The sequence below is a fragment of the Aquarana catesbeiana genome, linkage group LG07 (assembly GCF_042186555.1).
Source record: "Aquarana catesbeiana isolate 2022-GZ linkage group LG07, ASM4218655v1, whole genome shotgun sequence".
NCBI classification, from domain to species: domain Eukaryota; kingdom Metazoa; phylum Chordata; class Amphibia; order Anura; family Ranidae; genus Aquarana; species Aquarana catesbeiana.
In genome coordinates this window covers 223,429,082-223,717,439 of record NC_133330.1, presented here as the reverse complement: position 1 = coordinate 223,717,439, position 288,358 = coordinate 223,429,082, and positions in this window count along the sequence as shown.

Genomic DNA, 288,358 nt, shown 5'->3' with positions numbered 1-288,358 from the left:
CCCTCTTCACGCAGCGTGCCGTTGGTGGTTGCCCTTAGTACTTTGGCCACCATCTCCTTTCTATGCACCGCGCCTCTATTCATGGTATGTACATCCTTCCTACTATTGGCTTGTCTATCCTTTTATCATTGTTCCAGCCACCTTCATTCCCTGCACTTTACCTGTTCGTTTGTCACTCTACCATTCACTTCACCCTCCCTGCTTTACTCCGTCACCTATATATACCTAACCATATATGGTTCCACCATACCTCTTCACCCTTTCTCACATATTCCTATTCTATGGGCGACTATGCTCAGTCACCATCAGCTTCATGGCAATTGTTTCACACACGGTCCTTACCAACCTTTCTCCTTTTTTCCTTTCACTTCACTGAGTACTCTACTCACTCAGGTGTTTTCTTTCTCCAGCACTTAGTGGCCATCAGCTCACTGTTCCTATGTTTATCTCTACAGGAATTTTTTGGAATCAACTACAGCATACTATTTTATTCTACCATACACTAATACTTTAGTACTGGAGATCCTTATCCACATGTCTTTTCTATGGCAGCTGGTGCCAATGCCTTGCCTCAGGGTTACACTACCTCAGTTTCCGGGGTTAACGCCATATCTAGTATTATTCCATTATGGTTACCATATACAAATCTATTAGTCTACACGACCAGGTAAGAGTGGTTGGGATCCTTGTCTGCTCCCCCTCTTTCCTTCCTATTTTGTATATTTTTCTTTTTTTTTTATATATAATATTTTTACTCTATCAATCTTGGTTATCTATCCTAGATATAGCCCAAACCCTGCATCTGCTCCTGACGAGTGGTATACTAACCACGAAACGTGTAGAGCTTTCCTATGATGCGACGTCACATTCCCCCATGTTCTACCAGTCTACCTGACTACTATCAAAATTATTATTATGCACCAATCTATTATTACTGAGTTATATGCTACCATTACAATCAGGCTTGCATTTCTAGGTCTATTGAGTTTTTATTGTAAGCTTAATATGTACTATATATTGATTGCTATATAAGATATGTATGTTACCCACTATATATTATGCAATTTTATGAATTTTACTATGTTACTATGTCATGTATGCCTTTTTGTAATCAATAAATACCTATATTTACTTTGATTGGTTCATATTATGTTATGTAACAGTGTGCCTCATATAAAGTCCCACCCTCTTTTTGTCTTTTCCAAATGAATAGGGATGGAGGTAAATCTCAGTTATTGCCTCATATAAAGTCCCAACCCCAAATTCTTTTTTCAAATATCAGGGATGGAAGCACACTGCTACACCATTTTACCCTCCTTATGATTTGTGACCTAGCCTAGCCAATCCTCATTACACAGTGCTACACACTGTGGTCAGGGTTGGGCTACTTCCGTTGTCCCCGGGAACTGCGACCCGCACCGGGTTCCCCCCTTCCTCTCTCTATCCTGAGGGGCGGGGGAGGCGATCCCGCTGTGGATCGATGCCACGCCTACACGGCTTGCATCATGGCGCCAACCATGATGTCATGACGCCGGCGTGTCTGTCCATGCCGCGTGTATATGAGGGAGGTTTGGCGCCTCAACGCCGAGCACTGGATTGAGCTCAGGCGATGGCGCCACCCTCCCTCTTCACGCAGCGTGCCGTTGGTGGTTGCCCTTAGTACTTTGGCCACCATCTCCTTTCTATGCACCGCGCCTCTATTCATGGTATGTACATCCTTCCTACTATTGGCTTGTCTATCCTTTTATCATTGTTCCAGCCACCTTCATTCCCTGCACTTTACCTGTTCGTTTGTCACTCTACCATTCACTTCACCCTCCCTGCTTTACTCCGTCACCTATATATACCGAACCATATATGGTTCCACCATACCTCTTCACCCTTTCTCACATATTCCTATTCTATGGGCGACTATGCTCAGTCACCATCAGCTTCATGGCAATTGTTTCACACACGGTCCTTACCAACCTTTCTCCTTTTTTCCTTTCACTTCACTGAGTACTCTACTCACTCAGGTGTTTTCTTTCTCCAGCACTTAGTGGCCATCAGCTCACTGTTCCTATGTTTATCTCTACAGGAATTTTTTGGAATCAACTACAGCATACTATTTTATTCTACCATACACTAATACTTTAGTACTGGAGATCCTTATCCACATGTCTTTTCTATGGCAGCTGGTGCCAATGCCTTGCCTCAGGGTTACACTACCTCAGTTTCCGGGGTTAACGCCATATCTAGTATTATTCCATTATGGTTACCATATACAAATCTATTAGTCTACACGACCAGGTAAGAGTGGTTGGGATCCTTGTCTGCTCCCCCTCTTTCCTTCCTATTTTGTATATTTTTCTTTTTTTTATATATAATATTTTTACTCTATCAATCTTGGTTATCTATCCTAGATATAGCCCAAACCCTGCATCTGCTCCTGACGAGTGGTATACTAACCACAAAACGCGTAGAGCTTTCCTATGATGCGACGTCACATTCCCCCATGTTCTACCAGTCTACCTGACTACTATCAAAATTATTATTATGCACCAATCTATTATTACTGAGTTATATGCTACCATTACAATCAGGCTTGCATTTCTAGGTCTATTGAGTTTTTATTGTAAGCTTAATATGTACTATATATTGATTGCTATATAAGATATGTATGTTACCCACTATATATTATGCAATTTTATGAATTTTACTATGTTACTATGTCATGTATGCCTTTTTGTAATCAATAAATACCTATATTTACTTTGATTGGTTCATATTATGTTATGTAACAGTGTGCCTCATATAAAGTCCCACCCTCTTTTTGTCTTTTTCAGGTCAGAGTTAAGCAATGATATTGGCCTATAGTTTTGGGGGTGTGAGCCGTCTTTGCCGGGTTTGGGTAAGGTAACTATTATTGCTTGGAGCATTCCTCTTGGGAAAGATCCTGTTGTGGCTGCTATGTTGAAGACTTCTACAAGGTTAGGTGCTAGGAGGGAGCTAAAAGCTTTATAGTACTCAGCAGAAAAACCGTCCGCTCCTCGTGATTTGTGCATGGGAAGAGATTTGATAACTGTCTCAATTTCTGCACTAGTGATTGGTGCATTAAGGGCTTGTAGTGTTGTTGAGTCTACTAAGGGCAGTTGGATTCCTTGAAGGAAATCATCTATTTCTGTTTCTGTAGGTTGGTGGGTGGGTGGGTCTTTGTTGAGGTTGTAAAGGGATTTGTAATAGTCCCCAAAGGCATTAGCTATGTCTTTAGGATTGTAGAATGTGGTGTCGGAGTTATGTTGTTGGATGCGAGTAATATTGGATTTAGCATGTCTTTTTTTGAGTTGTGCGGCCAGAAGTTTGCTAGCCCTATTATTTTGGGAATAAAAGGATAGCTTCAGCCTTTTGAAATAAAGATCGTAATCTGCCCTAAGTTCCTGTCGCAATTCTTCACGACAGGAATTAAGGCGTTTCAAAATGTTGGGGGTTGTGGTGCTGGGATCCTTGTGTTGGGCCTCTAGGTCTGCAATGGACTTGTGGAGCTGTGCTAAATGTTGTGACTTCTTTTTTCTTTCCCTAGAGGCAATCTGAATAAGAATTCCCCTAGCAAAAGCTTTGTGTGCGCACCATATCGTTGTTGGAGAGCATTCCCCATTGGCATTGAGTTTAAAATATTCAATAAGTTTCTCCTCCATCTCAGCCTTGATGTGGGGGCATGACAAAAGGTAGGTATTGTTGCGCCATAGTGGTTTGTGGGAAGTTTTGTCATCCGCCTCCACCTCAATGGCTACGGGTGCATGGTCAGACCAGGTAATATTGAGTATATCAGCCTTTTTCACCTTCTGCAGTGTGTACATATCTGTTAGGAAGAAATCAATCCTAGAGTAGCTATTGTGCACTGTGGAAAAGTATGAGTAGTCCCTCTCGGTGGATTTAAGGCAGCGCCATGGATCAAAGAGTCTTTCTTCATGACTCCAGGATCCCAAAGAGGGCCTCTTCCTCACAGCCACCGAGGAAGAATCTAGTACATCATTCATAACCATATTGAAATCCCCACATATTATAAGATTGCCCTTTTGTAAGGATTTGGCAAGTGTGACAACTTTACGTATAAACTTCAGTGGTTTAACATTTGGGGCATATAGGTTTACCAGTGTGTAAAGGACCCGGTCTATTTCAGCAACCAAAATAATAAAGCGTCCATGGGGGTCATTATGAATCTGTAATAAAGAAAAGGTTAGTGTGTCCTTAATAGCGATCAATACCCCGTTTTTTTTTGAAATGTCATTGGCGGTGAACACTTTGGGGAATTTCTTGTGCGTGCACTTTGGAGGTTTGCTGCTGGCGAAGTGTGTTTCTTGTGCACACAGGATGTCACATTTCAGGTCCAGAGCTGACTTCCACATGGCCCTGCGCTTGTAGGGGCTGTTTAAACCTCTCACATTGTGTGATACTATTTTAATGTTCATTCAATTCAATTAGTGCCAGCTGCTGCCATCTAGTGGTAGGAACCAATAAGCAATATGCTCTTGAGATGTTGAAGGGTATGTGTATTATTTGAGGTAAAGATCCTGAGGTAAATTGCAGAATATTAAAAAGAAAAGAAAAATCATGAACAAAAAACCAAGCTGAGTTATGCAGCAATGTGGAACAGTCAAACAATAAAGTTTGCATAGAACAGTTCACAGGAGTCATCCTGTATTTGAATAAGAGGGGATAACTAGGGTTCATTTTAGCCGAACAACGGCTGCTTCTTTAACCTACACTTAAATGCAGGAGAAGTTTGGAAGTTGTCAGGAGTTAATGGTGCTGAGATTGGTACCGCACATTCATAAAGGCCACCAGCCGGGGTGTTCGTGTAGTAGAGCTGTGCCTATCTGCCTCTTCTGTTTTGACGGTGGTTATTTCTTTTGTCATGTAGGGGGTCAGGTTCTGCAGCTTCTCCGTCTGGAGGTAGAAGACGCCATCTTTTGAGGAGCTCCATCCCTTTTTCAAGTGAAGTGATCGTGTGCGATTCGTTTTGCATTTCTAGCAGCAGTTTAGCAGGAAATCCCCACTTGTAAAGAATCTTATGGTTGCGTAAGATTTTTGTAATGGGGACCAAATTGTGCCTTGCCGTTAGTGTCGCTTGCGATAAATCTGCATACAATGCGATTCCGGTGAATGGATCAGGGAGCGTGGGGTGCTGTCTGGCGAATCGCATCAGCTGATCCTTTATGTGGTAAAAATGGATCCTAGCGATGACATCCCTGGGGATTTGGTCGGGCAGGAATGAGGGTTTTGGCAGTCTGTGGGCTCTATCTATGATTATGTCGTTAGGCCCCAGAGACGGCAGGACCGTGGTCATGAGCTTTTGGAGGTACGCTGTGAGTTCAGCTGGTTTGATTGATTCAGAGATCCCTCTGAATTTAATGTTATTCCTGCGTGCCCTGTCTTCGATGTCTGCCATTTTGAGGCGCATGGATTTGATCTCATCTTCCACATCAAAGTGAGCATCCACCAGCTCATTATGTGCTAAAGTGAATTCCTCCATTTTTTTTTCCACATAAGTGACTCTGCTGCTGAACGCTGACAATTCAGTTTTAGTGTTCTGCATAAATGAAGACATGTCCTGCTGAAGGGCCCCCCTGAGGGTCAGTAACATTTCTTTCATTGTGGTATCTAGGATGGGCTGACCTGAAGTGGGGAAAGCATCTAGCTGCTGGCCATAAGGGGAGGATTCCTCCATTATTTCTCCCTCCGTCCCTGCCTCATCCTGATTCTCCTCTTCCACCCCAATCTTCCTCTTTTGTTTCACAGGGCTATCAGAGGGTGAGGATGGCAGTGGATAACATTTGGGATCAGACTCACCCAGGGATGGCGACGGATGGCTGCAGGAGTGTGCAGGGGATGCTGGATTTCTTTCTGCAGAGCGGGCGCCATCTTGGAAATCTCGGCCGGCCGTGAGGGGGTAAAAATCGGTCAGTTTTCTCGGCCCCTCTCTCGATTTCCGTTTATTCATTGTGACCACTTTGTTCCTCCTGGTCTCCCCTTGCTGTGGGTACAATTTGGGTCCTTGTAGGTTAGCTGTGAGCCGCGATATACAGGCCGTTGTGGCAGAGCTTTCTCCTCACACTACCATCAGCTCTGGCCGCTGGCTCCGCCCCTTAACGGGTACATTTTTAACGTGTTTAGCTCCAGCCAAAAAATCTTTTTTAAGCTTTTTGGAAAACATAGGGAAGGGTTATCACCCCTGTGACATTTGTTTTGCTGTCTTTCCTCCTCTTCAGAAGATTTCACCTCACTTTTTGTCCCAATGACAAATGTTTTTTGAAAATTTGGGGTTTTTTGTGGAACAAGGATTGGAAAGCATCAGTGGAAAGGAGAAATGTTTTTCCCATATTAACTCTTACAGGAGAGAATTTCCCTTCCTAGGGGTAGATTTCATCTCACTTCCTGTTGTCTCCTTCTGTTTGCAAGTAGGAGTCGTTTGTAAGTTAGATGTTTGAACGTAGGGGCCTGCCCTATATACTCAGCAGAAATTTGGGCCTTAGGTGGCCTTTGTGGCCACAACACTGTAAGCCCTCACAGGGCCCTGCTGTGAAATATTAGATCAAGAATTGTAATTACATGCCCGTGTTGAACAAGGGCAGAAAAATTGGGCCTTTGGTGGTGGTGGTGCCACAACACTGTAAGTCCTCACTCTTGGTGGGTGCAGAAATGTGCCCTGCTATGAAATATTAGATCAAGAATTGTAATTACATGCCCCTGTTGAACAGGGGCTGAGAAATTAGGCCTTAGGCACTGGTGCTGGTGCCACAACACTGCAACCCCTCACAGATACTCTAGTTGGAACGCAGAAATGAGCCCTGCTGCAAAGTATTGCATCAAAAATTGTAATAACACGCCCCTGTTAAACAGGGGGTGAAAAATTGGGCCTTAGGCACTGGTGCTGGTGCCACAACACTGCAACCCCTCACAGATACTCTAGTTGGAACGTAGAAATGAGCCCTGCTGCAAAGTATTGCATCAAAAATTGTAATTACAGGCCCCTGTTAAACAGGGGCTGAAAAATTGGGCCTTAGGCACTGGTGCCACAACACTGCAACCTCTCACAGATACTCTAGTTGGAACGCAGAAATGAGCCCTGCTGCAAAGTATTGCATCAAAAATTGTAATTACATGCCCCTGTTAAACAGGGGCTGAAAAATTGGGTCTTAGGCACTGGTGCTGGTGCCACAAAACTGCAACCCCTCACAGATACTCTAGTTGTAACGCAGAAACGAGCCCTGCTGCAAAGTATTGCATCAAAAATTGTAATTACACGCCCCTGTTAAACAGGGGCTGAAAAATTGGGCCTTAGGCACTGGTGGTGGTGCCCAGAACCAAAAATGTTCTTACAAGCTATCAACGTGATGATTGAGGAGGAAGAGGATAATTACTCAGGGATAGTCACTCAGCATCAGCATAGGCAGTCTTTGAAGGGATCTGAGATTTCAAAAAAAATTATTCGGTTACATCAGCATCAGGTGCTTGGTAGCTGGTGGTGATCCAAGACTGATTCATTTTTATGAAGGTCAGTCGATCGACTGAGTCGGTGGACAGACGCACCCTGTGATCGGTTACAAAGCCTCCAGCAGCACTGAATGTGCATTCCGAAAGAACGCTGGATGCAGGACAGGCCAGTAGCTCAATTGCATACTGTGCAAGCTCTGGCCAGTGATCCATCCTCAAGACCCAGTAACCCAGAGGATTTTCGGTGGGAAAGGTGTCCAAGTCAGATCTTGCCCCTAGGTATTCCTGCACCATGTAAAACAGACGCTGGCGATGGTTGCTGGAAGCGATCATACCTTGGGCCTGCGGACCAAAAAATTGTCTGAATGCATCAGTCAGATGGCCACCTTCTCCACCGCTCCTTCTTTGACTGACCAAAGCCTCAGCAACACGTTGTCCAGAAACAGGAGTTTGTACCCTCCCAGTCTCTGGGAACGCGTTGCACAGACCTTTCTGCAAGGCCTCCCGAAGATGTTTCATCCTCTGCTCCCTCTGCGATGGCAAGATAAGGTCCGCAACCTTACCCTTGTAACGTGGATCAAGGAGGGTTGCCAGCCAGTATTGGTCCTTCTCCTTGATACCACGAATACGAGGATCCTTACGCAGGCTTTGCAGGATCAGGGAGGCCATGCAGCGTAGGTTTGCTGAGGCATTCGGTCTGGAGTCCTCTAAGGATGACATGGTCCGCAGCCACCTCCTCCCAGCCACGTACAAGTCCATGTGTTTCTTGGGACTGATCCCTTAAAGACTGCTGCTGATGCTGAGTGCCAGGCTCCACCTCCATACTGACACAATCTTCCTCCTCCTCCTCCTCCTCCTCCTCTTCCTGTGTGATCGGCGGGCACGCAGGAACACTGTCTGGATAAAGGGGGCCTTGAGAGCTAAGGAAGTCCTCCTCTTCCTGCCTCTGTTCTGCCTCAAGTGCCCTGTCCATTATTCCACGCAGCGTGTGCTCCAACAGGTGGACAAGGGGGACAGTGTCACTGATGCATGCACTGTCACTGCTCACCATCCTCGTGGCCTCTTCAAATGGTGACAGGACAGTGCATGCATCCCTGATCATGGCCAACTGGCGTAAGGGAAAAAAAAACAAGCTCCCCTGACCCTGTCCTGGTGCCATAGTCGCACAGGTACTCATTGATGGCCCTCTGCTGCATGTGCAGCCGCTGCAGCATGGCCAACGTTGAGTTCCACCTGGTGGGCATGTCACAGATTAGGCGGTTCTTGGGCAGGTTAAACTCCTTTTGGAGATCCGTCAGCCGAGCACTGGCATTATATGACCGGCGGAAATGCACATAGACTTTCCTGGCCTGCCTCAGGACATCCTGTAAGCCGGGTACCTGCCCAAGAACCGCTGCACCACCAAGTTAAGGTTGTGAGCCAAACAGGGCACATGGGTCATTTGTCCCTGTCAGAGGGCAGAGAGGAGGTTGGTGCCATTGTCACAAACCACCATTCCTGCCTTAAGTTGGCGTGGCGTCAACCACCTCTGAACCTGCCCCTGCAGAGCTGACAGAACCTCTGCCCCAGTGTGGCTCCTGTCCCCCAAGCACACCAGCTCAAGCACCGCATGGCATCTTTTGGCCTGCGTACTTGCGTAGCCCCTTGAACGGCTACGGAGCACCGCTGGTTCCGAGGACAAAGCACAGGAAGAGGCCATGGAGGAAGAAGAAGAGGAGGGGGTGGAGGAGAGAGGTGTGTCACAATCATTAGCATTTTGGAGGCGTGGTGGCGGAACAACCTCCAACACTACTGCACCTTGTCCTGCATCCTTCCCAGCTGCCAGCAGAGTCACCCAATGAGCCGTGAAACTTAGGTAACGTCCCTGTCCATGCCTGCTGGACCATGAGTCAGCGGTAATATGCACCTTACCGCTGACCGCCCTGTCCAGCGAGGCATGGACATTGCCTTCCACATGCCGGTAGAGAGCCGGAATCGCCTTCCGTGAGAAAAAGTGGCGTTTGGGTACCTGCCACTGAGGAACCGCACATTCCACAAACTCACGGAAGGGGGCAGAGTCTACCAACTGAAAAGTCAGCAGTTGAAGTGCTAGCAATTTTGCCAAGCTAGCATTCAACCGCTGGGCATATGGATGGCTGGGAGCAAACTTCTTTCGGCGGTGCAGCAGCTGGGGCAGGGAAATTTGCCTGGTACAATCTGATGTCGGTGTACCAAAAGCAGATTGCCCACAAGTACTTGGCTGTGACACACATAATTCTACACCTTCATTCCTCTCAGTGCAGGTCTCAGAGAGGACTGAAGGTATAGTGGGGTTGGAGATCTCAGCTGATGAGGAGCAAGGAGAGGTCCTCTTTGTTCTTTGGTGTGGGTCTTTTAGATACGCTTGCCAACGAACTGCATGGCAGGTCAACATATGTCTGGTCAAGCATGTGGTACCCAAGCGGGAGATGTTTTGGCCACGCGAGATACGCTTGAGACATATGTTGCAAATAGCAGCGGTGCGATCTGATGCACTCATCTCAAAAAAGGCCCACACCAAAGAACTTTTTGATTAACGCACAGAGACTGCAGTGCCCTGCACATGTGGAGCCTTGGGATGTGATGCAGTCAAGGTGCTGCCCTTAGGCTGACCCCTGGATGGCATCCTGCCTCGTTGGTGATGTTCCGCCTCCTCCTCCTCCTCCCTCCTATCAGGCACCCACGTTGAGTCAGTGACCTCATCATCCCCTCCCTCCTCATCACTGGAGCAAACCTGGCAGTATGTTGCAGCAGGGGGAGCATGACTGCCATATTGCTGTCCTTCTTGGGCACCCCCTCTGTCCGTGCTCACGTTACTGCCTTCATCGAGCTCAGTATCATCATCAGAGCCTTCCAAACGCTGGGCATCCTCCTGGAGCATGTACCCAACACTGTGGTCAAACAGTTGGAGGGACTCCTCAGGAGGACATGGTGGTGCTAGGGAAGGAGTCACTGATGACATTGAGCCAAGGGAAGAGGCCACTGCTTTGCCAGACAAAGTACCCTGGGCATGGGTGAGAGAGGATGAGGAGGATGAGGACGGCTTGGTCATCCACTCGACCAAGTCTTCCGCATGTTGCGGCTCAACACGGCCAGCTGCCGAAAAAAAGGCCAAGCGTGTCCCACGGCCACGTGCTGATGAGGATGCACCGTCTCCACGACCAGCACTAGACACAGAGCCTGCTTGCCCTCTCTTATTGGCTTGTGACTGTCTGCCTCTCCTTCTTGGCCTTCCAGACATACTAATGGCCTGTAGCTGCACTAAGCTGGGATATATATATATATATATATATATATATATATATATATATATGTACTGATACTGCAGCTAGCAAAATCAACTGCCTGCCTGTAGTATGAGAACACCACCAACCTTCTACAAGTAGCTTTAGCTGAACACTGTGCAGAGCTCGCAAAAAACTAACTTGTAGCTTTTTTAGCTGCCTGCGGTAGTGATAGGATCAGGAAAACACCACCAACCTTCTACAGGTAGCTTTAGCTGAACACTGTGCAGAGCTCGCAAAAAAATAACTTGTAGGTTTAGCTGGACACTGTGAGGAGGACGCACCACACTAACTTGTAGTTTTAGCTGAACACTGTGAGCAGGACGCACCGCACTAACTTCTAGGTTTAGCTGAACACTGTGAGGTGGACGTACCCCACTAACTTGTAGTTTTAGCTGAACACTGTGAGCAGGACGCACTGCACTAACTGTAAATAGTCTAGCTGCCTGACTGTGGTACTAATAGGATCAAAAGAACACCAGCAATTTTCTTCAGGTAACTGTAAATACTGTAACAAGACAAGCCTGCCTGTCAGTAAGAAGATAACAGGAACGGATCTAGCTGAACACTGTGAGCAGGGCGCACTGCACTAACTTGTAGCTTTAGATGAACACTGTGCAGAGGTCTCACTACGCTAACTTGTAGGTTTAGCTGAGCACTGTGAGGAGGACGCACAGCACTAACTTGTAGTTTTAGCTGAACACTGTGAGCAGGACGCCCCGCACTAACTTCTAGGTTTAGCTGAACACTGTGAGGTGGACGCACCGCACTAACTTGTAGTTTTAGCTGAACACTGTGAGCAGGACGCACCGCACTAACTTGTAGGTTTAGCTGAACACTGTGAGGTGGACGCACCACACTAACTTGTAGGTTTAGCGGAACACTGTGAGCAGGATGCACCCCACTAACTTGTAGGTTTAGCTGAACACTGTGAGGTGGACGTACCCCACTAACTTGTAGTTTTAGCTGAACACTGTGAGCAGGACGCACTGCACTAACTGTAAATAGTCTAGCTGCCTGACTGTGGTACTAATAGGATCAAAAGAACACCAGCAATTTTCTTCAGGTAGCTGTAAATACTGTAACAAGACAAGCCTGCCTGTCAGTAAGAAGATAACAGGAACGGATCTAGCTGAACACTGTGAGCAGGACGCACTGCACTAACTTGTAGCTTTAGATGAACACTGTGCAGAGGTCTCACTACACTAACTTGTAGGTTTAGCTGAACACTGTGAGCAGGACGCACAGCACTAACTTGTAGTTTTAGCTGAACACTGTGAGCAGGATGCACCGCACTAACTTCTAGGTTTAGCTGAACACTGTGAGGTGGACGTACCCCACTAACTTGTAGTTTTAGCTGAACACTGTGAGCAGGACGCACTGCACTAACTGTAAATAGTCTAGCTGCCTGACTGTGGTACTAATAGGATCAAAAGAACACCAGCAATTTTCTTCAGGTAGCTGTAAATACTGTAACAAGACAAGCCTGCCTGTCAGTAAGAAGATAACAGGAACGGATCTAGCTGAACACTGTGAGCAGGATGCACTGCACTAACTTGTAGCTTTAGATGAACACTGTGCAGAGGTCTCACTACGCTAACTTGTAGGTTTAGCTGAACACTGTGAGGAGGACGCACAGCACTAACTTGTAGTTTTAGCTGAACACTGTGAGCAGGACACCCCGCACTAACTTCTAGGTTTAGCTGTACACTGTGAGGTGGACGCACCGCACTAACTTGTAGTTTTAGCTGAACACTGTGAGCAGGACGCACCGCACTAACTTGTAGGTTTAGCTGAACACTGTGAGGTGGACGCATCACACTAACTTGTAGGTTTAGCGGAACACTGTGAGCAGGATGCACCCCACTAACTTGTAGGGTTAGCTGAACACTGTGAGGTGGACGTACCCCACTAACTTGTAGTTTTAGCTGAACACTGTGAGCAGGACGCACTGCACTAACTGTAAATAGTCTAGCTGCCTGACTGTGGTACTAATAAGATCAAAAGAACACCAGCAATTTTCTTCAGGTAGCTGTAAATACTGTAACAAGAACGGATCTAGCTAAACTGAATACAGTGTATATATATATATATATGCAACACCTGGGATGCATATATATACACAATACACTGTAAGTGCAGCTAACTGACTGACTGTTCTGCCTAATCTATCTAACTCAAATCAAATGACACTGTCTGTCTCTCTCTCTCTCTATCTATGAACGCCGGAACACACACTACACAGGGCCGCCGTGCAGGCGGCCTTATATAGTGTGGGGCGTGTGCTAAATCCCCTGAGCCATAATTGGCCAAAGCCTCCTTGGCTTTGGCCAATTACGGCTCTCTGTTCAGACGGCGCTGTGATTGGCCAAGCATGCGGGTCATAGTGCATGCTTGGCCAATCATCAGCCAGCAATGCACTGCGATGCCGCAGTGAATTATGGGCTGTGACGCGCCACGCGAATTTGGCACGAACGGCCCATATCGTTCGCAGTTCGGCGAACGGGCGAACAGACGATGTTCGAGTCGAACATGGGTTCAACTCGAACACGAAGCTCATCCCTACTGGTAAATATTGCTGCTTGATAACCCCCCCCCCAAAAAAAAACACAGGTGTTGCAGCCAAGACTACCTAAAAAATGTTAACATTAAAATTAATCATAATGGGCTGTTGCTGCTGTTTCCAAGCCAAGCTAGCTATAAAAGTTAAAAAATTAAATATCCAAAATATGTAATTCCAGAAAGGTTTTGCTAAAGATGTACAAGAAAAATGTACCATAACGGTTGAGATGGGCCGAACAGGCCCCTGTTCAGTTCACAGCAGAACTCCGGAAACAAGGGAAAGTTCTAACTCAAACGGTGAATCATTGAAGTCTATGGGAGCCGAACTGGACAAAATCAAAAGTGCCCATTTTGAAGGCTTATTTACAAGTAATTGGCCATAAAAGGCATATGGGGGTCTGGATACTGCCCTGGAGGACATGTATCAATGTAAAAAAATGTTTTTAAAACTATAATTTTTTCAGGAGCAGTGATTTTAATGATGTTTAAAGTGCAACAATAAAAACAAAAAAATCCTTTAAATATAGTGCTTGCAGGATCAGCTTATTCTGCCCTTAAAGTGGTGTATCTGTAGCATATATAGAACATGCTGCAGCAAAAATTACAGAAAAAAATAAGTCAAATCACATTTTAAATGACTCACGGTTGCAATTGCCAGGCACACAGCTATTAAAAAAAAAAACACAAAAAAAAGTGTGGAGTCCCCCCCATAATCCATACCAGACCCTTATCCGGGCATGCAGCCTGCCAGGTCAGGAAAGTTGGGGTGAGCGAGCGCCCCCCTCCTGAACCATACTAGGCCACATGCCCCCCACCCCAAAGCACCTTGTCCCCATCAAGATGGGGCCCCCAGATCCAGCTCCACCTATTTGAATGACTATGGGATACATAGTACCCCAACCCATTCACCAAAAAAGTGTCAAAAAGTAATAAAAACACACACACAGTTTTTGATAATTCCTTTATTAACAAAAAAATAAATAGTGTCCCCTCAGTTCTTATATAGGTAAGGGGCAGGGCCACCTGGCTACATTACCTGGTGGCACCGCCCCTTCTGACATCAAGGACTGGTGCATGCTGGGTCGGCCAAAAGCCCTTCAAATTTGGGTGCTTGATGAACAGCTATTGTTTGGCCCAACGCTACATAACAGTAATTAGTTAGTTAGTTGTTGGGAAGGGGCCCTTGTCCCCATCAACATCAAAGCACCCACCCCCCCATGTTGAGGGCATGTGGCCTGATATGGTTCAGGATGGGGGGTGCGCTTGCTCGTTCCCCCACTTTACCTTACCTGCCAGACTGCATGCTCAAATAAGGGACAATTTTTTGGCATGGGCCTGGTATGGACTGGGAGCCGGCAATACATTACAGCCGCGAGCAAGTTTAAATTACATTTTTTCCTTTAGAAATGTCATTATTGCTGCGGCATCTTCTATACATTGCGCAGATGTGCCACTTTACAGGCAGACTAAGGGGACCCCCCCCCCAGGCATGACATTTAGGGGAATATTTCATTTTTATTGTTTCACTTTAAGCATCCTTAAAATCACTGCTTCTTTAAAAACGATTGTTTTAAAAGCTTTTTTTTGCATTGATACATGTCCCCTAGGGCAGTACCTGGGTCCCCATACACTTTTTATGGCAATAACTTGCATATAGGCCTTTAAAATTAGGACTTTTGATTTTTCATGTTCGTGTAACATAGACTTTAACCGCTTCTCGACTGCCTCACGCAGATATACTGAGGCAGAAGGGCACGTACAGGCAGATTATCGTACCTGTACGTGGCCCTTTAAGAGGCGGCTTGCAGGTGCCGGGAGCTCCGTGACCATGATCGCGGCTCCCGCGGGGATACCCGCGATCGTCTCATGGTGAGGAAGAACGGGGGGATGCTAATGTGAACAAGCATCTCCCCGTTCAGTCTAATGACACTGTCACTGATCACCGCTCCCTGTAATCGGGAGCGGTGATCAGTGACGTGTCACACACAGCCCCTCCCCCCCCACAGTTAGAATCACTCCCTAGGACACACTTAACCCCTACAGCGCCACCAAGTGGTTAACCCCTTCACTGCCAGTGACATTTTTACAGTAATCAATGCAATTTTTTAGCATTGATTGCTGTATTAATTCCAATGGTCCCAAAAATGTGTCAAAATTGTCCGATGTGTCCGCCATAATATCGCAGTCATGATAAAAATTGCTGATCGCCGCCATTGCTAGTAAAAAAAAAAATTATCAATAAAAATGCCATAAAACTATCCCCTATTTTGTAGACACTATAACTTTTGCGCAAATCAATCAATAAATGCTTATTGCGATTTTTTTACCAAAAATATGTAGAAGAATACGTATCGGCCTAAACGAAGCAATTGTCAGTAAAGCGACGCAGTGCCGAATCGCAAAAAGTGCTCTGGTCAGGAAGGGGGTAACATCTTCCGGGGCTGAAGTGTTTAATAGAGTTTGCATGTTCGCTAGAACTTTTTGCCTGTTCGACATGTTCTGGTGTGAACCAAACTGGGGGGGGTTTCTGGCTCATCCCTACTGGTGACATTTATGTACTATCCTGGTGGTGGACTATTTTTAGAAAACCATGCAAAAGGGCTAAAGCTTTAATAGTTTGTAAAATTGAGTATATAGAGATATGCCAAAGGATTGATGTGCACAAATGGTAAGCTAAGGTCTCTTGCACACTGCAGCTTGAAAAAGCTAATTTTGTTAATGAGCTAAAATACAGCCCATTAATTGTAATGTGCCTATGCACACAGGCGCATAAACAAGCGCTGTGTATTCTTCAGTTAAAAAAAATCTGCATTTCTTAATCAGTAATTTACACCTAAGTAATTTCTTAGTCAGTAATTTACACCAAATGCATGTGCAAATATCCATTAACATATTGTGAATGCGAGAATAAATTTGCAAAAGCATATGCGTGAACATATGCACAAATACATTTAAAAAAAAAAAAAGAAAAACGGCTGAAAAAATAGATGCTCAAACAGGAGTATCATGTGCAAGAGGCCTTAAAGTTATGATCTAAAAAAAAGGGTAAAACTTTAATTAATAGAAAAACATAGCTAAAGTGTTGACAATTGTAGACTTAGCTACCAACCAGTTGTTGCAACCAGATATTTGTCCAGGATTTTTGCGTGTACAGATAGGTGCATACAGGCAAAGCACATAAGAGAATGAACCCCAGCACTGCAAACTGTAAGAACTCAAGCATAGTTTTTTTATAATGTATATTGTAGTGTTCATTAAAACAGTTGGAGATACTGATATAAAAGTCCTTGTTTGGACACCTTGTGTTGTGGGATGACAATACTTTGCTCCTGACCCCCCCCCCCCACAATTTCCTGCCTATAACTTAAGCTGCATACATGAACTGAATTCCCTCATTCACACATTTGCCGTAGACAGGGGAATCCTTCCTGCTGCGCTATTGTATTGTGACAGTGGGGAGACACCCCCACTGTCAGAATACCCAGATCAACACTGCAGCCACTGGCTGCAGTCGCTGATTGAGTGGATTTTATCTGACAGGGAGGTTGAGCCGAAGTCGATTCAACTGCAAAGGCCACACATGTATTAAAAATTTGGCCAGCCCATACTGAAGCGACTGAATTTCCATCTGTCTATTGTCACCTTAACCCTGTTGCATACTCTCCTAAAGTAAAGTATAAGCTCTTGGTGCTAATGCACATTATCCAGGCATGATCTACTGTTGTCACTTGTCAAGCTGGGTATACACTAGTAGAATTTTGTTTGACATTTTTCGTTGTAAGAATGTTCATTCATTTTTGTAATCATTAGTTGGGTCAAATTAGCATTCATTTTGGAACCCAGTGACAAGAAAATTTGAAGTAGTAGGATGGAAAATTTTTCTCAAATGTATAAATTTCTAATGCCTTGTACACACGGTCGGACTTTCTGGGAAACTAGGTCCGACGTACTTGCCGCCAGACTTCTGGCGGACTACCGGCGGACTTTCTGAACGTACAGACTTGCCTACACACGACCGGACTTTCCGGCAGACTAGGTCCGCCGGTCTTCCCGACGGACTTTTGCCAGAGTTATGGCGGACTTTCAGAATGAATCCACACATGGCCAAGTCCGTTCATTTTGAACGTGACTCGGGTATGACGGGACTAGAAAAGGAAGTCAACCTCACCGATTTTATCGGCGAAATTGACACCTTGCGAGCCCCGTCACGGGGCGTACAGGGCCCTTAGGTCTGGTATGGATTTTAAGAGGAACCCCCTACGCAGAAAAAACGGCGTGGGGGTCCTCCAAAATACATACCAGACCCGTTGGGCATGCTGGGACTGTAACGTCATAAGGGGGCGTGGTCAACATCACTCATTGCCACGCCCCCTTATGACGTCCCAGTCCCAGCATGCCCAGGGACTGTGACGGCATAAGGGGGTGGGGTCACCACCTATATAAGTCACATCGGAGCTCTCAGAGAGCATTCCAGCCGGAGAGAGCGTCGTGTCAACATCGGAAGAAGAGAAGAAGAGAAGAAGAGACGGAGAGAAGGAAGAAGGCGGAAGACAGAAGGCAGAAGTCTGGGCCCCTGCTAACAAAAGAGCTGCAAAAGAGCAGAAGATAGCGGAGGAGCCCAGCAGAAGACCTGGAGAGCGCGGAGAAGAACCGGAGAGACCCCTGAAGCCGGAAGAAGACCCCGGAGCTGTCTAATAAATTACTTTAAAAACCTGTGCAGTGTGTTTTTTTTATTGACACTTTTTTCCTAGGTGAATGAGTAGGGGTACCATGTACCCCATACTCATTCACATAGGGTGGGGGGCCGGGATCTGGGGGCCCCCTTATTAAAGGGGGCTCCCGGATTCCGATAAGCTCCCCGCCCGCAGACCCCGACAACCAACGGCCAGGGTTGTCGGGAAGAGGCCCTTGTCCTCATCAACATGGGGACAAGGTGCTTTGGGGTGGGGGGGCCGCAGGGCGCCCCCCTCCCCCACAGCACCCACCCCCCATGTTGAGGGCATGCAGCCTGGTATGGTTCAGGAGGTGGGGGGGCGCTCGCTTGTCCCCACCCCCTTTCCTGACCAGCCGGGCTGCGTGCTCGGATTGGTGTCTGGTATGGGGAAAACCCCCACGCCGTTTTTTCTGGCGTAGGGGGTTCCCCTTAAAATCCATACCAGACCTAAGGGCCTGGCATGCACCGCGCTCACCACAATAGGAAAATTAGATTTTCCTATTGTAGCGGCGTCATATCTGGTCCATCGTACCAACATACAGACGAACGGGCTTTCCGTCAGGAACTCAGTCCTGCGGAGTTACGACGTAAAGATTTGAAGCAGGCTTCAAATCTAAAGTACGTCGGATTTCCGACCGAAATGGTCCATCGGAAGTCCGATGCAGACCACACACGGTCGGATTGTCTGCCGGATTTGGTCCGGCGGCGTCCGTCTGACTTTTGTAGCCGAAAAGTCCGACCGTGTGTACACGGCATAACAGTGTATGTGCTTTTCATTTGTAAAAGTCCATTTTTCCAAAATCGAATGTTAAATGCAAACAAAATCTTGAATTATTTTCAAATGACATTCGAATGTACTGAGAAATGTCATACACATTTTCATTTGAAGTGCTACTAGTGTATACCCAAAAAAAACAAGGCCTGTGAAAACCAATTACAGCCAGTAGTAATTAGACATGTGAAAAAAAACAATTGTAGGAATTAGAAATGATTTCCTGTGAAAAATCTGTAAAATGCCTGTTATTAATATAGTGCATGTGGACAAAGGCAAGCAAAGGATGGAAAAACGATTCCACCACCTCAGATACATAGCATTTTGATAACTACATGACATTCATGGCTTATCCAAAATGCCCTTTAATAGCGTTACTAAGCCAATTGACCTAAGTTCAAAGATCAAGCAGTGCATTTTCGTTATAAAAAATTGGTCTGACCAATTTCCGCAATAATTCACCCAGGTTGCAAATTTCAAATCTAATTAGAGCACTAAAATGCAACACAGATCAACACGGATAATTTTTTATAAATACACAGTTTTAACAAGCTGATTTTTGTTGGGTTGGGATTTATATCTACTTGACTGGAGTTACACACCTTTAAAGAAATAATAATGGTATTTTTAACAATGTCCTTAATATATTATGTGTGTAATTATTTAAAGCAGGCCACCTGTCTTTAGAAAGGGATAACATCAGCATGCAGCAAGTGAGCAAGAACCACACCAACATTTTCTCCATATAGCATCTTTACACCTTTGCCATAGCTGGGGTTGCAAGAATGCAACCTAGGTAGACCAGACTTACTTCCTACACCTGACAACAAACTCAGGATCTTCAAGGCATTCTCACGCAGCTTGAAAACATATCTCCTCCAGCAGGTTATGCCTCAGCCAAGATATTCTTTTTGATCAAATATATTCCAAAGAGTTTCAGATTTACCAGAAAACACTGCCTCCATAGCACTTTCAGGGCAGGCAGGGGGAGGTTATAACTACTAAAATAGTAAGAGTTTCAAAGTAAAACTGCTATTATTTACTGCCGAAGACCGATAAGTATTTTTCAGTACAGGGCCATTTGAGATTGTTCTTTTTTCATGCTTAATAAGTTAAAATTGCTAAATTTGTTGATGTCACTATTCATAAAAAGGTAAAATGCATGCAGTTTAATAATGTGATCAATTTTAAAGGTGAATGAGTTACAATGAATCCAGTTTTGTTGGATAGTGCAGTTTCTATGGCAATCAGTGACAGAAATTCAATCAATCCCTAGGGTCCTATTTCAGGATCCATTATCTATGGAATGGAAAAGTGCCTAAGTATATAGAACTCAGGGTTCAGGAAAGAATTTCCAAAAATACAGATACTTTAAGTTGAAATGCGGCTTGCTATTTTATATTACCATTTCCTTGAGTCATACTGAGTCAAAAAAATTCATTAATAGAAAAATCATCTATCTATCTATCTATCTATCTATCTATCTATCTATCTATCTATCTATCTATCTATCTATCTATCTATCTATCTATCTATCTATCTATCTATCTATCTATCTATCTATCTATCTATCTATCTATCTATCTATCTATCTATCTATCTATCTATCTATCTATCTATCTATCTATCTATCTATCTACCTATCTATCTATCTATCTATCTATCTATCTATCTATCTATCTATCTATCTATCTATCTATCTATCTATCTATCTATCTATCTATCTATCTCTCTATCTCCCTATCTCTCTATCTATCTATCTATAGATAGATAGATAGATAGATAGATAGATAGATAGATAGATAGATAGATAGATAGATAGATAGATAGATAGATAGATTGATATATAGATAGATAGATAAATATATGTTGCCAACTTCTTTGCAACATTTAATTACGCAATTAAGAATCAAGCTTGATATAATGATTACAGTAAAAACACAATTTTAACTTTAATCACCTCAAGTCTAGGGGTATTTTTTCCTTTTTAATACACATAATAATATCAGCATTTTTAGTTAGAAAAATTCTTAAAACTCAGAAACAATTACATTTCATTTAAATGAAGAGGCCCTTTAGAATAACAGGGGGGTAGTTGCAAAATTTTTATGTTTCATGATATTTGCTGTCTATCAAATGCATAGTTTCCATAATAAATACGCTAGAAAGCATTTTAACATCACTAACCAAAATATTATACTTAAAGTATAAAAGGGTTTGGTTGAGGAAATAGATACCTTTGGGTCCCTATCTTTAAACCAATGAGGAAGGAGAATGCAGAGAGAGCCTTTGCACTCATGTGCAGTGCTGGATCAAGATCAGGCTCAGGTAAGTGTAGAATGCATTAAGGTAAAAAAACAGCAAAGTCAAATTACAGCATTGCAGTAAAATATTACAGCATATCTTGTCAAATTGGTCCTCGGACCTTAGCACAGTGTCTTTTCTGTGGGTTTGCTCTCTGAAACATGGGTTGCTTACTCACTGATTAAAATAAGAATAACTCATGCTGCTAATGAGAACTAAGGACACTTTTGGGAACTTCTGAATTAAAGGAAGAGCTGCACTGAGAGTCCATTATTTTCCAGATTGTGTACACTAACTAAAACAAAACTTATGCTTGCACATGATTGGATGACTGAAGTGAACACAGCATCATCATGTATTTACTAAGATAAGCAAAAATGTCTCTTTTATGTATAGTGTATACAGTTTCTACTTCTTTAGTAAATCAATCCCATTATGTGATCTTCACCTGATCCATCCAATTAAGGCTAAACTAGGAAATGATCTTGGGGCAAATTCAGAGCCAAAATGCTTAAAATGCTTTTTATAACCAATTGAATATGTCTACATGCTGGGTTGTGAACCCTACATTGAGATAAAAGCAGTCAGCACAACTCCAGGCCAAGATGCTCAGCATGTATCATTAATGAGCAACGCAATGTATCAATAACTCGCACATACAGTATAAATGTTATTAATCTCTTCCCTCTAAGTAGAAGGATTTTTTTTTATCATTAATACAGAAAATGTTACTAGTAGTAAGCTGACCACATTCACATGTATGTATAAAATATATAATATGTTGACGGATTCCTGTTAATATAAAGATTTTGATTTATTTTCAGCCCAAAATTTTACCTTATCTTTTTTTTTTCAATAGGTTCTCAGCTTCAGTTTAATCCTATCCTGCTCTCTTTCTCAAAATACCATGTTTACCCCCCAGGGTAAATGAAATACCTAATCTCTTCAGTTTCATAGGATCCCTGCACAGAAATCAAGCCATGCATTGTTTTCTTATCAAGAACAGACATCCACTGAAGTATGTTGCCTTTTAAAGATTACACCAGACTGGGAATGCGTAAACCAATACACATTTAAAATTGCTGTGTAATTTTGACTTTAGCTATGGAATATATTTTTTAGAACCCTGACTATCAACAAATCAGAATTCCAAAATATAGGTGTGATTGTTATTTACATTATTACCTGACTGCTTGCAGGCATCATGAAGAGTTGAAAAGCGAAAAATAAAAAAAATTTAATAGAGTTTAACCACTTCAGCCCCGTTACGGCACTGCGTCGCTTTAACTGACAAATGCGCGGTCATGCGACGCTATACCTAAACAAAATTGACGTCCTTTTTTTCCCACAAATAGAGCTTTCTTTTGGTGGTATTTGATCACCTCTGAAGTTTTTATTTTTTGCACTATAAACAAAAGAAGAGCGACAATTTTGAAAAACACAATATTTTTTACTTTTTGCTATAATAAATATCCCAATTAAAAAAAAAAATAAATTTCCTTAGTTTAGGCCGATATGTAATATTCTTCTACATTTTGGTAAAAAAAATCACAATAAGTGTATATTTATTGGTTTGCGCAAAAGTTATACCGTCTACAAAATAGGGGATAGATTTTTGGTCTTTTTATTTATTTATTTATTTTTTTTACACTTTTGACAAATTTTTGAGACCACTGACAATTATACACCTATCAGTGCTATAAAAATGCACTAAATACTGTATAAAAGTAACTGGCAGGGAAGGGGTTAACACTAGGGGGCGATCAAGGGGTTAACTGTGTTGACTAGATGTGTTCTAACTGTAGGGGGATGGGACTGACTGGGGGGAGAGATTGGTGTTCATACTTAGTATGAACACACAATCTGTCTCTTCTCCCCTGAGAGAACCAGGATTAGTGTGTTTACACACACAGATCCCGGTTCTCGTTCTGTCACGAGTGATCGTGGGTGCCCGTCGGTCATCGCTCCCGCCGGGCACTCACATCGGCTCCGGGCACACGCTGCAGGCGCCTCCTACAGCATCTTAAAGGGCTGACATAGAGTTACGGTGGTTCGCCCAGGGGAGCCAACCTGCCGCAGTCCAACTGCGGCGGCTGGTCTGGAAGTGGTTAAAGCAGGAATTTGGAAAAAATAAATTTTTCCTTTTTTCTGTAATTTTTTACCCAGACACATGTGCCTGAAGCACATGCTCAGTGTAGGGTATACTCTCGGCACATGTAGGATACGTTGAACTGGGTACTGGGACAATGTAATTCCAGAACCCGTGGACATCCAAGTTGTACTTGATGTATCATTGCAAATTTTTCATACAAGTACAGGGTTTGCTAAATTTGCTAATACTTAAAGAGGAAGTAAACCCTGATGGGTTTTACTTCCTCTTTTTTCCCCTGCAAAGTAAAAGCATAATGGGCTAGTATGAATTGCATACTAGCCCATTATGTGCCCCTTACCTGCAAACGAAGCCTGCGCTGTTCCCGCTGGTGGCCGCATCCATCTTCGTCCCTCTTCCTTCCGGGGTCGCAGACTCCGTCTCTGTGACTGGCCAGAGTGGCGTGATGTCACTGTCCCACATGTGCACGGGAGCCATCAGTCACAGCACTTGCTAGTGGAGAAATGGCATGGAGGGCTGTTTCTTCACAGCACATGCGCTGATGACATCATTGGTGCACTACAAGGTAAATATCTACTAAACGGCGCACGTTTAGGAGATATTTAAAGTACCTATAGGTAATGGGGCGTACACGCGGTCGGACTTTTTGGCTACAATAGTCCGACGGACGCTGACGGACCAATTCCGGCAGACAATCCGATCGTGTGTGGGCTTCCCCGGACTTTCAGCGGACTTTTCCAGTCGCAAATCTGACGGACTTTAGATTTGGAACTTGCTTCAAATCTTTACGTCGTAACTCCGCTGGACCCAGAAATCCGCTCGTCTGTATGCTAGTCCGACGGACAAAAACCCACGCTAGGGCAGCTATTGGCTACTGGCTATCAACTTCCTTATTTTAGTCCGGTGTACGTCATCACGACGAATCCGTCGGACTTTTGTGTGGTCATATGTAGGCAAGTTCGTTCGTTAGAAAGTCCGCCGCAAGTCCGCCAAAAGTCCGTTGAAAGTTTGTCGGACGGGCTGTCGGACTTTTGTAGCCGAAAAGTCCGACCATGTGTACGCCCCATAAGCCTTATTTTAGGCTTACATAAAGGTACAACTTCCACATTGGGGGTATACAACCATTTTAAGGTTAGTTCACACAGAATAGACAGTTGCTGGAGAGATAAACCACAAAGGCTTCCTATCTGACAGCTGTCCATTCTGACTGCAGTAGGTAGCCTTTCTACTCCTTGTAAGGACAGTTCCAGGTGGACTAAAACTGCACAATGCAAAGTGTATTGTGGTAATTAGTGGCTATGATGAAAGGTGGGCGTTATTCTAAAGAACAAAGGTTACTGTAACACCATTTCATATGTATAAATGATAACAGATGACTTCTGTTCTGTAAAAAAAAAATGTCTCCTGGTACCAAGTCGGTCAGAGAAGTGGAACCCATGCAGTTGGGTTTCACACATCTCTCTGCGGATGAGAGAACCCTTAGGAGGAGGGAGAGATTGTGCCTTTATTGTGGCCCGGCAGGTCACATTTTAAAGTCTTGTCCTACCCGTCCAGGGAAAGCCTAAACCTTGAGGTCCTGTAGGGGACAGACCTTAGGTGACGTTGTTACACCCCCAGTTATCCGGAAGGATAAGCCTCTGGTTCCGGTTACCCTTTCTTGGTCTGAATTATCCATCAAGATACAGGCTCTAATCAACTCTGGGGCTGCAGGCCTGTTCAAAGATTGTGCCATTGTGTCTAAGCACTCAATTCTGCTCCAGCTTCATGCCACTCCATTTGCCATTAAAGCTATTGATGAGAGACCTCTACAACCTGCCCATGTGACTCATGAGACTCCTTGGACCATGGTCGTAGGGGCTCTTCATCATGAGATAATCCAATTCCAAGTAATTTCCTCACCTCATTTCCCGGTGGTTATTGGTTATCCTTGGTTATAGAGGTATAACCCCTCTTTTGATTGGCTTTGTGCTGAGGTTCTTTCCTGGTCGCCACAATGCAGCAAAACATGTTTTCAGAATGTGGCTAAGGTCCTGTGCAGCTCTTCATTTTTCTCCCTCCCGGAAGAGTTACCATGAGTTTAGCGATGTCTTTGACAAAGGTCAAGCTGGTAGTTTGCCTCCACACGGGTTGTATGAGTGCGCAATTGAACTTCAACTTGGTGCCATACCCCCTCATGGCCAGGTTTACACTTTGTCGGCCTCGGAGGACAAGGACATGGAGGAGTATGTTGCAGACACACTTTCTCAAGGATTCATCCGCAAATATTCGTCTCCTGCTGGTGCTGGTTTCTTCTTTGTGAAGAAGAAGAGCGGTGAACTGAGGCCTTGTATTGATTATAGGGGTCTCAATTGTTTCACGATTAAAAATGCTTATCCAATTCCATTGATTACGGAGTTATTTGAACAACAGTTTTCACGTAGCTTGATTTGAGAGGGGCATACAATCTCATGAGGCTCAAGGAGGCCGATGAATATAAAACTGCGTTTAATACCAGAATAGGCCATTATGAGTACCTCATAATGCCATTTGACCTTTGCAACGCTCCGGCAGTTTTCAAGGAATTTATCGACGATGTCCTTTGAGATTTGTTGCAGCTATGTGTGGTGGTTTATCTCGACGATATCCTCATATTTTCCAAGTCCCTAGAGAGCCACCACACAGATTTCTGTCGTGTGCTTCAGAGGCTGAGAGAAAACATTCTGTATTGTAAATTGGAGAAGTACGAGTTCACCATCGTGAACAGGTTAAATTCCTGGGTTATGTCATTTCCACTGCTGGTTTTTCGATGGACCCAGAGAAACTTTCTGCAGTCCTACAGTGGCCCCAACCCGTAGGTTTACGCCCTCTGCAAAGTTTTTTTGGCTTTGCCAATTATTATCTGAAGTTTATTTGTAACTTCTCGTCTCTGGTCAAGCCCCTGACTGATATGACCAGTAAGGACGGTAACCCACAGAGTTAGTCTCCACAATCCATTAAGGCCTTTGACAGTCTCAAGGCTGCCTTTGTTTCTTTATCCTTGAGGTTGATGCTTCTGAGACGAGAGTTGGCGCCCTACTGTCTCAACGTCCTACCTCTGAGAAATTATCACCTGCGGAATGCAATTACAAGATTGGGGACAGAGAGTTGTTAGCGATCATTTTAGCCCTTAAAGAATGGAGGCATCTCCTCGAAGGTACCACTGTGCCAGTTCTCATTCTGACTGACCATAAGAATCTCACATTCTTGTCTGAGGCTAAATGCCTCTCTCCTAGAAGGGCGCAATGGGCTCTTTTCTTGCCAAGTTTCATTACATAGTCTCATTCTTTTTTTTTTCTTTTGAACAGTGTTTTATTGAAACAAAAGTGCATACAGGTATTACAGTGCATACTTGTGCTTACATTTTCATGAGATAACATAGAATTGTATTATGCAATTATCTATATTCAACTTATATTAATAGTTATTTTAGTTTCCTCTATGAGGTCTGTGCATTGAAACAATAACCACGCATCCAGGGGCTAATACGACTATAATAATGATATACATCAATTATGAACATGTTTCTGAGTCTTGCGTCCATTGATCCCAGTTCTTGTTAAATTTGTCTGGACAGCCTCTGTTAATGTATATAAATCTTTTGTAGGGAAGAGTTGCATTTATGTCTGCTCTCCACTCCCCAAAATCTGGAGGCGTCTGTCTCATCCATCTTCTGGCTATTATCTTCCTTCCAGAAAATAAAGTTTCCTGGAGGAAAATTTTGGTGAACTTATCAGGGGGGTCAGGGAAAATCCCTAGCAAACATTGTTTTGGGTCCATCGTTACGGGGGAGCCCATGTTGTCATGTAAAAAGGTTACAATTTGTTGCCAGAATCCCTGGATCCGCGGACAGGACAAGATAAGGTGAAAAAATGTACCGGTTGTGGAATCGCACATTGGGCATTTAGCTGGTTGGTTCTTGTTGTATCTGGCTACTCTGAGTGGGGTTAGGTATGCTCTGTGTAGTACATATATTTGTGTTAATCTGTCTGAGAGTTTGGGCGATACTTCTTTACAGGATTCTAACGCTTCCTCCCATTCCTCATTCTCCATCTGTCCCACATCTCCCTCCCTGTGTGGTTTAAGTGCGTGTGCCACTCTAGCCGATATTGGTGCATTTAACATATTATAGAAGCAAGATGTTAATTTTTTGGGGTCCGTGTCTTTTATGATTGCAATTATGGGGTTGGGCGTGGGTTGTAGTGGGGATTGTAAAAATTGTGATCGGGCTGCGTGTCGCAATTGAAAGAATCTAAAGAACATGTTATGTTGTAGTGCAAATTCTTCTTTGAGGGTGTTGAAGTCTTTGAGGGTACCGTTTGATATTATATGATGTAGATAAAATATTCCCTTTCTGATCCAAACCCCTGGGTCTTGTACCTGTTGAAACTCTTGGAGATCTCTGTTGTGCCATAGGGGAGTGTGATCATTGTATGAGGGGATATTCAGTTTACCATTGGCAAGCTCCCAAATGCGTCTGTAGTGGTAAAGTAAAGACTTCTTGTCTTCTCTGCCCTCCACAGTCTTTGTGCCCATAGTTATAGCATAGATCGGATCTGTAGTTTGCTGTGCCCATTTTGGACAAAGCAAAAGCAGAAACCTTTCACTGTCCATCTTGTCTACATGAAACAGCTGTGACAGTTGGGAAGCAATATAGTAGTGATTAAAGTCTGGGAGCGCTGTACCTCCCATGTCTGTCGGGTTTTTGAGAGTCTGCCATGATATCTTATGTCTATTGTTTCCCCAAACAAAGGGTTTGATTAAGGCTTCAATTGTCTTAAAGTATTTTAAGGGTATATATGTCGGGGTGTGCCATAGTATATATAGTATTTTGGGGAGTAAGACCATCTTTATCAGGTTAATGCGACCCCATACCCCCAGAGGTAGACGAGTCCAAACTTTAATTTTGGCCCTGATGAGTGAAAATATTGGCTTGATATTCAAAGTTATATAATCTGATGGAGTTCTGGAAATGTATATCCCTAAATATTTAATTGTGTCTGCTCTTTGTAGTGGTAGTTCAGCTTGGGATTCTGTAAGCGGGAAGCTATCAATTGGCAGGATTTGAGATTTCTCCCAATTGATCTTGAGTCCAGAAAATTTCCCGAATTGTTCAATTATCTGAAGAGCATTGTAGAGAGATTGGCCAGGGTCAGCTAGATATAGTAATGTGTCGCCAGCATACATGCTGATTTTCTCAGTGAGTGTTCCAAGCCTAAGTCCTTCGATCTCTGGGTCTGCCCGGACAGATATGGCAAGTGGCTCCGCTGCTAGCGCATAGAGCAGCGGGGAGAGAGGGCAGCCCTGTCTCGTGCCTCTACCGAGGTCAAACTTCTGAGATGGCCAACCATTCGCCACTACCTTGGCTGTGGGTTGTTGGTACAGTAATTGGACCCATTTGATGAAATTGGGGCCAAATCCATACCTCCCCAGGCATCTCCACAGATATGTCCACTCTACCGAGTCAAATGCTTTGGCCGTGACTAGAGTCACCACCACTCTTGTGCCAACGTTTTCATGTGAAGCTTGCAAATTAATAAATAGTTTTCTGAGGTTGAATGAAGTGTTACGGCCTGGCATGAATCCCGCCTGATCCGGGTGTATGAGGGTTAGTATGACCTGATTTAATCTAATAGAAAGTGTTTTGGCCAAGATTTTTATATCAGCTTGTAACAGTGACATGGGGCGGTATGATTCTGGTAGGTCTGGGTTTTTGCCTGGTTTAGGTATTAAAATTATGGGGGCTTCTCTCATAGATATTGGGAGGGTGAAAGTTTTAAACATTTCATTATATAGATTCAGCAATTTGGGGGTAATCACTTCACTGTATTGTGAGTAAAACTCAATAGGTAGGCCATCTGAACCTGGGGACCTGGACCTGGCAAAATCGCCGTCGTGATCTCCTCCACCGTTAGAGGGGCCTCCAGGAGGCGGACCTGCTCCTCAGTAAGCTGGGGAAATGCAACCCCATCCAGAAAGCAGTCCATATCAGTGGACTCTCCCTGTACCGTGGAGGTGTACAGGTCTCTATAAAATTCCTCAAACCTGGACGACACTGTTGGAGGATCTGAGATTTTTTGTCCATCTGGGCTCTGGAGTGTAATTACCACTGGAGGTTTGTCCTCACTGTGGACCAGATATGCCAAAAGTTTGCCAGCCCTTTCCCCCTGTTCAAAATGTTTCTGTTTGGTGAAAAATAATTTCTGTCTGGCCTTCGTGTACTGTATTTGATTCACCACTCTAGTCTGCATTTTAAGAAGGGAAGCGTTAGCCGGGGAGGGATCTGCCATATATGTTTGTTCTCTAGATGTGAGATCCAGCACTGCTTTATTGTATATTTCTATCGACCCCCTTTTCAATTTATTGATATATGCTGTTAGGGAGGATCGTGCATGCAGCTTAAAAGTTTCCCACACCACTAGAGGAGAAGCAGAGTCCGCATTTTCTGTATAAAATCTGTCCCATTCATTGGCAAGGTCATCGTCTTCGGGAAGCAGAGACAACCAGAATGGATTCAGACGCCACGGCCGTGGCAGCATGTCAAATGGAAAGTTCAGTGTGATCCAGTATGGGGCATGGTCTGAAAGTAGTCTAGGGCCGAACCCAGTGTCGAGGAGACGTGGGGGTGAGTTTTTGTGATATTAATATAAGGTCAATTCGGGACATGGTATTATGCGATGATGAGAAGCATGAGTAAGCTAGTTTAGTTGGGAATCTATGTCTCCATGTGTCTATTAAATGAATTGGGGAGATGAGGTTGGTCAGTCTGGTGTCTCCAGTGTGGCCTGTGTCCGCTATTGAGGGTCTAAGTCTGTCTAATTTTTCATTCAATGTGGTATTGAAATCGCCCATCCATATTACTAGAGCCATAGGATGCTTAGCCATAAAAGCGATGCCTTCTAGAAGTATTGAGGTGCAGAATGGGGGGGGGGAATATAGAAAGCCACTAGTAAGAAGGATTCTCCGTGAATTTTGGAGGATATAAATACATAACAGCCTCTTGGGTCTGTTTGGAGTTCGCTCAATTCAAAATGGACTGATTTTGCAATGAGTACTGATACTCCTCTGGAATGAGGTGTGTGTGTCGAGTGGAATGTCCAACCCACCCATGGACGTCGGAGTGCCATTTGGAGTCTGCCCTCTACATGTGTCTCAACTAATGTTATTATATCTGCTCTTTGTTTCTTAAGGAATGCAAGCACCGCCGTTCGTTTAACTTTATCACGCAGCCCTCTCACATTCCAAGTAAGAAACTTCAGTGTTGCACTTGACATTGATGTCTCTGCTTACATGTTTTATATCTATGATCATACCTATTAATCTGAGCATAAGTCATAATAAACCTGTTGTATCTTAATATTGAGTTCGGTGTATTCCAGCAATTATTAAAGTAATACCTTTTAAACCTTGTACATATTAGCACTTTATGCATTGAACGTATAGCATACATTTGCACTTTAACCATTTTTGTTTCCCCTCCCCCCTCCCCCCTCCCAGCCCTGCATCTTCCCCAACTGATGCGAGCATAGTCCCAAAACTGAACTTGTGTTGCCCGCCAAGAGAAAACGGCATCCAATAAAATGGAAAAAAAAGAAAAAAACATAGAAAAAAAGGGGGTAAAATTGGGGAAACCAGCTTGTCTGACGGATGATTCGCTTAGTTTGGTAGTTATGCCAGTCTCTTAAGCCATCTTCTCTTGAGGCACCTGGGGGTAAGTTATGCTGCACTTTACTGGTTGCCAGTAAGACTTTAACAGTCCAGGACTCCTGCTACTGCTGTAGCTTGCAAAAAGTAAAGGAAAAAAAATATATAAAAAAAGAAAAACGGCAAATTCTAGGAGAAAATTACATGTCATGTCCCCTTAGAGGCATGTTTGTAGTTGTTACAGATCCTTATGCCTTGGTGCTGTCCCACGGGTCTAGGATTTGTCTTAACCCTTTTAGGATAATGGGTGACTATAATTGAAGAGGCAGTCTCTGCAGCTTAACACAGTCCGTCCACAAGGGTAACAACTGGTGGACAGTGACACATCATGAAGCAGAGTTTCAGGGGTTCAGGTTACCACTGGTTTTCACCTTGAGTAAATTAGGGTCTTATTAAGCACAGTCCCTGTTATATATCTCATACTCACTCAAACCTCAGTCTGCTTTTGCAGGAGCGTTCCGGCGCTCTATCCAGGTCATCAGCTCTGCGGGGTCCTCAAAGAATGATGCACGGCCATCATGTTCCACTCTAAGTCTTGCAGGGAATAGCATTGCATACTTGAAATGCATATTTCTGAGTTTGCGTTTGGCTTCCATAAAGGTTTGCCGGTGTCACTGCACCTCGGCCGAAAAGTCCGGGAACAGTGCGATTTTAACATTGCCAAACGGGATGTTACCCCTTTCCCTTGCCAGTCGGGTGGTGGTCTGGCCGGCATGCGGTGTGCCCTTTCTACTGCCAGCATGGGGGAGAAGGCCTCTCTGCCATAGGTATTTGTGAGCAGTTGCTCTAGGAAAGTAGTTGGATCTTTACCTTCTGCTCCCTCCGGGAGGCCGATTAAGCGGGTGTTGCACCTTCTGCTCCTGTTCTCAATGTCGTCTTGTTTGGCAAACAGTTGTTGTATGTGTTGTTTCATCTGCTCCATCCCTGTCTGGAGCGGAGGAATGGCGTCTTCTGTATTGCTGATGCGGGCCTCTGTCTCCTTGACTCTGTCCCGCAGTTTGTGCAGGTCTTGTCTGATTAATGATATGTCCACCTTCACTTCTTCTATTTGGGAGGCAAGCGACGTGCGGCAGAGGGTTATAGCTTCCAGCAGCCTGTCTGTGTCTCCCGCTGCACGCTCTTCACCATGCTGCGCGGCGCCGACATTTTTCTCCTGATCCTCCTTTTCCAAACGGTGATATTGATCTAGTTTCGCCGAGGCCGATTTTTGTGATTTCGACGGGGACATGTTGTCTGAGGTCTAGTGAGTCCGGGAAGGTGCTTTTTCAGTCAGGATGTCGTCCGTGGGTTGTAGGATGCCGAGGATTGCAGGATCACTGTGTGGAGCCGCTCGGAACATGTCCTACTCCATGTAACGTCAGGCCACGCCCCCCGACATAGTCTCATTCTTACCCGGTACTAAGAATGTAAGGGCTGATGCTTTGTCGTGACAGTTTTCCTCAACTTCCAAGATGGAATCGGTTCCTGTTCCTGTGATTCCTCCTGATCGTATTCTGGCTAACGTTTGCACCAGTCTCACTTCTCCTTTGGGTGACAAAATTCTTGCTGCTCAGATCCATGCTCCTCCTGAGAAACCTTGTGACAGCTGCTTTGTCCCAGAGTGTCTCCGTACTGCCATGCTCCAAACTTACCATTCTCCTAAGGCAGCTGGCCACCCTGGTAAGAATCAACTTGTTTGGGCCATTTCCCAACAATTCTGGTGGCTTAGTCTATGACTCGGTTAAATTGATGATAGGCAACTCCTATCCTCATATTGATTAGTGGTTCCAAATTAATAATAACTACTGCAGTAGGGAACAGACACAAAAGATACGCTCAGCATCTTTCCAAATTACTGTTCTGCTTTATTATGAAGGTTTTTATGCACATGATTACGTAGGTATCACATTAATATTACAATTGTAGGTTTATGGTAACAAGGGGCGTTACATAGGCAGGCTTATTCTAATCAGGACTCGAAAGAATGTAAACATTTACTGAAAACATTATTAGTGCTGTTGCACAGTGAGGGCAGTGTGCAATACATACAAAATACAATACAATTATATACAGAACTTACAAATTTCCATTACAGTCTCCCCTCTTTTGATCAATATTTTGATCACTAACCATACCTGCTATCACCTTTAACCTGGAACCTCCACACGCTTAGGTGAAGGTAGTCCTGGCCAAAGAGGCAAAAAAACTCCATTGTGGAGAAAATAATAGCTGAGCAACTTTTTCATTACCAAATGACTTTTCATTGTGAAAAACAAATGATTGATAAGACATATTTACAGAGTACTGGCTGTACACTCCTGTGGCCAGAATGGCCTTCTAGCTTAATTGTTGGCATGCTGACTTATCAGCATATGTAAACACAGACAATTCTACATAAAATAGAAGACGTACAAAAGACAAATATGACTTCAACATGGCTAAACTATTTTTCAAATATATATATCCCTTACAATTAAAGTAACTGAATCAAAAAGTACCCTAGACTGTGATCACAAGAGGGAAACAAATCAAACAGAGATTTCTTTAATTTAGTCATTTTTGCAGTGTCTGGTGTGGATCCAGGTGACTTTTTCTTCACGTTTTGCAAAAACTGTACATGAAATAGATGCTGTATTGAGTCTCCAAACTTTTCCTTATATATAAATGTCTCTTAACAATCCACAAGTCACCTGTCTTTAGTTTTAGATCCTTCCAAACTTTTAGGATCTGGAATTGAGGAAAAAACACATAAATGAGTTTGTCAAAAAACCTTAAAAGATCAGCAACATTCTCTGTGAGATCCGAATGAAGGACTTCAGCTGCTGAGACAAAATATAAGCAAGTGAGTAACACACTCCCAAACCAAATCCCATAGGGAGAGAGTCCAACATCCCCCTTAGGGGCTTGATAAAATATAAGAAAACTTTCAGGCAAAAGTTTTCTAGTTTCTTACTCTACTTTGTCCGCTACATTGTAGACAGTAAGGGGTGTAAAAATAAAACCTCAAAACTTCTAGTAAGGACTCTCCTATAAAAAATGATTTCCTCTGTTACTCTCTGTACTTTCTGGCACTCTGTACTTACAAACTACTTCTGATAACACTTTTTACTGTGGCCTTTGCAGTAGCATTTGGCACTGGACATCCAAAAAACATGTCCATACAGACAAAATGCATACTCGTAAGATCCTAACTTGGGCATCTGGATATATCTTTTTGTAATCTCTGGGAGGGATGTTCAGCTTTTGGTAACACCTTTGGTAACAGGTAAAACAAGAAGTGGTGTGTTATAAAAACAACTGTGGTGAACCCTGGCTCTATCCCATGCTCATTTACTAAGGCAGCCATAACTGCTTGTGACTCATGACACGGTCCATGTGTCAAGCTGAAGGGAAAAGAGTGGCTGGCAGACATAAATGATCACCTTTTCCAAAGTCCTGTTTCATAAGAAGTTGCCCCCTGTGGACCACTTGTTCTTCTCGTTCTGGGGTCCTTAAAGTTGAATTATTAATCCCAGCTATACTGGGCCAGAACTAGGGTGGAATCTGTGAGTTGCACAGACCCATCAAGTGTCCGGGGCTGTAAATGCAGCATCCTTAGTCACCTGGTCTGCTTCCATGTGTGAAAGTTAATATGGCTACCTCAGCAAGAACCTGGAAGGCTGAAAACAGCCGATCAAATTAACTTGGCATGCTTTATTGGTTTACCTGCCGAAGTAAAAACAAACTTCTGGCCCTTTAAATGGAACCAAAAGCTCTCTATATCTCGACTATCTATATAAATATACACTCTTTTTACAGCTCACAGGCTTTGCTAAAACATGGAGCTCTGCTTCTTGAGCTGGGGAAAAAGGATCCAATGACTTTGAATACAGAGTATCCTGGGTGATAAACTGCATACTCAAATCTACAAAAAATGTAATATCTGGGTCTTCAGGGAGTGTGTCCTGCACTGGGCTCACAGCAGCTGATTCCCACATCAATTTAACACACGTGTCTTCCTTTGTCTCCGGCCTCCAATAGAGGCAATAAGGAGGCTGGATTCAAATGTACGCATTTTTCATTGTTAGATTTGTACATAAACAAACTCATATTTTAAACCTTTCATTAAACAAACATTTAGTTAGCTGTATATTTGCTGCACAGAATGTCGGACCATTAAAAATTAATATCTAACTTTGTCTAATAGCACCTTTGCATAAAAGCTGCAGCTCTGATATATCGGGATGAACCCTTCATTACTGGGTCCAGCTTGCATAAATATATTACAATGGTTTGTTTTCTATCACGCTATTTGTGTAAGAACTCCAGTCTCATGTTTCAAAAGACAACTTTTTCCTGGCAATATTATAATAAATGATAACAATACCCTGCGGTCATGGAGAGATGCCCATAAATCCAAAATATTCTTCTGCTTATACCACAGTACTTACAAGGAAAAGGGGCACATCATTTCACAATCCACACATTCTGCTTTGGATTTCAAAAATAAAAATAAATAAAAACAAAAGGACCAACAATCTGTATGATGGACCAGAAAGCATCAAAAACTATAAAACAACTGGCTGCAGGAGGCATCTATCCTAACAGGGTGTGTGGACTTGATGTGATGGGTCTGTTATATTTAAATTTTATTTATAACAACTCTCACATCATGGACTGACATCAAGTTATTATCAAGAACCTTGAAATTTCATTTTTGTAGAAAAACTTCTTATGTATTCCATCCATCTTGGCTTTGTTAAATATTATGGCAGCTGTATTCCAAATAACAACCTCATCTTAATCTTTTTTTCTCTCAATAAGGGCTTATTGAATAAATGTAAAATTACAAAATTGTTATCTTAATCTAAACTAATCTCATTCATTACAAATTTCCCCATTAACCTGGACTTCATTTCCAACCAAAGGTTGTCTAAACCAGTTTCAATATATCTATATTATTAATAAAATTGTTAAACTCATATTAGAAATTAATACTCATTACTACTTAATTTTACTTAATTTCCCTTTTTTAAATGCACTGTTTCCACTATCAAAGGATATTCAATTTGTGTAATACACGGTTAAATGTACCCTTCATTTTACCATGTTTGGAAAACAGATTCAAAATAATTGTGATCACATTGTTTACCATTAGATTCGTTAACCCGGCACATTTTGTTATAAATGTTTTGTCTAAAAAACAGAAATTGGCATGGTGTCCTTCCAGCTTATCACTGACCACATTCTTTCAGGAGAGCACAAAGGAGGGGGTCACATCTGCGTACATGACACACACAAGCAATAGAACTAAAGGTCCCAGCATTCGCACACACATACACCAATATCTCTCTCAATTTCTTTTAACTCTCATTAATATTTTCCTGTCTAAATTCTACTTTCTTTATTTTGTTCAGATATCTTTTATATCTAGCTTCTATGATCAGACGGTCAGCCAGAGTACTCATCCCATCTTCTCTCTCTGACAACATATAAAGTATTCTGTTTTACCTCTCATTTCTCTGTTTCTGACTCTAATAGTTGTAGTGCCTGACCCCAAATTCATCCCACAACTTAACATGAAAATGTCCCTTTCTGTTTAGTGTTAATGTCACCCTTGATCCATCCTGCTCACATAGATAGCTGTTTCTCTAGCTGTTTACTCTGCATGATTCTTAGTCCCTGTGGACCTTGGTAACCCAGTTACCCATTGTGGATCCCTGTCCACTCTAACCATTAATCTAGGGGCTCAGTATAGGCGGAACCGCACCTTTGGTTCATATGTAGCGCTCCTCTTGCGCTGGGCATTTTTGAGGGTCTCTTACCCTTCATTCCCTACTTAATTCAATGCCCATAATGACTGGCCAGTCTTCTCTCTTCTCTACTTGTGCCTATACCCTCTTGCCTCTAAACTACTTTATCTAGCAGATGTACTACATATACCTGTGAACAGCACTATTCTTCCATTTCTTATCTATAACACTCCGATGGACAATAGACAGGGACAACATAACATATAACCACCAATCAATACAGTTCGATTAAGGGGAGTAAAATAGGTACCCTTTGTCCCGAAAATGCCTTACCGATCAAGGAAGTCTGATAACTCAAATGTAAGCAAAAGGCTTACCTCAGCCGGCTGATTATCAGAAATTCCTGGATCGTCTCAAGCTCCTCATTTCGGATACTCAGGGTCACCTGGAATCCCCTCCTGGCTGGCTCGCCATGCTGACTCGGTTAAATTGATGATAGGCAACTCCTATCCTCATATTGATTAGTGGTTCCAAATTAATAATAACTACTGTAGTAGGGAACAGACACAAAAGATACGCTCAGCATCTTTCCAAATTACTGTTCTGCTTTATTATGACGCAATTGAAGGTTTTTATGCACATGATTACGTAGGTATCACATTAATATTACAATTGTAGGTTTATGGTAACAAGGGGCGTTACATAGGCAGGCTTATTCTAATCAGGACTCGAAAGAATGTAAACATTTACTGAAAACATTATTAGTGCTGTTGCACAGTGAGGGCAGTGTGCAATACATACAAAATACAATTATATACAGAACTTACAAATTTCCATTACAGTCTACGTGCTGATGTAACTGCCTTCGTAGCTGCCTGTTCCGTGTGTGCTCAGAGTAATACTCCACAACACCTTCCAGTGGGCCTCCTACAACCCATACCCAATGGAGAGAGGCCTTGGACCCACCTGTCTATGGATTTCATTGTGGAGTTACCCAACTCTCAGGGCAACACAGTTATCTTTATGGTGGCTGACCTGTTCTCGAAAATGTCTCATTGTATTCCACTGAAGTCGCCCACATCTAAGGAACTAGCTTCCATTTTTGCTCAGGAGATCTTTCGCTTACATGGGCTACCCAAAGTGATCGCCTCGGACAGGGGTAGCCAGTTTGTGTCTTGGTTCTGGTGAGCCTTTTGTGCACAGTTGGGATTTCAGATTTCTTTCTCCTCTGCATATCACCCGCAGTCTTATGGGGCCATAGAATGAGCCAACCAGTCCTTGGAGCAGTTTCTACATTGCTATATTTCTGACCATCATAACAACTGGTCAGACCTCTTACCTGTGGCGGAGCTTGCCCACAATAGTGCCATGAATTGTGCTTCCCAATTGTCCCTGTTTATGGCGAACTATGGTATTCCAACCATCCATGTTGCCTGATTCATTTGTTCCTCAGAGCATTCCTGCGTTAGAAGAGCATCTCCGTGGTCCTCGTTCCACTTGGGTACAAGTCCAGGAGTCCTTGTGACATGCCATTGATAGGTACAGACTCCATGCTGACCCCAGACACCTGCCTGCACCGTCCTACCAGGTTGGGGACAGGGTCTGGCTGTTATCTCGCAACTTCTGACTCCGTGTTCCCTCACTGAAGTTGGCACCTCGGTTTATTGGGCCTTTCCGTATTCTCCACAGGATTAACCCAGTGGCTTACGCTTTAGACCTTCCTTCTAATATGTGTATCTCAAATGTATTTCATACCTCCTTATTAGGGATTAGCTTTATGTTCGGGTCGAACATGAGTTCGACTCGAACATTGGCTGTTGAAGCGTTCATCGAAAAACGAACATTATGGGGCGTTTGTGCCAAATTCGAGTGACTCGTCACGCCCCATAATGCACTGCGACATCGCAGTGCATTGCTGTCTGATGATTGGCCAAGCATGCACTATGACCCGCATGCTTTGGCCAATCACAGCACCGTCAGCAAAGAGAGCCATAATTGGCCAAAGGTAGGCTGCCTTTGGCCAATTATGGCTCAGGGGATTAAGTCCACGCCCCACACTATATAAGGCCTTCTGCACTTCGGCCCTGTGTAGTGTGTTTCTGGCGTTGACCACTGCAGTGTATTTAATATATATATATATATATATATATATATATATATATATATATACAGTTAGTCTTGTATATGTATATATCCACTGTATCCAGTTTAGCCAGATCTGACTGCAGTCCATTCATGGTGTACTGTTTCTAATATACTTCAGGCAGGCAGATGATTCAGTTAGCTGTAGTATATTTAATATATATATATAAAGTTAGTCTTGTATATATATATATATATATATATATATATCCACTGTATCCAGTGTATAAATGACTGACTGCAGGCTGTTCCTGGTGTACTTTTTCTAATATACTGTAAGGCAGGCAGGTGATTCAGTGAGCTGCAGTGCATAAAATATATATACAGTCTCTAATATATATATATATATATCCACTGCATTCCAGTCTAGCCAAGCCTATATCTGACTGCAGGCCATTCCTGGTGTACATTTTCAAATACACTTTCAGGCAGGCAGGTTATTCAGTGATCTGCAGTGCAATAAATATATATACTGTCTTTTATATATATATATATCCACTGCATTCCAGTCTAGCCAAGCCTATATCTGACTGCAGGCCATTCCTGGTGTACGTTTTCAAATACACTTTCAGGCAGGCAGGCAGGCAGGTGATTCAGTGATCTGCAGTGCATTAAATATATATACAGTCTCCTACATATGTATATCCACTGCATTCTAGTCTAGCCAAGCCTATATCTGAATGCAGGCCATTCCTGGTGTACATTTTCAAATACACTTTCAGGCAGGCAGGTGATTCAGTGATCTGCAGTGCAATAAATATATATACTGTCTTTTACATATATATATATATATATATATATATATATATATATATATATCCACTGCATTCCAGTCTAGCCAAGCTTATATCTGACTGCAGGCCATTCCTGGTGTACGTTTTGAAATATACTTTCAGGAAGGCAGGCAGGTGATTCAGTGATCTGCAGTGCATTAAATATATATACAGTCTCCTACATATATATATCCACTGCATTCTAGTCTATCCAAGCCTATATCTGACTGCAGGCCATTCCTGGTGTACTTTTCCTAGTAAACTTCAGGCAGTGTTTTGCTAATAAAATTTTACAGCATGTCTGGAAGGCCACCAAAGAGAGGGCAAGCAGGCTCTGTGTCTACAGCCAACAGTGCTGGTCGTGGACACAGTGCATCCTCAGCACGTGGCCGTGGGGCACTTTTGACCTTTTTTTTGGCAGCTGTTGATCCACAACATGCAGAAGAGTTGGTAGAGTGGATAACTAAGCCGTCCTCATCCTCCTCATCCTCTGTCACCCAAGCTCAGAGTAGTTTGTCTGCCAATGCAGCTGCCAAAGTGGCCTATTCCATTGGCTCAATGTCATCAGTCACTCCTTCCCTAGCCCCACCATCATGCATGGAGGAGTCCCCCGAACTATTCGACCACAGTATTGGGTACATGCTGCAGGAGGATGCGCAGTGTTTTGAAGGCTCCGATGATGGTACCCGGGTTGAGGAAGGCAGTAACATGAGCCCAGAGAGAGGGGGTGCCCTCCAGGGGCCAGCTTAAGGGCAGCCACCCTACTGAATCACACCGCAGAGCTCTGCATGTGCAGGGCACCGCTGATTCCCCACATATTTTGAAAAGTTCTTTGGTGTGGGCCTTTTTTGATACGTGTGCAGCAGATTGCACCATTGCTGTTTGCAACATATGTCTGAAGCGTATCAAGCGTGGCCCAAACAGCAGCCGCTTGGGCACCACATGCTTGACCAGACATATGTTGACTTCCCATGCAGTCCGTTGGCAACAGTACTTAAAAGATCCACACCATAGAACAAGGCAGACCTCTCCTTGCTCCTCATCAGCTGGGATCTCCAACCCCACTATACCTTCAGTCCCCTCAGAAACTTGCACTGAGAGGAATGAAGGTGTAGAATTAGTTGTGCCAAGTACTTGTGGGTAATCTGCTATCGTTACACCAACATCCGATTGTAGCAGGCAAATTTCCCTACCCCAGTTGCTAAACCGTTGAAAGAAATTCAGTTCCAGCCATCCACATGCTCAGTGGCTGAATGCTAGTTTGGCTAAATTGCTAGCACTCCAACTGCTGCCTTTTCAGCTGGTAGACTCTGCCCCCTTTCGTGAATTTGTGGAATGTGTGGTACCTCAGTGGCAGGTTCCCAAATGCCATTTATTTTCATGGAATGCCATTACATCTCTCTACCGGCATGTGGAAAGCAATACCTTGGCCTTGTTGGACAGGGCGGTCAGTGGTAAGGTGCATATTACTGCTTACTCATGGTCCAGCAGGCATGGATAGGGACGTTACCTTTCTTTCACGATGCACTGGGTAACTCTGCTGGCAGCTGGGAAGGATGCAGGACAGGGTACAGTATTTTGGATCTTGTTCCACCACCACGCCTCCAAAATGTTAGTAGTGGTGATTCTGCCACACCTCTCTCCTCCACCCCCTCCTCTTCTTCTTCCTCTATGGCCTCTTCCTCTGCTGATTTCTCCTTGGAACCAGTGGTGCTCTGTAGGCATTCAAGGGGCTACGCAAGCACTCAGGCAAAAAGATGCCATGCGGTGCTTAAGTTGGTCTGCTTAGGGGACAGGAGCCACACTAGGGCAGAGAATCTGTCAGCTCTGCAGGGGCAGAATCAGAGGTGGTTGACGCCATGCCAGCTTCAGCCAGGAATGGTGGTTTGCGACAATGGCACCAACCTCCTCTCCACCCTCCGACAGGGACACTTGACCCATGTTCCCTGTTTGGCTCACGTCCTTAATTTGGTGGTGCAGCAGTTCTTGTGCAGGTATCCAGGCTTACAGGATCTCCTGAGGCAGGCCAGGAAAGTCTTTAAGCATTTCCGCCGGTCATATAATGTCAGTGCTCGGCTGGCTGACCTTCAAAAGGAATGCAACCTGCCCAAGAACCGCCTCATTTGTGACATGCCCACCAGGTGGAACTGAATGTTGGCAATGCTGCAGCAGCTACACATACAGCAGAGGGCCATCAATGAGTACCTGTGTGAGTATGGCACCAGGACAGGGTCAGGGGAACGTGGCTTTTTTTGCCACACCAGTGGCTACTGATCAAGGATGCATGCACTGTCCTGTCACCATTTCAGGAGGCCACGAGGATGGTGAGCAGTGACAGTGCATGCATCAGTGATACTGTCCCTCTTGTCTTCCTGTTGCAGCCTTCGTGGAATCATGGACAGGGCACTTGAGGCAGAACAGAGGGAGGAAGAGGAGGACTTCCTTACCTCTCAAGGCCCCCTTTATCTAGACAGTATTCCTGCGGGCCCACTGATCACACAGGAAGAGGAGGAGGAGGATGAGGATTGTGTCAGCATGGAGGTGGAGCCTGGCACTCAGCATCAGCAGCAGTCTTCAAGGAATCGTTTTCAGTCCCCAGAAACCCATGGACTTGTACGTGGCTGGGAGGAGGGGGCTGTGGATCATGTCATCCTTAGTGATCCAGACGACTCGAATGCCTCTAGCAAACCTTTGCTGCATGGCCTCCTTGATCCTGCAAAGCCTGCGAAAGGACCCTTGGATTTGTGGTATCAAAGAGAGGGATCATTACTGGCTGGGAACCCTTCTTGATCCACGTTACAAGGGTAAGGTTGCGGAATTTATCCAGCCTTCGCAGAGGGAGCAGAGGATTAAACGTCTTTGAGAGGCCTTGCAGAAAGGTTTGTGCAATGTGTTTCCAGAGCCTGGGAGGTTACAATTTCCTGGTCCTCCTGGACAACGTGTTGCTGAGGCTTCGGTCAGTCACAGAAGGAGCAGTGGAGAAGGTGGCCATCTGACCAATGCGTTCAGACAATTCTTTAGTCCGCAGCCCCAAGGTCTGATCGGTTCCAGCAACCATCGCCAGCGTCTGATTTACATGGTGCAGGAATACCTAGGGGCAAGATCAGACTTGGAGACCTTTCCAACCGAAAATCCACTGGGTTACTGGGTCTTGAGGATGGATCACTGGCCAGAGCTTGCACAATATGCATTTGAGCTACTAGCCTGTCCTGCATCCAGCGTTCTTTCTGAACGCACATTCAGTGCTGCTGGAGGCTTTGTAACCAATCACAGAGTGCGCCTGTCCACAGACTCAGTTGATCAGCTCACCTTCATAAAAATGAATCAGTCTTGGATCACCAGCTACCAAGCACCTGATGCTGATGTAACCGATTGATTTTTCTATGAATATGAGATCCCTTAAAGACTGCCTATGCTGAGTGACTATCCTATTCCTCCTCAATGTTCATGTTGATAGCTTATAGGAACATTTTTGTTTCAGGGCACCACCACCAGTGCCTAAGGCCCAATTTTTCTGCCCCTGTTTAATGGGGGCGTGTAATTACAATTTTTGCTGTAATATTTTGCAGCAGGGCTCATTCCTGCACTCAGCTAGAGTATCCGTGAGGGGTTGCAGTGTTGTGGCACCACCAACACCTAAGGCCCAATTTTCTGCAGAGTATATAGGGCAGGCCATATAGTATATACAGGCGGTCCTCTACTTTCAAACATCCGACTTACAAACGACTCCTACTTACAAACGGAGGGAGACAACAGGAAGTGAGAGGAAATCTACCCCTAGGAAGGGAAATTCTCTCCTATAAGAGTTAATATGGGAAAAAGGTGTCTCCACTGATGCTTTATCACCAATCCTTGTTTCCCTAATAACCCCAAATTTTCAAAATCCAATTGTCATTGGGACAGAAAGTGAGGTGAAATCTTCTGAACAGGGGAACAGACAGCAAAATAAATGTTACATGGGTTATAACCCTTCCCTATGTTATCCAAAAAGCTTAAAAATTGATTTTTTGGCTGGAGCTATAATTACAAAAGGTACCTGTTCCAGATTACAAAAAGTTTCAACTTAAAAACAAACCTGCAGTCCCGGTCTTGTTTGGACTGCCTGTATACTGCTGTTCAGAGTATATAGGGCCTGGGGGCCCCATGCCTTTTCTTTTTTTTAATTTGGGTGCAAGGTTCCCCTTAATATTCATACAAGGCCCTAAGGGCCTGGTGGTAATGGGCTGGGGGGGTACCCATGCCGTTTTTCTCAATAATTTTCATCCATATTGCCAGGACCCGAGATTACATTACAGCCGCAAGCAGTTTTAAATGACTTTTATTCCTTTAGAAATGTAATTTTGTGCAGGGACTGTTCTAAACACGGGAAACACACGCTACTTTACAGGCATACTATATCACCCCCAGGTACGATATTTAAAGGAATATTTCACTTTTATTTTTTCACTTTCAGCATTATTAAAATCACTGCTCCCGAAAAAAAAGGACATTTTTGAAACTTTTTTTGCACTGATACATGTCCCCTGGGGCAGGACCCGGGTCCCCAAACACTTTATAGGACAATAACTTTAAAGCTGCACTTTTGATTTTTCACACTCGGGTCCCATAGACTTTAATGGTGTTCGAATGTTCGCGCAAACTTTCGGTCCATTCGCATGTTCTGCCGCAAACCAAACCAGGGGGATGTTCAGCACATCCCTACTCCTTATTAAAACCTTTGGTCTGATACCGCTTCACCACCTCTGTGCCCCATCCTCACCCAGTACAGGTTGAGAACCATGAGGACTGTGAAGTACAGTCCATTGTTGACTCCCGTAGGTTTTGTTGGCCACGTTTGCTCTGTTTACCTTTTACCATTATTGTTATTAAACAGTATGAATTTTACTGCACTTCTGTCTCAGTCTGATTCATAGTTCCTGACAGAAATATATCAAATGTAGCAGGATATATGATTCCAGAGATCCCCCAGGACTGAATGGGGGAAAGGGACAGCAGAAGGAAGAAAGGAGTTTTCAGCCCGTGTGTTCCAGGGATACTAGCCAAAATGTATAAATGGTTTACCTGACAAAAATAACAAACATACAATGTGTATAGATGTATTACTTATTATACAGAGATATGACTCTATAGTGACCGTACCTTGCTAGGCAGATGTCTCAACCATGTATGTCACCAGAAAGCTAGTAACTGTAAACAGCATGTGGGATAGTTATAGAAATATAAAGTGGACCTGTGGGTTAAAAAACATTGTCAAAAAGGTCCAGAACGGGGTAGGCAACCTTTTGAGCACAGTGTGCCGAAAAATGGTTTTCAAATAAATTGAGCGTGCCGATTTTATAACAAAAAAAATCAACTTAACACTCTCAATCACGAAAAGGATTTTTTATAAAGTAAATGCTGTAAACTACTTGACTAGTAGTGAGAAATTAACACCCTGTACTCTCACGCCTCAGATTAGCCCCAATTCCTGCAACTCCACACTTCATATCAGCCACAATTCATACACCTTCACACCTCAGATCAGCCCCAGTTCATGCACCTTCACACCTCAGATCACTGTCCCCCCTGCAAATCTGTTTCACCACTATACCCCCTTGCACATCTGCTCCACCACTGTAACCCCCTGCACATCTGTCTCACCTCCGTACCCCCCTGCTTTTCTGTCCCACCTCTGTACCCCCCTGCTCATCTGTCCCACCATCTCTCCCACCACTGTAACCCCCTGTACATCTACCCCACCACTGTAACACCCTGCTTTTCTGTCCCACCACTGTAACTCCCTGCACATCTGCTCCACTGCCATACCCCCATGCTCTTTTGTCTCACCGCTGAACCATCCTCTCATCTGTCCTAACACTGAGCTTTCTGCTCATCTGTCTCACCACTGTAACCTCCTTTCTCATCTTCCCTATCACTGTATCTCCTGCACAACTGTCCCACCTCTGTCCCCCCTGCTCTTCTGCCCCACCACTGTAACTCCCTGCTCATATGTTCCACCGATGTACCTTCTTTCTCCTCTGCACATCTGCCCCACCTCTGCACCCCCCATGCTCTTCTGCCTCACTGCTGAACCATCCTCTCATCTGTCCTAACACTGAACTTTCTGCTCATCTGCCCCACCTATGTACCTCCTTTCTCCTCTGCCCCACCACTGTAGCCCCTGTACATCTGCCCCACCTCTGTGCCCCCTGCTCTTCTGCCCAACCACTGTAAGCCCCTGCTCATCTGTTCCACCAATGCACCTCTTTTTCCATCTTCCCCACCGCTGAACCCCCTTCTCATCTGCCCCAACACTGAACCCCCTGCTAATTTTTCCCACCACTGAAACCCTCTTCTCATCTGGCCCAACACTAAACACCCCCCTGCTCACCTGTCCCATCACATTAACCACCTGCTCATCTGGTCCACTGCCGTATCCCCATGCTCTTCTGTCTCACTACTGAATCACCTTCTCATCTGCCCCACCACTGTAACCCACTTTCTTATCTGCCCCACCAATGTACCTCCTGCACATCTGTCTCACCTCCGTACCCCCTGCTTTTCTGTCCCACCTCTGTTCCCCCCGCTCTTCCGCCCCACCACTCTAACCCCCTGCTCATCTGTGCCACCAATACACCTCCTTTCACATCTGCCCCACTGCTGTACCCCCCTGCTTTTCTGTCCCACAGCTAAACGCCCTTCTCATCTTCCCCAACACTGAACCTCCCTGCTCATCTGTCCCGCCATTGTAACTCCCTTCTCATCTGTCCCAACACTGAAACCCCTGCTCATCTGCCCCATAACTGTACCCCCCTGCTCTTCTGTCCCACTGCTGGACCCCCTTCTCATCTCTTCCACCACTGTACCTCCCTGCACATCTGCCCCACTACTGCACCATCCTGCCTTTTTTGTCCCACCTCTGAACCCCTCCTGCTCATTTTCCCCATGGCTGTACCCTCTTCTCATCTATGATATGCATGATATTCAGATTGGTGAAAGGAAGCAGAGATGAGACAGATCTACCTGTCCTGGCATCCTGATGATCCACCTTTGCATCCAGCTCATGTGCTTGTATGTGATGTCACATACAAGCATCTGGAATGGATGCGCAATGATGAGCTCAGGTCAGGGGTATTTTCTGAAAGCAGTGGGCCTGTGTGCAGGATCATAAGTTGGGCCCCTGCAGCTGAGAAAAAGTGCGTCGCTCTGCGCCGCAGCAAAAGTTGGGTGTGATTTTCTTTGCGCTGAATACTGGCTGTGGATTAAAGAGACACAGAGTGCAGGGGTTCAGTAGTAAGTGATGCAAAGGTTCAGGAATAATTTCAACAAAGTCCCCAGAAGGTCAACAGTAATTCCACAAACTGTCACCTGATTGTGGTTTTCTCAATCACAGTGAAATCTCTTCTTTCTGAGATTGGTAGTGGAAAACAAGCAAGTCATCTTCCTCCAGATGGTGGACGGGGCTAGCAGGATTGTGATTGGCTTTAGCAGTGGTTAATGACAGTCCTTCTCCTCCTGCAAACAGGGACCACCCCCCCAGCAGAACTGCACCCATCACAAAAGTTGACGATCACAGCTACAGCAAAGTTAGAGAACCAAACAATGTTTCCCATATTTTACAATGTGTGGGGGCACAGTGCCTCCCCCTCAGTGCAGGTGCGGCGTGGGGAATTCTGAAATTGGAATGCATTAGTGTCTCACTGACACTTCCCTGCACTGCTCTGCTGATAGGGAGGGAGTCGCTTGTAGCACCTGTGCTGGAGGTTGCCTACCCCTGATCTAGAACCACAAAAGGCAACATAGAGAAGCCCTTGATGTCAAATAATGAAAGGTGAATGATTGCCAAGGTTTGACCTGGCAGTTCAAAAGGGGGTCAACTTACCAACACAAAGCATGATAACAGAGCCCAAAAATCTGCAGTCTCAACAAAGAGACAGGTGATGGTGGGCGGTATAAAAATAAAATGTAACAGATCATGTGTGCAGAATGGACCAATCTCTGTAGCACAATAGGCGCCAAAAAGCACCTTGCCACAGCTGTGATAGTTACTGGCTAATAATGTCTCTCCATGATCCCCCACCATCTAAGCCATGGAGAGACATCTCTGCTATTTTTTGGGGTATCAAAAAACCCCAGTGCTCCTCACCATTCCCCTTTTCCCTAGTGGATTGTGTTTTTTGGATTAAAGCTTTCTATGATCTGCAAGATGTTATTTGGATCGAGTCACTGTCTGATAATGCGACTGATACTGTAAGTTAAAGCTATCTTGCCCCAACTGGCTTAGTTATAGAGAGCACACTTCAGTGCTTAGATTGGAGAGACAGAACAGTAGCTGTTACTGAGGGTAGCTCACACTCCGATTATGCTCTGAATAGGGCAGTATCTTCACTAAAGGCCACCAACCTAACATATACTATTTGTACTAAACTTGGGGAAAATGGTGAGCCAATCACCAGCCTATATGTTTAGCATGGATGATGAAAAACCAAATGATGGTCATATATAGTTCATGGACTCTTGGTTTCTCTACAAGTACACATGAAATTCTTGTTAGAGAATTACAATTTCAGAACTTACAATATTCTTTCAAAAAACTTGTATATCCATAATGTAGAGCTTTCTCAATGTCATCTAGATCAAGGTTCATAAAACACCAAGATATATCTAATAATTTTAATGAATCAAAAAGAAAGCATTAAGTGTTACTAAGCATACATATTAAGTGCTGCTTTCATAGTTGATTGGGAAATATATCCCGGAGTTAAAAACACTCATGCACTCCAAGTGTTGCAGCTTGCAAGTATTAAGCTCTGGGGAGGCTTCAGTGTTACATGTTGAATAGAGTGGAACTGATCTTGGGGTCTGCTAATTGAGCAGAACGCTGAAATTGGGCCAGCCTCTTAAACACCAACATATAAAGGAATCTCTTGAGTCTCATCAGTAAACTGAGACACTAATCTAATGCAGTTTTAAATACAAAGCAGGTCAAAGGAAAAAATCATGTATATAGAGTATGTTATCAGAGGTTGATAGAAGTGTCTTCAGCAAATACAAAAATATTACTAACTCATAAACTGACTAACTACCTCATTTGCAATATCAATGATAACAGAAACATATATAAGGGGGACAGGCTCAACTGCTTCCCTTTTAATTAATTAAAGTTATTAGACATACAGTAGGTGTTTCATGATCTACATGACATTGAGACAGCTCTAGATCAGTGTTTCTCAACTTCAGTCCTCAGGGCGCCCCAACAGGTCATGTTTTCAGGATTTCCCTCAGATGAAATCGCTGTGGTAATTATTAAGACAGTGAAACTGATCAAATCACCTGTGCAAAATAATGGGAAGCCTGAAAACATGACCTATAGGGGAACTTGAGGACTGGAGTTTAGAAACACTGTTCTAGATTATTGAAAAAACACTGACCAGCTGACATATTTAATCTCGTTGCTCACTTGCCACGTATGATAGCTCTGCAATCTATAACAGTTGAATGGGCTTTTTTAAAACTGGAAAAATCTTGATAGAAAGTATGGGTTAGACAATGCAATAAAGACAGCAATGACAACATATCAAATGCTGGCACAGTGAACATCTGATAATAGCACAATAGAGAAAAGGTATAATGGAAAATGGCCTATCTATGAGTCTTATGCAGTGTACACACGAGGGGACTTTTCGACAGCAAAGGTCAGACGGAACAAATCCACTGGACAATTCGATCGTGTGTGGGATTCATTGGACCTTTGCTGTCGAAAAATCAGACGGACTTTAGATTTAGAACATGTTTCAAATCTTTCCGACAGACTCGAGTCCGGTCGAAAAATCAGATTGTCTGTATGCTAGTCCAACGGACAAAAACAACGCAAGGGCAGCTATTGGCTACTGGCTATGAACTTCCTTATTCTAGTCCCTTTGTACATCATCACGTTCAAACCAACTGACTTTCGAACAGACTTTTGTCTGTTTGTGTGTGGGCAAGTCCGGTCGTTCGAAAGCCTCAGTAACTCAGTCGAAAGTCCGTTGGAAAGACCGTTGGACCTTTGATGCTGAAAAGTCCGCTCGTGTGTATGAGTCCCTGACTTAAGCCCTATGCACACAGGCCGAATGTGACAATGGGCGGTTAAAAAGAAAAATGGTCGACATTCTGTCCGTGTGTATGTTGGTCTGTCGGTTTGGCCGGCTTCTGTCAGACGTCGACTAACGACTAACCTCGCATGGTTAGCACAGTATACCCGGCTTGAGCAACTGGCCAGTGGAGGATTAGTTACAGTTTGCTGGTGTCGGTGCTCTTTAATTAGTAGTGGAGAATCTGTGGATTACAAAACAGCACTTGTATTACAAAACAGATATTTTTAATATATGGTTTACAAACAGCAACCAACACACACTAAGGCCCATAGGCCTCTCACCACCCAGATGCTTCATTGATGTCCTACTGGGCACAGTCTGTTTCCTGATAGCTGCTTCTACAGAAGGATAGATCTGGATTTAGGATAGGCCACAGTGCCTCTGGAAGGATGGAAGGCCTTTGCTATCTGGGCAAACATCTAGGTAAGGTCAGGCAAAGGGAATAAAACATAACCTAAAGCCAATATACCATCCACAGGTCAACAGAAGTGTAAAACGTTTTAACCAGACATTTAAAAATGGCCTAAAGACACATCTACAATAGGGACGCCTCTTTGGCAAAGCTGTAATTACTATTCGTCAACACTTCAGGTAAGCTCTTCTTAGCTACATGGGGGAAATCACCTGCAAAACTGATGATAGGTTGTGATTTACGAACCCCGCTCAGAAGTTTGAAGCCACCAAATAAAGTAGCAGAACCCCAAAACCTTTGAGATTGAGTGGAAGGTCAAAGCAAAAACAGTGATGCAAAAAGAACCGACAAGAAATCTACCCTCATGTCTGGCCAGTGGGTGAGGAAAGAAAGCTACCAACCAAGGCAAAGTTTAATGCCAGTCTATCTCATCCTGCACAAATCCACAGCCAATTGGGACTAGTAATCTAAGTAACCTATAGGCTGGAGAATGGATCAACCTGGCATGTAAACATGTTAGCTCCCGTTCAAGACCCTTTGGTCAGGCACTGTACTACTGCTAATTGGCTTAAAGGGACGGCAAACGATTTGGCCCGAGCATGAGTTTGCCTGAATTTGCATGGTGTTTGCCAGGGGTGTTTGCGGGTGTTCACCCCGACGAACACCCTGAAATGCACTGAGCGCTGCACAGTGCATTCTGTGCCCTGATTGGGCAAAGCTTTGTCCAATCAGGGTACAGTGTAAGCTGGTTGTTAAGGAGCGGGGCCGGAAAGCTGGCCGTGGCATTCTTAACAACTGATGAGTCATCAGCTGTCAATGGGTCTCCCCGCTGACAGCTGAACTATAAAATAAAAAGTGCTGGTTAAAAAATAAAGTCCATACCAGGCCCATTGGATCTGGTATGGATTTGGAGGGGAACCCCATACAAAAAAAAAAAAAATGACATGGGTTCCCCCTAAAATGCAGGCTGGCAGGTCAGGAAAGGGAGGGGATGAGCGAGCGCCCTCCCTCTTGAACCATACCAGGCCACATGCCCTCAACATGGGGGGTGGGTGCTTTGGGGCACCCTCTTGCCCCGCAACATGGTTGTGGGGGTCTGTGGACGGGGGATTTATTGGAATCTAGAAGCTCCCTTTAACAAGGGGGCCCCCAGATCCCAGCCCCCCCCCATGTGAATAAGTATCGGGTACATAGTACTCCTACCCATTCACCAAAAAAGTGTCAAAAAGTAATAAACAATGACAATTCCTAATAAAATAAATAAATAAAAAATAGTGTCCCCTGATGTAAATCCATCGTCAATCACGCCGCCTGCCGACCCCAAAAATAACAAAACTGCTCCCCCCTTCTGGGAGGCCTCCTGCCGAATGCCTGCTCTGTGCTTTGACATTTTATATATAGGTAAGGGGCAGGGCCAACTGGCCACATCACCCATTGGCATTGCCCCCCTTCTGACATCACATGCCCATCATGCACCAGTCTGTGATGTGGGGGGTGTTTGACCCATGTCTTTTGGCTTACTTAGGATGAAGAATCTAGCCCTACCACACAGCCACAGACAACTAGAAGTCTAGACAACAACTCTCACGAACTAGAAAGTTTAATGCATTCAGAATGCACCAAAACATTAGGCACCTGGCTGACTATGTACTTTATAATGTCATCAAGTTTTGAAGTGTAATGGGGTTTGGGGGTGATGTTGTGAAATTGTTAAGATTTGTGTGATTAATTTTAAGAAAATGTTATGGCATTTCTGCTTTAAGAGCTTTAAGAAATAATAGGATGTGTTGGAGCAGGAAGTTTGTGTGGTTAATAAAGACAGTGACTGGTTAACAGTCTGTCAGGACTCTCAGACACAACAGTTACCATCCAACCGCAGCAGTGACCAATCAGAATCCTCCTTCCTTGACTAGGGGTGGGCTTTTTTTCAGGTTGTGGCTGGAGCTAATTTCCATTCTCTATGGCTTCCTGTACTGCAAATCTACAAGAAGTGTGGAGCATCAAGTTGCAGCAGGGTGGAAATTTTCTGATGTCCAGTATATGTACTATATATTTGCAAGAAGCACAATGCAAGTTGGCTTATTTTTTACCAGTGTTACAGTGGGTCACAGTTCAGTGTGGTTGTGTGTGTGTGCGTGTATTTAGGGGGGGGGGCAGGCAATAGATTTGGCATGTTCAGTGAAGTCCACCACCCGACCAATGCCAGTAATGTCATCAACCAAGAATGAACACAGTGATTTTACTTAATGAACAAAATCATTGACAACGGAAGGAGGATATCCAGCAACTGGAAAATGGAGAACAATGTATGCGGAACAATGAGCTTTACATAGGGGGACATAACTGTCAGTGTATATAAGCACAGTAACAATTTTATCATCTTTAAACTGATTTGAATACACCTGTTTTTCATGTTTTTTCTTCATATTGTTTTATTCCATTACCTAGTCATTATTTTCTACTTAATTTTTATTCATACATACAGTATTTTTTCTGTTCTTATTGCAGCATCCTTTATTTATTATGCATTTGAACTGGATGAAGTTCTAACTCTTCTCTGATGTGTCTGAAGCAAACAAAACAGATCTGACTTGAGTTGGGCTTCAAATACAAATTCTGGATATATTTATTTTTATACTTTTCACCCCCTGCATCATTTTTTACATCTTGCACCATCTAGTATTTTTCTGAACCGCAAAGCATAGGGAGGGGGTAGCAGCACGAAGCATGAACTGTTGTCTGTCATAGTTGCTGTTACAATGTGGCTGGGAGCAGGAAGGGTAGTGTATTTTTTTTCCTAAAGCAGCTGAAGAAGGCTTACAGCAACTATACAACAATATACAAATTCAGAAAAAAATGTTCAAAAGCCTTTAAAATTTCATCCAAACTGGCTATTTGAATGGAATCCCAGACATATTAAACCATCATTATAATATATAATATAAAGATTTTTACTGAATAAAAACCATATTCACAGCTTTATCTTTGCTCTTTTGAGAAAAAAAATGTATCCTGCTCTTTCGAATGTTCTCATGATTATGAAAGATCTGACCTCACTAACCATTAGGAAGTTGAACAACTGTTTTGGAAATTAATATTTTGTAACTAAATTCCACTGGTGTGTATGTCCCGCTTTAGATACACAGCAGCAGATGCAAAAATTATACAAACAGTGAAAGATGTAAAAAAAATGAAGGTCTCTGAAATTAAGCTTCAGGCCCGGTTCACACCTATACAAATTGGGTGCGGCTTACACCGTATCCAGTTTGCATGACATTTTAAAATACGTCATTTGAACGAGGCTGGTTCACATATATGCGTTGCATTTGCACTCCGCATTGCCCAAAAAACGTGTGCGTTTTCTGGGCATTGCGGTGTGAATTGCAAGCACATTATCTTCTATGGGAATGCATCTGATTCGCAGATGCGTTCCGCTGTGAACAGGCATTCTCTCCCCCTCATCACTACACCTCCCCCCTCTCCCTGCTTAGCTGATCCGCAGCTACAATGGAGAGGAACCGCTGAACAGCTGTTTTTTGTCTTAACAGAGAAAATGGAGCTCGAATTCTCACCGCACATGTGTGAACCCAGCCCTAAAGATGAACTCCAGGCAAAAAGCTAAATGCACAGTTGATATACACATATGGGTTTTACCTGCCAAAATATTTCTGCCCATCCAGTCCTGGAATGCACATATCCCTGTCAGACAGCAGAGCCTAGTTAGTGAGCCTGGTTGGTGACCGGACTTCTCTTTTGAAGTTAAGCAATACAAATTTCTCATCTTCCTGCAGCAAGGCTGGACTGGGAGAAAAATTTGGTCCTGGACATAGGTGTGTGCAGTCTATTGCATTAGGGTGTGCACCCCAAAGCTCATATGTATGCATATACTGTATTTATAGGGCAGTAGGGCAATGGACAGCGTCGAAAGAGATTGGTGTCAGTAGTTTATTTTTTATATATTTGTTTATTATTACTTTTTTACAAATTTATAATTTTTTACAAAAAAATTTTTACAATTTTTTATTACTTTTTTTACAATTTTTTTTAGGCGCTCCATTGGGGGGATTTGGTGAAATATCATGGGTCTAAACAGACCCCTGATGTCTCACTTTTGAGACAGAGAAAGGGACTAAGGACAGATATTCCCCAGTCCCTTTCTCTGCAGCCAAGCAGCAGGGGAAATGTGCCCAGCACAGTGTGATTGGGGTGTGCCCAGGCACACCTGGCACACCCTGTGCGCACGCCTATGGTCCTGGACTTCATCTAGACCGGCCCACTTTAATTTTGCAAACATGCACAAAAACATTAATTCATCAGTGATTATGACCAGCAGTGGCAGTACATTAATTCATCATTAAGGATGAGCCGAACACCCCCCAATTCGGTTTGCACCAGAACTTGTGAACAGGCAAAAAATTGGTGCGAACATCATTACAGCCTATGGGACACTGGCATGAAAAATCAAAAGTGCTCATTTTAAAGGCTTATTTGCAAGTTATTGTCATAAAACGTGTTTGGGGACCCGGGTCCTGCCCCAGGGGACATGTATCAATGCAAAAAAAAGTTTTAAAAACTGATGTTTTTTCAGGAGCAGTGATTTTAATAATGCTTAAAGTGAAACAATAAAAATTAAATATTCCTTTAAATATCGTGCCTGGGGGTGTCCTTAGTATGCTTGTAAAGTAGCACATCTTTCTGTTTAGAACAGTACCACAGCAAAATGACATTTCTAAAGGAACAAATGTCATTTAAAACTGCTTGCAGCTATAATGAATTGTCAGATCCTGGCAATATAGATAAAAATCATTGAAAAAAAAAACGGCATGAGTCCCCCCAAGTCCATTACCAGGCCCTTTGGGTCTGGTATGGATATTAAAGGGAATCCTGCACCAAAATTTAAAAAAAAAATGCGTGTGGGTCCCCCCAAAATCCATACCAGGCCCTTCAGGTTTAGTATGGATATTAGGGGAACCCTGCACCAAAATTTAAAAAAAAATGACGTGGGGTCCCCCCCAAAATCCATACCAACCCTTATCCGAGCACGCAACCTGGCAGGCCACAGGAAAATTGAGAGATGAGAAAGTGTCCCCCTCCTGAACCATATCAAGCCACATGCCCTCAACATGGGAAGGGTGCTTTGGGGTTCCCCCAAAGCACCTTGTCCCCAAGTTGATGGGGACAAGGTCCTCATCCCCACAACCCTTACCTGGTGGTTGTGAGGATCTGCGGACGGGGGCTTATTGGAATCTGGAAGTCCCCCTTTAACAAGGGGACCCCCAGATCCCGCCCCCCTATGTGAATGGGTATCGGGTACATTGTACCCCCTACACATTCACCAAAAAAAGTGTCAAAATGGTAATGACAGTAGACAATTTGGTACAAGTCCTTTATTTCAAATAAAAAAAGTGTCCTGCAATGTCCATTCATCTTCGATCCTGCCGTCCGATGACCCGAGAAAAGAAAAAAACAAAAACAACTCTGCCTCCATGGGAGGCTCCTGCTGACTGCAGGCTTTCTGCATTGACAGCTGTTATATAGCTGAGAGCGGGACCACATGGTGATGTAAACGGGTGATCCTCCCCTTCTGATATCATGTGACATCACGTAATGTCAGAGGGGGCGGGGTCACCCATTTACGTCACCGGGTAGCCCGCCCTCAGCTATACAACAGCTGTCATTGAAAAAAGTCTACAGTCAGCGAGAGCCTCCCATCGAGGCAGAGTTTTTTTCTTTTTTTTTCTCGGGTTGTCAGCTGTGATTGGAGATTGCTGGACACTTTTTTTTTTAATAAAGGACTTGTCCCAAACTGTCTCCTGTCATTTTTACCATTTTGACACATTTTTGGTGAATGTGTAGGGGTGCAATGTACCTGGTACCCATTCACATAGGGGGGGCAGGATCTGGGGATCCCCTTGTTAAAGGGGGCTTCCAGATTCCAATATGCCCCCACTCGTAGACCCCCACAACCACCGGGCAAGGGTTGTGGGGATGAGGCCATTGTCAGTACAGTTCAGGAGGGGGGGCAATCTCTCGTCCTCCCCTTTTCCTGCGGCCTGCCAGGTTGCGTGCTCAGATAAGGGTCTGGCATGGATTTTGGGGGGACCCCTTCGACATTTTTTAAATTTGGCTCGGGGTTCCCCTTAAAATTCATACCAGGTCTGAAGGGCCTGGTATGGATTTTGGGGGGGAGCCTACGCCATTTTTAAAAAAAATTTTGGCGCAGGGTTCTCCTTAATATCCATACCAGACCCCAAAGGGCCTGGTAATAGACTGGGGGGAAACCCATTCCGTTTTTTTCAATGATTTTTATCTATATTGCTGGGATCCGGCAATACATTACAGCCACGAGCAGTTTTAAATTACATTTTTCCTTTTACAAATATCATTTTGCTGCTCTTATTCATAAAACTGTGTACGGCTGCCGTGTAAGCAGCCTTACATAGTGTGGGGTGTGGTACCCTGCCTTTGGCCAATCATGTCAATCATAGCAGAGCGCGCTGTGATTGGCCAAAGCATACAGGTCAGGTGCATGCCTTGGCCACTCAACAGCCGTCAATGCACTGCAATCTCGCAGTGCACTGACGGTTTTGACGTTCATTATGGCATGTATTTGGTGAACGGGCTAACACATGATGTTCAAGTCGAAACTATGTTCAACTCGAACGTCGGACTCATCCCTATTCATCATCAGTGACCATTACCAGCAGTGGCAGTACATTAATTCATCAGTGACAATGACCAGTGGCAGTACATTCATTCATCAGTGACCATGACCAGCAGTGGCCTTACATAAATTTATCATCAGTGACCATGACCAGCAGTGGCAGTACATTAATTCATCAGTGACCCAAGACCAGCAGTGGCAGTACATTATTGCTCATGCTTCATATTACAGAAATTATAAATAAGTAGCATTGGTAATTAATGTCCCCTCAGCCTCCTTCCCTCCCCCAGTTGGATCTAGAGTAGACAGTCACAGTTCATTATTAATCCGCAGTCAGATGGGCACATCTCGCATGGCATTTGGCAATCGTTTTTTATCACTCAGCTTAGCTTAGTGCTTAGTTACTTGCGATACACACTTTGTTCCTATCTGAACTTGATGGTTCCTCCTCGATGGGGACGGCTCCTCTTGGTTGCAGCTTTGGCAGCAGCTCTCTACGCTCCTCCCATGATCCCAGCATCCCACCTCTGGCTGTGAATGACGTCATGCCGCTGGGACAGGACTACAAAGTGCCTTAGGGGGAGTGAAGTGGCAGCGATGACAGGGATGGCTGGTGCTCATGCAGGAACGCACTCGGCACTTTGTTACAGACTCAGAGTAGTAAGGTACAGACTAGAGATGACTACAGTACAGCTAGCGGCACCAGCTAGTGTCTACTGTGTGAAGCACTGCCGGAACTTCACCTGCGACCCCCTCCCTCCAGCAAATTGTACCGCCCAGCCCAGGGCATCCCCATTTCCTTGTGCCCGGCCCTGCTTATAGACAGTACAGTGGTGCAGTCCTCAAAGTAATGGCCGCGCGGCACAGCCATCCCCAAACTGTTCCCACAAAGCTGGAAGCATGAAATTGTCAAAAATGTCTTGGTATGCTGATGTCTTAAGAGTTACCTTCACAGGAACTAAGGTGCCAAGCCCAATCCCTAAAAAACAACTCCACAGCATCAGTGCCTGACCTCACAAATGCATTCTGGAAGAATGATCAAACATTCCCATAGACACAAAATAATAATAAAGAAAGAAGTTTGTGAGAACTCTGTATGAATATGAGCAGTAAAACAACTTCATTCTTCTAGCATTATAAAGAAGAAGAGAGTGCGCTGCATTAAACAATTTAAAACATTGCAGCGTGACGAAAGTGCTTTTTCCATTATGAGCACTAATTTTACCAGACCAAGCAGTTCCGTCTCTGAATTTATTCTGAGTATGCGTGGCATTTTGTGCGTTGGAATTGTCCACACATGGTCGGAATTTACGTGAACGGATTTTGTTGTCGGAAAATTTTATAGCCAGCTCTTTGATACTTTGTTCTTGGCCACCATGCTGCAGCTCAGTTTCAGGGTCTTGCCAATCTTCTTATAGCCTAAGCCAGTGATGGCAAACTTTGGCACCCTAGATGTTTTGGAACTACATTTCCCATGATGCTCATGCACTCTGCAGTGTAGTTGAGCATCATGAGAAATGTATTTCCAAAACATCTGGGGTGCCAAGGTTCGTCATTACTGGCCTAGGCCATCTTTATGTAGAGCAACAATTCTTTTTTTCAGATCCTCAGAGAGTTCTTTGCCATGAGGTACCATGTTGAACTTCCAGTGACCAGTATGAGAGAGTGAGAATGATAGCACCAATTTTAACACACCTGCTCCCCATTCACACCTGGAACCTTACATAACAGCGGGGAGGGAAAATGGCTAATTGTGCCCAATTAAGACATTTTCACTCACTTTTGTTGCCAGCGGTTTAGACATTAATGGCTGTGTGTTGAGTTAATTTGAGGGGACAGCAAATTTACACTGTTATACAAGCTGTACACTCACTACACTTTACATTGTAGCAAAGTGTAATTTCTTCAGTGTTGTCACATGAAAAGATATAATAAAATATTTACAAAAATGTGAGGGGTGTACTCACTTTTGTGAGATACAACCAAAGACATATAGCAGAATACATTTTGGCCTAAATTTATGAAGAAACTTGATTTTTGAAAAAACTAATTATTGGCTATAATTTATAGCAGAAGGCAAAATTTTTTTTTTTTTCAAAATTTTTGTGTATCACGGAACATTCCACACTCTGCTTGAGTGCTTCCGTCAGTATACCACTTCCTCCCAGTCTGTACACAGATATCAGATATTCCAACCGCTCCCAAGCATAAAACAAGGCGACACTTGTTTTACTGCTAACATGGACTAACTCTTTATTTGAGATCTCACACAAATATATACAGCAGGATGACTAAAACCTATTAATGTGCGGTACCTCTAAGTATAATAGCCACCCTATACCTAGTAGACCACCACTGCGCCTCGGAACAACAACCTAGATGATGACTATCTTCAGTTGGTAAACTATACCTAAAGCTGCCACTTAGTAAATATAAACCGTATAACAAGTATTTTAAAATCTTGTGACGTGCTAATGGTGTACCACACCCACGTGAAGAATCAAAAATTGTGGCGCTATCCTAAACACACATGTGTTAACACTATATCCAGTGCAAAAAAAACTAATCTAGTGAGCACATTATTTCAGGAGCAAAAAAAATATATATAATAAAAAATCAAAAATCAAAAAATGAATGCATAAATAAAACAAATAAATGCATTAAATAAATACAATACCTAAAGTGACTTAATGTTGATGATAACAAATTAAATGTGTGACTCCTTCTTCAAATAATAAAATACTAACACCATATATATTAATAGAGTGACTAATGCATAAAGTCTGTGATAAATACACACAAATGTGTGAAAAAAGTCTGTGATAGTGGTTCAATAAAGCACAACAACTGTGCCACAGCAAGTCCTCAGTGTTTCTCGATATTAAATGGAACCTTCCACCACACCTCTGTGTTCCGTGCTCCCTCTCCCAATAGACAGTCTCTCACCAGCTCTCTCTGCCTCCACTTTCGTATGAGGCTAACAAGCATAGGAGTATCCAGGCTACCAGCAGGGATTAGGTTTATTCCATCCAGAGATTTCCTCCATATAAGAATGAAAAAACTCCCAATAGTGTGATAACGTAACAACTTTTAATAACACACACTTCAAATAACACTTCAAAAGATGCACTCACATTGTATAAAAAATATAAAAGCACAGCACAACTCCACGGCAATCAGCACACTAAAATATCAACACAGCGATCTGGACAAGCCTCCCTGGGGGGTATGCGGTCACGGCGGACCCTGTCACAGCTGGCGTGTCAGAAGATTCTCTCACCCTCTCCTCGCTCGCTTGTCCACCGGATCCTCCGTCTCCCCTGTTAGGCTAACCTCACCGATCGCTTGCTCCTGTCACCTAGTATGTAGTAATTATTCTCCGCTCGGCCACGCCCCCGACATGTTTCGCTACATCTGTAGCTTAATCATGGGACAACTTAAAAGTTGTTACGTTATCACACTATTGGGAGTTTTTTCATTCTTATATGGAGGAAATCTCTGGATGGAATAAACCTAATCCCTGCTGGTAGCCTGGATACTCCTATGCTTGTTAGCCTCATACGAAAGTGGAGGCAGAGAGAGCTGGTGAGAGACTGTCTATTGGGAGAGGGAGCACGGAACACAGAGGTGTGGTGGAAGGTTCCATTTAATATCGAGAAACACTGAGGACTTGCTGTGGCACAGTTGTTGTGCTTTATTGAACCACTATCACGGACTTTTTTCACACATTTGTGTGTATTTATCACAGACTTTATGCATTAGTCACTCTATTAATATATATGGTGTTAGTATTTTATTATTTGAAGAAGGAGTCACACATTTAATTTGTTATCATCAACATTAAGTCACTTTAGGTATTGTATTTATTTAATGCATTTATTTGTTTTATTTATGCATTCATTTTTTGATTTTTGATTTTTTATTATATATATTTTTTTTGCACCTGAAATAATGTGCTCACTAGATTAGTTTTTTTTGCACTGGATATAGTGTTAACACATGTGTGTTTAGGATAGCGCCACAATTTTTGATTCTTCACGTGGGTGTGGTACACCATTAGCACGTCACAAGATTTGAAAATACTTGTTATATGACTAAAACCTAACCTAATTAACATGAGCTAATTATCTAACATGACCTTTTGCCCAGACTTGTGGTCACCGAGCTTCACACAGTACATTATACATTATCATAAGTACAACCACAGGATATTTTCACAATAGCAGGAGCTAATTACAATTAACAATACAAACAGTGTCCCCCCCTCCTCAGCCTAGTCATCAACAACTATAGTAGGAGTAGACTGTTCATCTCCTAGCCAGTCATGGAGGCTAATGTGATTAGCTCACTCAATTAACATGTTGAGTTCAGATTCAAACAAACCAATAATAGTCTTTACATATATATCCTGGGAGATATTGGGGATAAATACTACTGTCCCATTTTAAGCAATCCAAGACATACCCTCCAAGTCACCATTTCCCATATGGCATACACAGGGTCCCCAGAGTCTGTGTGTCCTGGGGGACCAGGACCCGAATCCACAGTAATACCACCTCAAGGGTCCCCAGGCATACAGCTCACAAAGAGCACTGTTCCCCCAAATGCCAGGGCCCATAATCGGTCGGCAAGAGGCTTGCATTCATTCCCCTCCAATAAAAAAGAAAGAAGGACGGCGCCCTCTAAGTGCAGCATGTATGTTAAAAATATTTATTACAATAGATAAAAACACTCACATTTGAGTTGCTAAAAACCAGCATGTAAAGTAGTTTCATCCGTGTGCTCTCGGGGGATGTGGGTGTCGGACCGCCCGCCTCACCCCGCTCCTGGAAGTGAAGACGCAGGTCAGCACGGCGCTCCATGGAGGATCCATGACCGACATCCTGGCCGCCCGGAGGCTCTGAGGACCCTCGGCACCACTGGAACAGCTACCAGGTCCTAGGTTACAGGACTCACATCCCAGGAACACCCCCAACTGGCTCGTGACACCCACATCCCCCGAGAGCATGCGAGCATCACTCCCAAAGTTAGGGTCCCCTGTCAGCTTCACATACAACAGTCCCAGGCCGCCATAGCCAAAGCCTTCCGTTGGGCTGTCATCCACTATCCAAGGGCATGCTTGGGATACATGCCACCGGAGGGCTCTGTAGCTCTCATCCAGCCACATCTCTGTCCAGACCAGCCTGCTTAATTCCACTGTCTGCTCCTTGTTCGGTTTTTCTCCAAAAAACAGAACCCGCAATCCATACTGCGACCAGTACCTTTCCTCGATGGAGGGGAGAACTTTTCCCTGGTGTCGCTGCTCACGGGCTAGCGCTTTTTTCCAGAGTTCACAGCGGATAGAAACAAACCATCCCAGCAGGACCTGCTCTGATACCGGTCCTCTGTGCTGTTTCTGCATCTCTTGCAACCTCCTTCTGAATTCCTCTTCCATGGCAGCTGGTATCTGTACCTAAGTAATGGTAATAAGTACTTGTGCGCACACCAAAGAATAATAAAGAGCCAACAATAAAAATATAAATAAAAAATACCTTAAAAAGCGTCGAATAAGAACAGAATAGCAGCCACAAATAATAGTGTTCACACACCTAAAAACAATTACTTAAGAAGGGATAAATCTGCGGCGCTAATCTAAATAAATAAATTCCTGAGATGCAAAAAATGTATGAAAGAAGCCAATAAAGACTCAAAGACTGACCGAAGTTATAAGGTGCATAAATATCTAATGTTAGTATAAAAATAACTACTACGTGCCAAAGCCAAATAAGTAAGCAACAATAATGTAAATCAAGATCGTCAAGGAGCAGAACAAAACGACCCCAGATAAGAATGTTCGCACACCTACAAAGGATAGGGGAGGTGAAACTATGGCGCTAAAATCAATGAGTGTGTTCCTGGGATACCAAAGGAGAAAAAACCATATACATCCAGAGGAAAAACAGCCTGTAGGAAGATGCAGGTAACGATTTAAAAAATTTCCCTATGATACGTGAAAAACAATTCCTTAACGGGAATAAGTTATGTAACAAAGGAACTAATAACCACACCAGGAAAAAATCCAAGTAAGGATCTAGTTCATGTAAATTAATATTCCACCATTTTTGTGCAACCAAGAATTATAGCAAATCAATGTTGCAACAAAAAGTGCAGCTAATAGAGGGGACTAAATAATTGAGATCCAGATAACTAATGACCTATTAAAGACCTAAATTATAAGAAGCAAAAAATAAAACTCGTGACTATACCAACACAATAATCCTAAAAGAATAAGTGCAAGCAATAATTCTAAAAAATATGTGCAAGTGATATTTCAGTGCAACATCCAAGGTGAAGACAAGTGAATAAATAATTAATTAAATAAATCAATTAAGGTCCTAACAATAGAAACACAAATTCACATAATAGATAAATGTTCCATAAATCATGAATAAATCAATTCATAAAATAGAGAATATAAATAATTGAAGGCAATAATAATCTCTAAATTTCTTTCTATAAAAATCCACTCTCTAAATAATATTGTGCAAATGTTAGTGCAGCATACAAAATAAATATGAGTAAATACAAGAGTAAATTCCCAAAAAATGTGTATCAAATCGGACAAATGTTTCAATGAAGTAAACAATGTTTCTTCCACAAAAAGATAAATGAAGTGACTAACTAATAACACACCAGCAATCAGAAATAATCAGTGTTCAGCATATATGTCACACTCAATGTGATAACAATAAAGTGTCCCAGAGTGAATAGAAGTGATTTCTAAATTCAAAAAAATTAATTAAATAGTCAATCATCCCATTCATAATTCCTTCGTGATGGATCAAATAAATTCTTTCACATAACCCCAGTGAAGAGAAACAGGTGTATAGACAGATAAAACGGTTCCCCCAGCCTCTCACCTCCCGGCTGAGCGATAACAGCCCAAAAATAGCCTCACGCAGTCTGTGCCTGCAGGTGGTTTTTAAACACTGTCAGCTCCCAGCAGGATGAAATCCGCCTTGGTGTATGTGATAGAACGTCTCCCGATCTCCAAATTTCTCAAGCAGTGTTCACTCAAAAGAATAAGGGGAAGGATTCCATAGTGTAGTATGTAAATCATCGATTTTTTATTAAATAATAACCCACTTACATTTCAAATTACAGCTTTCAGCAAAAAAACTTTAAAAACGGCTCACTGACTCACCGATCCCGGCCGTGATCGGAAAGACAAGTAGCCAAGTAGTACCGCCTCTCTTCTCCCTGACGCGTTGCGTGACTGTCACGTCACTTTCTCAAGTGAGAAAGTGACGTGACAGTCACGCAACGCGTCAGGGAGAAGAGAGGCGGTACTACTTGGCTACTTGTCTTTCCGATCACGGCCGGGATCGGTGAGTCAGTGAGCCGTTTTTAAAGTTTTTTTGCTGAAAGCTGTAATTTGAAATGTAAGTGGGTTATTATTTAATAAAAAATCGATGATTTACATACTACACTATGGAATCCTTCCCCTTATTCTTTTGAGTGAACACTGCTTGAGAAATTTGGAGATCGGGAGACGTTCTATCACATACACCAAGGCGGATTTCATCCTGCTGGGAGCTGACAGTGTTTAAAAACCACCTGCAGGCACAGACTGCGTGAGGCTATTTTTGGGCTGTTATCGCTCAGCCGGGAGGTGAGAGGCTGGGGGAACCGTTTTATCTGTCTATACACCTGTTTCTCTTCACTGGGGTTATGTGAAAGAATTTATTTGATCCATCACGAAGGAATTATGAATGGGATGATTGACTATTTAATTAATTTTTTTGAATTTAGAAATCACTTCTATTCACTCTGGGACACTTTATTGTTATCACATTGAGTGTGACATATATGCTGAACACTGATTATTTCTGATTGCTGGTGTGTTATTAGTTAGTCACTTCATTTATCTTTTTGTGGAAGAAACATTGTTTACTTCATTGAAACATTTGTCCGATTTGATACACATTTTTTGGGAATTTACTCTTGTATTTACTCATATTTATTTTGTATGCTGCACTAACATTTGCACAATATTATTTAGAGAGTGGATTTTTATAGAAAGAAATTTAGAGATTATTATTGCCTTCAATTATTTATATTCTCTATTTTATGAATTGATTTATTCATGATTTATGGAACATTTATCTATTATGTGAATTTGTGTTTCTATTGTTAGGACCTTAATTGATTTATTTAATTAATTATTTATTCACTTGTCTTCACCTTGGATGTTGCACTGAAATATCACTTGCACATATTTTTTAGAATTATTGCTTGCACTTATTCTTTTAGGATTATTGTGTTGGTATAGTCACGAGTTTTATTTTTTGCTTCTTATAATTTAGGTCTTTAATAGGTCATTAGTTATCTGGATCTCAATTATTTAGTCCCCTCTATTAGCTGCACTTTTTGTTGCAACATTGATTTGCTATAATTCTTGGTTGCACAAAAATGGTGGAATATTAATTTACATGAACTAGATCCTTACTTGGATTTTTTCCTGGTGTGGTTATTAGTTCCTTTGTTACATAACTTATTCCCGTTAAGGAATTGTTTTTCACGTATCATAGGGAAATTTTTTAAATCGTTACCTGCATCTTCCTACAGGCTGTTTTTCCTCTGGATGTATATGGTTTTTTCTCCTTTGGTATCCCAGGAACACACTCATTGATTTTAGCGCCATAGTTTCACCTCCCCTATCCTTTGTAGGTGTGCGAACATTCTTATCTGGGGTCGTTTTGTTCTGCTCCTTGACGATCTTGATTTACATTATTGTTGCTTACTTATTTGGCTTTGGCACGTAGTAGTTATTTTTATACTAACATTAGATATTTATGCACCTTATAACTTCGGTCAGTCTTTGAGTCTTTATTGGCTTCTTTCATACATTTTTTGCATCTCAGGAATTTATTTATTTAGATTAGCGCCGCAGATTTATCCCTTCTTAAGTAATGGTATCTGTACCTCTCCTCTCCTGCTATCTGGACCTTGGATCCAGGTGGAAGCTTGGATGTCCCAGACTGCAGGAAGCGTCCCGCTGCTTGCCACCAATGTCTCCGCTTGAGTGTTTCCGTCAGTATACCACTTCCTCCCAGTCTGGACTCAGATATCCGATATTCCAACCGCTCATAAGCACAAAGCAAGGCGACACTTGTTTCACTGCTAACATGGACTAACTCTTTATTTGAGATCTCACACAAATATATACAGCAGGATGACTAAAACCTAACCTAATTAACATGAGCTAATTATCTAACATGACCTTTTGCCCAGACTTGTGGTCACCGAGCTTCACACAGTACATTATACATTATCATAAGTACAACCACAGGACATTTTCACAATAGCAAAAGCTAATTACAATTAACAATACAAACAGTGTCCCCCCCTCCTCAGCCCAGTCATCAACAACAGTGATAGGAGTAGACTGTTCATCTCCTAGCCAGTCCTGGAGGCTAATGTGATCAGCTCACTCCATTAACATGTTGAGTTCAGAATCAAACAAACCAATAATAGTCTTTACATGAGGCTTGCTTTCAGTCCCCTCCAAAAGCTTCTATCCCGGGTGAGTCTTTCACATTGTGTTTTTAAATTTTTATAATAAATAATAAAAAACCTAGTGGTGGTCAAATACCACCAAGAGAAAGCTCTATTAGTGTGAAAAAAATAATAAAAATGTTGTTTGGTTACAGCGTTGCATGACCGCACAATTACCAGTTACAGTAAGGCAGTGCTAAATAGCAAAAAATGGCCTGCTTGTGAAGGTAGTAAAACCTTCCAGGGGTGTGGTGTTTAACATCTGCCTGGAGTTTACATTTAAAGGTTTTACAACTCCTTGAAGAAACTCAATTACAGATCTGGGGTCATTTTGAATACCCTGCAAGGCTGTCCTTTCTCAGAAATACACCAAAAACTGTGTTCTTGTCCTCCCGTTGCAATCTGACATATATGTTTTGAAATCATATTGGCTTTAACCCCCCATGGCGGTATTCCCGAGTCTGGCTCGGGGTGGATTTTCAATACTAAAAGCGGTTTTCCCGAGCCAGACTCAGGATCGCATCGCAGGATCCATGCAGAGGATACTTACCTTGTCCCCTGGATCCTGCGATGTCTTCCCGCTGTGATCGGCGAGCCGCTGTGTCTGGCTCGATTCACGGTGCCGAGCTCCGTTCCCTGCGAGCGTTGTGACGCATTGGGACGGAGTTCGGTGCCAAATTCAAAAAGTGAAACACACAGTACAGATACAGTATACTGTAATCTTACAGATTACAGTACTGTATCAAATAATTACACATCCCCTTTGTCCCTAGTGGTCTGCCCAGTGTCCTGCATGCAGTTTTATATTATAAAAACTGTTCTTTCTGCCTGGAAACTGGAGATTGTCCATAGTAACCAAAACTGTCCCTTTACATCAAAAGCGGCTTTAGACCAGCTAGAAAACAGCGATAATAAATTAGAATCACTTGCAGAATTTAGTGATAGTGAATTGTGGGGAAATCCATCACCAAACACTAAAAGTAACGAATTCTGCAACTGAGCAAATTTCAGCGTTTTTGATTTGATTACATTATTGAATGATTTTTATTATTATTATATTATCTGGTATAATTATTTATAGTTATTTATTATATTATAATTTTTTATTATATTATAATTTTTTATTTCGTTTTTCAAACTTTATTATACCCGGGATGTCTACTAGACTCTTGTTTGGACAGATTTAAGTGAATTATTCCTAAGAATTACAGGCCTATAATATAAAACGCCAAATTTCTGTGCAAAATAATTGTACCGCTTTCAGCACCTAAAATTTGAAATAATCATACCGCCAGGAAGGTTAAACTTTAAAACTAAGTTTTAGGAAATGGTAAAACATTGCATCAATGTGCTGTAATCTTTGAGTCAGATATTTATTTGGAGGAGTGAACTTGCAGATTTGGAAATAATTATTCAAAGTCAAAATTCTCCTAATGAGCTTAAAGTTCATTATTACTGCCTACGGGATCTGACCTTCTAAGGTTTCTCTTCCAGATAAGATCATGTCTTGCTACTAGGATGGCAGAATGCCCCTTCGGAACTCGAGTCAGTTCCACTGCATGGCTTTAACAGCCTACTTTATAATGAGCTTTATTTTTTCCTTTCTCTCTCTCTTCGCATTCCTTCAATTTTACTAACAGGATCTCAGCTTTGAAATAGACCATGGTGCAATTAGGAACAATTCTCTTTGAAAAACTTAGCAATACATTTATACGGCTTAATTATACATAAAAATGCCTTGCCATAAATAGATATAACAACCCAAGCCCCATTCTCTTTCCAAAACCCACTTTTACAAAAGGATAATTGACAAAGTTCCCATTTGCTTCCAAATATACATCTGTTTATGGTGTAATATTTTCAGACTGCTATAGTTAGGTAGGGATATGTATAGAAATATTCATTTTTATATTTAGCAGGCAGACCTAAAAGGAGTCTAGGTAGCTAATTATGTCCATGCTGGGAGGTAAGTAATCCTAAAGGTCTCAGAATGAATCTGCTTGTTCTGATTTAATTATGTAAAACTATGCTAGCATTAAATACAGGGGCTTATTTATAAAAAATAAGCAAAAATAACTGCTTTTCATTTCTACCCACTTTTTCCAACTTCTAAAATCCTCTCTGATTTTCCCTAAATTTATAAAAGCTTGGCATGACTAGTTAAAATAGAACTATAGTATTTTAATCGGCATATGAATGAAAAATGTGCTACCAAGAACATTTCTTGCTATTTTTAGAGACCTTGTTGCATTTCGACTCTGCATAGCAGAAACAATAGTTTAAAGGGTCAATAAACAATGGTTAAAGAAAAAAACTAATTATGTTCCCTACACTCAAAATGTATCTTATATAGCTCTTAGCCTTCTCCAAATTCATCATATTTTCTGTTGTGATCTGATTTGTTCGTTCTCCGTAGTCCCATTGTATGTAGGAATGCAGACAACCTCTCTTGATCACTCCTGAGATGGACTAGGGTCTATGGATTATGGGATTTGTAGTGTGCATAGAGCAGTGCGCATGACCATAATTGTCACGATCAGGGGTCAGGCTCGAAGACCAAATGCTATAGCAGTTGTAGGACTACTACCGACCAGCAGGATAGGTACACAGGCAGTGACCCTGGCAGATGATGGAGGCTCAACTGAGGTGCGGAGTCTAAGTACTAACTGGTGTTCACCAGAGACCCTGATGGTGGAGATGGATTTTGCTGCATGTTAGTACCAGGTCGCGGTCCTCAGGATCACCCCATCAGGAGGTGAGCAAGCCGGGTCCAGTAGGAGAACAGGTAAGGATCAAACAGAAGGGTGGTCAGTAAAGGTTGGTAACGAGTAGTTGCTGGTTGGGATCAGCCAGAAGCGTAGCCGAGGGACAAGCCAAGAGTCGATAACGAGCAGTAGCAAATATGGACCTTGACAGGGAAGACAGGTGCGAGATACAGGCTGGAGATAGCACAATATTCTGGCAAGGAGGAAGTGCAGAGACATGGCTTATATCAGGAAATTTGTGGGAGGAGCAAAGAGTTCAAGGTTCAGCAGAAATTTAGGCACAAAGCATGGTTGTCCAAAGGATCTGACAAGGTACTGTCCAGCATCTCAGATAGCTCAGTGAGAAGATTCATTGCCAGACACAGCTGAGGTGGGAGGTGGGAGTCCAGGACCTGACAACAATGTGCACTGTTCGTTCCAAACAAATGGAGGTGAGTAGGAAAGGAAAAGTTCAGGAACTTGAGGAGGACATTACAATGAGGCAGAAAAACACAGTAAGAAACTTTTTCATGGATTATTTTTTGGGGAATAAATTGTTTAGTGTCATTTTCAAAATTTACTGGTTGTTATCAACAACATTTTTTTTTTTGTTGGCACACCTTTTGTTGAAAAGCCTGAATGTTTTTAATGGGCAGGTTTTGGCTCAGGGCACCAAGAGCAAGTTAAACTCACATGCACTTTACATTCAAACCCCCCAACCTCCACTACACATTTAACCTCCAGGTTAGGACTTAACCCCCAACCCCAAGTGTATGTACAGCTAAAAATTTTTTCAATTTGGATAGAGTAGAAAAGAGTTAAACCCCAATTAGTTTATTTGTTGCTGTCTGTTTCGCTATTTGATATCATTTGCTCCATTCCTCTCTAAGAAATACCACAGATATTTGAGAAGTCCCCATTAGAATATATCATCAAACCTCTTGTTCTGAAAATTATTAAAGTTTGGAGTTCCTCTGACTTTCTGTGTTGGTGCACCAGGACAAATAGAGAGATTGATTTTACCTAACAAGGACACATACAATTGTGAAAATTTAAAAGATGTTCAAACTCCAAAAACTCCAAAACTTAAAAAAAAAAAAGATTTGTCTATATACTATTTTAGGAAGATCCAGTTTTAAGCAACCCTATTTTCCAAACAGCATGAGACATATCAGTTGCACCAGGAGAGGGCTGGCACCCTTAAGCCTGGGGGGCAGGTCCAGTCGAGTGGCCCATTGTACCACCGAATCAGCTCACCATCCATGGCCACCTGGTTTTATAACGGCTATTGATGAAGCAAGACAAATATGACACAGAGCATGACCCTGATCTTGGTAAAGAGCCGATGACGCGGCTCTTTACCCATGTGGTCAGCTGTGTCCAATAACAGCCAATCACATGTAAATGACAGCATGTAAGGAGAGAAGCGGCATCTCCTCACAGGGGAGACTGTACAGATAATCAGGGCACTGATTGCAGTGAAGCCCTAGCAGTGCCCAGCAAGTGACACCAGTCAGTGCCCATCAGTGACACCAATCAGTGCTGCCTTTCAGTGCTCATCAGTGCTGCCCATCATTGCCCCCTATCAGTGCTACCCATCAATGCCCATCATAAGTGCCACCCATCAGTGCCACCCCTTATCAGTGCCACCTATTAGTGCCGCCAACCAGTGCTGCTATCGGTGCTGCCCATCAGTGCCACCCCCTATCAGTGCGGCCCATCAGTACCACCTATTAGTGCCCATCAGTGCTGTCCATCGGTGCCACCTACCAGTGCCCATCGGTGCCACCTACCACTGCCCATCGGTGCCACCAATCAGTGCCCATCAGTGCCATCAATCAGTGCCCCTATCAGGGCTGCCCATCAGTGCCACCATCTATCAGTGCCACCCATCAATGCCACCTATCAGTGCCACCCATAAGTGTTACCTATCAGTGCTGCCCATCAATGCCACCTATCAGTGCTATCAGTGCCCATCAGTGCTGCCTATCAGTGGTCATCAGTGCCACCTATTAGTGCTGCCTATTATTGCCCATTGGTGCCACCTATCAGTGCCCAGTGCCATCAATCAGTGCCCCTATCAGTGCCACCATCTATCAGTGCCACCCATAAGTGTTACCTATCAGTGCCCATTAGTGCCACCTATCAGTGCTGCCTTTCAGTGCCGCCCATCAATGCCACCTATCAGTGCTACCCAGTGCCACCTATCAGTGCCCATCAGTGCCGCCCATCAATGCCACCTATCAGTGCTACCCAGTGTCACCTATCAGTGATCATCAGTACCACCTATTAGTGCTGCCTATTATTGCCCATCAGTGCCATCTATCAGTGCCCATCAGTGCCCTTCAGCGAAGGAGAAAAATTACTATGTAGCTATGTAACTTATTTACAAATGAAACTTTTTTTTTCAAAATGTTCTGTCTTTTTTCATTTTTTAGCAAAAAATAAAAACCCAGTGGTGATTAAATACCACCAAAAGGAAAACTCCATTTGTGTGAAAAAAAAGGACAAAAATGTAATATGGGTACAGTATTGCATGACCGCGTTTGTTATTCAGAGCCGAGGTTTACACAGACAGTGGGAATGAAATGATGTTCAGCTGAACTCACATGATTTCATTCCCGCATGTCAGTCCCGACTTTGGGGGCGATTTCAGCAACATCTGTGCGGGCACCTGCACAGACGTCTATGGAAACCGCACCCCAAAGTCACCAAAAGTATTACAGAAACTACTTTTGGGAAACGGTGCAGGCGCAAATGCGGCGTCACACCAATTCGGACGGTGCCATTGCCGCTAATTTGGCATTCGATTTGACATGTCAAATTGCATGCCAAATCACTCCAATGTGAACCAGGGCAAAGTGTGAGAGCACTGAAAGCTGAAAATTATCCTGGGCAGGAAGGGGGTGAAAGTGCCTGGCAGGCAAATGGTTAAATGATAAGGATGAGGGAGAGGAATTTGGGAGAGACAGAAGGAAGAGAGGGAGGAGGGGAGAGTCTGGTCACCGCTCACTCACTTCCACAGTCCCAGTAGGTTCACTGGCTCAGTTAGCGTCTTCATGATGTGACATTGTGATTTGTGACTGCTGACTTTAAAGTTTCCCGCCCGCACATCCCCTCCACAGCACACAGGCATGGGCTGCATCGAGTGTGGGCGGATACAAGGAGTAGGCAGAGCAGATCCGTTCTCCCACTGGATTAGAGGACGAGGGAGGGCTGTAAGTCATTCCACACACTCTCAGCCCTGTAACAGGACACATCACCGGCGTGCAGCTGCAGCTGCAGCAAGGGATAGAGGGATCTCTCCCTGCAATTTGGACACTAATCCAGCCCTGTTAACCCCGCCCCCCCGACGTTGGTGCCCGAGCAGTATCACTTGGCCAGCTCCGGAAACTGCACATGCGCAGTTCTGAGCTGGCAGCACATAGGCCCTTTTACAGGGAATCACGGGGAAATTGCCACTCTGCCCCCCGGCCCACCCCGCCCCTGAGTTGCACAGTGTTTTTGTGGAACAGCTCTTTCTTTTCATAGATCAGTAGACCGCAGCAGTAGGTGGGCTATGCCTATCAGATGTGGGAGGCTAGAAGAAGTGTGCCTAGGCACTGTCACATGTTCAGATATGATCTGTGTGGTTCAAAAACAAAAAAAAGTTCAGAATGGATTAACCTGATTTACATTGAACCCTATGGGAAAATTTGCCTTGGTTCGCGACCAATTAGGTTCTAAGTGAATCGATGTATCATCTTATATAGCTTTGTCCCCTTCCAGTAATGCTATTTATTGTCTGCATCAGTGTCAAAGTTAATGTTAGTATTAGGTCTCATTCACATGGACGGCAGGTTCATACACACCTTTGAAAAGTGATTTGCAGTGTGTCTTCTTTTGGAGGCAGTTTGGACCCAATTAACTGGAGTTAAGGAGGTGGCACTGCTGCATCCTGAATGCCCATTTTTTTTTTTATTTATACTGTACCAAGGGAGATTTTACATTGAACCAGCATGCCACAGCTGCATGCCAAGCATTTGGCACGCAGGTGTTGCGCATTCCTATTGACTTCAATTGATGTGTGCAAATATTTGCCGCAAAGCGTCAGTTCTGCAACCTTGTATACTACCCCAAGTGGCCACAAGTAAAATTATAGGTGGTTAGTTGGAAGTTGTGAACAATGCCTTAGTGTCAGTGTGTAAGGTGGATTTAAAAAAATCAAAATGCATATTATTGTTTCTTGGCCCTACAATGGGTACAAACAACAAATAACATACACATGTGTCATTGCTGTGGAATGTCAGGAGTAGGAGAATTAATATAGGCTGTTATTTGGTGGTGTGTCATGGTAATTGGAAGAAAAGCTAAGTTTCAAAATGTAATTTGATAATAAAAAACAAATTACATTTCTCCTTACTACACGAGCAGTTGCAAAGATTTGTACAGTTTTACTAACACCTCTATTTGTCCCGTTTACCTTTATCATTGAAAGTGAAAGTAAAAGAAAATCCCACATTTTGGGTTGTCCCCAAAAAAGTAATAGAGGGGAAATCTTCCAATGGGGACATTAGTTCTGGGGACCTTGGTGAAAAGGGATTTCCTCTTACTTCCTGTTTTGGCTATGAGACAAGAAGTGAAGGGAACTGTCTCCTATTGGTCATGGACAAAAAGGAAAAGGTCTGTTGTCAACCGCAAACCACCTCCATCCCAATATATGCAACAAAATACAGGAAATCGCCCCAAATATTCACCAAATGCTGAATACTGTCACCTCTAGGTATTCAGCATTTGGTAGTCTGATCCAGCCTATGGTGAGTATAGGGCCATGTGTTTTGGACCCTCTTGTCTAATTGTCATGATACCATCTCTGTGTTGATACTTATTTGGTTGATTATACCCCCTACAGATGTACTACACAAGCATCTTCCCCTGATGAAGCAAGCATGGTCTTGCGAAACGCGTTGGTTTACTTTTCCTTGTCAAAAGAAGTTTATTGAGTATACAATGTTATAAAGATACATAAAGTAAGTTTACAAGGATCTATAAAGTAAGCTCATTGTTTTACAGTAGGGTTTATATAGGTAAATATCATGAAATTTCAAATATTAAACATTGGGTTCACGTAAACCTAAATTAAAGATATATATAATTTCCTTAGTTACTTTTGTAGGTATTTAAATGATTTATACCTACTATACATATTGTTTACAAGTAGAGTGTATATAGGTCAAATAAATTCTGATAATGAGCTTTAATCGTAAGGTGGAGAAAAGGAAAGAGAAAGAAGAAAAAGGGTTGAAAGGTAGAGGTATGGTCCACAAGGTTGTCCCGCTCGTCAGTTTATTATTCTTTTTAGTTCTCTTTGAAGCCTTAGAATGGGTGTCTCTGTAAGTCATTTAATCTGTTACCATGGCAACAGGACAGAGTCATTGAAGTTTGACAGGAACTGTTGTTTTATCCAAGGATGCCAAAGTTTTTCAAATTTTGGAATTTGATTTTGATCGATGGCTACCATCTTAGCATGGGACATTGTATTATTCATTCTGTGAATTGTTTCTGCTAGTACCAATGTAGGAGATTTCCATGCCTTGGCCACTGTTTGTTTTGCAGCCGTTATTAGTTGGATCATTAGTTTGAATTGAGAGAGTGTTAACCATTCCGGTTTTAGATTAAGTAAAGTTAAATATGGATCTGGTTGTATTATTTTTTTAAATATTTTAGATGCAATCACGAAGACTTCCTTCCAGAAGGTTTGGATTACTGGGCACGTCCACCATATGTGTAAATATGTGCCTATTTCTGGGCATCCTCGAAAACAAAGAGCTGAGGTATTAGGTGAATATTTTGCCACTCTAGCGGGTACAAGGTACCAGCGAGTTAGGACTTTATAATTTGTCTCTAGTGCTAATATGTTGGGTGAAGATGACTTAGATGTAAGCCATATGTTAGACCAGTCCGTGTCTTCTAAAGTTCGTCCCAGGTCCTCCTCCCACCTCTGAACGTAAGAGGGTCTATTAAGATTTGCTACTCCATATAATTGATTATAAAGTGATGAAATTGTACCTTTAGCAAATGGATCTTTTGTACAGATTGATTCAAAAATGGATAATTGGGATAATGGTGTATCCCCCTTTAGGAATGGTGTATAGAAATTTTTGATTTGGAGATATCTAAATATCTCAGAGTTTGGTAGATCATATTTTTCTCTAAGCGATGGGAATGAAAGGAATGATTTAGATGCTATGAAGTCATTTAGTGTCTGAATGCCTGATGTTGTCCAAGCTTTAAAAGAATTTGGGTAGATCCATGCCGGATAAAAGGCCGGATTTCTGATAAAAGAAAGGAGAGGATTGTGTGGAGATTGTAACTGATATTTGGTTTGTAGTTTATCCCAGAGAGATAAGAAGTGTTTAGTTATGGGATTATGAATTTTAAAGCGGTCTTTAGGATCAAGCCATAATAAATTTGATATTAATAGAGGGTCATTTTCTGAAGCCTCTATAAATACCCATAATGGGATTTCCTGTTTTGCATGGTATTTGGACAGACTGGCCAAATGTGCTGCTCTGTAGTAGTTAGTAAAATTAGGGTATCCCAGGCCTCCTTTATTTTTGGGAAGATGTAGTGTGTGTATAGGTATACGTGGTTTAGAAGAGCCCCATATAAACGAAGTTGCTCTTTTTTGTACTATTCTCAAAAAATAGGAAGGAATTGGAATAGGGAGGACTCTGAATAGATAAAGCAATTTGGGTAGAATAGTCATTTTGATTGCATTAATCTTCCCCATCCAGGATAAAGGAAGTTGCGACCATTGTTTTATTAGATTTGTGATCTGTCTTAATACAGGAGGATAATTGGTTGAGAATAAGTCAGAATGAGATGCTGTTAAATGAATTCCAAGATATGGGACTGATTTTTCTGCCCATGTGAATGGGAGTGCAGCCCTAGCCGGGATCAATTCCATGTTTGTGAGTGAAATATTAAGCACTAGGCATTTCTTAGGATTAATCATAAGGCCGGATAGGGCTGCAAATCCATCAAGAGCTGGTATTAAGTTAGGACCAGAGACCTGTGGTGATGATAGAAAAAGTAATATATCGTCTGCAAATATACATAATTTGTGTGTAATACCTCCTACTTCAATGCCAGTTATAGTTTGGTTTGTTCTGATGTATTGGGCCATGGGTTCGAGTATAAGGGCAAATAATAAGGGAGATAATGGGCAACCCTGTCGGGTACCTCTTTCGATATTAAAGGCTTCAGATTTGTATCCAGCATATTTTATATAGGCTTTGGGTTTATTATATAATGCTTTGATCCATGTTAAAAAGTGGGGTCCAAAACCCCATTTTTGTAATGAATATTGCATATATTGCCAGGATACTGTGTCAAATGCCCTCTTAATATCGAGAGATAGAAAACATATAGGTATTTTCCGTTTTTTAGCAATATGTGCCAATAACACTGCCCTGCGTATATTATCGCCTGCCTGTCTATTTGGCATGAAGCCTACTTGATCTCTATGTATTAATTTTCCTATAATGCTATTGAGGCGTTTTGCTATTATTTTTGCTAATAATTTAATATCGAGGTTTAACAGAGAGATAGGTCGATAATTCACACAGGAAGTATCATCAGAAAGGGGTTTTGGGATCATACAAACAATTGCCATTAGTGTTTCTTGCCGAAAAGAATGTCCATCTAGAAGTTTGTTAAAAGTTTTAGTGAGAATGGGAGAGAGTATTTCTGAGAATGTTTTATAGTATAAAGCCGAGTAGCCGTCTGGGCCTGGTCTTTTGTTAAGTTTTAGGTCTTTTATGGCGTTAGCAACCTCATCTATAGTTATAGGCTCATCCAAACTGCTTTTTTGATTCTGAGATAACTCAGGTAAGGTTATTTTTGAGAAGAAGGATTCAGCTTCTGTAGGATTAAATTCATTGTTTGTCTTGTATAAAGTTGCGAGATGTGAGTGAAATTTATGGACTATTTTAACTGGATTACAAGTGTAAACATTTTTTGATAATTTCAAACGTATTGGTTTGAAAGATTTGTTAGTTGAATTTAATGCTCGAGCCAAATATGTACCTGGTTTGTTTGTATTCATGTAGAAATTGTGTTTGGAGCGTTTGAGGGATTTATCAACTGACTCAGTGAGAAATAGATCATATTCCAATCTAGATTTTTCCAGATGAGATTTTGTACTCTGAGATGGATTATCTTGAAATGATATGTAGGCTGCATTAAAATTGAGTTCTAGTTTTTTTGCTAGATTTTTGCGTTCCCGTTTAAATAGTGCCATTTGTCTTTGTATTGTACCACGCAAGACAGGCTTATGAGCTTCCCACAGTGTTATTGGGGAGATGTCTGTTGTATTATTAATTGATATGTATTCCTTTAAAGCTTGTTCAATGGCCATCTGATGTAGTGGGTGTTTGAGCATTATGTCCGGTAAGTACCACGTTGGGTCATGCGCTTTTGGTATGGCTGAGGCTATAGTAGTGTATACTGCATTATGGTCAGACCACGGAATTGGAATTATATCTGATGCAATAATTTCTGGTATCATTCCTATTGTTAGAAAAATATGATCTATTCTGGTGAAGGTTTGATGAGGGTGCGAGAAATAAGTGAATTTCTTTTTCATTGGGTTACTTTCTCTCCATGAATCTACCAGATTGTATTTGGAAAGAAGTTGAGAAAAAGGTAATCTAGAGGTTATTTTGGATGGTGTAAAAGGTGATTTATCTAGAAATGGGAGGAGGACCTGGTTCGAATCCCCACACATTATCACTGTTCCTATTTTGTGTGTATTAATCACTTGTAATATATGTGAGAGGAATGGTGTAGGTTGTTTGTTAGGAGCGTAGTAGGAAATCACTGTGATTGCTGTATCCATTATATAACCCATGAGTATCAGGTATCTACCTTCTGGGTCTTTAATTTCTGATGATAAGGTGAATGGTGTGGATCGGTGAAATGCAATTAGAGTTCCCCTTTGCTTGGTACAGGCAGAAGCCGTGTAAATTTGTTGATAAAAAGGAGAAATATATTTTGGAGTAGAATCTTTGGTGAAGTGTGTTTCTTGGAGGCATACTATGTGAGCCTTCTTGTTATGGAAAGTACGGAAGGCTTTGGTCCTTTTTTGAGGGACATTTATTCCCTGAACATTCAGGGAAAGTATATTCAGTGGTGCCATGGCAATAGATCAAATAGTTTTGACTTACTTTTTGTTATGCAGAGCTGACTGCGCAGATCAACCTGTGTGGACTGAAGAAATGAATAGATAGAAAAGAAACCAGTGAATTCTGGAGTAAAGAGTAAACAAAAAACATATGAGATTAGATGATACATTGTATAAATTATATTTGCAAGTAATCACAATTTACCCGTGAAAGAGAATAAATATCTCTCTCAGGGGAATAAGTGCCTTCGTCACACTCCCACATAATATGGTTGGGAGAATGAGGAGGGCTAATGGGGGTACACGGATCTTCTGCTTACAGGAGAGAAGTGCTATGTCAAAAGACATCAAAATGATGTTTCATTAATTGGAGTGCAGAATATAGTTTTTGTTGAAATTATTTATTCCAGGGTGGTTGTATATGGTTAGTCTTGCCCTAGGCTAAATAATTCAGTTAGAAAGGTACTGTTAATAACTTTGGTATTGATGAAGATAGTTTGAATTATTTTGGGATTTTAACCCTTTTAGAGTAAACAATTACATATTTTATTCATATGTAACTGTTTAGATATGTTAACTCATAAAATTGAGGTTGTATTGCTTCAGATTAGAATAAACAAAAACATAATTCTAGGAACTAGTTAGGTAATAATATATTTGTTTTAAGAAAAGAAAGAAAAAGCTTCCATTACTTCTGGATTATTGAACATATTTGTCCTAAAAAGTAATAAATCTATTATTATTACCTGATAATATATAACTGAACAAGAATTTCCTTATTTCACTTATATATTCTAAGGCTATATGAATCAGAAGTAATAAGAAATATAACTGGAATGTAACATGATCCCACACAGTGTGTGACTATCAGAATGCAGTTACATTCAGTTATAAATACAGGTTTTTTATAGAGAACCATCTCTTAGTATAATAAATGAAGAGATATCAGGAATTAGGATGTCAGTCCATTGAATCTTCTTGGTCCATGGATGATGTGGCATAACGACCTCTTTTGTGAGAATGATGATTCCCATTTTGTTCTGAAATTTTCTGGGTGCTGCCTGAAGGTGAAGATGATGCCATTCTTCTGCGTGTGGAAGTGTTGCTGCTTGTGGGTTCTGTCAGATTTAATTTTAAAAGGGTTTGTTGTAGTTCATCTGCTGATCTGCTTCTGTAAATTGTACCTTGGTAGTTAAATCTGACTGAAAAGGGGAAGCCCCATTGATACATAATGTTGTGGCGTTGCAGTTCCATTAGTTGGGGTTTCATGGATCGTCTTTTAGTAATAGTAAGTTGGGATAGGTCAGCAAAAATTTGATAATTGTGTCCATGAAAATTAAGTTCCTTTTTTTCTCTTGCAGCAATTAGTATTTGTTCTTTCGTTCTGTAATAATGAAATTTTGTGATTATATCACGTGGGGGTCCATCTTTCTTTTTGGCTGTGAGGGCTCTGTGTACTCTGTCCAGTTCTAAACGTTCAATAGGGATATCTGGCTTTAGTTCTTGTAATAGAGCAGTAATAGTAGATTGCAGGTCTGTCACAGTTTCAGGTATTCCCCTTATGCGCAAGTTTGAATGTCTGGCTCTATTTTCGTAATCTTCGAGCTTAGTTTGAAGTATTAAATTCTCTTTTTTTAATTGTTCCAATTCTGTTATATTTTCTTGGGTTGTAATTTCAATTTCATCCATTTTTATTTCTAAGGCTGCGGTGCGGTTTCCCAGCTCTCTTATTTCTTTGGTTAGGCTTTTTGTTATTTGGTCTGAGGTTTGTTTTAAAGCCTTATGAAGCATCTTTTCAAATTGTAATAATATTACTGGGGATACTGAGGAGGCTTGTGGAGAAGTTTGTGAGAGGATTTGTTCTGTATCTGACTCAAATGGAGAGTCTTGCTGTGACATTTTCTGTCTGTGAGAGCGCCCTGATGCTGTATCTTGTGAGGTGACTGGAGCTGCTTCAGCTGCAGTGAGTGCCTGTGAGCTCTTTGTGAGGTGATTTTTATTTCTGCCACGGTTTCCTCCCAGTACCATATTTCCTGCCCAAACTTTCACAGTTTGTTCCCAGGGGCAAAAAGGTTCAAATGGATACCTTTTGAGTCTGCAGGCTCCGCTTTGTCCTTCTCTTCTCTCCTCAGCGGTGTGGAGCTCTAACAATGCATGTCTGCTCCGCTAGGCTCCGCCTCCTGCCGTTGGTTTACTTTTCATGCCTGTGTACTTTGCAATTTACATTTTATACCATGATACGTGTAATGACATTTTTTACTGGATGCAGCATTTCAGTGGCTTGGCTATGATTCATGTTGTTTATGTTTGCATGACAATTTTAATAAATTTTGAGACTGTATTTACTCTGTCAATTGTTGGCTAAGCGCATTCACCTCATTTAAAGTCCCGGGGCAATTTCCTGTATTTTGTTGCCAATAGGTCATGGAGGACAGATAAAAGCTGACAAGCGTTATAACCCTCACTTACTAATTCCAAACAAAAAAATGTTTTGCTTTTAGTTCTTCTTTAAGGTTTATGTTGACCATCATCATTAAGGGGTTAATAACAACACATGCCTCTTTTATTTACGCAATGTTTGTTCAGCCTATTGTTAATATGCTATAATAATAATATAGCATATACAATTGCGATACAATTTATATTATAATTGAATGTTATTAAAAATCACGTTTCCTTTTCAAGCTGCAGACGCTGTAATTTTCTGTAAATGCAATAAAATATGGCTACCTGGAGGTGTTCAGAACGTCCCCAGAAACTTAATTTAGTGCTTGTTTGATTGGCTTACTGAATTTCCCAGAAGTCTACACTAAGATACATGTCAGATTTTTGGCATCCCCTGCAACAAAAATGTAATTTTTGGCAAGATACTCCCAATAGGAAATCATGTTTAAAGAGATGCAGACCCAGCAGTTTTCCTCAGAGCCCTGCAGGTGCACAGCTGGTTGATAATTATGAAACCATTCCCATTAGACTCTCTTAGTCCAGGGGCACAGAGGAACACACAGAGATTTCTTCAGGATAACAAACGGAAAGGAATCCGCAACACAGCTTGTTAAAATCCTTGTAATTTACATAGATCTCCCAGAGGGGAATGTTTTTTTCTCAACAAAAGTGGAGTTACGTTTTAAGCTTTAACAAACTTTGTATTAGGCAGCCCATTCATTTGAGTGGGCTGTCAATGAACCAAAATGGGACTGAAAATGCACCTACACTATTTTACCCAATACAGTAGTGGTTTACCAGTAGTGCATTACCATGTACGAGCTGCAAACCAAATTTTTCATAGGAGCATTCAGATTGACTTCAAAAGATAAAACCACCCAGCGCATAACAATGAGGAGTCTGCACAGTTTGATCAAAATTGATCAAAATTGATGATTGTAATGGTCCTTGTTGTAGATAATGTTGTCCATGACAACTGTGGTACAAAAGAAAGTTCTCATCCCCAGATCGTATCCAGAAACTCTGTGAGAAATATGAAAGGAGGAAAGGAGGGAGGCACACCTAAGTGTAGTATGTTAAAAAGAAGAAGAAGGGAAAAAAGGGGAAAAAATAAAAACGAAGAGGTGGGGAGGGGGAGAGGGGGAAAGGAATGGGAAGGGGACAGACAAATTTAAGTAAAATATATACATATATAAAATTATGCACATATATATTACAATTTAGAAATCATGTAGATAATATCTAAAAAAAAGCACGTAGAAAAAAGAAGAATACAAACATATGCATAAAACACCTTATAACGGATATACAGTACATGTTTACTTGCTTACTTACTATCTCAGAACCACCGCCCCCAAGGTAGATTAATGAGCTATGTCCAGGATATGTGTGACCATAAGGGACCTGTAAGGGATGACGAAGGATATGATGAGAAATAGAATAAAGACGAACATTAATCATGCAAATGCACTATAATTATTATAATATGGTGTGAATTTTAATCTCTGCATTTAATCCCCTGGGGGTGAGAATATTGAGGGAATATATCCAGAAAGTATCCTGTTGGCATAGGTGTCTGAAGTGTTCTGCTGCAGGTAAACTATTGGGAATTGCCTCAATCACCCACACTTTTAGGCCAGCCGTGGATTGTTGGTGTTTAACCAAAAAATGTTTAGGGATAATATGTATATCACCGCCTTCTTCAATGAAGCATCTGTGCTCACCAAAGCGTTTACTGAGGGTGCGGATAGTCTTCCCTACGTATAATAGACCACATGGACAGGTTAAACAATAAACCACATGCTCACTAGAGGAATTGTGAAATTCTTTAATCGAATATGTATTGCCTTAAGCTGTGAAGCATTTTTGACTGTGCTCCACAAACTGATAGGTCAGACAAAGTTTTTTGCGGCACTGGAACATGCCCACCAGAGGTATCAAGTAAAGGTAGTTTCTGAGAGTTGGTTGGGATTGTTTCATTCTACTTGGTGCAATTTTCCCTTTGATGTTTTTGGCCTTACAATATGATACTATTGGTTTAAATGTAAAAACATCCTAGAAGGGGATCCTCGAGTAATATGGACCAATGATTGGACAGGATACTCTCCCTATTTTTATACTTAGCGTGAAATTGGGTAGGAAAACGCATAGGTTGTGATTGATTGTTGCAGGCTTTGTTCAAGGAGGGGGGATTTTTATACTGTTCAAAAGCAGTAAAGAAGGCGGACACTAAAGAAGGCGGATATCCTTTTTGGTTGCTTAGGAGCTCTCCCTGTCTGTGAAAATCGGTATCCCTTGTACAGTTGTTTCGGATTCTATGGAATTGACTTTTGGGAATGTTATTTATACATTTCGGGTGGTAGCAGGCACAGCTTTTTTTAATGTAGGAAAGAGTTGCCTGCACTGGGTTTAGCATAATTAAGAGCATGTATGGTTGGAACATCATGATAAAGTTCTAAACCCAAAAAGGCTAGTTTTTCTGTATCAGTAACATGGGTGAATGAGATCCCTAACAAGCTGGTGTTACAAAATTATAGAAACTGTTTCATACTTTGTATGGACCCATCCCAAATGAATATTATATTGTCGATATAACATCCATAATATTTAACTTGAGAGGCAATGTGATTATTGTTGGTAACGTGCTGTAGTTCCCAGAGGCCCATGGCTAAATTAGCATAGCTGAGGACAAAATTTGCCCCCATAGCTGTACCATTGATTTGTAAATAGAAATCCCCGTAAAATTCAAAGTAATCATGCTTCAAACAGAAGGTGGTTACATCTAATATAAACTGAGCCTGTCTGGGATTGATCCAAGGGTCCCTGGAAATATTCCACAGCCCTGAGTCCTACTTCATGGGATATTGATGTATATAAGGACTAGATGTCTGAGAAGAGCCACCTGTATGTAGGTTCCCATGTGTATGGCCGCAATATATCAAGGAAATGTGTACAATCTCTAATATACAAGGGTAAATTTTGTGCTAAAGGTAGAAGGAATTTGTCAACGTACATGGAAAACCCACTCGTAACGCTCTCAATAGAGGCAACCATGGGATGCCACGTGGATTTTCTAGATTTTTATGGACTTTGGGTAGGTGGTTAAAATGCTGTGTTTTATATAGTGTTTCAGAAAGGCTGATTCTGTTTTGGAAATAATGCCCTCCGAGAGCACTGCGTTGGTTAAGGACACAGCCTCCAGGGAAAAGGAGGAAAGCGGGTCTTTTGAAAGTTTCTTATAAGTGTTGGAATCTGATAACAACCTTGTTGCCTCTAAAATGTATGTTTGTTTGTCCTGAATCACAATTCTGCCTCCTTTGTCAGCAGATTTTATGATAATATTTTTGTTATTAGCTAGATCATTCAATGCCTTTCGTTCAGAAGGAATATGGTTCAATGATGCTTGGAACTGAGATTGACACTTTTTTATGAAATCTGAATATACTACTTGGTAAAAGGTCTGTATGTATGGTCCTTTCTTGTGAACAGGTTAAAATTTGACTTGGGCCTCAGATTGGTGTGCTGAACAGGTGGAGAGGTGGGACAGTGTTTAGACAACCATTCTAGATCATCATAATGAGTTTCCAGATTTAGTTCTTCGAGATCATTAAGAATAGGGAGATTAGTATTCTCTAAAGATGATTCTAGGGGGGTAGGGGAACTGATTGGTACAATCTTTTGGCAGTAAGGTTACGAATAAATGTATTGAGATCTTTGAAGAGCAGAAACAGGTTGGGGTCAATGGTGGAAGCAAATATCAAACCTTTGTTCAATAAGGAGATTTCATATGGAGACAAAGCATGGCAAGATAGGTTGAATATTTTTATAGTCTCTGTATTTTCTCTGGTCTTGTTTCTACCTCTGCCCCTCCTACCTCTTCTGTGTGTTTTCTTTCACACTGGATGGGGGGCACATTACTAAAAAATCAACAATAGCTGGAGTGGGAATGTCACTGTAAGGTTCAACTGGGTCAGAACTGTTGTGCGAAGGGAATGTTTCCACATCTACAGAGTGAATAGAAATTGTTGTTGACAGAGTGAGAGTATCGATATATATATGAGAGTATAGATATATATACAGCCCTCAAATTTTCCACCCGCTTGCATGGAGTGAAAAATGAGGGCTGGCGAGGAACTGGGCTGCCTGGGAGTGGTGGGGGTTGGGTTGATCGGGAGCCGTTCTCCCAGCGATCGGGTCGGGGGAAGAGAGCATGGAGGAAGAGGAAAGCCGCAGGATCACAGAAAACATGGATAGCCCGCTGTAACAGCTTACATTACAATTGCCTCCTCGCTGCTTGACATCACACACAGCCCCACCTCCTCCTGACCCCAGGCCTGTGAAAGACAGAATGTGGGTCCAATGCTAGGATGAATGCTGTCTATCACAGGCACAGGGTCAGGAGGAGGCAGGACTGTGTATGATGGCGAGCAGAGCGGAGGCAATTGTAATGTAAGCTGTTCCGGCGTGCTTTCCTGCTCTGTGATCCCACAGCTTTCTTCTTCCTCCAGTCATGATCTGGTCGTCCTCTCTCTTCCTCTGCCCAGATGAGGCTGCAATGGTGGGCATAGTGAGTCTACAAACAGTGGGCACAGTGAGGCTGCAATGGTGGGCACAGTGAGGCTGCAATGGTGGGCAAAGTGAGGCAGCAATGGTGGGCACAGTGAGGCTGCAATGGTGGGCACAGGTTACACTGCAATGATGGGCACAGGTCATGCTGCATTGATGGGCACTGACGAGGCTGCATTGATACGCACAGGTGAGCCTGCATTGATGGTGACTGGTGAGGCTGTGCTGAGGGGCACTGATAAAGTTGTTGTTAATATTTATTTTTGTAAATCTGCAAAAAACATTTAAGTGTCTTTACATAAAAACAAATTGAAGGTGTGTTTAGGGGTGCAATTAGGGGTGGGGCAGGTTAGGGGTTGGGTGGGGTAACTGGTGGTGAATAACCCTTGAGGCCTGGCTAGTGGCTCAGGACTTGAAATTTTGAGCCCTGTATATATATATATATATATATATATATATATATATATGTATGTATATATATACAGTATCTCACAAAAGTGAGTACACCCCTCACATTTTTGTGCATATTTTATTCTATCTTTTCATGTGACAACACTGAAGAAATGACACTTTGCTACAATGTAAAATAGTGAGTGTACATCTTGTACAACAGTGTAAATTTGCTGTTCCCTCAAAATAACTCAACATACAGTCATTAATGTTTAAACCGCTGGCAACAAAAGTGAGTACACCCCTAGGTGAAAATGTCCAAATTGGGCCCAAAGTGTCAATATTTTGTATGGCCATTATTATTTTCCAGCACGGCCTTAACTCTCTTGGGCATGGAGTTCACCAGAGCTTCACAAGTTGCCACTGGAGTCCTCTTCCACTCCTCCACGATGACATCACGGAGCTGGTGGATGTTAGACACCTTGCGCTCCTCCACCTTCCAATTGAGCATGTCCCACAGATGTTCAATAGGATTTAAGTCTGGAGACATGCTTGGCCAGTCCATCACCTTTACCCTCAGCTTCTTTAGCAAGGCAGTGGTCATCTTGTAGGTGTATTTGGGGTTGTTTTTTTTTTGTTTTTTTTTATAAACTCTTTATTACAACATTTTTACTTAAAAAAAAAAATATTATTTAACATACTTTACATTATCATTTCTCTATCTTTTCTTCCACAATTTTAACATATATATCTATTTTCATACCCATTCACTCTTACAACTCATTCTTTCCTCTCATCCATCTTATGGTCACTAATACCTTCCCCTTTTACTCGTTTTATACTATATTTTCTGGTCTTCCTATGTCTGTCGTCAAGTGTGATTTGTTCCACTTTGCCCAAATCTTATCATATTTCTGCATATTTCCACTTTGTTCATACATTATTCTCTCATGTGGTACAACTTGGTTTACTGCTCTCACCCATTGATTTATTGTAGGTGGATTTGGCTGGATCCATTTTTCCACTATTTGTTTTTGAGCCAGGAATAATACTTCTTGCAAAAATATCCTAGTATATCCACACCATCTTTCTTTTACCACCCCCAGCACACATAGTTCCACAGTGTAGCTGTAATAGGCTTATTTATGACTTTTCCTAATTTCTTGACCACCTGTTGCCAATACCTCCCTATACATCCACACTGCCACATCATATGGATAAAATCCGCTCCTCCTTCACATAATGTTCGCTTTATTCATTTTTTTAGTCCGATATCAATTTTATCATATATTGTACCAACTTATATAATTGTGGTTCTTTGAATAATTCCATATATCATATATGTTTTTTTGGGTATTTCAGATGTTGTATGGAATATTGTTGCCCCTCATTGGGAATGTCCGGTTGGCTCTAGAATTGAGCGTTTTTACTATGGTATGGTGAAGTACGCTCCCTTTTTCAAAAAAATTTAATTTTTTAATAAAATTTTTTTGTATTTAGTTTTAATAATACCTTTATGTTCAAATTGTAACTCATTTGGACATTTTTTTAAATATTTTTTTAAAGTTTTTTGAGTTTTTGGACATATACCATTTGTATTGATCCTTCCAGGCTTACATTCGCCATTATGCTTCTCTGTCCGCCTCTGGTGAAACCTTTCAGCCTTTCCAGCCCCTTATCATGGCGGGGCCTTGCTTCCTGTATAGCCGCGATCCTATTAAACTGGGGCCGTAGGCTGATTGGCGGGGAGGCTTGTCAGATGAAGCCCGAGTGTATCGCCGTTGCCATCGTGATTTGCGCACGACATCATTGCGCAATGTGAGAGTGAGGCTTGGTATTGGGTGTGGAGTGCAGCGGCACCGCCACCCTCCCACCCACCAAGCTATTACAATTTGCGCGTGACGTCATCGCGCATCACGCGAACGAGGCTTGGTATTGGGTGTGGAGCGCGGCGGCGGCGCTGCGCTCCCACCCACTATACAATAGGCATTTATAGGGAGGCTTGGTTTCCGGATTGAGCAACCGGACCAATGCCAAACTATTTAAGCCAGTTTCCACCATAAATGGGGTTTTAAATACATTACATATCTTTAAATACATTATGGGTATCCATATATACAGTCCCTTCCAGCTATGAAGGAATCACAAGTATACTTGTATTGTATGCCCTTTTGAACCGGAAGTGATGGTTATCTGAAGCACTTCCGGTTTCAGACACTCCCAGTGGGGGTCACTATTTGTTTATATAAAGAGCGGTGGGGTGAGGGGGTCCACACCCCAGATGATGACTGTTTAAGTTGAAACATGTTGGGTGGACCTCTCATGACTACCGCTTTACGATTTATATGCTGTTTTCTTCTTCAAAAAATGTGAGTCTGTTTTTTATTTAATTTTAAATAAATCCAAGTTTAAAAACGTTATCACGCTATGTGAGTGTTTTTCCCTCACATGCTACACATATTATTGGCCTATGGTGTACCCAGTGAAGAGGAAGCCGTGCTGATTCCCTTTCCCCTTCTCTGTGTGACGACGACATCTGACCAGCTGTCACATTCAGACCTGTCGGTCATCAAGCCTTTTTGACCTGTTTTGGCATATGCTATTTCAGGCCAATACTTCTGGTAAGCCTTTATGATTCCTGGTGATGGTTCCGGCACTGATTCCAATCCTTTGTGCACGTTTGGTCTCCATGTGGCCCATTCACCTACCAGGTTGTTTGGTCTAAACAACCCTTCCGCATGCCCAGGAAACACCTGTCCATCATCGTTTATGCACTATCATCACAGTTTTTTCACTTATTATGACATGGACTTTATTTATATTATCATTTTGTGATGTTTTTTTCACTTATCATTGGTTTAAATGAATGTATTTAAGCTTTGTTTATCAATCACATTCCCTTCACATAAGCACTTTTTGGTTTACACTGGAATGTTTGTCTTATAATCACTCAATATTTTAGAGTGTTCATTCTTTAGTTTTTATGTATGGAGTTTATAGCGCCACACTTTTTCGAATTTTGAATGTTAGTTTAACCCTGAGTCTACAGGTGTGTTGGCTGTTGTTCACTCCCTTTAGCGCAGCGCTGTACTTAACCACCACTTACCAATTGAGCATGTCCCACAGATGTTCAATAGGATTTAAGTCTGGAGACATGCTTGGCCAGTCCATCACCTTTACCCTCAGCTTCTTTAGCAAGGCAGTGGTCATCTTGTAGGTGTATTTGGGGTTGTTTTTTTTTTTTTGTTTTTTTTTATAAACTCTTTATTACAAAATTTTTACTTAAAAAAAAAATTATTATTTAACATACTTTACATTATCATTTCTCTATCTTTTCTTCCACAATTTTAACATATATATCTATTTTCATACCCATTCACTCTTACAACTCATTCTTTCCTCTCATCCATCTTATGGTCACTAATACCTTCCCCTTTTACTCGTTTTATACTATATTTTCTGGTCTTCCTATGTCTGTCGTCAAGTGTGATTTGTTCCACTTTGCCCAAATCTTATCATATTTCTGCATATTTCCACTTTGTTCATACATTATTCTCTCATGTGGTACAACTTGGTTTACTGCTCTCACCCATTGATTTATTATAGGTGGATTTGGCTGGATCCATTTTTCCACTATTTGTTTTTGAGCCAGGAATAATACTTCTTGCAAAAATATCCTAGTATATCCACACCATCTTTCTTTTACCACCCCCAGCACACATAGTTCCACAGTGTAGCCATAATAGGCTTATTTATGACTTTTCCTAATTTCTTGACCACCTGTTGCCAATACCTCCCTATACATCCACACTGCCACATCATATGGATAAAATCCGCTCCTCCTTCCCCACATCTTGTGCAGTCTGGCGCCTGCATCCTCCCCATCCTATACAGTCTGTTTGGTGCCAAGTATGTCTCATGTATTATATTTAATTGAATTATCCTGTTATTCATTGCCGGCGATACTTTCAAATGCGACGAGCAGATTTCATCCCAGTCCTGCTCACTCATGGCCCTTTGCCATCTGTCCCTCACACCCACTGGGTCCCCACTTATTTTACTCTGTAATAGGTGTGAATACAACTTAAATATCAGTCCCTTTGATCCCTGAGATCTTGAGACAGTTATTTTGGTAGCTTTTCGGTGAACTGGCAAGCACCAGCCCCAGGCAGCATCAGGTTAGTGCCAGTAGCGCTAACACCCACGCACGCACCGTACACCTCCCTTAGTGGTATAGTATCTGAAAGGATCAATATCTGATCCGATCAGATCTATACTAGCGTCCCCAGCAGTTTAGGGTTCCCAAAAATTCAGTGTTAGCGGGATCAACACAGATACCTGCTAGCACCTGCGTTTTGCCCCTCCGCCCGGCCCAGCCCAGCCCACCCAAGTGCAGTATCAATCGATCACTGTCACTTACAAAACACGAAACGCATAATTGCAGCATTTGCAGAGTCAGGCCTGATCCCTGTGATCGCTAACAGTTTTTTTGGTAGCGTTTTGGTGAACTGGCAAGCATCAGTGGCCTAGTACACCCCAGTCGTAGTCAAACCAGCACTGCAGTAACACTTGATGACGTGGCGAGTCCCATAAGTGCAGTTCAAGCTGGTGAGGTGGCAAGCACAAGTAGTGTCCTGCTGCCACCAAGAAGAAGACAAACACATGCCCGTCGTGCCCATAGTGCCCTTCCTGTTGCATTCACCAATCCTAATTGGGAACCCACCACTTCTGCAGCACCCGTACTTCCCCCATTCACATCCCCAACCAAATGCAGTCGGCTGCATGAGAGGCATTTTCTTTATGTCCTCCCGAGTACCCCTACCCAACGAACCCCCCAAAAAAGATGTCGTGTGTGCAGCAAGCGCGGATATAGATGTGACACCAGCTATTATTGTCCCTCCTGTCCTGACAATCCTGGTCTTTGCATTGGTGAATGTTTTGAACGCTACCATACACTAGTTGAGTATTAGCGTAGGGTACAGCATTGCACAGACTAGGCACACTAACACAGGGTCTCCCAAGATGCCATCACATTTTGAGAGACCCGAACCTGGAACCGGTTACAGTTACAAAAGTTATAGGTGATATATGCCGAAGCATGGGGGCAGCAGGGGTGGAGGAGCGATTTGCTCCTAACTTTTGGGGCGGATGCCCCCTGTTTCGGCATATATAAATGGTGCATGTATGCCCATCATTAGAAGTGGGTGGATGAAGGGAGGTATTCTAATGGTGGGCATACCCACCGATCAATCTCTTTTTTTTTCGTTCAGCCCACAGGCTGCATGAAAAAAAAAAGATAACAATATATGCCCAACAAGGATCAGCAACGTAATGGTATGTTGCTGGACTTTGAGTGGTTATACCAGAATGATGCCTGCAGGTTTAGGTATTATCTTGGTATCATTCTTTTCAGCCAGCGGTCGGCTTTCATGTAAAAGCAATTCTAGCAGCTAATTAGCCTCTAGACTGCTTTTACAAGCAGTGGGAGGGAATGCCCCCCCCACCGTCTTCCATGTTTTTCTCTGGCTCTCCTGTCCCAACAGGGAACCTGAGAATGCAGCCGGTGATTCAGCCAGCTGACCATAGAGCTGATCAGAGACCAGAGTGGCTCCAAACATCTCTATGGCCTAGGAAACTGGAAGCTACGAGCATTTCATGACTTCGATTTCGCCGGATGTAAACAGCGCCATTGGGAAATTGGGAAGGCATTTTATCACACCGATCTTGGTGTGGTCAGATGCTTTGAGGGCAGAGGAGAGATCTAGGGTCTAATAGACCCCAATTTTTTCAAAAAAGAGTACCTGTCACTACTTATTGCTATCATAGGGGATATTTACATTCCCTGAGATAACAAAAAAATGATAAAAAAATGAAAGGAACAGTTTAAAAATAAGCTAAAAAAGCAAAAAAATAATAAAGAAAAAAAAAAAAAGCACCCCTGTCACCCCCTGCTCTTTCACAAAGGCGAACGCAAGCGTCGGTCTGGCGTCAAATGTAAACAGCAATTGCACCATGCATGTGAGGTATCACCGCGAAGGTCAGATGGAGGGCAGTCATTTTAGCAGTAGACCTCCTCTGTAAATCTAAAGTGGTAACCTGTAAAGGCTTATAAAGGCTTTTAAAAATGTATTTAGTTTGTCGCCACTGCACGTTTGTGCGCACTTTTAAAGCATGTCATGTTTGGTATCCATGTACTTGGCCTAAGATCATCTTTTTTATTCCATCAAACATTTGGGCATAATAGTGTGTTTTAGTGCATTAAAATTTAAAAAAGTGTGTTTTTTCCCCCAAAAAATGCGTTTGAAAAATCGCTGCGCAAATACTGTGTGAAAAAAAAAAATGAAACACCCACCATTTTAATCTGTAGGGCATTTGCTTTAAAACAATATATAATGTTTGGGGGTTCAAAGTCATTTTCTTGCAAAAACAAATAATTTTTTCATGTAAACAAAAAGTGTCAGAAAGGGCTTTGTCACGTCAATACTCACCGAGGCCGAGATGCCGAGAGTGGCTCGCCCTTATGACCACGCGCACCTGAACCCCCGGGGGGTGAATAATTTTTTCATGTAAACAAAAAGTGTCAGAAAGGGCTTTGTCTTCAAGTGGTTAGAAGAGTGGGTGATGTGTGACATAAGCTTCTAAATGTTGTGCATAAAATGCCAGGACAGTTCAACCCCCCCCCAAATGACCCCATTTTGGAAAGTAGACACCCCAAGCTATTTGCTGAGAGGCATGTCGAGTCCATGGAATATTTTATATTGTGACACAAGTTGCGGGAAAAAGACAATTTTTTTTTTTTGCACAAAGTTGTCACTAAATGTTATATTGCTCAAACATGCCATGGGAATATGTGAAATTACACCCCAAAATACATTCTGTTGCTTCTCCTGACTATGGGGATACCACATGTGTGAGACTTTTTGGGAGCCCAGCCGCGTACGGGACCCTGAAAACCAAGCACCGCCTTCAGGCTTTCTAAGGGCGTAAATTTTTGATTTCACTCTTCACTGCCTATCACAGTTTCGGAGGCCGTGGAATGCCCAGGTGGCACAAACCCCCCCAAATGACCCTATTTTGGAAAGTAGACACCCCAAGCTATTTGCTGAGAGGTATAGTGAGTATTTTGCAGACCCATAGTGTCGGGGAACGGTTCATTAACAGAGAACCTCAGTTCCTTCATCGATGGGCATCTTCGCCCCTTTGTGATCAACCTTCCCAGTTACCTTCGTGATACCCCCCACTTACTTCAGATCCTGGACGGAATGGCCATCCCCCCCACGTCGACCTTGGTGGCAATCGACGTGGAGGCCCTTTACAGCTCAATTCCCCACACCAAGGGTCTAAGCTGTATTCGACAGGTCATCTTACAAGATAATAGATTCAATCCCAAAATGGCCAATTTTCTGTTGGACTCATTGGACTATATCCTACAGCATAACCATTTCACCTTCAATGGCTCCCACTTCCTCCAGGTGCAGGGGGTAGCGATGGGGACTTCTTGTGCCCCATCGTATGCCAACCTGTACCTGTGGGAGTGGGAGCGCATGATCAACCAATCCGATGACCTGGCCCCTTTCATGATGAATGTGAGCCTATGGCTCAGATTCATCGATGATGTCCTTCTTGTCTGGGACGGCCCACAGGATCAACTCGAACCCTTCCTAGAATGTCTAAACAAAAATAATTTCAACTTGAGCTTTACAATGATTTTTGACAACTCTTCCATAACTTTCTTGGATGTAACTATCTACAAAGATGACAGGGGGCGTATTAGCAGTAGTTTATACAGGAAGCCAACAGCAGGCAATACTATATTACATGCCAGCAGTTTTCACCCAACACCCCTAATTGCATCCATCCCTTTCAGTCAGTATTTGAGGACATGGAGAAACTGCACAGACGACACAATCTTCAGGAGAGAGGCTGATCTCCTGAGAGAGAGATTATTACTTCGGGGTTACTCCAAATCCTGCCTTAAAAAGGCCTATAATCGGGCAGTATTGAAACCTAGGAAAGAACTGCTTTACAATCCATCTTCTAAAAACATTAAAAAAAATCCAATCTCGATTATAACAAAATACTGCAACCAACATGAAACTTTCAAAAAAATCGCCAACAAGTACTGGCATCTTCTCTCAATGGACCCCACTATAGGTCCTTATGTGAGTAAACACCCGGTCTTCACATTCAAAAGAGCTAGATCTCTCAAGGACTACCTAGTGTCCAGTGAATACCATGATTCTGGACACCAGGATCCGTGCAAATACCCAGGTACATTTACCTGTGGTGGGTGTAACTACTGCCGGTTTATGAACACCACGCGCAATATAACACTTCCAAATGGCGAACGCTACCGTCCTAAACACTATGCGAACTGCCAAACAGCTAATGTAGTTTACCTACTTCTATGTAACTGCTTTTGTTTTTATGTGGGCAAAACTATTCAGCCCTTCTGGCGACGTGCCTATCGACACATCCTATCCATGCAGGCCTGCAACCCAAGCCTCCCTTTGGGGAGGCATGTGAGAGATCTACATGAAGGAATCACTCCGAAGATTTCCTTCCTGATCCTGGACAGAATACATCCTGGTATAAGAGGGGGTGATACTAACAAAACATAAATGCAGGCCGAACAAAGGTGGATTTTTCACTTGAATGCGACTATGCCACCTGGCCTTAACGCAACCACCTCCTTCAGACCCTTCCTGGAGGGATTCTCCTCAGGAGGATCCGAATGGGAATCTTTATAATAGAATCAACCCCTTAATCAAACTGATGCAGTCCTTTGTCCTACTCGGACCTTTTTGTATCTCTTATCCATAATATAGCATTCGTGCATTTATACGGGACTGTTAATATGCCCCAGGTCTCTGGGATAGTCCTTAGAACTGATAGGACACAAGAACCACTAGGACTGTATCTCTAGTTTGAAATATGTGTATTCCTGCTTGACTCCTGATGCAACACATTGTTGAAAATATATGATGTAATAAGCTTGTTTTATGATTTCAGGACCTTTTTTCCAATTCGGTGGGACCGTCCCTCTCGACTACACAGATAACTCACCAAGTGTTGGTAATTTCACTGCATGCACTCTCATTCCCTTCTTTTTTCCCCCTCCTTTCCCTCTCCTTTTTTTCTTTTCTTTCTCCCTTTCTCTCTTTTTCCTCTACACAGATTCTTTCCCCCCCCCTCCCTCCCCCCTCCCCCCTCTCTCCCTTCTCCTGCATGCTATCAGTATTTCTCCCTCTCTTCCCTCTTAGCTCCACCTTTTTTCTTTTCACTCACTGTCACCTCTTTCTCTCTTTCCCTATTCCTTCTTTCATGCCTGCATTTTCTACCTGGCTGTCTTTCTTCCCTCCCCCTTTTTCACCGTTCAACCAATCACTCTCACTCTTTCCCTCTTCAATCCTCCCAGGTTTGGGCTGTGTGTCAGCTCACTCAGCGCACCCGGGGGAGACCGAGACGCGCTCTCTTCTGAGCGCGCCCGGCCCCCCCCTCTCTCTGGCAGTCTGTGTCATGGGTTCCCATGACAACGGGCACGCCAGCTCTGCGCTGCGGGATCTTAGACGTATGGGGGAATTCTCCACGTCGCGCTGGCTCCGCCCCCTGCCGAGCGCGGCGCCTCCGCACACGCCCATCTCTGCCCTGCTGTGGATGTTTTCACTCCAGGGAGTGCATCGTGGAGATGACGTTGTACGTCGCTCCGCCCGGGGGATGTCCCTTACAGACACGTCTTGGCCTCCCTGCTTCAGACCGCCCCCCCACCTTTGGTTTAGCCAATCAGGTTACTGATTGGACACCAACACCCACTACAGCTAACTCACATTTAAACCCTTCTGGCGCTGCACTTATCAGCTGTTTCCTATACCACACAGACGTGCTTGGAGGAAGCTAAGACGAACAGGTAAACCTGAGGATTATTTTTGGCTGGGATTTTTTGCAAACCATACAGGCGATTGATTATCGATTCACTCACAACATTTCCCTGATGTGTTTTATAATCTGCAGACCAATGCGGGCTTATATCTAACCAGGGAACCTGCATACCTTCTTGGACCTTGGCCCACTTTAATCTGAGGTTTATTTAAACATCTCCTTGGGGCTCAATATTGGGATCTGTGACCTGATTCCACTCACCTCCATTTTCTTAGGTATGTGTTTGACATACATTATACGTGTGTATGTGTGTGTAGGTGTTTGACATACATGATTTTTATCTGCCTACCCCAATATTACCTCTATTGTGGAGAATAACATTGTACTTATACTAGGCTCTTCTCTGAGATTCTCATTGAAGTATTTTTATTGCAGCGGGTTATTACCCCCCACCTTCCATACTCCTTCAAGCAGGCTGTTCTTCAAGCCTTCATAGGGGGAAAAGGGGAGGACTGTGTCTGTTCCTCTTTATGGGGGATATCCTTTGTGAAGCAACCTCAGCCCACCCTGGCTTTCACTCCTGTGGTCTACTTGGTCCTTTTTCTGTCTTCTTGAACCTTGGTTCTGTGATCCCTGTGTGGCCGTGACGGACGGCAATTTGTTTGAGTCGCACTGGATGCTGGAAATGTCCTTGGAAAGGCTTTTCAAGGGGTCAGTATGAATTTCCTGCTTGTATATGCCTAGAATTTACCAATGATGTAACAACTGTTTAAATGTGCACTGAACTTTATAATGCAAACTAAATGCTCTCTACTGCCTCCTGTTGTGAATATCTGAGAGATTCATTCACTTATGTTTGCTCTGCTTTTTTGTTAACTTTTTAGATGAAACACCCACTCTGACCAATTATCGTTACCCCTGAAGAAGAGGTCAACCCCTTTTGCATACCTCGAAACGTTGGGTTTCTATGATCATTGGGTCTTTACTTACCTGTATCATTGCAATTGGTCACTTTTCCTATACAATTGTTTCTTCCCATTATATGCATCCATTTTATTGTACATACGGTTAGGTCATGTGTAATGATTTTTAAATGTTAAACTAATAAACTACAATACTTTTATACAGAAACTAAAATTTTCTACTATTTTCTACTTTATCAGAGGTGACCCCGCAAAAAAGTCCCGTTAGAGGAATTGCACTCCGATAGGGGGTGCTTGTGTTTAGTGAGTATTTTGCAGACCTCACTTTTTGTCACAAAGTTTTGAAAATATCTTGGGGTGTCTACTTTCCAAAATGGGGTAATTTGGGGGGGGGGGGGTTGTGCCACCTGGGCATTGCATGGCCTCCGAAACTGTGATAGGCAGTGAAGAGTGAAATCAAAAATTTCCGCCCTTAGAAAGCCTTAGAAAGCCTGAAGGTGGTGATTGGTTTTCGGAGCCCCGTACGCGGCTAGGCTCCCAAAAAGTCCCACACATGTGGAATCCCCATACTCAGGAGAAGCAGATAAATGTATTTTTGGGTGCAATTCCACATATGCCCATGGCCTGTGTGAGCAATATATCATTTAGTGACTACTTTGTGCAAAAAAAAAAAAAAATTGTCACTTTCCCGCAACTTGTGTCAAAATCTAAAATATTCCATGGACTCAACATGCCCCTCAGCAAATAGCTTGGAGTGTCTACTTTCCAAAATGGGGTCATTTAGGGGGGGGTTGTGCCATCTGTGCATTTTATGGCCTTCAAAACTGTGATAGATAGTGAGGAGTGAAATCAAAAATTTACGCCCTTAGAAATCCTGAAGGCGGTGATTGGTTTTCGGGGCCTCGTACGCAGCTAGGCTCCCAAAAAGTCCCACACATGTGGTATCCCCGTACTCAGGAGAAGCAGCTGAATCTATTTTGGGGTGCAATTCCACATACGCCAATGGCCTATGTGAGCAATATATCATTTAGTGACAACTGTTTGTAAATTTTTTTTTTTGTCATTATTCAATCACTTGGGACAAAAAAAATTAATATTCAATGGGCTCAATATGCCTCTCAGCAATTTTCTTGGGGTGTCTACTTTCCAAAATGGGGTAATTTGGGGGGGGGGGTTGTACTCCCCTGCCATTTTAGCACCTCAAGAAATAACATAGGCAGTCATAAATTAAAGGCTGTGTAAATTCCAGAAAATGTACCCTAGTTTGTAGACGCTATAACTTTTGCGCAAACCAATAAATATACACTTATTGACATTTTTTTTTATCAAAGACATGTGGCTGAATACATTTTGGCCTAAATGTATGACTAAAATTGAGTTTATTGGATTTTTTTACAACAAAAAGTAGATAATATCATTTTTTTTCAAAATTTTCAGTCTTTTTCCGTTTATAGCGCAAAAAATAAAAAAGGCAGAGGTGATCAAATACCATCAAAAGAAAGCTCTATTTGTGGGAAGAAAAGGACGCAAATTTCGTTTGGGTACAGCATTGCATGACCGCGCAATTAGCAGTTAAAGCGACGCAGTGCCAAATTGTAAAAAGTGCTCTGGTCAGGAAGGGGGTAAATCCTTCCGGGGCTGAAGTGGTTAATGAAGTGTGTACATCCTCCATGTATAATATGATGTCGTCTGCATATAGTCCTATATGTTCAATCCTATCCCCCACCCTGATCCCTTTGTATATTTTGGATTGTCTAAATCTATTGCCTAGTGCTTCGATTGCCAATGAGAACAATTGGGGGGACAGCGGCACCCTTGTCTTGTTCCCCTTTGCAATTTCACTGTAGGAGACAGTACTCCATTTATTAAGAAGTTAGAGCATGGTTGTTTATACAGTATTCTCACCCATTTTATAAATCCTTTCCCAAATCCACTTTTCTTCAACACTGCCTGCAGGAACTTCCATTCTATGGAGTTGAATGCCTTGGCCGTATCCAACGATGCCAAGGCACTCGACTCCGGGAAGTACTCAGCTGAACCATTAGCTGAGTTCTTCTAATATTATTTGTAGTGGACTTCCCTGGCATAAATCCTGTTTGATCTTCTGATACAATGGATAAAATTACCCCATTAAAACTCTTCACCAATATCCTTGCCAATACTTTATAATCAATATTTAGCAACGATATTGGTCTATAGGACGCACAATCTTTTCTGTCTTTTTCTGGTTTTGGTATCAATATTACTGTTGCCTCATACATGGAGGAAGGCATCTCCCCCCGATCAAATGCACCCCTATACAAATTAGTCAGTATCGGAGCAATAATTTCCACATACCGCTGGTACATTTCCAATGGGATACCATCAGGTCCCGGCGATTTGCCCTTTCCCATAGACTTAATAGCTTCTTTTACCTCCTCTACTTCAATATCTTTCTCCAATTCACCTTTTGGTTCTTCTGTTAACTTCAAAAACTCCAAATCCTCTAGGTATTTCTCTATCTCCTCTCCTGTGCATGTCAGTGTTGATGTGTACATTTTCTCATAGTATCTATAGAAAGTTTTCCCAATGTCCTTCACTGTATTAACTATTTCCCCTTTCTCATCTCTCACCTCTGTTATAGCCAATGTAGATACTTGTTGTATCATCAGGTAATTTACTATTTTATTAGCGTAATATCCTTGCTCAAAATTTTTTTGCTTTAACTGGAGCCTCTTGCGTTTATTTTTAATTAATAATTGATTCTTGTATTGACGCACCGCTCCTACCCATTTTATCTGGTTCATAATTGAGGGGTTCTTAATAAACTCTGCTTCGGCCTTCTTACATACTTCTTCCATTTCCTCTTCTTCTTGTCTATTAGCACGTTTAATGTATGATATTGTAGATCTTACTATCCCTCTTAAATATGCCTTAAAAGTATCCCATGTTACACCCTCCATTATACTGTCACCATGGGCCTCTAGGAACATTTCTATTTGCTGCGGTATACGATCATTTGACCCAATCTGGGCTAGCCAATAGGGCTGTATTCTATATCCCAGCCACCTTCCTCTGGGACCTATCTTCAACTCAAAGATAAGCCCAGAGTGGTCAGACACCCCCTTAAGCAAGTATGTAACCGAATGCACCATTGGGAGTATTTTCTCATTCCCCAGTGCCAGGTCTATCCTAGACATGCTCCCTCTACCTGGTGCATGCCACGAATAGACTCTGACCCCTGGGTTACTAATCCTCCAGATTAGATCAAACCATCCTACCTCTTTCAAGAAGTTTTCCAATGTTTTAGACCCTTCTCCTCTCCCAAGGCTTTTTTTTTCCAAATCTATCTTTGGGTCCTGCCACATATTAAAATCTCCCATACATATAACATATGCCTCTGGATATTCTGACATAAATAACACTGCTTCCTTCAATACTCCCAATGTGGCTGGAGGTTGTTTGTATATCCCCATAATAACAACTGGCAGTGAGTGCACCAGGGCAAAGACAAAAACATAAATCCCATCTGGATCCCTCCTTACCCTGATGCACTCTCACGCCACCGTCCGATGCACCATTAGAGAGACCCCTCTTGAAAAAGTTGTATGACATGAGTGGTAAGACCATTGTATCCATGGTTTTTTCAAGTAATCTAGTCTCTCATTAACCACTTTAGCCCCGGACCATTATGCTGCCTAAGGATCAAAGGACTTTTTCCAATTTGGCACTGTGTCACTTTAACTGCTAATTGCGCGGTCATGCAATGCTGTACCCAAACGAATTTTGCGTCCTTTTCTTCCCACAAATAGAGCTTTCTTTTGATGGTATTTGATCACCTCTGCGGTTTTTATTTTTTGCGCTATAAACAGAAAAAGACCGAAAATTTTGAAAAAAAATGATATTTTCTACTTTTTGTTATAAAAAAAATCCAATAAACTCAATTTTAGTCATACATTTAGGCCAAAATGTATTCGGCCACATGTTTTTGGTAAAAAAAATGTCAATAAGCGTATATTTATTGGTTTGCGCAAAAGTTATAGCGTCTACAAACTAGGGTACATTTTCTGGAATTTACACAGCTTTTAGTTTATGACTGCCTATGTCATTTCTTGAGGTGCTAAAATGGCAGGGCAGTACAAACCCCCCCCAAATGACCCCATTTTGGAAAGTAGACACCCCAAGGAAATTGCTGAGAGGCATGTTGAACCAATTGAATATTTATTTTTTTTGTCCCAAGTGATTGAATAATGACAAAAAAAAAAAAAATTACAAAAAGTTGTCACTAAATGATATATTGCTCACACAGGCCATGGGCCTATGTGGAATTGCACCCCAAAATACATTCAGCTGCTTCTCCTGAGTACGGGGATACCACATGTGTGGGACTTTTTGGGAGCCTAGCCACGTACGGGGCCCCGAAAACCAATCGCCGCCTTCAGGATTTCTAAGGGCGTAAATTTTTGATTTCACTCCTCACTACCTATCACAGTTTTGAAGGCCATAAAATGCCCAGATGGCACAAAACCCCCCCAAATGACCCCATTTTGGAAAGTAGACACCCCAATATATTTGCTGAGAGGCATGTTGAGTCCATGGAATATTTTATATTTTGACACAAGTTGCGGGAAAGTGACACATTTTTTTTTTTTTTTGCACAAAGTTGTCACTAAATGATATATTGCTCACACAGGCCATGGGCATATGTGGAATTGCACCCCAAAATACATTTAGCTGCTTCTCCTGAGTATGGGGATACCACATGTGTGGGACTTTTTGGGAGCCTAGCCGCATACGGGGCCCCAAAAACCAATCACCGCCTTCAGGATTTCTAAGGGTGTAAATTTTTGATTTCACTCTTCACTGCCTATCACAGTTTCGGAGGCCATGGAATGCCCAGGTGGCACAAAACCCCCCCAAATGACCCCATTTTGGAAAGTAGACACCCCAAGCTATTTGCTGAGAGGCATGGTGAGTATTTTGCAGCTCTTATTTGTTTTTGAAAATGAAGAAAGACAAGAAAAAACATTTTTTTTTTCTTTTTTCAATTTTCAAAACTTTGTGACAAAAAGTGAGGTCTGAAAAATACTCACTATACCTCTCAGCAAATAGCTTGGGGTGTCTACTTTCCAAAATGGGGTCATTTGAGGGGGTTTGTGCCACCTGGGCATTCCATGGCCTCCGAAACTGTGATAGGCAGTGAAGAGTGAAATCAAAAATTTACGCCCTTAGAAATGCAGTGCTTGGTTTTCAGGGTCCCGTACGCGGCTAGGCTCCCAAAAAGTCTCACACATGTGGTTCACATATTCCCATGGCATGCTTGAGCAATATATCATTTAGTGACAACTTTGTGCAAAAAAAAAAAAAAATTGTCTCCTTCGCGCAACTTGTGTCACAATATAAAATATTCCATGGACTCGACATGACTCTCAGCAAATAGCTTGGGGTGTCTACTTTCCAAAATGGGGTCATTTGGGGGGGTTTGAACTGTCCTGGAATTTTATGCACAACATTTAGAAGCTTATGTCACACATCACCCACTCTTCTAACCACTTGAAGACAAAGCCTGTCACGAGAGACAAGTCGCCTCCGTTCGCCGGGCTGCGGGGCGCATGTGCAGTGGGCTGTTGTTGAGACGTGCACCCGTTCGCGGCCAGATGGTGCGGCGCGCGCGGGTGCACGGCGGTCCACGTGTGCGCGCCGTCGCCCGTGCGGGTGCCCGGTACAGCGTCACGCTGACGCGCTCACCGGGAGGCTACTTCAGACGACACCAGCACCCAGTCGGGTTGCTGGTTTGTCGTCAGCTGTACCCTGCTCTGTGTTTGTTCCTGGTTCCTGATTCTCTGATACTTGATCCCTGCTTGTTAAACGACCACTCTCCTTGTCTGCCGGATACCCTGACCTCTGCTTGTTAAACGACCACTCTCCTTGTCTGCCAGATACCCTGACCTCTGCTTGTTAAACGACCACTCTGCTTGTCTGCCGGATACCCTGACCTCTGCTTGTTAAAGGACCACTCTCCTTGTCTGCCGGATACCCTGATCTCTGCCTGTTTAAACGACCACTCTCCTTGTCTGCCGGATACCCTGATCTCTGCCTGTTTTTAAGACCACTCTCTCCGCTGGCCTGATACCCCCTGATCTCTGCTGTCCGAAGGACTTTCCTATTTGCCTGTTTAATACCCCCTTGACCTCTGTTTCCTGTACTATTAGGTACACCGGTCCTGCACGGTTCCGCCAGGAGGCTTTCCACAACCCAAGTGAACCTGAGCCTTCTTGCAGCAACTACCGGAGACCCGTGCCTCCGCGTGCTTCCGATCCCCTGTACCACCTTCGGGGGTTCGGGTGCACGTGGTCGTAAGGGTGAGCCACTCTCGGCATCTCGGCCTCGGTGAGTATTGACGTGACAAAGCCCTTTCTGACACTTTTTGTTTACATGAAAAAATTATTTGTTTTTGCAAGAAAATTACTTTGAACCCCCAAACATTATATATTTTTTTAAAGCAAATTCCCTACAGATTAAAATGGTGGGTGTTTCATTTTTTTTTTTCACACAGTATTTGCGCAGCGATTTTTCAAACGCATTTTTTGGGGAAAAAACACACTTTTTAAAATTTTAATGCACTAAAACACACTATATTGCCCCAAATGTTTGATGAAATAAAAAAGATGATCTTAGACCGAGTACATGGATACCAAACATGACATGCTTTACAATTGCGCACAAACGTGCAGTGGCAACAAAATAGATACATTTTTAAAAGCATTTAAAAGCCTTTACAGGTTACCACTTTAGATTTACAGAGGAGGTCTACTGCTAAAATTACTGCCCTCAATCTGACCTTCGTGGTGATACCTCACATGCATGGTGCAATTGCTGTTTACGTTTGATGACAGACCGCCGCTTGCGTTCACCTTAGCGTGAGAGCAGGGGGCGACAGGGGTGCTTTTTTTTTTTTTTCTTTATTATTTTTTTGCTTTTTTATCTTATTTTTAAACTGTTCCTTTCATTTTTTTTTTTAATCAATTTTATCGTTATCTCAGGGAATGTAAATATCCCCTATGATAGCAATAGGTAGTGACAGGTACTCTTTTTTGAAAAAATTGGGGTCTATTAGACCCTAGATCTCTCCCCTGCCCTCAAAGCATCTGACCACACCAAGATCGGTGTGATAAAATGCTTTCCCAATTTCCCAATGGCGCTGTTTACATCCGGCGAAATCTAAGTCATGAAATGTTCGTAGCTTCCGGTTTCTTAGGCCATAGAGATGTTTGGAGCCACTCTGGTCTCTGATCAGCTCTATGGTCAGCTGGCTGAATCACCGGCTGCATTCTCAGGTTCCCTGTTGAGACAGGAGAGCCAGAGAAAAACACGGAAGACGGTGGGGGAGGGATTCCCTCCCACTGCTTGTAAAAGCAGTCTAGAGGCTAATTAGCCACTAGAATTGCTTTTACATGAAAGCCGACTGCTGGCTGAAAAGAATGATACCAAGATGATACCTAAACCTGCAGGCATCATTCTGGTATAACCACTCAAAGTCGTGAATGGCGTACCTGAAGACATAAAAATGGTTAACAATAAAACACAGTAAACGGTAAAGTATAAAAAATTGCATACCTGAAAAGCAAACATGATAAAACATAATACCAATAAAACATTGCAGAATAGAATACAGTAAAAAAGAGCAGAACAATAGAGAGAGAATAGAGAGAGAGAGAGAGAGAGAGAGAGAACAATAAAACGACAACTATTTTTTAAAAATTTTATAGATATATATATATATATATATATATATATATATATATATATATATATTTTTTTTTTTTTACACTTTTTTTTGTAACTAACTTTTATAACTGTAACCGGTTCCAGGTTCGGGTCTCTCAAAATGCGATGGCATCTTGGGAGACACTGTGAAAGTGCGCCTAGTCTGTGCAATGCTGTACCCTACGCTAATACTCAACTATTGAATGGTAGCGTTCAAAACATTCACCAATGCAAAGACCAGGATTGTCAGGACAGGAGGGACAATAATAGCGGGTGTCACGCCAATATCCGTGCTTACTGCAGACACAACATCTTTTTTGGGGGGGTTCGTTGGGTAGGGGTATTCGGGTGGACATAAAAATGCCTCTCATGCAGCCGACTGCATTTGGTTGGGGATGTGAATGGGGGAAGTACCGGTGCTGCAGAAGTGATGGGTTCCCAATTAGGATTGGTGAATGCAGCAGGAAGGGCATTATGGGCACGACGGGCCTGTGTTTGTCTTCTTGGTGGCAGCGGGACACTACTTGTGCTTGCCACCTCACCAGCTTGAACTGCACTTATGGGACTCGCCACGTCACCAAGTGTTACTGCAGTGCTGGTTTGACTATGACCGGGGTGTACTAGGCCGCTGGTGTTTGCCAGTTCACCAAAACGCTACCAAAAAAACTGTTAGCGATCGCAGGGATCAGGCCTGACTCTGCGAAAGCTGCAGTTATGCGTTTAGAGTTTTGTAAGTGACAGTGATCGATCGATACTGCACTTGAGTGAGCTGGGCTGGGCCGGGCCGGGCGGAGGGGCAAAACGCAGGTGCTAGCAGGTATCTGGGCTGATCCCGCTAACACTGCGTTTTTGGGAACCCTAAACTGCTGGGGATGCTAGTATAGATCTGATCGGATCAGATATTGATCCATTCAGATTCTACACCACTAAGGGAGGTGTACAGTGCGTGCGTGGGTATTGGCGGTACTGGCACTAACCTGACGGTGCCTGGGGCTGGTGCTTGCCAGTTCACCAAAACGCTACCAAAAAAACTGTTAGCGATCGCAGGGATCAGGCCTGACTCTGCGAACTCTGCAGTTATGCATTTAGTGTTTTGTAAGTGACAGTGATCGATCGATACTGCACTTGGGTGGGCTGGGCCAGGTGGAGGGGCAAAACGCAGGTGCTAGCAGGTATCTGGGCTGATCCCGCTAACACTGCGTTTTTGGGAACCCTAAACTGCTTGGGACGCTAGTATAGATCTGATCGGATCAGATATTGATCCGTTCAGATACTATACCACTAAGGGAGGCGTATGCTGCGTGCGTGGGTGTTAGCGGTACTGGCGCTAATCTGACGCTGCCTGGGGCGACGCATATCACCGCTGGGCGATCAGGGGGCTAAACCTTTATTTTGGTAATAAACGGCGGGTGCCCTGATGCTATAAAAAATAACTAACCAGCGTCACCCGTAACGGTTATACAGTGATCAGTGGTGAAGGGGTTAACTAGGGGGCAATCAAGGGGTTAAAACATTTATTGGATAGTATATGGGGGTCCCTGACGCTATAAAACGCTGACGGCGAACCTAAATATTTACGTCCCTAACTAGCGTCACCAGCGACACTAATACAGCGATCAGAAAAATGATCGCTTAGCGACACTGGTGACGGGGGGTGATCAAGGGGTTAAAACTTTATTGGGGGGTTTAGGGGGGTATCCTAGACCTAAAGGGGGCTAACAGTAACTGTCCCACCACAGTAACTGTCACAAACTGACACATTCAGTAATCAGAAAAAAAAAAAAAACAACTGCTTGGTGTCAGTGTGACGGGGAGGGGTGATCGGGGGGGATCGGGGGGGTAATCGGGGGGGATCGGGGGTGTATTGTATGCCTGGCATGTTCTACTGTGTGTGTGTGTTTGTGTAACTCACATTCCAGTCTTCTCGCCTCGGCGCTGGAACGAAAAATGCAGAGCCGAGGAGAGATGACATCATTTCCTCTGCCTCTGTGTACAATACAGAGGCAGGGAAATGATCCCATTGGCTGGGAGCGATCGCGAGGGGGGGCCACGAATGGATGGCCTCCCCCTCACCACCAATCACCGGGGAGGATTTGACAACCGCCGCAGGCCCCCGGGGGGGGTCCGATCGGACCCCCCACCCGCGGGCAAGCAAGGACGTACCTGTAAGTCCTTTTGCCTGCCCGTGCCGCTCTGCCGACGTACATCGTCAAGTGGTTAACAATATGTGTTTCTTGAATACAGATTATTTTAGCCTGAATTTTGCTAATTTCTGTAAATACCTGTGCCTGTTTCACTTGCGTGCCCATACCCCTCACATTCCAAGATAAAAAAGAACAATTACTAGCCATTTTTACCCATTCTTAATCATTCTTTTACCAGGAAGCCTGATTTCTACTTCTACCACTACCTCCTCTTTTCCCTTAGCAACCATATTTTCATTTTCCCTCCATTCATCCATTCATACATCCAACACATCCTTAATTTTAGGGCATTACCGACATATCGCATCTGCTCTTATATAGGTAATTCATCTTGTTTCAGCCTGTCTACTCCTCAACCCCCCCTCCAGAAAAAAGAAAAGAGGGGTGCAATTATTAATATACCCCTCCCTATCACTAGGGAAGGCGGGAGGGGGAGGGGAGAGAAAAAGAAAAAAAACCCATAACATATAGCAATCCCCCCTCGCCTCCCCCAATTCTGACCCCCATACCCCCCCACTTCTCTGTTCCCGTGTTTAAATTATTTATGTGTGTATATGTATGAATACATATCGTTCTTCCCATTGATAATTCCTTAGTTTATTATGACACCTCTAATATTCCCCCCCATGTGCTTGTGAATTGTGTTCCAAGAAAAGAAAAAAAACACACCAGAAACCCACTTTTAGCACTCAAAATATTAAAATCAAACATCACCCTTATCCATCCCCCTTCAGGGGCACACCAATACTCCCACTCTGTGATGAGGGCGGTTCAACACATTCTCCCGCATCTCCCCTGTGTCCCCTGCTTCAAACCTCCGGCAGGGGCCACAGGGGGGAGGAGGAAGAAAAAAACAGAAAAACAAACCCCAGCATTTCTCCTCTCCCTACCCCTGCCCCCTCGCGCCATCAACCAAGCATAGTTCTCCCCCTCTTATTTTTCCAATATTTTGTCTCAACAGCATCTTTTTCTTAGGTTATCTCACAATTTTCCATTTCTTATTATTTAGATACAGTTTTAACTGTCCGAAAAAATATATGTATATATGAAAGGTACTTTTTAGAACCAGGATAGAATCGAGGTAAGGATCCCCTCTGTGCACAAAAAGGCATACAGCATAAAATTCAAATTGAATTTCTAAACAAGATCAAGAATTATCAATGAAGGCGTTGATTTCTATGTCAACGTTCAATCCTAAGGGTCTAAGGCATTTGATTTTATAAATCCAATTCATTTCTAATTTGGAAATGGCCCTTCTTTTAGGCCCCCCTCTCCGGGGTAATTTTAATCTATCTATGCCAACCATAGAAGTACCCTGAGGATTTTGTTGGTGAACCTCTAGTGTTTGGAGAGTGGGTGACCCTTAAAACCTCTCCTGATATTGCCCAAGTGCTCATTTAATCTGACTTGCAAGGGGCGTACCGTCCGGCCAACATAATGAAGACCACAAGGGCAGGTCAGGAGGTACACCACACACGAAGTAGAACATGTTATGAAGGACTTAATTGGAAAAGTGTGATTAGTAATTCTGGAAGTAAATTCAGTGGTCTTTCTAGCTTTAATAGCATTGATGGAACAGACCGCACAGTTGTTGCACCTAAAAAACCCAACCAAATTCTGAAAGAACATGGGCTTATGCTTGGATGGGTTACAAACTGTGGGGGCCACTAATAGTTTAATAGGAGGAGCTCCCCTGAATACAACACATGGTTTGTCGGGAAGCACATTATCAAGTACAGGATCATTTTTTATTATGTGCCAATGTTTCCGTATAAGATTTTTCACAGAAAAATGCTGTTGGGAATAGCGTGTAATGAAGGGACAGACCAGATTGTCTGAATCTCGTCCAGGCTGTATAGGTCTGTCAGCTAGGAGAGACTCGCGATCCAGCCCACGAACCTCCTCAATTTTATCATTTAGGGTAATGGGGTCATAACCCTTATCGCTCAGTCTGTCCCTTAGTATCCTAGCTTGTGCCTCAAAGTCATCGGTTCGAGTACAATTCCTTCTCATATGGATGAATTGACTCTTAGGGACCGAATCTAACCATGGACAGTAATGGCAACTGTCTTTGGGTATAAAAGAATTACGGTCAGTGGATTTGAAGTATGTGGAGGTGACTAGGATGTCACCCTCACTTCGAATATTTAGATCCAAAAAATTAATAGAATGCTGACTGGCCTCATATTTAAATTTAATGCCACGGTCATTGTTATTTAAAGAGATCATAAAAGACTGAAGAGACTCATGGGTGCCATTCCATAGGAGGAGGACATCATCTATGTACCTGGCCCACAGGACCAACTCTGGTCTCTTGTTGGCATAGATGACGTCCTCCTCCCATTTGCCCATAAAAAGATTTGCCAGGCTGGGGGCAAACTTGGCCCCCATAGCTACACCCTTTCTCTGAAGAAAATATTTATTCTCATGCCAGAAAAAATTATGCATGGTGGCATACTCTAAGGGCTCCATAATAAACTGTTTTTGTCTAGAGGGTAGAGTGGCATCTTTCTCCAAGAAATAATTCACTGATCTCAGGCCCCAATTGTGTGGGATTATGGTGTACAGGGATGTCACATCTGCCGTAACCAGCCAGAGACCCTCTTTATACCCACAGTCTCTTAGACCCCTTTCACACTGGGGCGGTTTGCAGGCGTTATTGCGCTAAAAATACCGCCTGCAAACCGACCCAAAACAGCCGCTGCTGTTTGTTCAGTGTGAAAGCCCGAGGGCTTTCACACTGAAGCGTTGCGCTGGCAGGAGAAGAAAAAAACTCCTGCAAGTCGCGTCTTTGGAGCGGTGAAGGAGCGATGTATTCACCGCTCCTAAACCACTCCTGCCCATTGAAATCAATGGGGCAGCGCGGCTATACCGCGGCATAGCCGTGCTATGCAAGCGGTTTTAACCCTTTTTCGGCCGCCAGCGGGGGTTAAAACCGCACCGCTAGCGGCCGAATACAGCCGCAAAAATGACGGTAAAACATCACTAAAAATAGCGCTGTTTTACCACCGACGCCCCCACCGCCCCAGTGTGAAAGGGGCCTTTAGATATTAATCGTATGTTTAGTATCCTTGATATAAGCAGGAAGTGATCTTACTAGTGGTTGAAGGAATCCACCTCTGTATTTGCTGACCCGGGCAGTAAGGGAATCAATCCCACTGATGATGGGTCTACCGGGGGGATGAACCGGGTTCTTATGGACCTTAGGCAAATAATATATAACTGGGATTCTCGAAGCAATGGGTACAAGAAAGGATTTCTCCTTTTTATTAAGGATACCTGAATCGAAACCATATTTGACGATGGTCTCAAGTTCTTTTTTATATCTAAAGCGTGGATCAGAGGGGAGTGGAATATATGTTTCCCTATCCTCAACTATCCTATTCAATTCTGCAAGATAGTCATTCTTATTTAAAACCACAATTCCACCCCCTTTATCAGCGGGCCTAATGACCAACTCTTTCTGATTACATAGTTGGTCCAACCCTAACTGGAGTTGTCGGGACATTCTAGCTTGTTAGACCTTGAGATGGTCCAAGTCTCTCAAAACCACATCCCTGAAAACCTTAATGGATGATGAAAGGCCACATGGAGGATTGAATAGGGAAGCATTGGCAAGACCAGAGTGCCTAATGTTAGTGGAGTCTGACTTCCTTGTACTAATGGGATTAGATAAGATATATCTCTTAATATTGAGCTTCCTGGTATATTTATGAATATCCATGTATGTCTCAAATTTATTTAAGGCTCTAGGGGGTGCAAATTTAAGGCCTTTATCTAGGAGGGAAATCTCAGCTTCAGTAAGAGCAACGTTACTTAAATTAAAAATTCCCTGTCCCTTCACGCTCTCTTCCTTTTTGCGTTTTGACCTCCGCCCCCCTCGGACTCCTCTTTGCGTTCTATGGGTCTTTGTGCATTTTGTTCCACTCTGGGAAAACCCCAGTGTTGTGACTGGTGATGTTCATCCCATTGCGGATAATGGGGAGGGGCCCGTTCATGTTCTCTGTTACGTGAATATGATGACTAGTACCAAGGAGGTTGATCAGGCCTCCTACCCCTGATTGGGGTGTTGGGTCTTCTACCACGATTTGGAGTATACTGTTCTCCATATTGGTTTTCCCTATATGAATATTGATCCCCCTCATATGAACCATCATTGTATTCTTTATTCTGTTTATAGTGAGAGGGTTTTTTGTTCTTTTTTGATTTTTGATTGGAGGGTTTCTTTTGGGGTTCATTCATAGGGCGTCTAGGTGTCATAAGACGCGGAGGGAAGGACCCTTGGTGTCTAGCTGGTGATCTGTAAGACACTCTTCTTGTGTTTATGGGATGGGGTTGGGTAGGACCGGGTATATAGGAACTGTTATTCCTATCCTCTATTTGGCCCACAGATACTGGACAACTTAAAGGGGGGGCCCATTTGGATAGGTTAGACAATCCCCCTCACCTACCGGGAATTTACTCTGCCAGTCGAAGACTGCACCCCTCTTATAATCTCCCATATCTTTATTATACTTTTTCTTTTTCTTTTTTTTGGTTCCATTTCTTCTTTTTCTAATATTTTCTTTAGGGCACCAGAGCGTTCTTTATACTCCTCACTAGTAGTGTGGGCTAAAAGTTTCTTTTTGATCAACTTAATTTCCCCATCTAAGCGTGTTAGTTTATTGTTCTTCCTTTGAATCAGGAATCCCAAAAACTGGTCAGTTATATTGTGTATTCATTTTTTCTTTTTTTATCTCCCTTTATCACCATATCCTTTTATCTGGCATTTCAGTTTTTAAAGGGAAGGGGAACTACTCTAGAGAATGGATGTCTTTGAATACAGATCCTCGAGAGTTGTTAACAAAGAGGGTGTTTTTGAGGCTAGCGGGGAACCGGAGGGAGATTTGGGGGGTCTCTTTATGAGACTTAAAAATCTCATGGTATCCGAAATACATACCCAGTGGGATGTCGTATTTTTGGAACAATATGTCACTGACTCTATGGTTCCCCGCAGTCTCAGATGGGATGTAAGTCCCCAAAGGGGAGAAGTTGATTTAGAGGAGTGGTTTAAATACTTCAATTCTATAGGTGTTAAGTTTTTAGGATTCCTGATTCAAAGGAAGAACAATAAACTAACACGCTTAGATGGGGAAATTAAGTTGATCAAAGAGAAACTTTTAGCCCACACTACTAGTGAGGAGTATAAAGAACGCTCTGGTGCCCTAAAGAAAATATTAGAAAAAGAAGAAAAGGAACAAAAAAAGAAAAAAAAAGGAAAAACATGATAGAGATATGGGAGATTATAAGAGGGGTGCAGTCTTCAACTGGCAGAGTAAATTCCCGGTAGGTGAAGGAGATTGTGTAACCTATTCAAATGCCCCCCCCTTTAAGTTGTCCAGTATCTGTGGGCCAAATAGAGGATAGGAATAACAGTTCCTATATATCCGGTCCTACCCAACCCCATCCCACAAACACAAGAAGAGTGTCTTACAGATCACCAGCTAGACACCAAGAGTCCTTCCCTCCGCGTCTTATGACACCTAGACGCCCTATGAACGAACCCCAAAAAAACCCTCCAATCGAAAATCAAAAAAGAACAAAAAACCCTCTCACTATAAACAGAATAAAGAATACAATGATGGTTCATATGAGGAGGATCAATATGGCCATAACTCATTAAGATCACCATACTTTGAGGATCAGTACACTGTCCCTACGCAAAATAGATTTCAACCATTCAGGGACAATGACCATTGGTATGATAATAGACACTATTCATATAGGGAAAACCAATATGGAGAACCGTATACTCCAAATCGCAGTAGAAGGCCCAACACCACAATCAGGGGTAGGAGGCCTGATCAACCTCCTTGGTACCAGTCATCATATTCACGTAACAGAGAATATGAACGGGCCCCTCCCCATTATCCGCAATGGGATGAACATCACCAGTCACAACACTGGGGTTTTCCCAGAGTGGAACAAAACGCACAAAGACCCATAGAACGCAAAGAGGAGTCAGAGGGGGGCGGAGGTCAAAATGCAAAAAGGAAGAGAGAGTGAATGGAAAGGGAATTTTTAATTTAAGTAACGTTGCTCTTACTGAAGCTGAGATTTCCCTCCTAGATAAAGGCCTTAAATTTGCACCCCCTAGAGCCTTAAATAAATTTGAGACATACATGGATATTCATAAATATACCAAGAAGCTCAATATTAAGAGATATATGTTATCTAATCCCATTAGTACAAGGAAGTCAGACTCCACTAACATTAGGCACTCTGGTCTTGCCAATGCTTCCCTATTCAATCCTCCATGTGGCCTTTCATCATCCATTAAGGTTTTCAGGGATGTGGTTTTGAGAGACTTGGACCATCTCGAGGTCTAACAAGCTAGAATGTCCCGACAACTCCAGTTAGGGTTGGACCAACTATGTAATCAGAAAGAGTTAGTCATTAGGCCTGCTGATAAAGGGGGTGGAATTGTGGTTTTAAATAAGAATGACTATCTTGCAGAATTGAATAGGATAGTTGAGGATAGGGAAACATATATTCCACTCCCCTCTGATCCACACTTTAGATATAAAAAAGAACTTGAGACCATCGTCAAATATGGTTTCGATTCAGGTATCCTTAATAAAAAGGAGAAATCCTTTCTTGTACCCATTGCTTTGAGAATCCCAGTTATATATTATTTGCCTAAGGTCCATAAGGACCCGGTTCATCCCCCCGGTAGACCCATCATCAGTGGGATTGATTCCCTTACTGCCCGGGTTGGCAAATACATAGACGGATTCCTTCAACCGCTAGTAAGATCACTTCCTGCTTATATCAAGGATACTAAACATACGATTAACATCTTAAGAGACTGTGGGTATAAAGAGGGTCTCTGGCTGGTTACGGCGGATGTGACATCCCTGTACACCATAATCCCACACAATTGGGGCCTGAGATCAGTGAATTATTTCTTGGAGAAAGATGTCACTCTACCCTCTAGACAAAAACAGTTTGTCATGGAGCTCTAATGCCCCGTACACACGGTCGGACTTTGTTCGGACATTCCGACAACAAAATCCTAGGATTTTTTCCGATGGATGTTGGCTCAAAATTGTCGTGCATACACACGGTCACACAAAGTTCTAACGTTCTAAACGCAGTGACGTAAAACACGTACGTCGGGACTATAAACGGGGCAGTGGCCAATAGCTTTCATCTCTTTATTTATTCTGAGCATGCGTGGCACTTTGTCCGTTGGATTTGTGTACACACGATCGGAAATTCCGACAACGGATTTTGTTGTCGGAAAATTTTATATCCTGCTCTCAAACTTTGTGTGTCGGAAAATCCGATGGAAAATGTCCGATGGTGTCCACACATGGTCGGAATTTCCGACAACATGCTCCGATCAGACATTTTCCATCGGAAAATCCGACCGTGTGTACGGGGCATTAGAGTATGCCACCACGCATAATTTTTTCTGGCATGAGAATAAATACTTTCTTCAGAGAAAGGGTGTAGCTATGGGGACCAAGTTTGCCCACAGCCTGGCAAATCTTTTTATGGGCAAATGGGAGGAGGACGTCATCTATGCCAATAAGACACCAGAGTTGGTCCTGTGGGCCAGGTACATAGATGATGTCCTCCTCCTATGGGATGACACCCATGAGTCTCTTCAGTCTTTTATGATTTCTTTAAATAACAATGACCGTGGCATTGAATTTAAATATGAGGCCAGTCAGCATTCTATTAGCCACTGACCGTAGTTCTTTTATACCCAAAGACAGTTGCCATTACTGTCCAGGGTTAGATTCGGTCCCTAAGAGTCAATTTATCCATATGAGAAGGAATTGTACTTGAACCAATGACTTTGAGGCACAAGCTAGGATACTAAGGGACAGATTGAGTGATAAGGGTTACGACCCCATTACCCTAAATGATAAAATTGAGGAGGTTCGTGGGCTGGATCGCGAGTCTCTCCTAGCTGATAGACCTATACAGCCTGGACGAGATTCAGACAATCTGGTCTGTCCCTTCATTACACGCTATTCCCAACAGCATTTTTCTGTGAAAAATCTTATACGGAAACATTGGCACATAATAAAAAATGATCCTGTACTTGGTAATGTGCTTCCCGACAAACCATGTGTTGTGTTCAGGGGAGCTCCTCCTATTAAACTATTAGTGGCCCCCACAGTTTGTAACTCACCCACGCATAAGCCCATGTTCTTTCAGAATTTGGTTGGGTTTTTTAGGTGCAACAACTGTGCGGTCTGTTCCATCAATGCTATTAAAGCTAGAAAGACCACTGAATTTACTTCCAGAATTACTAATCACACTTTTCCAATTAAGTCCTTCATAACATGTTCTACTTCATGTGTGGTGTACCTCCTGACCTGCCCTTGTGGTCTTCATTATGTTGGCCGGACGGTACGCCCCTTGCAAGTCAGATTAAATGAGCACTTATGGCAATATCAGGAGAGGTTTTAAGGGTCACCCACTCTCCAAACACTAGAGGTTCACCAAGAAAATCCTCAGGGTACTTCTATGGTTGGCATAGATAGATTAATATTACCCTGGAGAGGGGGGCCTAAAAGAAGGGCCATTTCCAAATTAGAAATGAATTGGATTTATAAAATCAAATGCCTTAGACCCTTAGGATTGAACGTTGACATAGAAATCAAAGCCTTCATTGATAATTCTTGATCTTGTTTAGAAATTCAATTTGAATTTTATGCTGTATACCTTTTTGTGCACAAAGGGGATCCTTACCTCGATTCTATCCTGGTTCTAAAAGTACCTTTCATATATATATATATATATATATATATATACATATATTTTTTTACGGATCTATCTGTCCCCTTTCATTGCATAAGACCCCCTATATATGGAGAAAAAAGAGAAAATTTTTTGTAGGGAATTTTCTGTATGCAATTTTTATATGCAACTTCTAAGTAAGTTAAATATTTTATAAAATACGGTGTCTATATATATTCTTCCATTGGAAGTTGATGAACATTCGTGTGGGAAATATTTTAGATTGATCTCCTTTTTTTCCCCTTTGTATCCATTCAGTCTGTTTATTTAATTCTTCCAATATGACGCCCATGATGACATGAACGCATCTTGTGGGAAGAGCTTTATGTCAGATCGAGGTATGGTTTTCCTCTGCGTTTCATTTAATAATTTTTTATGCTCAATATGGCTTCTAAATCAGAATGACGCTTGGTCGAGGTCTGGCTTTCCTTTGCGTTCCACCTATTCTTGATGTCCAATATGGCGCCCAAGTCAAAATGAGGCTTGGTTGTGGCTGTATGCTATTTAAGTGATGATTCAGCACACCGTCCGTGCCCCAGGAAGACGCAAGGTATTGCAAAACATGTAGGGCGGTGCATTGTGCTGACGTCATCACATCACATGTGACCCCGCCATGCCGGTGTTTTGTTTTTAGTTTTGTCTAGCCGGCTTTTACTGTTTGTTGTGTTTGTACTGTCATTTGCGGACATCCACACGTTTTTTAATAAACTCGCTTCCTACTACACTATCAGCGTCCCCTACTCTCTCGTTTTATACACTCCGGGCCCAGAGCCCAAATGTGTCTCTTTTCAGAGCCCGAGAGACCAGTAAATCGGGTTTTTGTTCCCCCCTGACATCTCTATCAACCAGAGAGAACCGGAGATCGGAGACACTGGATATCTACATACTCACAGCTCCTTACAGAGGGTAATCTGTTTACTTACATGACCCTGCGCTGGAGGGGGTCCACCTTTTCTGGTAAGGGTCCGCACACACAGATTGCCGCTCTGTCATTGTGATTCATTCATCCATCATCCAAGTCCTTGGGAGTTTCCTACATTTCACTGTATCGTTTCCCACCTTGGAACTACTACATATTGGCTGTGTGCACTTATCTATTACATACATTTTGGACTTTATTTATTGCACGTTGTGATTGTTTTTCAAGTTATGCTTCACAATATACGCAGTACATCTAGATATTTATGCATATGTAATTTTAGATATTTTTCACATATGATTTTTTCTAGCGCAACTTTATTTATTTACTTGACTTTTTCATCATAGAGATATTATATGGTTTTAAGTTGCTGCTCCATATACACCATTTAGCGCGGTATTTTTTACTTTTAATTTTAATTCAAGAGGCATGCCAGCAGTGGTCTGGGGGGAAACCCAGGCTTTGGTACTACTGCGGGGACCCTATGCGCCCGTTCCACCGCAAATGCCTTTGATACCTCCATATCTGGGAATGTATTTCTCAACCATTTTTCAATAAAGTGCCCCGGGTTAAACTCCTCCGCTTTTTCCGGAAGACCTATAATTCTTATATTGTTGCGGCGCATCCGATTCTCAAAATCGTCTATTTTCTGCTGCCATGTACCAATCTGCTTTTCTACTGTTGTTATCTTTTTGGGTATATGAATTACTGTATCTTTCAATTGAGATATCCTATTTTCAACCTCAGCCATCCTATCTCTAATACTTTGCATATCTTGCCTGATCAGTCCTATGTCCGTTTTAATCTCATCCATTTTACCTGTCAGTCCCGCGCTGCTTGCTTGGATGGCTGCCATTAGTTGTCCGCTCAGCTGCTCCAGTGTCAGTTTAGCTGCTTTCTCTGGCTTCTCTGGCTTCTCAGCCTGAGACTGAGGCGTGCTGGCTTTCTGGGCATCCAGCGCCGATGGTCCGCCGCTCCTTGTCTGCGGAGGGCTCCGTACGTCGTCAGTTTTCTCCGTCCTCGCATACTCCTTAAGGCGGTCTGCTGCCGATTGTTTGGTACTCATCTCGCCGCCGGGCTTGTTTGTTTTTCCGGGTCGTGGGTTTCGGCAGTAGTAGATACTAATCAGGATACTGTCGAAGACTCAGGCTGAACTCAGAACTACCGCTGCTCACATCCGGTCGTATCAGCGGAAGTCACGCCCCCTCTGCATTATGTATTTGGGGTTGTTATCATGTTGGAATACTGCCCTGCAGCCCAGTCCCTGAAGGGAGGGCATCATACTCTGCTTCAGTATGTCACAGTACATGTTGGTATTCATGGTGCCCTCAATGAACTGTAGCTCCCCAGTGCCGGCAGCACTCATGCAGCCCCAGACCATGACACTCCCACCACCATGCTTGACTGTAGGCAAGACACACTTGTCTTTGTACTCCTCACCTGGTTGCCACCACACATGCTTGACACCATCTGAACCAAATAAGTTTATCTTGGTCTCAGCAGACCACAGGACATGGTTCCAGTAATCCATGTCCTTAGTCTGCTTGTCTTCAGCAGACTGTTTGTGGGCTTTCTTGTGCATGATCTTTAGAAGAGGCTTCCTTCTGGGATGACAGCAATGCAGACCAATTCTATGCAGTGTGCGGCGTATGGTCTGAGCACTGACAGGCTGACCCCCCACCCCTTCCCCCTCGCAGCAATGCTGGCAGCACTCATATGTCTATTTCCCAAAGACAACCTCTGGATATGACGCTGAGCACGTGCAATCAACTTCTTCATTGATTGGCCTGTTCTGAGTGGAACCTGTCCCGTTAAACCGCTGTGTGGTCTTGGCCACCATGCCACAGCTCATTTTCAGGGTCTTGGCAATGTTCTTATAGCCTAGGCCATCTATATGTAGAGCAGCAATTCTTTTTTTCAGATTCTCAGAGAGTTCTTTGCCATGAGGTGACATGTTGAACTTCCAGTTACCAGTATGAGAGAGTGAGAGCAATAACACTAAATTTAACACACCTACTTCCCATTCACACCTGAGACCTTGTAACACTAACGAGTCACATGACACCAGGGAGGGAAAATGGCTAATAGGTTCTGTTTATATGTCCTGATTAGGGATGAGCCAAACACCTCCCCGGTTCGGTTTGCACCAGAACCTGCGAACGGACCGAAAATTCGCATGAACGTTAGAACCCCATTGACGTCTATGGGACTCGAACGTTCGAAATCAAAAGTGCTCATTTTAAAGGCTAATTTGCATGGTATTGTCCTAAAAAGGGTTTGGGGACCCGGGTCCTGCCCCAGGGGACATGTATCAATGCAAAAAAAACTTTTAAAAATGGCCGTTTTTTCAGGATCAGTGATTTTAATGATGCTTAAAGTAAAAAAAAAAGTGAAATATTCCTTTAAATATCGTACCTGGGGGGTGTCTATAGTATGCCTGTAAAGTGGCACGTGTTTCCCGTGTTTAGAACAGTCTCTGCACAAAATGTCATTTTTAAAGGAAAAAATCTCATTTAAAACTGCTTGCGGGTTTAATGTAATGTCGGGTCCTGGCAATATAGATGAAAATCAGTGAGAAAAACAGCATGGGTACCCCCCAGTCCATTACCAGGCCCTTTGGGTCTTGTATGGATATTAAGGAGAACCCCGCACCCAAATTAAAATAAGGAAAGGTGTGGGGCCACCAGGCCCTATATACTCTGAACAGCAGTATACAGGTGGTGCAAACACGACAGGGCCTGTAGGTTTGTTGTTAAGTAGAATCTGTTTGTAATTTTGAACGGGTACATTTTTAACGTGTTTAGCTCCAGCCAAAAAATCTTTTTTAAGCTATTTGGAAAACATAGGGAAGGGTTATCACCCCTGTGACATTTGTTTTGCTGTCTGTCCTCCTCTTCAGAAGATTTCACCTCACTTTTTGTCCCAATGACAAATGTTTTTTGAAAATTTGGGGTTTTTTGTGAAACAAGGATTGGAAAGCATCAGTGGAAAGGAGAAAAGTTTTTCCCATATTAACTCTTACAGGAGAGAATCTCACTTCATGTTGTCTCCTTCCGTTTGCAAGTAGGAGTCGTTTGTAAATTAGATGTTTGAAAGTAGGGGCCTGCCCTATATACTCAGCAGAAATTTGGGCCTTAGGTGTTGTTGTGGCCACAACACTGTAAGCCCTCACAGGGCCCTCCTGTGAAATATTAGATCAAGAATTGTAATTACATGCCCCTGTTGACCAGGGGCAGAAAAATTGGGCCTTTGGTGCTGGTGCTGGTGCCACAACACTGTAAGTCCTCACTCGCTCTTGGTGGGCGCAGAAATGGGCCCTGCTGTGAAATATTAGATCAAGAATTGTAATTACATGCCCCTGTTGAACAAGGGCAGAAAAATTGGGCCTTTGGTGGTGGTGCTGGTGCCACAACACTGTAAGTCCTCAGTCGCTCTTGGTGTGCGCAGAAATGGGCCCTGCTGTGAAATATTAGATCAAAAATTGTAATTACACACCCCTGTTAAACAGGGGCTGAAAAATTGGGCCTTAGGCACTGGTGCTGGTGCCACAACACTGCAACCCCTCACAGATACTCTAGTTGGAACACAGAAACGAGCCCTGCTGCAAAGTATTGCATCAAAAATTTTAATTACACGCCCCTCTTAAACAGGGGCTGAAAAATTGGGCCTTAGGCACTGGTGCTGGTGCCACAACACTGCAACCCCTCACAGATACTCTAGTTGTAACACAGAAATGAGCCCTGCTGCAAAGTATTGCATCAAAAATTGTAATTACACGCTCCTGTTAAACAGGGGCTGAAAAATTGGGCCTTAGGCACTGGTGGTGGCTCCCAGAACCAAAAATGTTCTTACAAGCTATCAGCGTGATCATTGAGGAGGAAGAGGATAATTACTCAGGGATAGTCACTCAGCATCAGCATAGGCAGTCTTTAAAGGGATCTGAGATTTAAAAAAAAAATATTCGGTTACATCAGCATCTGGTGCTTGTTAGCTGGTGGTGATCCAAGACTGATTCATTTTTATGAAGGTCAGTCGATCGACCGAGTCGGTGGACATTCGCACCCTGTGATCGGTTACAAAGCCTCGGTTACAGACGCTGGCGATGGTTGCTGGAACCGATCATACCTTGGGGCTGCGGACCAAAAAATTGTCTGAACGCATCGGTCAGATGGCCACCTTCTCCACCGCTCCTTCTTTGACTGACCGAAGCCTCAGCAACACGTTGTCCAGAAACAGGAGTTTGTAACCTCCCAGTCTCTGGGAGCGCGTTGCACAGACCTTTCTGCAAGGCCTCCCGAAGATGTTTCATCCTCTGCGATGACAAGATAAGGTCCGCAACCTTACCCTTGTAACGTGGATCAAGGAGGGTTGCCAGCCAGTATTGGTCCTTCTCCTTGATACCGGAAATACGAGGATCCTTACGCAGGCTTTGCAGGATCAGCGAGGCCATGCAGCGTAGGTTTGCTGAGGCATTCGGTCTGGAGTCCTCTGGGTCACTAAGGACCACATGGTCCACAGCCACCTTCTCCCAGCCACGTACAAGTCCATGTGTTTCTTGGGACTGATCCCTTAAAGACTGCTGCTGATGCTGAGTGCCAGGCTCCACCTCCATACTGACACAATCTTCCTCTTCCTCCTCCTCCTCCTCATCCTCTTCCTGTGTGATCGGCGGGCACGCAGGAACACTGCCTAAATAAAGTGGGCCTTGAGAGCTAAGGAAGTCCTCCTCTTCCTGCCTCTGTTCTGCCACAAGTGCCCTGTCCATTATTCCACGCAGCGTGTGCTCCAACAGGTGGACAAGGGGGACAGTGTCACTGATGCATGCACTGTCACTGCTCACCATCCTCGTGGCCTCCTCAAATGGTGACAGGACAGTGCATGCATCCCTGATCATGGCCCACTGGCGTGGGGAAAAAAAAAACAAGCTCCCCTGACCCTGTCCTGGTGCCATAGTCGCACAGGTACTCATTGATGGCCCTCTGCTGCATGTGCAGCCGCTGCAGCATGGCCAAAGTTGAGTTCCACCTGGTGGGCATGTCACAGATTAGGCGGTTCTTGGGCAGGTTAAACTCCTTTTGGAGGTCCGCCAGCCAAGCACTGGCATTATAAGACTGGCGGAAATACACACAGACTTTCCTGGCCTGCCTCAGGACATCCTGTAAGCCCGGGTACCTGCCCAAGAACCGCTGCACCACCAAGTTAAGGACGTGAGCCAAACAGGGCACATGGGTCATTTGTCCCTGTCGGAGGGCAGAGAGGAGGTTAGTGCCATTGTCGCAAACCACCATTCCTGCCTTAAGTTGGCGTGGCGTCAACCACCTCTGAACCTGCCCCTGCAGAGCTGACAGAACCTCTGCCCCAGTGTGACTCCTGTCCCCCAAGCACACCAGCTCAAGCACCGCATGGCATCTTTTGGCCGGCATACTTGCGTAGCCCCTTGAATGGCTACGGAGCACCGCTGGTTCCGAGGAAAAAGCACAGGAAGAGGCCATGGAGGAAGAAGAAGAGGAGGGGGTGGAGGAGAGAGATGTGTCACAATCATTAGTAGTGGCATTTTGGAGACGTGGTGGCGGAACAACCTCCAACACTACTGCACCTTGTCCTGCATCCTTCCCAGCTGCCAGCAGAGTCACCCAATGCGCAGTGAAACTTAGGTAACATCCCTGTCTATGCCTGCTGGACCATGAGTCAGCGGTAATATGCACCTTACCGCTGACCGCCCTGTCCAGCGAGGCATGGACATTGCCTTCCACATGCCGGTAGAGAGCCGGAATCGCCTTCCGTGAGAAAAAGTGTCGTTTGGGTACCTGCCACTGAGGAACCGCACATTCCACAAACTCACGGAAGGGGGCAGAGTCTACCAACTGAAAAGGCAGCAGTTGAAGTGCTAGCAATTTTGCCAAGCTAGCATTCAACCGCTGGGCATGTGGATGGCTGGGAGCAAACTTCTTTCGGCGGTGCAGCAGCTGGGGCAGGGAAATTTGCCTGGTACAATCTGATGTTGGTGTACCAAAAGCAGATTGCCCACAAGTACTTGGCTGTGACACACCTAATTCTACACCTTCATTCCTCTCAGTGCAGGTCTCAGAGAGGACTGAAGGTATAGTGGGGTTGGAGATCTCAGCTGATGAGGAGCAAGGAGAGGTCCTCTTTGTTCTTTGGTGTGGGTCTTTTAGATAGCTTGCCAACGAACTGCATGGCAGGTCAACATATGTCTGGTCAAGCATGTGGTACCCAAGCGGGAGATGTTTTGGCCACGCGAGATACGCTTGAGACATATGTTGCAAATAGCAGCGGTGCGATCTGATACACTCGTCTCAAAAAAGGCCCACACGAAAGAACTTTTTGAATAACGCGCAGAGACTGCAGCACCCTGCACATGTGGAGCTTTGGGGTGTGATGCAGTCAATGTGCTGCCCTTAGGCTGGCCCCTGGAGGGCATCCTGCCTCGTTGGTGATGTGCCGCCTCCTCCTCCTCTCTCCTATCAGGCACCCACGTTGAGTCAGTGACCTCATCATCCCCTCCCTCCTCATCACTGGAGCAAACCTGGCAGTATGCTGCAGCAGGGGGAGCATGACTGCTGAAGGATTGCTGTCCTTCTTGGGCACCCCCTCTGTCCGTGCTCATGTTACTGCCTTCATTGAGCTCAGTATCATCATCAGAGCCTTCCAAACGCTGGGCATCCTCCTGGAGCATGTACCCAACACTGTGGTCAAACAGTTCGAGGGACTCCTCAGGAGGACATGGTGGGGCTAGGGAAGGAGTCACTGATGATATTGAGCCGAGGGAAGAGGCCGCTGCTTTGCCAGACAAAGTACCCTGAGCATGAGTGAGAGAGGATGAGGAGGATGAGGACGGCTTGGTCATCCACTCGACCAAGTCTTCCGCATGTTGCGGCTCAACACTGCCAGCTGCCGAAAAAAAGGCCAAGCGTGTCCCACGGCCACGTGCTGATGAGGATGCACCGTCTCCACGACCAGCACTAGACACAAAGCCTGCTTGCCCTCTCTTATTGGCTTGTGACTGTCTGCCTCTCCTTCTTGGCCTTCCAGACATACTAATGGCCTGTAGCTGCACTAAGCTGGGATATATATATATATATATATATATATATATATATATATATATATACTGATACTGCAGCTAGCAAAATCAACTGCCTGCCTGTAGTATGTAGAACACCACCAACCTTCTACAGGTAGCTTTAGCTGAACACTGTGCAGAGCGCGCAAAAAAATAACTTGTAGGTTTAGCTGAACACTGTGAGGAGGACGCACCACACTAACTTGTAGTTTTAGCTGAACACTGTGAGCAGGACGCACTACACTAACTTGTTGTTTTAGCTGAACACTGTGCAGAGGTCTCACTACACTAACTTGTAGTTTTAGCTGAACACTGTGCAGAGGTCTCACTACACTAACTTGTAGTTTTAGCTGAACACTGTGAGGACGCACTACACTAACTTGTAGTTTTAGCTGAACACTGTGAGGAGGACGTACCACACTAACTTGTAGTTTTAGCTGAACACTGTGAGCAGGACGCACTGCACTAACTTGTAGCTTTAGATGAACACTGTGCAGAGCTCGCAAAAAAATAACTTGTAGGTTTAGCTGACCACTGTGAGGAGGACGCACCACACTAACTTGTAGTTTTAGCTGAACACTGTGAGCAGGACGCACTGCACTAACTTGTAGCTTTAGATGAACACTGTGCAGAGGTCTCACTACACTAACTTGTAGTTTTAGCTGAACACTGTTAGCAGGACGCACTGCACTAACTTTTAGCTTTAGATGAACACTGTGAGGAGAATGCACCACACTAACATGTAGTTTTAGCTGAACACTGTGAGCAGGACGCACTGCACTAACTTGTAGCTTTAGATGAACACTGTGCAGAGGTCTCACTACACTAACTTGTAGTTTTAGCTGAACACTGTGAGCAGGACGCACTGCACTAACTTGTAGCTTTAGATGAACACTGTGCAGAGGTCTCACTACACTAACTTGTAGTTTTAGCTGAACACTGTGAGCAGGACGCACTACACTAACTTGTAGCTTTAGTTGAACACTGTGCAGAGCTCGCCAAAAAATAACTTGTAGGTTTAGCTGAACACTGTGAGGAGTACGCACCACACTAACATGTAGTTTTAGTTGAACACTGTGAGCAGGACGCACTGTATGAACTTGTAGCTTTAGATGAACACTGTGCAGAGGTCTCACTACACTAACTTGTAGTTTTAGCTGAACACTGTGAGCAGGATGCACTACACTAACTTGTAGCTTTAGATGAACACTGTGCAGAGCTCGCAAAAAAATAACTTGTAGGTTTAGCTGAACACTGGGAGGAGGATGCACCACACTAACATGTAGTTTTAGCTGAACACTGTGAGCAGGACGCACTGCACTAACTTGTAGCTTTAGATGAACACTGTGCAGAGGTCTCACTACACTAACTTGTAGTTTTAGCTGAACACTGTGAGCAGGACGCACTGCACTAACTTGTAGCTTTAGATGAACACTGTGAGGAGGATGCACCACACTAACATGTAGTTTTAGCTGAACACTGTGAGCAGGACGCACTGCACTAACTCGTAGCTTTAGATGAACACTGTGCAGAGGTCTCACTACACTAACTTGTAGTTTTAGCTGAACACTGTGAGCAGGACGCACTGCACTAACTTGTAGCTTTAGATGAACACTGTGCAGAGGTCTCACTACACTAACTTGTAGTTTTAGCTGAACACTGTGAGCAGGACGCACTGCACTAACTTGTAGCTTTAGATGAACACTGTGAGGAGGATGCACCACACTAACATGTAGTTTTAGCTGAACACTGTGAGCGGGATGCACTGCACTAACTCGTAGCTTTAGATGAACACTGTGCAGAGGTCTAACTACACTAAATTGTAGTTTTAACTATACACTGTGAGCAGGATGCACTACACTAACTTGTAGCTTTAGTTGAACACTGTGCAGAGCTCGCCAAAAAATAACTTGTAGGTTTAGCTGAACACTGTGAGGAGTACGCACCACACTAACATGTAGTTTTAGTTGAACACTGTGAGCAGGACGCACTGTACTAACTTGTAGCTTTAGATGAACACTGTGCAGAGGTCTCACTACACTAACTTGTAGTTTTAGCTGAACACTGTGAGCAGGATGCACTACACTAACTTGTAGCTTTAGATGAACACTGTGCAGAGCTCGCAAAAAAATAACTTGTAGGTTTAGCTGAACACTGTGAGGAGGATGCACCACACTAACATGTAGTTTTAGCTGAACACTGTGAGTAGGGCGCACTGCACTAACTTGTAGCTTTAGATGAACACTGTGCAGAGGTCTCACTACACTAACTTGTAGTTTTAGCTGAACACTGTGAGCAGGACGCACTGCACTAACTTGTAGCTTTAGATGAACACTGTGCAGAGGTCTCACTACACTAACTTGTAGTTTTAGCTGAACTCTGTGAGCAGGACGCACTGCACTAACTTGTAGCTTTAGATGAACACTGTGCAGAGCTCGCAAAAAAAAAATAACTTGTAGCTTTAGCTGAACACTGTGAGGAGGACGCACCACACTAACATGTAGTTTTAGCTGAACACTGTGAGCAGGACGCACTGCACTAACTTGTAGCTTCAGATGAACACTGTGCAGAGGTCTCACTACACTAACTTGTAGTTTTAGCTGAACACTGTGAGCAGGATGCACTACACTAACTTGTAGCTTTAGATGAACACTGTGCAGAGCTCGCAAAAAAATAACTTGTAGGTTTAGCTGAACACTGTGAGGAGGATGCACCACACTAACATGTAGTTTTAGCTGAACACTGTGAGCAGGACGCACTGCACTAACTTGTAGGTTTAGATGAACACTGTGCAGAGGTCTCACTACATTAACTTGTAGTTTTAGCTGAACACTGTGAGCAGGACGCACTGCACTAACTTGTAGCTTTAGATGAACACTGTGAGGAGGATGCACCACACTAACATGTAGTTTTAGCTGAACACTGTGAGCAGGACGCACTGCACTAACACGTAGCTTTAGATGAACACTGTGCAGAGGTCTCACTACACTAACTTGTAGTTTTAGCTGAACACTGTGAGCAGGACGCACTGCACTAACTTGTAGCTTTAGATGAACACTGTGCAGAGGTCTCACTACACTAACTTGTAGTTTTAGCTGAACACTGTGAGCAGGACGCACTACACTAACTTGTAGCTTTAGATGAACACTGTGCAGAGCTCGCAAAAAAATAACTTGTAGCTTTAGCTGAACACTGTGAGGAGGACGCACCACACTAACATGTAGTTTTAGCTGAACACTGTGACCAGGACGCACTGCACTAACTTGTAGCTTCAGATGAACACTGTGCAGAGGTCTCACTACACTAACTTGTAGTTTTAGCTGAACACTGTGAGCAGGATGCACTACACTAACTTGTAGCTTTAGATGAACACTGTGCAGAGGTCTCACTACACTAACTTGTAGTTTTAGCTGAACACTGTGAGCAGGACGCACTGCACTAACTTGTAGCTTTAGCTGAACACTGTGCAGAGGTCTCACTACACTAACTTGTAGTTTTAGCTGAACACTGTGAGCAGGACGCACTGCACTAACTTGTAGCTTTAGATGAACACTGTGCAGAGGTCTCACTACACTAACTTGTAGTTTTAGCTGAACACTGTGAGCAGGACACACTACACTAACTTGTAGCTTTAGTTGAACACTGTGCAGAGCTCACAAAAAAATAACTTGTAGGTTCAGCTGAACACTGTGAGGAGGACGCACCACACTAACATGTAGTTTTAGCTGAACACTGTGAGCAGGATGCACTGCACTAACTTGTAGCTTTAGATGAACACTGTGCAGAGGTCTCACTACTCTAACTTGTAGTTTTAGCTGAACACTGTGAGCAGGATGCACTACACTAACTTGTAGCTTTAGATGAACACTGTGCAGAGCTCGCAAAAAAATAACTTGTAGGTTTAGCTGAACACTGGGAGGAGGATGCACCACACTAACATGTAGTTTTAGCTGAACACTGTGAGCAGGACGCACTGCACTAACTCGTAGCTTTAGATGAACACTGTGCAGAGGTCTCACTACACTAACTTGTAGTTTTAGCAGAACACTGTGAGCAGGACGCACTGCACTAACTTGTAGCTTTAGATGAACACTGTGCAGAGGTCTCACTACACTAACTTGTAGTTTTAGCTGAACACTGTGAGCAGGACGCACTACATTAACTTGTAGCTTTAGATGAACACTGTGCAGAGCTCGCAAAAAAATAACTTGTATCTTTAGATAAACACTGTGCAGAGGTCTCACTACACTAACTTGTAGTTTTAGCTGAACACTGTGAGCAGGATGCACTACTCTAACTTGTAGCTTTAGATGAACGCTGTGCAGAGCTCGCAAAAAAATAACTTGTAGGTTTAGCTGAACACTGTGAGCAGGACGCACCACACTAACTTGTAGTTTTAGCTGAACACTGTGAGCAGGACGCACTGCACTAACTGTAAATAGTCTAGCTGCCTGACTGTGGTACTAATAGGATCAAAAGAACACCAGCAATTTTCTTCAGGTAGCTGTAAATACTGTAACAAGACAAGCCTGCCTGTCAGTAAGAAGATAACAGGAACGGATCTAGCTAAACTGAATACAGTTTATATATAGAGAACATCTCCAGGCAGGTAGTGTCGTGGTTGGGAGTCGAACCAGCGACCCTTTTTACTGCAAGGCGAGAGTGCTACCCACTACACCACTATGCTGCCCATCGGGACACTTATGACTCTGTAAGGCCGCTATTACTTACACCTGGTGCAGCGTCCTTTCATATCCCAAGGTCCCATAAGGTGGCGATAACTCCTTACCGGCTATACATAATCGCCCTTGGACTTTCAAGGTCCTGAACAAATCTCTGTGACTTAGATTATCTTCTTTTGAAGTTTTCCTTATTTTTTCCATGATATGACCATCAATGCTACTGTATTGTTATGTTGAACTGAACTTTAATAAAATCCTTTGTAAAAAAAAAAAAGTTCTCTTACTGGCATGGCCTCTAGAGATAAATGTTGCAATAGATCCACATAAAATAAAACTTGCTTAACATATATTTCCACTTTTGCACCCAAATTGGGATATTCACATAGCGACACTTAAAATAATACAATATGCAGCATACAGTACATTTTTAGATGTTCTATTCTGGACCTGCCAACAAAACAAAAATGGTTCTCTTTGTGAAGGGGCTGGGCAACTGTGTTTGTCATAATTAACCCTGTTTGCATTGTGTAGACAGATCTTCATTATCAGTTGTAACTAGATTTGAACTCTGTCTGTCCTAATAAAGGGTAAAGGCTTAGGGGTTGGGCTTCTTGCATTGTATATGAAAGTGATTGCAAAGTCTTTTTTTTCTCTAAAAATAACAAACTTGTTATACTTACCTGCTCTGTTGCAGTGGTTTTGCACAGAGCAGCCCAGGTCCTTTTTCAGCTCCCCTGGCCCCTCCCTCCTGTCAAGTGCCCCAAAACAAGCAGCTTGCTTTGGAGGCGCCCAAGCCGAGTCATGGCTCCATGTGCCCATTCAGACACAGAGCTCCAGTTCAGCCCCACCCCCTCTCTCTCCTGATTGGCTGACTAACTTTGACAGCAGTGGGAGCCAATGTCACCACTGCTGTGTCTCAGAATCAGGAGAGTCCCAGACAGCCAAGGCACTCATGGACATCACTGGAGAGAGATGGGGCTCAGGTAAGTATTAGGGGTGCTGGGGCGGCTGCTGCACACAGAATTTTTTTATCTTAATGCATAGAAACCTTCTGACTTTACAATCACTTTAATGAGAACAGACTTGGGATAGATTAACTCTAACATTGTTCGAAAAAATTGCGGTCAGCCATGATTCTTTGTCCTGAAAAACATCTAAAAGGTAAGATATTCAGTATTTTAATACATTTAGGCATGCTGTGTGAATGGGAACACATAATAGATGATGGGCTTTTCTCAATTTTGAATGCAAAAGTGGAAATATGCTTTAAGATAACTATATACAATAACAAATGATTTTGCGTTAATATTAGATCTAGTATTTTATTCAGTGCTTATTGTATAGGTATACTTTCATTACTGCCAGTAGGATTCTCTACAGACTGTATTCCTACCACAAAAGTATATAGTTATATGCCTCCACAGGATGCCCTGGCTCTGCCTGACACCTCCTCATTGATATATTGCACATATTTGCAAAACTTTCTCCATGTTGGATTTATATTTATTTTGATCTTTGAATACTATTTTATGTTTTATTTCTTTTTTGTACTATCTAGAATACCCATCATCTGAAGACACGTACCAGTGAAATGCATCGACAGATTGCATTCCCTTCATAAAGTATAAATGACTACTGCGCTTGTATCCACAATTTGAGTAATGACTAGATAAACAGCAGCCAGCACAATATTAAACAATAAAGGAAAAAATATAAAAGTGGTGCAGCGCTTATAAATTCAGTAAGTCCATAGGAAATTAATCCAAAGACGGTGTTCAACACACTTCACATCAAGGGTGATTAACAGAAGGTGAAAGAGGAGGAAACCCAATAAAACACAGCCCAGTGGCGGCCCGTGCACTGTGGGTGCACGAGAGGCGCCCCCCCATCCATGCGCCCGGCCCCTTTTAGGAAGCCGGACGCATGGATTCCTATGGCGGGGGCGGGAGGGGGTGGTACTTTTTGAAGCACCTGATTAGAGCCAGAGGCTCTAATAGGCTTCAAAATAGGGTGGGCTTGGGGCGCAGAGGGCGCGCCCTGATCCCACCCAATTGTGTGATGATAGCAAATTAATTTTCACTATTTTCACACTAACCTACCTCCCTGGCAATCAGGAGGCAGGGCATCAGACCTGTTTTCTGATTGGCCAAAGTGCAAGGCCACCCTATTGGATGCCTGGCGCTTAGGAAGAGGAGCAGAGGAGACACACGCTGCAGTGGAGGTCGCCACCGCTCTGGTGCACTGAGGAGCTGCTGCCTGGCGGTATGTGCCACAATGTCAGAGCTGCACAAATGGGGGGGCAGTAGGCACAGTGGCTGCATTTGATGGGCACAAGTGGCTGCATTTAATGGGCACAAGTGGCTGCATATGATGGGCACACGTGGCTGCATATGATGGGCACAGTGGCTGCAATTGATGGGCACAGTGGCTGAATTTGATGGGCACAATGGCTGCATTTGATGGGCACAGTGAGGCTGCATTTGATGGGCACAGTGAGGCTGCAATTGATTTCAGTATTGGGTTTCGGTATTTTTCAGTTTGTTTGCGCCCCCCAAAAATTTTGAGCACCAGCTGCCACTGACACAGCCGCTTACCCCACTGACACAGCCGCTTACCCTCCTTAGTGGACCCTCATCACAAAGGTCACACAAGCAGTTGAATAATAAAGGATACCCTTCAATCTCTATGCATCTCGGTCAGGGCCAGAAAACAGGAAATAGATGTAACAACCCCGTTTTCAGCCTACCTTCTCCAAGTGCTCCAGCAATGACCTGGCTGTGGCTGTGTTATCGGGTGCCGGTGATGGTTTCCTCCTCTTTTACCTTCTGTTAATCACCCTTGATGTGAAGTGTGTTGAACACCGTCTTATTAACATGGATGGGAGCTACACTGCAATAATGGGGTTATACTTAAGTATATTTTTTTTATGTATGTTGATTTTGAAATCTCCTTCATACATATGTTGTTTTTATGGACTAGAAGTCAAAGTCTATGTGTAGTTGAATAGTCAGTAAATATCAATAAACGTTGATGCTTTTAGAAATGTTTGAGTATAATTTCTTGGAAGGGTTGGCCCTCATTACCACTTGACTTCCGGAAAATGTCCCCCTTTCATGACCAGGCCATTTTGCGATACGGCACTGCATCACTTTAACTGCCAATTGCGCGGTCATGCGATACTGTAACTTTTATTCCCTGCTTTGCAGGAACACAAAATCCATCCCCCCCCTGTCAGAATGGAGATCTGCCTTGTTTACATAGGCAGATCTCAGTTCTGTGCATTTTACCAACGATCGGCAGGTGCCAGAGAACATCCAGTGCCTGGCATCAACAGACTGTGCTTGCGCCCGCCCCCTGTAGACGGAATTGTAGAATCACGTATATCTACCTGGTCTTGCACAGGAGAAGTGCCCTGTAGCAGTAAATCTGCTATGGGGCAGACGGCAGGTTAAAGTCTGTCCACTTTTTTTTGACTGCCTTTGGGATGTGATGCAGGACTATCTGAAATTGGATATGTGATACTTGTTTAGTTAACGACAAATGAGGCCATACATACTTAAAAAATAGATTTTTGGTTTACATACATTTTAACTGAATAATTATAGCCTTTATTGAAAATATCCCAACAAGCTTAAAAGATTTTTGTTACAACCAAAATCAGAAATACAACATTGATGTTTTGTTGTAATTAAAACATAGAACACAGTGAATGCAAGAATATTATTTTCTTCATTTGGACAGAATTTTCCATCAGTAATAACAAAAGCTAGTACAGTTTTTAAAATGTTATCATTCTTCTTCATTGGCATTAACATGCCAAATTAATTTAAAAATAAATGACACTTTGCTAGCATAGAAAACGTGTATGTAATTTAAACATTATTTTAAACATGCCTCCTAACTTATGAATATAAATCAGATAATTCTAACATTTCCATTAAAAATTATTATGGGTTCTTCACATTTCTTAACTTTTCCTTAAAAAAAAAAAAAAAAAAATCCTGACAGGAACACTGGTTGATAATCACTGTTAAAGTGCTTGCTGGAAATATCTAACACATGCTGAGAAAATTGTCTTTAAAGGTTAACACAGAAAGGCTTAAGCTTAAAATGTCAAAGGACGACATATTTATTTTTATCTATTAACTTTGCATATTTTACAATTCAACATTTATGCATACAAATCAAATGTTAGTTATTTTCTAGTGCCACTTCTATAGAAAAAAGTAAATATATTTATTTACACTATGAGTGAAATCAATGAGCCAATTGCAATCTTGCTATCTTGAGTCATCATTTGTAGAAATCCTGGAAGAATAAAATTTAGAGGCTGTGGATCTTCAAATATTATAAATTCAGAGTTTCATGTGACTGCTGCTCATATGGTAATTAGGTAATGTAAAAATGTGACTTTAATCAATGTGTTAGCTGAGCCTGGTTGACTTCAGTTAGATGTAACAGTTCATTAGATTAATGAAAACATTCAATATATTATTCAAAATTAAACTTATTTAATGGCAGCAAAACTTCTAATAAAAATTTGGATAACTAAGACTAAGTAAACCAATAGGGCTTTATGTATCTAGGTCTTCATATTAAACTCGAAATGTTGGAAAAACACTGACAGGCAGGGTTTTTTAAAAGAGAAGAGACCCTGGTTTATTCTGTCATAAATACTTCTGCCTACCGCTCAGCAGTAATGTACACATGGGCAGCTCAAAGTATATTTACTGTGCCACCCCATGATAAAGTGACTCCCTTGTACATTTGTGGGAGTGTCGTCATCTCAGCCCGGCCATTCAAGTGGCAGAACAGAGCGAACCTGGAAAAAAGATGGAACCCCCTGGGACTAGCTGGGTCGCCGACACTGCAGCTCTGGATGGCTTCATTTGACAGGTAAGTCTGCCATAATGTGCTAATAAGAGGACCATACTAGTATATTATAGCATAAATCTCCTAGGAGACCATTAAAAAAATTGTGGAGTCTAATTACACTTTAAAAAGGAAAGTTATTTCTCATTAGCCAAAAAACAGTATCATGCATGGGCTGGAAGTCTGAATCTGATATGTGCTTTTAGAGAAATAACTCACACGATGACACATAAGGCTCATAAAAGCATATTGCTGCCTCAGACCAGCTTCGCTACTGTGTGTTTCTGTGTGGTTCATTGCCAAAAAAAAGGGTCAGGTACAGTACGATGCGGGTCATAATGTATGATATAAATTGCACTGCAAAGGTGTGAAGCAGGTGTCAGTAAAAGCAAGGTTTAGGATTTACCAATTTGCCCTTTTTGAGTTAGGTCCTTTCACACTGGGCTGTACGTTTTGACGGACTCCACTTGCTCAGCAGGGATCAGTTTGTTGATCTCCGCTGAGAAGGCGGATGACAAGTTCGTCTCAGCTCACTGTGCTGAAACGGACCTGTCAGAGCCTAGTTGTCCTCTATGGGAGATCGGATGCAAATGGATCCGCCTGTCTGTTTTTATCCGATTCTATCTGATCCAATCTGCCAGACAGATGGAAAATAGGGTTTCCATTAGTCTGGAATTGGCAGATCAGATAGCGCTGCGGACAGCGGACATGTCATAGTTGACATCCACCGCTCCATAGAGGTGTATGGAGTGTCCAATCAGGTCCACCTGAAAAACAGACAGGCGGATCTGATTGAACAGCATGTGCGAAAGGGCCCCACAGGATAAATAAACTAACAAACATTACAATATATTGAAGCTTACTTGCCCTTAGATGTGGTGACTGCATTAAATTTCATTTTACAGGCTAAGAACATTTTCAGGAAGTACAGAAATCACCTGCTGAAATTACTTTCTGGTAAGCTCAACCGCAAGCAAAAATAGTGTTATCTACTAATCCCCTCAACTCCAATGTAATGGAGAAGAAAAAAGGCAAGCATTTTGCACTGTAGCCAGGTGCCAACTCAATAGATACAGCTGAGCAGTAAGCACAGCTACCCAGGTACAGAACCTGTGTTATTTGTAGGTAAAACAAAGAAAAAAGGCCTGAGAGAAGAAAACTAATGCAGCCACCTCATCTAAGAACTGGTAAGCTGAAATGAATTTCAGTTTTTTGTATTTGGGTTTAAATATGCTTTCATTTAAAGGTTTTTGGTCTGCTGGATTCCACTTGTAATTTTGTAGTTAGAACTTATATCTATGTAGCACCCTGACTTATAAACACTATTTATTGGGTAATTGTCTTAGTGAATGTATCCCTTCACTAAGCACAAACAAGTGGCCACTGCCCCCACCTATAACTAGTCTTTTGTAACAAGGAGCACTGGAAGGGCGACGTATGTCAAACAAATACAAGGAGATTTCCAAGCTCAAACTTACCAACCAGCCAGCTACCAACCGAATCGACCTGTCTAACAATTTGCATTAACAAGCGGGGTTTAGTCTGCACACATTTGCAAATACATGCGTAAGCTACAGGCCCCATCAAGGCACCCTGTTTTCTGTAGTCCCTAACCCTGCCTTCTGGGTCTCCACAATGGGAGCACATACATTTTTATGGATAAAAGAGGACAGGTGGCCTGGAAGGAGCCCACCCCTCCTTAGAGGTACAGGGGCACACTGAACACCCAGCACATAGCACTATGGCAGCAAAGATGCCAGTGTGTTGCCTGACCAATATAATCAAAACAAACAAGTGGCCACTGCCCCCACCTATAACTGGTCTATTGCAGCAAGGAGGACTGGAAGAGAGACACATGTCAAGCAAATACAAGGACATTCCAAGCTCAAACTTACCAACCAGCCAGCGACCATCCGAATTGACCTGTCTAACAATATGTATTAAGAACAGGGGTTTAGTATACCTTTACTAAGGCCTAGTACACGCAATGAGATTATCAGATGAATGATCGTTCATTTTTTTTTTTTTTTTTGCATGCTAGTCTCCATATCGAAAATGAATAAGGTACTAAGGTATAAAAATTCTTGTATGACAGAATAAAAATTCAGAAGTGATGTATTGTATTTTTATTGTATTTTTGGACAAAAACTGTACTGAATAAACAAAAATCGCACGATCTGTTATCATCGAGAAAAGGTATGTTATGTACAATATTCTAATTGTGTGTACGGGGCTTAAGGCAAATGTGTGTTTTATATGTGATAGTACTGTCCTGTGTAATTTGTGCACTCATGGAACAAGTATTCATGGAATACTGCTAAGCTGAGAGTAAGCAAGTTGGAAACCCAGGTATATGAATGAACAACCTGCAACACTGGGAAGCATGAACAACTTGGAGTAAAGCTTATTTAACATTTAGCATTCAATGTCTGGGGTTCAGTGAAGAGGTAGGTATACATGGACAATTCCAAATACAGAGGTAAATTGCCAGATTCTAGCTAGAAATTAGCTACTGCTAGACTAGCATTGAACTAACACATGCCTGCATGGTATATCGGGGATTTAAAGCAGAACAAAAGAGTGGAAATATCTAGCCCTTTTAAAAATAAAATAGCAGCTTCAAGTGCAATACTTACCTTAAATCTGGCACTGTCCCCCACAGAAGGTATACAGTATTCCTTTAGCAGAGCATCATTTTTCAACCCACTTGCTCTAAGTCAAGGATACACTAGAGTCCTAATACCCTGAACAGCTCACACAAATCATGAAATGAGTGCCATTCAGTGCTCACCATTGCCAGATAAAAAGTGGAAAGACCCCTGGATATCACAGACCCAGCCTAAAAACCCTTGGAAAATGCAGGCAGCACATTTACTTATTATATTAAGCATGTTGGGGCTTGAGGGAGGGAGGAAGTTAAAACTAGAGATGTGCCCTAATTTCAGAGGTAACAGTTTTGCAGCAGAACAGTGTCCCTTGGGGAACTTTCCCTTACTTCCTGTCTTAGTGAAAGAAACAATACTGAGTAATGATATTCATGTATACAGCTTTTTAAATAACTCTGTAATGATAGAAATATCTAAGCTAGCATTGCTGAACTATTTCTGAAAAAAAATTACCTACCTTACCATCTATGATTTCAGTCAATTCCAGGCCCCTGATCTTGAACATACATGCAACAATTGAAGTCTGAATACCTGATTTGCAATAGTTGTTCCTTGTCAGTAGCCTTGAAAGTATCAAAGCTTATTGGATCATGTGAAGTAGGTCAGCTTTGGTAGCACCAGTAAGTGGAATTTGGAGATAAAAAAAAGAAAAAGCAAGTATTTAAATACTTACTAGCAGCATTTTGTTTTCCATTAATTATTTTGTATTCCCTTTGTTGAAAGCATCACTAAACTTGCTAGGAGAAATTTGCTCAAGAAAATGTCAATTTCTTTGCATAATTGTGTGGGGGTGTGTCCTACTTCTTTCTGTTTTGGTACAGCTCCTCTTTCCCTCACCTCCTTACTTGCCCTTCTTTTATGTAGCAGTCAAGGGAGGAGCAAAATGGAAAGGTAAACAGTGTCATTTCAGTAACAGCCCTTGGATGGCTATGTTGACATCACATCCAAGGTGGTGGCACTAGGCAACAATCTCTACAGAGACAGAATTTTTTGACGTCTACACAAAGGAGGCTTTTACGGGTAAATAACATGCCTAAAATATATGCCTGAAAATATTTTGTACAAAGCTCAAGCAATGAAGAATAATAAAAGAGTAACAGCTTTTAAGTCACTCAGGTGTATTTACTAAAGACTTTAAAAGTGTTTACAACCCATTAATATTTGTGAGTGTTGGTATAAAGGTAAGTTTCCTTACCATGCATACCTGTTGTATTGTGGCAATTGTGCTACCACTAACTACAGTTTAAGCTGTTAGCTCCTAGTGAACACGCCTCCGCACAACAATTTTCATGATTTCTTATTGATCTGTGCTGTTTCAAATGGGCTTTCTTTACCACAATAACATTCAAAGTTACATGCTGAATAGATTTGTTGAGCTTTGTTTTCCTATGCAACATTATAAGAACAAATAGGTGCACTTGCAATTAGAGTATAAAAGTAAATTTTCCCAGTGTTGTTCCTAAAAACTCATTTTGTTGATCTGAATGTGTTTACAAGAGTCGATCAAACAGATATGTACAGTATATTGTTTTGGTTGTTTATATTTATGGTGACTAATGGTTCCACTGCCAACTTTCAGAGCAATTTTTTATTCTCAGTATGTGTAGGCATGAGCTCAGACTTGTTTGAAACATAGTGCAAACCCACCTGAGCTATCCTGCCACAAAGCTGTCACTGCATACCACCAATTAAAAGCAGCCAAGGCATTTCTCAAATGTAGCCACACGTATACCAGGGGCATGTATGTGTGCAGCTGTGGGAAAGGGAATGGCCGCTTATGATTATCGGTTTGCAGTGGTAGCTTTCTGGTAGGATAGCTCAGGTGGGTTTGGTTCCAAATACATCTGGGCTCTTCTTTGAATATGGGGTTTTCATATCTCTGGTTTATTAATGTCACTATTTGCAGTTATTATGTATAATACTTTCCATACTATGATAAGTTAGTTCCAGTTTCTGTTATGATATACTTAGAGGCCTGCATGTGTTTTATAGATGCCTGAGCTTGTTAATATAAAACAATTTAACTACTTTGCTTCCTAGACTGCATGAAACAAGATTGACGATGAAGATGTTTCTTCTATCTCTGCAACAGCTTGCGCCTCTTGTTCCACATCCCAGATATCCCCATTGGAAAATTTGCCCTCTAGTACTTTTCTGGGGACAACCCAAAATTTGTGATTTTCTTTAACTTTCACCTTCAATGATAATGATAAACAGGACAATAGAAAGGGTGACTCTCCCTAACAGGGACACAGACAGCATAAAAAAAACGAATAGGCAAAAACTATTAAAGCGGAGTTCCACCCATTTTATGTACTTGTTCTCTATGGTATCCCCTCTGAGCATCCTTTTCCCTTGCAAACTCTTTTTTTTATGGAAATACCCTTTATATTCTTCTTTCTCCTGCATTTCCGGCAGTAACTGCCTTGGCGATTATGTCACTAGTTGATTCGCAAGGGCTCCTGGGATGGCGGCGTCATGTATCCCAGGAGTCCTTGCGAATCGCCTAGTGACGAAATCTCATGTTATTTCCAGACCATTGCTACGGCACCGTGTCAGGAGGAAAGAGCGCCGCACAGTGACATTACTGCACAGGCGTGAGATCGGGAAGTGCATGCTGGGTAGCCAGCTGCACTTAGTCCCGGAAATAGATACCCGAGGGCTTCAGATGCCCACAGTGGACATGGACCCTGCCAGCTTCCCAGATCAAGGTAGTATTTCTTTATTTGAAACTGAAATTAACCGGAATACACTATAGGCACTAGCTAAATGTGCCAGATAAAGTTGAACACATGTCAGGGACGTTAAAAAAAAAAAAATTTGACTGGGGGAATGGAACTCCGCTTTAAATATAGAAGTGTAACGCTACCCCCTAGGGAGACACTGATGTTCTGGGTCCCCCCTATAGTCTGCACAGCCAGTCAACATACATTTTCTAACTTGCATCCAAAGTCAGTAACCAGTCCGTGGGCTTGTTTTTGTTGTTTTATTTGGGGTAAACAACCACTAGCGGATGGTATTATCACAACAGATCCAGATGCAACAATGTTACTAGTTTGTACAGTTCCACCACTTATTAAAACCTCGCTGGGCTTAAAAAATAACTTTGTGTACAAAATAAATTGTGTTTAGATGTGAAACCAGTGTGTCAGAATTTCTCTGTAAGAACTGTTTATAATGAACTTAAAGCGAAGTTCCACCCAACTTTACAAGCTGGTCTTAAACTAAAGACCACCCCTTCACCCCTTGTTTTTTTATATATATCTATATATATAGATATATATCTATATATATAGATATAGCTATATATATAGATATATATATATAATATTATTTTGATTTTTTTTCCCTACCCTTTTAAGAAGTACAAAGGTGTACTTCTGTCCCAGCCAGGTGACGTGAAGTACATAATTTCCTCTTCTGCGGCAAGCCGACCTCCTTTCTCCTGCTGCCTTCTGGGACCCATGTGTGTCCCAGAAGATGAGGTGGCCATTCATAAAGCGTCGCATGACTCATGCATGCGCAGTAGGAAACCTCCGGTTTCCCTTAGTTGTAATGGATCCGAGTTGGTGGACAAATTGGCCTCGGGGGGCCGACATCGTTGGCTCCCTGGACAGGTAAGTGTCCTTATTAAAAGTCAGCAGCTACAGTACTTGTAGCTGTTGACTTTAAAAAAAAAACTTTTTAGAGGCTGGAACTCCGCTTTAAGAAATTACAAAAAAAATTGACTGAAAAATGTGATGCATCTGAATATCTCCTATTGTGGTGACAATGATATATAATGATGTTAGTTTGTGTGTTGACCTTTGTAAACCAAAGAAAAGTGTTTACACTGATAGTCACCCCTACCACATATCAAGGAAGTATTTTTAGATCTTAGAGGAGCTAAACTCTTTTCTGTTTCTGTCTCCAATTTCACATCATCAGGTTTTGCATGATAAGGAAGCTAGGGACCTCCTTGCATTTACTGTAAAACTCATAATTAGGGCCTGTTCAAACATGTACTTTATGGATTAGCTTCAACACACAGTTGTTTTCAATGACTGATGTTTTCAATCCTCAGTAACATACCTGGTTTACAGTGCTATCTCATACTTTCCAACAGTCCCGATTTTCCCGGGACAATCCCGATTTTTGGACCCACGTCCCAATCGGAGGCCGTCCCGATTAAGATCCTGGGATTTTGCTTTTGTCCCAGGAAATTGGGGGTGTTTTTGGCACTGCAGCTGATTTTGGCTCCGAAGATATGGCCGCCACCGCCGCAAGATCTCTTTCTGGATAGCAGGTTATTTCCCCTTGTGTTCAGTGGAGAGGGGAGGGGCCTCTGATCTGTGCAGCCAATCGGCTTCTCTCTTGAGTGTTCAAGTAGACAATTCTCTTGTACACTGAAGCCGGGGTCAGCTACATGAATCAGCTCCTCCCCTCTCCACTGAACACAGGGAAAAGAGACCTGCTAGCCGCATGGAGCTGCCAACAACCCTCCGCCCCGTGGCCTGCTGACAGGTCTTCTGGCGTACAGGTCTGAAATAAATAAATGTACCAGCATAAGTGCACTCTCTTTATTTATTTATTTTGTTTTGTGTTTTTTTTTTACTTACCTGGCCGTAGGTCCTTACCTTAAATGTGATGTAGGGTGTGGCTCAGACGGCGCACGGCTCATTGTGGTGGCTAGTGGAAGAAGCAGCTAAGGAAAAAAGTGGAAAGAACTTTTTAGAAAAGAAAAGGGAATAAAAGGTTAGGTCCCTTCTCTTCATCTACACACTATATGTGTCCTCCCCTTTTTATTTTTGTTTTATTTTTTTTTAAGCTTTACTTACCTTTCCTAAAACTTTTCCTAACTCCAGGAGCTCCCAGAGTGGAAACTGCTGAGGAGAAGCAGGCCACCCTACTGAGGCTCCTAGGCTTACTAAATAGGCGATAGGGATAGCCATGCCCCTTATTTAATCCACCTGAAATTAATTGGCAAGAATGGGATGTTTTTCCCATATCTAAGATGGCTGCCATGGCTTCCCGGATGGAACGCGCATGCGCCGACTGGAGGCACCAGGACCTGCCCAGCTCAAAGCGCTGAGCCCCACGCATGCGCAGAATGCCATAGAGGACACCAGGCAGGTACAGAAAAGACGGCGCAATGCACGCACCGCCCTCTGTACACACACAGGGGCGTAGATAAGGGGTGTTCAAACCCCCCCAGAGCATCCTGGTAAAATGCCCAGACAGTGTCCCTGCTATTTAGCCTCAGCATCAGCACAGTAGAAGCAATCAGAGTTTCGGAGTGCAGCAGCCAGCCCCCCTTCTATTGTGCCCCATCCCCTCAGTTTAATAAGGGGTCCCCCTGAAAAGCATGAAATTACTGCGAGGTCTCAGATGCCGGCAATTGACAGTGCACGCTTGGGGGAACTCCTAGACTCCTCCTCGAGGTATCATATGACACAGCAGAAGGGAGACTGGGGATGCAGAAGTTTTCCTACTTCTGTGCCATGCTGAAGTGGGGAGGCATCAATTTTCTATTTTAGGAAGGAGGAAGTAAGAATTCCAGCTTAGGGGAGTTTCTTTTGGTGGGGGGGTTAAGGAAAGGGGGGTGGGTTTGCTTTTGGAGAAGGGGAGGAGTTTCTTGTAGAGAAGTTTACAGGGGGTGGTTAATGGCAGGGATTTGCTTCTGGGAGGGAGTTTGATTGGATGAAGGGAGATTTTCTTCATAATTAGGAATCTGCTGGGGGAGAGAGTATTGACTGAGATAGATGTTTTTGCATTTCTTATGAGGGATAGGGGGATTTTTTTTCCTTTAAAAGACATTTTTTTTTTTTTAAATTATACTTACCTAGGTGGATGGAGCATCGATCCAATGTTGCATCTGTCCCCAGCTGCTTCTAAGCCCAACAACAGAGCAATCAAAGACCGCTGATTACTCGGTTCTCAGCCTTCAGTGAGCCAAGAGTGGTTACTGTCAGTCCCTGGCTCTGCCCCCCTCCCCCAAGCTGACTGGAATGGCAGGCTGTGGAGGGGGCAGGAGCGGCTGGCTCAGGGTCTCTGCGGCTCACTGAGAGGCTGAGCAAGCTGCTGGTTCAGGCATCTGGGTGAATCCTGACTTTAAAGTTAGGATCTACCCACAACCTGGACCTGCTGAGCGATGTCAGCTGACAGCGGGCTATAGCTGGCTGTTGGCTAAAAATGTACCCCCGTCCCAGAAATTTTTTTTTACTCCGCCCTTTTTCTAGTACCCAAAAGGACTGGAGGCTGGAGGCTCGTAAAATAGATCTAAAACGATTAAACTACCACATACTTCAGGAGAAGTTCAAAATGGAGTCATTACAGACCATAATCCATGTAGTCCAACCAGGGAACTGGATGATATCACTAGACCTACAGGATGCATATCTGCACATCCCCATACTTTCATCATTTCAGAAGTACCTCAGATTTGTGGTAGGAAACAATCTTTAACAAACAAAGGTGCTTTATTGTTGTCAGAAAGATTGAATAAAACAGCATATCCATATGTACAGTAAATAGCATCACATGGAATACATCTGTGCGCATACAGGTCAAAAGAATACAGTGTACAAGTATAGCATGCAGCAAGAGCTCGCAGTCAGGGGGGCATATAGAAAAAATTAATACAATCTGCTCAGGTGTCTAGTAGTACACCTTTACAGTTATTTAGCACAGGATGTGTGGTCCTTACCATTACATTAGTCAGCTGTCCATGGGCCCCAAACTTTGTCATATTTCCACTGACAGCTTCTGTTCAAATATGTAATCCTATACATAGGTAGTGCCGCTTTAATTAGTGCCTTCCAGGAGGAGATGGAGGGGGGGTCTGGTAAGATCCATTTGAGAAGTATTTCTTTTTTAGCATAGAAGAATATGTATGAAATTAGCTATTTTAAATGATGGGATCGTTGGTCGTCATCATGAACCCCTCGTAGCGCCAACTCAGGTGACATTGGGAGTGATAGTTGTAATCTGGAGTTTACTTCCCCAAAAACCTTTGTCCAGTATGTGGAAGTAACAGGACAATCCCAAAACATGTGGAAGAAGGTTCCCATGTGTGCTTTACATTTGGGACAGTCAGAGTCTTTGTCTGGGTACATCCTGTGTAGTCTTTGGGGCATATAATATACTAGACATGTGCATTCGTTTTCGTCCGAATGCATTTTCGTCCGAATTTCAGGTATTTTCGTTATCGTTTTAACAAACGATAACGAAAGTGCAGAGTCTGAAAAACGAAAGATCCGACATAAACAAATGCTTTATTTTCGTTTTCGTTGCTACAACAGTTCGATATAGATAGGAGATTCGACATGATGATGACAATAACAGTCTGTGTCCATCAAACCTGTGGTCGAATGTGCCTAAGCTTAGCTCTATTAGTCCAAGATTATTCTACATAGAGAGAAAAGATTCGACGTAGAGAGAAAAGATTCGACGTAGGGGAGGAAAGATTCGACGTAGGGGAGAAAAGATTCGACGTAGGGGAGAAAAGATTCGACGTAGGGGAGAAAAGATAAATAAAAATAATGATGATGATGAATGTTATTGGCTGATTGTAACCAAAGAGGAGGAGCAGTAAAATAGCTAGAACTAAGTACACACGTACTTTGGCTTATGGTGTCTGTTGAAAGTTCTAAGAAGATTCGACGGAGCAAGTAAACTATACGGCGTTGTACAGTTTAGCTGCTCCGTCGAATCTTCTTTGCACATTCGACAGACACCATAAGCCTTCAATGATAGATTCAACCTTAATTTGGATTTTCGGACGAATGCAATTTTTAACGAAAAACGAGATAAATAAAAACGAATTTCGGGAGTAACTAAATACATTTATTTTTCAGACGAAAACGAAATTCCGAAACAAAATATTTCAGTGTGCACATGTCTATAATATACCCTATGCAAAAATTTTACCTGTATTAGTTTGTCACGAGAGGAGATAACTAATTTGGGGCTGTATTCCAAGCAGTCTTCCCATCCCTCCTTATCTAGCGCGGGTATGTCATTGTGTCATGTGTCCCATAAGCGTTCTATTTTGGGGGATCTCATTACCCAATAATGCACTATATAAAGTGGAAAGAGGTTTGTTTAAATCTCCTGGAGCCAGAAACTCCTCTATGGGGTCAGCTTTGAGTGTAATCGGCCAGGGGGATTGGGCTCTGATGGCATGCTGAAGCTGTAGGTATCTAAATTCCATCCAGGTTGGCAGATTATATTTGATCTTAAGATCTGCAAACTTTAGTAAGGTATCCCGGGGCATGATGTGATTCAGTGTTACGATGCCATACCTGGCCTACGGCTGTGGATCCGGGATTGAACGAAGATGTGATAGGGTGGGGTTGCCCCACAGAGGCTGTGCTGGAAACCACTGATCCGGCCGCAGAAAGTGCCCCCGAGCAGCAGTCCACACCCTCCAAGTCACTCTGGTTGGTCCTGGTGTCATCTCATATTCCCCAGGACCCCTATATGGGAAACTGCGGAGCCCAGCTAGTGAGCCCAAGCAGTTCCCTCCAGGCAAACCGCCGCGTTGGATCTAGCCCCTTGGTACCACTATTGGACTGTCACCAGCACTGGCAGGCAGCCAGAGCGTTGATCCATTCCATATAAAAGAACCTATGCACTTGTTTATCTCTTTGAAGAAGCTGACGGGGATCCATATCGGGAAATTTCTAAATAAGTAATTACATTTTGGTAATATGATCATTTTAAGTAGGTTAATGCGACCTATTAAATTTAGTGGTAAATTTGACCATGTTGAACACTTGCATCCAAGGGTTGACAAGACTCGCGTCAGATTTTTCCCCAAAAAGTCTGAGTGACTTTTCGCTATCTGGACCCCCAAGTAGCGAAATTCCTCGACCCAGCGAAGAGGAGTGGAGGCCGCCCCATGGATGGCTCCCTCGTCCAGGGGGAAATGTATTGATTTGGCCCAATTGATCCTTATACCCGAGTATCCTCCAAACGTGTTAAAAATATGTAGGGCAGCTAAGAGTGAAGGGCCCGCGTTGTTGAGGTATAGTAGCGCGTTGTCCGTGTACAGCCTTCCAGCTTACCCAGCCGCAAGCCCAGCACATCTGAAGCACACCTGACCAAAATAGCCAGGGGCTCCAGGGCCAAGGCAAAGAGGCCAGGGGAGAGCGGGCATTCCTGTCTTGTACCACAGAAAAGGGTGAATGGCTCTGACAACCAGCTGTTCGTGCGAACCCGTGCCCTCGGTGCCCGATAGAGGAGCTGGATGCCGTGTATAAATTGGGGCCAAATTGGGGCCAAAGCTGAATCGACGCAGGACCTCCCACAGATAGGTCCATTCGACAGAGTCGAATGCCTTTTCAGCATCTAATGAGGCAATTACCCTGGTACCTGGGTTATCATGTGTTATGGAAATATTCAGAAAAAATGCCTTCTGATATTAATGTCAGTCCCCTTACCAGGCATAAACCCTGTCTGATCAATATCTACTAGATCCTCTATCACCTGGGAGAGCCTATTGGCAAGGATTTTCGCAAAAATCTTGGCATCTACATTTAAAAGGGAGATAGGCCTATATGATGAACAGTCTAGAGGGTCCTTACCAGGCTTAGGGACAAGAACTATGACAGCCTCATTCATTGAGTCTGACGAGGCCTCGAGGGAGTCAATGTTAGTAAACAGTGTCTTCAATTTGGGGGCTAGGAGTTCCGCGAAGTTGGAATAGAACTCAGAGGGCAACCCCTGGAGTCTTCCCACTCTTCAGACCACACCTGGCTATTTGAACCTCTTCTAACATAACGCTATCCTCTAACTTCTCCCTGTCACCCTCAGACAAGGCAGGAAAGGACACTGAGTCTAGAAAGGCCAGAAGGTCAGATTCGGTATAGTCTACCTTAGTATATAGTTCTTCAAAAAGTCTTTGAATCTAGTATTGATGTCGGGGGGGGGGGGTGAGAAGCTTGTCCCGGCTGTCCTTAATGGACCCAATAGGAGTAGAGGGGATGCTATCCCTAGCTAACCATGCCAGGAGCATCCCATTCTTCCCCCCAAACTCAAACGCCCGTTGGGCCGAGTACAGGAGGGCCTTATTGGTGTCATTCAGTTTAGCATCAGATAGATCACGTAACGCCTGTTGCCAGGCCTGATAGCGATCCTCAGTCTGGTTAGATATATAGTCAGCTTCTAATTTTTTTTTTTTTAACCATAGATTTTTATTGTAAATTTGCATTAGATACATAAAATACAAAGCTTTGTTTACAACAAATGACATAGCAGGGTGAATGATAAATATCAAATGTAATTCTACAAAGAAATATTTCCACCTGAGCCACCCATATCTACGTAGTTTACAACCTCAACAGGAGGTAGGACCTGTCACCCCTACTGGGTACATACTGTGAGCAGGGACCTCTGATTGTCTGGAACAAAGTAGCTCTCTAGCGACCTTAACTGAGGGTCACTAGTGGCTGTTTACAAGATATGTTTAATTTTTACTTTGTAGATAACTATCTTAAAAACTTCAAACCTTGATATTGTCTTATTACAGTAATAATATAAACACATACTTTATAGTGTAGTCACAACCTATTAAAATCTGTCTAGGTTCTGCTGATGTGACTACTCCTGGAATTATTATTTGTTTATTGGTTTACTTATCATTTTCTCTACTTATTTAAAGTCTTAAACCACTATCTGCCTAGTTGTTTTACTACATATCATGAAAAACAATTTACATTTCACAAGTGAGAGGGAGCAAACTGAGAAGATTTCCAGACATCCCAGTGTTTATGGAAGGCCTGGGATCTTCTTTCCTTATATGCAAGCATTTTTTCCATTGTGTAATGGGCATTCACTCTAGAAATTACTTCCTCAATTTTTGGGGGTGTTTGGGAGCGCCATTCTCTTGCTAGTGATATTCGTGCCGCAAATAGTATATTAATAACAACCTTTCTCGTCAAGTGAGGAAAGTTTTCTATGCCCAGGCTTAGAAGGGCAAGTTCAGGGTTAAGCGTGACCATAATGTTTGTGATTGTATGAATGATGGAAGCTACTTCCTGCCAGAATTGTTTTATTATCTTACAGCTCCACAAAATGTGTAACAGGGTACCTGTGTTGTGACAGTTCCGCCAACAGAATGGTGGAGTGTTCGGATTCATTTTATTGATGCGTAGAGGTGTAAGATACCACCTGTGCAGTATCTTCTGTGCATTTTCCCAATGATCTATACAAGCTGAAGATTTGCCATTGCTTTTTACAGCTAGATGCCATTGGTGCAATGGGAATTCTTTGTTTAGTTCCCGTTCCCACTTTCTCATATTGGGCACCTTAGTCTGCATGTATAGGGGGGGTAGCAAATTTGTAGAATAGGGATATTCCTTTGTGTTTCCCCGGGTTTTTGCTTAATAGATAATGCCAAAGTATTTGGGGAATTTTTAGTGGTCTAGGGGTATTAGATTTAATGTAGTGCTTAATTTGAAACAGTAGATATCTTTCCATTGTTTCCTGTCCCTGTAGGTCAGATGTAAGAAAGTGTTCCCCATTCCTTTGAAAAGTTTGGGTCGAGATATTTGGAATCAGATATTCATACGTTGCTAATGGAATATGTATTTCATGCATTGTTGTGTCCGTAAATGGGTGTCGTAGCATAGAAGACCACGCCATGATAGAGGCTTGTATAGTGGGGAATTGTGGTGTAGTAGGTCTGTGATGTATGCCGGCTGCTAATGCCAGTGCTGGGAGATTATGGCCGGGGGTAATTTCTTGTTCTATTTCAGACCATCTATTGTCCGTTTGACATGAGAACCAGTATCGAGTTTGTTCTAGTATAGCTGCTTGGTAATAAATGTAGGCGTTGGGAAGTCCTACCCCACCTAGATGTTTGGGTTTGTACAGATGATTCAGTGCAATTCTGGGGTTTTTTCCTGCCCATATAAACTTATTTAGTATTTTCGCCAATTGTGTGAAGAATGATTGGGGGATAGGTATGGGTAGTGTTCTAAAATGGTATAGGAGTTTGGGTAGTATCTGCATTTGATATGCGGCTATTCTCCCCATCTATGAAATGTGCAGTTTGCCAATTTGGACCATCTCTTCTTCTATATTCGCAAGTAGGGGAGGGTAATTGCTAGGGTATAGCTTAGCGAAAGAGGAGGTGAGTTGCACACCGAGATAGGTGAGTGATGGGGGGTTCCAGTTACAGGGGAACAGATGTTCTATAGTATGCTGTTCCTCTGTGGGTAAGTGAAGTGTTAAAGTGAAGCATTTATTTGTGTTGATTTTGTAAAAGGAGACTTGACTGAAAGTTTGCAATAGCTTTTTAAGTTCTAGTATAGAGTCTGCTGGTTTAGATAAAGTCAGTATTATATAGTCGGCAAAGAGTCCAATTTTATGATTTTCTTTACCTATTCTAATGCCATTGATAGCTTCATTGGACCTGATACTTTGTGCCAGAGGTTCTATAATGAGTGAGAAAATTATTGGGGAGAGAGGGCATCCTTGTCGCGTACCATTAGATAGTGGGAAAGGATCAGATAGGAGACTAGAGGTATAGACTTGGGCTGTGGGGTTGGAGTATAGGGACATAATCGCTGAGTGTATCAATCCCGATATTCCAAATTTGAGTAAAGTTTTTGATAGGTAGCCCCAATGCACCCTATCAAACGCCTTTTCGGCATCTAAGGCTAGAAAGATACTCGGTACTTGATTGACTTCTGCGAATCGCAGGAGGTCTAGCATCCTTCTAGTTCCGTTTGGTGCTTGTCTGCCTTTTACGAATCCTACCTGATCCAGTCCTATAAGAGAAGGGGTAATTTCTAATAATCTATTTGCCAATATCTTTGCATATATCTTCAGGTCAGAGTTAAGCAATGATATTGGCCTATAGTTTTGGGGGTGTGAGCCGTCTTTGCCGGGTTTGGGTAAGGTAACTATTATTGCTTGGAGCATTTGTCTCGGGAAAGATCCTGTTGTGGCTGCTATGTTGAAGACTTCTACAAGGTTAGGTGCTAGGAGGGAGCTAAAAGCTTTATAGTACTCAGCAGAAAAACCGTCCGCTCCTGGTGATTTGTGCATGGGAAGAGATTTGATAACTGTCTCAATTTCTGCACTAGTGATTGGTGCATTAAGGGCTTGTAGTGTTGTTAAATCTACTAAGGGCAGTTGGATTCCTCGAAGGAAATCATCTATTTCTGTTTCTGTAGGTTGGTGGGTGGGTGGGTCTTTGTTGAGGTTGTAAAGGGATTTGTAATAGTCCCCAAAGGCATTAGCTATGTCTTTAGGATTGTAGAATGTGGTGTCGGAGTTATGTTGTTGGATGCGAGTAATATTGGATTTAGCATGTCTTTTTTTGAGTTGTGCGGCCAGAAGTTTGCTAGCCCTATTATTTTGGGAATAAAAGGATAGCTTCAGCCTTTTGAAATAAAGATCGTAATCTGCCCTAAGTTCCTGTCGCAATTCTTCACGACAGGAATTAAGGCGTTTCAAAATGTTGGGGGTTGTGGTGCTGGGATCCTTGTGTTGGGCCTCTAGGTCTGCAATGGACTTGTGGAGCTGTGCTAAATGTTGTGACTTCTTTTTTCTTTCCCTAGAGGCAATCTGAATAAGAATTCCCCTAGCAAAAGCTTTGTGTGCGCACCATATCCTTGTTGGAGAGCATTCCCCATTGGCATTGAGTTTAAAATATTCAATAAGTTTCTCCTCCATCTCAGCCTTGATGTGGGGGCATGACAAAAGGTAGGTATTGTTGCGCCATAGTGGTTTGTGGGAAGTTTTGTCATCCGCCTCTACCTCAATGGCTACGGGTGCATGGTCAGACCAGGTAATATTGAGTATATCAGCCTTTTTCACCTTCTGCAGTGTGTACATATCTGTTAGGAAGAAATCAATCCTAGAGTAGCTATTGTGCACTGTGGAAAAGTATGAGTAGTCCCTCTCGGTGGATTTAAGGCAGCGCCATGGATCAAAGAGTCTTTCTTCATGACTCCAGGATCCCAAAGAGGGCCTCTTCCTCACAGCCACCGAGGAAGAATCTAGTACATCATTCATAACCATATTGAAATCCCCACATATTATAAGATTGCCCTTTTGTAAGGATTTGGCAAGTGTGACAACTTTACGTATAAACTTCAGTGGTTTAACATTTGGGGCATATAGGTTTACCAGTGTGTAGAGGACCCGGTCTATTTCAGCAACCAAAATAATAAAGCGTCCATGGGGGTCATTATGAATCTGTAATAAAGAAAAGGTTAGTGTGTCCTTAATAGCGATCAATACCCTGTTTTTTTTTGAAATGTCATTGGCGGTGAACACTTTGGGGAATTTCTTGTGCGTGCACTTTGGAGGTTTGCTGCTGACGAAGTGTGTTTCTTGTGCACACAGGATGTCACATTTCAGGTCCAGAGCTGACTTCCACATGGCCCTGCGCTTGTAGGGGCTGTTTAAACCTCTCACATTGTGTGATACTATTTTAATGTTCATTCAATTCAATTAGTGCCAGCTGCTGCCATCTAATGGTAGGAACCAATAAGCAATATGCTCTTGAGATGTTGAAGGGTATGTGTATTATTTGAGGTAAAGATCCTGAGGTAAATTTCAGAATATTAAAAAGAAAAGAAAAAACATGAACAAAAAACCAAGCTGAGTTATGCAGCAATGTGGAACAGTCAAACAATAAAGTTTGCATAGAACAGTTCACAGGAGTCATCCTGTATTTGAATAAGGGGGGATAACTAGGGTTCATTTTAGCCGAACAACGGCTGCTTCTTTAACCTACACTTGAATGCAGGAGAAGTTTGGAAGTTGTCAGGAGTTAATGGTGCTGAGATTGGTACCGCACATTCATAAAGGCCACCAGCCGGGGTGTTCGTGTAGTAGAGCTGTGCCTATCTGCCTCTTCTGTTTTGACGGTGGTTATTTCTTTTGTCATGTAGGGGGTCAGGTTCTGCAGCTTCTCCGTCTGGAGGTAGAAGACGCCATCTTTTGAGGAGCTCCATCCCTTTTTCAAGTGAAGTGATCGTGTGCGATTTGTTTTGCATTTCTAGCAGCAGTTTAGCAGGAAATCCCCACTTGTAAAGAATCTTATGGTTGCGTAAGATTTTTGTAATGGGGACCAAATTGTGCCTTGCCGTTAGTGTCGCTTGCGATAAATCTGCATACAATGCGATTCCGGTGAATGGATCAGGGAACGTGGGGTGCTGTCTGGCGAATCGCATCAGCTGATCCTTTATGTGGTAAAAATGGATCCTAGCGATGACATCCCTGGGGATTTGGTCGGGCAGGAATGAGGGTTTTGGCAGTCTGTGGGCTCTATCTATGATTATGTCGTTAGGCCCCAGAGACGGCAGGACCGTGGTCATGAGCTTTTGGAGGTACGCTGTGAGTTCAGCTGGTTTGATTGATTCAGAGATCCCTCTGAATTTAATGTTATTCCTGCGTGCCCTGTCTTCGATGTCTGCCATTTTGAGGCGCATGGATTTGATCTCATCTTCCACATCAAAGTGAGCATCTACCAGCTCATTATGTGCTAAAGTGAATTCCTCCATTTTTTTTTCCACATAAGTGACTCTGCTGCTGAACGCTGACAATTCAGTTTTAGTGTTCTGCATAAATGAAGACATGTCCTGCTGAAGGGCCCCCCTGAGGGTCAGTAACATTTCTTTCATTGTGGTATCTAGGATGGGCTGACCTGAAGTGGGGAAAGCATCTAGCTGCTGGCCATAAGGGGAGGATTCCTCCATTATTTCTCCCTCCATCCCTGCCTCATCCTGATTCTCCTCTTCCACCCCAATCTTCCTCTTTTGTTTCACAGGGCTATCAGAGGGTGAGGATGGCAGTGGATAACATTTGGGATCAGACTCACCCAGGGATGGCGACGGATGGCTGCAGGAGTGTGCAGGGGATGCTGGATTTCTTTCTGCAGAGCGGGCGCCATCTTGGAAATCTCGGCCGGCCATGAGGGGGTAAAAATCGGTCAGTTTTCTCGGTCCCTCTCTCGATTTCCGTTTATTCATTGTGACCACTTTGTTCCTCCTGGTCTCCCCTTGCTGTGGGTACAATTTGGGTCCTTGTAGGTTAGCTGTGAGCCGCGATATACAGGCCGTTGTGGCAGAGCTTTCTCCTCACACTACCATCAGCTTTGGCCGCCAGCTCCGCCCCCGTCAGCTTCTAATTTGATAGACCTACCCTCCAGCTCCTCCAGAGCCTGGGCTCTTTCCCGTTTAGTGCGTGATATCTTGGAAATAAATTCTCCTCTAGCCCAGGCCTTAAAGAAATCCAAGAGTGTTGGGGGGTTCCTGGAGCTTCTCCTCTGATGCCCAATAGCCAGATATTCGCCATAGATGGGACTCAGAGGGAACAGTTAATGCTAAAGAAAGACAAAGGGGAGCGTGATCAGAGATCCCTCTGGGGAGCATAGAGATATCCTGGACATACTGTAAGGCCGATCTAGACCCAAACACCAGGTCAATTCTAGATAGCGTTTTAAAAGTGGCGGAGTGGCAGGTATATTCTCTTTGTGTTGGGTGCGTGTGTCTCCAGAAATCCGTAAGGGCGAACATGTCTGCCCACTGCCGGAGGTGAGGGGAGTCACGAGTCGACGCACACATCCTGTCTACATCAGAGCATGGGACCATATTAAAATCTCCCAGCAGAAATACCAAGCCAGTGTCCATCTGAACGACTTCCTGCATAATTTCATGGAGGATTTGGATCAAGGCCGGTGGGGGAAGATACAACCCAACCAATACAATATCTCTATTGTAAATGTTTGCGTGTACAATAACATACCTGCCTTATCTATCTTGACAGCTATGGGTTTAAATGACAGAGATTTCCGGACCAAGATCCTGACCCCACGAGCATAAGTAGAATAAGTAGCATGGTAGTTTAACCCCACCCATGGTTTCTTTGAGGAGATTGTTTTATGGCCCTGAAGATGGATTTCCTGCAGAATGCAAATATGAGGAATATGTTTCTGCAGAAACTGGAACACCAGGGATCGCCTGACCGCCGAATTTAGGCCCCTAAGGTTCCATGAGATTACTGTAATTGGAGCCATTTAAGGTATGTGGGAAAAATCAATGTAGGGGTAGGAGACTCGCAGGGCAGCATCCCGGCCCCATGTATGAGAAACATTATATCACATACTGTATGACACTGCACCAAATTTCTGTACATATAGACATCGTAAAAACACCTGCGGTAACAAAAAAACACCTTTAACATTCCCAACTCAATCCCTAACCCTCCCCCTCCCCCTCCCCGCATCCCAATCCCCAACCTAGGAATGCTTAGAACCCTGAACATTATACACCCAATGATAGGGGGCGTGTATCAGTGGGTGCATACACACACTGAGGGGGGAACGTCCTTGCATATCGGGGTGTAGGATACATACACCCTGGATACATACTGCCAGTGTAGAAGAATATCCACAGAAATGTTAGGTTTCATCCACTTCCGGTGAGTGTGCAACATTAAAGAATAAAGCATATACCCTTAGTGCATATGAACAAGGGGGAACTAATATGAGATTAGACTTACAGGGCAAACCCCCCCCCTTTTAATATCAGCCTCTGAGAATGAGAATAAGGTACATTCTGGTGCTATTGTTCACAGTCTGCAGGAAGACAGAGTTGCAGTACTTTTTACCTGACATTAGAGACCGCTACAAAGTCAGAAGTTAGTGCAAGGAAGTCTTTCCAATTTGGTCACTCTGTAGCAGAGGGAGTGAGACTCTGTGCAGGCATAAAATCGACACATAGGGCAAACTCTGCAGCAGGAAATTTCAGCATGAGCACAATCTGTGTAGAAATAAAGGGCTGCACCACCTTTTACCTTACACTGGAGTCCGCCACAGAGTCATAAGTTAGTGCAAATGAAGCCCTTCCAATTTGGTCACTCTGCAGCAGAAGGAGTGAGACTTTGTGCAGGTGGAAAATCAAAAAGGGCGAACACTGCAGCAAGCAATGTGCAGAGTGTGCAGAGCGGCACAAGTTCACCTGGTCTAACCAGGGGTACATTTCTTCAAAGGTTGCAAACAAATAGGTCAGGCACAACAGGTGCAACAGAGGTAGTAATCACTTGGGATAAAGCCCCATACATGGTGGGTGATCACCCCCACACAGCCGCCCCAAAAATCCTCCCGCTAGGCAGTTCATGAACAGGAGGGGGGAGGTGGCTGCAGTATAGGGGCATGATATTGCCAAATGTGAGGAGGCCGACAGCCATCGGCGGTGCGGGGGGATGCAATCCAGCCAGGCGGATGCATCCCCGGGGGAAGTGAAGAATCGTGATGTTTCACAATCTTGAACCCGCAGTCGTGCCTGAAACAGGATACTGTATTTGATACCCTTCACTCGCATAGCAGCCTTAACCTGGTCAAATGAACGCCTCATTTTTTGCATTTTGACTGAGTAGTCAGGAAAAATCAAAAGCTTGCTGTTTTGATATGTTAGTTCCCCCTGCACTCTGGCTGCCCTGAGCACCTCATCCCGGTCCCTAAACTTCAAGAATTTAAGTATGAAGGTGCGCAGTGGGGATCCCAGAGGGCCCAGTTTAGGGGAAATGCGGTGCGCAATTTCCACTGCATAGAAGGGCGAGAATTGAGCCAGAGGCAGGAGGGTTTTTAGGAGTTTCTCCACAAATTCAGTCAGGTGGGAGCCCTCTAGTGCCTCTGCCATGCCGACAATGAGGAGGTTGTTCCTCCGATTGTGACTCTCGGCATCTTCTGCTTTGTATTCAAGGGCTTTGATTTTTGTGTGCAGCATGTGTAAGTCAGTAATATGACCCTCCACTGTGTCTTCCACATGGCTTATGCGCTGTTCTACTGTACTTATTCTAGAGTGCATTTTGTCCATAACCTGTCTGATTAGTCCCACATCAAGCTGCACAGCATCTACTTTAGTGGTCAGGGAGGTAACAGAGGCATGGCAATTTTTAATGGCCTCCAGGACCTCAGAGAGGCCCGTTGCACGTGATGAGGGCTGCTCCTGGCTCTCCGTCTGGCACGCCATGTTTGTGAATGGGCACTTTCCAGGCCCCACGCAGTCCCCGCAGACCAGGACGGATTCCTCCGGCATGGAAGGGAAGGTGTATTTCTTACCCCGTCCTTTCGATGCCCGGGATGAACAGTGTCTCATGGGTAGGTTTGTTGTCCCTGTGGGTGTACTCTAGCTGCCAGGAGAAGGGAGAGAAGCCTCGGATGCCAGTGGAGCTCACTCAGAGACGTCTGCTCAGTGCACCATCTTGGACACGCCCCCCCGTGGTAGGGAACAATCACCTGCAGTTCCAGGGCCTCCCCTTTGGTCTCTGTACATCACCCAGAGTCTTCACGAAGGTGTTGCTTTCCATCCTGGCCCCACTTCGAGAAAGAGGTGTAGCACTAACTCTCGGTGGAGCTGCTGGTTTAAGCGGGCTTGTTACCTTCACTCTCCTTCCCTCTGTTTTACCGGCACCGTGTCTAGGGCTCCGTTGAGTTTACCTCTGGACGATACACGCACCAACACTTGAATACGTTTTCAATGCTTTTTAAATGATTTACTAAGGAAGTAGCAGGAAAGAGGCAGAAGGGAAACCGCAGAAGAAACTCAAATATCTTCTTATGAAATTCTTGATAAATGTCCTGGTAGAATTTGGATATTACAATAGGATGCACTCCCCTCGTGGGACACACTCTTTGCTCGCCTGGATAGGCCTCTCTTACTTGCCTAGGAGCCAGTACGTAGCACGAACAAAAGTCTCTGCCACAGACTTGGGATAAACCTGTACAATCCTCTGCTACAGGATGTATTGGTTTTCTGTAATGAACGTCAGTCACAGTGCTTGGACCTTTAAGCCAACCCAGCAACACTATGCTGTATAGTTACTTTTTAGGATACGTCCTCCAACTGAGTCACCAGGCCCCTCTCCAGACCAGCACGCTGCATGATCCTTCCATGACGGGTCCTCCCCTGGGATCTCCTCGGTTGTCTAGCTTCTTCCCTTCTGGATAGACAGCTCAGGACCATTCCTCGACTGCTGTGGTAGGCCCCAAACAAGCTTCTGGGCCCACCCCTGCGCCGCAGCGATGTGGGCCTCCGGAACGGAGGACCACGAGATAGCTCTCTAACGCATACCTGTCGGCCAGGAGGGCCAGCAGGTGGCTGTAAAACGAACCACACAATATGGCGTCTGTCCCATAAATACCCTCGCCCAGAATGCAACTCAGAGGACCACCTCCACCGAATTGTCTCCGGGACAGAAGAGCATCCATACGCTTCGACATGTTGCCTTTCCAACACTGGCTAGTGATAACAGCGACACCCACCGGTCAGTATGGAAACACACACAACGTCAGCCAAGCTGAAACAGAGGCAAACCTAACCTATTTAACGAACAAGTTACTAAATTTACCTAACATATGGTAGATCGCAAATCTACCAGCGCTACAGAGGTCTCAGCGTGTACCACTACGTAGATGACATTTTACTCTTAACGGGAGACTCAGCTCAGTTAACAGAACACAGGGCACTCCTTCTGTCAACCTTGGCAAAATTCGTCTGGGTGGTAAATCAAGCGAAAAGTCACCTCACTCCTACCCAAGAGATGATCTACTTGGGCGCCCACTTCGATACCGCCAAAAGGACAGTATCCCTGCCTCCGCAGAAAGTGTCAGCAATCACCCAGAAGTTGAAAACAGTGAGACTACAATCCTATCTGTCGTCAAATTGCCTGAGCCTACTGGGGACGATGTCATCCTGTATTCCAATGGTCCCATGGGCCCATTGGCACCTGAGGCACTTTCAATCGGAATTCCTGAACCAGTGGAATGAATCCTATCTCTCCCAACATATACGCTTAACAAACCCAATGCACAGGGGTCTACATTGGTGGACGAAGAGGGAGATGCTGGCAAAACTGAGCCCTTTGGGTCACATCTCTTGGATCACGCTTACCACTGATGCCAGCGTAGTAGGCCTGGGGGCTCACTGCAACCACACTGCAGTACAAGGGAGATGGGCTTTCAATTCAGCAGGAGTAGTGTCCAACATCCTGGAAGTCCGGGCAGCATGCCTCGCCCTGATTGCTCTGTCCCAACAGATCAGAGGGAAAGCAATATTGCTGCAAATGGACAACAAGGCTGCAGTGTCATACATTCATTGCCAAATGGGAACTCACAGCAGCTCCCTCCTGACTAGGGATGAGCTTTGAGTTCAAGTTGAACTCATGTTCGACTTGAACATCGGCTGTTTGCCAGTTCGCCGAACAGTTTGGGGTGTTCACGGCAAATTCGAATGCCGCGGAACACCCTTTAAAAGTCTATGGGAAAAATCAAAAGTGCTAATTTTAAAGGCTTATATTAATGGTATTGTCATAAAAAGTGTTTGGGGAGCTGGGTCCTGCCCCAGGGGACATGGATCAATGCAAAAAAAAGTTTTAAAAACGTACGTTTTGTCAGGAGCAGTGATTTTAATAATGCTTAAAGTGAAACAATAAAAGTGTAATATCCCTTTAAATTTCGTACCTGGGGGGTGTCTATAGAATGCCTGTAAAGGGGCGCATGTTTCCCGTGTTTAGAACAGTCTGACAGCAAAATGACATTTCAAAGGAAAAAAAGTAATTTAAACTACTCGCGGCTATTAATGAATTGCCGGTCCGACAATACACATAAAAGTTCATTGATAAGAACAGCATGGGAATTTCCCACAGGGGATCCCCGAACCAAAATTTAAAAAAAAAATGACGGGGGGTCCCCCTAAATTTCATACCAGGCCCTTCAGGTCTAGTATGGTTATTAAGGGGAACCCCCAGCCTAAATTAAAAAAAAACAATGGCGTGGGGTCCCTCTCAAAATCTATACCAGACCCTTAAGGTCTGGTATGGATTTTAAGGGGAACCCCATGCCAAAATAAAAACGGTGCGGGGTCCCCCCAAAAATCTATACCAGACCCTTATCCGAGCACGCAACCTGGCAGGCTGCAGGAGGGGGCAGGGTTACATAATGGGTGACCCCACCCCCTCTGACGTCACAGGGAATGCCACAGGGAAGTCCCGTCAAGTCCCCATGCGTCAGAGGGGGCGGGGTCACTGGGTGGCCCCGCCCCCGTTATTTAAGAACCGTCAGAAGAGGAGAAGCGTCACACAGCGGGAGCCTCCCTCCATGACATCATGGATGCGGAGCGGCCCGAAAAGAAGATGAAGACAAGAAAATGAAGAGAAGAAGATGAAGAGAAGAAGATGAAGAGAAGAATATGAAGAGAGAAGCGTCACACAGCGGGAGCCTCCCTCCATGCCATCATGGATGCGGAGCGGCCCGAGGAGAAGAAGGGAAGAAGACGCCAACTCCGCAGAGGTAAATTCCAGATGGGAACACCAGAGAAAGAACCAGAAGAACCAGAAAAACCAGAAGAAGAAGAAGATGGAGGAAGAAAATGAAGGAAGATAGAAGATAGAAGAAAGAAGAAAGAAGATAGAAGAAAGAAGAAGCATTTAAATAAAGGAATTGTCAAAAACTGTCTCTTGTCATTTTTAACATTTTTGACAGTTTTTTTGTGAAATGGTAGGGGTACTTTTGTATCCCCTTACCATTTCACACAGGGGGAGGGCCAGGATCTGGGGGTCCCCTTGTTAAAGGGGGCTTCCAGATTCCAATAAGCCCCCCACCCGCAGACCCCCACAACCACCGGCCAAGGGTTGTGGGGATGAGGCCCTTGTCCTCATCAACATGGGGACAAGGTGTTTTGGGGGCTACCCCAAAGCACCCTCCCAATGTTGAGGGCATGTGGCCTGGTACGGTTCAGGAGGGGGGGCGCTCTCTCGCCCCCCCTCTTTTCCTGCGGCCTGCCAGGTTGCATGCTCGTATAAGGGTCTGGTATGGATTTTTAGGGGGACCCCCACGCCATTTTTTTTAAAATGTTGTCCGGGGTTCCCATTAATGTCCATACCAGACCTGAAGGGCCTGTTATGGAATTTAGGGGGACCCCCAAGTCATTTTTTTTTAAATTTTGGTTCGGGGTTCCCCTGTGGGGAATTCCCATGCTGTTTTTATCAAAGAACTTTTATGTGTATTGTCGGACCGGCAATTCATGAATAGCCACGAGTAGTTTACATGAGTAGTTTACATGACTTTTTTTCCTTTGAAATGTAATTTTGCTGTCAGACTGTTCTAAAAACGGGAAACATGCGCCCCTTTACAGGCATACTATAGACACCCCCTAGGTATGAAATTTAAAGGGATATTACACTTTTATTGTTTCACTTTAAGCATTATTAAAATCACTGCTCCTGAAAAAAACGGCCGTTTTTAAAACTTTTTTTTGCATTGATCCATGTCCCCTGGGGCAGGACCCAGGTCCCCAAACACTTTTTATGACAATAACTTGCATATAAGCCTTTAAAATTAGCACTTTTGATTATTCATGTTTGTGTCCCATAGACTTTAACGGTGTTCGCGTGTTTGAACAAATTCTTTGCCTGTTCGCAAGTTCTGGTGCGAACCGAACAGGGGGGTGTTCGGCTCATCCCTACTCCTGACAGAGGTAGAGCCCATAATCCTGTGGGTGGAGAGGAATCTGTTCGATCCGAGAGCAGTTTATCTCCCAGGTCATCTAAACACGGAAGCTGACCTCTCCTCACGAAAGTTGGTGGACCCAACAAATGGTTACCATCTGAGAGCCTTTGATTGGATAGTAGACCTCTGGGGTCTTCCAGAACTGGACCTCTTTGCCGCAGTGAGCTATGCAAAGTTACTGAGATTCATGTCAGATCTTTCCCACCCTCTGGGACAGCAGATGCCCTCTCCAGCCCATGGGCATGCAGTCTAGCCTATGTATTCCCTCCCAGGCCGTTTATCTCCAGGTTCCTTGCGAGGCTTACAATACAGGACACAATAGTAATAGCAGTCCTTCCATACTGGCCAAGGTGTCCTTGGTTCCCGACTGCAATGTCCCTGAGTACCCAACCTCTGGTCATGATACCATGGCTACCTCTCCATGATTTAGATATCGCATCCATATTAACATGCTATCTGCAGGTCACAGCTCCCTTCAGGAAATCTTCCAGACTGTTCATTACCATATGCAGGGCAGCAACCTGGTCTTCTCAACATACGTTTTTGAAGCACTACAGCGTAGACCCGGGGGCTCTCTTTTCAGTAGAATTCGGCAGGCAGGCCATCAAGTCAGCATTACCTACTTAAAGGAGTAACCCTTTGTTCAAAATAAAATTTATTTCTAAGCATCAACCCACCCATTTTCAGCTAGTTTTCAGCTAGTTATTTGTCAGGTATGCTACCATGGAGGCACCAGGAAAACAGAAAATTGTACCATACTTACAGTAATTTTCTTTTCCTGGTGCCTATCCATGGCAGCATACAAACCCATCCTTGGTATTCTATATTACGGAGAATGCTGGGGGTGCTCTAATCCTATTCTTTTATAATATTCACTGATCCTGAGGGAGGAGCCAAGGCAGAGCTTGTCATAGATATGCTGCCATGGATAGGCACCAGTAAAAGAAAATTACGGTAAGTATGGTAGGTATGATACAATTTTCATTTTTTTTACCTTTTAACATTCATGTGGCTTTGATGGTGCTGTTTTTCAAACAACGATTGTGTGAAATACATGCCTTTCTTTACACTGCCAATGAGGAAAGAGGATAGGTTTATATATCTTTATTATGTACTGTACATGTAATGATATGCACCCTTTATTGTGAAACATTTTTTAATTTGCTGTTTTTCTATTAAAGTTGGCTTCTATAGGTTCTGTTGAGGGAGGTGGTCCTGGACTCACCCAGGGGAATTGCTTTGTGACCTTTCAATATGGCATTGATTTTACTAGCTGCAAGTATGTGTGATCATTTGGGGTTTGTAAGTCCATTGTGTCACTTTGATCCATTGTTCTGCTCCTTATTTGTATTTAATTGATTGTAATATTATTTCTGTATGTTTTTCAGGTTCTACATTTTCTTGTTTCTCCTGAGGAAGAAAGCGATTTTAAAATGCTTTCGGAATGAAGAGAATTGTACCCAATATGTTTTGGTCATTTTTGCAGCCCCATGCAGTTCTTTGATTGGTTTTCTTTTTTTAAAGTATATATTCTAAATACTCTGTCTAAATACTCTATTTTATTCAAATGTATGTGTAAATATATTGAATACCTATAAAGTCCCATCCAGATATGGTTTCTTGTTTCAGTATATTTAATTCCGCGTACACACAGTCGGACTTTTCGTCCAGACTGGTTTGACGGACGCCGACGGACCAAATCCGGCGAACAATCCAATCGTGTGTGGGCTTCACCGGACCTTCAGCGGACTTTTCCAGTCGCAAATCTGACGGACTTTAGATTTGGGACATGCTTCAAATCTTTACGTCGTAACTCCGCCGGACCCAGAAATCTGCCCGTCTGTATGCTAGTCCGAAGGACAAAAACCGATGCTAGGGCAGCTATTGGCTACTGGCTATCAACTTCCTTATTTTAGTGTACGCCATCACATACGAATCCGTCGGACTTTGGTGTGATCGTGTGTAGGCTAGTCCGGTAGTTAGAAAGTCCGCCAAATGTCCGTCGAAAGTCTGTCGAAAGTCTGTCGGACAGGCTGTCGGACTTTTGTAGCTAAAAAGTCCAACCGTGTGTACACGGCATAAGAATGTTGGCATCCATGTGATGTGTGCAAACACTTGGGGTTTATCTTAAAGGCATATACTGATTGGAAATGTGATGGAAGAGAAATAGACTTTTAGTCTGGATCTCTAGCGACAGTACAATTTTCCCAAAATACTTATGCCCCGTACACACGGTCGGACATTGATCGGACATTCCGACAACAAAATCCTAGGATTTTTTCCGACAGATGTTGGCTCAAACTTGTTTTGCGTACACACGGTCGCACAAAGTTGTCGGAATTTCCGATCGCCAAGAATGCGGTGACGTAAACCACGTACGACTAGACTAGAAAAGGCCAGTTCAGAACCAAGCGCAGCACCCTTTGGGCTCCTTTTGCTAACCTCGTGTTAGTAAAAGTTTGGTGAGAGACGATTCACGCTTTTTCAGACTCATGGTTTTCAGATCGTTTTCTGCTGTTCAGTTTGTGCTTGTGGGTTTGTATCTGCTCTTCAGTGCGTGCAAGCAAGCTACGCATGACTTTGATTAGTCATTGTGTTCTTGTTCGTTCGTTACTGTTTTTCAGGTCACTCTTCACAGGCCTTGCTGTTCTTCAGTGCGTTCTGTTACTTCGTTCTGAGCAGCCGACTGTCTTCTAGCTATGTTGCGTATACGTACTCCTCGTAGAGTTCGTGCTGTGCGGGGGCTTGGTGTTGGGGTCCTGACCTTGACACAAGTCCAGTCCATGAACAGGTTGGGGAGGAGTTCATGGACCAAGAATTGGTTGCTTCAGCGTGACCAGTTATGTTACATGCCTTTGCTCCGTGAGATCCGTGAGAATAATGCTGATGATTTCGGGAACTTTCTCCGGATGACGGACCCCGTATTTTACCATTTTTTGGCTTTGCTGACCTCCTATATCAGCAGGCAGGATACCTGCATGAGGGAAGCCATCACTCCGGAGCAGAGGCTCGTTGCCACCCTGCGGTACTTGGCGACAGGGAGAAGCCTGCAGGACTTGAAGTTCTCGACAGGCATCTCCCCCCAGGCTCTGGGGATCATTATCCCAGAGAGCTTTTCTGCCATCATACAGGTCCTGCAGAAGGAGTATATTAAGGTAAGATTTATCCTTTAATATCACATTTTATTGTATTTAATGTTTGATACTATATTGTATTTCTTTCCTCATTCCCTAATTACCATGATTGTAATATGCTGTGAATGTCCCCTTTGTCCTCATGCATGCTGGATTTTTATGTAATTATTTTTGTTGTCCTTCATACATATTTGCCTTCACTTACCTCCCCAGCATGGTCTCCTGGCCCTATATTCACCTCATGTAGTCACTTAACAATGTATTTTATTAGCTCCATAGTAGTGCTTTACCCAAAAACACCCCCTAAAATGTTTTTAAATGTGATTTGTGCTTTAAATTCAGGCAGAGTGCCAGAGGCTTTTTTGGGGGGTACCAAATCATTTGGAACCCTCCCTCCCCCCAACTGCTAAGTCAGCTGATACCAATTCTCTATCTATCCGCAATCATCTATCTGCTGACTTTGCCAAACCCATACACACTATACCCATCTCTTTTGAGGTCAGATTTATGGATGAATTCCCCAAAGCATGTAGTGCAAGGGCCTGCCTGTATACTTTCAAATTGTACTGTTTAAAGTTTTTGTATACTATTAATATCTTGATAGGTAATAGCAGAATTTCCAAATGTGCTCAAATGTGTACAGTGTGTATTTATATCTTTCTATTATGACACTTCTTACCTGTCCAGTGGGCTGCCAATAGTGTAACTAAGGAGGGGCTGCCCAAAGTAACACCCATTATTTAGGCATTCATCTCTCAATGAAGTGGAAAGGGTTACCTGTCCAAGAGCTCCCCCCCCTATAATGTTAGAAAGGGCCCAGGAGAGGGGGGAGGGGGAATATTATAGGTGTACCTTTTACTTTGGTCTTAAAAAATTCCCATTAATAAATGTTATCTTGATGTTGGCCAAGAATGTTTGTGTCTAATCTGCTTTCCATGTTTTAATGTGCAAAAAGACACATTTTTTTTGCTTTCCTCAACAGTTTCCTTCCACGCCACAGGAATGGCAGACTGTGGCCTCCCACTTTGCCCAGCGGTGGGACTTTCCTAACTGCGGAGGGGCCATTGATGGGAAACATGTTCACATCGTCCCACCACCCAACTCGGGGTCGTACTATTATAATTATAAGGGGTTCAATAGTATTGTGATGTTGGCGGTGGTGTCAGCTGATTACGAGTTCCTGTATGTGGACGTGGTGAAGAATGGCCGGATGTCCGATGGTGGAGTCATCGCCCAGACGGAGTTTTACAGGCGTCTCCAGAATGGAAGCTTGGACTTGCCACCTCCAGAAGACAATGTGTAAGGACTCCCATTCATTTTCATTGCGGATGAAGCTTTTGCTCTGGGGGACCATCTTATGCAGCCATTCCCGATGAGGACCCTCACCCCGGACCAGAGGGTTTTTAATTACTGGATGGCCAGAGCCAGAAGAGTGGTGGAGAACACATTTGGAATCATGGCCAGCTGGTTCCGCCTATTTCTTACACCCATACATATGGCGGAGTACAAACTGAATCACATTATCCTGGCGTGCTGTGTTCTACATAACTTTTTACAGCAACATTCTGCCAACTATGCTGGCTCAGTTGGGCCTGAGCCCGGAATTATAAATGAAACAACCCTGACGGCGCTTGAAAGTGGCCGTCCTGGCTTGCCCTCCCTGAGTGCCCGTGATGTCCGGCTAAGATACCTTGAATTCTTTGCGGGTAGGGGGGCTATCAATATGCCAGACCACGTGTGAAACCTTTATCAAATAAAAAAAAGTAAGCAAATCTTTGGTGACATTTACTGCTTGTGTTTGTTTTAGCTGACCCTGACAGAAATGTGGTGAGTCCTGAAAATGGCGTGATTATGTAACCTTATACAAAGCACTGTTGGGTGTTATTTACTAAAGGCAAAGACACTTTGCACTACAAGTGCACTTGAAACTGCACTGAAACTGCACTTGTAGTGCAAAGTGGATTTGCCCTTATGAAATAACCCCCATTGTCACAGAAAGCAGCAACTGGAGCACCACAAAAGTGTTGTAGCGTTGAGACAATTATCCACACATTCTTGATTAACAATCTTTTTAATACCAGCACAATCACATGTGCATTTAGAAAAGGTTTTTAAAACAAACCAACATGTTTGTTGTATAACAATTTTTGGGGTGGCATTAGAAAAAGTAGAAATGTCCATTTAAGATAAAACAGGCATGTTTCAAACCAACAAGAAAGACACAAATCTTGAACTTACAAAGTTCACATTAGGTAGAACTTGAAGACAATATCAGACATGAGTATTTAGGAACTGAGTTTAATATTGCGTTCAGATGGGGTGAAGTCACCCCATGAAACGCCAAATTTTGAAGATGCACACAAATGTACAAATGTTAACATGTGCTAGCTGCCATCATGGGGGATCAAGGGACCTGTTTTGGGGGAGCAACCCCTTCCTCTCAGCTACTTTATTATTGAGGAAAGGGTTGCACCCCCAAAACGCATCCATTGATCTCCCGTGATGGCAGATAGCACATGTTGACACACTGTGTGCATCTTCAAAATTTGGCTTTTCTACAATTCTTACTCTACAATTAAAGAAAGGGCTTTGGAGGGGTTTTAAACTCTCCCCAAAACATCAATGATGTTCTTATTTTTTTGAATAACATCATTGATGTTTTTCTTGATATTTTCCAATGCAACATTACACCCCATGATCTCCCTGATCAGGATCTGTGCACTTTCCGAGGTGAAATGCCCTGGATCCACAACATCACGATCACCTAAAAAGAGAGAAAAACATGTATTATAAATATGGCGGCATCCATCTCTTACCTGAGCCTGTGGTCGCAGACACTCACCTGTTGTGGTGCCAATTTCCACCACGTCTTCCTCCTCCTCCTCTTCTTGTCTTTGTGGGATTTCCCCTTCTTCCAGAGGTGGGGGGTCGCTAGTCTCCTCGGATGAGCGGTGTCCTCCGAGTCTTTTCTCCCCTATGTAAAACAAAAAATGGTATACTTAGCACACAGATATTTGAGGGAAGAACTATAAATATGAAACATTGCTTGGAAGTGGGGCACAATTGTCTATTTTGGCAGAGTTCCAAGATGTAGAATTTTCAGTGTCCTTTGTCAAGCTTCAATACTTACCTGTTTTGTACAAGCTTCACAGATGGAGACACCCCTATAGTATACACTGGAGCACCTGTGTGGGACCCTCTAATAAAAAGGGTGTTCTGGTGTCCCACACTAGTGCTCCAGCGTCCAGATGTGTAAACAGCTGCTGAGTGTCCTCTTCTTACACAGAATCTAGTTTGCATTTCATTCTAGTAACAAACCCATCTACACAACCAAATTATTTTCAGACAAGTAGGCCCTAAAAAATGTGGTCAAATGCATATGGCCAAAACAATGGTGTTTTATAGGCTGAAAGAAAAATGTTTGATACAAACGAATAATGTGCCAATGAACATGAAAGTTGCCATTTTAAACTGTACAACAGTTAAGAAAAGCACATTGAGCAGCACGAACATAATAAACACAAAAAGAATCGGAACACAGCACAACTACTTACTTTTTTGCAGCACTCTCTTTCTGTACTGCTCGTGTTCTCTTAATTTTAGGTCCGACCACTGTTTCCTGAGCTGATCTTTCGATCGTCGTACCCCGAAATTTCGGTGCAGGCTCTTGACCACTTTCACCATGATCTTGGCCTTTCGGACATTGGGGTTGGGGTAAGGTCCATACTTTCCATCATAGTCGGCCCTCTTCAGGATGTCAACCATCTCCAACATCTCCCCAAAGGACATATTTGATGCCTTAAATCTTCTCCTTCTGGATCCAGACATTTCAGGCTCCGGGCTTGTCTCCTCCTCCTCCTCGTTGCTGTAATTAGCACGCACCTGCTGTGTCCCTGCCATGTGCTCTTCCCCCACTGCGCCGAATGAAAAGGGGTGGGGAATAGACTAGAAAGAATGTCAGGGGCGGGCGTAGTTATACGCATGCGCAGTGTGTATAAAGCGTAACACGCGTGCGTAGTACTACGATCTGTGAGCGGAGGAAGGAGTATAGGAGGCGCCGATTGTGATAACGAAGGTAAGATCTAAACTTGGGCCTATACTGCTTCTAGATTGAGGCCTATATTGGGACAAGATTAGGAGAGTTTTGCCTGACATTAGGGTTTGTCTCGTGTTGTGTCTTGCAGATAAAATGGATGGCTTCAATGACCACAACTTCCTCCCCCTGTTAATAGACAAGTACAGGGAGCTGCCCTGTCTGTGGCAGGTGAAGCACCCGCATTATAACCATAAACAAAAGAGGCAGACAGCGCTGGAGAAACTGCTGGAGTTGGTGACGCCAGTGGTCCCCACGGCAACCATCCCCTATTTAAAAGCCAAAATTGGTGGCCTGAGGAGCACTTATCTAAGGGAGCACAAGAAGGTCACAGATTCCCAGAGATCCGCAGCTGGAGCAGATGACATTTATGTCCCCAGGCTGTGGTACTATGAGAGACTGCGATTTCTGTCAGACCACACTGAAGTCAGGGAATCCCTCTCCACTCTTCCTTCCACCCTATCTTCCACCCCAGCTGAGGCTTCCGATGTTCAACCTGGGCCTTCCAGCCAGGAAGAAGTGGAGGAGCCCAGCTGGAGTCAGGTATAGCATTGTTCTACAGATTTCTGGTCAATAAATAAATGATCTTTACTAGATGTCATTATTGACTCAGAATGATAGTCTGTTATATATGTTAACATTCAATTTGCAACAGTCATGAGATGAAAATTGTGTGATTGATGAATAAAAAACTAAAACTATGTCCCTTTTTCATACACAGGAAGACCTCAGCCAAGAGGAGGCTGTGGAATGTGGCAGCCAGGAGGAGGCGGGGCTAAGTTGCAGCCAGGAGGAGGTGGGTGTTAGTGGCATCCAGGAGGAGGCGGGGCTAAGTGTCAGCCAGGAGAAGCCTGGGACCAGTCGCAGCCTGACCGAATCGCAGGTTCCTCCCCTCCGCCTTCCATACAAAAGAGCGAGGAAGGCGACTCACATGCAGGATTCAGCACTCAGGCTCATTCAGGAGGCTTCTGCGTCCCTCAGAGCCTTACCCACTCCTGAAGAGGCCTTTGCCTGCATGGCTGCCACCAAACCGAAGTGCATGCAGAAGGGTTAACGCTTCATGTGTGAGCAACTTATTTATAAAGTCCTAACTAAGGGGATGAGTGGCGAAATCACACCCAAGACCGACGTGATTGAGTTGGACCATCCTCCTCCTCCTCCTGCTGCCACAACTCCACCACCAGAGCCACAGCGTGGAAGGAAGCGTGGAAGGAAGACCAGAGAGTAATGACCCTGGGTTCAGTCTGGTCTGGCAAAAGATGCAGTCTCTTGTAGTACCACAGCCTGGGGACACAGATGTCATCTGCTGCTTTCAGGATCTCTGGGACTTCTGGACCAGACTGCACTCCCTTAGATATGGACTCCTCAGGCCACCAATTTGGCAGTAAAATAGTTGATGTCTGCCCTGGGGGCCAAAGGCTTCACCAATTTCTGCTGTTTCTCCAGTGTTGCCTCCCTCTTTGTTTGGTTCTGAGCCCTTAATAAAGGCATTTTTGGTTCAATTATACTCTCCTATATGTGTTTTCCTTCCAAAAAAACAGTTTTGTTGGTGAGGATTCAGGTACATTTCAAATATACAATGTGAAATTAACAAGGGACACCAACACCAAACAATTTTAATTTAGATTCAATAATATAAGATAATAATGGTGTTGTGGTAACTTGACACACAAAAAATTCTTTATTAAAAAGCAAAAAATTTTAACAAAAAACAGCCTTGAAAAAAAATTTATTACAACTAAAAACAAACCAGAAAAAAATTGGTCAGATGTGACAAATCAAAATTCCGTCTCGGAATTTCTTCTGAGCATGCAAGGCACTTTGTGCGTCGGAACTGGCCACACACTGTTGGAATTGACGTGATCGGATTTTGTTGTCGGAAAATTTTATAGCCTGCTCTCAAACTTGGTGTGGCGGAAAATCCGATGGAAAATGTCCGATGGAGCCCACACGCGGTCAGAATGTCCGACAACACGCTCCGATCGGACATTTTCCATCGGAAAATCCGACCGTGTGTATGGGACATTAGAGTGACAAGGTACGAGGACCTTATATATTATGAAATGTCTGATTAATGCATATGAAATAACGTTTGTTTTATGCCTGTTAGGCAGGACTTTTCAGGAACTTCATTTGACAACAGGATGTTTTCCTGTTCCTACCGATAACAAGTAAACTGGAAAGCAGGAACCCAAACCGCCTACAAATATTTAAAGAATCATAAGGCCTCCTGTAAGGACCAAGGATTATGTGATATAATTAAAAGGCATATGTGATGTAAATACAGTTTAATAGAACTGTTCTGTGATATAATTACTTACATTGTTGTTTTCTGTATTTTTCCTTGTCAAAAGAAGTTTATTGAGTATACAATGTTATAAAGATACATAAAGTAAGTTTACAAGGATCTATAAAGTAAGCTCATTGTTTTACAGTAGGGTTTATATAGGTAAATATCATGAAATTTCAAATATTAAACATTGGGTTCACGTAAACCTAAATTAAAGATATATATCATTTTCTTAGTTACTTTTGTAGGTATTTAAATGATTTATACCTACTATACATATTGTTTACAAGTAGAGTGTATATAGGTCAAATAAATTCTGATAATGAGCTTTAATCGTAAGGTGGAGAAAAGGAAAGAGAAAGAAGAAAAAGGGTTGAAAGGTAGAGGTATGGTCCACAAGGTTGTCCCGCTCGTCAGTTTATTATTCTTTTTAGTTCTCTTTGAAGCCTTAGAATGGGTGTCTCTGTAAGTCATTTAATCTGTTACCATGGCAACAGGACAGAGTCATTGAAGTTTGACAGGAACTGTTGTTTTATCCAAGGATGCCAAAGTTTTTCAAATTTTGGAATTTGATTTTGATCGATGGCTACCATCTTAGCATGGGACATTGTATTATTCATTCTGTGAATTGTTTCTGCTAGTACCAATGTAGGAGATTTCCATGCCTTGGCCACTGTTTGTTTTGCAGCCGTTATTAGTTGGATCATAAGTTTGAATTGAGAGAGTGTTAACCATTCCGGTTTTAGATTAAGTAAAGTTAAATATGGATCTGGTTGTATTATTTTTTAAAATATTTTAGATGCAATCACAAAGACTTCCTTCCAGAAGGTTTGGATTACTGGGCACGTCCACCATATGTGTAAATATGTGCCTATTTCTGGGCATCCTCGAAAACAAAGAGCTGAGGTATTAGGTGAATATTTTGCCACTCTAGCGGGTACAAGGTACCAGCGAGTTAGGACTTTATAATTTGTCTCCAGTGCTAAGATGTTGGGTGAAGATGACTTAGATGTGAGCCATATGTTAGACCAGTCCGTGTCTTCTAAAGTTCGTCCCAGGTCCTCCTCCCACCTCTGAACGTAAGAGGGTCTATTAAGATTTGCTACTCCATATAATTGATTATAAAGTGATGAAATTGTACCTTTAGCAAATGGATCTTTTGTACAGATTGATTCAAAAATGGATAATTGGGATAATGGTGTATCCCCCTTTAGGAATGGTGTATAGAAATTTTTGATTTGGAGATATCTAAATATCTCAGAGTTTGGTAGATCATATTTTTCTCTAAGCGATGGGAATGAAAGGAATGATTTAGATGCTATGAAGTCATTTAGTGTCTGAATGCCTGATGTTGTCCAAGCTTTAAAAGAATTTGGGTAGATCCATGCCGGATAAAAGGCCGGATTTCTGATAAAAGAAAGGAGAGGATTGTGTGGAGATTGTAACTGATATTTGGTTTTTAGTTTATCCCAGAGAGATAAGAAGTGTTTAGTTATGGGATTATGAATTTTAAAGCGGTCTTTAGGATCAAGCCATAATAAATTTGATATTAATAGAGGGTCATTTTCTGAAGCCTCTATAAATACCCATAATGGGATTTCCTGTTTTGCATGGTATTTGGACAGACTGGTCAAATGTGCTGTAGTAGTTAGTAAAATTAGGGTATCCCAGGCCTCCTTTATTTTTGGGAAGATGTAGTGTGTGTATAGGTATACGTGGTTTAGAAGAGCCCCATATAAACGAAGTTGCTCTTTTTTGTACTGTTCTCAAAAAATAGGAAGGAATTGGAATAGGGAGGACTCTGAATAGATAAAGCAATTTGGGTAGAATAGTCATTTTGATTGCATTAATCTTCCCTATCCAGGATAAAGGAAGTTGCGACCATTGTTTTATTAAATTTGTGATCTGTCTTAATACAGGAGGATAATTGGTTGAGAATAAGTCAGAATGAGATGCTGTTAAATGAATTCCAAGATATGGGATTGATTTTTCTGCCCATGTGAATGGGAGTGCAGCCCTAGCCGGGATCAATTCCATGTTTGTGAGTGAAATATTAAGCACTAGGCATTTCTTAGGATTAATCATAAGGCCGGATAGGGCTGCAAATCCATCAAGAGCTGGTATTAAGTTAGGACCAGAGACCTGTGGTGATGATAGAAAAAGTAATATATCGTCTGCAAATATACATAATTTGTGTGTAATACCTCCTACTTCAATGCCAGTTATAGTTTGGTTTGTTCTGATGTATTGGGCCATGGGTTCGAGTATAAGGGCAAATAATAAGGGAGATAATGGGCAACCCTGTCGGGTACCTCTTTCGATATTAAAGGCTTCAGATTTGTATCCAGCATATTTTATATAGGCTTTGGGTTTATTATATAATGCTTTGATCCATGTTAAAAAGTGGGGTCCAAAACCCCATTTTTGTAATGAATATTGCATATATTGCCAGGATACTGTGTCAAATGCCCTCTTAATATCGAGAGATAGAAAACATAAAGGGATTTTCCGTTTTTTAGCAATATGTGCCAATAACACTGCCCTGCGTATATTATCGCCTGCCTGTCTATTTGGCATGAAGCCTACTTGATCTCTATGTATTAATTTTCCTATAATGCTATTGAAGCGTTTTGCTATTATTTTTGCTAATAATTTAATATCAAGGTTTAACAGAGAGATAGGCCGATAATTCACACAGGAAGTATCATCAGAAAGGGGTTTTGGGATCATACAAACAATTGCCATTAGTGTTTCTTGCCGAAAAGAATGTCCATCTAGAAGTTTGTTAAAAGTTTCAGTGAGAATGGGAGAGAGTATTTCTGAGAATGTTTTATAGTATAAAGCCGAGTAGCCGTCTGGGCCTGGTCTTTTGTTAAGTTTTAGGTCTTTTATGGCGTTAGCAACTTCATCTATAGTTATAGGCTCATCCAAACTGCTTTTTTGATTCTGAGATAACTCAGGTAAGGTTATTTTTGAGAAGAAGGATTCAGCCTCTGTAGGATTAAATTCATTGTTTGTCTTGTATAAAGTTGCGAGATGTGAGTGAAATTTATGGACTATTTTAACTGGATTACAAGTGTAAACATTTTTTGATAATTTCAAACATATTGGTTTGAAAGATTTGTTAGTTGAATTTAATTCCCGAGCCAAATCTGTACCTGGTTTGTTTGTATTCATGTAGAAATTGTGTTTGGAGCGTTTGAGGGATTTATCAACTGACTCAGTGAGAAATAGATTGTATTCCAATCTAGATTTTTCCAGATGAGATTTTGTACTCTGAGATGGATTATCTTGAAATGATATGTAGGCTGCATTAAAATTGAGTTCTAGTTTTTTTGCTAGATTTTTGCGTTCCCGTTTAAATAGTGCCATTTGTCTTTGTATTGTACCATGCAAGACAGGCTTATGAGCTTCCCACAGTGTTATTGGGGAGATGTCTGTTGTATTATTAATTGATATGTATTCCTTTAAAGCTTTTTCAATGGCCATCTGATGTAGTGGGTGTTTGAGCATTATGTCCGGTAAGTACCACATTGGGTCATGCGCTTTTGGTATGGCTGAGGCTATAGTAGTGTATACTGCATTATGGTCAGACCACGAAATCGGAATTATATCTGATGCAATAATTTCTGGTATCATTCCTATTGTTAGAAAAATATGATCTATTCTGGTGAAGGTTTGATGAGGGTGCGAGAAATAAGTGAATTTCTTTTTCATTGGGTTACTTTCTCTCCACGAACCTACCAGATTGTATTTGGAAAGATGTTGAGAAAAAGGTAATCTAGAGGTTATTTTGGATGGTGTAAAAGGTGATTTATCTAGAAATGGGAGGAGGACCTGGTTCGAATCCCCACACATTATCACTGTTCCTATTTTGTGTGTATTAATCACTTGTAATATATGTGAGAGGAATGGTGTAGGTTGTTTGTTAGAAGCGTAGTAGGAAATCACCGTGATTGCTGTATTCATTATATAACCCATGAGTATCAGGTATCTACCTTCTGGGTCTTTAATTTCTGATGATAAGGTGAATGGTGTGGATCGTTGAAATGCAATTAGAGTTCCCCTTTGTTTGGTACAGGCAGAAGCCGTGTAAATTTGTTGATAAAAAGGAGAAATATATTTTGGAGTAGAATCTTTGGTGAAGTGTGTTTCTTGGAGGCATACTATGTGAGCCTTCTTGTTATGGAAAGTACGGAAGGCTTTGGTCCTTTTTTGAGGGACATTTATTCCCTGAACATTCAGGGAAAGTATATTCAGTGGTGCCATGGCAACAGATCAAATAGTTTTGACTTACTTTTTGTTATGCAGAGCTGACTGCGCAGATCAACCTGTGTGGACTGAAGAGATGAATAGATAGAAAAGAAACCAGTGAATTCTGGAGTAAAGAGTAAACAAAAAACATATGAGATTAGATGATACATTGTATAAATTATTTTTTGCAAGTAATCACAATTTACCCGTGAAAGAGAATAAATATCTCTCTCAGGGGAATAAGTGCCTTCGTCACACTCCCACATAATATGGTTGGGAGAATGAGGAGGGCTAATGGGGGTACACGGATCTTCCGCTTACAGGAGAGAAGTGCTATGTCAAAAGACATCAAAATGATGTTTCATTAATTGGAGTGCAGAATATAGTTTTTGTTGAAATTATTTATTCCAGGGTGGTTGTATATGGTTAGTCTTGCCCTAGGCTAAATAATTCAGTTAGAAAGGTACTGTTAATAACTTTGGTATTGATGAAGATAGTTTGAATTATTTGGGGATTTTAACCCTTTTAGAGTAAACAATTACATATTTTATTCATATGTAACTGTTTAGGTATGTTAACTCATAAAATTGAGGTTGTATTGCTTCAGATTAGAATAAACAAAAACATAATTCTAGGAACTAGTTAGGTAATAATATATTTGTTTTAAGAAAAGAAAGAAAAAGCTTCCATTACTTCTGGATTATTGAACATATTTGTCCTAAAAAGTAATAAATCTATTGTTATTACCTGATAATATATAACTGAACAAAAATTTCCTTATTTCACTTATATATGATGCCATTCTTCTGCGTGTGGGAGAGTTGCTGCATGTGGGTTCTGTCAGATTTAATTTTAAAAGGGTTTGTTGTAGTTCATCTGCTGATCTGCTTCTGTAAATTGTACCTTGGTAGTTAAATCTGACTGAAAAGGGGAAGCCCCATTGATACATAATGTTGTGGCGTTGCAGTTCCATTAGTTGGGGTTTCATGGATCGTCTTTTAGTAATAGTAAGTTGGGATAGGTCAGCAAAAATTTGATAATTGTGTCCTTGAAAATTAAGTTCCTTTTTTTCTCTTGCAGCAATTAGTATTTGTTCTTTCGTTCTGTAATAATGAAATTTTGTGATTATATCACGTGGGGGTCCATCTTTCTTTTTGGCTGTGAGGGCTCTGTGTACTCTGTCCAGTTCTAAACGTTCAATAGGGATATCTGGCTTTAGTTCTTGTAATAGAGCAGTAATAGTAGATTGCAGGTCTGTCACAGTTTCAGGTATTCCCCTTATGCGCAAGTTTGAACGTCTGGCTCTATTTTCGTAATCTTTGAGCTTAGTTTGAAGTATTAAATTCTCTTCTTTTAATTGTTCCAATTCTGTTATATTTACTTGGGTTGTAATTTCAATTTCATCCATTTTTATTTCTAGGGCTGCGGTGCGGTTTCCCAGCTCTCTTATTTCTTTGGTTAGGCTTTTTGTTATTTGGTCTGAGGTTTGTTTTAAAGCCTTATGAAGCATCTTTTCAAATTGTAATAATATTACTGGGGATGCTGAGGAGGCTTATGGAGAAGTTTGTGAGAGGATTTGTTCTGTATCTGACTCAAATGGAGAGTCTTGCTGTGACATTTTCTGTCTGTGAGAGCGCCCTGATGCTGTATCTTGTGAGGTGACTGGAGCTGCTTTAGTTGCCGTGAGTGCCTGTGAGCTCTTTGTGAGGTGATTTTTATTTCTGCCACGGTTTCAGACATGCCAGACATCAATGTGAGTTGCACCAACACTACATTTACAGTAGAACACGCAGGCACACTTTTCACCCCCCATTTACCCCCCGATCACCCCCCAATCACCCCCCTGTACCCCCTGTCACAGTGACACCAATAGCAGTTTTTTTTTTGCATTGGTGTCAGTTGGTGACAGTTATAAGTGTTAGGGCAGTTAGGGTTAGCCCCCTTTAGGTCTGGGGTACCCCCCTTTAGGTCTAGGGTACCCCCAACCCCCCCTAATAAAGGTTAACCCTGTGATCACCCCCGTCGCCAGTGTCACTAAGCGATCGTTTTTCTGATCGCTGTATTAGTGACACAGGTGACGCTAGTTAGGGAGGTAAGTATATAGGTTCGCCGTCAGTGTTTTATAGCGACAGGGACCCCCATATACTAACTACTAAAGGTTTTAACCCCCTGATTGCCCCCTAGTTAACCCTTTTACCAGCGATCACCGTATAAGTGTTACGGGTGACGCTGGTTAGTTAGATTGTTTATTATAGTTTATTATAGTTTTAGGGCACCCGCCGTTTATTATCTTATAAAGGTTTAACCCCCTAATTGCCCGGCGGTGATATAAGTTATGTTTTTAGGGTCAGATAAGGTCTGCATCGCCCCAGGCAGCGTCAGTTTAGCGCCAGTACCGCTAACACCCACGCACGCAGAACACACCTTCCTTATTGCTATAGTATCTGAACGGATCGATATCTGATCCGATCAGATCTATACTAGCGTCCCCAGCAGTTTAGGGTTCCCAAAAACGCAGTGTTAGCAGAATCAGCCCAGGTACCTGCTAGCACCTGCGTTTTGCCCCTCGGCCCAGCCCTGCCCAGCCCACCCAAGTGCAGTATCAATCGATCACTGACACTTACAAAACACTAAGCACACATAACTGCAGCGTTCGCAGAGTCAGGCCTGATCCCTGCGATCGCTAACAGTTTTTTGGTAGCGTTTTGAATCAGTTGCTAACAGTCAGGAGCTTTTTTGCCTGTGAGTCTCACTAGTGTACCCCTAAATTTAGAGCCCAAAATGGCAAATCGAAGGTACACTAGTGAAGAGGCCTACACGTTTCTGAGCATGACAGATAGTGAAGAGGAAGTCACTCATCTGTCAGATTCAGGCTCAGAATACAATCCTGTAGACGACAGCGGCTCCATGACAGATAGCTCTGACGATGGAGTTGTGGTCCCTGCCAAGGTCAGGCGTACCAGACCCCAATCTTCTTCTTCTGTCCTTGAAGTGCAAGAACCGCAGGGCTCTCGTATGGAGCAGAGCAGTACTAGCGCCGCTATTCCTTCTGGTGAACTGGCAAGCACCAGCGGCCTAGTACACCTTGGTCGTACATCCAGGACTGCAGTATCACGTGGTGACGTGGCGAGTCCCATAAGTGCAGTTCAAGCTGGCGAGGTGGCAAGCACAAGTAGTGTCCCGCTGCCACCAAGAAGACGAACACAGGCCCGTCGTGCCTATAGTGCCCTTCCTGCTGCATTCGCCAACCGAATTGGGTACCCACCACTTCTGCAGCACCCGTACTTCCCCCATTTACTGGCCAATCCGGAATTCAGGTGGAAACAGTTGATTTTATGCCACTTGATTTTTATTCACTGTTTTTAACTGAAGATCTCTATAGATCTATTGTGGACCAAAGCAATTTATATGCTGGTCAACACCTCGCCACTATTCCCCAGTCCTCCCTTGCCAGAGATTGGAGACCAATTACGGTCTCCGAATTTAAGATCTTTCTGGGCCTTTCCCTCAACATGGGCATAAATAAAAAGAGTGAGTCCACTGACCCAATTTACTATAAGCCCGTGTTCTCTGCCTCCATGACCAGGGCACGATACGAGCAGATTTTGCGGTTCATGCACTTCAACAACAATGAACTCTGTCGTTCTCGTGGAGACCCTGAATACGATCGGCTCTACAAAATTCGGCCCCTCGTAAACCACTTCAACCAACGTTTTGCAGACTTGTTTACTCCCCATCAAGTTGTCTGCATTGATAAGTCCCTGATTAAATTTTCTGGCTGCTTGTCATTCAAACAGTACCTTCCCCAGCAAGCGTGCCAGATACGGGGTCAAGATGTATAAGCTCTGTGACAGGGCCACAGGCTATACATGTAGTTTTATGGTTTACGAGGGCAAAGATAGTCACGTAGAGCCGACAAACTGCCCTGACTACATAGGAAGTGCTGGCAAGATAGTGTGGGACTTGGTGTCACCCTTATTCGGAAAGGGGTACCACTTGTATGTGGACAATTATTACATGAGCGTGCCACTTTTTAGTCACCTTTTTGATCATCAGATTGGAGCATGTGGCACCGTGCGACCTAATCGCCGGGGCTTTCCCCAGCGGCTTGTAGATTCACGTCTTAGGCTGGGGGAGAGAGCCTGCTTGCAGTGTAATAATTTGCTCGCTATGAAGTGGAGGGACAATAAGAATGTTTTCGTTCTTACCTCCCTTCATGCAGACACGACGGTCCAAATTACTGCAGCGACTGGTGTTGTGGAGAAACCCCTCTGTGTCCACGAATATAACCAAAATATGGGAGGGGTGGATCTCAACGACCAGTTGTTTGGCGCCGTACCTAGTTGCCCGTAAGGCCAGACGCTGGTACAAAAAAGTGTCTGTTTATTTCAATTGGCTTTGCTGAACGCTTATGTGCTATACAGAGCTTCAGGATGGATTGGATCCTTCCTTAAATTCCAGGAAGAGATCGTCAGAGCCCTTCTGTTTCCAGACGGTGCTCCACCTCACCTTTCCCAACCAAATGCAGTAAGCCGGCTGCATGAGAGGCATTTTCTTTATGTCCTCCTGAGTACCCCTACCCAACGAGCCCCCCAAAAAAGATGTTGTCTCTGCAGCAAGCGCGGATTTAGGCGTGACACCCGGTATTATTGTCCCTTCTGTCCTGACAATCCTGGTCTTTGCATTGGTGAATGTTTTGAACGCTACCATACACTAGTTGAGTATTAGCGTAGGGTACAGCACTGCACAGACTAGGACACACTTTCACAGGGTCTCCCAAGATGCCATCGCATTTTGAGAGACCCAAACCTGGTACCAGTTACAAAAGTTAAAGTTACAAAAAAAGTGTAAAAAAAAACAAAAAACAAAAAAAAGTAAAAAAAAAAAAAAAAAACACAAAAAAATATAAAATAATAAAAACCAAAAATAGTTGTCGTTTTATTGTTCTCTCTCTCTATTCTCTCTCTATTGTTCTGCTCTTTTTTACTGTATTCTATTCTGCAATGTTTTACTGTTGTTATGTTTTTATCATGTTTGGTAACCATTATTTTGTTTTCAGGTATGCCATTCAGCTGCAGAGCGGATTTATTTATCTTGACAGCAACAGCGTTTGCTCTCACGATACATAAAGCCGTGACTCCAGCGCTGTTGGAGGTGATTTCACCACCACAGTTACATACTTCAGCATATATGCTGAAGCGTGGGGGCAGCAGTGGGTGGAGGAGCGATTTGCTCCTGCCTTTTGCGGGAGGATGCCCCCATGCTACGACATATATATATTTTAGGCACAGGTTGCGTTTAAATGTTTTATTTTTTACTATTTTTTTTGTATTTGCTTTGCAGGTATGGTAAGTCTTACTGTTATACTGTAATGTTACTTTGTTTTATTGTTAACCATCATTTGCTTAGCAGGTACGCCATTCAGCTGCAGAGCAGATTTATTCATGTTGACAGCAACAGCGTTTGCTCCCACGATACATAAAGCCGTGACTCCAGCGCTGTCGGAGGTGATTTCACCACCACAGTTACATACTTCAGCATATATGACGAAGCGTGGGGGCAGCAGTGGGCGGAGGTGCGATTTGCTCCTACCTTTTGCGGGAGGATGCCCCCATGCTTCGGCATATATAAACAGTGCATGTATGCCCATCATTAGAAGTGGGTGGATGAAGGGAGGTATTCTAATGGTGGGCATATCCACCGATCAATATCTTTATTTCGTTCAGCCCACAGGCTGCATGAAAAAAAAGTTTACAATATATGCCCAACAAGGACCAGCAACGTACTGGTATGTTGCTGGACTTTGAGTGGTTATACCAGAATGATGCCTGCAGGTTTAGGTATCATCCTTGTATCATTCTTTTCAGCCAGTGGTCAGCTTTCATGTAAAAGCAATCCTAGCGGCTAATTAGCCTCTAGACTGCTTTTACAAGCAGTGGGAGGGAATCCCCCCCCACCGTCTTCCATGTTTTTCTCTGGCTCTCCTGTCCCAACAGGGAACCTAATAATGCAGCCGGTGATTCGGCCAGCTGACCATAGAGCTTATCAGAGACCAGAATGGCTCATATCATCTCTATGGCCTAAGAAACCGGAAGCTACGAGCATTTCATGACTTAGATTTCGCCGGATGTAAACAGCGCCATTGGGAAATTGGGAAAGCATTTTATCACACCGATCTTGGTGTGGTCATATGCTTTGAGGGCAGAGGAGAGATCTAGGTTCTAATAGACCCCAATTTTTTCAAAAAAGAGTACCTGTCACTACCTATTGCTATCATAGGGAATATTTACATTCCCTGAGATAACAATAAAAATGATTAAAAAAATTAAAAAATGAACGGAACAGTTTAAAAATAAGATAAAAAAGCAAAAAAATAATAAAGAAAAAAAAAAAAGCACCCCTGTCCTCCCCTGCTCTCACGCAAAGGCGAACGCAAGTGTTGGTCTGGCATCAAATGTAAACAGCAATTGCACCATGCATGTGAGGTATCACCGCGAAGGTCAGATCGAGGGCAGTAATTTTAGCAGTAGACCTCCTCTGTAAATCTAAAGTGGTAACCTGTAAAGGCTTTTAAAGGCTTTTAAAAAAGTATTTAGTTTGTCGCCACTGCACGTTTGTGCGCAATTTTAAAGCATGTCATGTTTGGTATCCATGTACTCGGCCTAAGATCATCTTTTTTATTTTCATCAAACATTTGGGCAATATAGTGTGTTTTAGTGCATTAAAATTTTAAAAAGTGTGCTTTTTCCCCAAAAAATGCATTTGAAAAATCGCTGCGCAAATAAAAATCGCTGTGAAAAAAAAATGAAATACCCACCATTTTAATCTGTAGGGCATTTGCTTTAAAAAAAATATATAATGTTTGGGGGTAATTTTCTTGCAAAAAAAATAATTTTTTCATGTAAACAAAAAGTTTCAGAAAGGGCTTTGTCTTCAAGTGGTTAGAAGAGTGGGTGATGTGTGACATAAGCTTCTAAATGTTGTGCATAAAATGCCAGGACAGTTCAAACCCCCCCAAATGACCCCATTTTGGAAAGTAGACACCCCAAGCTGTTTGCTGAGAGGCATATCGAGTCCATGGTATATTTTATATTGTGACACAAGTTGTGGGAAAAAGACAAATTTTTTTTTTTTTGCACAAAGTTGTCACTAAATGATATATTGCTCAAACACACCATGGGAATATGTGAAATTACACCCCAAAATACATTCTGTTGCTTCTCCTGAGTATGGGGATACCAAATGTGTGAGACTTTTTGGGAGCCTAGCCGCGTACGGGACCCCGAAAACCAAGCACCGCCTTCAGGTTTTCTAAGGGCGTAGATTTTTGATTTCACTCTTCACTGCCTATCACAGTTTCGGAGGCCATGGAATGCCCGGGTGGCACAAACCCCCCCCAAATGACCCTATTTTGGAAAGTAGACAACCCAGGCTATTTGCTGAGAGGTATAGTGAGTATTTTGCAGACCTCACTTTTTTTCACAAAGTTTTGAAAATTGAAAAAAGAAAAAAAAAATTTTCTTGTCTTTCTTTATTTTCAAAAACAAATGAGAGCTGCGTAATACTCACCATGCCTCTCAGCAAATAGCTTGGGGTGTCCACTTTCCAAAATGGGGTCATTTGGGGGGATTTGTGCTATCTTGGCATTTTATGGCCTTCGAAACTGTGATAGGTAGTGAGGAGTGAATCAAAAATTTACGCCCTTAGAAATCCTGAAGGCGGTGATTGGTTTTCGGGGCCCCGTATGAAGCTAGGCTCCCAAAAAGTCCCACACATGTGGTATCTCCGTACTCAGGAGAAGCAGCAGAATGTATTTTGGGGTGTAATCCCACATATGCCCATGGCATGTTTGAGCAATATATCATTTAGTGACAACTTTGTGCAAAAAAAAAAAAAAGTGTCACTTTCCCGCAACTTGTGTCAAAATATAAAATATTCCATGGACTCAACATGCCTCTCAGCAAATAGCTTGGGGTGTCTACTTTCCAAAATGGGGTCATTTGGGGGGTTTTGTGCCATCTGGGCATTTTATGGCCTTCAAAACTGTGATAGGTAGTGAGGAGTGAAATCAAAACTTTATGCCCTTAGAAATCCTGAAGGCGGTGCTTGGTTTTCGGGGCCCCGTACGCGGCTAGGCTCCCAAAAAGTCCCACACATGTGGTATCCCCGTACTCAGGAGAATCAGCAGAATGTATTTTGGGGTGCAATTCCACATATGCCCATGGCCTGTGTGAGCAATATATCATTTAGTGACAACTTTGTGCAAAAAAAAAAGAAAAAAAAAAGTTTGTAATTTTCCCGCAACTTGTGCCAAAATATAAAATATTCCATGGACTCAAAACGCCTCTCAGCAAATAGCTTGGGGTGTCTACTTTCCAAAATAGGGTCATTGGGGGGGGGGGATTTGTGCCATCTTGGCATTTTATGGCCTTCAAAACTGTGATAGGTAGTGAGGAGTGAAATCAAAATTTTACGCCCTTAGAAAACCTGAAGGTGGTGCTTGGTTTTGGGGCCCCGTACGCGGCTAGGCTCCCAAAAAGTCCCACACATGTGGTATCCCCGTACTCAGGGGAAGCAGCAGAATGTATTTTGGGGTGTAATTCCACATATGCCCATGGCATGTTTGAGCAATATATCATTTAGTGACAACTTTGTGCAAAAAAAAAAAAAAAAGTTTGTAATTTTCCCGCAACTTGTGTCAAAATATAAAATATTCCATGGACTCAACATGCCTCTCAGCAAATAGCTTGGGGTGTCTACTTTCCAAAATGGGGTCATTTGGGGGGGGTTGTGCCATCTTGGCATTTTATGGCCTTCAAAACTGTGATAGGTAGTGAAGAGTGAAATCAAAAATGTACGCCCTTAGGAATCCTGAAGGCAGTGCTTGGTTTTCGGGGCCCCGTACGCAGCTAGGCTCCCAAAAAGTCCCGCACATGTGGTATTCCCATACTCAGGAGAAGCAGCTAAATCTATTTTGGGGTGCAATTCCACATATGCCCATGGCCTGTGTGAGCAATATATAATTTAGTGACAACTTTTTGTAAAATTTTTTTTTTTTTTGTCATTATTCAATCACTTGGGACAAAAAAAATGAATTTTCGATGGGCTCAACATGCATCTCAGCAATTTCCTTGGGGAGTCTACTTTCCAAAATGGGGTCATTTGGGGGGGTTTGTACTGCCCTGCCATTTTAGCACCTCAAGAAATAAGATTTCTGAGGCAGTCATAAACTAAAAGCCGTGTAAATTGCAGAAAATGTACCCTAGTTTGTAGTCGCTATAACATTTGCGCAAACCAATAAATATACGCTTATTGACATTTTTTTTACCAAAGACATATGGCCGAATACATTTTGGCCTAAATGTATGACTAAAATTGAGTTTATTGGATTTTTTTATAACAAAAAGTAGAAAATATCATTTTTTTTCTAAATTTTTGGTCTTTTTCTGTTTATAGCGCAGAAAATAAAAATGGCAGAGGTGATCAAATACCATCAAAAGAAAGCTCTATTTATGGGAAGAAAAGGACGCAAATTTTGTTTGGGTACAGCATTGCATGACCGCGCAATTAGCAGTTAAAGCGACGCAGTGCCAAATTGTAAAAAGTGCTCTGGTCAGGAAGGGGGTAAATCCTTCCGGGGATGAAGTGGTTAAGGAGCAGTCAGAAGACGTGGGTGTTCCCAAGCAGACTGCATGTGCATGATGATTACACTAGGTAACACCCACATGTCATGCTGAGCCTCTGTGATTAAAATAACTGACAGTAAAGCTGGCCCTAGACAGTTCGAATCTTGGCTCAAAAGGAACTGGACAAGATTCAAGCCATGTATGGGCTGGCTGAATGTACTCAAGTTGATCAATCGATCAACTTGGGTAAAACCAGCCTGTCGGATTTTACATGTGATTATTGCTATTGCTATTTTTTCTTCATATTTCTTTTCCATGTTACATATTTTATAGTCACGACTATAAAATAGAATTGACAAAAAGCTGATTTTTCATTATGTGTTGCTAGAAAAACATCAGTCAATAGATGATATATTAGTTTTGATGGGGGTAATGATTTAAATGCTGGGGGTGCCTTGTAACTGCAGTTGCTGATGGCAAACTTAGCTACCCCATTAAAGGTATATATAGATATAATCTCTGAAAAGAAAACTTAATCATTAATATATTAATTAATATATACTTTGTCAATATTTAATACACTTTTATTTTAGGTCTGTAAATCCTCATACCTTGCGGGTGTTAGATAATCAAGACAAAAATTAAATCAAGTCTTAGCTTGCTTCTGAGGTTCACTTAGGAATTTAGGATTCCTTGTTTAATCATTATGAATTATGAATACACACATACTTTGAGTATGATTTTGAATATATATTTTATATAGCTTGAACCCTTTATCTCTTCTGTGGCTGTCTAATCAGTTGTCTAGATCATTTCTGTATGTGTGTCAACTACCAATGAAACTACAGATAATGTTTGATAAAAATCAACAGGTATGCAACAAGATTTATAGTAGAAAAATGATTACAAAGGTGCCAATACTTAGTTGGATGCATATTACAAAGGAATACTGTATTTTGTATAATTAAATAATTTTGTATGAATTGTCATGTTATGATTATATAATAAAAAAAATCTGATTATGTATAATATGTTCATGATCCTTTATGAATTGTTTGTTGTTTAATCTAGATTGATGCATATAATTCTGAAGAAGCTGTGTAAAAATTTGACGAAACATGTCGAGTGGAAGTATCAATTTTAACCTCAAATGTGATAGTAGGTGAGGTTGAAAAAAGACACAAGTCCATCAAGTCCAACCTATGTGTGTGATTATATGTCAGTATTACATTGCATATCCCTATATGTTGCGGTCGTTCAGGTGCTTATCTAATAGTTTTTTTAAACTATCGATGCTCCCCGCTGAGACCACCGCCTGTAGAAGGGAATTCCACATCCTTGCTGCTCTTACAGCAAAGAACCCTCTACGTAGTTTAAGGTTAAACCTCTCTTCTTCTAATTTTAATGAGTGGCCAAGAGTCTTGTTAAATTCCCTTCCGCAAAAAAGTTTTATCCCTATTGTGGGGTCACCAGTACAGTATTTATAAACTGAAATCATATCCCCTCTCAAGCGTCTCTTCTCCAGAGAGAAGAAGTTCAGTGCTCGCAACCTTTCCTCATAACTAATATCCTCCAGACCCTTTATTAGCTTAGTTGCCCTTCTTTGTACTCGCTCCATTTCCAGTACATCCTTTCTGAGGACTGGTGCCCAGAACTGGACAGCATATTCTAGGTGCGGCCGGACCAGAGTCTTGTAGAGCAGGAGAATTAATGTTTTATCTCTGGAGTTGATCCTCTTTTTAATGCATGCCAATATTCTGTTTGCTTTGTTAGCAGCAGCTGGGCATTACATGCCATTGCTGAGCCTATCATCTACTAGGATTCCCAGGTCCTTTTCCATCATATATTGCCCCAGAGATTGTCTCCCCCCAGTGTATAAATTGCATTGTAACTGTTATATCCACTAGCAATAATCACTGTCTGTTCTCCTGGCCAGGACAGCTCCCCTCGCCCCCCCCCCCGCCCCACCGGGAGAACATAACAGCTCCACGGTAGGTAGGGGCTCCCGCATCAAAACTGACTGTGTTGATAGGGGAATCGAGCATTTTTTTTTCATTCTGCATCCATAAAATCGCACCATCTATGGCCAGCTATGACTGGGGAATTAAAGGCTAGATGATGCTGGATATCCTCCAGCCAGAAAATGAGGCAAGCCTACCTGACACGCTGCAGCTTATAATGCACACTGTGACAAGCTGACACTCTGCAGTGAATACAGAGTAAGAAATTCCCGAACAGGAGAGGAGCCTATACAATTTTACAAGATTAAAGGTTTAATCAGCTTTAGAGCTGATTTACAGGCAAATTATATATATAATTATTGTTCATGTTATCAACATTCCAATGTTCACATGGCGATTGTATGGCTTTGTTGATAAACAAAGAGCTAGGGTTAAGGTTAGCATCATTAAGGTTAATGTTTGGCTTAGGTTTTGGGTTTTTGGTTGCATATGAAAGCATACATGTTTGATATTTCTTTTTTATCTTATAAAAAATGCAATTTTCTCAATTCTATTTTATAGTCGTGACTATAAAATATGAAAATGGAAAAGGAATGTGAAGAAAAAATAAATACTTTCCTTTTTAGGTAGTTTTTAGGATTCGGCATCCTTTCATGTAAAACTATGTGGGCATCCACTTGTTGTTTGCCATCTGGGCCTGTGAATTACTGCACATCGCATTGGTTTTGTACCACTCCTCACAAATTAACATTGCTAAGCTTAACAGGTATGACAAAAACAGTTCAAAACCTTTAAAGGGTAACTCCACTTTTGTGGGGAAAAAAACATTTCAAATAAAGAAAAAATAATATAGCATATACAATTGCAACACAAGTCATATTGTAATTGAATGTTATTAAAAATTATCTTTCCTTTTCAATATACAGCCGCTGTAATTTTCTGAAAATGAAATGCAATATGGCTACCTGGAGTTGTTCTGTACACAGAATGTGTACTGAACAACACTCCCAGAAACATAATTTCCTGCTTGTGTGATTAGCTCACCGATTATCCCAGAAGTCTACCTAAGATAGATAGTCAGATTTCAGGCATCCCCTGGAACAAAAACTTAGTTTTTGGTGAGATACTCCCAATACGAACACGTCTAAAGGAACACAGGCCCAACAGATTTCCTTATTAGCACTGCACAGCTGGTTGATAATTATGAAACCACTCTAATTAGACCCACTCAGAGACACAGAGGAACAAACAGTGGTTTCTTCAGAATAACAAAAAGTAAATATCGGCAACAAAGGTTGATATAAATCCTCCCAGAGGGGAATATTTTTTCTTAAGAAAAGTGGAGTTACGCTTTAAGCTTTAACAAACATTGTATTAAGGCAGCCCATTAATTTGAGTGGGCTGTCAATGAACCAAAATGGTACAGAAAATGTACCTACACTATTCTACCCAATAAAGTAATGGGTACATAGATCACCCAGAGGGGAATGCTTTTTTGTCAACAAAAGTGGAGTTACGCTTAGCATATTATGGATTTGGATGGAAAGGTTTTACCTTTTTTTCCTGAATAAGTTGCGTTTTGTATTCAATATGGGATAATATCCAGCTTAGTAACTGCTTCTTATCAAAGTAAGTTTAGATCGTTACCTGTTTCTTTTGTGTCTTGAAAGATGCCAATTAAAGAAATGATGGCAATTTTCAAAACAAATCTTTGAAGATGGAACAGTTAGGCTAGATGATAATCTCTGTTGGAATCTGACATAAATTAGCTTTTACTAAGCTCTAAATACAAACAGCTTGTCTGTTTGTCTTGGAGAGAGAAAAATCGTAGCGTACCGTGACAGCAAATGTAAGTACTAAACAGCAGGTTTCACATGTTATTCTAACACACTCAGGTCTTGGGTCATCAAAGTTTATATTTTGTGCAAGCACAGTTTGTTTTCTTTGCTTTTTGTAGTTTGGCCAAGCTTTTTAGCATCCTATTTCTAATGATTTTACTGAACTATATACAGTTGTGCTCATAAGTTTACATGGCAGAATTTATGATTTCTTGGCCATTTTTCAGAGAATATGAATGATAACACAAAAACATTTCTTTCACTCATGGTTAGTGTTTGGCTGAAGCCATTTATTATCAATCAACTGTGTTAACTCTTTTTAACTCTTTTTAACTCTGTTAAATCATAATGACAACAGAAACTACTCAAATGACCCTGATCAAAATTTTACATACCCCAGTTCTTAATACCGTGTATTGCCCCCTTTAACATCAATGACAGCTTGAAGTCTTTTGTGGTATTTGTGGATGAGGCGCTTTATCTTCTCAGATGGTAAAGCTGCCCATTTCTCTTGGCAAAAAGTCTCCAGTTCCTGAAAATTCTTGGGCTGTCTTGCATGAACTGCACGTTTGAGATCTCCCCAGAGTGGTTCAATGATATTGAGGTCAGGAGACTGAGATGGCCACTCCAGAACCTTCACTTTATTCTGCTGTAGCCAATGACAGGTTGACTTGGCCTTGTAATTTGACACAAAAGGGAAAGGGGGCAAAAAAAGGGAACAGTGGGTCTTTATATGAAACAAGACACTTGGGGTAGATTAAATCAATCAATATAGTGAAATAAAAATAGTAATTTATTGGCAACACAAAGGGAGGCAGTATAGCAGATAAATTAATGATAGATCAATATGTAATTAGCAGAATTAAAAGGTAGGATAATAACATAACACAATAAAATTCGAACAATGGAAGACACTCACATGAGTGTGGACAAATAGGCTGCACACCCCATAAAGTGCATAAAAAACTACGAGAACCCCCTATCGGGGCTTTAAAGCAGCCAATGAGATGCAATATGAGTAATCAAAAGGTTGAATTTTATTGGTACAAAAAATATATTGATAAAATACTGTGAAATAAATAAATAGATTCTGGCTATTAAAGTCAGGACATGAACTGGATACAACTTAAAAATTGCAACAGACAGTGCCCGTGATTGGGAACAATGTACAATACAATGTATTATAGGACAACAAAAGTTTCTTTGAGTGTTAAATCCTTGGAATTTGAACGAACAGTGCCCGTAATTGGGAACAATGTACAATACAGTATATGTGGAACAACAAGAATTGTATGTATAAATCCTGACACGTTTCGACCCTCGCTGGGTCTTCTTCAGAGGATGGTTGTTCACTGTAGGAATGTAAGCATATATCAAACATCGCATAGGACTCAACAATGGCAAACCTATGTATATACAATATAACATATCTGTATTGATTTGTATAGTTACCTATCCCAGGGTTCCCAACAGTTCAAAGTGTTTAAAATAATATAGTTCCTCCTATGTCCTTCGTCTCCCCCGTGTCGGGCCACCTCCCCAGAGCGCGGGTAATAGACCAACTGTGCCTTGTGAGGGATCACGCTTACATGCCCCCCACACACAGGGGGGGAAAGAAAGGGACAGCGGACAGCCCAAACTACACCCAGGTAAAGTATCGATGGTACTAAAGACAAGATGAAAAGCGAGGAGTCAATTAGTTTCTCCAAATGGCTGGCGATTCCCCTAATGGGGGGCAAGAAGCTTCTATAGGAATGTAGGTCCATGGGTATGCAGGGAAACAAGTGCGAAGGAAAGAAGGAAGAAGGAAAAAGGACACAGGAAGGAGGGGGGGAGGGGAGGGGTAGAGTGAAGGGGGACGAAAGGGGAGAAACAAAAAAAAAAAAGGGGGAGGGGGAAAAATCAGGGAACAGGGGAAGGGGGGGGGGAAAAGAGAAAAAGCGTGTGGGGGAAAGAGGAAAGAAATGGATAAGTGCGAACACAGAAGAAAACAGTGCACCCCGCAGGTGAAAAAGTGACTAGCCGAAATAGACAAACAAACAACAACCAGCAAAAGCCCTGCTGCCCATCAAGGACCATGCAGCAATGAGAGTGTTATGATAAAAGCAATAGAGTAAAAGTACCAGCCGTCCACCAGTGAAGTGACCCAATACAAGATAGAGAAGACCAGCCAAGGCTGGATGAAGAAGGGGGAGGAGGGGGAGGGAAGGGCAAAAAAAGGAAAAACCACCAAGGGGGGAGAAAAGAAGGGAAGGGGGGGAAAGAAGTTGAGAGGAGAGGACGGGGGGTGATGTGGTATGGAGGATAAGGGAGGGGGTCACAGTGAGTGTGAAAGGAGGGAAATAGAAAGTGTGGGAGCTCAAAGATGAAAAAACCCAAATATGTGCAGCCTCCACCAAACCAAACAATGCGTGATACAAATAAGTGCAGGTGCAAACAGTGAAGATAAGTGCATGTAGTGACGGCAGTGCTGATTACCCAATCAAGCGAACCAGGGTAGTTGGATCAATATGTTCCAGGTTCTAAAAGGTTAAGATGTAATGGTAAGTTATGGCTGAATGAAATGATTTATGGAGGAGAGATACTGGGAAGTTATAATGTGACCACATTTAAATAGAAACATTAGAGTCATTTCAAATGTACTTACCAATCTGTCAGATCGGTGGATGCATAGCCAGGTATCACAAAGTCTGGAGAGGTTCAATAGACCTCCTCCAGAGCTTGGTGCATTTATAGGGAGTGTCAATCGACTAACTCCCATCAGGTGCGGGCGTTCAGACGCATTCCTCCCTCCCCCCTCCATTGGGGGAGAGAGCGACACAGCTGTGCGCTCACACGTGACCCCCCCGGCGTTCCGGAGGAGATTATACTCTCGGGTCCCCCGTCGCTTCCCGCCGCAACTGCGCAGGCGCCGCTACGGCACGCGCACGTGCACGTGACCACGGCGTCCGGAAGGGATCCGGGACGCCGCTGGCAGATAAGAAGCGCTCGAACCCAGGTGCTGCCACCTGGTGGGCGCATACAGGAGACGCAGGGCCCGAGCGTCGCCCCTCTTATCCTGCCAGGAAGGCATGGATGGTACAATCCCGCCCCCTAGAAGGAAAGCGCAGGCACTGAAGGGGAGACAACCATAGACACAGAACGAGGCAACAAATAAATATGCACATTGTGAAGTGGTAATGAAGAAAAGTGGCCTAACCAACCTTCATCAATTACTCACAGGGTAATATACATAGGGTCTACATGATCTGAATTGACCCCTTGTTGACCATAATCTGTACATCGCGCTGTACATGCCACAATCACCTAGAGGATGATTCTATAGTTGTAACAGAATCATCCTATTGCAATTACATACTCAAATAGCATACTGTACAGAAAAGAAATTGCATAATACCAGAATATACATGGAAGTTATACATAAAAAGAACTATGAACTGTTTTCAGGCTAGATCCTTCTGAGGATAGAATATTTCGGAGTGTGAAACCTACTTTAATTTGTATTACACTTTGAGCAGAGAGAATTATTCATAATACAACAAAAAATATTAAAGATGATCATAATTAAATTATTACACGTGGGGAGAACCAGGCAGGAATGGGTAAAAAATTGGAAATGCCGAATTTTTGTGTATATTGTAGAGGACTATCCTCTAGTCTACATGGCGGGGGGGAAAGGGAAGGGATGAAAAATTGATAGTTATATAATCCCCAACACGCCTCTGCAGAAGCTGCAGAACGTTCGGGGTAGAAAATCCTTTCCCATACCTTCACTGTGTCTTACCAGATGAAAACCCCTGCAAAAAAGGGGCGAACGAGATCGATTCATTCAGGCCTGGTGGAGAGGTGGCCTGTAACTGGAATATCCATCTCTGCTCCTTTTGCAGCAGAGACTTGTTCCAGTCGCCACCTCTAATTGGGATCTGTATTTTATAGAGGGCCACAAAAGTGACCCGTGGGACCCTGTAGTTGTGTGTAAAAATTATATGCCTCCCTATCGGGAGATACGGGTTCCCCACCTGCATACTGTAGACATGTTGGGAAATGCGTTTCCAAAATTCCTGCCTGGTTTTCCCCACGTAGTAAGCGCCACATTCACATTCCATCAGGTATACTATTTCGCGGGTGTGGCAGTTCACAAATTGTGTAGGTGTAAATATATTCCCGTTGGGAAGAGCAAAGGTTTTATCTTTCTTGATGAGTGAACAGTAGGAACAGTGTCCACAGGGGAAGGAACCCACTATGGAACGGTGCTTCAATCTCCTATTCTCATTGGTGTATTCGCTCTGGACGAGCTTGTCATGTAGTGACATCGCTCTTTTGTATGTTATGATGGGTTTTTCTTGAACTAACTCACGTAATTTGGGGTCATCTGTGAGGATGCTCCAATGACGTTTTATAATCTTTTTAATAGCCTGGTGTTGTCGAGAGGGCAAAGACAGAACAAGAGGTTGCAAGTGGGCATCTTGGCAATGGGGCTATATCAGAAAATCTAAGCTGTGTCATAGATGCCCACTTGCAACTTCTTGTTCTGTCTTTGCCCTCATTTGTTAAGGACACAATACAATTCCTACAACTCATCAATGATCTTAGGATACCAGACAATGCTATTCTGGTAACTATCGATGTTGAGGCACTGTACAGCAGCATCCCCCATTCTCAGGGTTTGGCTGCTGTGCAAAGGGTCGATTGACACTCCCTATAAATGCACCAAGCTCTGGAGGAGGTCTATTGAACCTCTCCAGACTTTGTGATACCTGGCTATGCATCCACCGATCTGACAGATTGGTAAGTACATTTGAAATGACTCTAATGTTTCTATTTAAATGTGGTCACATTATAACTTCCCAGTATCTCTCCTCCATAAATCATTTCATTCAGCCATAACTTACCATTACATCTTAACCTTTTAGAACCTGGAACATATTGATCCAACTACCCTGGTTCGCTTGATTGGGTAATCAGCACTGCCGTCACTACATGCACTTATCTTGACTGTTTGCACCTGCACTTATTTGTATCACGCATTGTTTGGTTTGGTGGAGGCTGCACATATTTGGTTTTTTTCATCTTTGAGCTCCCACACTTTCTATTTCCCTCCTTTCACACTCACTGTGACCCCCTCCCTTATCCTCCATACCACATCACCCCCGTCCTCTCCTTTCAACTTCTTTCCCCCCTTCCCTTCTTTTCTCCCCCCCTTGGTGGTTTTTCCTTTTTTTGCCCTTCCCTCCCCCTTCTTCATCCAGCCTTGGCTGGTCTTCTCTATCTTGTATTGGGTCACTTCACTGGTGGACGACTGGTACTTTTACTCTATTGCTTTTATCATAACACTCTCATTGCTGCATGGTCCTTGATGGGCAGCAGGGCTTTTGCTGGTTGTTGTTTGTTTGTCTATTTCGGCTAGTCACTTTTTCACCTTTCACCTGAGGGGTGCACTGTTTTCTTCTGTGTTCGCACTTATCCATTTCTTTCCTCTTTCCCCCACACTCCTTTTCTCTTCCCCCCCCCCCTTCCCCTGTTCCCTGATTTTTCCCCCTCCCCCTTTTTTTTTTTGTTTCTCCCTCCCCTTTCTTCCCCCTTCACTCTTCCCCTCCCCCCCTCCTTCCTGTGTCCTTTTTCCTTCTTCCTTCTTTCCTTCGCACTTGTTTCCCTGCATACCCATGGACCTACATTCCTATAGAAGCTTATTTCCCCCCATTAGGGGAATCGCCAGCCATTTGGAGAAACTTATTGACTCCTCGCTTTTCATCTTGTCTTTAGTACCATCGATACTTTACCTGGGTGTAGTTCGGGCTGTCCGCTGTCCCTTTCTCCCCCCCGTGTGTGGGGGGCATGTAAGCGTGATCCCTCGCAAGGCACAGTTGGTCTATTACCCACGCTCTGGGGAGGTGGCCCGACACGGGGGAGACGAAGGACTCTATACTATTTTAAACACTTTGAACTGTTGGGAACCCTGGGATAGGTAACTATACAAATCCATACAGATATGTTATATTGTATATACATAGGTTTGCCATTGTTGAGTCCTATGCGATGTTTGATATATGCTTACATTCCTACAGTGAACAACCATCCTCTGAAGAAGACCCAGCGAGGGTCGAAACGCATCAGAATTTACACATGCAATTCTTGTTGTTCCACATATACTGTATTGTACATTGTTCCCAATTACGGGCACTGTTCGTTCAAATTCCAAGGATTTAACACTCAAAGAAACTTTTGTTGTCCTATAATACATTGTATTGTACATTGTTCCCAATCATGGGCACTGTCTGTTGCAATTTTTAAGCTGTATCCAGTTCATGTCCTGACTTTAATAGCCAGAATCTATTTATTTATTTCACAGTATTTTATCAATATATTTTTTGTACCAATAAAATTCAACCTTTTGATTACTCATATTGCATCTCATTGGCTGCTTTAAAGCCCTGATAAGGGGTTCTCGTAGTTTTTTAAACACAATAAAATTCATAGTACAGTAGCATTGTTACACATGATTAATAATAAACTAACAGTACATTCCGAAGTGTGTGTACAATAATAACCAATAAAATTAATTGATGATTTAAATAGATCAAATCCATAGTAGAATCATGGTCACTGGGGCATAGCATCCAATAGTAAAAAGCTTGACGCGTTTCGTGGATTATTTCCACTCATCGGGAACATGTTACTTCAGCTCCCGGGGATGCAAATTTCACCTCCCAGTGCCTTTTGATTCATAACATCACCACCATTATTTGTATGTATACTATTTGCTACCCATAGGTAAGAGTTGCTAAGACCATTGTTTATGTTCCCTCTCTTCCCTTTTATAATCAATTACCATTGAATATTAATATATTATTTACCACAGGTACTCCCAATACATAGCTGCTCCTGATGAGTGGAAATAATCCACGAAACGCGTCGAGATTTTTACCATTGGATGCTATGCCCCAGTGACCATGATTCTACTATGGGTTTGATCTATTTAAATCATCAATTAATTTTATTGGTTATTACTGTACACACACTTCGGAATGTACTGTTAGTTTATTATTAATCATGTGTAACAATGCTACTGTACTATGAATTTTATTGTGTTATGTTATTATCATACCTTTTAATTCTGCTAATTACATATTGATCTATCATTAATTTATCTACTGTACTACCTCCCTTTGTGTTGCCAATAAATTACTATTTTTATTTCACTATATTGATGGATTTAATCTACCCCAAGTGTCTTGTTTCATATAAAATCCCACTGTTCCATTTTTTTGCCCCCTTTCCCTTTTGTGTCAAATTATCGGGGATGGAGACCTGTGTACCGGATGGTCACGACTCATATAAAGTCCCACCTATATTTATTTCCTACAAACTGATTAGGGATGGAAACAATGCACTTGTCTATCATGTTTACCCCTTGGTCATCTGTGGGCATGTTATCGAGTTAGCCAGCCTAGGTACATGCTTCATTGGTAACAATCCTGTATTTTATAATGAGGCCACTTTTTTCCTTGTATGAGGGGTGTGTTTTCATCCACATCCGGGAGCTGCGACGTGCACTGTGGCTATCCCCCACCCCCCCGGCCGGTCGGTCATGGAGGTGGCGGCTCGCCCTCGCTAAGCGTCGATGCCATGCCCACACGCCTTACGTCCGGCGTCATTTGTGACGCCGCACACTGACATGTTTGTTTTCCAACGACGTTTAGCACGAGGGACGCCGGGCTCCTACATATGAGCGCAAGTCGCTCGGACATGGGTGCTCTCTCCCTCTGAGCTTGGACATTCAGTGTGAGGTTGGTTTACATCCTTGGCGGTGTTGCTGGCCATTTTCACCACTTATCCCCTTTGGAGTGTGTTCTTTGCTTCCAGTTCCTATATACCACTCACTTTCACACTACACACTCCTCTGTGTAGCTTCAGGTAACCATGACCTTGTTTTGGGTCCCTTCTTCAATCTCATGGTGGAATGAAACTACAGATAATGTTTGATAAAAATCAACAGGTATGTAACAAGATTTGTAGTAGATAAATGATTTCAAAGTTGCCAATACTTACCGTAGTTGGATGCATATTACAAAGAAATATTGTATTCTGTATAATTAAATAATTTTGTATGAATTGTCATGTTATGATTATATAACTAAAAAAATCTGATTATGCATAATATGTTCATGATCCTTTATGAATTGTTTGTTGTTTAATCTAGATTGATGCATATAATCCTGAAGAATCTGTGTAAAAATTTGACGAAACATGTTGAATGGAAGTATCAATTTTAACATCAAATGTGATGGTAGGTGAGGTTGAAGTCCATCAAGTCCAACCTATGTGTGTGAATATATGTCAGTATTACATTGTATATCCCTGTATGTTGCGGTCGTTCAGGTGCTTATCTAATAGTTTTTTTAAACTATCGATGCTCCCCGCTGAGACCACCGCCTGTAGAAGGAAATTCCACATCCTTGCTGCTCTTACAGTAAAGAAACCTCTACGTAGTTTAAGGTTAAACCTCTCTTCTTCTAATTTTAATGAGTGGCCAAGAGTCTTGTTAAATTCCCTTCTGCAAAAAAAGTTTTATCCCTATTGTGGGGTCACCAGTACAGTATTTATAAATTGAAATCATATGGGCTTCCAGGGGGCATTCCTACAAGCATTCCTAGCTCTTTATCATAGCCCTAAGATGAGGATTAGACTTCCAGGCTGTAGCTCTGCGTTTTTTAGCCTTGGCAAGGGCACAAGACAAGGATGCCCGTTGTCACCTTTAATCTTCGCCTTAGCGCTCAAACCCCTTGCTATAGCTATACTCCAAAACTCAGATATCTCAGGTTATTCAAAGGGCCACTCGGTGTACAAGTTTGGGATGTATGCAGACGACGTCTTGTTGTTTCTCACCAATCCCCTTATTTCTTTACCGAACCTATTTCAGACCCTATCAAGGTTTGCAAGAGATCTCAGGCCTATCCATAAACATGGCAAAATCAAGTGCCCTCCCGGTAGGTTTTACGCCGGGGGAATTACACCATCTCAAATCAGCCTATTCTTTTATTTGGGCCGAATCACATCTCTCCTACCTAGGAATTAACCTGACGAGAGATTTCTGCAGACTCTTTGAGGCTAATTTCCCACCGATGATTTCTAAAATGAAAGGTATCCTTAAACAATGGTCACACCTACACATCTCATTTCTTGGTAGAATCACTGCACTTAAGATGACCATTCTCCCTAAACTTCTCTACCTTTTTAGATCCCTTCCTCTTAAACTTTCTAAAACATACTTACATACTATCCAGACATTATTTAATAGATTTATTTGGCATGATAAACCCCCACGTTTTGCCAAGGAAGTCTTATACCGCTCCTCTAAAAGGTGGCTTGGGGGTCCCTCAAATATGGTTTTACTACCTAGCCAGTAGATACACTCAACAAGCTCAATGGAACATTAACAACTCCAGAGTCCCCTGGGTGCAATTTGAATGTGAATCCATCACTCTCCAATTTCTCCCAGGCCTTATGTGGTCTAACAATCTGACTAGAACGGAATTGGGATCTAAAAATGTAATTACGCATGCAGGCCTTCAACTCTGGGACCTATACAAAAAACCATATAACCTAATTTCTCTCACACCTCTAGGTGCCTCATTTTTAGGAGACTCTGGATTCCCCTTGGCCTATGATAGACCCTCTCCCTTCCAAATCTGGATTGACTTAAAACTAACTACGTTAGATAAATTTCTTTTAAACTCAAAATTTATTCCGTTTTCTCATTTACAAACAACTTACCATATTCCAGCCAGTGAATTTTATCACTTTTTACAAATACGACACTTCTTCCAACAGCACTATCCTGGCCCTATTTCGAGCTCTACGACTTTGTTTGAGGACCTCTGCCACACATCACCTCGCCAAAAGGGTCTTATCTCATTAGTCTATAAATACTTAGAGGCTACCACAGAAAACCCTACCCTAAAGTATAGATCTCAGTGGGAACTAGAACTAGGTCTGGAAGACAATGACATAGACTGGCTAAACGGTTGGCAGAATTTGCGCAAGTGTACTAAAGCTATAATGGTTCGTGAAACTGCTATCAAACTGATGACCCGCTGGTATTACACTCCGATGCACATTCATAAGATCTACCCACAATCTTCCCACCTATGCTTTAGGGGTTGCCTCCAACAAGGTTAATTTCTCCATACTTTTTGGGAATGCGAGAAAATACAACCCACATGGAGAGAGATTTTGAAGGTGATAGATAAATTGGCAGGTAAGCCTCTTGGTATTTCCTACCAACACTGCCTTTTGTTTCAGTCCCCTCCAGACTCTCCTAAACCGTTGGTTAAACTGATTCACTCTATCTGTGTAGCTATGCTATGGGTGATTGCTTTACATTGGAAGTCACCTTCAGTTCCATATACGCAAGTAGTCGCAAGAATTGATCACATGATGCTTGCTGACAAGATTTTTCATACTTCACACGACACTATGCCTCATTATGATGCTAAATGGAATCCTTGGTTTCTATTTAGACTCCAAACCTGACCGTTTTATTATTTCTTTTGTTGTTGAATATTGTTTGTATTATGATTTTATCTAGTTTTTTCTCCTTTCTGTTTCTTGCCGTGTTTCATTTACTCGGCGGAGTTTAGACTTTCAGATTCTGTCGACTGTTTTAATAGGCGTATTCAACTTGACAGTATATTTCTGTACCTTACTTTTGTAAACAATATCTGATGCCTGAACCTTTTACGCTTATTGTTCTGACTGTCTTGCTTTAAATTTGTTTTCCTTTTGTTACCAAATAAAAACCTTTTGAAAACAAAAAAATAAATTGAAATCATATCCCCTCTCAAGCGTCTCTTCTCCAGAGAGAAGAAGTTCAGTGCTCGCAACCTTTCCTCATAACTAATATCCTCCAGACCCTTTATTAGCTTAGTTGCCCTTCTTTGTACTCGCTCCATTTCCAGTACATCCTTTCTGAGGACTGGTCCCCAGAACTGGACAGCATACTCTAGGTGCGGCTGGACCAGAGCCTTGTAGAGCAAGAGAATTAATGTTTTATCTCTGGAGTTGATGCTCTTTTTAATGCATGGCAATATTCTGTTTGCTTTGTTAGCAGCAGCTGGGCATTACATGCCAATGCTGCGCCTATCATCTACTAGGACTCCCAGGTCCTTTTCCATCATATATTCCCCCAGAGATTGTCTTCCCCCTGATGATGACACATATGCCCTATGTCGAAGACGCGTAGGGAGGGGCCAGGACGGAGTGTTAGGCAGCAGCAACTGTCTGTGCTGGGGCGGTCTCCATAACCTCACTGCTACATCTATTACCTCATTGTTTTATCCAGATTTTATGCCTCTTCTGAGTGGTGCACTGACGCACCCTCAAAATGTGAGTACCCCCTTCTGGGGGAGAGTTTTTTATCTGACCTTGTTAATAAACACTTTTTAAACGTTATCACACCATATGGTTCCTTTCTCTTTTTACCTATGATTTGAGCCTATGCTGGAGACTGTTTTCCTGTGATCCACACTGAGCCCTGGGTGGCTCATAAGCGTTTCCTGACTCTGTCTAGTGACTTAGTCACATTCCCTAAGGTGAGCGCTTTACCTTGGGGGGGTCACCTTTAATTTCACCATCGCATGATATGTGGCACATGGAATCGCAGCACGTTTGAAAACATCATCACTGAAGCACAGTTGTCATCACTTTCATTAAGGACTTTTGTGTTTAATATATGTCTATTTTATGATGGACGATTAAGTATATGTATTGTGTGACACTCTGCACTTTTTGGCTGGCACATGTCATTTTTCAGCTTTTGTTTGCATATATGAATCATTTATGAATTAAAGTTATTAATTTTTATTTGTTTATTGCACTTTTAGCACCTGGTTTGCACTGATTCAGTTTGAAGCATTTTGTTGATATTACCATTTCACGTGCTCACTGCACTGTTTATTTGTGCACATTAAGTTTGTTTATCTTGGGGGATAGAGCACATATTGGGGTTAAATTATTTCATACTCTGTTGTATATGCACTGTATCTCTGTGTGCCAGGATAAGGGCACAGTTAGCACACTTTAGCGCATCATATTTATTTATTTATTTAACATGCCAATATTCTGTTTGCTTTGTTAGCAGCAGCTTGGCATTACATGCCATTGCTGAGCCTATCATCTACTAGGACTCCCAAGTCCTTTTCCATTATATATTCCCCCAGAGATTGTCTCCCCCCAGTGTATAAATTGCATTCATATTTTTGCCACCCAAATGCATTATTTTACATTTTTCTACATTAAACCTCTTTTGCCATGTAGTTGCCCACCCCATTAATTTAGAAAAGGAAAATTTGCGCTACTAGTAGCAAACAACTGCCGGCATCAGCAATAAGACTAATTGCAATGGAGAATAAAAAACAGGAAAGATGCAGCTCTGAGGGTGTATGAGTGAACCCCAGAAACTTATCCGGGGATAAACACCAAACTATAAGAAGCTGTGTAAAGTGCCAAGTGCATATACAATCAGTGAATAAACTGAAGGTGAAAAAATATTGGAACACATTCAAAATAATGATACAAATATGTGTACCGTGCGAAATGCATATACATACAAGGAATGATCCTGATGATATATGAATGGTAAAAAATAATGTGATGCCCAAAACAGAATATGTTGACCTGAAATAGCCAAAATTATCCCATAGATAATGACCTCTATGTGAAAAACAGAATCCAAAAAGATAAAAAAATATATATTTATATTTAGTAACACAAAAGTCACTCAAATGAGATAAAGTTCAACATATCATGTTCAATCCTTTAAAAGTGATTACAGGGTGTTAAAATTTCATGAGGAGTAGCAATGAAACTGGATCAAAAACGGGGTGATGCTCACACACAACACCCGGGAATGCGCCTCCAACACCAGGGGAAGGGGATGGGTACTCTTACCCGAAGATGTGGACACACACGCCAGCAGCGGTGAGTCAAACAGGCATAGACGATATTCAGGAACTCTATCTCCAACCCGGGCTCCTTTAAATGGAGGCGTGTACCTACATACATCAGGTCAAAGATGACATGAAGACCCGTACCTCAATGGCAATGTTTCTGGTATATGTAATACTTCAGGGAAGCAGCGTAGATCATATGGAGAAAAGAAGGCCTCCACAGTGCAGATGAATCCAACGTATAAAAATGTATTTAAATAAAAAAAGTACAACCATCGCTTCTGATGCGTACAAATAGTGATCACAGAACAAGTAAAAATAAGCGTGGTATGCAAAGTTAAAGCAGGCTATGTACCCGACATGTTTTGCACAAAAGTACTTCAACTGGGGCATGGTGTTGCATGTAGCATGGTACACATGTTTGTATCATTATTTTGAACGTTTTCCAATATTTTTTCACCTTTAGTTTATTCACTGATGCTCTTGGCACTTTACACAGCTTCTTATAGTCTGGTGTTTCTGAGGTTCACTCATACACCCTCCGCGCTGCATCTTTCCTGTTTTTTACACCAAATTCATTTGTTCAGATCTTTTTGCAAGGTTTCCACATCCTGCGGAGAAGTTATTGCCCTGCTTAACTTAGTATCCTCCACAAATACAGTGATTGAACTGTTTACCTCATCCTCCAGGTCCTTTATGAACAAAATAAATAGGATTGGTCCCAGCACAGAACCCTGCGGGACCCCCCTACCCACCTCTGACCATTCCAAGTACTCTGTATATATATATATATGTCTGTTGAATTTATCAATTTTACCAGATGAATTTTATTGATGTAAAATAAATTATGATTTTATAATTATATTTATGTCTACTTGCACCTTAAAAGTTCCCCATTTTTCAGTATTTTTTGTATTCAATATTGGGATGTGGTGCTAAAAACAATTCTTCCTTTATTCAGGACTTAATAGTAGAGAAAGTGGAAAAAAAAGGATGGTCACCTGTAGAATTATTCCATGTAGAGCTTTATCCAAGTACCCTCATCAGTAAACAAACTTGCCCCATCAACATCAATGAGGCAACATGGTTGATTTTCTAAAAGTGTAGACTGTTCACTTAGAAAAGAGAATGCTAACTTATCTTATTGAGTAAATTGAAGATTTGTTTAATGAAAAAAACTTGATTATTGCTTGCATATGATTGACTGATTTAGAAAGAGCCTGTCACAACAAAATGGCAGGTAAAACCTAAAAATCTAGTATTTTAAATGAATACTTAGTAAGGGTGGAGTTCACATTCACTGCCATACAGAATTCAGACAAACATTTGTTGTTTACCGTTCTGTGAATAGGCAAACTAAATAGAGTGTTTGAATTGAATCTCTGGTTGTAGGACAGAAATGAATTGCAAAGCGGAACCCTACACAAAAAACAAGAGAGACACTAAGGACTTTGGTTCCTCTGCCACTAGAAATTTGTGTAGAATATGTTTGTTCACGCCATGAAAGAGAGAGACCATTACTGGTTGACCACCCTTTTGGATCCCTGATACAAGGAAGAAATGCCAGATCTAATTTTTCCATCTCATAAGGAGAAAAACACAGCTCGGAAGAGCCTTCTGGCCTTCTTTCCAGAGAGTGTCAGGATCTCCTTTTATGACCAACATGCCTAAGATTCTCAAGTTGGTAAAGGGAGGAGCAGAGGAAATGATGCCCCCCTCAGCAAAGTCATTGTTCAAAACTAGGGATGAGCTTCGTGTTCAAGTCGAACCCATGTTCGACTCGAACATCGGCTGTTCGATCGTTCGCCGAATTGCGAACGATATGGGCCGTTCGCGCCAAATTCGTGTGGCGCGTCACGGCCCATAATTCACTGCGGCATCGCAGTGCATTGCTTGCTGATGATTGGCCAAGCATGCACTATGACCCGCATGCTTGGCCAATCACAGCGCCGCCTTAACAGAGAGCCATAATTGGCCAAAGCCAAGGAGGCTTTGGCCAATTATGGCTCAGGGGATTTAGTACACGCCCCACACTATATAAGGCCGCCTGCACGGCGGCCCTGTGCAGTGTGTTCCGGTGTGCTTAGAGAGAGAGAGAGACAGTGTCATTTCATTTGAGTTAGCTAGATTAGGCAGGACAGTCAGTCAGTTAGCTGCACTTAAAGTGTATTGTGTATATATATGCATCCCAGGTGTTGCATATATATATATATATATATATACACTGTATTCAGTTTAGCTAGATCCGTTCCTGTTATCTTCTAGACTATTTACATTTAGTGCAGTGCGTCCTGCTCACAGTGTTCAGCTAGATCCGTTCCTGTTATATTCCTACTGACAGGCAGGCTTGTCTTGTTACAGTATTTTGAAGAAAATTACTGGTGTTCTTTTGATCCTAATAGTACCACAGTCAGGCAGCTAGACTATTTACATTTAGTGCAGTGCGTCCTGCTCACAGTGTTCAGCTAGATCCGTTCCTGTTATCTTCTTACTGACAGGCAGGCTTGTCTTGTTACAGTATTTTAAAGAAAATTACTGGTGTTCATTTGATCCTATTAGTACCACAGTCAGGCAGCTAGACTATTTACAGTTAGTGCAGTGCGTCCTGCTCACAGTGTTCTGCTAAACCTACAAGTTAGTGGGGTGCATCCTGCTCACAGTGTTCAGCTAAACCTACAAGTTAGTGGGGTGCGTCCACCTCACAGTGTTCAGCTAAACCTACAAGCTAGTGGGGTGCGTCCTGCTCACAGTGTTCAGCTAGATCCGTTTCTGTTATCTTCTTACTGACAGGCAGGCTTGTCTTGTTACAGTAAATACAGCTACCTGAAGAAAATTGCTGGTGTTCTTTTGATCCTATTAGTACCACAGTCAGGCAGCTAGACTATTTACAGTTAGTGCAGTGCGTCCTGCTCACAGTGTTCAGCTAAACCTACAAGTTAGTGGGGTGCGTCCTGCTCACAGTGTTCAGCTAAACCTACAAGTTAGTGGGGTGCGTCCACCTCACAGTGTTCAGCTAAACCTACAAGCTAGTGGGGTGCGTCCTGCTCACAGTGTTCAGCTAGATCCGTTTCTGTTATCTTCTTACTGACAGGCAGGCTTGTCTTGTTACAGTAAATACAGCTACCTGAAGAAAATTGCTGGTGTTCTTTTGATCCTATTAGTACCACAGTCAGGCAGCTAGACTATTTACAGTTAGTGCAGTGCGTCCTGCTCACAGTGTTCTGCTAAACCTACAAGTTAGTGGGGTGCGTCCTGCTCACAGTGTTCAGCTAAACCTACAAGTTAGTGGGGTGCGTCCACCTCACAGTGTTCAGCTAAACCTACAAGCTAGTGGGGTGCGTCCTGCTCACAGTGTTCAGCTAGATCCGTTCCTGTTATCTTCTTACTGACAGGCAGGCTTGTCTTGTTACAGTAAATACAGCTACCTGAAGAAAATTGCTGGTGTTCTTTTGATCCTATTAGTACCACAGTCAGGCAGCTAGACTATTTACAGTTAGTGCAGTGCGTCCTGCTCACAGTGTTCTGCTAAACCTACAAGTTAGTGGGGTGCGTCCTGCTCACAGTGTTCAGCTAAACCTACAAGTTAGTGGGGTGCGTCCACCTCACAGTGTTCAGCTAAACCTACAAGCTAGTGGGGTGCGTCCTGCTCACAGTGTTCAGCTAGATCCGTTCCTGTTATCTTCTTACTGACAGGCAGGCTTGTCTTGTTACAGTATTTTAAAGAAAATTGCTGGTGTTCTTTTGATCCTATTAGTACCACAGTCAGGCAGCTAGACTATTTACAGTTAGTGCAGTGCGTCCTGCTCACAGTGTTCTGCTAAACCTACAAGTTAGTGGGGTGCGTCCTGCTCACAGTGTTCAGCTAAACCTACAAGTTAGTGGGGTGCGTCCACCTCACAGTGTTCAGCTAAACCTACAAGCTAGTGGGGTGCGTCCTGCTCACAGTGTTCAGCTAGATCCGTTCCTGTTATCTTCTTGCTGACAGGCAGGCTTGTCTTGTTACAGTATTTTAAAGAAAATTACTGATGTTCTTTTGATCCTATTAGTACCACAGTCAGACAGCTAGACTATTTACAGTTAGTGCAGTGCGTCCTGCTCACAGTGTTCTGCTAAACCTACAAGTTAGTGGGGTGCGTCCTGCTCACAGTGTTCAGCTAAACCTACAAGTTAGTGGGGTGCGTCCACCTCACAGTGTTCAGCTAAACCTACAAGCTAGTGGGGTGCGTCCTGCTCACAGTGTTCAGCTAGATCCGTTTCTGTTATCTTCTTACTGACAGGCAGGCTTGTCTTGTTACAGTAAATACAGCTACCTGAAGAAAATTGCTGGTGTTCTTTTGATCCTATTAGTACCACAGTCAGGCAGCTAGACTATTTACAGTTAGTGCAGTGCGTCCTGCTCACAGTGTTCTGATAAACCTACAAGTTAGTGGGGTGCGTCCACCTCACAGTGTTCAGCTAAAGCTACCTGTAGAAGGTTGGTGGTGTTCTCATACTACAGGCAGGCAGTTTATTTTGCTAGCTGCAGTATCAGTACATATATATATATATATATATCTATATATATATAGATATATATATATATATATATATCCCAGCTTAGTGCAGCTACAGGCCATTAGTATGTCTGGAAGGCCAAGAAGGAGAGGCAGACAGTCACAAGCCAATAAGAGAGGGCAAGCAGGCTCTGTGTCTAGTGCTGGTCGTGGAGACGGTGCATCCTCATCAGCACGTGGCCATGGGACACGCTTGGCCTTTTTTTCGGCAGCTGGCCATGTTGAGCCGCAACATGCGGAAGACTTGGTCGAGTGGATGACCAAGCCGTCCTCATCCTCCTCATCCTCTCTCACCCATGCCCAGGGTACTTTGTCTGGCAAAGCAGCGGCCTCTTCCCTCGGCTCAATGTCATCAGTGACTCCTTCCCTAGCCCCACCATGTCCTCCTGAGGAGTCCCTCGAACTGTTTGACCACAGTGTTGGGTACATGCTCCAGGAGGATGCCCAGCGTTTGGAAGGCTCTGATGATGATACTGAGCTCGATGAAGGCAGTAACACGAGCACGGATAGAGGGGGTGCCCAAGAAGGACAGCAATCTGGCAGTCATGCTCCCCCTGCTGCAGCATACTGCCAGGTTTGCTCCAGTGATGAGGAGGGAGGGGATGATGAGGTCACTGACTCAACGTGGGTGCCTGATAGGAGAGAGGAGGAGGAGGAGGAGGCGGCACATCACCAACGAGGCAGGATGCCCTCCAGGGGCCAGCCTAAGGGCAGCACATTGACTGCATCACACCCCAAAGCTCCACATGTGCAGGGCGCTGCAGTCTCTGCGCGTTATTCAAAAAGTTCTTTGGTGTGGGCCTTTTTTGAGACGAGTGCATCAGATCGCACCGCTGCTATTTGCAACATATGTCTCAAGCGTATCTTGCGTGGCCAAAACATCTCCCGCTTGGGTACCACATGCTTGACCAGACATATGTTGACCTGCCATGCACTTCGTTGGCAAGCGTATCTAAAAGACCCACACCAAAGAACAAAGAGGACCTCTGCTTGCTCCTCATCAGCTGAGATTTCCAACCCCACTAGACCTTCAATCCTCTCTGAGACCTGCACTGAGAGGAATGAAGGTGTAGAATTAGGTGTGTCACAGCCACGTACTTGTGGGCAATCTGATTTTGGTACACTGACGTCAGATTGTACCAGGCAAATTTCCCTGCCCCAGCTGCTGCACCGCCGAAAGAAGTTTGCTCCCAGCCATCCCCATGCCCAACGGTTGAATGCTAGCTTGGCAAAATTGCTAGCACTTCAACTGCTGCCTTTTCAGTTGGTAGACTCTGCCCCCTTCCGTGAGTTTGTGGAATGTGCGGTTCCTCAGTGGCAGGTACCCAAACGCCACTTTTTCTCACGGAAGGCGATTCCGGCTCTCTACCAGCATGTGGAAGGCAATGTCCATGCCTCGCTGGACAGGGCGGTCAGCGGTAAGGTGCATATTACCACTGACTCATGGTCCAGCAGGCATGGACAGGGACGTTACCTAAGTTTCACGGCGCATTGGGTGACTCTGCTGGCAGCTGGGAAGGATGCAGGACAAGGTGCAGTAGTGTTGGAGGTTGTTCCGCCACCATGCCTCCAAAATGCTAATAATTGTGACACACCTCTCTCCTCCACCCCCTCCTCTTCTTCTTCCTCCATGGCCTCTTCCTCGGAACCAGCGGTGCTCCGTAGTCGTTCAAGGGGCTACGCAAGTACGCAGGCCAAAAGATGCCATGCGGTGCTTGAGCTGGTGTGCTTGGGGGACAGGAGCCACACTGGGGCAGAGGTTCTGTCAGCTCTGCAGGGGCAGGTTCAGAGGTGGTTGACTCCACGCCAACTTAAGGCAGGAATGGTGGTTTGCGACAATGGCACCAACCTCCTCTCTGCCCTCCGACAGGGACAAATGACCCATGTGCCCTGTTTGGCTCACGTCCTTAACTTGGTGGTGCAGCGGTTCTTGGGCAGGTACCCGGGCTTACAGGATGTCCTGAGGCAGGCCAGGAAAGTCTGTGTGCATTTCCGCGGGTCATATAATGCCAGTGCTCGGCTGACGGACCTCCAAAAGGAGTTTAACCTGCCCAAGAACCGCCTAATCTGTGACATGCCCACCAGGTGGAACTCAACGTTGGCCATGCTGCAGCAGCTGCACACGCAGCAGAGGGCCATCAATGAGTACCTGTGCGACTATGGCACCAGGACAGGGTCAGGGGAGCTTGTTTTTTTTTCCCCACGCCAGTGGGCCATGATCAGGGATGCATGCACTGTCCTGTCACCATTTGAGGAGGCCACGAGGATGGTGAGCAGTGACAGTGCATGCATCAGTGACACTGTCCCCCTTGTCCACCTGTTGGAGCACACGCTGCGTGGAATAATGGACAGGGCACTTGAGGCAGAACAGAGGCAGGAAGAGGAGGACTTCCTTAGCTCCCAAGGCCCCCTTTATCCAGACAGTGTTCCTGCATGCCCGCCGATCACACAGGAAGAGGACGAGGAGGAAGAGGAGGAGGAGGAGGAGGAAGATTGTGTCAGTATGGAGGTGGAGCCTGGCACTCAGCATCAGCAGCAGTCTTTAAGGGATCAGTCCCAAGAAACACATGGACTTGTACGTGGCTGGGAGGAGGTGGCTGTGGACCATGTCGTCCTTAGTGACCCAGAGGACTCCGGACCGAATGCCTCAGCAAACCTACGCTGCATGGCCTCCCTGATCCTGCAAAGCCTGCGTAAGGATCCTCGTATTCGTGGTATCAAGGAGAAGGACCAATACTGGCTGGCAACCCTCCTTGATCCACGTTACAAGGGTAAGGTTGCGGACCTTATCTTGCCATCGCAGAGGGAGCAGAGGATGAAACATCTTCGGGAGGCCTTGCAGAAAGGTCTGTGCAACGCGTTCCCAGAGACTGGGAGGTTACAAACTCCTGTTTCTGGACAACGTGTTGCTGAGGCTTCGGTCAGTCAAAGAAGGAGCGGTGGAGAAGGTGGCCGTCTGACCGATGCGTTCAGACAATTTTTTGGTCCGCAGCCCCAAGGTATGATCGGTTCCAACAACCATCGCCAGCGTCTGTTTTACATGGTGCAGGAATACCTAGGGGCAAGATCAGACTTGGACACCTTTCCCACCGAAAATCCTCTTGGTTACTGGGTCTTGAGGATGGATCACTGGCCAGAGCTTGCACAGTATGCAATTGAGCTACTGGCCTGTCCTGCATCCAGCGTTCTTTCGGAACGCACATTCAGTGCTGCTGGAGGCGTGGTAACCGATCACAGGGTGCGTCTGTCCACTGACTCGGTCGATCGACTGACCTTCATAAAAATGAATGAGTCTTGGATCACCACCAGCTACCAAGCACCTGATGCTGATGTAACCGAATAATTTTTTTTGAAATCTCAGATCCCTTCAAAGACTGCCTATGCTGATGCTGAGTGACTATCCCTGAGTAATTATCCTCTTCCTCCTCAATCATCACGCTGATAACTTGTAAGAACATTTTTGGTTCTGGGTGCCACCACCAGTGCCTAAGGCACAATTTTTCAGCCCCTGTTTAACAGGGGCGTGTAATTACGATTTTTGATGTAATACTTTGCAGCAGGGCTCGTTCCTGCATTCCAACTAGAGTGTCTGTGAGGGGTTGCAGTGTTGTGGCACCAGCACCAGTGCCTAAGGCCCAATTTTTCAGCCCTTGTTTAACAGGGGCGTGTAATTACAATTTTTGATGCAATACTTTGCAGCAGGGCTCGTTCCTGCATTCCAACTAGAGTGTCTGTGAGGGGTTGCAGTGTTGTGGCACCAGCACCAGTGCCTAAGGCCTAATTTTTCAGCTCCTGTTCAACAGGGGCATGTAATTACAATTCTTGATCTAATATTTCACAGCAGAGCCCTGTGAGGGCTTACAGTGTTGTGGCCACAGCAACACTTAAGGCCCAAATTTCTGCTGAGTATATAGGGCAGGACCCTACTTTCAAACAACTAACTTACAAACGACTCCTACTTGCAAACGGAAGGAGACAACAGGAAGTGAGAATAAATCTACCCCTAGGAAGGGAAATTCTCTCCTGTAAGAGTTAATATGGGAAAAACATTTCTCCTTTCCACTGATGCTTTCCAATCCATTGGGACAAAAAGTGAGGTGAAATCTTCTGAAGAGGAGGAAAGACAGCAAAACAAATGTCACAGGGGTGATAACCCTTCCCTATGTTTTCCAAAAAGCTTAAAAAAGATTTTTTGGCTGGAGCTAAACACGTTAAAAATGTACCCGTTCAAAATTACAAAGAGATTCTACTTAACAACAAACCTACAGCCTGTATACTGCTGTTCAGAGTATATAGGGCCTGGTGGCCCCACACCTTTCCTTATTTTAATTTGGGTGCGGGGTTCCCCTTAATATCCATACAAGACCCAAAGGGCCTGGTAATGGACTGGGGGGTACCCATGCCGTTTGTCTCACTGATTTTCATCCATATTGCCAGGACCCGACATTACATTAAACCCGCAAGCAGTTTTAAATGAGATTTTTTCCTTTAAAAATGACATTTGGTGCAGGGACTGTTATAAACACGGGAAACACGCGTCACTTTACAGGCATACTATAGACACCCCTCAGGTACGATATTTAAAGGAATATTTCACTTTTTTTTTTTACTTTAAGCATCATTAAAATCACTGCTCCCGAAAAAACGGCCGTTTTTAAAAGTTTTTTTTGCATTGATACATGTCCCCTGGGGTAGGACCCGGGTCCCCAAACCCTTTTTAGGACAATACCATGCAAATTAGCCTTTAAAATGAGCACTTTTGATTTCGAACGTTCGAGTCCCATAGACGTCAATGGGGTTCTAACGTTCGTGCGAACTTTCGGTCCGTTCGCAGGTTCTGGTGCGAACCGAACCGGGGGGTGTTCGGCTCATCCCTATTCAAAACACATCAGTCAGGCCTGGCTGCTGGCAACAGTCACAAGCAGTGCCTAAACCATATGACCTTAGATTCTCTTGGAACCAGGGCAAAGGTGGACCATATGCAAATTGAGGACCACTAGACTTTTGGGTACCCAGGTGGACCACTTGCCCAGTATGCAGTCAAGATGCTGGCCTGCTCTGCAGCCAGTGTACTATGAGATAAAGCATTCAGAGAAAGCTCTGTCACTGCAAATGTGCCACACATAATGTTTCTACAGCTGGGCTTCAGTAGTAGGTTTTTCTTTAGGGGACATCCTATGCCATGCCTCAAAGTTTGCAGCATTTCTTGATGATCAAGCACTTTCAAGGAGCCACAAATAATTTATGAACTGCTGGGCCTCAGTTGCAAATTTTGTAATTTTGCAGGATCAATCCTGTATTGTGCCTCAAAGTTAGTAGAGTATTCTGGGGATCAGGCATTGTCATAATATTGCACATAATGTACGCACTACTGGGTTTATTAAAACTTAAGTCAGACCTGGGACATAGCCTAAACCATATGACTCTGGCATACCTTTGGTCCTGGGCACATGCAGACCACATCTGAACTGGGGACCACTGGACTTTTAGGTGCCCAATCAGACCACCTGCCCATTATGTGACCAGGCTGCTGGTCTGCCCTACAGCCCGTGTACTGTGAGAGAAAGCATTTAGCACAATGAGAGATTTTCCTGTCACCAGCTGCTGATACCCCTGCAGGCTTAACAACATGACCATGTCCTGCTAGTGCTGCTGACCTGCCACCATTATCCACTCACTGATCACATGGCCCTTAGAGTCCTCTCTTTCTGCTCCCGCTCTCTGGTCTCTATGGTCACACAGCCCCTGGCACCCTCTTCTCCTACTTATGCTCACTGATCACATGGCTGCCAGCGTCCTTTTCCCCTGCTCACTGATCACACAGCCCTTGATGTCCTCTACACTGCTCCTGCTCACTGATCACACAGCCCCCAGTACTCTCTCCTCCTGCTCCCATTCCCTGATCACATGGCCCCAGAGTCCTCTACTCTTAATTCTACTCACTGATCTTTTGGCCTATAGTGTTCTCTTGCTCTTACTCACTCACATGGCCCCTGCTGTCCTCTCCTTGTGCTCCCTCTCACTGATCACACATACACTGGCATCCTCTGCCCCTGCTCACTAATCTCATGGCCCTCTGTGTTCTCAGTAGTCAGAGTACCCTAGTCACAATACCTCAGTACTCACAGTATCCTAGTTAAAATACCTCAGTATACACAGTGCCCTAGTTACAATGCCCCAGTAACAATACCTCAGTACTCACAATGCCCCAGTTAAAATATTTCAGTACTCACAGTGTCCCAATTGCAATACCTCAGTAACCAAAGTACCCCAGCTACAATACTTCAGTACTCACAGTGCTCCAGTCACAATGCCTCAGTACACACAGCGCCCCAGTCATTCATATTACCTTAGTCACTCACAATACCCTAGCTACTCACAGTTCCTCAGTAGCACTGTTTCCAAGCACCTTACCACTAACCGCTGAGGTCTCCGATTCACACCGCTGTCACTCAGCTCTACTCGGTTCCCTCTCAGCTCCGTCACTCTTAGTGGAAATCAGAAAGAGGGAAAAGCACAATCTGTAAGGTCAGAATAGAGTAAAATCCAGACTCATCATATCAATGCATGACTCAAAGTCTGGCTATCAATTGGCCACTCTGCTTGAGCTAAAGTTAACTTAATTGCTTGAGACTAAGGCATCTGCATACTCTGTAGTGAATGTGTAAGTAATCGAGTAAAACCACTTCCGACTAAAGATTTTTTCAGTACCCTTAGCAGCAGTGAAGAGATCCTCTCTTCATTGTATCTCATTGATGCAAGCAAACCACTGTAACAGGTTAGGAGGGTCTCACCTGCACCAAAGTGCTGGGATACATGCCCTGGCAGAATTCACCAGGGTGCTTATAAGAGAGTTTTATATGTCTTCATGGCAGTGTGCTGTGGTGAATTAAAAAGAAGGCGGGGTCATTTGGAACATGAAAGTTTGTTTATTTTTGGAAAATAGTTTTCACATTATTCCAAAATTCTGAGAATTTGGAGCAGAGTGAAGGAATGCAAGATATTGAGGAATCTGTACCATCTAGTTAAACGTGTATACCCCTTTTCCTAGATAATGATGTTAATGGGTGATTTATGTGTGAAATATAATAGTTCATCCTGCTTCTGTAGTTCCTGCTCACACTTCTGTAGAAATGGCAAAGGCTTTGTTTTGTCTCTCCCCACTAGCATTGCATATAATATAGTGTCTTCTCATTTTGATGATTTGTGCACTGTTGATCCCTTATCATTTGGAGATCATTACTGTTCAATATGTGACACATCAAAAATTTGCAACAAATAACCATAGAACATTTCAGTATGTCTTTTAAGAATGTTTGTATGTAAATGGGAACCACAGCAGCGGCTGTGGTCTTACATTTACAGTTATCATTATTACATTTTAACAGCCAGAAGAGATATTATGTGTTGGGCATGGAATCTGCCAATCGTAGGATATGAAAAGTAACTTTATGATACAAAACATTAAACAGAAAGCATATAACACATAATATATAATATTGGACCTGCACTACAGTCATGGTTGGATATTAAAACATGAGGAAGTGGTGACAAAGCGGATTGTGCCAAAGGAGTAATGGTCCTAGGGGGCTCAAAGTTTATTAAAAGCTTCCAAAAAATCACCAAACATAGCAGTTAAGTGTTCCAACTCCCTAACCTTGTAGAGGTAGCTGGGTCTGCATAGGGGTTATGGAAAAACTCCAATTGCAGGCCACATTTAATTTATGGGCAAGGCATTTTTTAGAATTTCCAGAAATGCCAGTGAAAGGCAAGGTAGGAGATAGTTGAGGTGATTTTTTGCTGTGTTTATGTAATATGAAAAGGGTATGTCTAATCAGTCCTTGATCTTCACACAGTATTTCAAAAGTTGTCTCCAGGGGTTTGTAGCACTCTGGGGATGGGAGTAAGTATAGGAAATAGTGACATTGGAGAGTCCTCCAAAACCCTAGCGCGTAATATAAAGGATCTAATTCCATCTCAGTCAAAGTGGGCCATACTATTATCATTCCAAGCGGCATCACTATGCTATGGTTAGCCTGTACCAGAGATTGGAAGTCAGGTCAGACAGGGTTTCCTACAATAGGACATAGCTGACATGTGGAACAATTTCAGGTCTACATTAAAAAATAATATGGGCCCTATTGTTGGGGCATGAGTTGGGGTCTTCTCCCTGCTTCAGAATGATTGAAATATGTGCATAAATAAGATCAGGATGGCGTGGGCTTTTAGCAGAGATAGAATTATATGCATTTAATAAGTGGTTGGCTGGGTAGTCTTGGAGTAGCTTGTAATAAGAAAGTAGAAGGTTATCAGATCTGGGGGTTTTCCAGGCTTAGTCTTAGCACTGTACACAATAATTTCACATCAGCATGGTCAGGAGGCAATGCAACGTTATCTTGAGACTGACGACTTGCTGCCGCCCCAGAAAGATTTTATTCTTTTACTCCTTGACTTTGCCATGGGACGAAACTACTTCTGGTTTGATGGATCCTATTACCTGCAAAACAAAGGTGTGGCCATGGGCACTAAATTTGCGTTGAGTATGGCCAATCTCTTTATGGCTAAGTGGGAGAAGGATGTTATCTATGTTGGGCCTAGACCAGAGTTGATCCTCTGGAAAAGGTACATCGATGACATCCTCCTCATATGGGATGGTGAACAAAGTGGTAAACAAAGGGGCCTTGATGATTTTGGCCTTCCTGAATTGAAATGATAGGAGCATTTCCCTCCAGCATGAATCGAGTAAACCTGAGGTCCATTTTTTGGACTTAAAAATTAAAGTACAAGATATAGCCATTGTCACGTCAACTTTTTTTAACGAGACAGACAGAAACGGCTTCATCTGCACCAAGAATTGTCATCATCCTGCCTGGCTAAGATCGGTTTCAGTCAGCCAGTTCCAACGTCTGAGGAGGAATTGCACGAGGTCTGAAGACTTCTTGCGAGAGGCCTCTGCTCTTTAGTTAAAATTCCTGGAGAAAGGATATAATGAGGTAAAACTTGAGCAAGCTATAGACCATGCAATCAAGAAGAATAGAGAGGAACTGCTGCTTCTAAGGAAAGTGATACCCAATGACAGCTATAAGCATGCCTTTTTTACCACTTTTTCCACACAGCAATATGCTATCAAAAACATCTTACGTAAGCATTGGAATGTGCTTAGGAACGACAGAGTCCTAGGACCTCTTCTTCTGGAGACACTGGCGGTTGTATTTAGGGGTGCTCCACCCCTTAGGCTTCAAGTAGCTCTGAATGTTATAGATCCCCCCAATAGAATCTCTTTTTTCACAATATGGGTGGGTTTCTTCCCGTGCAAGAAGTGTTCCATATGTCACATTAACGTGGAAAAACTTCGTAAAATTGATTCTTACACATCCAATTCCACTGTAGAATGTTTTTCTATAAAGCCTCTTATGACATGTACTACTAGGCATGTAGTTTATGCTTATGTTTGTGTTTATTAGGTGCCTGTGTGGGTTACATACATAAGTCGGACTATACAACAACTCCAAGTACGGCTAAAAGAACATGTCACTAACTTTAAGAATGGATACCCAAAACATAGTCTGTCCCATCATTATGCTACCCACCACAATAAGAGTCTAAAGGGTACAGTATTTCTTGGCATTGATAAGTTCATGGGAAACTGGAGGGGTAGCCATATGACCAGAGGAGTGTCCAAATTGGAGACCCACTGGATCTATAAGGCCAGAACATACAATCCTCACGGTATGAATGTGGAATGGGATGCAAAGGCATTCATCAGTAATACATGATGAATGCTTTAATCAGCTAATATTAAAACATCCCAATAACATTAGATAGTTTGTCGGGGTAGAAACATTTTTATTTCTTTTTAATTATTTTTTTAACTTTTTTATGTGAAAATGTATTCAATTTAATTTTAGATATTTTTATTCTTGTGTTTGTGTGTAATGTTTACCATTTATAAGGTTAAATGTAATTTTTCCCCAATCCACAAGATGGTGCTGTGTCCGAGTGCAATATAGGTTTTTTACAAATATTCTTTTTAGTTTGCATTTATTATGCACTGGCATTTTATCATGCTACAGTATGTTTGTACAACTTTTTGATCCCTCTTCTTTGACTGAAAGAGTTGATCTATGGTTAACAAAGGATGTATTCTCGGCTGCTCACATGTGTGTGAGCGGTGTTGTCACATCCGGTATTTGGAGTGCATCCCACTTTCGCATCTTCATTGCTGTGTCCCACATATATAAACAAACTGACCCTTACCATCAGTGTATGGGTTATACACGTGTATAGAAAACAGATAGCGAGAGGCAATCTTCCTGGGATAGGCCAACGATCCTCCAGTGGAGTAGCATAAACATATTCCTTTCCCTCTAAACTAAATGGAAGGCTTTAGGTCTCTGTGACAGGATTAAGAACCAGGTATAGTCCAGTGGGTATATGCACCTCAAGAATCGTGGTATAGGGGAGTAAAGAAAAAATGCTCATTGCGCAAATTCCATCAAAAAGGATAATTTATTGTATAAAAAGTAAAAGTCACTCACATTTCGTAAGAAGGCACAAAGCAGTATGAAGCGTCCAGCGCTTCTAACCACAAAGATGGCCACCGTGTCACCGTCCAACCTTGTCCTGCGTCACCAGTCTCTAGTCGCCCAGGGCGAAACATCCCTCTATAGTGTGTACTTGTCTCAATTAATAGCACAGTGTAATTTCTGATTGCTGCTATTAGAGCACTTCTGACAAGTTTTCCTGACACCAAGAGAAAAAAGGTGACAGGGTAGCGTGCTCGAGCTAATTGACAGCCTCAGCTCTGTTCCTGTGTGCTGTGTAAAGGAAGGTGTTTCCCTTTTCTCCAATAAGCTCTCTGAGCTTTCCTCACTGAGCTCTGCAGAGTGTAACTTCAGTTTTTTTTGAATTATCAGACAAGCTTTATAAATTCTGGACTTTGAACGGATGTACAGAAGAGACTGCAAATAAACAGATACAACTTATGTAGGAGGATTTGTGAGTATCACCTGAGGCCAGTCACTTCCCTTGGTATATGTAAGGATTTACAACCACTTTAAGCAACTCATTGCATAGTCCTCTTAAGTCCAATTTAGCATAGACAAAACTATAATTGTGGATTGTCATGTTTACAGTTATGGGTCCATGGAAGCATTATCTTCAACTCCTTTGAGGTCTTGCCGAGTAAAGCCAATGTGAGGGGGAGGTGAGTGTATCCATTCTGGCATGGGAACTGGTGCCATGTCTAGGAATGTGAAAAGACCGTGTATTTGTAAATGTCACTGAAGGGAGAATGACTTGTCATTTTTCCTTTTTTGACAAGCAAAAGTGACCCCCTGTATATGATGCTCCAGTGGAGCACAGAAGTTCCAGTAGGGGTCTTAGGAGCCTACATTTCTATAGACTGGATTTGGCAAGATCCAGTAGTACCTGAATGATTATCCCGTCAAAGTTAAAAGCAACCTTCTGCCAGGCGTATCTAATGATGACTTCTTTGATGGTGTAGTAGTGTATCTGACAGAGTATATCTCTAGGGCACTCTGTGGCAGGACAGGGACTCACCACATTGGACAGTACACTTTGTCCAATTCAATAGGGCTAGAGGGAGCTTTTTCCAGGAGCAAGTTTAAAATGGCATTGAAATGTTAGATCAGACCCATTGGTGGCTTCTGGTTTTCCCTTAATCCTTACACTGTTGTGGTGGTTTCAGTTCCTGCTATCTTCCAATTACAGTTGAACTAGTTGTAACTTTCAAGTTTGTGTGGCCTGTATCACCTTCAGAGTGACCAGTTTAGCCTCTAGGGTCACAGTACTAGATTCCTGGGCAGTTAGCCTTGTATAATTTTGTAGCACTTCCTTTCTGTTCTCTGCAATCTCCTTATATAATACTCCCTCTATATGATGTGTAAATGTTTCTAATTTGGCCTTGATCTCTGTCTTTGTAAGGGGCATAAACATCCCAAAAAGTCCACCTCACCCATGGCAATTGAATCCTGTGACATCTCAGAACCTCCTGGTGAGGAAAAGGTGGGAAAGCAGGTGTAGGAATTGGTGAGGTTGGGGTTGAAGATCAGTAACTGGGCAGTTGCAGGTTATGAGGATAGGCTGTCTGCTTGTTGACAGGTAGCATGATGGTCCTACATTCTCCAAGTGCCTGTCGCCTACTTTCTTGTCTTTGGTCGATCGGTTGTCTGCTGGTGGAGGGGAATAAGTAATGTTGTGTGACTAAATTTTGGGGGACATCCAGGCCAACATTTTGATATTCATTGTGGTTCCCTGTATCTTTCCCTGTTTTGAGGTGGTAAATGGTGGTCCTGTAGTGATTGGTAGTTGCTAAATAGAACCTTAGATGAAGCAGAGCTCAGAACCGGTGCATACTGTGATAGGTTTTGGAAAGTAGGCACCCCAAATCAAATTTTTGCCGCAGTTGTTTATTAAATAAAAAATACATGCTGGTTTTGAGGTGGTTAAGACATGGAGCTTGGTAATGATGCACTAAATACTGCTTGCACAAGTCATAACCAGAAAGAAGAGGTTGTGAAAGGGTTAATATACAAGTCACATACAGGGGGAGGATGGAGATGAGGGAGTTAATTTGGAGATGTGCAGAACAGGGAGGTGAAGATTTAATGTGTAGGTCACATAAACTCAGTACGGAGCTCAGATGTACAGGTGAGTAGGGGGAGGTGAAAATGTTAAAAAACAATCCCACAGTCATAACTCCACAAGGCTCCATTCACACTTGTGATGAAATTTTGGGCATCAAAGTCGCATGACAAGTCGTTCCCCATGTTTTCCAAAAATAACCATTCATATACAATATGTGTGACCTAAAGTTCCAGCAACTTCAAAGTAGTTCATGTACTACTTTGGTCCGACTTTCATGCCACTTGAGGGCCATAGACTTCAATGTTAACCCTCAAAAGTTACATGAAAGTCCTACCTGAATCTTATACCATGCAACAGTTGTGCAACAGTTGTCTATTATCACTGGTCAAAGCCAAAGTCATATCCAAGCACCCATTCAAAGTTGCGTCAAAGTTGCTTCAAAGTTGCATCAAAGTTGCATTCCAAAGTCCCACACCAAAGTCGTTGCAACTTTGGAGTTCCACAAGTGTGAATGGAGCCTTAGGCTTGGTTCACATTGCTGTGATCCGAAAATCACGCAACCTACAGTGCTACTTTGCCAGGCAACTTTAGCGTAACTTTGGCACAACGTCAGCACGAATTAGTCCGACTTCGGCGCGACTTCGGCGCGACTTCAGCGCGACTTTAAAGCAACTTCAATGTCTGTGTAATCTTCCTGTAATGTCAGATCCAAATCACATCAATTAAGATGAGGATCCGACTTGGAGGCAACTTCCATTAAAGTCATTGGGCACAAGTTGAATAGAGGTCCCCTTGAAGTAGTATAGGAACCTTTACTAAAATCAGAGAGACTTCAGTAGTGCTAATTAAGACAGCTCTCATTGACTAAAATAGGATTTCACATGTCACGCAACTTGGGGTCTCACAAGTCGGATCCCAAGTCACGGCAATGTGAACAGAGCCTTACACTGAACCTGATGCTGCCTGTTATTTGGAACTAATGAATAATCATTCATTCATTCATTGGTTCCTCCTTCCTCTGTTGTGAGAGGAAGGAGAAGGCTCCTAAATGTAAACAGTAGTACTGTTTACATTTGTGATAGCTGTGATTAGTTATCACAGCGATGACAAGGTACAGAGAAGCTTGAATTGACTCTGAACACCATTCCTGTGATGTGAGCTGTTGGATGATGGTTCAAATCACAGCAATAATGGGTGCATTGGCCAGCGAAGGGTTATTTCTGCAGTGCCGTTTATAAACAGCACTGCAACAGTAAATGTTCACCACTGCAGTTCAAAAACATGCGGCAGTAGACAGGTGGCTAAAGGTGAAGTAAGAGGTTATGAAAAAACAAACAACCATACTCTTCTCTATGCTGCAGTATTGGTGTTATGCTGCAGCTGTCCCATGTTGGCCCAAAGACTGAGAGCTCAGCAATCTCACGATTGCTGATCATTCAGCTTGCGGTTGCTTAGAGTGGAGGCCATCACTCGCTGGCGCACTGGGCTGAGGAGGGGGCAGCACAGCTGGTTTTGGCTTTCAGGCATGCACTAAGAGGTGGAGCCAGTTGCCAATAAGCTAGCCAGGTGGATCCTTCTTAAGCCTGGAGTGGCTCTGCCTCCTCAGCTGATAGTAGGAAATAACCCACTATAAACTGACACTGGGTCTCAGTAGAACAAAAGTAAATGTATTTCTGTGACCTACAAGATAAGTATGGCTAAAAAATGTATATTATAATGGTTTTGTTTTGTTTTATTTTTTTTTAAGTTTATACATTTTTAAACTGATTTCTTATATCTCTTTTCATTTGTATAAAACCAAGCAATACTATATAAATGGTTTATTAATGTCATAATGCACTGTATAAATATTTAAAATTAATTTATTGTTTTATAAATCAGCATTGTAAAACTAAACAGTGTGTGTAAAAACTTTACAATATGGGTGAGGAACAGCCAAACTCTGCTACTAAGGTGAGGTTGTAGAATACAGTTTCATGTCACAGGTCATACACCATGGTAAGACTGAGCACAGCAACAAGACACAAGGTAGTTATACTGCATCAGCAAGGTCTCCTCTAGGCAAAGATTTCAAGCAGACTTGGGTTTCAGGATGTGCTGGTCAAGAAGAAGCACACAGAATTGGGCAATGTTCCGGACAGTAGAAGCAGTCTTTGGCCAAGGAAACTTAATGCAGAAGATGAAACACACATCATGTTTATTTCCCTTCGATATTGGAAGATGTCCAGCAGTGTCATCAGCACAAAACTGGCAGAAACCAGTGGGACCCAGGAACACCCATCTACTGCCTGGAGACGTCTGGTCAGAAGTGGTCTTCATGGAAGAATTGCAGTCAAAAAGCCATACCTCCGATGCAGAAACAAGGCTAAGTGACTCAACCATACATGCAAACAGGAACTGAGATGCAAAAAATGTCAGCAAGTGATTTGGCCTGATGGGTCAAAATTTGAAATATTTGGCAGTAGAAGGGGACAGTTTGTTCACCAAAGGACTTGAGAGTGGTACAATAATGAGTGTCTGCAGGCAACAGTGAAGCTTGGTGGAGGTTCCTTGCAAGTTTGGGGCTGCATTTTTGCAAATGGAGTTGAAGATTTGGTCAGGATCGATGGTGTCCTCAATGCTGAGACATACAGGCAGATATTTATCCATCCTGCCATACCTTTAGGGAGGCATGTGATATGGCCTCAAATGTATTCTGCAGCAGGACAACAACCCAAACATACAACCAATGTCATCAAGAACTATCAGGGGGTAACTTCAACCTCTTGAAATCAAGGTATAGGGGATGGCGCTGTGTAGAAAAAAGGATGTGAAAGTGAGTATTTTTAAAGTGACAAGTGTTATGGTGCATGATACAATCCTATATAAATAAAAATAAAAATAATTTATAAATGAAAAACTAATAAATTATAATAAAGGAAGTGACCAGAAACTACTATATATTATAAAGTGATAAATACTTATTAAAATGTAGATAATTATATTCCTAATACATTAATATGTATATTGAACAACCTCAATCATTATTATAAAAACATGTGTTGATGAAACTACAAACTGACAAGTGTAAAAACTGCAAAAAATTGGTTGTCAGACCCCAGTGCAACACACACACTACAGTTGTGCGAAAAAACGTTAAAAATTAAAAAATTAATTAAAACCAGTCCATAAACCAAGTGTATCAAAACATGTGTATCAGAGATATATCAAAAATATATATATATATATATATATAAAAAATTTTTTTTTACATAAAAAAGGTGTATCAAAAAATATATGTGTAGTCCCAAATAGTTCATATAGTGGTACCATACACAGTGCAATAGATTGTATAGTGCTTTCCCAGAGGAATCTTCTAATCAATGGAGATCCGTGCAGTACTTTTAGCAATTCCCCCCAATTTGATTGCATTCACCGGAGCTCCCTGTCCCTGCAGGGGTATGAGCGTTTGATGTTGGTCCTCTGCTTCTAATCGCTCCGATCCCACCGGTGCCAATGTCCTTCCACTTAGCTCAATCCAGGTGAACCACTCGTTGAGGGGGAGGGGGATTCACTGCCCCTTGCTACAGCACATATCCCAACCAGGCTTCCACTTGCATGTATTAAATAAAAAATAAGAATAGCTTCATAGCGTAACTTTGTTGGTAACTATAAATTTGTTATTATATAATACAGTCCAACAACACGACTGGATCCACTTAAACCAAATAAAAATTTACAAGAGAACATTTTAATAAAGAGGAGGGGGAGCTCGCAGGCTCACTACCTCTCCATACAGTCCGGGGATGCAGCGCTGTTGGAAAACTATCGCTTGCGTTCCACCGGCCTGGTTCCCGGAACCACGATACGCGGGAATGACGTTGTGCGTGCCAAGATAGTCCCGCCTTACGCGTTTCGTCATACGGACGTCATCGGAGGCGCTGCCATCTTGGCACTCCCAACGCCTATTTATTCAAGGTGTAATCATCGCTGCGGCCAATCACCTCCCGGATGCTCCACTCACAATCCAGCGGTGGGGATTAGCACATTTGTTGCTAGGTAGATTTGAATCTAATACAAATAGGTAGAAAAACCCCCATAAAGGGCCCTCTAGTGATAAGCAGCCTATTATACAGCGGCAACGATGACACAACTCCTTACATTCCAACTTATTGGTGACACCAGTTAATATCATCATACAATTTATTTGTAATATAAATAACTATAAAAAATTCTAAAAAATTATTATAAAAATTCTATAAAAATCTTCATCTAAACAATGTGTTCTTTAGTAATCCCAAGAGAAATAGAATAAATAAATTTGAGAATTAAATAAAAAAAAAAATTTTTTTTTTTCTTTTTTTTTTTTTAGAAAGAGAAAATGAATAAAATAAAAAAAAATATATAAACATAAATTGGAATAAAATAAATTAGGAAAATACTTTTAATTAAAGACATATGCTAAAAAAGAAAAAATGAAAAAAATGAAAGAAAAAATGAAAGAAAAAATGAAAAAAAAATATAAAATAAAAATAAGTATGAAAATATAAAATAACGTGGGTATAGGTGAGCCATTAAGCTGAAATCAGAAAAAATGGATGTGAACACAGTGACCTTGAATTAAAGGGGATGTGTGAATAAATTGACCACTTACTAAAATAAATTATATAAAAATGCCCTTTCTTATATGGGACACAATACTAATAAAACCACATAGTAAAGGACATTACCGAGGGGTAATAAAATATATTTTTGTTTTAAGGCCATAAGCTCATAATTTTAAATATCTTATATGGTATGTTGAGGAGATGAGGAATGCTGACATTCTGTATATAGAAGTCAGTATGAGAAATAAAAGTTAAAAATTCAAATTGAAATGAGCAAAAAAGGGGTATATATATATATATATATATATATATATATATATATATATATATATATATATAAAAGTATTGGGGACAATACTGAGGGACATACAGATTCTTTTTATTCTATAGGATAGAGTTAGTGCATAAGAGCATAAAAATATGTCTGGAAAACATATGGTGAGATTCTTAGGTATGTAAACCAACTAGATGGGGTTAAGACCGGCTGGGAGCTGTAGCTAATTTATTACTAGTATTATACAAGAAGATGGCATCAAGGGGGTCGAGAAAGCGCTACATGAAGATGTGACTCTCAAACAAGAACAGATTAACTTCATTCTGGAAGCCCTAAAATTAGCGATGGAAAGCAATTACCGTATTTATCGGCGTATAACACGCACTTTTTTCCCCTTAAAATCAGGGGAAAGTCGCAGGTGCGTGTTATACGCCGATACCCTGCGATCCCGAGCTGTCAAAATTTCAAAATCGCCGACCGCGATTTGAAAATGGCGCCGCCGGCGCCAAAATACACAGAGCCGGTCCTCGGCTCTTTCCGGCGGCTCTCGCTTACTTTCGGCTCCACTCGTAGTCCCGAGCGGAGCTATCCGAACCTACTCGGAGAGCTCCGCTCGGGACTACGAGTGGAGCCGAAAGTAAACGAGAGCTGCCGGAAAGAGCCGAGGACCGGCTCTGTGTATTTCGGCGCCGGCGGCGCCATTTTCAAATCGCGGTCGGCGATTTTGAAGCCCAGGAAGCAGGGACCGTTGGTCGAAGGCTGCACTGGGGCAAGGCTGCACTGGGGAAGGCTGCACTGGGGAAGGCTGCACTGACAAGGCTGCACTGGGGAAGGCTGCACTGACAAGGCTGCACTGACATGGCTGCACTGACAAGGCTGCACTGACAAGGCTGCACTGGGGAAGGCTGCACTGACAAGGCTGCACTGACATGGCTGCACTGGGGCAAGGCTGCACTGAGAAGGCTGCAATGATGGGCATTTAAATGTAAGTTTTTTCCCTTCAACTTCCCTCCTAAAAGTTTTTTTTCCTTAAAATTCCCTCCTAAATTGGGGTGCGTGTTATACGCCGGTGCGTGTTATACGCCGATAAATACTGTACTTTTGGTACCAAAAAGATTATTATCTCCAAACCAAAGGCATCGCCATGGGGGCAAAGTATGCCCCCAGCGTGGCGAATTTATTTATGGACATGTGGGAAGCAGAACATATATACAAGAGATTACGCCCAGAGATAAAATTCTACCGTCGCTATATAGATGACGTAATCATCGTATGGAAAGGCACGATAGATTCTTTCCAGGAATTCCTAGGGATGATGAATCAGAACAAGTATGGAATTTCCTTCAGCGGGAAATGCGATCCCCAAGAAATAGAGTACTTGGATGTACAAATTTTCAAAGAGAATAATGAACTACACACTAGAACTTTTTTTAAAACAACAGATCGCAACGGTTACATTCCAATTTCCAGCTGCCACCACCCCAAATGGAAGGAGAACATCCCGAAGGGCCAACTGATGAGGCTGCGTAGGAATTGCCATAAAATGGAGGATTACTACACACAAGCTGATAATCTGATTGGGAAATTTACTGAGAAAGGGTACCAGAGGGAATCCCTAATGAGACAGAAAAGGGAAATAGGGGATCTAGACCGAGATTCCCTTTTGAAGAAAAAGGAGAAGGAAAGCAGCTCCTCTGGGATGGAAATGGCCTTTATTACGGGATTTAATAATCTATACCGCTCAGTTGAACATATCATTAGAAAATACTGGCCCATTCTAAAATCAGATAGGGTCCTGGCAGGATTACTTACGAAAAAAACAAGATTCATTTGCAGAAAGGCTCCCAATTTGAGGAATCAACTGGTACACAATGTGATCGACCCACCAAAGACAATAAAATTGTTCCCTGAAATGAAAGGCTTTTTTAGATGCCAAAAATGTCTCCCCTGTAGGGTGAGCAAAAGACAGCCGAGGAAAAAATTATCTTTTAAATCTAGGTCTGGGAAGAAGTACCAGATTAGGGAGCTGATCACTTGTGATAGTACTCACGTAACATATGTGATCGAATGTCCTTGCCAATTACAGTATGTGGGAAGAACCACTAGGCCTCTGTGTGTTAGGGTTAGAGAACATATCAATAATATCAAAAAAGCATTCCCAAAACACAATCTTTCAAGGCATTTTGATGAATTCCACAATAGGGACCCCACGGGACTGATTTTTTACGGTATTGATTTGATTAAGGATTACTGGAGGGGTGGCAATAAAAGAATAAAAGTATCCCAGAACGAAACCAGGTGGATATACCGCCTAGATAGCTTGGTTCCGAAAGGGCTGAATGTGGATATAGAGCTCAACTGTTTTCTGTCTAATTTCTAAAAAAAGAAACTTTTTCAAAATGGGTGGCAGGTAGCGCCACTAATAAATTAGCTACAGCTCCCAGCCGGTCTTAACCCCATCTAGTTGGTTTACATACCTAAGAATCTCACCATATGTTTTCCAGACATATTTTTATGCTCTTACGCACTAACTCTATCCTATAGAATAAAAAGAATCTGTATGTCCCTCAGTATTGTCCCCAATACTTTTTTATATATATATATATACCCCTTTTTTGCTCATTTCAATTTGAATTTTTAACTTTTATTTCTCATACTGACTTCTATATACAGAATGTCAGCATTCCTCACCTCCTCAACATACCATATAAGATATTTAAAATTATGAGCTTATGGCCTTAAAACAAAAATATATTTTATTACCCCTCAGTAATGTCCTTTACTATGTGGTTTTATTAGTATTGTGTCCCATATAAGAAAGGGCATTTTTATATAATTTATTTTAGTAAGTGGTCAATTTATTCACACATCCCCTTTAATTCAAGGTCACTTTATTCACATCCATTTTTTCTGAATTCAGCTTAATGGCTCACCTATACCCACGTTATTTTATATGTTCATACTTATTTTTATTTTATATTTTTTTCATTTTTTCTTTCATTTTTTCTTTCATTTTTTTCATTTTTTCTTTTTTAGCATATGTCTTTAATAAAAAGTATTTTCCTAATTTATTTTATTCCAATTTATGTTTATATATTTTTTTTAATTTTTTATTATTATTAATTTTCTCTTTCTAAAAAAAAAAAAATTTTTATTTTTTAATTTAATTCTCAAATTTATTTATTTTATTTCTCTTGGGATTACTAAAGAACACATTGTTTAGATGAAGATTTTTATAGAATTTTTATAATAATTTTTTTGAATTTTTTATAGTTATTTATATTACAAATAAATTGTATGATATTAACTGGTGTCACCAATAAGTTGGAATGTAAGGAGTTGTGTCATCGTGCTGCTGTATAATAGGCTGCTTACCACTAGAGGGCCCTTTATGGGGGTTTTTCTATCTATTTGTATTAGATTCAAATCTACCTAGCAACAAATGTGCTAATCCCCACCGCCGGATTGTGATTGGAGCATCCGGGAGGTGATTGGCCGCAGCGATGATTACACCTTGAATAAATAGACATTGGGAGTGCCAAGATGGCAGCGCCTCCGATGACGTCCGTATGATAAAACGCGTAAGGGGGGACTATCTTGGCACACACAACGTCATTTCCGCGTGTCGTGGTTCCGGGAACCAGGCCGGTGGAACGCAAGCGATAGTTTTCCAACAGCGCTGCGTCCCCGGACTGTATGGAGAGGTAGTGAGCCTGCGAGCTCCCCCTCCTCTTTATTAAAACGTTCTCTTGTAAATTTTTATTTGGTTTAAGTGGATCCAGTCGTGTTGTTGGACTGTATTATATAATAATAAATTTATAGTTACCAACAAAGTTACGCTATGAAGCTATTATTTTTTATTTAATACATGCAAGTGGAAGCCTGGTTGGGATATGTGCTGTAGCAAGGGGCAGTGAATCCCCCTCAACGAGTGGTTCACCTGGATTGAGCTAAGTGGAAGGACATTGGCACTGGTGGGATCGGAGCGATTAGAAGCAGAGGACCAACATCAAACGCTCATACCCCTTCAGGGGCGGGGCGCTCCGGTGAGTGCAATCAAATTGGGGGGAATTGCTAAAAGTACTGCACGGATCTCCATTGATTAGAAGATTCCTCTGGGAAAGCACTATACAATCTATTGCACTGTGTATGGTACCACTATATGAACTATTTGGGACTACACATATATTTTTTGATACACCTTTTTTATGTAAAAAATTTTTTTTTATATATATATATATATATATATATATATATATATATATATATATATATATATATATATATTTGATATATCTCTGATACACATTTTTTGATACACTTGGTTTATGGACAGGTTTTAACTAATTTTTTAATTGTTAACGTTTTTTTGCACAATTGTAGTGTGTGTGTTGCACTAGGGTCTGACAACCAATTTTTTGCAGTTTTTACACTTGTCAATTTGTAGTTTCATCAACACATGTTTTTATAATAATGATTGAGGTTGTTCAATATACATATTAATGTATTAGGAATATAATTATCTACATTTTAATAAGTATTTATAACTTTATAATATATAGTAGTTTCTGGTCACTTCCTTTATTATTATTTATTATTTTTTCATTTATAAATTATTTTTATTTATATAGGATTGTATCACGCACCATAACACTTGTCACTTTAAAAATACTCACTTTCACATCCTTTGTTCTACACAGCGCCATCCCCTATACCTTGATTTCAACTCCTTTGGGGTAACACTGAGGTGTTCCCTACCTACATAGGGGGGCAGCAGTGCTTAAAAGTCTGAAGCGCGGACCCATTGATAGATTTATAACTTCAACCTCTTGCCAATGAGATCCTAGGGAATGGTGAGGATGCAAGACCATGCTGGGAGGGTCTTCTCAAGTGATATCTTACTCTTCAAGTGGGATATCATATGAAGGAGGGTGAGGCCAGCCTCACCTAGGCATCATGGGTAGAAAGGGGAAAGGTGAGCAAGTGGGTCTCACAGTTTTCTTTTTCCTTTTTTTTATTTTCTATACAACAGACACTTTATACTGAACTAAGGTAAATATACAATTTTACTTTTTTGCCAGCACATTTTTTATAATGTTTATGCTGTTTCCCAGGGCTGTTCCCCCCAGAGGGGGCTCCCTTCAATTATTGGACCTTGCATATTAGTTGCAAGGTTTGATTAGCCAGGAAGACAGTATTTGGGTCTAGAAGTTTTGAGGAAGTTGGGACTTTAAATTAAGTGTGTGGTCAAACGAACACACACTTCCATCCCTAGTATACATTGGGGAGAAGGGGAAATTTGGGACTTTAAATGAGATGTGAATAAAGGTAGGGGTGTAGGTATGGCGCTGCTCTGATGTGATGCAATTTTTATAGTTGCCTTGTGTGATGACTTAGTTATAATCTGCTGACTAAATGTGTTATCTTGCAAATTTCTAGGGTTATAAACCTAATAAACAAAATAGTGCTTAAAAAGTGACTTCTTTATGGAGAGCATATCATAAGAAAAATGAAAACCGTTTAAAACTTAAAATTTAAGGTGGCATGTGATATAGCCTTAAAAGGCCAATTTGTTTTTCAATTGTGCTACACCCTCTGGTGTATGTGTTATCAGGTTAGAAAAAAATAGTGTAGGTTACCCCTCTAGATGTTGGTTGTGGGTAAAAACCATTAACTATGCAAATAAAGATTACGAATGGATGGCTGTGTTGAAGGTGAACACAGAAGGAAAGCCGGTATAGCAACACTCACAGTACAGACCAGAGACATCCAGGGCTGCCACACAGTAGCAAACACTGTGACTGCTCATACTCCTGCAGGGGTGTCCCTATTCGGTGAGTGCAAGCATAATAAGACCCTGGTTAAGGAGCAGGAATTTTTTTTTACAACACCACCTCCCAATGAGGATTTAACCCTTTCCAAGTCATAATTTAATCAAAGACTTTTTGAGCCATTCAAAAGACTTTTCATCATAATTATGTATATATCTTTTTCCAGCAAGTACTGGCTTATGAAGCACAAATCATTTTTTTTTTTACTGTTTAAGCACTAGTCACTTTATGATTTTAGTATAACTAGCACGTTTTTTTGCACTTAAATGAAATGGTATGTGATATAGAATTGCGATATTTCTAAACCCACATTTAGCACAAGGCACTACAAGTATTCACATATGTGTAACCAGTAAATAGTTTTCACTTTAGTTTTGGTTTATGCGACATCCATTTGTAATTTTTATTTGCATATTTAATCATTTTTACCCACAACCAACATCTAGAGGGCTAAAAAAAACATTCCTTATTCAAGTGCTGGTCTTGTGATGGTGCTCCTTAACCAGGGTCTTATTATGCTTGCACTCACCGAATAGGGACGCCCCTGCAGGGGTATGAGCAGTCACAGTGTTTGTTACTGTGTGGCAGCCCTGGATGTCTCTGGTCTGTACTGTGAGTGTTGCTATATCGGCTTTCCTTCTGTGTTCACCTTCAACACAGCCATCCATTCGTAATCTTTATTTGCATATTTATTGGTTTTTACCTACAACCAACATCTAGAGGGGTAACCTACACTATTTTTTTCTAACCTGATAACACATACACCAGAGGGTGTAGCATAATTGAAAGACAAATTGGCCTTTTAAGGCTATATCACATGCCACCTTAAATTTTAAGTTTTAAACGGTTTTCATTTTTCTTATGATATGCTCTCCGTAAAGAACTCACTTTTTAAGCACTATTTTGTATATTAGGTTTATCACCCTAGAAATTTGCAAGATAACACATTTAGTCAGCAGATTATAACTAAGTCATCACACAAGGCAACTATAAAAATCGCATCACATCAGAGCAGCGCCATACCTACACCCCCTACCTTTATTCATATTGTAGTATTTTTCCACCTAGGAGAGTACCTGTATCCATAGCGCGGATTCACTCCACTTATCCTTTGAATGAGATGTGTGTTAGAGAAAAACAAATAAATAAATTACATTATCAAAAGAGGTTTATTCATAACAAAGTGCATAGGATACGGTAGATAGCAGGTATGATGAGCTGATGGGCATATAATGCATATAAAAAATATATAATAAAACATTATTGCACAAGCTTAAAAAAATCAAAGGAAAATTACAAACATGATTGAATAAAAAACTGCATTAATAAGCTTGACGCGTTTCATGGATACATTCCACTTCTTCCGAAGCAAATGCAGAATTCACGTCTATAAAAAATATATATATCGAACATTACTCCAATGAATTGAACAAGGATGTAAGGAAAAGAAAAAACCAAAACACCCCAAATTACTTACTTTACAGCTCTAAAAAATGGTCAATTAGTGCTAAAGCCTGCTGGTTAAGGAAGGGCAGGACATATCCCCGCCGGGAGCTGGGGGGGCGTCAAACCGCAGACAGCCAAGACGGAGAACAACACATTCCAGGGGAGCGATGAAATGTGTCCAGGATGAGCTGCAGGAAGAAACCTGTAGACAGCTCCAACCTATGTGAAATGTAAAATAATAAAATCAACAGAAAAAGTGGGGTGAAAATAACAAAGGGCAAAGGGCCCATGAACAACCAGAAAAGACATGGTAAAAAATCCTGAAAACACAACAGACCAATACTGTCCAAGGATTCAGGACTAACCGAAGATGAGAAATAGAAGGACAGGGAAATGTGATGAGAATAACCAAAAATCCAAAGAAAAACGACAACCCAGGAGCACAGGGTGAAAAGGTGCAATGTCCTAGAATAACAACAGACCCATCCTGTCCAGAGATTCAGGGACTGAAAAAGTGCCAAAAGAGAGAACCCCCAATGGGGGGGGGAGTGAAAAACAGTGTACCTAGTGATATAAGTGTAGATGCCATGGCTTCCATGTGTGGTATAGGAAGTGTCCAGCATGAAAGGAGAAAGTGATAACTCCCCCGAGACTGCAACATATACCCGCCAGGCACACGTCCTTGCATCACTTCAGGTCGCCGGCGCTAGTGTCAGCAACAAATGCTTTAATGTTCTTTATCGAATGTGAGTACCTTTTCATGCTTTTTAAGCAATAAACAGTTGAAACAGTACTACACTATTAGGATTTCTTTCTCCTCTATGTTCTATATGGTATATGGTACAAAATTGGAGGACTGACATTACATCGGGGATCATCCAGCCTTTAAAGTGCTACACAGTGGCAGATACTGTAAATGCTCCATACCCCAAGAGGGGGGGGGGGAATTCCGGTGAGTGCAGCCACAATAAGAGCACGGATAAGACACGTATGCTGTGATCACCCTTGGAAAGTGGAAATTATCAACACTAATTGTTTACCAGCACAGAAGCACTTTTTTGAATATTCACTAAGTGGGACTATATCATTTTAAATGCATGTCTATGAGACTGAACTAGTCCCCTTTTTTTGAGATTTAAGTTTATTAATTCCATCAATGTCACTAACTTGATAAATGGTTAACATTAACACTAATCCTTCACCAGTACAGAAGCACTTTATTGTTATATATATATGGGATTATATATTTGCAGGTCACATGGGACCTAATTGTCCCCATTTCTCTGAGATTTAGGTTAACGTTAATATTTTTTATATTTTTTATATTTTTTTCACGTACACAAATGATATGATGCAACGCATGCAAAATGCATTAATACATGTTCACAATATCTGTTTGGTATATTTATGCTCTTCAGGGATCAGGTGCACAAACACAATAGAACAGCGCCACATCTCATTAACTTTTTTCTTATTTATATACCTGCCAGGGCTGCTGCATATGACACCCCCAGCGTCACACTGGGTGTGTTTGAATAAGGCATTCCTGCCAGAACAACTGACAGGGTACAGCCAGCATCTGGGGAGATGCCCAACACACGCTGGGCTGGAACAAACGCTTTAGCACTACATGACCATTTTTTAGAGCTGTAAAGTAAGTAATTTGGGGTGTTTTGGTTTTTTCCTTTCCTTACATCCTTGTTCAATTCATTGGAGTAATGTTGGACATATATATATTTTTTATAGACATGAATTCTGCATTTGCTTCTGAAGAAGTGGAATGTATCCACGAAACACGTCAAGCTTATTAATGCAGTTTTTTATTCAATCGTGTTTGTAATTTTCCTTTGATTTTATTAAGCTTGTGCAATAATGTATTATTATATTTTTATATGCATTAAATGCCCATCAGCTCGTCATACCTGTTAATTACCATGTCCTATACACTTTGTTATGAATAAACCTCTTTTGATCGTGTAATTTATTTATTTGTTTTTCTCTAACACACATTTCATTCAAAGTCCCAAATTTCTCCTTTTCCCCAACAGTATTTGGGTCTACCCTCCCACCATCCAAGCCTCTTTATTCCCATTCTGAAGGTAATCTTCCCACTGAGGACACAAACTGAAACAAAAAGAAGTTCTAGCACTTCCCCACCCTATCCAAAGCTTAAAAAAGTTTTTTTTTTACATAAACTAAGCCAAACATTTTTAATGCCAGAAAATTTTATTAGCGTTCAGAGTTGTTAAAAATGAATAAAGTTTGACATTTCTGTAACATATTTGATTGTAGTTAGTTTTAATATACAAGTGAAACCTCATAATGAGAGCAGTTCTTTGACATGTTTGATATTGAAGAGCTTTGTTTAGGAGAAGCATTAAATAACCATAATTAAGAAACCTCATTTGCATGTTTGTAGTAATACTTAAATTAGTGTTGCCAGAAGATTTTCTCTTGATGGCTATAGTAAAATATGTTCATGATTATTATTGAGAAGCTATTATTCGCACACTAAATCATGTAAAAAAAATCATTATCATAAAATGTTAATTTTTTGCTTAACCCCAACATATGGACAATCTTGCAATAACATTACCAAGTAACTTCTTTTATGTAAAAAATATCTATTTTTTTTATTTTAAACATGCATCACTTTAATGTTACCAGACAAATGTCTGCAGCTACAGTATTTGATTGGGTGCCATGCATTAATGGTCTTTTTATGCATTAAATGAATGGTTTCAAGTTAAAGAAGAAACTCTCTCTCTCACTCTCTGCTCTGTACACCCCTCACATTTTAAAAACATATTTTATTATATCTTTTCATGTGACAACACCGAAGAAATTAAAGTTTGCTACAATGTAAAGTAGTGAGTGTACAGCTTGTATAACAGTGTAAATTTGCTGTCCCCTCAACACACTGCCATTATTGTCTAAACTGCTGGCAACAAAAGTGAGTACACCCCTAAGTGAAAATGTCCAAATTGGGCCAAAGTGTCAATATTTTGTGTGGCCACCATTATTTTTCAGCACTGCCTTAACCCTCTTGGGGATGGAGTTTACCAGAGCTTCACAGGTTGCCACTGGAGTCCTCTTCCACTCCTCCATGATGACATCACAGAGCTGGTGGATGTTAGAAACCTTGCACTCCTTCACCCTCTCCACCCTCTCCACCCACACACGCTTGACACCATCTGAACCAAATACATTTATCTTGGTTTCATCAGACCAAAGGACAGGGTTCCAGTAAGCCACGTCCTTAGTCTGCTTGTCTTTAGCAAAATGTTTCCAGGCTTTCTTCTGCATCATCTTTAGAAGAGGCTTCCTTCTGGGAGCCATGCAGACCAATTTGATGCAGTGTGCGGCATATGGTCTGAGCACTGATAGGCTGACCCCCCCACCCCTACAACCTCTGCAGAAATGCTGGCAGCACTCATATGTCTACTTCACAAAGACAACAAAGACAAAGACAACCTTTGGATATGATGCTGAGCATGTGCATTCAACTTCTTTGGTTTTTTATGGCGAGGCCTGTTCTGAGTGGAACCTGTCCTTTTAAACCGCTGTATGATCTTAGTCATCATGTTGAAGCTCAGTTTCAGGGTCTTGGCAATCTTCTTATAGCCTAGGCCATCTTTATGTAGAGCAACAATTCTTTTTATTCAGATCCTCAGAGAGTTCTTTGCCATGAGGTGCCATGTTGAACTTCCAATGACCAGTATGGGAGAGTGAGAGCGATAACATCAAATTTAACACACCTGCTCCCCATTCACCCCTGAGACCTTGTAACACTAATGAGTCACATGACATCGGGGAGGGAAAATGGCTAATTGGGCCCAATTTGGACATTTTCACATAGGGGTATACTCACTTTTATTGCAAGCGGTTTAGACAATAATGGCTATGAGTAAATAAGTAAATTAATTTTTCGTATTTTAATGCTAATAAAAATAAATCTTTGCTTTTCAATCTGCAGCCAACTATGTATTTTTTTATAAACTACCAAACTATTCATATGTCATTTCCTTGCAAACATGGCAACATGGGGACCATTCTACATCAGATCAGTAGTTTTCAAAGCATCTGAATATGTGCTGTCATGTTTCAGTAAGGAGCTAGTAGTTGTTGATAAAAGGAGCTCCAGATGGCACATAAGGTAACTATGTCATTCTAAGGGTTGGCTCAGTGTAAGAGGTTAGTTTAGTTTATTGTAAGGAGGTTAAGATTGAGAGATCTGTTTATAAAAAAATTGCTTTGCAAGCATCTCATCATTGCAAAAAAGTAACAAATAATTTCCGTATTTTTTGTAATATGTGTGTAATGTCAGTTTCTATTTGTTGCCTTTCACTGGGGGCAAATGTAATCTTCCCTTAAATTTGATCCTAAGTGAATAATAACCAAAAGAACATTCACCAACTGAGAAAATAGCCTACTGCTGCGTAGACACGACCGGACTTTACGGCATACTTGGTCCTGCGTATCGGAGTTCGTCGGACAATTCGATCGTGTGTGGGCTCCAGCGGACTTTTTTTTCTCAAAAGTTTGACAGACTTAGATTTGAAACATGTTTCAAATCTAGCCGACAGACTCGGCTTTCTATCGTACAAACCGGTCGTCTGTGTGCTAGTCCGATGGACCAAAACTGATGCATGCTCTGAAGCAAGTACAAAATGGAAGCGCTCGGTCTGGTAAAACTAGCCTTCGTATTGAAGCTAGCACATTCCTCTTCTGTGATCTTTTAATACAGCGCATTCTTTTTTTCTTTATAATGCGAGAGGAATGAAGTTGTTTTGCTGCTTATATTCACACAGAGTTCTCACAAACTACTTTATTCATGATTTATCCTCATGCCATGACTAATATTATATTTTTTAAAAGCCAGATCTCCAGAAATAAAGTAGATAAATATTTTTTGGACTCATCTTTTTTTTTTTATTTAAACAATAATTATTTTACACTGTGTGCTAAATATTACAAAATGTTATTTTTTTATTTATTTATTTTTTTGGAGTTTCAAATTACCACAATAACCTTAATATATTTTATTGTTTTAATGAACCTTAATGAGGTTGGTGTCCCTTGTTAATTAGACATAGGGGGGTTATTTTCAAAAGGCAAAATCATTTTTCACTACAAGTGCAAATTGTACTTGGAATTGCACTGAAAGAGCATTTGGAAGTGCATTGGCTGTGTGCCCGAGGGGCACATGCAAGGAACCCCCCCAAAAAAAACATTTCTCTTGCACATGATTGTATGATAAAATCAGCAGAGCTTCCCCTCATTTCAGATCTTCCCCTCAGATTTACAGCGACTGCACTTCCAACAAGTGCACTTGCAGTGCAATTTATAAAGTGCACTTTGCACTAGTACTTTGCACTTGAATCGCCAAATTATTTAGCCTTTTGTAAATAACCCACATAGTCTTTTTGACCTGTACCTGCCTACTCACAAACCAAATGTCCTTTTTGAATCAAAACACATAGTCAATAATGTAAGGTAAAGAAAAAATCCATTTATTTTGGTAAAAAAAGAAATGAGGAAGGCAACACTGGAGACACTTTTGGAATGTGTGAAGCCTTTTGTCCCCCAGGACACACATCAAGTTTTTGGAAAATAAAATTGGTATCTTGCGACTAGGGAGCACAGTCAGAAGTCAGACCAGACAGAAGCCAGGCAATCACCTTCGACTCGTCCGTGGAGCCTTCCCTGCACGCTGCCCTGCAGCGTTCCCTCCACGCTTCTCTGCAGCCTTCCTTGGAGGCTGTGCCTCTGGTGGTGTACTTGGGGCAGGAGGAGGAGGAGGAGTAGCAGGAGGAGTGGCTTCATCTGCTATATAGGTTGTTTGAGTAAGCTCCCCTCTCAAGCCCTTCTGAAATGCTTGAAAAATAAGACATTCACAGAGGAGGCGTTGGCCCTTTTCTAGTTCCAGCAACCTGGTGGCCATATATGTTCCATAGGCCTCTTCAGCATTGGGTGGTGTGCTCAGGATTTGGATGGCTTCCCGAATGAGGGCTAGTGATTCCTCCTCTGTTCGGGTCATCTTCCTGGGCCTTTTTGTGGTATGAGGAGGGGAGGCACCCAGTGCTGGGACAAGGTCACCCAGCGCCCAGGGCGAACATGCCAAATTGCGCCCCCCCCGGGTTGGGCATGACCACTCATCTTCTGTCTGGTCTGATAACCACACCTGATCATCATACCTACCTATAGAATTCAAGTGTTAGGGCTGTATAAATTACAAAGTGCAAGGGTAAAGAGCAGAAATAATGTACAGAGTATAGGAATCAGCAACAGGAATATTTTATAAAAGCAGTGGGCTTGTGTGCAGGATCATAAGTTGGGCCCAGCTTCTAGAATATAAAGTGCGGTGAGTGGCAAAAATTGGGTGTGGCTTTCACTTTGCTGATTATTGAGTATGGCTTAAAAAGATTTACAGTGCAAGGGTTCAGTAGCAAGTGATGCAGAGCTCAGGAATGGGAAAAAAGACTTATTTAGTATTGTGGAAATGGGGTTTAGAAGATCTGAAGTTTTTTAGGGTAGGAAGGGTCCACTTCTTTTAGTGCTTGTTCAGAATATCTACAATATTTTAGTGTGCGTGAATTGAGGACTGGTGTAAAACCCAAGATGTTATTTATTGCAGTTTAACAATCATTAGATGTGGTGGCTGCATTAGTTTTATTTTAGGCTTTTCCTTTCTGTTTTCACCTGGTGATCTGGCCAGTGGCACACGTCCTGTATTAGAGTGCCCCCAATCTGGATAAAGGAGCACAGAAGGCACAGCCGATAGCAGCATGGTCAGTCTGGGAAGGAGGGTAGTGTTGCAAGAGTCCAGATACATGGGATAAAACAAAGATAGTTACCACCGCTCTAGGCTGTTCAGGTTCAAATCTCCTGTCCTCCACTTGTGAAAGGGTGAGAGCTACAGGTGCTGGCAATTGCTGGTACAATTGTATACGTGCAGGAAAAAGATCTGGACAGCCGCACTACGGAATTGACAAATAAAATCTTCTTTATTCAAAATGTAACATAAAATTAGTACATGACACCGCTGGAGCAATACAGCTAAGCCGCTGATGCGTTTCACGCTCTTGCGGAGTGCTTACTCATAGCTTTTTTAGTGCTTTTTATACTGTTCTAAATGTGTTTTTAATTAACCTATATATCTTATATATATCCTTTTTTGGGCCCTCTGCTGTTTTATTTATTTAGTATAAGCCTACTACTTTTATGGATCAATTTGTTTTCCAATAGGCTTAATATAAGTGTTCTGGCTTATTATATATTGTATTTTATATTCATTTTTTATTTCATTTTTATTTATATACTTTATATTTTTTATTTTGGTTTTTATTTTTGTTTTTATTAGCACTGTTAGTGTTTGCTGCCTCTCTGTTCCCGTTCCCCGGGCTCCGCAGACCTCAACTACTATGGCAATTAATAGTGTTAGTAATTATGCCAGTTCTTTCTATTTATTTGTATTACTCCCCTCCAATTTTCCCCCCGCTATTATCTGTATATATTACGGTGATACTTCCTTTTCTGACAGCTCCTCATCTGACATTATAGTCAGATGGTGTTTATTGGTTCCGCTATGTCAGCTGACACCTCCACACAGACATACATCTATGGCGGTAAGGTCAAATCTATTGGAAAATGGCCGCCGTACCAATCCAATGAAACTTCGGGAAAATGGCCGCCGTATAGGGGTTAATATTAGACTATTTAAGGACACAATTTCAGCCATTGTTTATCCCCTGATGAAGTCACGTGGTGTGACGTCACGCGTAGGGACGAGATAGGCTGAATACACTAACAGAGGCATACGAGCTCGCCGCTCGTCGGATTGATACCACTGTTCTTTTATCTTCATGTGAGTACCTATTATTATTAATAAAGAGATATTTACTCATTAAACGGGATTACACTATTGGCTTTTCTTTTGCCGATTACTCCCTACACCTATAATCCTCCCCCGCATTCTACCTGAGGAGACCCCATCCTTGGATCTAGGACAGTGAGGGACGTGCCTTTTGGAGACTATAGGTGGACGCCCTAATTACCATCTTGATACATGCTTTTGCCCTATTACCCTAAGGTAAGGGGCCATTACCTACCTGAGTGGTTTTTTTGCACGAAGAAAACACTGGATGTGGCTCACCTCAGCACTTTAATTGCAACGTGTGCATGCTAGCACGTTGCTGTCACTATTTTTTTTAAACGGATTTTTTTAAACGGACTTTTATATGCATTTTTTTCATGTGTTTTTTTCTATGCCATTTTCCTTTTTTGATGTCAGTTTTACATATGTATTATATGAATATTAGCTAGTCATCACCTTGTAAAGTTGCACATTGCACTTTTGTGTTTGCACTGCACACTTTGTTGGTTTATAGATGCACGTTGTTTTTACTTGGAATTTTTTATGTTTATTGTTTCTATTACTAGCCAATGTTACAGGCAGCTACATTCACTACGTTCACAATTTTTAGATCTACCATCCTTTTTAATATATGCTTGCCACGTTTGCTCCAGCCATTTTATTTATTGATTATTGTGGTTATATTTACATATATTTTTTAAGAAATTACACTGAATTTTTGACACATTTACTTACACCTATTTTGGATTAGCGCAGCACCACTCACTTTTACCATTTACTCAAAAAGGCCTGGTGTTCACCTTATCGGTGCATGCGGCTTTTCCAATCTTAGCCATTTCCATATCTGATAGCGCGGGAATAACTCCTTAAATCTACAATACAGCTAAGCCGCTGATGCGTTTCATGCTCTTGCGGAGTGCTTACTCATAGCTGGCTTACATAAAAGTGATTACCATTTTTATACATAAAACATACATGTCACATTAAAAGAAAAAAACTGCGCTTAGAAAAAAATTGTATAACAAGCTGCGGTTACAAGTGAGGCACACCAAAACAAAATTCATAACAGAGAAACCGCGCTATATACAACCAACAAAATGAAAACCAATAATGTGAAGTGTAGTCCCATGTGCAATTAATAGTCCCTTGTATGAATCAAAAAAGGAAAAATAAGTGACGTGGAATTCATCCAAAATAAATATGTGATGAAAAGGCAAAAATCTGGAACACTTTGTGAGGTAATGTGCTTACCAGAAGTAAGCCAAATCGGGGCAGGTGGCTTAAACCCAGCCTGGGCCTTGAGATGATCGGTCCAGGTGAGGCAGGATAAACACACTCGTCCCGCGTATTCAGTCCACAGCGGTTAGCAAAAAATATATGAAACAAACATAGCGTAATACTGATACGTAAAACACTTCAAAAAACTAAAAATGTGCAACACTCAATCTTATCCCAAAAATCATATGTGATCATAAGAAATCCAGTGTAAGTGACAACAACTGGGGGTGAGTGTCAGGCAAAACATGCAAAATATAGATACCAGAATGAATAAAATAAAAAACGTCCCACATATTGCAAGCCACAAGGGCATTGCAACATATAGACCACCCCAAAGGTGGAACACGTAATGAATGGGGTGATCAGATGAGTTCGACCTGTCACAGTGGACACAAAAGAATGAGTCCTCCTGTTTGAACAAGAATTGGTAGAGCACACCCAACACCTCTTACATTTATAAAAGCCAGTCAATTGATCAAAAAAGGTGGTCCTGTTAGTTGGGGGTCCAATATACTGGTGTATACATGGTGTTTTCCATGTATGGTGATCAGTCTCTGGCTAGATTTACTCCGCTCACAATGCTTTCTCATCTGGTAAGCAGTTTGCACATGTGATTTGCTGCACCTAGAAGAATTTATATCTTTTCCTGGTGACTATTACAGGCTTATTTTTCCTTCTATATCTGGTAAGCAGATCTGGGTGTCATTCACGTTTTTTATTTTATTCATTCTGGTATCTATATTTTGCATGTTTGCCTGACACTCACCCCCAGTTGTTGTCACTTACACTGGATTTCTTATGATCACATATGATTTTTGGGATAAGATTGAGTGTTGCACATTTTTAGTTTTTTAAGTGTTTTACGTATCAGTATTACGCTAAGTTTGTTTCATAAATTTTTTGCTAACCGCTGTGGACTGAATACGCGGGACGAGTGTGTTTATCCTGCCTCACCTGGACCGATCATCTCAAGGCCCAGGCTGGGTTTAAGCCACCTGCCCCGATTTGGCTTACTTCTGGTAAGCACATTACCTCACAAAGTGTTCCAGATTTTTGCCTTTTCATCACATATTTATTTTGGATGAATTCCACGTCACTTATTTTTCCTTTTTTGATTCATACAAGGGACTATTAATTGCACATGGGACTACACTTCACATTATTGGTTTTCTTTTTATTGGTTGTTTATAGCGCGGTTTCTCTGTTATGAATACATGTCACATGATCTAGCGCTAATGAGATAATGCTGGGCAGCTGATGGTTTAGCTGCATGAGATCTTTATGCTCGTTTGGCTAATTTTAATGACATGAAGTGGAATCACATTTGATATGAATGTAGAGTATGAAAATACAAACATTAATAAATAAACTGCAGGGTAAGAGAAATGTTTTAAAAATAGAAAAAATGGAAAAATGAAAAAATAAAAAAGTGAAAAATAAAAAGAGTGAAAATAGATGACCTATGTGAATTACTTATTATTGAGATGAAATCATAACGTATATTGAAGTATAATGGTGAAAGAAAAAAGAAAAATTATATAAAAATAAAAATAAAAAGTGAATATATATATATATGTAAATAATAAGTGACTTGAGACTAAAATATCTGAACAAATGTTATTAATATAAACCAAATGTAAAGACATGTGTGTGAAGTGAAGAAAAAGAATGGAAAAATAAGTGAATAAATAATTTCATATATATAGATCAGGGGCTTCCGTGTTGTTTAATAGGCATGTATGTACATATATGTAAATATTGTAATGTACATAAATGTGGTATAATACACTGGTTTGGCTCCATAAAAATATATGTGTATATGTTTATAATACACTTTAGTGTGAACCTCTTACAAAGAGTGAGATATTATATATGAAAAGTGAATTAATTGTTATTAGTATACATATTTTGAGATAGTTAAAAAATGTATAAGACAAAATCACGATGTAATAAACTAAATATAAGAAAGGAACAAAGAGTACTGTATAGAGTGCATGTAAAAATTGAACAATGTTCAAAAAGACTAGATGCGATAGGGAACAGAACCGCGATTAACATCCGCATTGTCTCTATACAACCCGACCAACTGCACCAAGATCTCAACCAGCAAATACAAAATGTTGTGCAATCGGTCTAGGCGTGTATGGTCTCCAATCACCAATCGCAAAGTCTGAAAACAAAAAACATAAACACAGCATATATCAATGTTCTCACAGTACTAACTCGTATATATACGCATGTAAGCAATCTCACATAACATCAAATGCGCCCTTCTTTTCTCCTCCTTCCTTAAGCACTAAGCTCAAAGCTATCAGATATTTTATCGCACAATAAGAATTGCTGCGTGGCTAAACTATTTTTAAAACATAAGAAATAATTAAAGTGAAATAAATAAAACTTAGTTTCCAAGTCTACATTGTTGCTATTTCTGTTGTAAAGTATAGCAATGAGAATGAAGTGTGAGTGAATAAGTGAATGTGTAAAACAATTCTACACTGAACAGACTTTGACTCTCAGGAATAGTTTTTGATGTAAATCGTAAAAGTGACTGTATGTCATACCTGTGAAAAGACTATGATATACAACAAATGTATCCTGATATTTATATGGCTACCATAAGGGCTAATGGCCTGTTGGAATTGCTACAAAGAAAAAACTTTAAAGGTAGTAAGAAAAGAAACTGATTTTTCGGGACAAATTTATGAATTATGTCTCCATCCACATATAAATGTGTGTATGGTTGCTGAAAACATCCATATACATAAACCGATAAATAAGTAAATAACTCAGAAAGATATATATTTCTTGGATATGACAAACTATTAGAATTTGCGCTGGATGTTTCTATTCATAAAAATAAGAAACATCCCATTCAAAGTTTAACCCTGACGGAATCCTAGTGTCCAATAAAAAAATCCAGAGGACTTCACGCTTGCACAGTATTTGAAATCTGTCACCCCCTCTTACTGGTGTCATGATCCTGTCAATACCTTGGATAACCAAGCTAGAGGTGTCTTTATGATGTGTGAAGATCCAGTGTCTCGCTACATTAGTAAAGTTGTCTTTTTCAATGTCGTGCAGGTGATCGTACAACCGGTCCCTGGGGCGCCGTGTTGTGCGACCAACATATTGTACCTGGCAGATCGTACATGTGATAACATATGTGACAAACTTGGTGTTACAATTTATAAAGGCTGAGATCTGGAACTCTTTCTTATTGCTGAAAGATTTAATATATTTGCCTGATTTGATATAGCTGCAATAATTGCAGGTTTTGCTTCCACATCTAAAGTTACCAGTAAAGCTAAGCCAATTAGGTTTGGTACGGTTAGTCAGAAACAGACTAGGAGAGAGGGAGCGACCCAAAGTAGGTGCCCTGCGGGAGACTACTTTAATCCCTTTAGACAGAATGTTGTTATAGATAGGATCATTGTATAGAACAGGAAGATGTTTATTTATGATTTTCTTAATTTTATTGAATTCTGAGCTATACAATGTAGAGAAAACTGGAACACGAGGGGACATATCTGCTTTTCGTGTGGTTTTCTTATGTGACTTCTTCTTCAAAAGTGAGGATCTAGGAATAGATTTTACTGTATCAAATGCTTTATGGATAAGTGTTTCTGTATAGCCTCGAGCTCTGAATCTCTGTGCCATATTATTGGCCTCAGCTTCAAAGACTTCTGGGGAACTACATAGACGTCTCAGTCTTAGAAACTGTCCATATGGTGTCCCTCTTATTGCGTGACTGGGATGTGCGGAATCAGCCCTCAGTAGGGTGTTTCCACTTAGAGGTTTTCTGTAAAGACTTGATTGAATTATGCCTTCCACACCTTCCAGTTTCACATCTAAGAAGTCATTGGATTTAATTTGTAGATTACCTGTGAATTTCAGATTTAGCGAATTGTCGTTAAAGTATGGAAGCCAGATATTTAAATTTGCTTTTTCATCAGATGTGATAAACAACAAGTCGTCTATAAAGCGACAGAAAAAAATCGTGTCCATGCGACGGGGACTATCTGATCCAAAGATGCGTGACCTCTCCCACCAACCCATATATAGGTTGGCCAGTGAGGGCGAAAATTTCGCTCCCATGGAGGCCCCGCATCTTTGGAGGTAATAGTCCCCGTCAAACATAAAGAAGTTATGCGTCAAAAGATACTCCAAGGCCTGCAAAATAAAATCCTGAAGAACCAAAGAGAATTTGCCTGTTTTTTTGAGGAAATATGACACTGCTTGAATACCTAAGTGGTGTGGAATGCTAGAATATAAGCTGGTAACATCACAGCTAATCCACCTAAAGTTGTCCTCCCATTTAATCTCTTGAAGCTTGCTCAACAAATGATTGCTATCTCTTATGTAACTAGGTAGGCTGGTTGTTAGAGGTTGTAATTGGGAATCTACCCATTCTCCTAACCGCTCGTTTAAAGAGCCTATGCCAGCCACAATTGGTCGTCCTGTAAGGGGATCTAACCCCTTATGGATTTTGGGCAAATGATTAAATACCGGTGTTATAGGATGTTCTGGAATAAATGATTCTTTATCTTTAGAAAAGAATATTCCTACCTGCACTGCTCTGTCTAATAGTGTAGTGAGTTCTTTCTTGAAGGAGGAGGTGAGATTGGATGACAGTCTCTGATATGTATGTGTGTACGATAATTGTCGTAAAGCCTCTCTCTTGTATACTTCTGCATCTAAAACTGTTACCATCCCACCTTTGTCAGCATTTCTAATGACAATCTGGTCATCTGTCGACAGACTTTTAAGTGCTTGTCTCTCCCTGACGGTCAGATTGTCTTGTGTTAACCTCTCTTTGTTACAGCTGCGAGCCAGGCGCACTAAGTCCCCTTCCACCATGGGCTAAGGAAATCAGAGCATATTGGGATATAACCTTTTTGACTGAATATTTATCAATTTCACATATCCCACGAGGATTAAGGATCAAAAAATTTCCCACTTCAGATTTATTCAATGAAGAGTTTAAAAAGGAATGGACAGATACCTTAGATACTTGTTCCTCTAAACTCATGAAAATCCTTGAAGAAAAGGGAAACGGAAAAATTGCAACTGGATATAGCTTTAATACAAAAAGATCTAGCCACTTCACAGACTGCTAAAGGCTTTACAGAACTCGATGAAAAATTAAATAAGAAAATGGACAGAATGGAAAAAACAGTGATTGACACTAAGAAAGGCAAAATGGCTCGCGATAAGGATGATTATGAAAATAAAAAAGTTTATACCTGGAATAAGCCACCTTTTAATTCCAACAGATCGTGTAGAAATCGAGGCAAACAAGTGAGCTTTTCAGACTATGAAGGGGAATCAGCAGATAACACCTTGGCACGTACTATGTCAGATTCATCACTTGACAGATCTGTAACCTCTTCAGAGCCAACTAGACCGAATAACAACCGTCCCCCAGGAAACCCTCACAGGTCAGAACAAACCAAGAAGAAGAAATCCTCCACAAAAAGACAAGAAGAGGGGGCAGGAAACACAAACACCATAAACAATGCACGCTACATGCTGCGGGAGAAGCCGAAGAGATAAAGCACAGCGTTATCAATCTCTCCAAAAGGCTACTTAACCCTGAAGAAATCAGCCTGTTGGAAAGAGGTTTGAACTTTTGTCCCAGCAGACACTTTAACCTTTTTGACACAATACTGGACATTAATAAGTTTTCACGATCTTTAACTCTTAGAAAACATTTCTTTAATTGTTCACCAGATGAAATCAATAGGTCCATTGACAGCTGCGATACAGGTGAGTCTTTACCTTCACCCAAGTTGTTTATTGAAAACTGTGCTTTACAGGACTTAATTGATTTGGCAGATGAATCTGATCAATCCCCCCGGGACCCTACCGATATGCATCATGAGATCCCTAAGGGCAAATCGGATTTTTACCCGGTGGCGTCCAGAGGGAAAGATCTTGATTTGTTCCAAAAAATGGTGGAAGGGGACTTAGTGCGCCTGGCTCGCAGCTGTAACAAAGAGAGGTTCGCACAAGACAATCTGACTGTCAGGGAGAGACAAGCACTTAAAAGTCTGTCGACAGATGACCAGATTGTCATTAGAAATGCTGACAAAGGTGGGATGGTAACAGTTTTAGATGCAGAAGTATACAAGAGAGAGGCTTTACACCAATTATCGGACATACACACACATATCAGAGACTGTCATCCAATCCCACCTCCTCCTTCAAGAAAGAACTCACTACACTATTAGACAGAGCAGTGCAGGTAGGAATATTCACTTCTAAAGATAAAGAATCATTTATTCCAGAACATCCTATAACACTGGTATTTCATCATTTGCCCAAAATCCATAAGGGGTTAGATCCCCTTACAGGACGACCAATTGTGGCTGGCATAGGCTCTTTAAATGAGCGGTTAGGAGAATGGGTAGATTCCCAATTACAACCTCTAACAACCAGCCTACCTAGTTACGTAAGAGATAGCAATCATTTGTTGAGCAAGCTTCAAGAGATTAAATGGGAGGACAACTTTAGGTGGATTAGCTGTGATGTTACCAGCTTATATTCTAGCATTCCACACCACTTAGGTATTCAAGCAGTGTCACTTATTATTTACATATATATACACTTTTTATTTTTATATAATTTTTCTTTTTTCTTTTTACCATTATACTTCAATATACGTTATGATTTCATCTCAATAATAAGTAATTCACACAGGTCATCTATTTTCACTATTTTTATTTTTCACTTTTTTATTTTTTAATTTTTCCATTTTTTCTATTTTTAAAACATTTCTCTTACCCTGCAGTTTATTTATTAATGTTTGTATTTTCATACTCTACATTCATATCAAATGTGATTCCACTTCATGTCATTAAAACTAGCCAAACGAGCATTAAGATCTCATGCAGCTAAACCATCAGCTGCCCAGCATTATCTCATTAGCGCTAGATCATGTGACATGTATGTTTTATGTATAAAAATGGTAATCACTTTTATGTAAGCCAGCTATGAGTAAGCGCTCCGCAAGAGCGTGAAACACGTCAGCAGCTTAGCTGTATTGCTCCAGCGGTGTCATGTACTAATTTTATGTTACATTTTGAATAAAGAAGATTTTATTTGTCAATTCCGGAGTGCGGCTGTCCAGATCTTTTTCCTGCACGTATACAAAAGGAGGGTAGTGTTAGATGTACTAGCAGATTTAGCAACACTAACAAGTTGAAGCCAAACTCATGGAAAACAGGATCACACATTCTCCACACTTCAGCACACTGGACTCCTCTACTTTCTGCTCTGCTGTCTAAAGTCAACATGGGAAAGCGAATGAGGAGGACACGCTCTGACACACAGGGGAGTTCTGACACACAGGGGGGCTATGACACACACAGGGGAGCTCTGACACACAGGGGAGCTCTGACACACAAGGGGGGCTCTAACACACACACAAGGGGGCTCTGACACACACAGGGGAGCTCTGATACACAGGGGAGCTCTGACACACAAGGAGGGCTCTGACACACACAGGGGAGCTCTGACACACACAAGGGGGCTCTGACACACAGGGGGGCTCTGACACACAAGGGGGGCTCTGACACACACAGGGGAGCTCTGACACACAGGGGAGCTCTGACACACAAGGGGGGCTCTGACACACACAGGGGGACTCTGACACACAGGGGGCTCTGACACACAAGGGGGACTCTGACACACAGGGGGGGCTATGACACACAGAGGGGGGTTCTGACACACAAGGGGGGCTCTGACACACAAGGGGGGCTCTGACACACAGGGGGGCTCTGACACACGGGGGCTCTGACACACAGGGGGGCTCTGACACACAGGAGGGCTCTGACACACAGGGGGGCTCTGACACACAGGGGGGCTCTGACACACAGGAGGGCTCTGACACACAGGGGGGCTCTGATTCCCAACATCTATGGAAATTGCAGCTTGCTGAAATAATGTTTCCTCATCCTTTGTCCCCAGTCTGCACATGTACAGAGCTCTAAGCTAACACCCCAGCTCTTTGCTGGGAATGTGGGGCTGACAGAGCAGGGGAGGGCTCAATAGACTGACAGGAGACTGGGCTAATAGGGACAGGTATTTTTTTTCATTGCACCCAGCTTATTTCAGGCAAATAATATAGTAAGTACACTGCTGTTAGTGAGACATATCCTGTGTTCAGGATAGGAGACAGCTGGTGGGAGTTAGTTAAGCACTGGATCCCCTCCCCATACACAAGTACTAGATGGATCAGCAGAGAACGTTAACAACTGAAAAGTCCCAGTATATATTCCCAACATATATAAGAATTGTTCTTCTCTTTTAGTAAACCTGCTCTGCAAATTACAGGGCGGGTTTACAGCACAGCCAGGTACAGATGGAAGGCAGTTTGGAAGCAGTGGGGACTCACATGTAAGAAAGCTGACATCCATCCTGTGAGATCTTCATGTTGGGAGAGCTGTGTGATGTATGCAGGGGGCGGGAAGCAATGATCAGGACTGCACTGTTGTGTTATCATCTTGCTCCGCCCACCTGTAGAGGAGCTCTCAGTGTCACAGCCCGATCCAGCCAGACTGATGAGAAATCAAGCCCGGGAGAGTGAATTCTTCTCCCTCTGTGCCAGGATGTGGTTGCCGCTGTAGAGAGGAGGCAAGCAATATGTATGGGCGCATCCTCAGCCCACTTTTTGGGCAGGCTGTAGCATTGAGTGAAGCCATAACCTAAATATACTCTGCCCAGATTCCTCTGCATACTTCTGCAGGCAACCCAGTGCCCCCTCCCACACCCCGCCCAGGGCAGCCGCTCCTCCCGCCCACCCCTTGTACCGGCCCTGGAGGCACCTGAAATTCTGTGAGGCTTCTGCTGTGCCCAGCCACGGCCTCCTCCTCTCTCCCACTGAGCAAGGCCTTCTCCTCTATACCTCTGGGCATGGCCTCCTCCTGGCTGAGCTCATCCTGGGTAAAAAAAAGGGACATACCGGTAGTTGTAATTTTGGGTTACGCAATCACACACAATTTTCAGCTCATGACTTGCAAATATAATTCTAAACAAATAGTAAAGGCTATATTTTTGACCCTACCATTATTGTAGCTGCTCACCAATATTTGAAGTATATTTTTGGCCACTACTGTCTAGTGATATGTCTACATATTAATAATTGTGATGAAGTCATTTTTTGTGAAGCACTTCAAAATTTTTGACGTTTACATCATTAATAATTATACAATCCCAAATTCACAAAAAAAGTATACCTGGCTGAAGCCGGGCGCATCCACTTCAAGGATGAAAGGGCCCAGTTCTTCCTGGGACTCCTCAGATGGGGTGGAGGGAAGGGTGGAAGTGGAGCGAAGGCTGGAGGGAAGGGTGGAGGGAAGGGTCAAAAGTGATTGCCTTGCTTCTGTCTGGTCATCCAGAAATCACAGTTTTTGGTAGTACCACAGCTTGGGGACATAAACCTGGTCTGCTGCTGCTCCGGATCTGCACGACTCCTGGATCTTATTGTGTTCCCACCTGTACATATTGCTCAAGATACCAATTTTACTGTTTACAAACTTAAGGTCTGCCTGGGGGAGTCGAGTCTTCACAAATTCCAAAAGTGTGCCCAGTGTTGTCTTCCTTACATCTCTATTAAAATATAATGGGTGCTTGACCTCCCACAGGTTTCTTTTTTCTTGATACAGATCAATGAAGCATGTCAAAAATTCTTCCTCCTTAAAGGGATTCATCTTTGCTGAAAGACAAGACACAAGATAAAAACTGGAATGTCAGTCCAAACTCCCAGTATTTTTTTTTCAGAATCTAGGGTACACATATACACACACACACACGAAACACACACCCACATTTAATCTTACCTTAGTTTCTGACGCTCGCTACTTCCGCTCGGACATACGTAGGCCAGCGTAATAGCTTTATATACACTGCACATGTGTCATGCTACACCATGCTACGTCTGCGTCGTCCACCCCTGATGTTCTTTAGTACGATTTGTCCCCGCCCCTTCACTCTTCATTACGCAGAGGGAGTATACAGAGAAAGATGGCGGAGAGATTATCTGCAAGTAGCGCGGAGGAAAGCCCAGAGCCACAACCATCAAGATCCCGGAGGAGATATAAGGCCACCAACATGGCCTTTGATGGAGATGGTGTCCATATTGAGAAGGGAGGATTATGATGGCAAAAAAGGACCGCACACCCGACCCAATATGCGGAAGGACAAAATAATGGCCTCAGTTGTCACCGCTCTTGACAAAAAATTTGGCATTAAATGGGCTAAAGAACAATTGAGGAAGCGGTGGTCTGACCTCAAAACTAGGGAGCCTGAACAATATTTGCGAATAAAAAAGCTGCTTAAAAAAAGTAAGTACTTGTTGTGTGTTCCTATTTAGATACTTAACTTGCATGCTGATCCATATGCTTTTCGTTTATACAGCAACGTTAGTAAAGACCGTTCTTTTGAAAATACATATGATACTAAGAAAATGACGTTTGTTTTTCGCCAAATACGATGGTACAGGGTTGGACATACATTTAGGTCTTGATAATTTGTCGTATTCCAAAAATGTGGTGATGTTGTGTAGTTGTGTTTGAAACTATAATGCTTCTTCAAAAATGATTCAGTGTACTGTAAGGACAGGACACAGCAGCTGTTTCCACATCTGGACTCACGAGCACTAGTGTACTATGTGACACCAGGGAAAATTTTTGGGGGTAATACACATAGGGCTCCAGGGGATACTTGAGGTGTCTGCATATGTGAAACTTGCATGAAAATGTGTATTGTTTTGCATTTTTGCTCAGAGTGAATTTTAATCCTGTCTTCCAAATTTTTGGGGCAACAAAATGACAATTGTCCACAACTTCTAACCAATGTTTCATATTCCTTTTTCAAGACTGAAATATCACTGTGTTTTAACTATACCTTTTGTTTAATTCTCATAGGGGAGAAAAAACTCAGACAACAGTCCGAGGATCCCAGGACCCCCCAAATCACCAGCCTGAAGCTGAAATTACCCCAAGCCCCAGCCCAAGACTACGCCCACCCGACGAGCTGGAGGAAGGAGAGGTGGAGGAAGTGTGTGATATTTCCACCCCACCAAGTGAGTGACTGACACCCCAGCTTAAGTTAATCTATTTAGGCGTGCATATTTTACAAAATTTTTTTATCCACACATTTTAGGTGATGTTCTGGTTGTGGAAGGCCAAGCGGCAGAGCCATTCAGCACAGACAGTGCACAAAGACTCATTGGCCAGATAATGGTTTGGAATGGCCAAATTGATAGAATGCGTGACCAAATTGACAGCATGAGAAATCGACTAGACAGCATGCAACAGGAAATGAAGAACATGATTGATGTTTTGGGCAGAATCTAATAACTTTTTGCCTAAAAACATCAATCATGTTCTTCATTTCATTGTCAAGTTTTTTTTTAAAAATGTTTGAACTTGATAAATACTAATGTAAAAATTTTGCAGATGCACATGGTGTGTCATCATGTGTTATCTTCCATCAGGGGATATCAATGTACTTGTTTTGTGTTTGCAACCCCTTCATCAGAATAATGTTAGTTTGTGAGAGGAACAAAGGGATTGCACACACAAAACACGTCCATTGCTCCCCCATGATGAGAGATAGCACATGTTGACTTGAACCTTTTTTAATCCCAAATTGTGAGCATCTGCAATTTTTTTGTTTTACATGGGTGACATCACCAGCACCGTTATTAACATGTTGAACTTTGTAAGTTCCTGTTATTTTTGGTTCTTATGTTTTAAAAACCCTGTTGTCAAGCCAAATTTTGTAAACAATGTATATTTTTTACAAATATGCCTAAACTAAAAAAAAAAAAAAAATATTGTTACAAAAAAAACTAAAAAAAAAACATAAACACGTTCAAACAAAATGCACCTTTCAATGTGCACACAGTAAAATGTTTTTACTACTACAATGTGTGTGGCTTATTATTTATCAATAACAGTTTGTTTTTTTGTGTGTGGTTACAGTGACAAAGGGCCTTATTAACTAAAGGGAAATGCACTTGCCACTACAAGTGCACTAGGAGACAGGCAAAACTAAATGCACACAAGAATCAAAACAAGAGATTGTTGCCCAAATGTATTTTATTTTTTTAAATAAAATCTTAAAGCTCTTGTTGCATTGCAATGGCCCCCCGACCATTAAAATAATTGACATATCTGTCACGCACTTGACGGGCGGTTTGGGGGGCCAAGCCAATACGGCCACTTTCCAGGCCTGTGAGTGGTTCTTGAACACCAAGTCCGGCCTCAGGCCCAACAGAAGTTATATATGTCAAAGAATGACATCTCAAGAAATTATGCAGCAAGCCATGATCACATAATTGATCTTGTATTTTGCAAGATTTATTGCCGAGAGGAACAAACGGAACCAGCTGGCCAGAATCCCAAAGGCATTCTCCACAACTCTTCTTGCTCTGGCCAGCCGGTAATTAAATACCCTCCTCTCAGGGGTGAGTGTCCTTTGGGGGAACGGCCTCATCAAGTGCTCGCCAAGAGCAAACGCTTCATCACCAATGAAAACTGAGGGGAGTCCATCCACGTTCTGGTCATCAGGTGGCAATCCCAGGCCACCAGTCTGGAGACGCTGGCACAGCAAAGACTCCTCCGTCAGACATCCGGCCGTTCTTCCCCACGTCCACGAACATAAATTCCAATTGTGCCGAGACCACCGCCATCAAAACTACACTATGGAACCCCTTATAGTTTAAGAAATAAGACCCCGAATGGGGTGGTGGCACAATGCGGACATGCTTCCCATCGATCGCCCCGACACAGTTGGGAAAGTCCCAATGGTCAGCGAACTGGGAGGCCACAGTCTGCCATTTGAAGGAAACTGTGGAGTCAAACAAGAAAAAAAATATATAAGTACTTTTAAACATAACTTGGATATCAGATTACACAAAAACATTCTTAAACAACAGCAGTCGAACATTATTAATATGTGTTATTTTTAGAACAAAAAAAAACATAAGGGCCACTTATAAGATTACTCACCCCCTCTGATGGACCATTGATCAATTTGTATGTGGGGGGAGGGGTTCTAATTTGGGCAAAAAAAACACCTGACAGTTGCAAACATTTGAGGGGGTGGGGGAGGGTAAAACAGTACAATGGAGCTGACAATATACATTGTTCAAGGCACTATAGGCTAGAGGTATAAATGGACCCAGGATTGCATGGTGGGGAGGTTATTGAAGGTAACTATGCATGTAGGCAAAAAAAATGATTAATGTAAAAAAACAGGCATGCATAAGGATAAAAGGGACATTCCCAGCATATTCCAAGCATGGTAATTAGGTAACGAGGACATTTAGACAATACATTAGCAAACATTAAATACATATCATGTAATGTTAACGGATAAAACTTACCTTCATATAGTCCTTCTGCGGGACCTGAATAATAGCAGAACAGATCTCTATGATCCCCAGAGCCTGGGGGGAGATGCCTGTCGAGAACTTCAATCCTGAAGACTTCTACCAGTCGCCGAGTAACGTTAAGTGGCAACTAGCCTCAGCTCCGCAGTGATGGCTTGCCTCATGCAGGTATCCTGCCTGCAGATATAAGGGGTCAGCATAGCCAGCAGACGTTCAAAAATGGGGTCCGTCATCCTGAGATAATTCCTGAAATCCTCAGGATTATTCTCACGGATCTCACGGAGCAAAGGCATGTGCGAGAATTGGTCACGCTGGCGCAACCAATTCTTCGTCCATGAACTCCTCCTTGCCCTGTTCATGGACTGGACTCGGGTCAAAGTATTAACCACAACACCAAGTCCCCACGCAGCACAAAGCCGAGAACGAGTACGTCCACGCACTATGGCTTCAAAACGGTCGGCTGGTCAAACAAACAAACTTAGAACAAACGCACTGAAGAACAGCAAGGCCTATGAAGAGTGACCTGAAGATCAGGAACGAGTGGACCAGAATGGCCTGCTAGGCAGGTTACGAACTGACCAACACGCACTGAAAAGCAGATACAAACCTCACAAGCACAAACTGAACCGCAGAAAATGATTAAAATAAGCTGAAGTGTGAAAAGCGTGAATCGTCTCTAACCAAACTTCTACTAACATGAGATAAAAAAGAGATTAGCAGAAGGAGCCCAAAGGGGGGCGTAGTGGGGCTTGAACTTCCTTTTTCTAGTCCCGTCGTACGTGCTGTACGTCACCGCGTTCAAAACCATCGGACTTTTGGAGTGATTGTGTGTGTCCAAGTCCGTCCGTTTGTAAGTCCAGCGCACCTACGCTACAAAGTCCGTCGTAAAGATCGCCGGACCATGTATGTCGTAAAGTCCGGTCGTGTGTACGCGGCATAACACTATTGGCTAACAACACTCAACCAGCAGGGTAAATAATATAAGGAAGACCTCATTACTGAACAGAAGAGCAATTTGCCCAAGGGACTTTGGGGAGTGGTGCTCTATAAAATAGTACAACAAATGAAATGCCCACTTCATCAGGAGACAGTCGCAGTCGGTTTGTATGTGCATCATTTCAACAAGGTACATTCAGGATGCCAACATACTGATAAATGGATCAATATTAATTTGCGAAAACTGTAATCTCTATGCATTTCATGGGGCAACGCCCACTTCATCAGGAGACAGTCGCAGTCGGTTTGTATGTGCATCTTAGGTGAGAATGAAAAATCCAAAAGACACTGCAGCATGGAGGGCTGCAGAAAACAGCCAAATGATCATTTGGCTGTTTGCTGCAGCCCTCCATGCTGCAGTGGGACCCTATACATGTGGGACCATCAGGCACAGTAGCTTGTCCCCTTGTTGATGGAGGCAAGCGCAAAAGAGACAGCCAAGTCAAGCTAAGGAAAACAGCATGACATTCTAATGATTGACTTTTGTTGAAAATGGTGGCCACACCTAGATTGAAATTTGGCCAGTTCCTGCTGAAGTAACCAAAATAAATTAATCTATGGCCAGCTTAACAGTGTAGGTAGAAAAATAAGATCAAAATTATCCTTCCATTGAGTTGTACTCTGTCATGTCTTGGGAAAAGCTAGCTTGCTTTAATGAGGAACGTGTAATGTGATTGGGGGCCCTTGTGATCTCCAAGGTCTCATGAATGGGGGTAGAGCACATTTCAAGAAGTGTACTCACTGTGTAACTCTCTGGGAGATCGATGATATAGAGTTTGTTTATCTTCAAATGATTTTTCAGGTCTTTTACCTTGACAAGAAAAGTTTGTTGGTCCTTCTCCTGTTTCAGTAGAGCAGCGTGTTAACAGGTTAAACCATCCTTCTGCTGTAGAAGGATGCAACAAGCTACAAAGTTTATGTATGGAAAAGACCGCAATTTACCCCCAACCGATCACGGAGAAACCGAGGTAAGCAGGTTAGTTTCTCTGATCAGGAAAGCATACCTGCCAACAATACCTCTGCTTATATTACATCAGACTCCTCCTTCGACCAGTCCACAGAGTCTATGGAACCAGCTAGAGCGGGTGGAAAAAGTCACGCTGGAAACCCTCACAGGTCCGGTCATTCCAAGAAGAAGAAACTTTCCATAAAAATACCAGGAGAGGCAGCAGGAAACACCAACACTCCAAACAACACCCATTAGAGTCTGCGAGGCAGAACAAAGAAGGGATTTACAGTGTCGTGAACATTTCTAAGAGACCACTTAAGGAAGAAGAAACTAGACTTTTGGCAAGGGGTTTAAACTTTTGCCCCAATAGACATTTTGATTTGTTCAGAACCATTTTAGATGTCAACAAGTTTTCTCCTATTTTAACTCTTAGAAAACATTACTTTTCATCTATAGAGGAAGAAGATGTCTCTCCAGACACTTGCGACACAGGTGAGTCACTCCCTTCAACTATAATGTTCACCGAAGTTTGTGCACTTAATGATTTGATTGATTTGGCTGCGGAATCAGACCCTTCCCTTATGGATCCCTCTGATATGTATAACAAATTGTTACCCAAATCTAGATCAGACTTTTACCCAGTGGCATCCAGGGGAAAAGATTTAGATCTGTTCCAAAAAATGGTGGAGGGTGAGCTGACTCGCCTAGCTCACAACTGTCACAAAAAACCTATGTTAGCCGCACAACACGACGTCTAAAGGATTGACTACATGACCATTTGTACGATATAGAAAAGGACAAGTTAACGAATGTGGCCAAACACTGGATTTTTGTACACCAAATAGATGTATCTAGCCTCTTTATTCAGGGTGTCGAGAAAATCGTTACACTCATTAGAGGGGGAGATAGCTTTCATCTACTATGTAAACGCAAGGTTTTTTGGATTTTTTCTTTGAACACTAGAATTCTTTTAGGTTTGAACTCTGAATGGGATGTTTCCTATTATTATGATTAATGGGTAGTCATCCCGTTTTACTTCTTTTTGCTTTTTTTGCTGTTTTTGCTTCTTTTGCTGCCCACTTTCAAGATCCATCGCTTTGTTTAGATTTGTCTCCTTAAAATCTTTACACATCGCTGTGTCTATGGACACAACAATATCTTTGCTTGGTCTCCGCTGTCATTTGCCTTATACATATCCGGTGCCGGACGTTGCTTTACTCCATTTACCTAGCATATATTTTTTCATACATCTACATTTTTTACTATCTACAGAACGTTATTGCCCTAATAAGCACGGTTCTCATACACTATATATATATATATATATATATATATATATATATATATATATATATATATATATATACATCTTTTTGTGTATTCAAACACTCTATCTTTCACCTGTTGATGAGTTCATATGTATATACAGTCGAATATAGAGTTGTCTTGTATAAGTATGTTTTATTTATTTTTTTTACATTTATTCACATTTATTGTATTCAAAATTTTATTCACTATGCATGGATATATTTATACATGTAGTCAGTGGAAGTTTTTCCTCCTCCCTCCCTTTTCCTTCTTTTCTTCCCCATTCCTCTTCCCCAATCTCCCCTCCCTTTTCCTTCTTTTCTTCCCCATTCCTCTTCCCCCATCCCTCCCTTCCTTTTTATGCACGCATAGAATGACACGTTTTAAGTTTCTTTTACATTTTATTATGCACATTCAATCAATTCTTCCCATTAACACATGTATTTGTTTATTTGTTTCCTCCCTTTTAGGAGAGGGGTTACATGTCTATAGACTGTAGAGATCCGAGACCACACATTTGTGTGATTTATATGTGGATTTTTATATAAACACATGGTTTTTCTCTTTGAGAAATAGAGGAAATACATATTTATATATTCTTCTTTTTCCTTTTTTTTTTTTTTCTACACGACCATGGATTTCATTCACAAACTAAAACATATGTTTGAAACAGAGAGGTGATAAGGGCGCTCTGGTGGAGCCGCAGGGAGAGTGGCTGGTATGGATTCGATGATCCATACTTTTAGGCCTACGGTAGATTTAGGGTGATGTTGGGTGAAATGTCGTGGGACGCTATGATGGTCTTTACCGGCCTCGATGAATCGACGGTGCTCTCCAAAACGCTGGCGTAGGGGGCGTATAGTTCGACCTACATAGTGGAGGGGTACAGGGCACAGATGGCAGTGGTTAAATTAACAATAATAAATAAATAAATATACAAACATAAGGTTGACATTGAATTAATATACAGGTGTGTTACATGGTCGGCCGGATGTCTATATGAATGTGTTATAAAGGCGACCGGGCGTTTGTACACATGCAAATAGGGTCGTAAGTCTAATGTTGAGTTGACAATGAATAAATCTACAGCCGTGTTACAAGGGCGGCCAGGCGTATATACACATGTGTTACCAGGGCAGCCAGCCATCTATGTGCACGTGTAGGGGACGAGGAGGAAAACATAAACCCAAGCCCACACAGCAGAAAACAACGCCTACGGTGAAGATTTTCAACTTATCTTCACACACACTCACAACGCAGGAAACTATCTTACTCACATGAGGACTAACTTTCGCACCAACTAATTTGCCTAACGCCTTCCAGTTGTTCAAAGATTTGAACAAGTTTATCCGAGACCTTACCCTCAAAAGATTTTATAATATAAAAGCAGCTAAAGATGCATCTATCATTTCAATCGACACAGCCTATAGCAACATCCTAGACGAAAAAATAGCCTTGGATATATTAGAAGAATTATATCACGAAGGAACTGGACCGTTCCTTAACCCTGATAATCCTGAATCAGATACCCTTTTATATACCCAACATCTAAATTGTTCTCCTGCAGTTAAACACACCAATTTTCGTCCCCTGTCTAATTTTTATCCCACACAATCTAAAGGCCCATGCCTTGAAACATTTTACCACATGGTATACTCTGAATTATTGATGATGTGCCAACAGCAACATAACCCCTATAAAAATCACAATTTAACCTACCCAGAAAGATTAGCCCTCAATTTATTGAAAACCAATGAGAATGTTATCATTAAATCAGCAGATAAGGGCGGTAGCATTGTGTTGCAAAACCGGGTAGACTACATCAAAGAGGCCATTAGACTACTCGGAGACTCACAAACCTATACAAAATTGCAAGAGGACCCCCTACCTAGTTTCCCTATTGATGCTACAATTTTAGATAACCAAGCCACCAAAGATAATGTAATTACCAAAAACGAAGCTTCATTCTTGGTTAAAAAATATCATCAAACTCCGTATTTCTATCATTTACCAAAAGTACATAAAAGCACTACCAACCCCCCTGGCAGACCCATAGTTGCCTCTAAGAACAGTATTACTAGTGGTTTTTCCCAGTATGTAGACCTTTTTCTACAACCTTTTGTTTCCAATTTACAATCCCATATCAAAGATGGAATGCACCTGCTTGAATTATTAGGTCCATACCAATGGGAGCCCAACTACATCTGGCTCTCACTGGATGTCCAATCATTATACACATCCATCCCCCATAATGTCGGCATGCAGGCCATACAACACTTTCTGTCAGAAGACCCATCTATTCATCCAAACCAAGCTAAATTCATTCTAGATGCCACATTCTTCTGCCTGACTCACAATTATTTCATATTTGAAGACCATTACTACCTTCAAACCCATGGCACTGCCATGGGCACCAATTTTGTACCTTCATATGCCAACTTAACTATGGGTCTTTGGGAAACGCGATACATATGGGCGAATAACCCTTTCATGGCCAAAATTATATTTTATGGTCGTTATATTGATGACATCATTATTATCTGGGACGGTAATACCGATGATATTGAATCTTTTGTTTCCCATTGTAATAATAACAACATGGGCCTATCCTTTACATCTGTTCACGATAAAACACATCTAGCATTCTTAGACCTTGATCTATTTCATGATACTGGTCGCATCCATGCAAAAAATTATTCCAAACCCACTGCTGGGAATTCCTACCTGCACTACAATAGTTGCCATCACCCTCGTTGGTTAAAAAACATTTCAAAAAGTCAATTCTGCCGTCTCAGACATAATTGCACCATGCAGTCAGACTATCAGACACAAAGCATAAATCTCAAACAAAAATTTATTGAAAAAGGCTACCCTCCTTCACTCATCGAACAAGCCTACACCACATACGTCAATCCTGATACTCATACCCATAAAATGAATTCATCAAAGGACATTCGGTTCACGACTCAATTTAATAACAAATACAAAAATATGGAACACATAGTTCATAAACATTGGCCAATACTACTGCAGGATCCCCATCTCAAAGACAGTATACCAAATAAACCTAAATTTTCATATAGGAAAGCACCTAACATTAAGGGAAAGATTGCCCCAAGCAAACTCAAAAAGAAAACAAATACGTCATCTTCACTCCAACTCTTTTTTATGATTGGGATGTATCAATGCCGCAAACCCCTTTGCCTTACATGCAGTTTTGTACAACATGGTCAAAAAACATTCACGATTAAAAATAAAACATACAAAATTTCAGAATTCTACACCTGTTCTACAGACCATGTAGTATACTGCCTGACCTGCCCCTGCGGCCTCCACTATGTAGGTCGAACTATACGCCCCCTACGCCAGCGTTTTGGAGAGCACCGCCGATTCATCGAGGCCGGTAAAGACCATCGTAGCGTCCCACGACATTTCACCCAACATCACCCTAAATCTACTGTAGGCCTAAAAGTATGGATCATCGAATCCATACCAGCCACTCTCCCTGCGGCAGAGAGATTTAAAAGTCTCTGCCAACGGGAGACTTATTGGATATACGCTCTTGACGTACTTTCGCCTGGAGGTGTCAATGAAGAATTGGAAATTAGCACCTTACTCTGGATGATACCACATTTAACATACAGACTGTAATATTATGGTTCATTTATCATTCATCCCTCCTTATTATCATATCCATACGTCATGGTGTTTGCCTGTTATACATGTACATATCTGCCATCTGTCACAATCAAATACTATTTGTAGAGCATCCATTATATCTTATTAACTATTCCTATAAGTTAATTCCTTATAGTAGATTTGTGACCTTATTTGCGGGTGTGTAAATGCCCGGCCGCCCCTGTAACACACTCGCATACTTATTTACAGTCTATTATTATCTAATATTATCTATTATCGTCAGAGTATTGCTACAGGCATAATCTGCACTATTTGTATAAGTATCCACCACCTCCTATTATCCTTCTGTAGTTTATAGACGCCCAGCCACCCCTGTAACACTTCTATATTCTAGTACACAGTTGAGTAATACCTGTCACCGTGAGATTATTGCTACAGGCATAATCTGCACAATTCGTATAAGCATCCACTATTTTCCTTCTTGTCTTTAGTGTATAGACGCCCGGCCGCCCTTGTAACACACACCTATACACTTATTCATAGTAAAGTAATATTCATCACTGTTTTATCATTGTTACAGACATAATTAGTAATCGCTTATTCCTTTTTTTTTATCCCCTTACAACAGATGCCTGGCCGCCCCTGTAACACAGATGTATAGCTCCCCAGCTGCCCTTGTAACAAGGCTACATATTTATTTATTATTTATTCATTGTTAATTCAACATTAGACTTACGACCTTATTTGCATGTGTACAAACGCCCGGCTGCCTTTGTAACACGTGCACATAGATGCCTGGCTGCCCCGGTAACACATGTGTATATACGCCTGGCCGCCCTTGTAACACGGCTGTAGATTTATTCATTGTCAACTCAACATTAGACTTACAACCCTATTTGCATGTGTACAAATGCCCGGCCGCCTTTATAACACATTCATATAGACACCCGGCCGACCATGTAACACACCTGTATATTAATTCAATGTCAACCTTATGTTTGTATATTTATTTATTTATTATTGTTAATTTAACCACTGCCATCTGTGCCCTGTACCCCTCTGTCAAATTCCTTCAGGACTTCATTGTATATAGCACTGACGTTAATAATCCATTTTGCGAGTGCACGGTCGTCTTGGCCGTCCTCATAATACATCTGTCACTTCCCTTATCATTGTGTATTTAGTATCTGCCCACACTCCTCCCCTTGCTCCTCCCACTCACCATTTATAAGCCAGCTTGAGGAGTGTGGGCGTAGGTCTGACGAAGGAGCCGCACATGCTCCGAAACGCGTTACTACCCCCTTCTCTACACTGACACCATCAGCCTTGTGTGTCCCACAGTGAATACAGGCTTCCCTGCTGCCTCCTCTTTTCAACACGCATGAGAATGCTTTACAGCTGCTGGACGGCTCTACACTGCTCTCTACCACCATGCTGAGGATGGACACATGCCACAGATGAGGACTGATTTTATCATGTCTTTTTAACACTCAACAATCTTGTAAGTGCTTTTAACCCTTTGTGCACTCTATTAAATTTTACATACTGCACTTAGAGGCGCCTTTCTTTTCCTTTTTTAAAACATATGTTTGACTCTTGCACATCCACACACACTTTTATTACAGTGTTTTCTATATACACACACTCCATAGTTTATTAACACACTGTTTATAATTCTTGTGTGTTCCCTTGTAATATTATGATCCATTTATATATTCATACAATTATTTTTATACTTTTTTCTTTTTAACTCATTGTAGATTTATTTTACATTGTCTCAAACTTACACATAAGGTGATATCCCTTGTTTATACGGGGACCTCACTTCTGCAGCTATTTTTTCAATATTTTTTATATAAACATGTTTTTTCCTTCACATTTATGCATATATATATATATATATATATATATATATATATATATATATATATATATATATATATATATATATATATATATATATATATATATATATTGTATGTTTTCATTAGTTTTTTGACACTTATTTCTTCACTTCCAATTATTATTTTTTCACCCCTCTCTTATTTATCTTCACCTTTCTTCAGCTTTATCAATCTCACCCTTTTTATCCATGTTTTCATTTTCTCTTCCGTTGCTTACACATACAGTATATACTATATTTTCACAAGAATCTTCTACTTCCAGCACTTGTTATTCATTGAGAGGTGTACTGTACACACTCCCCATAGCCAGATCTCAGCTGGTCTAGATCTGGACATTATTACACAGTCGCATGATTCACAACAGAAAGTATAAATGTGGTCTCATTCTCATTATTGTTAGCTATGAGTAAGCACTTAGCATAAGTGCGAAATGCGTTAGCTGGTTGCCTGTACTTTTTTGCCACGGTGTCCTGTATACTGTATGCTCCTGATTTTATAATAAACATTTTTGGACAATATCTTCCCGGCGTGCGGCTGTCCGGATCTTCTCATCTACCTTCAGCATGATTCAGCATTAGCCAGCACCTGGGGCTCTTTACTCTCGGAGACAACCTTTCACTTCACACCTGGAGTGGATCTATACTGGCGCAGTGAAAATTCTCTTGCTACATCCTTCTGCTGTAGTTGCTGTATGTCTTGTTCTTTGTATGCCTTGTGCAACTGCTTTCTCCACTGTCTTCATAAAAGCAGGAGTTAAAACGTTGCCTTGCTTTTGCAATTTTTGCATGCGTGCAGGGCCGGAGCTACCATTTGACGAACTAGGCAGCCACCTAGGGTGTGCCGCTGGTTCCCCTACTATCCGCCACAGGGACATAGATAAGGGGGGGTTTGGGGAGTCTGAATCCCCCCCAGAGCACCCTGCTAAAATGCCCAGTTAATTCCTGCTGCCGCATGGAGCTGTGCCGCTAAGCCTCAGCAGTCAGGTCTGTCAGAGAATATAGGCTGAGCTTCAGCGGTGGTGTGGTCCCCAGACTTCCCCTCCTCCGTTCTTGCCCTCTTCCTTCTCTGAAAGTCAGGGCCTGGGGGAGGGGCAAGCACTTGTTTGGTTGCTAGGACATCAGAAGTCCTAACAACCAATCATGTGCTCACCCCACCACCAGGCTCGACATTCAGAGAAGGAGGAGGGCAAGGATGGAACTTCCTCCATCAGACCTATCTGGCCGGTTTGTGACATCACTGCAGGCAAGAAACTGGGACACAGGGCGGGCTCTGCACAGATGTTCCAGGCTGACCAGCGGCACTGAGGGACTCAAGGGAGCCGAATATACTTCTGCTGGTACCTTTAAAAATGTCTTCCCACCTCACCCACCCATACTTCCTCACCCACCCCTCATACTGCCTTACCTACCCCCCATACTGCCTCCCCTATTCCTCATCCATCCCCACACAGCCTCACCTACCCCCCCATACAGTCTCACCTACCCTCCCATACGCTTCCCCTACCCCCCATATCGCCTCACCTACTCTACCATACTGCCTCACCTACTTTACCGTACTGCCTTGCCTACCGCCCATACCATCTCATCTACCCCTCATACCACCTCACCTTCTATCTTCAAGGTATAGCACCTCCCACCATCCCTTCCAAATCCCTGCACCTCCCTGTCACCCACCTAACTTCCACAGGTTACAGCAAACCTCCACCCACCTCCCCCTCATTCCATCCCTCTGCTACCCACCTAAACCTTCCTCCCCAGTCAAAGCACCTTACACATGCCTCATTCTGCTCTGCTTGTCAAACTGGAAGTGTATTCGTCTGCTGACCCATGAAACAATGCGCTATGTGGTTGATATCTTCTCTCATTTGTTATTAAAGTGGTGTTCCTGCCTAACCTTAACACTTTTCAAAAATGTCCCCCTCACCCACTTACTACTGACCCCTAAAATCACTTACTACAGACCCCGGAACTCTGTCTGTCTGTCTTTCTCTCCATTTTTTGTCCTATCTATGACATTTACCAAACTTTTACAAGCTATTTTAATACACCATATATGACTCTTTCTTTCTAAAAACATCAGGTAGATAACCTAGTAATGATGCCAAACACAGCAATATATTTGTACAGTTAATGACCCATATGACGATTAATTTAAATATTCTAGTAACATTAGTGATTTATATGCACCCTTACTTTATATTTGTGCCATTTACACTTTATTGTAGAAGTTGTCATTTTCTTACCATGCTTCATGGTTCATAAACTGCTTTATGATCCTAGGGATGTTAAAGCTTTACATAAGTTCAAGACAAAGTCCAAAATGTTTCCTTTGCTTGAGCAACATGCAAGAATATTCAACTCATTCTGCTCGAAAGCACTGATGATTGGATTAGCATTCCAGCGAGAAGGGAAAAAAAAAATATGTTAATATTTTTTCATAATATTTGAGGGTATTAATTTTTCAAAGAAGAGCATCCATGTTAAAGCTGAGCTCCAGGCAAATATAAAAAAAACTGTTAATGCAATTGTATATTTATTAAAACTAAAGTTTTTTTTAATTATTATTTAAAAATACAAAAACAAAGCACATTTATACCTGAATCCGTCTCAGCCTTAATCCTCTGCACAGCAGCTCTTATGCCCTGTAAGCACGGTCGGATTTTCCAACAGAAAATGTGCGATCGGAGCTTGTTGTCGGAAATTCCGACCGCGTGTGGGCTCCATCGGACTTTTACCATCGGATTTTCCGACACACAAAGTTTGAGAGCAGGCTATAAAATTTTCCGGAAAAAAAATCCGATCGCGTCAATTCCGACCGTGTGTGTGGCCAATTCCGACACACAAAGTGCCACGCATGCTCAGAATAAATTCCGAGACGGAACTGCTCGGTCAGGTAAAATTAGCGTCCGGAATAGATATAGCACTTTCGTCACGCTGCAATGTTTTAAATTGTTTAATGCAGCACACTCTCTTCTTATTTATAATGCTAGAAGAATGAAGTAGTTTTGCTGCTCATATTCACACAGACTTCTCACAAACTTATTTCTTTATTATTTATCGTGATTTCATCAACATATTTTGATTTGTTACATCTGACCAAAAAATGTTCATTATTTTTTTCAAGCCTAATCTTGTTTTTTTTTTTTATTTATTTATTTTGTAATCCAGAATATTTTTGGGTGTGTTTTGTGTGTCAAGTTAAATGAATGGGAACTAGTGCGCAAAACCACAATGTGGGCAAGAAAATCTTGAACCTGACGGTAAACCACCCGATGGAGAGCCGCCAACATAGACAGGTCCACTCAGTTCCCCAAAATACAATTAAATAAAAGATATGTGGCGCTATTCCATCAATCAGTAGTACCACTTGAAATATAAAATAATGGGCCGATCAAACCCCACCTTCTACAGTAAATATCCGGAGAAAGTACCCAATAAATAATAGCATACCAAGTGAATAAAAAATATAAAATGGTGGAGATACAATTCTAAGGTATGGGAAAATTTAAAATTTAAAATCTATCAAAATACTATCAAGTGCTTAATCAACAATACCAATTTCCCCTCGTTAAGTAAAAACCAAAATATTGTTCTATGTGGATCTGTGAAAAAATAAAACTAACTTCTCAAATAAGATGCTCAAAACCAAAGTATATGTGATAATGATAAATCAGTGCCTTACAAACAAATCAATACCTCATACATATTCACTGTGAATAAAATAAATAAATATATAGATATAAATATGACTAATATGGTAAAGTGACCCTTAATCGTGAGTATGCATATACAGATATTAAAGTGACAAAATAGTGCAAAGATGTTCAGCATAAAATGTGCAATAATTGATACATAGCCAAATGCAAATTTCAATCGTACCATAAAATTATAATAAATAAATAATAAAAATAATAAATAGGGCAGTCAATCCCACCACAGGGATGCTGTCCCAAACAGTGACAATGGTGTAGTAAAGTCCAAAAAAGTGCAGTAGTGGTAGGTGGTTTCCACAGCAAAGTCTTTACACACAGTGCTAAACCAATGTGCAGTGATTTTTTCTTTTTTCTATGCACGTTTTAGTGCATCTCCCAAGTGTTTCCCCCAGCCTCTCACCTCCAGAAACGGCCCCCAATGGGCCAAGTAGAGCGGGTGGATAATAACTAGGAAAAGCTGTGTTCCCTGCAGCGTGTCTTTAAGCATCAAATGAGTCTGTCTCTCATCCCCAGCTTCCAGCGCTTTCAGCGGTCCCAGCAATTTAATCAAGAACAGAGGAGAGGTCTCATGGTGTAGTATTTAAAACATTTATTTGAAAAAAACGTAATAACTTACATTAAAAATAAGCAGCAAACGGTAGATGTAAGCAAAGCTTCCGGGTTCGGCCGTCCCCGTGAAGCGTCGGCACCTGACTCCTCCTACCCTGACGCGTTGCGTCACAGCACGTGACTTTATCAAAGGGATCTGGGGATGAGAGACAGACTCATTTGATGCTTAAAGACACGCTGCAGGGAACACAGCTTTTCCTAGTTATTATCCACCCGCTCTACTTGGCCCATTGGGGGCCGTTTCTGGAGGTGAGAGGCTGGGGGAAACACTTGGGAGATGCACTAAAACGTGCATAGAAAAAAGAAAAAATCACTGCACATTGGTTTAGCACTGTGTGTAAAGACTTTGCTGTGGAAACCACCTACCACTACTGCACTTTTTTGGACTTTACTACACCATTGTCACTGTTTGGGACAGCATCCCTGTGGTGGGATTGACTGCCCTATTTATTATTTTTATTATTTATTTATTATAATTTTATGGTACGATTGAAATTTGCATTTGGCTATGTATCAATTATTGCACATTTTATGCTGAACATCTTTGCACTATTTTGTCACTTTAATATCTGTATATGCATACTCACGATTAAGGGTCACTTTACCATATTAGTCATATTTATATCTATATATTTATTTATTTTATTCACAGTGAATATGTATGAGGTATTGATTTGTTTGTAAGGCACTGATTTATCATTATCACATATACTTTGGTTTTGAGCATCTTATTTGAGAAGTTAGTTTTATTTTTTCACAGATCCACATAGAACAATATTTTGGTTTTTACTTAACGAGGGGAAATTGGTATTGTTGATTAAGCACTTGATAGTATTTTGATAGATTTTAAATTTTAAATTTTCCCATACCTTAGAATTGTATCTCCACCATTTTATATTTTTTATTCACTTGGTATGCTATTATTTATTGGGTACTTTCTCCGGATATTTACTGTAGAAGGTGGGGTTTGATCGGCCCATTATTTTATATTTCAAGTGGTACTACTGATTGATGGAATAGCGCCACATATCTTTTATTTAATTGTGTGTCAAGTTACCACAACACCATTATTATCTTGTATTATTTAATCTCAAGGAGATTGTTTGGTGTTGGTGTCTCTTGTTAATTTCACATTGTATATTTGAAATGTACCTGCCTCCTCACAAACAAACAAACACTTTTTGAATGAAAACACACATAGGCAAGTATAATTGTAACAAAAATTCCTTTATTAAGGGCTCATAACCAAACAAAGAGGTAAGCAACGCTGGAGAAAAAGCAGAAATTGGCGAAGCCTTTGGCCCCCAGGGCAGACATCAATTATTTTACTGCAAAATTTGTAGCCTGAGGAGTCCATATATAAGGGAGTACAATCTGGTCCAGAAGTCCAAGAGATCATAAACAGCAGCAGATGACATGTATGTTCCCAGGCTGTGGTCAAACAAGAGCCTGCATCTTTTGTCAGACCAGACTGAACCCAGGCCATCACTCTCTGGTCTTCCTTACACGCTTCCTTCCATGCTGTGGCTCTGGTGTTGGAGGTGTGGCAGGAGGAGGAGTAGGACCTGGAGGAGGAGGACCTGGAGGGGAAGGAGGAAGAGGACCATGGGTGAGCTCACAAATGTGGCTTTCCCCTGTGAGTTGGCCCTTCAACCCCTTATGTAGAGCTTCTAAAATGACAAACTCACATAAGAGGCATTGGCCCTCCTCCATTTGCAGCATTTTGCAGGCTGTTAGGTCAGCAAAATCCTCTTCCACACTGTGGGGGGTTCTGAGGGCCTCAGTAGCCTTCCAAAATAGGCCAATTGCAGCCTCCTCCAGGTTACTCCTCTTCCTGACACTTTTTCTTTGAAGGTGGAGGGGAGGGACCTGGGTATCGGGCAGCCTACTTGGCCCGGCCACCTCCTGGCTGAGACTTCCCTGTGTATGAAAAAGGGACATTGTTTTAGTTTGTGGTTCATCAATCACAATCAGAAATTAGTAATCCAAACTAACATAGATTTAACATCATTAATTTGACAACCAGAAATATTTAGAAGAATGCTATCCCTGGCTCAAGCTGGGCTCCTCCACATGTTGCTGCCTAGAAGGCCCAGGTTAGACGTCAGAAGCCTCAGCTGAGGTGGAAAGAAGCGTGGAAGGAAGAGTGGAGAGTGCTGGCCTGGATTCAGTCTGACCTGCCAGAAAATGCAGTCTGTCATAGTACCACAGCCTGGGGACATAAATGTCATCTGCAGCTCCTGATCTCAGGGAATCCTGGACCTTCTTGTGCTCCCTTAGATAAGTGCTGCTCATGCCACCAATTAGGACCTTCAAATAGGTGATGTCTGCTGTGGGGATCACCAGCTTCACAAATTGCAGCAAATTATACAGCGCTGCCTTCTTCTTTGTTTGGTTCTTATAATCAGGGTGGTTTACCTGCCACAGACAGGGCAGCTCCCTGAACATATCTATGAATATGCTGAGAAACTCCCAATCCTTCAAGATATCCATTTTCTCTGCAAGACACAACACAAGGCAAACCCTAATGTCAGGCTAAAGTCTCCTAATCTTGTCCCAATACAGGCCTCAATCTAAAAGCAGTATAGGCCCAATTTTAAATCTTACCTTCATTATCACGATCGGCGTCTCCTATACTCCTTCCTCCGCTCACAGATCATACATACTACGCACGCGTGTTACGCTTTATATACACTGCGCATGCATGAAACTCTGCCCAACCCTGACGTTTTTTCTAGTCTATTCCCTGCCCCTTCTCGTTCGGTGCAGTGGGGAAGAGCACATGGCGGAGACACAACAGGTGCATGCTAATTACAGCAACGAGGAGGAGGAGCAGGTAAGCCCAGAGCCAGAAACGTCCCAATCCCAGAGGAGAAGATTTAAGGCCTCAAATATGTCCTTTGGGGAGATGTTGGAGATGGTCAACATCCTGAAAAGGGCCGACTAAGATGGGAAGTATGGACCTTACCCCGACCCCAATGTCAGAAAGGCCAAGATAATGGCGAAAGTAGTCAAGAGTCAAGAATTTTGGGGTACGGCGATCCAAGGATCAACTCAGAAAGCGGTGGTCGGACCTCAAATTAAGGGAGCACAATCAGTATAGAAGGATCAGGAGAGTGCAGCAGAAAAGTAAGTAGTTGTCCTGTGTTCCTATTATTTATCCTTTATTTTTATTACGTTGGTGCTGCTCTATGTGCTTTTCTTAACCAGTTGCCAACCGCCTCACGACGATATACGTTGGCAGAATGGCATGGGCAGGTAGAATCACGTACCTGTACGTGATCTGCCTCCCGCAGGCGGGGGGTCCAATCGGACCTCCCCCGGTGCCCGAGGTGGTCGGCATTTCTCCCCCGGCGATCAGAGGTGAGGGGGAGGCCATCCATTCGTGACAACCCCCTCGCGATCGTTTCTGGCCAATGAAATCATTCCTCTGCATCTGTAATGTAAACAGAGGCAGAGGAAGTGATGTCATCTCTCCTCGAGCCGGTCTTTTCGTTCTGGCGCCGAGGAGAGAAGACATCAAGGTGAGTTGCACCAACACTACACTTTCAGTAGAACACACAAGGCACACTTTCACTCCCCATCACCCCCCGATCACCCCCCTGTACCCCCTGTCACAGTGACACCAATAGCAGTTTTTTTTTTGCATTGGTGTCAGTTTGTGACAGTTATAAGTGTTAGGGCAGTTAGGGTTAGCCCCCTTTAGGTCTGGGGTACCCCCTTTTAGGTCTAGGGTACCCCCCTAACCCCCCCAATAAAGGTTAACTCCTTGATCACCCCCCGTCGCCAGTGTCACTAAGCAATCATTTTTCTGATCGCTGTATTAGTGACACAGGTGACGCTAGTTAGGGAGGTAAGTATATAGGTTCGCCTTCAGCGTTTTATAGCGGCAGGGACCCCCATATAATACCTACTAAAGGTTTTAACCCCCTGATTGCCCCCTAGTTAACCCTTTCACCAGTGATCACAGTATAACTGTTACGGGTGACGCTGGTTAGTTAGTTTGTTTATTATAGTTTTAGGGCACCCACTGTTTATTACCTAATAAAGGTTTAACCCCCTAATTGCCCGGCAGTGATATAAGTTACGTTTTTAGGGTCAGATAAGGTCTGCGTCACCCCAGGCAGTGTCAGGTTAGCGTCAGTACCGCTAACACCCACGCACGCAGCATACACCTCCCTTAGTGCTATAGTATCTGAACGGATCAATATCTGATCCGATCAGATCTATACTAGCATCCCCAGCAGATTAGGGTTCCCATAAACACAGTTTTAGCGGGATCCGCTCAGATACCTTCTAGCACCTGCGTTTTGCCCCTCGGCCCAGCACTGCCCAGCCCACCCAAGTGCAGTATCGATCGATCACTGACACTTACAAAACACTAAGTACACATAACTGCAGCGTTCGCAGAGTCATGCCTGATCCCTGCGATCGCTAACAGTTTTTTGGTAGCGTTTTGAATCAGTCGCTAACAGTCAGGAGCTTTTTTGCCTGTGAGTCTCACTAGTGTACCACTAAATTTAGAGCCCAAAATGGCAAATCGAAGGTACACTAGTGAAGAGGCCTACACATTTCTGAGCATGACAGATAGTGAAGAGGAAGTCACTCATCTGTCAGATTCAAGCTCAGAATACGATCCTGTAGACGACAGCGGCTCCATGACAGATAGCTCTGACGATGGAGTTGTGGTCCCTGCCAAGGTCAGGCGTACCAGACCCCCTACTTCTTCTTCTTCCTTGATGTGCAAGAACCGTAGGACCCTCGTATGGAGCAGAGCAGTACTAGCGCCGCCATTCCTTCTGGTGAACTGGCAAGCACCAGCGGCCTAGTAGAAAAAAGGAGGGGTGTGGAGGCGCCAACTGTAGTAGCTTGTCTATGCAAAAATAAAAGTTAATGTAACAATTACACTTACTGGTTTGCAGGGTGGAGGTCTTTCTTTGAGATGGAAAGTGTCCTGGGATGTGCTGTTATCTTGTTTCCGGCTCGGATTTCAATCCTTAAGGCGTCTGGGTGTAGAGTCTGTACACAGGCTGAACCGCTGCATCCAGTGCATGGAAAGCTCCATGCTGACCACTCTGGAGCGCGAAAGAGGAAATGACGTCACTGTGCACGGCAAACGTCCAGGCTGGTGTTGGGAATGATGCAGGGATAGTACAGGCTACGTGCTTGGGGCTCACAGCTCTTTCTATTGGCCTTTTTGCTCCCTGGAGGAGAGCAGCTTGAATATATAGTGGAGGCAATTAGGTTAATTAGGATAAAGTGTATGGGCTGGAGGTCTGTGGCTGTGGAACCACAACAGCCAGCAGACCCACAAAGCACAAAAAAAGGTGAAAGTAAAGTATGAAGAATTAAAAATATGATGAATTGGGGGTAAGTTTAATAAATATAAGAATAATAATAGTAAGTGGAATTAGAGTTAAAACATTTATTTAGAAGATGAAAAAAATGTGGAAAATCAAAAATGAAATAAAAATAAATATAAACTAAAAAATAAAAAATAAAAAATAAAATGAAAAATAAAAATAAAAATGGGAAAAAACAATGAAAAATAGAAATAAAAATAAGTATAAAAATAAAAATAAATGTAAAATTAGAATAAAAATAAAAATAAGAAATAAAAATGAAAATGAAACATAAAAATTAAAGATAAAAATAGAAATAGAGAATGGGAGACAAAAAAAAGAATTAAAAAATTAGATTAAAAAGCACTGGGATACACATTATGAGGATGAGCTCAAGGGGGACATGAGGGAAGGGGGGTTGGGAGGGGGGGGGTGAAGTTGTTATATAGAACGGTGGAGTTGCTATCTGGGTCCATGAGGGGACAGCGGTCCCTCAGGTTACTGGATGATACGACAGCAAAGGACCATGGGGGTATTTTTATGTTGTAAGAAACTTCTACATGGTTTGTATAGTGATGGGCAAGGTGTATATATATATATATATATATATATATATATATATATATATATATACATATAATAAGAAAGTGAAGAATGAATGTATGATTGGAGAGGGGAAAGGGGGGGAAGGAAAGTAAACTACAACAAAGAATGTGTTTCTAATTCTTCACTGAGTCCCCCTGGCGAGAGAGTACCCAATGAATATATCCAGTAGGCCTCCTGCTGACACAGGCGTTTGAAATGTTCCGCAGCAGGAAGACCTCTGTGCATGGCCTCGATGACCCAGACTTTGAGGCCCATGGTAGATTTTTGGTGTTCCTTCAAAAAATAAAGAGGGACACTGTGTTTGTCCCAGCCCTTTTCTATGAAACGCCTGTGTTCGCCAAAACGTTGGCGTAGGGGGCGTATTTTCCTGCCCACATAAAAGAGACCACATGGGCAGGTCAGGCAGTACACCATGTATTCACTGGAGCAATTATAAAAGTATTTTATGGTGTATGTTTTGTCTTTAACAGTGAAGTTTTTTGTCCATGGTCAACAAATTTGCACGTTAGGCATAATTTTTTCCGGCATTGGTACATTCCCACTAATGGAATTAGGGGGATGTGTGAGGCTGGAGTGGGTGGGACTTTACGGATTTTACTGGGTGCTCTCCTACTTTTAATATTTTTTGCTCTACGATATGAAACCTTGGGTAGTTGGGTGAGGGAAGAACCTAGAAAGGGGTCTCCAAGCAAGATGTACCAATGTTTGGCTAAGATGTTCTCCATCTTCTTGTGACAATCATGAAACTGGGTAGTGAAACGTGTTGGTTGTGGATTATCTGAAGTTTTGGGTTTGGGTGGAGGTTTCTTTGCCTGTTGGAGGAAGGCCTTTTGTACCAGATGTGGTGGGTATCCTTTGTCCTGAAATTTATTGGAAAGAAGTTTACCCTGTATGTGGTAATCTTCATCCTTGGTGCAATTCCGCCGAATTCTATGGAATTGGCTCTTCGGTATGTTGTTGATCCATGTTGGATGGTGACAGCTCTGGTAGTGATTATAGGAATTCCCAGCGGTGGGTTTGACAAAGTTTGTAGCATGTATTTCAGATTCACTATGAAAAAGTTCTAAGTCCAAGAAGATTAGTTTTTCAGGGTCTATGACATGGGTGAAGGATAGCCCTAGGGAGTTGCAGTTGCAATGCTTGACAAAGGACTCTATACTCTCTGATGTGCCCTCCCAGATCAGAATGATATCATCGATGTAGCGCCCATAATATATGATATGGTGCGGCAAAGGGGTTGTTATGTGAGACGTATTGTAGTTCCCAGTAGCCCATAGTCAGGTTGGCGTAGCTTGGGGCAAAATTGGCACCCATGGCAGTGCCTTGAGTTTGTAGATAGAAGGTGTGGTCAAACTCAAAGTAGTTGTGTTCTATACAGAATTGTGTAGCCTCCAGGATGTAATGTGCCTGTCTGGGATTAATGAGGGGGTCCTCAGAGAGAAAATATTCTACTGCTCTGAGGCCTACTGCATGGGGGATGGAAGTGTATAGAGATGTAACGTCCAAGGATACCCACTGGTAGGTGGGTTCCCAGGTGTAGAAGGAAAGCATCTCCAATAGGTGGATACTATCTCTAATATAAGATGGGAGGTGTTGCGCAAGGGGTTGAAGGAAATGGTCTATCAACATTGATTATCAACAGAGGTAATGGACACCCTCTGAGGATGGCTGCCTCCTCATTCTAGAATTTACCTGCCTTATTTTAATGTGCTATTATAGCTACCATTGTACTATTTACCTTAGACATCACATGTTGCGGAGCGCCGGAAACCCCCCCTTTTGTTTCTCTGCTGATTACTGAACAGCTGTGCCCTTCTCCGAGCTGCATCGCTTTTTGGATGTCTTCCTATTTTATAAGCCATAATACTAAGCACATATATACATTTTTATATATTTTTAATTAATCTAAAAATTTGTCGAATTTTTTTTTTTTTTTTTGTACCGATACACACTTATGGAGCTCATCATAGAAATTGAGAAAGCCAAATTTAACATTTTAGATGAATTTTACTCTTTGTTCCCATCCAATTTCTTCAGCCCCACCTCCCCCTATCCAGGTCACCATGGTAAATCCCTATGCAAAAAATTCTTAAAATTAGAAGACCTAATCTCCTCCGCCAATCAACATTAGTGGGATTTTTTTTCCTAGAACAATATTTATCATATAAAATCACACCCAGAGGCTTGAGAGTGTTAAAACAATGTTCCTTCTTAGACCCAGACCTATCCAAAGAATGGGCTTTTGTATCTGAATTCTGTACAGAAAAATGGATAAAAATTATTATTGCACAAAGAAAAAGGAAATATGAAACCTTGGTAGCTGAAACTAGGGAAACCTGCAGCAGCATCACACAACACATTGCGCAACTTCCATACATCTGGCTCAGGACACTAAAAAGGAACACCATCAGACAAGAAAATGACCTTATCCAAAACAAATTAGCAAAATTCAGGAGGGACATTGGTGATTATACCAACAACAGGGTTTTCTGCTGGAAGAAAAAACTGGTTGCTCCACCACCCTGGAGACCTACACCTAGGTCACTCTTAACAGGTCCCTCACTGACAACAACCACCCAGCACTCCCACCATAACCCTTCACCTATCTCCATTCCCCAACCTCTTCTCCAACTCATTCCCAAACCACAGCGAGTGGCAAAAACCAACAAAAACAAAAAAACTCATAACCCCCAGTCAAAAACAATGCTCACACCAGTCAACAATACTCATGCGGATCCAGATCCATCACCAGATACACCTTCAAACCCAGTGGTTGAACCAAACTCCACTACACTTTGCCCAAATACTCCTTCTTTCAACACCAGGGTTATAACAAATACACAGTCCAACTCAGTCACCCCCCTTTTTCCTACTTCATCCTATAGCCCTACAGTGACCAACAACACAGAAACAACCAAGGATGATGATTTTTTAGGGTCAGCCCCCCCACTCGGCACCTTCAAAAGAAAGTACGCAAGAGAGGAGGAAGGGGGGCAGAGGAAAACTTAAAAGGAAAAATACGGAAAGTATAAAGATTTTCAACTTATCCACCCATATATTATCTATGGAAGAGACCTCACTCTTGAGCAAGGGTCTCACCTTTGCACCTACCATCCGCCCAAACCCATTCATGTTATTCAAAGACCTTAATAAATTTATACGAGACTTGACAGTGAAAAGATTCTACAATATCCAATCCTCTCTGAAACCCCCACCCTTGCAAGAACCCATTGAAACCATTAACCATGATGTCCTCCCAATAGATACAGACACAGATTCCTCCATCATCTTGGACCCAGATGAACTCCATACAGAATATCCCTTTGCAGATATGGAATTGTACACTCAACACTACCAAACATCCCCTCCGATTCAACATACAAAATTCAAACCCAAGTCCATCTTCAACCCAGTACATAAAAAAGGCCCCTATCTACAGACATACTATCAAGTCGGCTCCCAAGAAAAGAGCTAACCTCTCTAAAGCAGAACAGAAGGCCCTGGATGAGTTAACCAACAACCATAATATCACCATAAAGGTAGCAGACAAGGGAGGTGGCATTGTAATACAGAACAGTTTAGACTACATGGCAGAATCACTCAGACTATTATACGACACCAACACTTATTCCAAACTCACTCATGATCCCTTACCAGAATTCACCCAGAAAGCCACAAAATTAGCCCACAGAGCACTAGAAGATGGTATTATTTCCAAAGCTTAACTGTCATTTCTCATCAAAGTTTTCGTAAAACTCCCTATTTTTACCATTTACCAAAAATCCATAAAGACCAGTCCAACCCACCAGGCCGTCCCATAGTAGCTGCTATGGAGAGCATCACCAGCGGGTTTTCTATGTACATAGACCATTTCCTTCAACCCCTTGCGCAACACCTCCCATCTTATATTAGAGATAGTACCCACCTATTGCAGATGCTTTCCTTCTACACCTGGGAACCCACCTACCAGTGTAAATATTAAAAGTAGGATAGCACCCAGTAAAATCTGTAAAGTCCCACCCACTCCAGCCTCACACATCCCCCTAATTCCATTAGTGGGAATGTACCAATGCCGGAAAAAATTATGCCTAACGTGCAAATTTGTTGACCATGGACAAAAAAACTTCACTGTTAAAGACAAAACATACACCATAAAAGACTTTTATAATTGCTCCAGTGAATACGTGGTGTACTGCCTGACCTGCCCATGTGGTCTCTTTTATGTGGGCAGGACCATATGCCCCCTACGCCAACGTTTTGGCGAACACAGGCGTTTCATAGAAAAGGGCAGGGACAAACACAGTGTCCCTCTTCATTTTTTGAAGGAACACCAAAAATCTACCATGGGCCTCAGAGTCTGGGTCATCGAGGCCATGCCCAGAGGTCTTCATGCTGCGGAACGTTTCAAACGCCTGTGTCAGCAGGAGGCCTACTGCATATATTCATTGGGTACTCTCTCGCCAGGGGGACTCAATGAAGAATTAGAAACACATTCTTTGTTGTAGTTTACTTTCCTCCCCCCCCCCTTCCCCTCTCCAATCATACATTCATTCTTCACTTTCTTATTATATATATATATATATATATATATATATATATATATATATATATATACACCTTGCCCATCACTATACAAACCATGTAGAAGTTTCTTACAACAATAGAATACCCCCATGGTCCTTTGCTGTCGTATCATCCAATCACCTGAGGGACCGCTGTCCCCTCATGGACCCAGATAGCAACTCCACCGTTCTATATAACAACTTCACCCCCTTTCCACCCCCCCACCCCCCCTTCCCTCATGTCCCCCTTGAGCTCATCCTCATAATGTGTATCCCAGTGCTTTTTAATGTCATTTTTTAATTCTTTTTTTTTGTCTCCCATTTTCTATTTCTATTTTTATCTTTAATTTTTATGTTTCATTTTCATTTTTATTTCTTATTTTTATTTTTATTCTAATTTTACATTTATTTTTATTTTTATTTTTATACTTATTTTTATTTCTAATTTTCATTGTTTTTTCCCATTTTTATTTTTCATTTTATTTTTTATTTTTTATTTTTTAGTTTATATTTATTTTTATTTCATTTTTAATTTTCCACATTTTTTTCATCTTCTAAATAAATGTTTTAACTCTAATTCCACTTACTATTATTATTCTTATATTTATTAAACTTACCCCCAATTCATCATATTTTTAATTCTTCATACTTTACTTTCACCGTTTTTGTGCTTTGTGGGTCTGCTGGCTGTTGTGGTTCCACAGCCACAGACCTCTAGCCCATACACTTTATCCTAATTAACCTAATTGCCTCCACTATATATTCAAGCTGCTCTCCTCCAGGGAGCAAAAAGGCCAGTAGAAGGAGCTGTGAGCCCCGAGCGCGTAGCCTGTACTATCCCTGCATCACCCCCAACACCAGCCTGGACGTTTGCCGTGCATCAGTGACGTAATTTCCTCTTCCGCGCTCCAGAGTGGTCAGCGTGGAGCTTTCCATGCACTGGATGCAGCGGTTCAGCCTGTGTACAGACTCCACACCTAGACGCCTGAAGGATTGAAATCCGAGCCGGAAACAAGATAACAGCACATCCCAGGACATTTTCCATCTCAAAGAAACACCTCCACTCTGAGAACCAGTAAGTGTAATTGTTACACTAACTTTTATTTTTGCATAAACAAGCTACCACAGTTGGCACCTCTACACCCCTCCTTTTTTCAACATTGATTATCAACAGAGGTAATGGACACCCTCTGAGGATGGCTGCCTCCTCATTCTAGAATTTACCTGCCTTATTTTAATGTGCTATTATAGCTACCATTGTACTATTTACCTTAGACATCACATGTTGCGGAGTGCCGGAAACCCCCCCTTTTGTTTCTCTGCTGATTACTGAACAGCTGTGCCCTTCTCCGAGCTGCACCGCTTTTTGGATGTCTTCCTATTTTATAAGCTATAATACTAAGCACATATATACATTTTTATATATTTTTAATTAATCTAAAAATTTGTCGAATTTTTTTTTTGTACCGATACACACTTATGGAGCTCATCATAGAAATTGAGAAAGCCAAATTTAACATTTTAGATGAATTTTACTCTTTGTTCCCATCCAATTTCTTCAGCCCCACCTCCCCCTATCCAGGTCACCATGGTAAATCCCTATGCAAAAAATTCTTAAAATTAGAAGACCTAATCTCCTCCACCAATCAACATTAGTGGGATTTTTTTCCTAGAACAATATTTATCATATAAAATCACACTCAGAGGCTTGAGAGTGTTAAAACAATGTTCCTTCTTAGACCCAGACCTATCCAAAGAATGGGCTTTTGTATCTGAATTCTGTACAGAAAAATGGATAAAAATTATTATTGCACAAAGAAAAAGGAAATATGAAACCTTGGTAGCTGAAACTAGGGAAACCTGCAGCAGCATCACACAACACATTGCGCAACTTCCATACATCTGGCTCAGGACACTAAAAAGGAACACCATCAGACAAGAAAATGACCTCATCCAAAACAAATTAGCAAAATTCAGGAGGGACATTGGTGATTATACCAACAACAGGGTTTTCTGCTGGAAGAAAAAACTGGTTGCTCCACCACCCTGGAGACCTGCACCTAGGTCACTCTTAACAGGTCCCTCACTGACAACAACCACCCAGCACTCCCACCATAACCCTTCACCTATCCCCATTCCCCAACCTCTTCTCCAACTCATTCCCAAACCACAGCGAGTGGCAAAAACCAACAAAAACAAAAAAACTCATAACCCCCAGTCAAAAACAATGCTCACACCAGTCAACAATACTCATGTGGATCCAGATCCATCACCAGATACACCTTCAAACCCAGTGGTTGAACCAAACTCCACTACACTTTGCCCAAATACTCCTTCTTTCAACACCAGGGTTATAACAAATACACAGTCCAACCCAGTCACCCCCCTTTTGTTTCTCTGCTGATTACCAGTGGCCTAGTACACCGTGGTCGTACATCCAGCACTGCAGTATCACGTGGTGACGTGGCGAGTCCCATAAGTGCAGTTCAAGCTGGCGAGGTGGCAAGCACTAGTAGTGTCCCGCTGCCACCAAGAAGACGAACACAGGCCCGTCATGCCCATAGTGCCCTTCCTCCTGCATTCGCCAATCCAAATTGGGAACCCACCACTTCTGCAGCACCCGTACTTCCCTCATTCACTGGCCAAACCAGCATTCAGGTGGAAACTGTTGATTTTACGCCACTGGATTTTTATTCGCTGTTTTTCACCGAGATCTCTATAGATCTATTGTGGACCGAAGCAATTTATACACTGATCAACACATCGCCACTATTACCCAGTCCTCCCTTGCCAGAGATTGGAGACCAATTACGGTCTCCGAATTTAAAATCTTCCTGGGCCTTTCCCTCAACATGGGCATAACCAAAAAGAGTGAATTGTGGTCATATTGGTCCACTGACCCAATTCACCATATGCCCTTGTTCTCTGCCTCCATGACCAGGGCACGATACGAGCAGATTTCGCGGTTCATGCACTTCAACAACAATGAATTTTGTCATCCTCGTAGAGACCCTGAATACGATCGGCTCTACAAAACTCGGCCCCTCATAAACCACTTCAACCAGCGTTTTGCAGACTTGTTTACTCCCCATCAAGTTGTCTGCGTTGATGAGTCCCTGATTACATTTTCTGGCCACTTGTCATTCAAACAGTACCTTCCCAGCAAACGTGCCAGATACGGGGTCAAGATGTATAAGCTCTGTGACAGGGCCACAGGCTATACATGTAGTTTTATGGTTTACGAGGGCAAAGATAGACACGTAGAGCCGACAAACTGCCCTGACTACATAGGAAGCACTTGCAAGGTTCTGTGGGACTTGGTGTCACCCTTATTCGGAAAGGGGTACCACTTGTACATGGACAATTAATACACGAGCGTGCCACTTTTTTGTCACCTTTTTGATCAACAGATTGGAGCATGTGGCACCGGGCTTTCCCCAGCAGCTTGTAGATTCCTGTCTTAGGCTGGGGGAGAGAGCCTGCTTGCAGTGTAATAATTTGCTCGCTATGAAGAGAGGGATAATAAGAATGTTTTCGTTCTTACCTCCCTTCATGCAGACACGACGGTCCAAATTACTATGGCGACTGCTGTTGTGGAGAAACCCCTCTGTGTCCACGAATATAACCAAAATATGGGAGGGGTGGACTTCAACGACCAGTTGTTGGCGCCGTACCTAGTTGCCCATAAGGCCAGACACTGGTACAAGAAAGTGTCTGTTTATTTATTTCAATTGGCTTTGCTGAACGTTCATGTGCTATACAGAGCTTCAGGACGGACTGGATCCTTCCTTAAATTCCAGGAAGAGATCGTCAGAGCCCTTCTGTTTTCAGATGGTGCTCCACCTCACCTTACCCAACCAAATGCAGTAAGCCGGCTGCATGAGAGGCATTTTCCTTATGTCCTGCCGAGTACCCCTACTCAACGAGCCCCCCAAAGAAGATGTTGTGTCTGCAGCAAGCGCAGATATAGGCGTGACACCTGGTATTATTGCCCCTCCTGTCCTGACAATCCTGGTCTATGCATTGGTGAATGTTTTGAACGCTACCATTCACTAGTTGAGTATTAGCATAGGGTACAGCACTGCACAGACTAGGACACACTTTCACAGGGTCTCCCAAGATGCCATCTCATTTTGAGAGACCCAAACCTGGTACCAGTTACAAAAGTTAAAGTTACTAAAAAAAGTGTTAAAAAAAAATAAAAAAATAAAAACACAAAAAAATATAAAATAAATAAACCAAAAATAGTTGTCGTTTTATTGTTCTCTCTCTCTCTATTCTCTCTCTATTGTTCTGCTCTTTTTTACTGTATTCTATTCTGCAATGTTTTATTGTTATTCTGTTTTACCATGTTTGCTTTTCAGATATGCAATTTTTTTATACTTTACTGCTCCCATGATACATAAAGCCGTGACTCCAGCGCTGTCGGAGGTGATTTCACCACCACAGTTACATACTTCAGCATATATGCCGAAGCTTGGGGGCAGCAGTGGGTGGAGGAGCGATTTGCTCCTGCCTTTTGCGGGAGGATGCCCCCATGCTTCGGCATATATATATTTTAGGCACAGGTTGCGTTAAATGTTTTATTTTTTACTATGTTTTTTTTTGTATTTGCTTTGCAGGTATGGTAAGTCTTATGCCCCGTACACATGGTCGGATTTTCCGATAGACAATGTCCGATCGGAGCGTGTGGTCGGAAATTCTGACCGTGTGTGGGCTCCATCGGACATTTTCCATCGGATTTTCCGACACACAAAGTTTGAGAGCAGGCTATAAAATTTTCCGACAACAAAATCCAATCGCGGAAATTCCGACCGTGTGTGGCCTGTTCTGACGCACAAAGTGCCACGCATGCTCAGAAGAAATTTTGAGAAGGAAACAGCTCGGTCGGGTAAACTTAGAGTTTACAATGGATACAACACTTTCATCACGGTGCAATGTTAAAAATGGTTTAATACAGAGCACTCTATTCTTCTTTATAATGTGAGAAGAATGAAGTAGTTTTGCTGCTTATATTCACACAGACTTCTCACAAACTTATTTCTTTATTATTTATCGGGATTCCCTTAATATATTTTGATTTGTCACATCTGACAAAAATATATATATATTTTTTTTTTTAAAAGGCAGTTTTTTTTTAGATTTTAGGTTTGTATTTTTTCCAAGGCTGATCTTTGTTTTATTTTATTTTTAGTTTTACTCCAGAATATTTTTGTGTGTTTTTTGTGTGTCAAGTTACCACAACACCATTGATATCTTATATTATTTAATCTCAAGGAGATTGTTTGGTGTTGGTGTCCCTTGTTAATTTCACATAGTATTTTTGAAATGTACCTGAATCCTCACAAACTGTCCTTTTTGAAGGAAAAAACACATAGGCAAGTATAATTGAAACCAAAAATCCTTTATTAAGGGCTCAGAACCAAACAAAGAGGGAGGCAACACTGGAAAAAAAAACAGAAGAAATTAAGGAAGCTTTGGACCCCCAGGGCAGACATCAATTCTTGAACATCAAAATTGGTGGCCTGAGGAGTCCATATGTAAGGGAGTGCAGTCTGGTCCAGAAGTCCCAGAGATCCTGAAAGCAGCAGATGACATCTGTGTCCCCAGGCTGTGGTACTATAAGAGGCTGCATCTTTTGCAAGACCAGACTGGACCCAGGGTCATCACTTTCTGGTCTTCCTTCCACGCTTCTTTCCCGGCTGTGGCTCTGCTGTTGGAGATGTGGCAGGAGGAGGAGTAGGACCTGGAGGAGGAGGAGGACTAGTAGGACCTGGAGGAGGAGGAGGAGAAGTAGAAGGATCTGGAGGAGGAGGAGGACCATGTGTAAGGTCACAAATGTGGGTATCAGATGTTAGTTGGGCCCTCAACCCCTTATTGAGAGCTTCCAACATTAATGACTCACACATGAGTTGTTGGCCCTCCTCCATCCGCTGCATTTTACAGGCAATTATGGCAGCAAAGTCCTCCTCCACAGTGTGTGGTGCTCCCAGGGCCTCTGTAGCCTTCCAAAAGAGGCCTATGGCAGCCTCCTCTAGGGTACTGCTCTTCCTGCCACTTTCTCTTTGCAGGTGGATGGGAGGGACCTGAATATCAGGCAGCCTGCTCGGCCCAGCCACCTCCTGGCTGAGACTTCCCTGTGTATGAAAAAGGGACATTCGTTTTCGTTTTTGCATCATCAATCACAATCATAAATTAGTACTCCAAACTAACATCTAGTTACCATCATTGATTGGACAACCTGAACTATTTAGAGGAATGCTATACCTGGCTCAAGCTGGGCTCCTCCACATGTTGCTGCCTGGAAGGCCCAGGTTGGGCGTCAGAAGCCTCAGCTGGGGGGGAAGGAAGCGTGGAAGGAAGACTGGAGAGTGATGGCCTGGGTTCAGTCTGGTCTGCCAGAAAGTGCAGCCTGTCATAGTACCACATCCTGGGGACATAGATGTCATCTGCTGCTCTGGATCTCTGCGAATCCTGGACTTTCTTGCGCTCCCTTAGATATGTACTCCTCAGGCCACCAATTAGGATCCTCAAATAGGTCATGTCTGCCGTGGGGATCATCTGCTTCACAATTTCCAACAATTGATCCAGTGCTGCCTTCCTCTTTGTTTGGTTCTTATAATGTGGGTGGTTGATCTCCCACAGACAAGGCAGCTCCCTGAACATGTCAATGAAGATTGCCATGAAGTCGGTATCGTTCAAGATATCCATTTTCACTGCAAGACACAACACAAGACAAACCCTAATGTCAGGCAAAACTCTCCTAATCTTGTTACAATATAGGCCTCAATGTAGAAGCAGTATAGGCCCAAGTTTGGCTCTTACCTTCATTATCACGATCCGCGCCTCGATACTCCTTCGTCCGCTCACAGATCGTACGTACTACACACGCATGTTACGCTTTATACACACTGCGCATGCGTGTAACTCCGCCCGCCCCTGATGTTCTTTCTAGTCTATTCCCCGCCCCTTTTCGTTCAGCGCAGTGGGTGAAGAGCACATGGCGGAGTCAGAGCAGGTGCGTGCTAATTATAGCAACGAGGAGGAGGAAAGCACGAATCCGGAAACGTCCCGATCCAGAAGGAGACGATTTAAGGCCACAAATATGTCCTTTGGGGAGATGTTGGAGCTGGTCGACATCCTGAAGAAGGCCGAGTATGATGGAAAGTATGGACCTTATCCCAACCCCAATATCAGAAAGGCCAAGATCATGGCGAAAGTGGTCAAAAGTCTGCACCGGAATTTCGGGATACGATGATCGAAAGATCAGTTTAGGAAGCCGTGGTCAGACCTGAAATTAAGGGGGAAAGGAGAATCCGGTTTTAGAAGCAATTCTATAAGGATACTGGGCAATACATTCACTACAAAGAAAGAAAAAAAAAAAAAAAATGTTGTCTCCATAAGGGCAGCGCCATACTACTCCTGCTTTTTTACCATTTGTAATACTTTCCACTTAGGTGGTATTGTATATGTAGAGGCAGCAGCCATATCCATAACTAAAACATTCAATTCATTGCGCGGATTTACCCCATACACCTACTGAAATTAAGAGAGCCCGAGCAGTACAGAAAGATCCAGAGAGTGCTGCAAAAAAGTAAGTAGTTGTGCTGTGTTCCTATTCTTTTTGTCTTTATTACGTTCGTGCTGCTCCATATTAGGGATGAGCTTCGTGTTCGAGTCGAACCCATGTTCGACTCGAACATCGGCTGTTCGATCGTTCGCCGAATTGCGAACGTTATGGGCCGTTCGCGCTAAATTCGTGTGGCGCGTCACGGCCCATAATTCACTGCGGCATCGCAGTGCATTGCTGGCTGATGATTGGCCAAGCATGCACTATGACCCGCATGCTTGGCCAATCACAGCGCCGTCAGTAGAGAGAGCTGTAATTGGCCAAAGCCAGGGTGGCTTTGGCCAATTATGGCTCAGGGGATTTAGTACACACCCCACACTATATAAGGCCGCCTGCACGGCGGCCCTGTGTAGTGTGTGTTCCGGTGTGCTGAGAGATAGAGAGAGAGAGAGACAGTGTCATTTGATTTGAGTTAGATAGATTAGGCAGAACAGTCAGTCAGTTAGCTGCACTTACAGTGTATTGTGTATATATATGCATCCCAGGTGTTGCATATATATATATACACTGTATTCAGTTTAGCTAGATCCGTTCCTGTTATCTTCTATCTAGACTATTTACATTTAATGCAGTGCGTCCTGCTCACAGTGTTCAGCTAGATCCGTTCCTGCTATTTACATTTAGTGCAGTGCGTCCTGCTCACAGTGTTCAGCTAGATCCGTTCCTGTTATCTTCTAGACTATTTACATTTAGTGCAGTGCGTCCTGCTCACAGTGTTCAGCTAGATCCGTTCCTGCAATTTACATTTAGTGCAGTGCGTCCTGCTCACAGTGTTCAGCTAGATCCGTTCCTGCTATTTACATTTAGTGCAGTGCGTCCTGCTCACAGTGTTCAGCTAGATCCGTTCCTGCTATTTACATTTAGTGCAGTGCGTCCTGCTCACAGTGTTCAGCTAGATCCGTTCCTGCTATTTACATTTAGTGCAGTGCGTCCTGCTCACAGTGTTCAGCTAGATCCGTTCCTGTTATCTTCTAGACTATTTACATTTAGTGCAGTGCGTCCTGCTCACAGTGTTCAGCTAGATCCGTTCCTGCAATTTACATTTAGTGCAGTGCGTCCTGCTCACAGTGTTCAGCTAGATCCGTTCCTGCTATTTACATTTAGTGCAGTGCGTCCTGCTCACAGTGTTCAGCTAGATCCGTTCCTGCTATTTACATTTAGTGCAGTGCGTCCTGCTCACAGTGTTCAGCTAGATCCGTTCCTGCTATTTACATTTAGTGCAGTGCGTCCTGCTCACAGTGTTCAGCTAGATCCGTTCCTGCTATTTACATTTAGTGCAGTGCGTCCTGCTCACAGTGTTCAGCTAGATCCGTTCCTGTTAAATTCCTACTGACCGGCAGGCTTGTCTGGTTACAGTATATAAAGCTACCTGAAGAAAATTACAGGTGTTCTATTTGATCCTATTAGTACCACGGTCAGGCAGCTAGACTATTTACATTTAGTACAGTGCGTCCTGCTCACAGTGTTCAGCTAGATCCGTTCCTGTTATCTTCCTACTGACAGGCAGGCTTGTCTGGTTACAGTATATAAAGCTACCTGAAGAAAATTACAGGTGTTCTATTTGATCCTATTAGTACCACGGTCAGGCAGCTAGACTATTTACATTTAGTACAGTGCGTCCTGCTCACAGTGTACAGCTAGATCCGTTCCTGTTATCTTCCTACTGACAGGCAGGCTTGTCTGGTTACAGTATATAAAGCTACCTGAAGAAAATTACAGGTGTTCTATTTGATCCTATTAGTACCACGGTCAGGCAGCTAGACTATTTACATTTAGTACAGTGCGTCCTGCTCACAGTGTTCAGCTAGATCCGTTCCTGTTATCTTCCTACTGACAGGCAGGCTTGTCTGGTTACAGTATATAAAGCTACTTGAAGAAAATTACAGGTGTTCTATCCCAGCTTAGTGCAGCTACAGGCCATTAGTATGTCTGGAAGGCCAAGAAGGAGAGGCAGACAGTCACAAGCCAATAAGAGAGGGCAAGCAGGCTCTGTGTCTAGTGCTGGTCGTGGAGACGGTGCATCCTCATCAGCAGGTGGCCATGGGACACGCTTGGCCTTTTTTTCGGCAGCTGGCCATGTTGAGCCGCAACATGCGGAAGACTTGGTCGAGTGGATGACCAAGCCGTCCTCATCCTCCTCATCCTCTCTCACCCATGCCCAGGGTGCTTTGTCTGGCAAAGCAGCGGCCTCTTCCCTCAGCTCAATGTCATCAGTGACTCCTTCCCTAGCTCCACCATGTCCTCATGAGGATTCCCTCGAACTGTTTGACCACAGTGTTGGGTACATGCTCCAGGAGGATGCCCAGCGTTTGGAAGGCTCTGATGACGATACTGAGCTCGATGAAGGCAGTAACATGAGCGCGGACAGAGGGGGTGCCCAAGAAGGACAGCAATCTGGCAGTCATGCTCCCCCTGCTGCAGCATACTGCCAGGTTTGCTCCAGTGATGAGGAGGGAGGGGATGATGAGGTCACTGACTCAACGTGGGTGCCTGATAGGAGAGAGGAGGAGGAGGAGGAGGAGGAGGAGGAGGAGGAGGAGGAGGCGGCAGCACATCACCAACGAGGCAGGATGCCCTCCAGGGGCCAGCCTAAGGGCAGCACATTGACTGCATCACACCCCAAAGCTCCACATGTGCAGGGCGCTGCAGTCTCTGCGCGTTATTCAAAAAGTTCTTTGGTGTGGGCCTTTTTTGAGACGAGTGCATCAGATCGCACCGCTGCTATTTGCAACATATGTCTCAAGCGTATCTCGCGTGGCCAAAATATCTCCCGCTTGGGTACCACATGCTTGACCAGACATATGTTGACCTGCCATGCAGTTCGTTGGCAAGCGTATCTAAAAGACCCACACCAAAGAACAAAGAGGATCTCTCCTTGCTCCTCATCAGCTGAGATTTCCAACCCCACTAGACCTTCAGTCCTCTCTGAGACCTGCAGTGAGAGGAATGAAGGTGTAGAATTAGGTGTGTCACAGCCAAGTACTTGTGGGCAATCTGCTTTTGGTACACCGACGTCAGATTGTACCAGGCAAATTTCCCTGCCCCAGCTGCTGCACCGCCGAAAGAAGTTTGCTCCCAGCCATCCACATGCCCAGCGGTTGAATGCTAGCTTGGCAAAATTGCTAGCACTTCAACTGCTGCCTTTTCAGTTGGTAGACTCTGCCCCCTTCCGTGAGTTTGTGGAATGTGCGGTTCCTCAGTGGCAGGTACCCAAACGCCACTTTTTCTCACGGAAGGCGATTCCGGCTCTCTACCGGCATGTGGAAGGCAATGTCCATGCCTCGCTGGACAGGGCGGTCAGCGGTAAGGTGCATATTACCGCTGACTCATGGTCCAGCAGGCATGGACAGGGACGTTACCTAAGTTTCACGGCGCATTGGGTGACTCTGCTGGCAGCTGGGAAGGATGCAGGACAAGGTGCAGTAGTGTTGGAGGTTGTTCCGCCACCACGCCTCCAAAATGCTGATTGTGACACACCTCTCTCCTCCACCCCCTCCTCTTCTTCTTCCTCCATGGCCTCTTCCTCGGAACCAGCGGTGCTCCGTAGGCGTTCAAGGGGCTACGCAAGTACGCAGGCCAAAAGATGCCATGCGGTGCTTGAGCTGGTGTGCTTGGGGGACAGGAGCCACACTGGGGCAGAGGTTCTGTCAGCTCTGCAGGGGCAGGTTCAGAGGTGGTTGACGCCACGCCAACTTAAGGCAGGAATGGTGGTTTGCGACAATGGCACCAACCTCCTCTCTGCCCTCCGACAGGGACAAATGACCCATGTGCCCTGTTTGGCTCACGTCCTTAACTTGGTGGTGCAGCGGTTCTTGGGCAGGTACCCGGGCTTACAGGATGTCCTGAGGCAGGCCAGGAAAGTCTGTGTGCATTTCCGCCGGTCATATAATGCCAGTGCTCGGCTGACGGACCTCCAAAAGTAGTTTAACCTGCCCAAGAACCGCCTAATCTGTGACATGCCCACCAGGTGGAACTCAACGTTGGCCATGCTGCAGCGGCTGCACACGCAGCAGAGGGCCATCAATGAGTACCTGTGCGACTATGGCACCAGGACAGGGTCAGGGGAGCTTGGTTTTTTTTCCCCACGCCAGTGGGCCATGATCAGGGATGCATGCACTGTCCTGTCACCATTCGAGGAGGCCACGAGGATGGTGAGCAGTGACAGTGCATGCATCAGTGACACTGTCCCCCTTGTCCACCTGTTGGAGCACACGCTGCGTGGAATAATGGACAGGGCACTTGAGGCAGAACAGAGGCAGGAAGAGGAGGACTTCCTTAGCTCTCAAGGCCCCCTTTATCCAGACAGTGTTCCTGCGTGCCCGCCGATCACACAGGAAGAGGACGAGGAGGAAGAGGAGGAGGAGGAAGATTGTGTCAGTATGGAGGTGGAGCCTGGCACTCAGCATCAGCAGCAGTCTTTAAGGGATCAGTCCCAAGAAACACATGGACTTGTACGTGGCTGGGAGGAGGTGGCTGCGGACCATGTCGTTCTTAGTGACCCAGAGGACTCCGGACCGAATGCCTCAGCAAACCTACGCTGCATGGCCTCCCTGATCCTGCAAAGCCTGCGTAAGGATCCTCGTATTCGTGGTATCAAGGAGAAGGACCAATACTGGCTGGCAACCCTCCTTGATCCACGTTACAAGGGTAAGGTTGCGGACCTTATCTTGCCATCGCAGAGGGAGCAGAGGATGAAACATCTTCGGGAGGCCTTGCAGAAAGGTCTGTGCAACGCGTTCCCAGAGACTGGGAGGTTACAAACTCCTGTTTCTGGACAACGTGTTGCTGAGGCTTCGGTCAGTCAAAGAAGGAGCGGTGGAGAAGGTGGCCGTCTGACCGATGCGTTCAGACAATTTTTTGGTCCGCAGCCCCAAGGTATGATCGGTTCCAGCAACCATCGCCAGCGTCTGTTTTACATGGTGCAGGAATACCTAGGGGCAAGATCAGACTTGGACACCTTTCCCACCGAAAATCCTCTGGGTTACTGGGTCTTGAGGATGGATCACTGGCCAGAGCTTGCACAGTATGCAATTGAGCTACTGGCCTGTCCTGCATCCAGCGTTCTTTCGGAACGCACATTCAGTGCTGCTGGAGGCGTGGTAACCGATCACAGGGTGCGTCTGTCCACCGACTCGGTCGATCGGCTGACCTTCATAAAAATGAATGAGTCTTGGATCACCACCAGCTACCAAGCACCTGATGCTGATGTAACCGAATAATTTTTTTTGAAATCTCAGATCCCTTCAAAGACTGCCTATGCTGATGCTGAGTGACTATCCCTGAGTAATTATCCTCTTCCTCCTCAATCATCACGCTGATAGCTTGTAAGAACATTTTTGGTTCTGGGCGCCACCACCAGTGCCTAAGGCACAATTTTTCAGCCCCTGTTTAACAGGGGCGTGTAATTACAATTTTTGATGTAATACTTTGCAGCAGGGCTCGTTCCTGCATTCCAACTAGAGTGTCTGTGAGGGGTTGCAGTGTTGTGGCACCAGCACCAGTGCCTAGGGCCCAATTTTTCTGCCCCTGTCTAACAGGGGCGTGTAATTACAATTTTTGATGCAATACTTTGCAGCAGGGCTCGTTCCTGCGTTCCAACTAGAGTGTCTGTGAGGGGTTGCAGTGTTGTGGCACCAGCACCAGTGCCTAAGGCCCAATTTTTCTGCCCCTGTCTAACAGGGGCGTGTAATTACAATTTTTGAAGCAATAATTTGCAGCAGGGCTCGTTTCTGCGTTCCAACTAGAGTGTCTGTGAGGGGTTGCAGTGTTGTGGCACCAGCACCAGTGCCTAAGGCCTAATTTTTCAGCTCCTGTTCAACAGGGGCATGTAATTACAATTCTTGATCTAATATTTCACAGCAGGGCCCTGTGAGGGCTTACAGTGTTGTGGCCACAGCAACACCTAAGGCCCAAATTTCTGCTGAGTATATAGGGCAGGACCCTACTTTCAAACATCTAACTTACAAACGACTCCTACTTGCAAACGGAAGGAGACAACAGGAAGTGAGATGAAATCTACCCCTAGGAAGGGAAATTCTCTCCTGTAAGAGTTAATATGGGAAAACAATTTCTCCTTTCCACTGATGCTTTCCAATCCTTGTTCCACAAAAAAACCCAAATTTTCAAAAAACATTTTTCATTGGGACAAAAAAGTGAGGTGAAATCTTCTGAAGAGGAGGAAAGACAGCAAAACAAATGTCACAGG